A 288358-nucleotide genomic window follows, 5' to 3' on the forward strand; every position below is an offset into this window, starting at 1 on the left:
TGGGTTTCCCATTTGCTATGGATTGCATTGTGCTCCCCTAAAGTTTATATGTTAAAGTCCTAACCCCCAATATGTTCATATTTGGAGATGAGGTCTTTGTGAGTAATGAGATTTAGATGGGTCCTGAGAGTGAAGGGACCTGGTGGGATTAGGGCCCTGATAAGAAAACACCAGAGAGCTTGCTCTCTGTCTGTCTTTCCCCTCTGTGTGAAGACACAGTCAGAAGGTGACCATCTTCAAACCAGGAAGAGAGGCCTCACCAGACCCTGATCATTCAAGCACTCAATCTTGGAATCTCAGCCTCTAGAACTGCAAGAAAAAAACTTTCTGTTGGTTAAGCCACCTAGTTTATGACATTTTGTTATGGCCACTCAAACTAAGACAAAGATGCAAAACCAGATTCACTCAATAAAATCTTGCATTGCCGGGTGCGGCGGCGGTGCCTTTAGTCCCAGCTACTTGGGAGGCTGCGGTGGGAGGACTGCTTGAGCCCAGGAGTTCTGGGCTGTAGTGCGCTATGCCAATCAGGTGTCCACACTAAGTTCGGCATCAATATGGTGACCTCCCAGGAGCGGGGGATCACCAGGTTGCCTAAGGAGGGGTGAACTGGCCCAGGTCAGAAACTGAGCAGGTCAAAACTCCCGTACTGATTAGTAATGGGATGGCGCCTGTGAATAGCCATTGCACTCCAGCGTGGGCAACATAGCAAGACCCCATATCTGAAAAAAAAAAAAGAAGAAAAAGAAAAAGAAAAAAAATCTTGCATTAAAATATTGTTTTCAAATAACCAAGTAATGCAGGTATCGGGGCCCGGCGTCAATTCTGTGTGAATAATGGTGAGGGAAAGTGGTCCACAGACAGGTCAGGAGGGCAGAAGACAGATAATTTTGCCTGCTGATCATGAATACAATAACTTGGCAATATCTTTCACCACCATACAGGAGATTTAGAGTCAAATTTTTGGTAATCCTTGTAGAGGATGACCTTGTAATAATAATGACAAACACACACAAAGCATTTACTGTAAACTAGACACTATTCTAAGCACTTTACAAACTGTAGCAACTCTATGAAGTAAGTACAATGATTCTTCCAATTTTATAGATGAAGAAATTGAGGCACAGATTAAATAATTTGCCCTGGATACAGCTAGGAAGTAATAGAACCCAAGTCCATGTTTGCAATCTCTCTGCTATGCTACCTTAAAGTTTCATATTCATATTCAGGAATCAAACCTCTAATCTCCAAGCAATAACTCACTTCCTTAATAATATGGTTCTTTTTTGTAATAATACAAAATTCTAGTATGCATTGGCTTAGAGCTGTGTGTGTGTGTGTGTGTGTGTGTGTGTGTGTGAAGTCCAAAAGTCAAAAACACATATCACCAGAAATCATCATAATTGAAATACTCTGAAACATATCCAATTCCAGTGGAATTAATTTCCTGATAGCATCTTTACATTATTGTGAAGATAGTTTGGACTTTGATCCAAATGTAAAACAAAATGTAATTTTTTACATTTGGACTTTGATGTCCTGCACAGGCTTATGAACACACCCACTTTCCTTTACAAAATGGTTAGAAGAAGAATTAGGGTAGAGCCAAAACACTAAACTTTGACAAAAGATGAGTACTTTAAATGTTTTAAGTAAAAGTTTATGTTCTTTTACAAACAATTTTGGATTATCCATATTAAGCAAACACCTCAGGGTAGATCATTTTTCCTTAGCATAATTGACTGAAGGCTTATTACTAGACAGTGCAAAATCCAGGAATTGACAACTGAACCCAGAAGCACAGAGTGATAAATTTTCACAAACACTTTGAATACTGATAAGTAGAAAATATGCCTTTATTCCTCTTTTCCAATATATTTAATAGCAGTTATATTTTAGAATGTAGATGCTCCATTTATGCTGTTTATTGATAATGTCTCTTTATGTAAGAGCTGATATGTGTAAATGTGTGTATATTTATAAATATATATTTGTGTGCATATATATGTACACACACAGACTGTATATACACATATTTATTACCATTTGTGTTCCTTTTCTGAAGTGGCTGAATTGTGTGCACAATTCTTGAACTTTCTTTTTATTTATTATACTTTAAATTCTGGGGTACATGTGCAGAACGTGCAGGTTTGTTACATAGGTATACACGTGTCATGGTGGTTTGCTGCATCCATCACCCTGTCATCTACATTAGGTATTTCTCCTAATGCTATCCCTCCACTACCCCCCAACCTCCTGCTTTCCCTCCCCTAATTTCCCATCCTCTGACAGGCCCTAGTGGGTGATGTTTCCCTCCCTGTGTCCATGTGTTCTTATTGTTCAACAGCCACTTATGAGTAAGAACATGTGGTGTTTGGTTTTTTGTTCTTGTGTCATTTTGAAGTTTTTTTTTTCCTTTAATACATTCAGTTCTGGGGTACATGTGCAGAATGTGCAGGTCTGTTACATAGATATACACGTGCCATGGTGGTTTGCTGCATCCATCACCCTGTCATCTACATTAAGTATTTCTCCTAATGCTATCCCTCCCCTAGCCCCCCAACCCCTGACAGGACCAGGTATGTGATGTTCCCCTCCCTGTGTCCATGTGTTCTCATTGTGCAACTCCCATGAGTGAGAACACGCAGTGTTGATTTGCTGTTTTTGTGTTAGTTTGCTGAGAATGATGGTTTCCAGCTTCATCCATGTCCCTGCAAAGGACAGAACACATCCTTTTTTATGGTTGCATAGTATTCCATGGTGTATATGTGCCACATTTTCTTTATCCAGTCTTTCATTGATGGGCATTTGGGTTGTTTCCAAGTCTTTACTACCGTGAATAGTGCTGCAATAAACATACATGTGCATGTATCTTTATAGTAGAATGATGTACAATCCTTTGGTTATATACCCAGTAATGGAATCGCTGGGCCAAATGGTATTTCTGGTTCTAGATCCTTGAGGAATCATCACACTGTCTTCCACAGTGGTTGAACTACTTTACACTCCCATCAACAGTGTAAAAGCGTTCCTATTTCTCCACATCCTCTCTAGCCTCTGTCATTTCCTGACTTTTTAATGATCACTATCTAACTGGCATGAGATGGTATCTTATTGTGATTTTGATTGCATTTCTCTAATGACCAGTGATGATGAGCTTTTTTTCATATGTTTATTGGCCACATAAATGTCTTCTTTTGAGAAGTATCTGTTCATATCATTCACCCACTTCTCTGTCCCAGGTAGATGGGAAGTTTATCTATAAGCCCCTGACTGGGGCTGTTGCCTTTCTTTCAGAGATGCCCCACCCAGAGAGGAGGAATCTAGAGCGGTAGTCTGGCTACAACGGCTTTGCCAAGCTGCAGTGGGCTCCACCCAGTTCCAACTTCTCAGAGGTTTTGTTTATACTGCAAGGGGGAAACTACCTACTCAAGCCTCTTAGTGAGGGGCACCCCTCCCCCCACCAAGCTTGAGCGTTCCAGGTCGACTTCAGACTGCTGTGCTGAGCAAGAATTTCAAGCCAGTGGATCTTAGCTTGCTGGATTCCATGGGAGTGAGACCCACTGAGCTAGACCACTTGGCTCCCTGGCTTCAGCCCCCTTTCCAGGGGAGTGAACAGTTCTGTCTCCCTGGCGTTCCAGGCACCGCTGGGGTATGAAAAAAAACTTCTGCAGCTAGCTCAGTGTCTTCCCAAAAGGCCACCCAGTTTTGTGCTTGAAACCCAGGGTCCTGGTGGTGTAGGCACCCAAAAGAATCTCCTGGTCTGCAGGTTGCAAAGACTGTGGGAAAAGTGTAGTATCGGAGCCCAAGTGCTCTGTCCCTAACGGCACAGTCCCTCACGGCTTTCCTTGGCTAGGGGAGGAAGTTCCCCAACTCCTTGTGCTTCCTGGGTGAGGCAATGCCCCACTCTGCTTTGGCTCGCCCTCCATGGGCTGCACCCACTATCTAGCCAGTCCCAGTGAGATGAGCCGGGTACCTCAGTTGGAAATGCAGGCTGGGCATGGTGACTCACACTTGTAATCCCCGCACTTTGGGAGGCTGAGGTGGATGGATCACTTGAGGTCAGGAGTTCAAGACCAGCCTGGCCAACACGGTGAAACTTCATTTCTACTAAAAATACAAAATTAGCTGGGTGTGGTGGTGCACACCTGTAATCCCAGCTACTCAGGAGGCTGAGGTAGGAGAATCGCTTGAACCCTGGAGGCGGAGGTTGCAGTGAGCCAAGATCGTGCCACTGCTCACCAGCCTGGGCAACAACAGTGAAACTCCATCTGAAAAAAGAGAGAGAGAGAGAAATGCAGAAATCACCTGCCTTCTGAGTTGTCCTCCCTGGGAGCTGCAGACCAGAGCTGTTCCTATTTGACCATCTTGCCAGCCACCCTCAGAGTAGATTTTATTTATTTATTTATTTATTTTAGACAGGTTCTCATTCTGTTGCCCAGGCTGGAGTGCATTAGAGCAATCATGGCTCACTGCAGCCTCCATCTCCTGGGCTCAAGTGATCCTCCCACCTCAGCCTCCCAAGTAGCTAGGACTACAGGCTCATACCACCACACTAGGCTAATTTTTTTTTTTTTTTTTTTAATGTAGACATGTTTTCATCATGTTGCCCAGGCTGGTCTTGAACTCCTAAGCTCAAGCGATCTGCATACCTCAGCCTCCCAAAGTGCTAAGACTATAGGCATGAGCCACTGTGTCCAGCTTGTTTCTGAACTTTTTAAATTATAACATAGTTAACAGAGCGCTAAATTACTGGAAATTGAAGACTAAGAGTGAAAAAAGAGCATTTGGTAATATCTTGAAGTTACTAGTTCAGATTTAAGAATGTGTTTCCCTCATGAATTCTGGGAGCACTAGTGGTTGGAAAGGCTCTCTTGACATTGATTTTATCGCTCACCTTCAGATCACAGCATGAGACTGAAGACTTGACTCATCTTTCTTCTCTTGTCCTTAGTTTGCCCATTAGTAAAAGGAGAGAGATTTTGCTGGAGGATATTTGAGGACTCTTTTATCTCTAACATCCTGTGAATTGCAAACATTATTGTTACCTTTCATGAGAGCAGGTAGTTGAATCCAAATTGCATTCCCTTTTCTAGTTAATGTGTTTCAGCCTTCTGATACTTTGTATTTGACAAGAAATATAGTGGACTCTCTTTTTCCTAACATGAGGGAACACAGCTGGTGGGGTAATTTTCATCTCTCTTGGGGACCTAGATATACTTTCGCATCATCCAGTTTCTTCTGAAGATTTGAGGCATCTAAATGGGATAGTATTATGTCAAGACCAGACTAAGAAAAACTTCCTTTGTATCTGCAAAATAAAACACACAATGTTTTAATACTAAAGATTTTTAAGACCACTCTATTGGCTATGAATGGCCTTTATATTACTACTACTACTTAATGTCTTTTTTTTTTTTAGACAGAGTCTTGCTCTGTTGCCGGGAGCCAGGCTGGAGTACAGTGGTGCGATCTCGGCTCACTGCAACCTCTGCCTCCCAGGTTCAAGCAATTCTCCTGACCTAGCCTCCCAAGTAACTGGGATTATGGGCATGTACCCAGCTAATTTTTGTATGTTTTGGTAGAGATGGGGTTTCACCATGTTGGCCAGGCTGGTCTTGAACTCCTAACCTCAAGTGATCTTCCTGCCTCAGCCTCTGAAAGTGCTAGGATTACAGGCGTGAGCCACTGCGTCCGGCATGTAGTGTCTATTTTAAAGTATAGAATTGCTGAGAGACCTTTAAACTCATCTCAGCATTTTGTGTGGATATCACCAGGACTCTTGCCATTCTGTGTTGAGTGCTCCTTGCCCCATTTTGACTCCCCTATCTCCTCCAGTACCTACTCTCCCTCTGACACAGCCCCATACACTACAGGCTTCTAGATGGCCACCTTTAATTCAATTCAGCAAATATTTATGGACTGCATATGACCTGCCCAGCTCTGTTGTGAGTGTTAGGGATATAAACTTCAATGTAATTAGGGACCTACCACATGAATTAACCACAAAGCACTCCTCTGGGTTACATGAACAAATTGTCCTACCATGTAGGTTTGCTTAACATTAAACACTTAAAAATCAGAAAACCAACGCCTCAGATTCTTCTTCTTCTTTTTTTTTTTTTGTTCACAGTTAATGAAAATTCCCTCACCTTGCTGATATTGGAAACTGTCTTGTAATGCTTTAGTTGATTCATGACAACAGAACAAGTTTCTCAATGTCTACAAGGAAGGAGACTTCTATTGAGAGTGTCAAGAGAAAACGTAGCTATTCCTTTCCTTTCATCCAAAAGTGAAAACCAAATTATAAATATTTACATTAAAGGAAGTGGTGTGGATATGGTTTGAATATAGTCCCCACCAAATCCCAAGTTGAATTGTAATCCCCAGTGTTGGAAGTTGGGCCTGGTGGGAGGTAGGTCCTGGTGGGTCATGAGGGTTGATCCCTCATGGTGCTGTCCTGGTGGTGAGTGAGTTCTCACAAGATCTAGTTGTTTCAGTGTGTGGCATCAGGCCCATCTTGTTCCTGCTTTCACCATGTGAAGTACTTTAAAATAGAGTATAGATCAGTGCTGTCCAAAATAAATATTATGCAAGCCATAAATGTAACATATTCTAGTAGAGTTAAAAGAGATACATGACATTTCTGTTAATAATGCATTTTATTTAACCAACATATCAAAAATGTGTGATTGTTAGTTTTCAACTATATTCTACAAATGGACATTTGAAAGCCAACATTCTGGAGACGACTCTAACATTTCTTTATCTCTAAAGAAATGGTAACAAAAATATCTTTATCCCTAATCAATCCCAGAGAGCTTATGAGGTAGATTGCATTATTGTACTTATTAAATAAGTACAGCTTCCCTATTGGAGAACTATAGTTCCCACACTGGCTTCAGACTTGGTCACGGGACTTGCTTTGGCCAGCCAATGAAGTGTGTGGCAGTGATGTATACCACTCCAAGCAGATGCTTTAAAAGCCCTCATGTGGTCTGTCCACTCCCTTTTCCCTGTGCCACAAGACCTCATGTCCCATGCAGGGACAGTTCCCTCAGCCTGGGCACTGGAATAAAGACAATATGGAGTAGACCCGTGAGAGATACGTGCCCCGAAAGAGAAGAAACTCGTTCCCCAGAGAGGAGCCATAAACTAGAGAAAGAGGAGGACAGGGCAGCTAGTTTGGTGTTTGTTTTCCCTTGAGCCCTGAAACCACATTTAAGCTCCTACAATTTGGCAGATGAGGGCCAGGAGTTGATGTAACTCTTCGGGAGAGGCTCTGGAACTGCAGGCAGAAGTTCCACAAGGCTCTCTGTGTCTAATTTGCTTACTGCTGTGCTCCTAGCACCAGTGCCTGACACACAGTAGGAGTTCAACAAATATTTGTTGACTAAATGAATGAAGACCAAAGGCAGAGGTAGATTTTGAAGGGCCTGAAATTCCTACATATTTGGTGATGTTCTTAAAAAAAAAAAAAATTCATGTTACTAATACAAAGTTAGGTTACAAAAATGAAAATTCATTAAAAATGTCTTTTTTTTTTTTTCAGGGTCTTACTCTCTCACCCAGGCTGGAGTGCAGTGGTGTGATTTCAGCTCACTGCAACCTCCACCTCCCACGTTCAAGCAGTTCTCCTGCCTTGGCCTCCTGAGTAGCTAAGACTACAGATGCATGCCACCACACCCAGCTAATGTTTGTGTTTTTAGTAGAGAGGGAAGTTTCACCATGTTGGTGAGGCTGGTTTCGAACTCCCAACCTCAGGCGATCCACTCACCTCAGCGTCCCAAAGTGCTGGGATTACAGGCATAAGCCACAGTACCTGGTCTAGAACTTGTTTAAAATCGCAAAATATTAGCAGAGTTTGAACTAACAAATACTACAAACATCATACAAATGTGGGTAACATGCTATTAATTAACATGTTTATTAATTAATTGCCTAACTCAACTTCTATACTTTTTTCCCTACATGTTTTAGCTGCAAACTATTTGATCTTCTCTTCACAAGACAACAATTCTAGAATCTTTTCCTTTTGTTCAACTCCTCCTCAGCTTATACAATCTTACTTCTATAGAGAGATCAGAAAGATCATTCAGTTTTTCCTTTAGCATGACTGATTTTTTTTTTTTTTTTTTTTTTTGGAGACAGAGTCTCACTCTGTCACTCAGACTGGAGTGCAGTGGCATGATCTCAGCTCACTGCAACCTCCGCCTCCCAGGTTCAAATAATTCTCATGCCTCAGCATCCCAAGTAGCTGGGATTACAGGTATCTGCCACCACGCCCGGCTAATTGTTGTAATTTTAGTAGAGACTGTGTTTCACCATGTTGGCCTGGCTGGGCTCAAACTGCTAATCTCAGTGATCCACCTGCCTCGGCTTCCCAAAATGCTGGGATTACAGGCATGAACCACTACATCAGGCCGCATGATTGATTTTTAAAATTATTATTATTATAGTTGTTTTTGAGATGGAGTCTCACTCTGTTGCCCAGGCTGGAGTGCAGTGGCGTGATCTCAGCTCACTGCAACCTCCGCCTCCTGGGTTCAAGTGATTCTTCTGCCTCAGCCTCCTGAGTAGCTGAAACTACAGGTGCCCACCACCATGCCTGGCTAATTTTTGTATTTTTAGTAGAGATGGGATTTCATTATGTGGGCCAGGCTGGTCTCAAAATCCTGACCTCAAGTCATCGGCCCCCCTCAGCCTCCCAAAGTGCTGGGATTACAGGCATGAGCCACTATGCCCAGCCCTGATTTTTAAAATTATTATTTATAATTTAGAAAATTTTATTTCAGATTTACATGACATTATTTTTTTTTAATTTTTTCCAAGACTGAGTCTTGTTCTGTTGCCCAGGCTGGAGTCCAGTGGCATGATTTTGGCTCACTGCAACCTCCACCTCCCAGGTTCAAGCAGTTCTCCTACCTCAGCCTCCCAGGTAGCTGGGATTACAGATGCCCACCACCATCCCTGGCTAATTTTTGTATTTTTAGTAGAGAAAGGGTTTTACCATATTGGCCAGGCTGGTATTAAACTCCTGACTTTGTAATCCACCCACCTCAGCCTCCCAAAGTGCTGGGATTACAGGCATGAGCCACCGAGCCTGGCTCGTGGCTCATACATGACATTATTGGTAATTAAATACATGACATTATTGGTAATTAAATACATGACATTATTGGTAATTAAAATTTTCAAATTATTGTCAAATTTGAGAAAGCCTCAATTAAGTTTCTTTAACATATGGGCTATAAGATTTCATGGCCTCTCAAGTAAGTGTTCTTATGTGGTGAATACATAATTTTTGAATTTATGAGACTCACAGTAGTAGGATGTTATGAAGTTTATGTTATCTTCATTAGTGTCAGTGTTGAATGTCCAAGTAGCAAAAAATTTATGCAGAAATTTTTTTTCTAAAGTATTCATGTCATATATTCTTCTTATTAGTCAGTTTATCAAACAATGCATCATGGTCCATTTTTTTACTGTATATGCTGCATTATTAAGTGTATTGCTGACTGGAGAGAAATTCTATTCTGACTAGATCTTCGTAAAAACTCACGTCTGATGGTTGGAAGAATTTTTTACAGAGCTGCTTCTAGTTCCATACATTTTAGACTTATTTCACTGGTGGGTGTTGTAGGTTATGTTCAAATCACCTCTGGTCTTGTGCCTTCATGTTATGACACTGGGAAGTCCACACCATGGTGGCAGGAATATTCTTGGAGCCCATTCCAAAATCTGAGTATGTTAATATAACTAAATAAGTCAGCTATACATCAAGGTGATTAGAGACCACCTAACTGCATCCCAATAAGCATAAATGAAGTGTATTTGCATTCAGTCTCCTTTGCTGGATCCTTAAAATTCCTACAACCACTATGGCCCCTTGGCACAGAGGAAACATCATAGAGAGGAAGCTAAAGAAGGATGTGGCAGTCTTAGTTATAAAGACAACACACCCTTTCCAGGACCTTTACCATGGTCTTGGAAAGAGCCCATGCAAGTAAATGAAACTGAAGCCTAAGTTCATTAACTTCACAGTGAATCCACTTCTGATGAAGATGGAGCTTCTCTGTAAAGCTCATTAATCACATGTGGTCTGAAGTGGGCTCTTTTCCCAACTTCTGTTCATAACAGAGCACTGGGAGGTTTGGAAGAACTAGGGGCTTTGGATGGACAATATCCTTTGGCAACGATGTTAAGGTTTTTTGCATTAGATGCAGCGGCCAGTATGAGGTTTTGTCAAAGGGCTCTCAAGCAGAGGATTTGAATGAGGGGAAGCTGCTGCCAGACAGAAATACAGCCGTGTGATGACTGAAGCTGAAAGACTGATTTAATCATAATGCTAATGATAATAGACATTATTTGAGTGTTTATTTTTATTCTCCCCACTTGGCAGACAAGGAAACCCGGTCCTATGGAGGTTTTTCAAGTACAAGAGAGACACTTCTTGGAGGACTTCTAGACACAGCCATTGGACTTATTAAAAGCAGGACTTTTAGTATGTATGTGATATATATGCATAGAATAAGATTCAAAAAAATAAATACCAGACTGTAAACAGAGATGATCTCTCAATAGATTATGGTAGCTTTAATAAAAATTATTATTGTTTACCTATGTATGCTGAAATGTTTTACAGACAACATGTACCCTTTTGCATGTTTTTATAAATTGCTTTTAAAGACATGCTAATATTGTCACACATCTCAGAAGAAATGCTTGGGTTTTCCCTAAAATGTTACGTAGTACTTATGGGAAGCTGTGGAGCTTTGTGGGAAGCTAAACTGAGAGAGCGTACTCAAAAATAGCAGGATGACCCTTAATGGAAAATGTGAGGAGATCCAGACCAAAGACCTTAGCATCTGCACCTCACTTGCTGTGGAAAGCCATCTAGGCCTTAGTAAAGCAATACAGTTAGGTTTCAGCCTCTGGGGCAGCTTAGCTGGAACACAAGGTTATTAGACCTAAGATGAGCTCCTAAACCAGCCTGGAACCAAGGAATGCCAGGTGATCCTTCCCAAGCCTACTACGGAACAAGGTGAAACTACAAACCACAAGAATTTATGTAAGTTTCCCTTTCTTTTAGAAAAATTTCATTTTGCAAGAGGGAATGTTCTTAGTAGTCTATGGAAGGATAGATTTCCCAGGTTTCTGGTTGTTAACAGAAATGTTAATATCCCAGAAAGGTAATTTGGAATGCTTGTACTAGGGATGTCTTAGATTTAAGTATTATCTGGTTTGTTCTCTCTCCCGTGCATGCATCAGGCTTGTATTTTCAGCTTTAACTCCTGCTCTTCCTTTATACATGCATACTCAACATGTTAGCTATGGAACTACACTAGTTTTCATGCATGCCAACAAAATGCTTTCAGCCTATTTACATTCATGTCCATAGTCCAAGTTCTAAATACCCCTCAAAAGCTTGCTCAAATGGCATTCATGAAATCCTCCCTGATCTGACCTTCCTTTCAACTTTCCAGAAGCACTTGACATGTAATTTTTGACAGCACGTTTGTTCCTTGTTTGCATTAGCTTCTGCATCACACTTTGCCTACTGAACTTTAAAGGAAGATTTAGCTCTGTTGTTGTTGTCACCCTCTCAGTACCTAATTCTGTAAACAGAAGCTTTTTCTTTATTATCATCTAAGAGTTTTGTAGTTTTAGCTCTTAATGTTTAGGTGTTTGATTCTCAAAAGGTATGTATTGAACACTCAATCTGGATTTTCCAATGATGTCTTGGATATGACAGCAAAACCACAGGCAACAAAAGAAAAATAGATAAATTGGACTTTATAAAACTTTTGATACGTGGACTTTTGTGTATCAAAAGATATTATTGACAATGAAAAGACAACCCACAGAATGGGGAAAATCTCTCCACATCATATATCTGATAAGAGATTAATCCCCACAACATATAAAGAACTTCTACAATTCAACAACAAAAAAAACAAACAATCTGATTTAAAAAGGGGTGAATGACTTGCATAGACAGTTCTCCAAAGAAGACACAAATGGCCAGTAGGCACATGAAAAGAGGCCCAATATCAGTAATCACTGGGAAAATACAAATGAGAACTACAATGAGATACCACTTCACACCCATTAGGATAGACATAATAAACAAAGCAAAACAAACTCCAGGAAATAAAAGTGCTGGTGAAGAAGTGGAGGAATTGGAATCCATGAGCATTGCTAGCGGGAATCTAAAATGGTGCAGCTGCTATGGAAAAATGGCATAAAGCTTGCTCGAAAAAGCTTGATCCAGAAATTTCACTTCTGAGTATATACTTAAAAGAATTAAAAGCAAGAGCACTTTTAATTCTTAGCAAACAGATATTTGTACACCAGAGTTCATAGCAGCATTATTCACCATAGCCAAGAGGTGGAAACAATTCAAATGTCCCTTTGATGGAGGAATGAATACAGAAAATGTGGTCTATACATACAATGAAATGTTATTCAGCCTCCAAAAAGGAATAAAATCCTAACATAAATCTTGAATGATGAATCTTGAAGACATTATGCTAAGTGAAATAAGTCAGACACGAAAGGAAAAATATTGTATGATTTCACACATATGAGGTACCTAGAGTAGTGAAATTCATAGTGTTGAATCAAGTTTAGCCTAAAGCTGCCTCCTTACATGTTTTAAGTTTGGTCTACGGGTTTCTGTGTACATAGTGAACTATAACAAGTAGAGGTGTAAACAGACTGTAGCCTACACTTGTGCCAATCACTGAGTTTTGGCCAATCAACTGTAGTCAATGGTTTGAACTATGTTCAAATAAGTCAAACATCAAGCTGTAACCAGTGAGGCTGTTTCTGTGCCTCACTTCTGTTTTCTGTACATCACTTTCCTTTTTCTGTCCATAAATCTTCTTCCACCACATGGCTGCACTGGAGTCTCTGAGCCCACTCTGGCTGGAAAGGCTGCCCAATTTGTGAATTGTTCATTGCTCAATTAAATTATCTTAAATTTAATTCAGATAAAGTATTTTTTTTATCCATAGAGACAGAAAGAAGAATGGTAGATGCTAGAAGCTGTGGGGAGGAGCTGATGTTCTCATGATAGTGAGTTCTCATGAGATCTTATGGTTTTATAAAAGGCTTATCATTTTGTTGCTTGGCATTTCTCCTCCTTGCCATCATGTGAAGAAGGACGTGTTTGCTTCCCCTTCTGCCATGATTCTAAGTTTCCTGAGGCCTCCCCAGCCCTGTGGAACTGTGAGTCAATTAATTGTCTTTCCTTTATAAATTATCCAGTCTCGGGTAGTTCTTTAGAGCAGCGTGAGAATGGACTAATACAGCAGGGGTCTCCAACCCCCAGCCCACAGACCGGTACTGACCTATCAGGAGCTGGGTTTCACAGCAGGAGGTGAACGGTGAGTGAGCAAGCATTACCACCTGAGCTCTGCCTCCTATCAGCTCAGCAGTGGCATTAGATTCTCATAGGAGCTTGAACCCTATTATGAACTGCACATTCAAGGGATCTTCATAAATAGCTTACTTAATCTCCTCTGTTTTCTTTTTTCTTTTAAAATGTATTTATTGAGGACCTCTATTCCATATGGCACTATGCGAGAGACATCATGGAGAAAAAAGTAGTAGCAGTATAGATAGTGATTAAACACAGACTCTGGATTTAAATGCCACTTTTATCCCCCTGTTATCTATAGGCACATTATTTCACCCCTCTGCATCTCAATTCCCACATATGTGAAATGGGCACAATAATATTACTCATCTCATAGGGTTTGTGCTGAATATCTTCTGTTTGTCTCTCCAGGGTCATTCGCCACACGTCTCCATCCTGTTCTCGACCCTGGAAATTTGGCCTGTTTGGTATGCTTTACTGGATTTACTTGCTCTCTGGCTTCAATTTGAATTTGACCGATGGGGATCCCTGGTAGGAGATCAGAGGAAGGTAGGAATAAAAAGGTTGGTTTTTTATTGTTGTTATTTTTAGAGACGAGTCTCCCTGTATTCCCTGGGCTGGAGTGCAGTGGCTTTTCACAAAGGTGATCATATTGTACTATAGCCTCAAACTTCTGGTCTCACACAGTCCTCCTGATTCAGCCTCCCGAGTAGCTGGGACTACAGGTACAGCCAGTTTTGAGGTTGAGTTTTTTACCCCTGGCTTCCTTCCTGTAGGGATGCTGCAGGAATGGCTGCCTCCCTGACCAAAAGTTACAGCTGCTGCCAACACAGCCCTCTCTATATGATTTCCTTTTTCCGAGGTTTCATGAACATCCCCTCCTTTACAACATCAGGCCTGGGGTGGTCATGTCTGCATTAACCAGCTACTATATGGGCACAGGAGTGCTAAAAGAGAAGCAGTGCCTTCTGATGGACTCTTCACTAATGGTAGATGAAAAATAAGTATAAAAATTATTCCTTTGGAACTTGATGATAAGTACAAATACATTGTGGTTCATGCCTGTAATCCCAGCACTTTGGGACGCTGAGGCGGGCGGATCACTTGAGGTCACGAGTTGAAGACCAGCCTGGCCAACATGGTAGAGCCCTGTCTCTACTAAAAATACAAAAATTAGCTGGATGTGGTGGCACACACAGGTAGTTCTAGCTACCCTTAAGGCTGAGGCATGGGAATCACTGGAACCCGGGAGATGGAGGTTGCAGTGAGCAGAGATCGTGCCACTGTACTCCAGCCTGGGCGACAAAGTGAGACCCTGTCTCAAAATAAAATAAAATAATAAAATAAATACTGTTCAGCACCCAAAACTAACTTTTCAGCTTTCTAACAAGCCTACAAATCCCATTATGTGATATTCATATTCTTATTATTTATCCACATTTTGATTTCACTGAGATGTTGTTATAATTAAAGCACAACTGCACAGCACAATCTTAATCTATAGAGCTGCTGTCCAGCTCTTCTGTGATAATGTAATAAAAAGAATTTGGATTGGTGATATGACAGTGTCAAATTCATTGTCTCCCATTTCCTTGTTGGTTCTAGACTACTAGAAATTTTTGTCTATTGAGTGGTTATGTTTCAATAAGTAGGGTAAAGTTTATATAGTAAGTTATTCTATCAGGGTGAATTGAGGTGTTTGACATGAAAGAGAACAGAGCTAGGGTAATTGTCACACATCAGAATGGAGAACTCTCCTTTCCTATGTCCTTGTGAAGAGTAACTGGATACTTTACACTTGTAAGCAGAAATGCTTAGAAATTTCATGTAATCTTGCAAAACATTATTTATGGGTCAAAGGCAGAAGGCAGGGTGGTAGCAACCTATCAGCTTTCTTTTTAAGAAGATTATGGGTCAGGGCATGAAGCCACAGCCTCCAGGCTAGGCCGCAGGCAGCTTTAGCCCAGGGTGGCCCACAGGAGTGGGAGGAGTCAGCCCAGCCTCCAGATCTCAGCTCTGGTTCCTGGGCCCGTGGATGGCTATTGCCCATGCCTGGCAAGCATGGGCACTTCCAGGAAACTGAGGTCTGCTACTGTGGGAAATACTTCCTGTTTGCTTTCAACCTTGTCTTCTGGGTGCTGGGGTCCCTGTTCCTGGCCATCAGCCTCTGGGCCTGGGGTGATCAGGGCTGACAGAGCTGGGTGGCCATTTGTGGTTGTTGGAGGCATCATGTTGGTGCCAGGCTCTGCTGGCTGTATCAGAACCCTCCAGGAGAACATCTTTCTGCTCAAGTTTTTCTCCATATTCTTTGGCCTGATCTTCTTCCTGGAGCTGGCAATAGGGATCCTGGTCTTTGTCTTTAAAGACTGAATTCAGGACCAGCTCAACCACTTTAGCAACCACAATGTCAAGACCTACCATCACGACATTGATCTCCAGAAGCTCATTGACTTCACTTAGGAATATTAGTCTTGCTGCAGAGCCCAAGGGCCCAATGACTGGAACCTTAGCATCTACTTCAACAGCTCTGACTTGAACCCAAGATGGGAGCACTGAGCATTACTTTTCTCCTGCTGCATCAGGGGCCCTGCAGAAGATGCCCTCAGCACCCAGTATGGCTATTGATATAGGAGTTAAAAAGAAATTATTCAGGGTAAGGAAGCATAAGGAATTTAGCAAGGATAAGGAAGTCCTTGGTAAGGTTTTCCTTTTAATGAAAAGCAGCCCCAAAATAGTTTCTTTTCTAACACAAAGCAGCCTGTAAAACTGAGCTGCAGACATAGATAAGCAAGCTGGAAGCTTGTATGGGTGAATGCTAGTAGCTGTTCCAACAGGAAAAGGCTACCTAGGGGCTAGGCATGTTCAACATGGCGGCTCCATCTTCCTTTTTCCTTGCCAACCACGTGTACAGTAAGGAGCAGACAACATGGAGCTGGTCAGGTAGAGAAGCCACTTGCATAATAGAAGACTAGGGTGGGACGGCCGGCTTTCTCATGCACTATGTAAACATCTCACCTGGTCCAAGCAATCTTAGGGCCCTATGTAAATCAGACACCACCTCCTCAAGCCAGTCTATAAACACCCCTGCCCCACCTGCACTTCATCACAGGACAGAATACCCACTCGGGTGCCCCTCTCTCTCTGCAGGAGAGAGAGCTATTTTCTTTTCTCCTTCTTTCACCTATTAAACCTCTGTTCTTAAACTCACTCTGTGTGTGTGTTTCTGTGTTCTTGATTTCCTTGGCATGAGGCAACAAACCTCGGGTGTTAACCAGGACATTGACTGCTTTACTGTGATGTCTGGCTTAAACTGGAGCTGGAGTAGCAGGGATCCATCCATGCCAAAGGCTGCACGTGTCAGTTTGAGAAATGGCTGCTTAACAACTTGATTGTTACAACCAAGGTCTTTGTGAGTATTTCCTCCAGATAGTCCTCCAGATCTTCGGCATCTTTCTGGCCCAGAGCCTCCCGAGTGACTCAAAGCAGTGAAAGGCAACTGGTGAGTCTGCCATGGGCCATTGCCATATGTCTGGCCTACTGAGGTCTCTGGTAGAACCCCACTCCCCCATTCAGGACCCTTTCCTACTGTATTGGTGACAGGCAAGGCTGCAGAAGGTATTTCTGCTTGGATCTGAGTCCTGAGTGGGGTTTGTATGTATAAGTGCACTGTCCACCCACAGAAAAAGCCACTGTGGCTCTGCTGGGGCTGCTTTTCCTGGAGCTGTATGCAAGGAAGGTGTGTGTGTGTCTACATACACACATGTACATGCATGCACAGGAGAGCCACTGTCTTGGCTATTGTTGGGGTAGTGGGCTCTCCAGAGGAGTAGGAAGGGCATGGCTAAGAGGGTACAGGCCAGGTGGGCTGGGAGGCACTGCTGTGGAGACATCTGTCTGTGTTTCTCCTCCCCCCACCCCATGCTGAGACACACTTCTCTGTACATGGCTGTGTGGGGCATGCTTTGGGGCATGCTCTGGGGCATGCTGTTGCCTGGGCCACCACTTCCACAGCTTCAAAACTCTCCTGTTTACTAGCTATACCCTGAGCCTGCCAGGAACTCACTTCCATGTCAGTGTACTCTGTAATTAGCCCAAGAATTTTCTCTCTTTCTCGGTGTGCCTCAGGAGCAAACATGACAATGGCTAGAAACTACTCAAATAAACAACTTTGAAAAACAGGGAAAAAAGCAGATTGTAAAATTTCTCTAGGACCCAGTTAGAGTAATGAACAGGTGATTTTAAACAATTCTCTTGAATTGATTATGGTGCAAAGTTGAGTTTCAAAGGTCAGGGAGAGATACTCTGATTTCCAACTTTCAACCAGCAGCCATTACAGTCCCAGCGAGGTCCATCTCCTGTGCATGTTGAAGTTTATAAGAAGACAGAAGAGAGTGGCGGACAGATGCAGTTTCTGAAGCTCTAGAATATATGTCTAGTGTACATATTTTTTTCCATCTTTAGTAGCCAAGTCTCTGATAAATTTTCAAAAAAGGTAAAATTTGACATTATAGATATGTAATATTTATAAAATAATTATTTTATGCTATCTATAAAATAAATACATGTCAAAGATTTTGTGTAGCTCATTAATTAATGTGGGGACTGGGAAGGCTGTTGACACTGAGTCAATGGAGAAGTCAAGATTATCTCTTTTTTTTTTTTTTTTTTTTAAAAGAAGCAGGGTCTTGCTCTCTTGCCCAGGCTGGAATGCAGTGGCACAATCATAGCTCAGTATAGCCTTGAATTCCTGGGATCAAGCAATCCTAGCTAGAACTACTGGTGTGCACCACCATGCTTGGCTAGTTAAAAAAAGAATTTTTTTTTTTTTTTTTTTTTTTTTTTTTAGAGGCAGGAGTCTCATTATGTTGCTCAGACTGGTCTTAAACTACTGGCCTCAAATGATCCTCCTGCCTCAGCCTCCCAAAGTGCAGGGATTATGGGAGTGAGCCACCACACCTCATTCAAAGACTATAAATTTATATAGAATAAAGAAATATTGACATGAACTTACAAATAGAAAGAAAAATGGATTTTTATGTAGGAGTAGATAGGTAGAAAAGTCAATTCAGTCCCCATTTGGCAGAATTTATTTGCATGTCTATAGGTGTGGTAAGCAGAATAATACTACCCTTCCCTGCTTCTCATCCCAAAAAGTCCACATCCTAATCCTCAGAACCGGTGAATTTGTTAAATTACATGACAAAGGGGAATTAAGGTTACAGGTGGAATTAAGATTGCTAATCATCTGACCTTATTATAGGGAAAGTACCCAGGGTTATCCAACTGGGTCTAAAATAATCACAAGTCTTTAAAAGTGGAAAAGGCTGGGCCAGGCACAGTGGCTTACGCCTGTAATCCCAGCACTATGGGATGCTGAGGCAGGAGGATCACCTGAGGTCAGGAGTTTGAGACCAGCCTGGCTAACATGATGAAATCCCATCTCTACTAAAAATACAAAAAAAAAAAAAATTAGCCAGGTGTGGTGGCACACCTGTAAACCCAGCTACTCAGAAGGCTGTGGCAGGAGAATCACTTGAACCCAGGATGTGGAGGTTGCAGTGAGTGGAGATTGTGCCTCTGCACTCCAGCCTGGGAGACAGAGTGAGACTTCGTCTCAAAAAAAAAAAAAAAAAAAAAATGTGGAAGAGTATGGCAGAAGAGAGTCAGAGGGGGTTGTGTCTATGGAGAAATGTTCAGAAAGCCTTTGAAGATGGAGAAAGGAGTCCAATAATCAAAAGTGAGGTCTAAAGCTAGAAAGAGAAAAAAATGAATTCTCCACTAGAGCCTCCAGAAAGGAGTAGAGCCCTCCAGACCTTGATTTTATCCCAGGGAGAACTGTGTGGGACTTCTGACCTCCAGAACTATAAGATAATAAAGTTGTGTTATTTTAAGTCATGAAATTTGTCAAAATTTATCACATCATCAATGGAGAAGTAATAGATAAGAATTAGTTGCATTGCTATTATTTATTTACAACTTAAAGAGTTTAAAAAATAGCCTAGTCAAAGACAAAGGTACATTGACACAGCATCCGATAATCCCCAGTCTTCAGCATTCCACTGAATGTGTACCCATTCCAAAGTCTTCAAGTTTTTCTAACATTACCAATTTTTAAAGGTAACAATAATTTTCATTTCTTGATTAAGACCTCATACTCAAGGTATAACTGCAGAGCTTATGGTGCATTCTTTTCAGGCAGCAAATAAAAGTAGGAATGTATTCCTAATGAGATGAATGACTTAGCACTTAGCAATTGCAAAGATACCCTATCTGACCACAGAATTATTAATCACTGATGGAAGCAGAAATGAGCAAATCGATGACTTGATGGTTCAGTAGAATCCCCCTTGAAAACGGGGAGAGCCAAGTCATCAATAACACTGGAATCAATTCTTGTTCCATCTACCAATTTCTAGCCAAATGGAATAATGGCCTCTTGGTAGTCAACTGCTTCAGCGTCGAGGTTTGTGTTACACTAGGATTTTCTTACCTTCAATTAAAATAAGCTAGGTAACACTAAGGAATTGAGTTTGACCCTATGGAAATTCTTATCAAATAGACATTAATTGGCAGGCACAGAAAGAATTCAAAATATAAAAAGTATTATATTTTATAAATATATATATAAATAAATATATAAATAAGGAGTGTAGTAGAATCCAATTTTTGGCTGTCCCTGGCATCCATACCTTGTTCTTTTTATAGCAAGACACAGAGTCTCAAATGAGGTTCATCCTGTTACCGGCTGCAAATCTGTATCCATACGAGTCTGCAGCAACCTCAATCCTTGTCTCCTCGGAAGAAAGATTTCAACCGAGAGGCATATGGCAGAAAGGAATGAAAGGAAGTAAAGTATACTTGGAAGAGGGCCAAGTGGGTGACTTAAGAGATCAAGTGCATGGTTTGACCTTTTGACTTGGGGCTTTACATGTTGGCATACTTCCGGGATTTTTCATTACTTCTTCCTTGATTCTTCCCTTGGTGTGGGCTGCTGTCCGCATGTGCTTGCTTGAGCTTACTTGTCCAACTCTTGAGATCTTATCAGGAAGCTGCTGATCACCAGTTTCAGGTGTTTTCTATCCATTGGGAGACTGCCCTTTCCTGGTGCTGACTATAACCAATTATTACTCTAGAGAGACAGTTAACAACAGCCCAACCATCCCCTGATGTTCACCCAACACTTCTGGCGTGTGTGTGGTCGGGCGGGGCGGGGTGTCCTTTTCTGTCCTCCTCTACTATGCTAGCTACATGCTGTAACAATGTTGCATACCTTCCTTTCAGAACTCTCCATTCAAACAAGAGTGAGTGAATGACCAAAGCTTGGCCAATCTGTCTCTTAAACTAAATGAGTAGCTTAAGAATTTCTGTGGGCCGGGTGCGGGGTGGCTCACGCCTGTAATCCCAGCACTTTGGGAGGCCGAGGTGGGTGGATCACGAGGTCAAGAGGTCGAGACCATCCTGGTCAACATGGTGAAACCCGGTCTCTACTGAAAATACAAAAAATTAGCTGGGTATGGTGGCGCCTGCCTGTAATCCCAGCTACTCAGGAGGCTGAGGCAGGAGAATTGCCTGAACCCAGGAGGTGGAGGTTGCGGTGAGCCGAGATCATGCCACTGCACTCCAGCCTGGGTAACAAGAGCGAAACTCTGTCTCAAAAAAAAAAAAAAAGAATTTTTGTGCAAGCACATTTGATCCAGTAAGAATCAAGCCTGGATCATTAAATTGAAAGTATCAAGCTAGAGGCACTTTCTACAGGCTGGTCTTGCTAACCTGGTGAAATATGGACTAAAGTTGAAGGAAAATCAACTTGACAATGAAGTCAACTCAGAGGGAAGCAGAGACGAGAACACAGTTTTCTTTGATGTCATGTGGGCTCTTAAATCTAGGCATATCTACTAAAAGATTGCCTACCTCTGATCTTTTCAGAGTAGTCATATTATTTTGCCTTTTGTCACCCATACATCTGTTTGGCCTTAATTTCTGTCACCTGCAATCAAGAGAGTCCTGACTAAGAAAACCATGTATATTTGAGAAGTTATCTCATTATCAAAAAGAATGATCAAGGAAGAAAGTAAAGAAATACAATAGGAAAAAAAGAAGACAAATTCCAATTGTTAGAAACAATAAAAGGGGAGATTCAAATGGTATCCATACATTAAACAGAACATAAAACTACTAATGATACTTTTTCCGGAAAAAAATGATAGATGTCATTGCATTCAATAGTGAAAACCAAACACTAAAATATCTTACCAGAACCAGGTATCTTGGCAAAGTGGCTTCAACTTCTTCCACTACGGCATCAGTCTATTTTATATTGCATCTAAATTGCCTGAAACACTGTCCTGGTATCCACATCAACATTTATGGTTTTGTTTGAAGCCTGGGGAAATGGCACAGAAATGGAGAAAATATAGTCTGCCTTTGAAATGCTTATGCTCTAGGAGAAGACAACGGAAGAAGAAAATCTAGCTGTTAGTAAAATTGAACACTGTAAGGATAACTGTGGTACAAATCTAACAAAGTTGTTATCTTCTGATTTTTATTCATTCAAAGCAAATGAGTACTTCTTAGAAACCTTTCTAAAACCTCCATTATAGAACATTTGTGGTCCTTATTAGTCTATATTCAGCACATCTGAGAATGCAGAAGCAAAGACAGTGAAATCAAAAGAACTCCATTATTAGATTAATGTGATTAAGTTGATTCAGTCAGCAAAACAAAATCAACCTATTAAAAAGAATTTTAATGGGGAGTATCATGTTACGATAATCAGGCAGGGAAACCATGAACTATTAGGAAAGCAACCTGGTTTGTGCCCCTTTCTCATTTGTCTCCATTTAGCAGATTCACAGAGCCATGGCCTAGCAGTTTTCCAGTTCAGCTTGGGGTCTAAGGTTGCAGGACCCTCTCTCCATCCTTCTCCTGTATAGTCATTTAGTATTTTCATTCAGCTTTGAAAGGGAAAGGAAAATTTTCAACTCATATTGAGGCAGGAGAATAGGGTCTGGAGGCAGGGAACCTAAGGCAGTTTCACGCTGACTTCCTAGAACTAAATTGAAAGGAAAACCCTAAGTAACAAAGGACCCAAGGCTACTCCCTTTGCAAATCCCCACTTTTCTGAATGGCAGTTGGGAAACTGGCTGTCCAACAAATCTGACTGAGGCTCAGTCTTTCTTTGTGTGAAAGTGCAATTTTGTAGCTTCACCTTAGCCTTCACCTTTGTAACTTCATGTACAGCTATGGACTGAATTGTGTTTCCCAAAATTCATATGTCAAAGCCCTAACACTCATGTGACTTTATGTATTTGGAGATAGGATCTTCAGGAAGTAATTAAGGCTAACTGAAGTTATAAGGATGGGGTCAATCAGAGAGAACTCGTGGCCTTATAGGAAGAGGAAGAGAGGAAGGTGAAGGTGAAGATGTTTGCACAGGAGTGTGACCTTTGTAACTCCACTTCAGCCTCTGATTGGTTGCAGAAAACAACTGATTGCTGGCCACTACTTCATTTATATAAGGTGAGCATGTGGCCAATGGGAAGCCTCTAGAGGGTATATGGACCTGAGAAGATTCTGTATTGGCCAGCTCCCACACCATGTAGTGTACTTTCGTTTTCAATAAATCCCTGCTTTTGTTCTTTCATTGCTTCAATCTTGTTTTGCTTTGCTGGGCGTTTTGTCCAAGTCTTTGTTCAAAATGCCAAGAATCTGGACAACTTGCAGTCAAGACCCTCTACCAGTAATATTATAACAAAAACTAGTATCAAAACATAATTTTAACAAAAATTTTTAAAATGCCAACAAATCAATAATAATGGACAATAATAAAAGATAAACAACTCAATAGAAAAAAGACAACAGAGGCCGGGCACGGTGGCTCATGCCTGCAATCCCAGCACTTTGGGAAGCTGAGGCAGGCAGATCATGAGGTCAGGAGTTCGAGACCAGGCTGGCCAACATAGTGAAACCCTGTCTCTACTAAAAATACAAAAAATTAGCCAGGCGTGGTGGCAGGCATCTGTAATCCCAGCTACTCAGGAGGCTGAGGCAGGAGAATTGCTTGAACTCGGAGGTGGAGGTTGCAGTGAGCCGAGATCACACCATTGTACTCCAGCTTGGGCGACAGTGCAAGACTCTGTCTAAAAAAAAAAAAAAAAGCAACAGGAGAGAAAAATCTGAATGTCCAATAAAGTTGTGAAAAGATGCTCAGCCTCACTGCTACTCAGGAAAATGCAAATTGAATAAATAATGACATATCATTTTATATACCTAATATTAGTAAGAACTAAGAACAAATTTTGGCAGGGATAAGAGCTATGAATATTCATTAAGGTAGTCCTGACACATGTGTATTGAACAACATGCATGTTACATACAACCTCTGTTCACCTTGAGGCAGAGACTTAACATTTAATGTATTCCAGTTAGGCCCTATATATCAAAATGTGAAGCAGAGATGAAGGCACACAAGTGCATGGGCCTCTGTAAAGTGGCCAGAACCAGTCCATGGTCAGTGGTCTTATCTGGAGAAAGTTACTGAAATCCCTTGTGCAATCAAAGATGTAACTATGGTTGGCGTACGAGGGGTTCGGTTAGTGTCTGTGAACTGGATCAGTTGTAATTGTTTTAATATTGCTTCTCTCTAGTTCACTGTTTGTTTAGCTGCTAGAGAAAAAGAAAACTCTTGTGGTAGAACATAGTTTATTTTTTAAGTGTAGAAGGTGTATGATTTAACCCTTGCCTGGCATGGCCTTAGGTTCTGTTTATAATTTGGTATCCTATTCCCGCAAAGAATTTGTTCTGTCAATGTTATGATCTTTATTGTAACATTAACATGTTAAACATAGGCTGACTTCCTAGAACTAAATTGAAAGAAAAACCCTAACTTTCCATGCCTAAGTAGTTGCTAGTTAGTTGTGTCTAAACTACAAAAGGGAGGGAATAAAATGAGGCATGTTTGATCTCCTGTCCCATCATGGCTGGGGTCCCCTTGGCCAAGAGAGGGATCTGTCCAGTAAGTAGACAGACCCCTGACTTAGGATTTTATTTTTAATTTATATATAAACAATGGCTTCACAACTAATTTCCTGACTTTTAATTTGCCCCTCTAGTCATCCTCCACCCTGTTGCCAGAGATATCTTTCTAAATCTCATGATGTCACACTTCTGATTCAAATTGTACCATGGTTCTCTGGATTTCAGGGTAAAGTTCAGATCCTTTCCTCAGTACTCTCCTGCCTGCCTCTCTAGCCGAAATCTTTCATAACCTCCTGACTGGTACCGTCATTCTGGTCACATTGAACTAGTCCTCTGGCTGTCGTGTTACTTCTTGCTCTTTCTGTTACTGTCTGGAGTCCCCTTCTCCTTTTGAGGCAGTAGAATAGGGTATAGGAGGTACGGAACCTAATGCCATTTCTCGCTGACTTCCTATAACTAAAGTGAAGAGAAAACCCTAAATTTTCACGCCTAAGTAACATAAAGGACCAGAGACTACTCCCTATTCAAACCCCGACCTGTTCTGTGGGGCAGATGGGAAATTGAAAGTACCTCTTATTGGTTGCTTTTAGTAACCACTCAGACGTTTGCATAGGAGTGTAACTTTGTCATTTCACTTGACTGCTGGCCACCACTTAATTTACATGAAGTGAACACCAAGTCTCCAGTGGAAACCTCTAGCAGGTATTTGGATGTGAGAAGATTCTATATCCAGGTCCTTGAACTGCTGGTTTGCTCGCTCCCACACTCTGGAGTGTACTTTCATTTTCAATAAATGTCTGCTTTTGTTGCTTTATTCTTTCCTAGCTTTGTTTGTGCGTTTTGTCCAGTTCTATGTTTAACACGCCAAGAACCTGGACACCCTCCACCGGTACCACTTTCAGCCAGTTCTTTGTCCTTCAAGATCTAGGGCCAGCATTGCCTTTTCCAGGAAACCTCCCCAGACCCTTCTGATTTAGGTACCCTCCTTTGTGCTCCCTGTGATTAAAACAGCCTCTGCACATGTTACAAAAGCTCTGATTTCAGTTTACTTGTTTGTCTCTTTTGCAATCTGTGTCATATCCGCAATGCCAAGTATGGAGACTGTCACATAGCAGACCTTATAAATACTTGTTGAAAGAATTAATAATAGAGGTAGAACCACAGGGCTTAGTGAGCCCTGGAGAAAGGGATCAAAGATGTTTCTGAGGCCTCTATATCAGGGAGTGCAGAAATTTCATGGTTTGACAATGGGCAGGGAGGAGCATTTGTGAGCTGTACGTGACGCAAAACTTGCTCCCCCATCCTAATTTCTTTCTTTTTTTTTTTTTTTTTTTTTTTTTGAGACCGAGTTTCGCTCTTGTTGCCCAGGCTGGAGTGCAATGGCGCCATCTCGGCTCACCGCAACCTCCGCCTCCTGGGTTCAGGCAATTTTGTCTCAGCCTCCTGAGTAGCTGGGATTACAGGCACGCGCCACCATGCCCAGCTAATTTTTTGTATTTTTTTTTAGTAGAGACGGGGTTTCATCATGTTGACCAGGATGGTCTCGATCTCTTGACCTCGTGATCCACCCGCCTCGGCCTCCCAAAGTGCTGGGATTACAGGCGTGAGCCACCGCGCCCGGCCCCTAATTTCTTAGCTCACTGGGCCAGTCGGCGGATAGGACAGGTGGAGCGCAAATTAGGAGAAAAAAACTACACTTCCCGTCATACCTCTGGGCTCCGCTCCCGTTTTTCTCTTTTCGTCACCGCCTCTTCCCCACGGAAATGAAAGGAGTACTTCCGGGTTCGGCAATAACCTGGAACCGGCGGCATAGGTTAGCTCTTTAGGGCTTCGCTCCGAAGCTCCGCCTTCGCTCCGGTCTTTCTGGAACACCGTTTTGATCTCCTCACTGCGGGACAGGTACTTCCAGACTGCTGCGCGTACCCTGGGTCTAGTTTGCTGCACTGGGCGGGCAAGACCCTTTCCTGGTGAAGGCTCAGAGTTCCGGCAGGGTGCATCCGGCCTGTGTGTGGCGCGAGGCAGGGGAGCCGGTGGCCCCGACGCTGACGTTTTGTCCCCTTTCTTCTCTCTTCGCGGTTGCAGCGTCGCAGACGCTCCTGTGAGCCCCAATGGCAGATACGACCCCGAACGGCCCGCAAGGGGCTGGCGCTGTGGTAAGTGCGAGGGCTGGGTAGTTTGGCTTGATTTGCGAGTTAGGAAGCAGCAGGAAGTGTTTGGAGTCCCGAGACGCTCTAGAAACAGTGCTTTCAGGACTGGGATTAATGAGTTAGGGTAGGGGAGTTAGAGAGGGGAGAGAGGAGGTCCTGAGCGCACATACGGAGGGAACTTCAAGTTTGTTTCCGAAGCGACAACAGGCTGGCCTGGAGTTGGTGACCCTTACCTGTATGCCATGGAAATTGGGCCTTTCCTCTTCTCACACCTCGGTCTCTTGATTATCGTAGGCCCCAAGGTTAAAGATTTCACATGAGGTTGTGCCATGACACACGATTCATGACACACCACGTGGAGCACACGGATGCTGGCAAAGAACATTTCTGCCTAGTTTATATCATTGTATATAGAAATTATGGAAAGGGAGGAGAGCAGTGGTCTTTTTCTTCTTCACTTTGTTCTTTATGAAGAGAATATCATTATGCTTTTGTAAATTTTTTAAAATGCTGATCTGGAGCTAACAAGTTATTTGTGCCCGGAGCATTATTGTCCTCCACTTTTTAGTCCATAAGTAGTTAAATATTCTTCTGTGTGACCACAGTGCAGTTACCACATTTGGGAAATATTAGCTAATATAAAATCCATGTTCACATTTCCGTAATTGGTCTTTAAAGCTGCTTTCTCTTCATCGAGATTCAGTCAAGAAGCACGCATTGATGGCTGGGCGCGGTTGCTCACTCCTGTAAACCCAGAACTTCGGGAGTCCAAGGCGGGAGGATTGTTTGAGTTCAGAAGTTCGAGACCAGCCTGGGAAACATAGTGAGACCTCATCTCTACTAGAAATCAAAAAAATTAGGCAGGGTATGGTGGCTCACACCTGTAATCCTAGCACTTTGAAAGGCTGAGGCGGCGGATCGCTTGCGCCCGAGAAGTTGAAGTTGCAGGGAGCCAAGATTGCGCCATTGCACTCCAGCCTGGGCGATAGAGAAAAACCTTGTCTCAAAACAAACAAAAGAATAAATTAGCCCGTTGTGGGGGTGCACCGCTTTAGTCTCAGCTACTCAGGAAGCTAAGGCGGGTTGTGCTACTGCGCTCCAGCCTGGGGTGACAGAGTGAGTCTGTATCTCAGAAAGCATGCATTCAATTTACTGGCCGTATCTTCTTTACTCTCTTTTAATCCAGCACTTTGGGAGGCCGAGGCGGGTGGATCACGAGGTCGAGATCGAGACCATCCTGGTCAACATGATGAAACCCCGTCTCTACTAAAAATACAAAAAATTAGCAGGGCATGGTGGCGCCTGCCTGTAATCCCAGCTGAGGCAGGAGAATTGCCTGAACCTAGGAGGCGGAGGTTGCGGTGAGCCGAGATCGCGCCATTGCACTCCAGCCTGGGTAACGAGCGAAACTCCATCTCAAAAATAATAATAATAATAATAATAATCTAGAACAGTTCTTCTGCCCTCTCCTCCTCTACCCCCTCCCTTCCCTTTTTTTTTCTGAGATTGGCTCTCCGCTGTCGCTCCTCTCAGGCTCGAGTGCAGTGACGCGATCTTGGCTCACTGCAACCTACGTCTCCTGGGTTCAAGCAGTTCTCTGCCTCAGCCTCCCAAGTAGCTGGGATTACGGCGCTTGCCACCATACCTAGCTAATTTTTTGTGTTTTTTTGTAGAGACAGAGTTTCACCATCTTGTCCAGGTTGGTCTTGAACTTCTAACCTCGTGATCCACCCGCCTCCGCCTCCCAAAGTGCTAAAATACAGGCAGGAACCACCGCACCCGGCCTCCTCCCCTTTTTTGTCTTCAAAGATACTGATAGTTTTCAAGAGTCTAGACGTGTTTTGCAGCATATATATGTATATCTGATATGTAGGAAGCATTTTACGTTGATTTATCCCATCATTGCAAATTTGTTTGATTATTTGATTAAGGTGGTGTCCACCAGTTTCTCTATCGTAAAGATACCTTTTTTCCTTCCTAATTAAAAAGCATGATACTGTGAGACTATGTGACATTGCTTCTCAGTTTTTCAACCAAAGATCTAGTGATTTTTTTTTCTTTTTGCCTGAGCCGTTTATTAGTATGACGGTTGGAGAGTTTACTCTTAAAAAAATGTATACCAATACACTTTCTTAAGGTTTTAAAATTGTGTAATAAAATATACATAAGTGTGTACAAAATAAAATCCATAGCTCAACGATTTATTGCAGAATAAACACCCTGAACAAATAGATTTTGGGGAGAATGTTCTAAAACTAACTTTCAAACTATGGTGCACAGTTGTAATATTTGTTGAGGAACTGAGCAAAGTAAGCTAGATTCATCCTTTACTTGATTACGGCTAATCATCTCGATTTACTGGAGTCACAGTATGGTAAGTATGGATTTAATAATAAACCAGAGTTGTATTTCATATTTCTGAAATTACCTGCATGTGGGTTAAAAAGACATGCAATAGAACAGCCTTGAATTTTAAAATGTACTTGCATTTTTCCCCAAATTTTTTTTTTTTATTTTTTCAAAAGATAATGAAATTACATAGAGCACTGTTTTTAGACTTCAGGTAGACCTATTAGTGAGTTGAGAAGTCAGTTTAACTAGTGGAAACACCAGCTATTTTTAAAAAATTAAATAGGAAATGTCAAAATTTATTACCCAGAGTAGGGTAAATACTGTTAGTGAAACTTGTGTTTACTTTATATATCCATGTATGTGGATCTCGATGTTAAAATTACTTAGGAAGATCTTAGACAAAAAATGTAAAAGCCACTTTAGAATTTGAATAAAAGATACAATTTAATGAGAAAACAAATTTTAAGATTCTGCTTTAATGGTAATAGACATAGGTATTGGGGAAAAGCAGCAAAGGAAAAGATAGAATGGGAAAAAATGGAGAAGAAAATGGTGTATGGAAGTTTAATCTAGGACCACTGAACTAAGGTAAGACTTGTGGGGAACATGGAGATGATAAAGAGAGTGGTGTAATCAGAGAGGCAGGTGGCCATTTAATACCTGTCAGCTGTATTTTGAGCACCTATAGTATGCCAGGCCCATGCGCGTGTAGCCAGATTACAAGGGTAATGAGTTCAATAGTTACTACTGTCCTGGTTTTATATTTCTTCTTCAAAAGGTTTAATTTAATCCAAACTGGCTTTAGGTGATATCTTACTCAGCTCTGAGACCTACCTATTCAGGTTGGAGATTTTTTTTGCTAAGAATAGGCATATGGAACTCTTGAGAGCAATTAGTTTTTATTTAATGTTCTTTTAAAATAGGTGAAGCCAATATTACACGTATTAAAGGAACACAGACAATTGTAGTTGAATTTCTGTTGAGTATTTTTTTCTAATTAATTAGTCTTTGCATTTTTTAAAAAAAGTCAGCTGATATTTTTTCTTATATCTGTTTAAGTACTTGTGCTTTCCATATGAAACTATAAGGTGTTTAGACTTCTCATTCAGCATATACATGAAACATTTCATTGCCTTAGAGTGTTCACCTAATCTAAAAAACAAATGGAACAAAATTAAAACATTTTGAGTAGACATAAAAATCACACAGTGTTGATGCTTAAAACATAATTGCAGGCATAGCTTACAGTATTTTTCTTTTTAAATTTAGCAATTCATGATGACCAATAAACTGGACACAGCAATGTGGCTTTCTCGCTTGTTCACAGTTTACTGCTCTGCTTTGTTTGTTCTGCCTCTTCTTGGGTATGTATTATACATATTGCTGCCTTCGATATTCAATTGTTGAGTCAGTTTATATGGAATGCTTTTTAGTTGTAAGACTTGTTAAACTGTAAAGGGTTTAGGCACAAATAAAATGCAAGTTTCAGCCTTAAGGTACTAATGACCTAATAACATTATCAGCTAGAGGAATATTTTATATCTTGTGCTTTGTAGAATGAACACATTGAAAATCCAAGGAAAAATTGATGCATGTGAATGAGATAAGTTCATGTTTTATTTTTACTTACTACTTGATAGGAAGAGTCACTGCTTTATAAAATTCAATTTTATAAATTGAATATGAAAAATTCAGTTGGGTATATATATGAAGTGATGCTTTTAAAAAGGTAGACTAAGTTCAAGTAGTTTTTTTCTATTGACAATTAAGTGATTTAGGCGTTGTGCAATTATGATGCAATTCACAAAGGAGGAAGAGACACTGGAGTTGTTTATGTCTCATGATAAACTCTCCTCTGGTAATTTGCAGGTTGCATGAAGCAGCAAGCTTTTACCAACGTGCTTTGCTGGCAAATGCTCTTACCAGTGCTCTGAGGCTGCATCAAAGATTACCACACTTCCAGTTAAGCAGAGCATTCCTGGCCCAGGCTTTGTTAGAGGACAGCTGCCACTACCTGTTGTATTCACTCATCTTTGTAAATTCCTATCCAGTTACAAGTATCCTTTTCTACTTTTTTAACAATGAAATTGCCAACTAAGCATATAGGAGACCTCTTCTGATTATTTCAGCAATGAAAGCATTCCATGAAGCCTGGGTTTGTTCTTGACACTTCATTTGAATGAAGATATGTTTAGTGTAAGAATTTCTGACTTTAAAATGTAAGTCTAAGCTATGAAGAGCTAATTTAGGAACTTTAAACTATTTTTGTTCTTGTCTCTTGAAAGCTTCTCTATTAGAATGGATATTTTTGAATTCTGCTTCGAAGTACAAGCTTATGCAGAAGTTACTTTAATATTAAAAAAAATTTTTTTAGCACTCTTGTTTTATGCTTTTTTGGGGGAGTATTTAAATTTTTTTATTTAATTCACATTTTTGGCAAAGTGTCCAGATGTCTTGCTTTAAAAAAGAGAGATCCTCAACTTTTCTAGTCTTAACCCCCAGTAAACTAGACACAAATGGAATGCAACTAAGAAATAAGTAGGGAATGAGGTATTTAAGCAGGGAATGAGATAATCAATACAAAGAAATTAATATTTGCTGTATAGAGTAGAAAACAAGGACATGCATGGATAATCCCTGGAGCTAATGAGAACTCATTTGGAATTTGTATGTTTTCACATTTCAAAGGTGTGTTGTGGGATGATACTGAGTATTCCATAAAGGAGGGGAAAAAGAGATGGAAGTTCTATAGTGTATTTGGAAAACGCTAGGTTAAACATTTTTAAATAGGGTTCTTTACTATAGGGCCTTTGGCATTCTAATGTGTGTTGTGAGACTAAAAGAGTTCCTAGTGTTTTTTAAACTTAACTTTTTTGGTTGTTTTTTTCCTGTAGATTATCTCTCTGAAAATCATTTTGTGAGTTGAGAAGTGCTGCTCTAAGAGCTTTGGAATATTTATGATACATTTATATGTTATATAAATCACAATAAAATATTCCTCAGACTAAATATTATCTATTCATGGGGTATCAGATTTTTAAATAGATTTTTGTAGGCCTTAAGAAAAAGAAATAGGAGGAAACAAAAATGTCCTGAGCACCTATTTTGCCAGTATAACATCTTGACATATTTAATCTTTATAGCACTCTGAAAAAATCCTTGTGGTATATTTTTAATAAAGAAGCTGATTTGCTGATTGTCAGTATCCACTTCCTACACATTGGCTAGTAAGTAGTAATGCTGACAGGGTCTTTCTAACTTAAAAGCCCTACCTAATCTATAGTTAGTGGGTGAGTAACACTTAAGTGTACTTTAAAAATATTTCTTTCTAGGAGGCTGAGGCAGGAGGATTGCCTGAACCCAGGAGGTGGAGGTTGCGGTGAGCCGAGATCGTGCCATTGCACTCCAGCCAGGGTAACAAGAGCGAAACTCTGTCTCAAAAAAAAAAAAAAAATTCTTTCTGTATGTGTATAAAGCTGGTAACTTCACATAAATGTTCAGTATGTGGAGATTCCCTTTAAATTACTTGCTTCATCGAGATAATATGGGTAGTTTGAAATGTAAGGATAAAATTTTTCCTGTTTCAATACGTGGGTCTGTAATGTCCCATCATAACTTGTATTTGTTCATTTTTAGGTAAAACTCATTAAATGATTACTATACTATAACTGTAAATGATAATCACATTTGTTTGGCATATTACTGGCTTGACCAGCATATGTTGATTGAGGTATTTTGCAGTCACCAATGTTAAAATTCTAGCCTTTCTGAGCTATAATGAGGAGTTATATAGAGATTTTTGGTCATACCTTTTAGTAGCTTAAAATTTCTTTGGAGGGAGAAATAGAAATGACAGAAAGGTGTTTTAATGTAGAGTAAACTCAATATGTCAGTAACTTTGGGAACAGTGGCTCACATGGATCAGGTGCTCAGTAAGTTTTGTTGAGTGAATCCTGAGGTCTTGCCAAATGAGACTCATGACTGGTGAAGACAACCTTTCTGCCTTTTTATACAATTGGTTATTTGGTTGCCCCTCTTTCCTGGGAATGTTGAAGGTTAAGGATTTCATATTCCTTAAATTCTTACAAAGGGAATGTAGTAAACAGTGGGAATAACATAAACTAGTAATTTTCAGGAAATGCTAATCTGATTATTAAGGTGATACAGTAATAAATAAAAGTGGGCCCAAAGTAATATTACAGACTTGCGTTCTGATCTTTGTTCTTATAAAGGTGGTATTTTGTCCTTGTTTGGTTAACAACAGGTACTTAGAGCTTTTCACCTCTTACCTTTTCTAAATACATTGTATTAATAGTTTAAACGTAATGTTGGGCCGGGTGCGGTGGCTCACGCCTATAATCCCAACACTTTGGGAGGCCAAGGCAGGTGGATCACAAGGTCAAGAAATCGAGACCATCGTGGTCAATGTGGTGAAACCCCGTCTCTACTAAAAATACAAAAATTAGCTGGACATGGTGGCGCATGCCTATAGTCCCAGCTACTCAGGAGGCTGAGGCAGGAGAATTGCTTGAATCCAAGAGGCAGAGGTTGTGGTGAGCTGAGATCACGCCATTGCACTCCAGCCTAAACTCCGTCTCCAAAAAAAAAAAAAAAAGAAGGTAATGTTGAAGATTATGAATCTCTTGCCGAGGATTTGTAAATGTTAGAGATAAGACTCCTTAGAAATTTCTAGCCTTAATCTACATACTCATTCGCCAGAGCGTGAAACTTGGCCTAAGAAAATTAGGTTAGTGACAGAGCCAGGAGTGGAACCCGGGTATCTTGACTCCCAGTTCCGGGCTCTATTTTTACTACTTGACACTCCCCCTTTTATTGAATTCAGTCTGGATATGTGTCAAAGTTTAAATTAAATTCTTTAAGCATCAACAGAATTTTATAGTGACTTTAAGAGAGGATTGTAGCTTCTTCCATCAGTTTCAAAGTAGTCTATGATTCATTAAAAATTTTAAACTTTTTATGTATACATGTATGATCTCTACTTAGGAGATGGACATTTTTCTTAATTCTTGTTAGAGGTGGGAAAGAGTTGATCGGGATATTAATTTTGAGAACTATATTAGAGAATTAAGGTTCCTCTAATACTTGGATATAGGTTGGTGTCTTGCTTGCCAATTGAAAACTGAGACCCTTGGATTCCTAAATGAGTTATGGTTGTAATAAATTTGCTACTCAGATTATGTTACAGCAATCACCATTTCCTGTCATATCAGGCCTTCAGTTAGTATAGAAAAATAACGTGGTTTAGTTCTTAGGAACTGCTAATATTTTTAGGACAAAGATTTTTGCCATGCATGATTGACTAAGAGTCTATATCATTCTGTGGAACTACTTGACAATTTTGTTTTTTAATCAACCTGGCAGAAACTGGAGTGGAGAATGGGGTCTTTTGAACACTTTCCATTTTTCAAAAAGTTGAATGAAAAGTGTGTGTTTATACATAACATAAAGCCAAACAGTTGGACTCAAAAGGCTTCTCTCCTTATGTCTATAATTAAGCTGATGAGAGTTTTAATTGACTACATAAAAAACAAAATATATACTGCCATTTTAATTTTTACAAGTTGATAGCGTAAATGTAACAACTTGTTTAGGTATAGTATCTCAAAATAATGGAGTCTTTGTAGGAAAGAAGTAATAGAAGATCTTTAGTATTTGGGACTAAAACCTGGGGAATTACTCTTTAAACCATTACCTTAGACTCTTTCCTCAGCATTTGAGATTGTGAAAGTACTATAAAACTACTGTTTGAAGGCTAAGTTAAAGTGACCAATAAAGCCGTTGGAGGGTTAAAAGCTATACTTATAACCTTTTGGGGTGGCCTAGATTTCAGTTTAATTTAGCAAGTGTTTACAATGTTACCCAGTAGAAATGAATGAAAAAAAATTTTCACTATTAATTTTTGTCATAAAAAAACTGAATTTTAGAAAATGAAATAGTTTACTTTCTTTGCAGTTGACAAAATTTGATTTGGCTTAAAGTGTATCAGTAAAACAAGCCATTCTACTGAACTCATTTTAGCAGATGTTTCAGATCTGTATATTTAGACATAATATGTAGTCTGTTTTGCAAAATGCTTGATGACTTTTAAATGTTTTCCTTAAGTGTTTTCTTCAGTGAGTATTTTCCCAGTCTTGTTATTCTCGTTGCTTCATGCTGCCACATACACGAAAAAGGTCCTTGATGTAAGTAAAACTGCTATTTCTCTAACTTCTGAATTATGGATCACTGATATGAATTCGAGTTCTAAGACATTTTGACATTTGTTACAAAAAATCCCTCTATACCTTACAAACTTGTTATAAATTATTTTCTGGTTTGAAAATCTAAAGTTCAGAAGTGTTAATTGTTGAAGTTTCACGAACTAGTACATTTTGTAGATAAAGGATTGCACTTAAAATTACCCCCCAGTCTCCAGGAGAATTTTTCAAGTTTAAAATAGGTCTATTTTTTTGTAATTGGTGTTGCTAAAAGTGTGGAGTTGTCAGATCTCTTGTTCTGTCAGTGTTTAATTCTGGCATATCAGAGAAGTTGCATGTACTGAATAAATCTCTTTTACACTTATTTTCAGAACTGCTGCTTTCCTGAAATTCTTATTGCTAGATTGGAACATTAAGCCTAGCTTGGCACCAGGCCATTTACAGCATATATACTGAAATTTGAATGAAAATATCCAGATTTATGCTTTGTATTGGCCTTTTTCTTTATCCCTGTAATTCTTTGGTCACAGCAGTAATTTCACTCTAACTTCTAACACTAGCTAAGGAAGGAGTCAAAGATACTTTAACTGTATTACTGGATAGTCAGATTTTGTTATGGTTGGAGAGAAATAACCATTTTTTGTTAAATAATCGTTCTTAAGAAAAATAAAGCAGCTAAGAATGAAAAGTACTTTTACTTTTACTTTTACTTGTTTTTTAAAGTCTAAAAATACAAAAAAAGCAGGAACATATGCTGCATTTGTCCTTAAATGGTTTGTGAACTTTGTACCATCATTTCTTAGTATATTTGGTTGTATTGCCTGTTGGATAGGCTATTTACCTAAAGAAAGAAAATATTGTTATCAGAAATGCTTCACTTATTTCTAATGTTGGCTTTCTTTTTTTTTAGGCAAGGGGTTCAAATAGTTTACCTCTGCTGAGATCCGTCTTGGACAAATTAAGTGCTAATCAACAAAATATTCTGAAATTCATTGCTTGCAATGAAATATTCTTGATGCCTGCAACAGTTTTTATGCTTTTTAGGTAAGAAAAATTATTTTTGTTTTGGAAGACTGATGAGTGAACATAATAAAGATAGTAACTCAGTTTTTATTCTGTTTAAATCTGTTAAAGGTAGGTATTGACATGTAGAGCTGGTTGAATCTTAGCAGTCACCTAATCTAACCTTTTTCATTTATAGTAGAGAATCTGAAATATGGTAGACCCAGGAATTTGTCTTATTGCTTGTGATTTATCATTTAACCTTTTAAAAATTACCTTGATAATTAACTAGCTTTGAAAGAATCTTACAAAGTCTAATCTAGTCTATTCTGTCACTATTGAGATGTTTTTTACACTAGAGAAAAACCTTTAAAATTATGGACTTGTATTAACAGTTGCCTACTATCACCTTATTTTGTTTGTATCTTTTTTTTTTTGAGTCAGAGTCTTACTCTGTTGCCTAGGCTGGAGTGCAGTGGCACGATCTTGGCTAACTGCAGCCTCCGCCTCCCGGGTTCAAGCAATTCTCCTGCCTCAGCCTCCCAAGTAGCTGGGGTTACAGACACTTGCCACCACACCTGGCTAATTTTTGTAATTTTAGTAGAAACTGGGTTTCACCATGTTGGCCAGGCTGGTCTTTAACTCCTGACTTCAGGCTATCCGCCCACCTCAGCCTCCCAAAGTGCTGGGATTACAGGCATGAGCCACTGTGTCCGGCCAAAGAGCCTCCTTTTAAAAGTATGAACGTTAAAATAGTATTGACCTCTGCACTGAAATTCTTGCATTATATTTTAAAACAATACACCTTGCTACCCAGATAATTGCTTTATCAATTTTTAGTTTTACAAGTAATAGGACATTACAGATAAAAACTAAAATAGGCCGGGCGCGGTGGCTCAAGCCTGTAATCCCAGTGCTTTGGGAGGCCGAGGCGGGTGGATCACGAGGTCAAGAGATCGAGACCATCCTGGTCAACATGGTGAAACCCCGTCTCTACTAATACAAAAAAATTAGCTGGGCATGGTGGCGTGTGCCTGTAATCCCAGCTACTCAGGAGGCTGAGGCAAGAGAATTGCCTGAACCCAGGAGGCGGAGGTTGCGGTGAGCCGAGATCGCGCCATTGCACTCCAGCCTGGGTAACGAGAGTGAAACTCCGTCTTAAAAAAAAAAAAAAAAAAAAAAAAAAAACAACTAAAATAACATTTGACTATATGAATCCTAGTTGCAATTTTGTCCCCTTCCCAGAGGTGTAAGGAGTTTGATATACGTCTGTGTATGTAGTCCCTTAAAAATACTCATACAAATTTGTAGAACATGTATTGTGGATGTGGAGTTTTGTTTGTTAATTTGTTTAGTTCTTATTTTACATCAAAGATATTATTCTAGTTGGGCATGTTGGCTCATCTCATGCCTGTAATCCCAGCACTTTGGGAGGCCAAAGTGGATGGATCACTTGAGGCCAGGAGTTTGTGGCCAGCCTGGCCAATGTGGTGAAACCCCATCTGTACTAAAAATACAAAAATTAGCCGGGCATGGTGGTGCACACCTGCAGTTTCAGCTACTCGGGAGGCTGAGGCAGGAGAATTGTTTGAATCTGGAAGGCAAAAGTTGCAGTGAGCTGGTATCACACCACTGGACTCTAGCCTGGGCAACAGAGCGAGACTCCCTCTCACCACCCCCGCCCCCCCAAAAAAGATGTTATTCTGTACCTTTTTCATACTTGTATGTTTCCATAACCTATTTGATTTGGCATATCCAGTTCTGTTTTTTGTTTAGCCACATAGCATTACAACTTATATCCTGATCATGGGAATTTGTTTCCAAATGTTTAGTTTTTCAAATATTGACGCAGTAAATATTTTTTACCTGCTTATACTTAATACCAGTGTTTTCTTTAACATAGATGCCAGAATTGATTTTGCTGAATACAAGCTAGGTGCCTTTTGTGTTTAATGGACCATGCTAAATTGTTCTTTAAAATGTCCATATTACTTGTTTTTCATAATCTTGTTAATTTGTAACAGTCATTATTAATTATATAGTTATATTTTATAATTTTAACAGTACCTTGCCTTGATTAACTAGTAAAGTTTTCATGTACTTGACAATTACTTCTCTCTTTAGCAGTCTCTTCAAACTATGAACAGAGTTTTCTAGATTTCCTTATCAGTGTATCTGTTTCATTCTTTTAAGTAGTGCTTTCCTCTGAGAACTCCAGGATTGGCAGGTGTTGCTTAAGTTGTGTGGTCCCAACTAGAAAATGTAATCTAAATAAAGTTCTGGAGTGATACAGTGGAAACACTTTCTACTGGGCTTTATGGACCTGGAGTTTAGTTGATTTGACCTTATCTTGGTTAGCCTTCTAAGCCTTCTCCCGGAACCATTTAAAAACTAGTATTGGCCGGGCATGGTGGCTCAAGCCTGTAATCCCAGCACTTTGGGAGGCCGAGGCGGGCGGATCACGAGGTCAAGAGTTCGAGACCATCCTGGCGAACATGGTGCAACTCTGTCTCTACTAAAAATACAAAAATTAGCTGGGTGTGGTGGTGTGCGCCTGTAGTCCCAGCTACTCGGGAGGCTGAGGCAGGAGAATTGCTTGAACCCGGGAGGCGGAGGTTGCAGTGAGTCGAGATTGTGCCACTGCACTCCAGCCTGGCGCCTGGCAACAGAGTGAGACTCTGTCTCAAAAACAAACAAACAAACAAACAAACAAACAAAAACAAAAACAAAAAACTAGTATTAGTCGAAATAGGTAGATGCCTAAAATCCTTCTATCTACAACATTCCATAAATGCTGAATATAAGATTTGATGCAGTTGTATTTGTAAATTAACTCTAAAACCTTGACAAGGGTATTGTAATCTGAGACAATAGAAAAAGGGACAAGATCAACATTCCAATATTTTTCCCATCATTTGTAGGTTTTTCTTTTCACTTCTCAGACACTTAGAAACTTTAATTATTAATTAGTAAAAGAAACTTTTTGCTCTCTTATTTTTCTTATTCATTTTTCTGGTTTTTGTGTGGGTATGTCTCTTAATCCTGCTTTTGGGTCAGACCAGGTTCTATGATTTGTTTCATGTAACTTGATGAAGGTTCAAATGGTAGATACCAAGACTAGTTTTTTTTGTATGGGTATAATTGATGTCTGTATTCTGAAACCTCCAGATTCTGTTTAGTAAGCAAAATAATTTCTTATGCTCCTCTTAAATCATATTAAGACAATTTTAATGAAATTCTGAGATGCCATGCAAACTTAGACAAAAACTTCACTTTGGAACTATAATGAATTTTTTCTTAAGAGCACCAGGTTTTGACTTCATTGGTATGTTAATTCAGTTGTGCTCCTGAAATGTTTTATTTAAATGTTGTTTGTACAAACTTATCATCTTAATTTTTAAGTTTACTGTAAAGAAGGTGAGAATTTGCCAGAAATGTTTAAATAGAGAAATCATTTTGTTTGTTGGAAAAATTAAAATCAACTTATAAAGTTGTACTTAATTCCTATTAGGAAAAGCTGTTAATGCTGTAGGTAGGTAGCTTGAATATAACCTAAACAACAAAATTAAGAACAATCTTACATTATTGCTATTCCTAATATGCTGTCCTTTGTGGTAGACACACAGTCTAATATTACAAGGCTTTATCAAGTTATTTGTACCAGTAATGCTTCAAGCTCTGTATTTAAAAATGGATGCATAGTCTGTGAATTTATCTTACATGTGCATTGCACATGTGTGCAAAGACAGATAAAAGGGTCATTGTAGCTTCATTTCTAGTTGACTAGAGCCACCCAAATATTCATTAGTAGGGAGCTTGTTAAGCATTAGATGGAATACTTGAAGCTGTAAAAAAGATTGAGATAATTTATGTGTTGTGATATGGGATAATGACCAAGAGATTTAAGTTAGTTTGTAGGGTGTTCTCCATTTTTATTTTGTGGGGTGTATGTGTGTAAGGACATATATATGTTTCTGTCTCGTTTTTTTGGGAATGATAAGCCATCTCTGTCCTAGAGTTGTTAAACAGATTTAGTGAATTTTAAAGTGACGACTATATATACACTTGTGTATATAAATTTCTGAAGGGACGTATTCGAAACTGTGGTATAAATTTGAGGAAGGGGCTAACTTGGGTGATGGGAAACTTGTTTTTTAAGTGAGTATTTTCTATTTATGTTTTCTGTGTTGTGTCTCTTACGTTTTCACTTTAAAAAGTTAAAAATTTATCAAATTATTGGGGAAAATGCATGTTGGATTTGTGTAGTGGTAAGTTTGCAATCGTGTAATTATTTTTGTTATGAAACTAATACAGTTTAGAGGAAAAAGCTAAAAACCTAATAAAACACATTTGGCATCCTAATGTATTTCTTCCAGTTTTAAAAAATACAGTTGTAATGATATATGTAGTTTTATATTCTGCTTTTTTCAAAGTTGCTATGTAATTTTCATAACCAAGATTCTAGGTAGTTGCATATTGAATCCATTAAATAACTATAATATAAGTTGTTTAATTCTACTTCCTTACTTTTCACATTAGGTTGTTGCCACATTTTGTTTGTAGTTATTTCAGTGAATGTCTTAATTGAGATAGTTTTTCTTAGGGAAGAATTCCAGATTTGGAATTTGATAAACATATATATAATTCTTTGGATATTGTAATTGTGTTTTTTAACCAAGAAAAATAGTTAGTATAGGCCATGTAAATTTACTAATGATGACCCAGGATAATTTTTTTGGTGGGGGGGAGTGTTTTTTTTTTACTATATATAAAATAAGTCACTTTGCATATTTTATGAAGCCTTACAACTTGATTTCATCAGTTAGTAATTACCAAAGTATTTATGTAACGTTCTCTGATTTAGTATTTTAAAAATTTCAAAATTTTAAAAATACATTTATTTTAAAGAATACATTTATAAAAATTAAACAGTAGCATTTTACTCTTTACTAATCATGTACATTCTATGATATTCTTTTTAAGGATAACTTGGATTTAGACATGATAGATTTCACTATGACCGTTTGATGAATGAAGATACACATATTCTCCAGTTGAATTGCCTTTAAGTTTTGAGAGTATACACGTGAATTGATACTGTATATTTATCACTCTTGTATTTGTTTATTTCAGTGGTCAAGGAAGTTTGCTCCAACCTTTTATATATTATCGATTTCTGACTCTTAGATATTCGTCTCGAAGAAATCCATATTGTCGGTAAGCTGATGATTATTTTAAACATGTTTTATTTGTTGAGAGTATTGTGAATACATAGTATCTATAATTCTCAAGAGTTGTTTAGTTAATGTGTTAGAATTTAGAAGCAAGCAGTGTTTTTGTAAATTTAAGTTCTAGGCCTTAAAATGTACTAGGGTTGGTGAGGAAGTGATTGTATTTCTTTTTAGAAACTGAGACTGGAGTTATCTACGCCACCTCTAAAGCACTACTAAAACTTAGCAAATTTTAAAATGTGTAAGACATAGGTTCCACTCTCAACTTTCTTAGTTGAAAAAACAAAAGCACATGTCAATTAGATAAACAATGGTTAGGATACAGTATTCACAAGCCAGTAATGCCATAGGTTTGCTTTATCATATCAGTACTGTAGTCCTCAGAAGGGAGAGATCATTGGGCCAGAAGATAGATGAGCCCAGGAAGGTTTCACAAAATTGAGATTGTGGAAAGAGTAAAGCTTTCAAATAGTGAAAATAGGGAAAAACACTTCAGGTGGGTAAATAGTAGAAGCAAGAGAGATGAGAAGCACAAGCTATATTTGAGGAATGTTATGTAGACCTAGTTTGACTCAAATGGAGATTCTGAATGGTGAATTGCTGACGCTAAGATTAGAAAGGTATATTGGAGCCATGTTATAAAACTACTTGAGTTTTAGGGTAAGAAGTTTGGAATTTATCTTTTAGGTGAATGGGAATGATGGTTTTGACATGGTGAGAACGTTCTTCGGATAGCCTTGTGCCAGAAGAGTTTGAAACAGAAAAATGAGGAAGCAGAGAAATTTTAGGGAATTACTATAGTTTTCAGGAATGGAGGCTTAAATTAATATACACTAAATTATACACTCTGATCTTAAGCGTTGGAGCAAAACTAAAATGAATAGATGTTTTTAATAACTTTAAAAATGATACTCAGATACTAATAGTAATATAGTGTATTTTCAAGTTTAAAATAATATAGAATTCAGCCAGAAATTCAATGAGTGCATTAGAGCAATCTGTATATTATATTTTTGTAAATACAGTAAAAAGAACTGAATTTGAATGCTGGCCCATCATTAACCAGTTGCATGACTAGGCAAGTTATTTAAATTTGGCTTTCTTTACTGATAGAGGAAATGGCTTGTGGGGGTGAAGTGAAGTAATATTTTAGAAGTACTTAGACTCTGTTAGGTTCTTACTAGTTTATTATTCTGTGATCTCATTTTCCTTTCAGAGTGTTTTTGTGCTCTTTTAGGCAATGTCTTTTTTTATAATACTTTCTAAAATAGAGCTTATTTTAAACATTTGTTCTTAATGAGTCTCTAGTAGCAAACTAACATTCATTCTTACTTGATTTCATGAGTTTTAGCCTTTTTTCTTTCTCGTCCCTATATTCATTTTAGGCGTTATCTTATAGTTTCTTGCCTTGACATCCATTATTTTAATCAGCAAATTTGTTTTTCTGTGCTTCTTTGTGCCTCCTCCTCCATTCCCATTTTCTGCACATACCCTTAAATCATATTAGTACATCTAGAACTTAGTTTTCAGTGGACTGAAAAGGAAAGGATAGCAATGAATTGAGATAACACAAATATGTGTTAATAAACATCTTCAAAGATCTCTTTTAAGCACACATTTTAATCAAACCAGTGGAAAGGTAATGGAAAATATTTCTACTTATAAATATTGATAAACAGACTATAAAACTACGTTTTCAATATTACGCTTTTTTAAATTAAAGATTTTGAGACCATCTGTATTCACAATTGTGCCATTTTCACCTGCGATATTCTCAAGTTGGTGGTTTCAGTTCTTTGTGGATATCTAATATAGATTGTCTATAGCTGTGCTGTATGTCCAGTATAGCACAGCAACCACATGTGACCATTTAAATAAAATTCATAAAACTTAAAACTCAGTTCCCTTTGAGCACAGTTCAGGTAGGTTCTCAAAAGCCATGTGTTGCTGGTAGCAAGTATGGGTCAGCACAGATATGCAAAAATTTTATCATTGCTCAAAGTTCTGTTGTCAGTGCTATTAAGGAACTCTCTGACTTGGTCTGTGCCAGTGATGCAGCCCATAATAAAACAACTAGCTATGTAACTTGAGTGAAAGCGATTGATTCATTAGTCCTTATGTCTTCTAGCTTTATTCATTTGACTGATTGGTTAAGAAAACAGTGTTGTATGTTGATGAACTTACGTGGAATTAAAATATCTGCTTCAGAGGTACTCACTGCTGAATAAATTCGACAGCGATGTAAGTCAGTGTGATGATGAAGGTGCTCTGAAAGCATACAGAACAGAGACAAATGAGAATTCATTGAGGAGGTGGGAACATAAGCCAAGTCTTTTAAAGAATGAGCCTGAGTTCTGACACATGGGTGCCTGAAAGTGCTTAGCATACCCGTCGGTAAATGTTACTTGAGCTCAGGAAGTATATAGAGAATTGGTCAGTATCTGTGCCAGAAAGGTAGTTGGTAGAAAGGACTAGATTATGGAAGGGTTTGGATTTTGTTTTGAAGTAAGGAGAACCTTTCAGGATTGTAATATGGAGGAGTTAGGAACCCCCATGATGAAATCTGATTTAGAAATATTCCAGAAAATGGATTGCAGGCTCACCAAGAGAAGAAAAAGATCAATTTGGAGAGTGTTAGCAGTCTAGAGCCTGAACTGATCCATTGGTAAAAGAATAAGGGAATAAATATAAAAGATATTAGGAGGGTAGGATATTAGGGCTTGGGAGAAAAGAGTAAATTAAAGACTTGCAGGTTTCTGGCCTGGAATCCTAAGAGAATTATAATGGTGCTCTCATGAAGACAGGAGATACAGGAAGGGCAGGTTTTGGAAAAATAGGCATCCTTCCAAATATTATTATTCCTGTCTTTCAGTCCAAGCATATTAAACACTTGTTTAGAAAAGTAGATTTGTTGCTTTTTTTCTAATCATAAAACAGGATACCGAAAGGTAGTACAGGAGCTGTATCTTTACACAGGATGAGTCAGCACATAAGGTGAAAATTGTGAATGGTTAACATAACCCTTGATGATCCTTCATATCACTTATAAATGTCAGTACAGTATACATAATTTTGTATATACTGACTTGTATAATATATATGTGATGTGTACACTATGTGATAATAGTTTGTAAGTAGTGAGCAGTTAAGGCAAAGACCAAGTCCTCGTAGTTTTGGACACAAACATGCAACGTAAGTTGTTGATGGTAGTAGTGAGGGCAGGGAGTGGCAGGAGATAGGGCAGAAAATTACATTGAGACTAGATTATGGAGGATATTAGGTAACGTTGAGGACTTGAGCTTAAGTCTGAAGGCATAAAAAAGTCATAGTTCAGTATAATGATCCAACTGGGAAGTAACATTTATTGAGCCTATGTTGCATTTAAACTTCACTACAACTCTCGATTATTTTACAGAGGAGGAAATCTCTGAGGGATGATATATAATTTAAGGAAATAGTAGGTGAATAAGTATATAACACTGCCCATGTTATATACTTTTTCTTGTTCTCTTTTAAAAAAAAACTTGTTGAAATTGCCTAAGTTAAATGTGAAAATGATGTGACTCTACTCTAAAGAAAGTATATAAATTATCCCTAATCTGAGGTTTCAGAGATAGCCATTTGTTAAATACCTTTGTTAAATGAGTATTTCCACCCATAAAAGATACAGGTGTTCAGTCTGAGAATTTCATTGTGTGTATTTTGTGTTTTCTCTACAATGCATTCTAGTTATTCTTTTATTTCAAATTCTCTAATGGCTATGGTATATTCCTTCATCAGCATTTGTTTAGCATTAGAGGCATACTTATTATGGGAGTGGTTCCAGACCACCACAATAAAGTGAATATCATAATAAAGCCATCAGAAGAATTTTTTGGTTTTGCAGTACATACAAAAGTTACGTTTACGCTCTACTGTAGCACGCAACAGCATTACTATCAGCAGTAAGGCTGTTCTGCTTTCATGTCATTCATCTGTTCGCAGAAATAGCACTTTTAATTTCCTTCAGGAACTTTTCCTTTGCATTCACAGCTTGGCTATTTGGCACAAGAGGTCTAGCTTTTGGCTTGTTTTGGCTTTAGACATGCTTTTTTCACTAAGGTTAATCATTTCTAGTTTTGATCTAAAGTGACAGCCATGGGAGCTCTCCTTTCACTTGAGCACTTAGAGGCCATTATAGGGTTATTAATTGGCCTACTTTCAATATTGTGTCTCAGGGAATAGGTAGGTCTGAGGAGAGGGAAAGAGACCAACTAGGAATGACCTTGATTAAGTGCTTCGTCTTACATGGGTACAGTTTGTGGTGCTCCAAAACAATTGCAGTTGTAACACCAAAGAGCACGATCACAGATCCCCATCACAGATACAGTAATAATGAAAACATTTGGAATAGTGGGTGAATTTTGGCAAAGTGTGACACACAGACATGAAGTGAGCACATGCTGTTGGAAAGTGGCACTGATAGTCTTGCTGTACATGGTGTTGCAACAAACCTTCAGTTTGTAAAAAATGAAATGTCTGTGGAGTGCAATAAAGTGAGGTAAGCCTATGTATTGCTTTTTCCTTGTATTTCTCAAAGAAAACTATTTTATCTTGCAGGACCTTATTTAATGAACTGAGGATTGTTGTTGAACACATAATAATGAAACCTGCTTGCCCACTGTTTGTGAGAAGACTTTGTCTCCAGAGCATTGCCTTTATAAGCAGATTGGCACCAACAGTTCCGTAGTTTAACATCTAGTTAAGCTATAAATATAGTATAAGCATTATTAGCAGCTGGTACTTCTGCTAGGGGTTGTAAATTCCAGGTGTTACACTGACCTCAGTCCAATTTACATAATTTATATAAATGCATCTCAGTGGAAAAATAATCATTTTCTTGGCATGTTAAATCAAGCTTAAGAAGTTTTGAGAAAATTTTACTGCGCTGTGTTGCTAATGGTTAAAGAAGTCTGTATCTAGTGATAAATGTACCAATTTTTTTTAAAAAGACGCTGTTGTGCCTATATCATGAAGTACATTTATTTCTCCTGTAAAAATAGCTCTAAAATTTGTTTCAACCTAATTGGTAACCTGAGTTTCTATCTGGCATGAGTTCATTATGTTGATACACATATGTGAATTCAGTACATTTTGAGACAGTATTCTACCATTCAGTAATTTTGGTTAATGATTTTAACATTTCTCAGTGTATTTAATTTCTAATTGTTTTTTAATTGGTTTAATGCCACTTTGTTAGGACACATGTGTTCTGAATGTACCATTATAAGCAGAATTCTATGTATCTTAAACTATGACCTTCTAAAATTTTATTTCCATAAGTACTTCTGTGGCCTTGAGTATGTTTTAAAAGGTTCAACTGTAAGTGTCTTAGCCAATTGGATAAATTTTGGGGTCACCTAGCCATTGAAAGCAGAAAGCAGCAGTGACACAGCTTTCCTTTCAGAGAGCCATTGAGAAACATTTCTCAAATAGGAAATCCTTCTTTTACTAATGTGGGCATATATATTATTCTTATTATAGTTTATAGAACCACCTAGTTCAGAATCTTGACTGCCGGTTTTCTTGGTTTCTTAGGCTTGAATTTTCATAGACAATTGCAACAGTTTAGATGCCTTTTGAAAGGAATGTAACTGAAGATTCAGCATCTGACTATATGTGTGTCTATTCTGAAATATTAATGGAGAGTATCCTGTAGAGTTCATGTTTACCCATCAAATCTGACTTAAAAGGTTAAATGGAAGATTTTATAGGTAAGGTAATTGATTAGGAATGGGGTAGGGGGAGGAGTTGTGGGGGAATAGTGTGCATTCCCAGTCTCTTAATGCATAGATACATTTAGGGGAATTGGATGTATTATACAACTTTGATTTGGGTTGTAAAATGTGTTAAATCCTGTTCATTGAGCTCCCATCAACTCTTTTATAAAATTCCTACTGATCTATGCTACCGTTGCATGATTGGAAATGTTTAAAACATTGTACAGTTTTAGTATAGAGTAATGTAATGGTTTTTGTGACCAGTTTTCTGTCTGCATGTAATTTGGATTTCTCAAGTACATTCATTAGTAATTTATCAGTAGCATTATTTTTATTTTTGTCCATCTTCCTAATCTATAGAAAGGGGATATTCTGCCGGGCGTGGTGGCTCACGCCTGTAATCCCAGCACTTTGGGAGGTCTAGGCGGGAGGATCACGAGGTCAGGAGATTAAGACCATCCTGGCCAACATGGTGAAACCCCATCTTAGGAAAAAAAAAAAAAGAAAGGGGATATTTTTAGGATAAATACAGGAAAAATTATACTTGATAGCTTAAATATAATCAGCTATTTTTGTATTTTTGTAATATTTGTTCACTAAGTTGGAGAAGCAGCCTCATAATATGCAGTTGATTTTGTGTGTGTGGCTAATCTCATTGTCACTATGTAAGTAACCTAATGGTTTTAGAAACTAACTTTCTAAAGCAATAAAATGACTGTAATATTAAGTAAACATAATATGGATTTCTAATTATGTTTTTAAAAATGAAGTCTTGGATTATATCAAGAAATTTTGGCAGCTGAAGGCATATTTATGTTGAAGCTATTAGTTTTTTCCTATAATTAAAAAAAAATCTTTTATAGAAGAGTTGGAAATGTACAAGGGAGGTTTTTTTTTCGTTTTTTTTTTTTTTTTTGAGACAGAGTCTCACTCTGTCACCTAGGCTGGAATGCAGTGGCGTGATCTCAGCTCACTGCAGCCTCCACCTCCTGGATTCAAGCGATTCTCCTGCCTCAGCCTCCTGAGTAGCTGGGACTACAGGCCCTCACCACTATGCTCGCCTAATTTTTATGTTTTTAGTAGAGATGGGGTTTCACTACGTTGGCCAGGACGGTCTCAATCTCCTGACCTCTTGAGCCACCATGCCTGGCCAAGAGAGTTCTTTTGCATACCCTTTACTCAGCTCCTCTCATGTTAACATTTTACGTAACTGTAGAACATTTATCTAAAGTAAGATATTAGCCCTGGAACAATACTACTAGCTAAAGTATAAAACTTATTTGAATTTCAACAGTTTTTATTTTTATTATTTTTCTTTTGCGTGCTCTGTTTATACGATGATCCATGATTTTTATTTTTATTTTTTAACCATGATTGTCTTCTAAAGAACTGTAAGTATGTCTCTGTTTTCAGTGTTTCCTCTTTATTTTGAAAAATACTGTTGGTCAAGATAATTGGTCAATAATCCATGTTGGTTTTAACATTAAAACTACTACAATATAAAACAACACTCTCTGCTATAAATTGGGGTTTTTGTGTCATTATAGCAGAATTATATTTCTGATATACTCATGTTTGACAAGTTGAAACATAGATTTGTTTCTTAAAGGAAGATTTAATATACAAAAAAGGTACTCTTAAATTCATGAGAAAGTAAATCTTACAATTTGAGCGTTACTAGATGCTTAGTTTGCATGAACTCATAGTTAGAAATTCTACAGTAGGAGTATCTACAACCAGTTGATTTGGAATTTGAAATTAATAGTGTTACATGTAAGCCTATCAAGTTAAAATTAGGTAAATACAGTAGCGATATATAGAATGAATGTAGTAAGAGAAAGCAACTCTTTACTGCATCGTTGAACTTATTGTTAATTCAGGGTTAAAAGAAGCTCTTTTAACATCCAGAGTGTCTAATCTTCAGGAAGTGGTGTAGTACCATTGTTCTAGCACTTTTAAATATTAAACCCTTTTGGATAGGTGGAAGTCTTACATAAAATCTACTTTATTTTAGCAAGGATTCTGTATCCTTTTGTATAGTTGATACCTTATTAATTTCAACTCTAATATCAGTCTAAAGAGAAATTTCTCTTTTTTTCCCCCTAACCCTAACCCTAAAGAGAAATTTCTTAAATGCAATCTGTATTTAATTTTTTTTGGAATAAAATTTAGAGGTAAATGCTCCTGGAAGAAAGAAAGCAAACTTTGTATAGAAAATTGATTTCAATATTTAAGAATGTTCCTTACAGAGAAAATCAAGGCCAGTTATAATACTAAACTAAAAGTAATGAAAAATTAATAGGTTCTGTTATAGAGCCAAGAATTATAAAGCTATCAATACATCCTTTTTCCTAAAAGTCCAGATCAAAAATTCAGGTTAGGTTTGCAAGTTTAGGACACAAATAATGTTTTTTTCTGGAAAAGAAGATGAGTATATGTGTAATAAGACAAACAGAACTGAGAGATTTAGGTTTTTTTTTTTTTTTTAAGTTTTAGTTCAGAATAATTTTGAGAGATTGAGGTGAATAATTTTAACTAACACTAATGTTAAGGAGTTAATTTTGATTAACATAGTTATTTTGACCACCACCTCTTCCTTCTTCAATCTCTGTAGAATCTGAGTCTCAAAGCTGTCACGCAAGTTAGACTAGTTTTGATACTTGGAAATGAAAACTTCAAGGAAGTAGCCATGGACAGTTATGTTTATTATCAGTAGGTGGCACTCTTTCCTCAGGTAGCCCCCCCATTTTCACATGTTATGTTTGAAGGTTAAATGCCACCAAAAGTGCTGAGTCAGCTGTAAAACTAAGTATCTGAATTCCTTGGCCCTTTTAAATATGTAATCATTCGAGATTGAAAAAATATTAAATAAGCATTTTTTTTTTTTGAGACAGCTTCACTCTTGTTGCTCAGGCTGGAGTGTAATCATGTGATTTCAGCTCACTACAACCTCTGCCTCCCAGGTTCAAGCAATTCTCTTGCCTCAGCCTCCCAAGTAGCTGAGATTACAGGCACCTGCCACGATGCCCGGCTAATTTTTTTACTTTTAGTAGAGATGGGGTTTTACCATGTTGACCAGGCTGGTTTTGAACTCCTGACCTCAGGTGAGCCACCACGCCCAGCCTACTTTTTAAAATATTGAATTATTCAAAAGAAGTACCCTGTCAATACGTGCTTTCTAGGAAAACAGCAAAATAGGCCACAATTTGGAGTGACATCATTCAAATCATGGTCTATCCAGTTTTTTCTTTTCATGCTAAGTGCCTAAAACACTGAAATATGCTAATAAACAATTGTCCTTTCTCCTTCATTTTCAGATGTGTAGCAAATGGTATTTAAAATGTTTTCATTATCATTTTGTAGGTAAAAAGATATAGCCAGTTCAACCTCTTTTGAAAGTTAGACTTTTCATAGTAATATAAAAGCATATTGAACTTTGTACATATTGTATCAGGAATGGTACATAGATTTGAAAATTAAACTTGGCTTATAGAGACAACTAGTTTTGCTCTCTCTCTCTCTCTCTTTTTTTTTTTTAAGACAGTCTTGCTCTCTTGCCCAGGCTGGAGTGCAGTGATGCTGTCTTGGCTTACTGCAACCTCCACCTCCTGGGCTCAAGGGATTCTCATGTCTCAGCCTTCCTACTAGCTGAGACTACAGGTGTACACCACTATGCCCAGTTAATTTTTGTATTTTTAGTAGAGAAAGGGTTTCACCATGTTGATCAGGCTGGTCTTGAACTCCCAGCCTCAAGTGATGTGCCTGCCTCGGCCTCCCAAATGCTGGGCTTAGGTGTGAGCCACCACGCCTGGCTGAAATAACTAGTTTCTCTTCAACTCATTGGAATTCTCTAGGATTAGGAAAATTCCACAGAGCCTATATAATATTATATCTCAACATTTAGTATACCAAAGGCATACCTGTGTAAATCTAGGAGTTGTTTCCAGAGATTGTTTTAAGGAACAGTCTTACATTCAGGGTAGAAAGTTATGACTGGATCTGCTATTAAGGATAAAGGAGCTGCTAAAAGTTTGGGAAGTTTCCTGGTGGTAACTATTCTAGGAAATGTTTATATTCTAAGGCGGTGTTCACGTGGGTTCTTTAGAAGGAACATATTCCTTCCTATATGATGAATTAACCTATAGCCTTTCTCCTCTTGTGCATATATGAAATCTGACCTGCATTGTTTGAGTTGATGTGACAAGAGATAAAGTACAGTTTTTTAAAATCTAGAGCAGATTCCTTTCTTAGAAAACAATAGGAAAAAATTATAGATGGATATCTTTACTGGAGACTAAAAATTAGCTCATATTCCGGGAGAAAGAATGACCTAAGAGTCATGTCATGTTATCTAGCCTTTTGAAGCTACTCACTTGATACGCTTAGCACTTTGGAACTAACCTTTTTTTCTCGGTTCATGACAGTTGAATTCCAAACTTTTACTATTTTCTTTTATAACTTTTAGATAGTGCAGTTCCTTTTGATATTAATTTTTGCCTACATATATATTTTTAAGTTGAGACCAAATAGGTGAAATGTTGAGCAAGTAACATTTATGATGTGTGTATATTGGAACAAATGTAAAAGGGTTACAAAGATTAGAAACAGGGTCATAAAAAATGGCTTGATTTATAAATGCATTACTTCTGGTGCTTTATATAATGGGATATATTGAACTAAAAATTTGTATATACAGTATGTCAGCATTTCTTAGTAACTTCTCCTGAATCCATTTTTAATATCTAATCCTGTACAGATTGGGGAGTTACTTACATTCTTCAGGCCAATACTATCCAGACTATATAAATTTATAAAATAAATTGCAAAATTCGATTCCCTGTATTCAAGACCAAAGCACATAAATGCTACTGTAGGGCTCAAAGGGGAAGTATAGTTCTCCTGCATATTTGAGAAAATGTGAAGTCCTTTCAAGAAAATCTAATAAACATAATCATAGCCTGCTGACACTAAGGAAAAAGGACCTCATTCACTCTTTCTTTATGCAGCGATTTACTGGTCCCTACTGATTTCCAAATTGGATCACTGTAGCAAATTATCCATGCTGGTACCTGTGAAAGTAAGCCCTGGGATCCATATTTGTTTTGTGTTCTGTTTAAATCAGCAAGAATGATAAATTTGATGGTGTGAAATTGGAAGTATCAAGGGCTTTCTTTGGTGATTGAGCGAAATAACGTCTTTACTTGTAATTTATTGTGACCCTTTTTCACCGTATGTGCTTTGTATGTCTAATATTTATTTCAATGCAAATTAAATTGTTTCTTCATCTATATTGTTATATCTAAGATTTTATTGATGTAAAAATCTAATTGTGGAATAAAAATCTCTCTGGATTTTAAGCAGGTTTAAAAATGTTGTCTTGCAAAAGAACAAAGAACATTTCTAGTTAGAAATCAGCTTTCCTTTGAGCTTAATTGCCTTATTGTTAGAATAAGGTGAATTTGAACACACATTCTTGTCCTCAGCCCATGACAAATAATAGAGGTGCTGTGATTTTGAGGTCTGATGTGAAACTGGTAAAACTGTGATCTAAGGTGTAACTGGAAAAATAAGGAAAGAAAAATTACATTGATGATTCAGTTGTTTGCTTGATTCTGTACTTTTTTTGTCTAGTAAAATTTATAGTCTAGAGATGAGTTATTTGTACCCCTATAATGATTCACAGTATACAATATATCCAAAGTCATCAGTCAACGCAGGATAACAGAAATATGTTTCCTTTCTAGGTGTTTAGAATTGACACACATTTTCCGTGACAGTTTAACAGCTGGTGCTAAGCAATGCACTGTACAAGGAAGTTAAATCCTTGTCCATTTGGAGATTGTAATCTAAGAGGCATTATGGAAATCAGTTATATAAAGGCAATTCTGACAGGTGAATAAATATTAATTAGTAAATGAGTTGTCTACAAAAGGGGAAAAGTAATGCAATAAATAAAGAGAGTGGGTTAGGAAATGGATTTCCTAAAGATTTAATGGTGTGGGGTCTTAGGGATATATGCATTATTGACTCATAATGCTCTTTTTTTAAGCATATGGAAATATTTGAAACCGTTTATAAAATAATTCTGAGCTTTGGGAAGGGAAAAATATTTCCTTCCTCAAGGCTGATTGAATGGAGAAACTCCAGGAAAGTGGTACATTGAAATCCTTGAGAATTATCAGTCTAAGCAGGTGATGTGTCAACAAAGGTCTTTTTAAAAGTTTATGTTATGGCAAATTTTGAACATGCACAAAAATAGAATAGTGTAATGAACTTCCATATTCTTATCTCTCAGGCTTCACAATCCTTGACTATGGCCAAATGTGCCCTACCCCGACTCCTGTTCACTTTCCCTTCTCCTGGTTTACATCATTTCATGTTATTTTAAATCACTTATCAGCAAATTTTTTATTGTGCATCTCTAAAATACTAGGATGCTTTTTAAGATCAATATAAGAAGTTAACAATAATTAACATAGGTCTTTTAGGCTGATGACTAGAAATGATTAAGAGTAATACCCTGATAGGAAAAAGGCTTACGTGATTTTATAGCAATATATTATGAAGGGAGGGGGAAATTCTGATATTTTTTAGTAAAGGAAGTCTTCCTCTATATCGTTGCCCTCAGGAAAATGCAGCTAAACATCTCCTCCCTCTTTGGGAAGTTATAGAAATAGATTTTGCCTTTCTACTCTTTACTCTCTCCCTCCCAATGCAGATAGTATATCTAACGGTTTTTCCCTAAAAACCTGAGAACGTGGGATTTTGGAATGGCAGTGTCAACAGAAACAGAATAGGAAGCAGTTAAGTTCTGCAAAAGAAGGGAGTCCTGTTAACCAAAGAACAGGGAGGGAGTAAGTTGGGGAAGATAAATCTAATATTAGTATCATTGTCTTCATTAAGTTGCCATTAAATATTAATGAATATCAAGTAATTAGATTGTGAATTTGTGAATTTAATCACAGGTTTACTTTAAACTTTTATGTACTTTAACAACTCAGTTTGTAGCATTTTTTTTTTGATCCTATAAATTTGGAGCTTTACAACCATTATTGCCTAGTGTTCCAACAGTAGTAGACCATTCCATTTAAGTAACAAACCAAGACACTGAAGACACAGAAATAAAAGTTGTAGTGATCCAGAATAAAATAGCTACTTTTTTTTGTCATTAATTTATAGAAGATACAGTCATATACTTAGGTTTCTCTAAAATAATAGGTCTTGATACTATGAATTCATAATATTGTGTTTGGTAGTTTAACTTAGTAACATCTAAAGGATTTAATTCGTCTTTTAGAGTGTTTAGAAATGACATTTTTAAAAAACAAACAAAAAAACCCACTTTATCTAGTTAGCTAAACTTCCTTTTTGGGCTCTTGTGCTATTGGGCTTATTTTGAATTAATTATTTTTTTTTTTTTGAGACGGAGTTTCACTCTTGTTACCCAGGCTGGAGTGCAATGGTGTGATCTCGGCTCACTGCAACCTCTGCCTCCTGGGTTCAAGCAATTCTCCTGCCTCAGCCTCCCTAGCAGCTGGGACTACAGGCATGAGCCACCATGCCCAGCTAATTTTTGTATTTTTAGTAGAGGTGGGTTTCACCATGTAGATCAGGATGGTCTTGATCTCGACCTTGTGATCCACCCACCTTGGCCCCCCAAAGTGCTGGGATTAAAGGCGTGAGCCACCATGCCCGGCCTTGAATTAATTTTTTTTAATGAACTTTATTTCTCTGTCCTGAGGACAGTCCTTAATTTCAAAATATAAGCAAAAGAAACATTTCTTAGAAAAATATTGGAACCGGACTTTGTGCATGGTGGTGCATGCCTGCAATACCAACAACTTGGGAGGCTGAGGTAGGAGAATCGCTTGAGCCCAGGAGTTTGAGTCCAGCCTGGAAAACATAGCAAGACCTCATTTCCTCTAAAAAGGAAATGAAAAATATTGAAACAATTTCAAGGAAAATATTTTAATTTGTGCTCTTTTCTGTTTTTAGTTATGTTTTTCATTATATGGATATATTGTTGGGAATAAAAAATATTTTTTTCTAAATAAGTAAACATTTATTCTAATAACTTACCGGAGGGTTTTTTGTTGTTGTTTGCCTTTTAATATTGTGGCCAAGTAAGGAGACTTATTACAACTCTATTTGAGTTTCTTTGTTTATTATACTTTTTCTGAAATGGTTTTTTGGCAGCTGTAATTTTATACCTATATTACAATAGTAATATGCTTTCAGTAGCATCAGTGTTTTTAAATCTTTGATATTAAAATTCTCAAATAACCTTGAAACAGGTTTATAAAATCATTCTTTGTTCATTTCCTAATTACTGGTAATTATCAGATTCTTAAATTTTGAAACATTAGAATCTTACCTTAATTATAAGTAAACTGCCCTCTGGTGGCGAGTTTTCTGAAAAATAATTCTAATGGCTCTCATTTTGCCTGTAACTAAAAAAATTGGGGGGGAAAGCAAACAGATTTTGACATTTCATTTTATTTCCAGCTGGTTTTTACACTAACCTGTTTAAACAAGGTTCAAAAGGGCTTCTTTTTCATTATTTTAACCTTTCCATGCTATAAAAAAGTTTTAGACCATTATGATTTGTTAATACTAGTTTTCAAGGTGCCTAAGTGAGCTAATAATTTTTTCCATTATATTTATGCAAGTAAATATGATAGATTCCATTATATTTATGCAAGTAGAAGGACCTTTTTGGGGTCTTAGTTTAAGACTGAGAAACTAAAATGCCACAGAGAATCAGAGAATTTTTTACTGACAGTTGCGAAGGAAAGCTTTAGAGTACAATCCTCATTCAGATCTTGTTCACTGAATGAAGTGTGCTTTTTTTTTCTTTTTTTTTGAGATGGAGTCTTGCTCTGTCGCCAGGCTGGAGTGCAGTGGTGTGATCTTGGCTCACTGCAACCTCCATCTGGATTCAAGCAATTCTCCTCCCTTAGCCTCCTGAGTAGCTGGGACTACTGGCACATGCCACCACACCCTAATTTTTGTATTTTAGTAGAGATGGGGTTTCACCATGTTGGCCAAGATGGTCTCAATCTCTTGACCTCATGATCCGCCTGCCTTGGCCTCCCAAAGTGCTGGGATTACAGGTGTGAGCCACTGTGCCTGGCCATTGAAGTGTGCATTTTTATATGCTAAGCAACAGTGTCAGAAATGTGCCCATGGATGTTCTTTGGAATGCCATCGTAATTTGGGCATTCACATGATTAGTTCTTTTTAAAAAATTTGTAGAATTTGTGGAATACATTTGCTGTTGGTACCATCTCAGAAGAATGGTTTCAGATACTCTTAGACGTCTTTAGAGTTTTGAGCAAAGATAGGAGGTGATACTCTACTCTTGTAAATCAACATTTTTTGGCTATTAATGGGTCTGTTATAAATGGATCTTCTATCTTATGCCAAGGGGAAAAGAAGTATTGTATAATACATGCACCAAATAGTCCATTTCTTTTGCCTGGAAACAATACATTTAGAGATATCAGTAGAATTTAACACTGGTTAATTATTTTATTTCTAATACTTTTTAATTTATAGACTGTCTAACCCATCTATATTTTCACCATTAAATACAGTATGCAAAAGCCTTTTTGAAAAGTAAAAAGTTTGGGTTATCATAATTAACCACTTAGTTAACATGGTTACAAATCACAGTACAAAATCACATAGACTCTTTTAAAGAATTTTTAAGAAATGGTTGCTATTGAATGTTGATCAGGCTCTTAAGAAAAAACAGATGGCCAAGACCCCAAGTGTTCAAGCAGGTAATTACTACCAAGGAAAATAAACTCAGGATAATGTCACACATACATGAATTGGTAATATTAGTAGTAGTGGGAAGACTGAACTGAGCTGGAAAGTACATGGTTTGCCTAAAAGCATTCAGATTTTTAAAATGTGTGCTAATCACACACTGGATCCAATTAAGCAGCGCAGTGTTAAAACATTATCAAGGAATTACAAATAATAGCATCAGGAGTGATGGCAGCAAGTCCTCAAATAGTGGTTCCAATCTGTGGACATTCTCTTACTTTCTCTGGGCCTCGATTTTTTTATTTTTTAGAATGTGGCTAGGAGAGGATTATTTGAGGTAGTATATTTGAAAGTATTTGTATACTGTAAAGATTTATACAAGCAAACAGCTACATTTTGCATTATATGATGCGTCTCATTTTACCTTTGGAGATTCTGGGACTCTTGGAATTTAAAAGAATGGTTATAATCTGTGTGGCCATATTTTAAGTCACCTTTGTGAGAAAAAAAGCTTTTGGCTGGGCACAATGGCTCACGTCTGTAATCCCAGCACTTTGGAAGGCCGAGGCGTGCAGATCTCCTGAGGTCAGGAGTTTTAAGACCAGCCTGGCCAACATGGTAAAACCCCGTCTAAAAATACAAAAAATTAGTTGGGTGTGGTGGTAGGCACCTGTAATCCCAGCTACTCTAGAGGCTGAGGCAGGAGAATCACTTGAACCTGGGAAGCAGAGGTTGCAGTGAGCCGAGATTATGTCATTGCACCTCCAGCCTCAGCAACAGAGTGAAACTTTGTCTCAAAAAAAAAAAAAAGCTTTAAATCTGTATCAACAGTCAAATTCTTTTACTCTCTCTTTTTTTTTTTCTTTTATTTCCATAGGTTTTTGGGGAACAGGTGGTATTTGGTTACATGAGTAAGTTCTTTAGTGGTGATTTGTGAGACTTTGGGGCTTTTGGAAGGGACAGAAAGCAAAAATGCTATTACTTAGCGAAATAAGATCCACTTCTATAACTGTGAGAGCACTCTCCAAAAGTACTTCTTAAAAATCAGGAAATGATTATAAGTCCCCTTCAAAACCATGCTCCTTTTAAACCCTCCCAAATGAATACATAAGAAGGATGCAAACATAGTCTATGAAATGCTCAAAACTAAATGTATCTATAATATGCAGAAAATACAGTCCAGAATTACAGTTCTGTTTTCATTAGGGATTATGCCAGAAATTGAGGGAGACTTGATTTTTATTCTGAGGCCCCTAGGAAGAAGCAGGGATAAAACCATTATCATTGGAAGGTACTACAGTCACAGCTGAAGAACCACTTTCAGTCAACAGTGGTGCATATATGATGGTGGTCCCAGAAGATTAAAATGAAACTGAAAAATTTATATCTCCTAGAGGCGACTTAGCTCTTCTAATGTTGCAGTACAATGTATTACTTGTGTTTATGGTGACATTAGTGTAAACATATCTACTGTGCTGCCAGTTGTATGGAAGTATAGCACATACAGTTATATACAATAGGTAAATACTTGATAATAAACAGCTGTGTCACTGGTTTATGTCATTGGTTGTTGTTAGAGTGTACATGAACTTAACAACAAAAATGGTAACTGTAAAATAGCCTCAGGCAGTTTTTTTCAGGAGGTATCCAGAAGAAGGCAATGTTATTGTAGATGACAGCTCCATGCATGTTACTGCCCCGAAGACCTTCCAGTGGGACATGGAGGTGGAAGACAGTGATATTGATGATCCTAACCCTGTGTAGGCCTAAGCTAATGGTGTGTGTTTGTGCCTTCATTTTTAATTTAAAAAGTTAAAAAGAATTTAAAATAGAAAAAAGCTTATAGAATATGAGGATAAAAGGAAAAAAAATTTTGTTCTTCTGTACAATGTGCTTCTGTTTTAAGCCAAGTATTATTGCAAAAGAGTTTAAAAAGATGGCCAGGTACAGTGCTGACACCTGTAATCCCAGCACTATGGGAGGCCAAGGCAAGGGGGATCGCTTGAGCCCGGGATTTGGAAACCAACCTGGGCAACCTCATCTCTACAAAAATTCAAACAAGCAAGCCAGGTATTGTGGTGCACACCTGTAGTTTCAGCTGTCTGGAAGGCTGAGGTGGGAGCATTGCTTGAGCCCAGGAATTGGTGGTTGCAGTGAGCCATGATAGCATCACTGCACTCCATCCTGGGCAATGGAGTGAGACACTGTCTTCAGGGAAAAAAAAAGTCAAAAAGTTTATAGAGTAAAAATAGTTACAGTAAGCTAAGGTTTGTTATCGAAGAAAGAAAAGTTTAAAAATAAATTTAGTCTCAATGTACATTATTTATAAAGTTTACAGTAGTATACAGTTATGTCCTAGGCATTCACATTTACTCACTACTCACTCACCCAGAGCAACTTCCAGTCTTGCATGCTCCATTCACAGTAAATGCCCTATAAAGGTCTACCTTTTTTTGTTTAATCTTTTATACTGTATTTTTACTGTACTTTTTCTGTTTAGATACACAAATAACCATTGTGTTTCAGTTGCCCCTGTCTTCAGTAGAGTCACATGCTGTACAGCTTTGTAATCTAGAAGCAATAGGCTCTAGCCTATTTATATAGTAGTCTATGCCATCTAGATTTATGTAAGTACATGCTATTATGTTTGCACAATGACTAAATCACCTAACAATGTATTTCTCAGAATGCAATCCTTCATTAAGTGATGCATGACTGTATGACGTGATCAGGCTCTAGGGCTCTGAAGTGTGACAGACCTGGTTGCCATCACTTTTTAGCTGTGTGACCTCTGTTTTTCCTCTATAAAATGGGAATAACAATACCCCATACTTTGTGAAATGGTAAAATGAGCTGACACATATAGTGTTAAGCATAGTGTTTCACATAATGCTCAGTAATTTTGGCTGTCATCATCATCAGTGGTATGGTTTGTCTGTGTCTCCACCCAAATCTCATCTTGAATTATAGTTCCCATAATCCCCACTTGCCATGGGAGGGACCTGGTGGAAAGGAATTGAATCATGAGGGCAGTTACCCTCATGCTGCTGTTCTTGTGATAGTAAGTTACCCATTCTGGGGCAGTACTTTATAGCAGTGTGAGAACAGACTAATACAGTAAATTAGTACCAGGTACTGGGGCACTGCTGTAAAGATACCCAAAAATATGGAAGCAGCTTTGGGACTGGGTAAGAAGTAGAGGTTGGTACAGTTTGGAGAGCTCAGAAGTCAAGAAGATGTGGGAAAGTTTGGAACTTCCTAGAGCATTTTGGCTTTGACCAAAATGCTGATAGTAATATGGACAATGAAGTCCAGGCCAAGATGGTCTCAGATGGAGATGAGAAATTTGTTGGGAACTGAAACAAACGTGACTATTGATATGTTTTACCAAAGATACTGGCGGCATTTTGCTTCTGCCCTAGAGATTCATGTAAGTTTGAACTTGAGGGAGATGATTTAGGGTATCCAGTGGAAGAGATTTCTAAGCAGCAAAGTACTTTTAACAGCACCCAAGTCACGTGTTGACTTGGGTGCTGTTAAAAGCATTGAGTTTTATGTATTCACAAAGACATGGTTTTGAATTGGAACTTAAGTTTAAAAGGGAAGCAGAGCATAAGAGCTTGGAAAATTTTCAGCTTGATGATGTGATAGAAAAGAACAACCCATTTTCTGAGGAGAAATTCAAGCTGGCTGCAGAAATTTGTATAGTGAGGAGCCAAAGGTTAATTGCCAAGACAATGGAGAAAATGTCTCCAGGGCATGTCAGAGGTCTTCCAGCAGTCCCTCTCATCACAGGCCCAGAGGCCTAGAAAGAAGAAGTGATTTCATGGGCCAGGCCCAGGACCTTGTTGCTTTGTACAGTCTTGGGACTTGGTGCCTTATGTCCCAGCCATGGCTAAAAGGGGCATGGGTACAGCTCAGGCATGGCTTCAGAGTGAAGGCTTCACAAGCCTTGGCAGCTTCTATGTGGTGTTGAGTCCGTGGGTGCACAGAAGAATTGAGATTATGTCCACCTAGATTTCAGAGAATGTATGGAAATGCCTAGATGGTCAGGCAGAAGTTTGCTGCAGGAGTGGAGCCATAATGGAGAACCTCTGCTAGGGCAGCGTGGAAGGGAATTTGTGGGGTTAGTGCCCCCCCACAGAGTCCCCACTGGGGCACTACCTCATGGAGCTCTGAGAAGAGGGCCACTGTCCTCTAATCCCCAGAATGGTAGCTCCATTGACAGCTTACACCATGCTTCTAGAAGAGCCACAAACAACGCCAGCTCCTGAAAGCAGCCAGGAGTGGGATATATCCTGCAAAGCTACAGTGGTAGAGCTGCCCAAGGCTATGGGAGCCTACTACTTGCATCAGTATGATCCAGATGTGAGACATAAAGTCAAAGGAGATCATTTTGGATCTTTAATGACTGCCTTACTGGATTTCAGACTTGCATGGGGCCTGTAGCCCCTTTGTTTTGGCCAGTTTCTCCCATTTGGAATGGGTGTATTTACCCAGTTCCTGTACCTCCATTGTATCTAGGAAGTAACTAACTTGCTTTTAATTTTACAGACTCATAGGTGGAAGGAACTTGCCTTGTCTCAAATGAGACTTAGGACTTACTTCTGGGCTCCCCGTCGGCCGGCACGTCTGCCGGGGACTCTTGGCCAGCAAGAGGGTTCCAACCTGAATAGGGGAGTGCACGGGAAGAAAAGAGAGAGAGATAGCGAGGTCTGGAGGGTCAAGTGAGCTTTTGCTCAAATGACAAATTTATTTTGCACACAGTTAGTATATATATCTTTGTCCTACTTTGTTTGCAGGAACAGACACCAATATCTCATACATCAAAGGGAACAGAAAGTCCTGGGATACAAGCTTAGGCAGCAGATAACACAATAGTAAAGTCACATACATAATCAGATACAATCAAGTCGACCAGGTGGGTCTCATTATCAGGTTGGGGAAACCTAAAGTTAAAAAGTTAACTATCTATGCAGGGCACCAGAGAGGCAGCCTGTTATCTATGCAAACAGCAGTCACAAGAACAAGCACAGGACCCAGCAAATGGGTAGACAAAGTCATAAAATGCAGAAACAGAAAATAAACACAGTGTCTTCCCAGACCATATAGGTATCACCTCATCGTCTAGCAAAGCTGCTTTTAGATATCCTTTGATCTCAGTTTAACTTTCCCAGATCTCTACTGCCTCCAACGGGAAACTGTGTCCGGGCTCAAGCTCACCATATGGTGAGGCCCAATTCCGAGGGGCTTCACATGGGAGCGATCCCCACACTTACTCTTTTGAATTAATGCTGAAATGCGTTAAGACTTTTGAGGGACTGTTGGGAAGGCATGATTGTGTTTTAAAATGTGAGGACATGAGATTTGGGAGGAAACATGGTTGGAATGATATAGTTTGGCTATGTCCCCACGCAAATCTTATATTGAATTATAGCTACCATAATTCCCATGTGTCATGGGAGGGACCTGGGGGAAGGTAATCGAATCATAGGGGCAGTTACCTCTATGCTGATTTGGTGATAGTGAGTTCTCATGAGACCTGATGGTTTTATAAGGGACTTTCTTCCCCTTTGCTCTGCACTTCTTGCTGCCTCCATGTGAAGAAGGATGGATTTGCTCTACCTTCTGCCATGATTGTAAGTTTCCTGAGACTTCTTCAGCCATGCTGAACTGTGAGTCAATTAAACCTCTTTTCTTTATAAATTACCAGTCTGGGGTATGTCCTTATTAGCAGTATGAGATTGGACTAATACAATCTATAATTACAACAATTCCGTGAATTGCTTTATTGAATATATTGAGTAGTTAACATAATTTCCCACATGATTATATTCCAAAGAGTCAGAAAATAACTATTCTTCAGATGCTTTCTAGAAATTGATATTTATAGTGAAGACCACCCCCTGTCTTATTCCCTACCCAGATAGTCTAAAGTTTTGACTTGTCAAAATTTAAATTTTAGAGCTATATGATACTGTGATATAATGGTAAGAGGAATGAATAAAGATCAGATCCCAGACTTCAGCATTAATTATGGACAGCTCTGTGACTTTGGGTAACAAATTTAACAACTCTGAACATCTGCTTCCTCTTGTAAAATTGGGAAAGTAATAATGAATCAAAATCATTTTGTGTGCTGGGAGAAGGTTCTCTTCCCTGCCACTCTCTTCCATTTTCTAGAATGTTGAATCTCTCGAGGCTGTCTTAATAGAAGGGTGCATGTTTTTGGCCAGGCGCACTGGCTCACACCTGTAATCCCAGCATTTTGGGAGTTCGAGGTGGGAGGATTGCTTGAGTCCAAGAGTTCAAGACCTCTCTGGGCAACATAGCAAGACCCTGCCTCTACAAAAAAAAAAATTAGTTGGATGTGGTGGCATGTGCCTATAGTCCCAGCTACTGGGGGAGGCTGAAGTGGGAGGATCACTTGAGACTGGGAGGTTGAGGCTGCAGTGAGCTATTACTGCACCACTGTACTCAGCTTAGGTGGCAGAGTAAGTCCCTGTCTCAATTAAAAAAAAAAAGGATGAGTTTTTAATGTTGCCTAAGGTCATAAATCAGAAAAAGCATCAATGTGGTGAGGAAAAATACCTAATTACATCAGATAGTTACATGGGGGGCAGACCTCCATGAGAACTTTTCCCCTCTGCCTCATGCAGACTCATGTTCTGAAACCTCACTGCTATCAGTAGCAGAATCAGTTTGAGTAGAGGAAGTGAGAACATCCTTTGGAGACAAGACTCAAGAAGAGCTGGAGCAGGGACTTCAAGGAAGGAGTGAGTACTATATATCAAAAGAACTAAGAGTGTGTGTGAATTAGCACTGTCCAATAAAAATATAAAGCAAGATACAAATGTGAGCCATATATGTAATTAAAAATTTTTTTTTATTAGCTACATTAAAAACAAAAAAGGTGGTTAATTTTTATAATATATTTTGTTAAAAATAATTTTATAATATATTAATATAAAGTTTCATAAATTTTATAATATATTTTATTAGATATATCAAAAATATTTCACCAGTAATTAACATAAAAGTTAATATAGTTCACATTTTTTCATACTCAGTCTTTGAAATCTGGTATGTATTGTATTCTTATAGCATATCATATCAGACTAGCTATATATCAAATATTTATATACATATTCCATATGTACATATGGCTTGTGACTAATGTACTGGACAGCATAAGTATTGAGGGTATGAAGGGGGATTGTTGGAGATTCTCTGTGACCATGGTGTCACTTCATATTGCTCCCCCAGAGTCTAGGACTAACACCCTGTGGCTGTAAATGGAACTTAGGGATAAGTTAAAGAGATCCAAACAGTGATTCTAGGCTCATTGGCTTGTAGATTTGTGGACCTTGTGTAGTTTGGATTATATGGCCTGAAAATGAAATTGTGAATGAACAGTCTTGGGAGTTTGTGTGTATTTGTAATTGGCCCAAATCAAGACCACCTCTCCCTTCTGTAATGTGATGTATTAGTCATCATGGGCTGCCACAACAAAATGCCACAGACTGGATGGTTTAACAACTGAAATGTGTTTTTCCAGAGTTCTGGAACCTGGAAAGTCCAAGTTCAAGGTGCCAGCAAGATAGGTTTCATTCTGAGACCTCTTCCCTTGGTTTGTTGGGAGTTAACATCTCACCGTGTGCTCACATGGCCTTTCGTTCAGTGTGTATGTGTATGCAGAGAGAAATAGATATCTCTTTGCCTTCCTCTTATAAGGCCATTAGTCCTGTTGCATTAGGGTGCCTGATATGGGTGTGTGTCTCCACCCAAATCTCATCTTGTAGCTCCTATAATTCCCATACATTGTAGGAAGATCCTGGTGGGAGATATTTGAATCATGGGGGTGGCTCTTTCCTGGGCTGGTCTTGTGATAGTAAATAAGTGTCACTAGATCTGATGGTTTTAAAAAATGAGAGTTTCCCTGCACAAGCTCTCCTTTGCCTGCTGCCATCCATGTAAGATGTGACTTGCACCTCCTTGCCTTTTACCATGAGAGTGAAGCCTCCCCAGCCATGTGGAATTGTAGGATCGTTAAACCCTTTTTCCTGTATAAATTACCCAGTCTTGGGTATGTCATTATCAACTGCATGAAAATAGACTAGTACAGTAAATTGGTACCAGTGGGGGGTAGGGGGAGTGTTGCTGAAAATATACCTGAAAATGTGTAAGAGACTTTAAACTGGGTAACAGGCAGAGATTGGAACAGTTTGGAGGGCTTAGAAGACAGGAAAATGTGGGGAAGTTTGGAACTCCCTTGACACTTGTTCAGTGGCTTTGACCAAAATGCTGATAATGCTATGGACAATGAAATACAGGCTGAAGTGGTCTCAGATGGAGATGTGGAGCTTGTTGGGAACTGGAGCAAAGGTGATTCTTGTTATGTTTTAGCAAAGAGACTGGTGGCATTTTACCCCTGCCTTAGAGATTTGCAGAACTTTGAACTTGAGACAGATGATTTAGGGTATCTGGTGAAAGAAATTTCTAAGCAGCAAAATATTCAAGAAGTGACTTGGGTCCTGTTAAAGGCATTCAGTTTCTAAAGGAAAACAGAGCATAAAACTTTGGAAAATTTGTAGCCTGACAATGCAATAGAAAAGAAAATCCCATTTTTTGAGGAGAAATTCAAGCTAGCTGCAGAAATTTGCATAAGTAACAAGGAACCAAATGTTAATCACCAAGACAATGGGGAAAATGTCTTCAGGCCATGTCAGAGACCTTTGCGGCAGCTCCTCCCACCACAGGCCTGGAGGCCTAGGAGGAAAAAGTGGTTTTGTGGGCCAGACCCAGGGTCCTCGTACTGTGTGTAGCCTGGGGAATTGGTGCCCTCTGTCCCAACTGCTCCAGCTGTGACTGAAAGGGACTAACATAGATCTTGGGCCTTGGCTTCAGAGGGTGCAAGCCCAAAAAGCCTTGGCAGCTTCCACATGGTATTGAGCCTGCAAGTGCACAGAAGTCAAGAATGGGAGTTTGGGAACCTCCACCTAGATTTCAGAAGATGTATGGAAACACCTGGATGCCAAGGCAGAAGTGTGCCGCGGGGGTGGAACCTTCATAGAGAACCTCTGCTAGGGCAGTGTGGAAGGGAAATATGGGGTTGGAGCCCCACACAGAGTCCCTACTGGGGCACTGCCTGTTGAAGCTGTGAGAAGAGGGCCAATGTCCTCCAGATCCCAGAATGGTAGGTCCACTGATAGCTTGCACCCTGCGCCTGGAAAAGCTGCAGACACTTAACACCAGCCCGTGAAAGCAGCCAGGAGGGACACTGTATCCTGCAAAGCCATAGGGGCAGAGCTGCCCAAGACCATGGGAACCCACCTCTTGCATCATTGTGGACCCAGATATAAGACATGAAGTCAAAGGAGATCATTTTGGAGCTTTAAGATTTGACTGCCCCACTGGATTTTGGATTTGTGTGGGGACTGTAGCCCCTTTGTTTTGGCCAGTTTCCCCACTTGGAGCAGCTGTATTTACCCAATGCCTATACCCCCATTGTATCTAGGAAGTAACTAACTTGGTTTTGATTTTACAGGCTCATAGGCAGAAGGGACTTGCCTTGTCTCAGATAAGACTTTGGACTGTGGACTTTTGAGTTAATACTGAAATGAGTTAAGGCTTTGGGGGTATTGTTGGGAAGGCATGATTGGTTTTGAAATGTGAAGATATGAGATTTAGGAGGGGCCGCGGGTGAGATGATACGGTTTGGCTCTGTGTCTCCACCCGACTCTTATCTTTTAGCTCACATAATTCCCATGTGTTGTGGGAGGAACCTGGTGGGAGATATCTGAATCATGGGGGTGGGTCTTTCCTGTTCTGTTCTTGTGTAAGTCGCACAAGATCTGATGGTTTAAAAAAATGGGAGTTTCCCTACACAGGCTCTCTCTTTGCCTGCTGCCATCCAGGTAAGATGTGACTTGCTCCTCCCTGCCTTTTGCAATGATAGTGAGGCCTCCCCAGCCACATGGAACTGTAAGTCCACCAAACCCCTTTTCCTGTATAAATTACCCAGTCTTGTCTATGTCTTTAACAGCAACATGAAAAATGGACTAATACACTGTCATTATGACTTCATTTAACCTTAATTACCTCCTAAACATCCTATCTCCAAATACAAACTAAAGGTTAGGGCTTCAATGTATGAATTTTGTGGGGGCCCACTCAGTCCAGAACATATGGGCTTAGTGTTCAAGAAACATATGTAGAAACTTTTTTATAACTAAGAAAGTGAAACAGGTGATAGTAGAATCCTACTTCAGAGTATAGTTGTGATGTAGCACTTTGTGAGTTACAGAATCTGTGTATGTTCAAGGATGGATTTTAAAGTGCTTTGTAAATTCTACTGCTATTTAAAATGTTTGGTGATATTACTAGATTACTATGTCTTGCACCATAGTGCTGAAAATAAACACTTTACAGAATGAGGTCGGCATCATAATGGTGATATATTTTATTATATGCATCAGATGGTGTTGACTCTAAAGCTCTATATCAGTATATCAATGTTGGGGTTTTATAGCACTACTAATACTGTTTTAGTACATATTTCTGGCTTTTGATCTTAGAAACTGCATTAAATCATATATGCTAATTCTAGTTTTCAGAAGCATTAGGTCATCAGAATGTCACCAAAATAATCCATGAACAAATTATGTCAGTTATACCTTCACAATATATTCAGAAATACCCAGGCACAGTGGTGCATACCTGTAATCCCAGTTACTTAGGAGGCTAAGGAAGGAGACTGCTTGAACCCAGGAGTTCAAGACCAGGCAGGGCAACATGATGAGACCCCATCTCAAAAAAACAAAAACCTAACAAATATCCACAATCAGATTCTCTCTTCACCCAGCCTAATTATCACTGTGAACTAAGCAACCTTCATGTCTTACCTCGATTATTCCAGTAGCTTCCTCCATTTTCTCTTCTGCTTTTGCCTGCTCTCTCCCCAGTTTGTTCTTGATACACCAACCACAATAGTTCTGTTAAATCATACATCAGAACCTGGTTCCTTTGCACAAAACCCTTCTGTGGCTTCTACTTTCAGAGCCCTTGCAGTGACCGACAAACACCTCTTGATCATACTTCTCCTTGTTCCTCATCTCCTACTTATTCCCTCATTTGTTGTGTTCTAACCACACTGGCAGTTTCGCTCTTTTTTGAATGTGCCAAGTACAAAAGTATTCCTCCTACCTAAAATGTTGTCCTAGATATCAATTTGACTCATTCCTTTACCTCCTTCAGATCTTTATTCAAATGTCACCTTGGTGAGTTCTCTCCTCACCTCCCTATTTAAATATACTACACCCACTTCTACACTGATATTTCTTTTTTCCTGCTTAATTTTTCTCTATAGTACTTATTGGCTTATAGTGCCTATCGTAATGCACATAGCATTATCACACATTTGTTTATTTTATTTCTCATTTGTGTCTCCACTAGAGTGTAAGCTTCATTAGGACAAGAATCATTTTCTGTTTTGATCATTGCTAAAAACCAGTTCCTGGAACATAGTAGGCACTCAATAAATACACATTGAATGCCTGAAACAAAACTTCCCCTTGTTAAACAGAAGAGGAATTTTAAAAAAATGACATTGGGTCTTTAAAAGTTGGCAAGGAGTAGAATCAGGCTTGGAAGCTATCTAACCAGGAATAATGCAGTTTCCACTGGGAACAGTCACCATTACTGGGACATTCCCCTGGACTTGTGTTCTTACCACCTCCACTGGCTGTATTTTGCCTTATGTCTCTTCCCTTGCCAGAATATTCCATGAGGTGCCTTACTTTTCCCATTACTTTATATCAAATTGTAGCCTCTCATAGATGTCTTCATGGTTGGTTGGTACTTTGTCACATGCATGAGCCTTTATGCCAAAGGAGCCCAGGAGAGCAAGTTCCAGCCTTCTACTTTGGGGAGGTAGGTTCACAAGGTAGGAAGCTCCCAGATATTGGAAGTATGTTTAAAATACACTGTGCAGTCACAAAATATAAATGTTCTTCACTGGCACTGAGTGCTATCACTTAAAAAAAAAATTAGCTCAGGAGACCTGAAGTTATTTTAAAACTTTACGTGCAATCCAGAACCCATTTCCCATAGCAATTGTTAAACACTATCTGCTTTCAAATTTATATATTATTCATTCCTGACCTTGTTTCTAAGCTTAACCAATCACATATTTTCTCATTTGACATCCCAGTATTAATAGCCGAAACGCATTGCCTAGAGGATGGTTTCCATTATGGAGTGGTACTCCTTGGCTAGAGTGGGATGAATGAACAACTGAATGCTTTATTTATGGGAAAGGAATAAGAGTGTGAGTCCATTATCAAAATACTGGGCTGCCATGTTAGAGCTCACCTGTTACCATAAAAAACCTCTATATTCAGCAGCTAGATCAGTGGGAAGCCTGCTGCCCAGTTTGAATGGTATACTGAATTATATGACCAGTCTTGAAATCAGTTTACCATTTTTTTCAAAACTTTTATTTTTTTTCTTCCTTTCTTTTAGTTTCTTTTTTTTTCTTGCAAGTAGGAAGCAGGAATGACTGTTTGATTATTAGATATTCAAGTTTAGAATTCACTGTCGTTAGTGCACAGTTCATTTGCTGAAATGACAAGTAGCAGATGCTACAGTGCAAGTTAATGAATAATTCTTATTTGTACTCTGGCCTTTGATTGCAATTCATTTGTCACAGACATATGGGTTTAGTAATTATTATTCTCACACTTCCTAAAATGTTTTTTGCTTTTTAAAAAGCATTTTGCTTCTTTTTATTTCCTTCTGTTCATCTTATTTATTAAATTTTCACATTTATCCCAATTGTTTGGGAAGTCTCATGGCTCTTTATGGTTTGCTTCTGAAGGGGAATATGAAATACTTCAATTGATTTGTTACTTATTGCAAATAAGCCAAAGCCATGGCTTGTTTACCATTACCAGGTTTGTTTACCATTTCACAGGCACAACTGATGCCTCAGCTTTCAAGGGCATGTTTTCAACTTGGTACAAACCATGCTTTGGCCTTGTTTTTCTAAAGTCTGCTCATTCCTAATCGGGAAACAGAGCAGGAATGTAATTTTCTTCCCATTCCAGTTTCTCTTTAGCTGCTCGTGTGCGGAAGTTGATATGGCATAGCTAAAATTAATACAGTTCACCCTGTTTTGGAAAGAAAAAAATTGACTAAAAAGTAAAGGCCTGGTTATTTTTAGAAAGTGAATTAGTGTAAAATGTCATAGAAATATAATACATTTAATGTCAGACAAAACTTATTTCCAGCAAGCTTCTCAAAGACAAGAAGAAGAATGTTGGAGATATTAGGAAAAAGTATAGTGAAATTGGTAAGAAAAAATAAGCTGCAATGAAGCCTTTCTGAAGCATTTAGAAGATGACTTTGCAAGAGGCTCAGAACAGAATAGAGTAAGAATCTATCCCTGTTTTATCTTTTTACCTTCCTATCCCTCTTGTATAGATATTGGGCTAAGAAGATGAGGAATGTTGCCCCTTGTTCTCTCTGTGACTAACAACAGTGAGGCTAAAGTGGAGAAGTGGCTTCAGACATGAACAGAGGTGAGGTATGGGAAAAACGATCAGTAATAAGATGTATGTGGCATGTGTGAAGATGTAGGAATTTAAAACACATGCACACACACACCAATAGTGGCAGTATTGATGTTTTTGGGGTATAATTCTTTGTCGTCAGAGGCTGCCCTGTGTGTTGTAGGATGTTTAGCAGCATCTCCAGCCTCAACCCACTAGATGCCAGTAGTATCCAGTTGTGACAGCTAAAAGTATCTCCAGATGTTGCCAACAGTTGTCCCAGGATGAGAACCACTGGTCACATGATGTGGTTGGGCAGAGGGGTATGGGACCTTGAGCTGGGGTGAGCAGGTAAGTCCTGAGGGACAGAGTTGTGAGAGTTGTAGGGAACATTTCCAATTTCTCCTATGGAGAAATGGGAAGATGGTGGATGAAGGAAATGGAGTGGAGTGGTGGGAACAAAGTATGTAAATTCCTAAAAGAGAAGGAAAGAATCCTGAAGGCTGCAATAATTTTTTAAGACAGTAGATAAAAAGTCATGTAACGTTTAAGGAGAAAGACTTATTTTTTCTAGAAGGTTGATTTGTATATTTATTGAAAGGGAAGGAAGTTAGTTGATCAGAAAAAGAAGTGGGAGGTGGGAATGGTAAATGAGTAAAAAAAAATAGTTAAAGAACAAATAGGATCTACTATTTGATAGCACAGCAGGGTGATTATGGTCAATAGTAACTTAATTATATGTTTTAAAACAAAGAGTGTAATTTGATGGTTTGTAACTCAAAGGATAAATGCTTAAGGCGATGGATACCTCATTTATCCTGATATGCTTATTTCACATTACATGCCTGTATAAAAGTATCTCATGTATCTCATAAATATATACACCTACTATATATTCACAGAAATTAAAAATTGAAAAAAAGAAGTGGAAATAGATTGAAAGCTCTCTCTGTAGAGTGGAAATTGGATAGATTTTGCAGAAATAACCTTAACCCTTTATTCCTCTCATTAAAGGGGCCTATGACATAAAAGAGAATTAAACATTATGTAGTTCTTATAATTTTCATTCCTTCACTCACTCACCTATATCCTATGTCCCAGGTACTGTATGATATACTAGACAGTAAGGATAGAAAGATGGTTAAGAAACAATCCCAGTCTAAAGATGTCCACTGTATACTAGGATAGACAAAGATGTGTAATCAGTTTGAGAATCTTACCTCAAGAGGCATAAGCATGAAAGTCTCATAGTTTCTTTTCTTTCTTTTTTTTTTTTTTTTTTTTGAGACAGAGTCTCATTCTGTCACCCAGGCTGGAGTGCAGTGGCGTGATCTCAGCTCACCTCTGTCTTGCGGGTTCAAGCAATTCTCCTGCCTTAGCCTCCTGAGTAGCTGGGATTACAGGCGCGTGCCACACGCCTGGCTAATTTTTGTATTTTTAGTAGAGAGAGGGTTTCACCATGTTGGTCAGGCTGGTCTGAAACTCCTGACCTCGTGATCTGCCCACCTCAGCCTCCCAAAGTGCTGGGATTACAGGCGTGAGCACCCGTGCATGGCCAAAAGTCTCATACTTTCTATGCTTGGTATTTTGTCACACTTCATTGCTTCTAACTGTCCACCTCCTTAGTTATTAAAACGTTCATTCTAGGTATTGAAATTAGTTCCTACTCATTTAAAACATTAGTCTCATATTTATTTAAAAAACTTTTTCTCTGCCTTCCAGAGCAGACTAGACCTGTAGTTCCAACTCTCTTTACACACACCTCTCTTTTTTCCATGTGCCTGCTCTTCCAATGGTGGGGCCATGAGTTTCAAGAAGGGAAACAGTCAATGCCTTAAATGCCTGACTGTTGCCATGTTGCTGTCTGCTTTCTGTAGTTCATTGCCAGTGAGAATGCATAGGGTTCCCAACAGCCCCACAGAGAACTCAGTATCAAGCAGCCTTACTGTAAGTTTTGGTAGCCATTTGCAAGACTTGCTGCATCTGTCTGCTGACTCCCAATTGGCAGTGGTGAAAAACATAGAAATCCCTTGTCCCTTGTTATATTCCATGGCAAGTGTGTAGGCCTCAATCTCATGTGCTTCCTGTGATCCCAGCTCTAGGGCCTGTAGATTCCGACAGGATCCACAGTCCAGATTATCACCATATTTCTCTGTAGTCCCTACCAACTCTCCCCAGTCCTCCAAAATTCCTGGAAATTCATAATGAAGGAGCAGTCAGCAAGCTTTTTGGCAGAGGAAACATCCAAATGGGGACTGGAGATATCAGTCTCCTCTTCTTGAAGATGCCCCAAACCTTTACTAGTACCATGTAATAGGTACAAATGTCCTGAACAGAACACAAAAAATACCATTAATGAAACAAATTGATAATTTGGACAAATTCATAATTTATTTACTTATTTTTCTTTCTTTGTGAGACAAGGTCTTACTGTCTCCCAGCTGGGCTGGAGTGCAGTGGGGTGATCACTGCAGCCTCAACCTCCTGGGCTCAGGTGATTTTCCTTCCCAGTCTCCTGAGTAGCTGGGACTACAGGTGTGCATAATGCCCGGCTAATTTTTCATGTTTTTTTAGAGACAAAGTTTCACCATGGCGCCCAGGCTGGTCTCTAACCGTACTTTTAAAATACAGGGTGGGCGCGGTGGCTCACGCCTGTAATCCCACTTTGGGAGGCCGAGGTGGACGGATCACGAGGTCAAGAGATCAAGACCATCCTGGCCAACATGGTGAAACCCCGTCTCTACTAAAAATACAACAATTAGCTGGGCGTGGTGGCGTGTACCTGTAGTTCCAGCTACTCGGGAGGCTGAGGCAGAATTACTTGAACCCGGGAGGCGAAGGTTCCAGTGAGCTGAGATCCTGCCACTGCACTCCAGCCTGGCGCCTGGCCACAGAGCAAGACTCTATCTCAAAAAAAAAAAAAAAAAAAAAAAAAAAAGAGTTCCAGATCAGCATAGGCAACAACCCCACCTCTGCAAAAAGTTAGCCGGCATGGTGTCGTGACCCTGTAGTCCCAGCTAAGTAGGGCTGAGGTAGGAGAATCGCTTGAGCCCAGGAGTTCCAGGCTGCAGTGAGCCATGGTCATGCCACTGCACTACAGCCTGGACAAAACAGCAAGACCCTGTCTCAAGAAGAAAAAAAAGGAAAAAATTAACATTAAGAACTTCCTTCATCAAGACACTAAGAGAGTAAGAAAACCCACACAGTAGGAAAAGAGATTTGTAACACACATCTCCAACAAAGGACTCTCCCCGAGAACACAGAACTCGTAAAAAATTAGCGACACTTCCGCTCGAGCCTGGACGGAACTTCCTGTCACAGAGAAGAACATCCGGCAGAATTTCCTGTTACGAGGACCCTCCGGCCCGGAGAAATGGAGGCCGAAAGGCTGCGACTCCTCGAGGAAGAGGCCAAGCAGAAAAAGGTAGCCAGAGTGGGATTTAATGCATCTTCCATTCTCCGAAAAAGCCAGCTAGGTTTCCTTAACGTCACCAGTTATTCCCGTTTAGCCAATGAGCTGCGTGTGAGCTGCATGCAGAGGAAAAAGGTTCAAATTCGGAGCTTTGATCTCTCCTCTTTGGCGAGCAACCAATTTAACTTCATCCTGGTGAGTACCGACAGCAACCAGTTCTTCGTAGTGAACCAGGTGGAAGTCGAAGGCTCCAAGTACGGCGTCATCAGCTTGCGAACGCTGAAGATCCCTTCGTTCCACGTGTACGTGCTGAGAAACCTCTTCGTCCCCGACCGGAAGGTGAAGTCCCTATGCTGGGCCTCGCTGAACCAGTTGGACTCGCACCTTCTGCTGTGCTTTGAGGGAATCAGAGAAGCTCCAAGCTGTGCCGTGCTGCTCCCAGCGTCGCGCTTCTTTAATATCTACACAAGTAGAGTCAACCAGCCTGGGATGCTCTGCAGTTTCCAGATCCCTGCTGCCTGGTCCTGTGCCTGGTCCCTGAACTTCCAGGCATATCACTGCTTTAGTGCCGGTTTGTCTCAGCAGGTCCTGTTGACCAACGTGGCGACGGGACAGCAGCAGTCATTTGGTACCAGCAGTGATGTCTTGGCCCAGCAGTTTTCCATTATGGCTCCTTTGCTGTTCAATGGCTGTCGCTCCAGGGAGATCTTTGCCATTGATCTGCGTTGTAGAAATCGAGGCAAGGGGTGGAAGGCCACTCGCCTGTTCCATGACTCAGCAGTGACCTCTGTGCAAATCCTCCAAGAGGAGCAATGCCTGATGGCATCGGATATGACTGGAAAGATCAAGCTGTGAGACCTGAGGGCCACTAAATGTATAAGGGAATATGAAGGTCATGTGAATGAGTCTGCCTATCTGCCCCTGCGTGTGCACGAGGAAGAGGGAATCTTGGTGGCAGTAGGCCAGGACTGCTACATGAGAATCTGGAGCCTTCATGATGCCCACCTGCTCAGAACCATCCCCTCCCCATACCCCGCCTCCGAGGACGACATTCCCAGCGTGGCCTTCACTTCTCGGCTTGGGGGCATCCGGGGAGCAGCACCAGGGCTGCTCATGGCTGTCCGGCAGGACCTTTATTGTTTCCCCTTCAGCTAATTCTGCAGGTGGCAGCGCGGCCAAATGTGAATTTGACTTAAGGAAGTTGAGTATCTTGTTACCGTTTTTGTGAGAGCATTTTAAGAGACGTAGTGTGTATAGATCCCATCCATCCTGCTGCCAGGGGTAAAGTGTTAAGAGTTTTATATGGAGACATTTCTGTAAAGTTATTTCAGTTAAGCTCTGGATTTAGCTTGAAAGTCCTTCCCATAAAAGGTACCTATTTATTCTTGTTGAATACCTTATAATAGTTGCCCCCCCCACTTTTTTTTTTTTTTTTAAATAAAAAAAGACTTCTAAGGGATGAAGATTGGCAAAAACTAAATTAAAGCTGCTGCTTTCACTAGTAGCTCTTTAGAGAAGCATAATGATGGAACTGGTAAGACTTTTTGACTAGTCCTACCGGGGTCCAATGCATCTGTGCTTGAGGAAGCCAGTGGGAGAAGAGACAAAGGAGAGGTCATTTCTCTGAGTCTCTACAGAAATATTTAAGGCTGGAGTTTGGAATCATTAAATTTGGCCTTCTCAAACTCAATAGCAGATCTCCAAATTTCTCCTTTTATTATTATCTATAGGCATTGGAATGAAAAATGGATCTTTTTAAATACTAAACAGCCCTTCATGTGCTTTTGTTGAGGCACTTCTCAGAATGTAAGGTACAGCAGCTCCAGTTTCTATTATGGTGACTTGAATTTCAGATTCAAGGACCCTGCTGTCAAAAGGGCTTTGACGTTTTGTAATCTAGGAACAGCAGTTTGTGAGAGGTTTGTTAAAAATGTTAAAGAGCTTGCTTTTCTACCAAGCAAGGAAGGAAAAAAAAAACGTGTAATGTTAGTTGCTACTTCTTAATAGCCAAAGCCTGGAAAGATGTGAATTTCCAAAATGCTAAAATTTGTACTATAATCATGCAATTGGATACTGCATAATAATAGAAAATAAGGCACAATTGCTGTGCAAAACAATATGGATCACTCGCAACATGTTGATTGAAATTAGGGTAGAAATGAGTACAAACTGTATGATTCAGTTCTAAAGTTCAAAAGCAGTAAAAACTTGTCTATGGTGATGAAAGGTAGAATAGTAGCTACCTCTGTAGAAGGAAGAAAGGATTTTTCTTTTTCTTTTTAGGATGTTTGAGACGTGACATGGGGAAGATTTAGGTATGCTGAGTTTCTTTATCTTGATAACTTGATACATAATTCATATATCTACACGCATCACACTTTTATAGTTTATATATGTTATTCCTCAAAAAATAAAAATAAGAAAGCAATTAGGACACTATTGTAGTTAGTTAAGGGACAATGATGGCTTGGACCTGCATGTGAGAAGTAGAAATGATTAGAATGATTGCATTGGAAGAGCATTTGAAGGTAGTATTATTAGACTTGCTGATGAGAGTAATCTAGAAAGTGAAAGAATATAGCATGGCAGCTTTTTTGTTAACTTCAGAACTGGTAGATGATGGTGTCGTTTACTGGCATGGGGGGGATGAGGAGAAAAAACTTTAGGTGAAGGGAATGACGCTGAGTTTTAGGATCTACAAACCTCCAATTGGAGATATAAAGTATTCTCTAAATCAGGGGTCATGACATGACTGGTAATACAAATTTGGTGACTTCAATACATGGAATTAAAATAGATGGGCTAGATGTACTTTACATGATATAGATGGGGTTAATACTGTAATAACTACATATTGATAGAAGAGAAGTAGATCAATAGAGAAGGTATGGGAGTGTGGTTAGGCACAGATTTTTGGAATCCTTTAAATCAGTTTTTGATACTAACTTGATATGCGACATGAGAAATTGTGTAAGCTTTACTTGCTGTTTCTTCAGTGTAAAATGTCTTAGATAATAAAACTAAATCATAAAGTAGATATAGGATTAAAGGATATATACATTGTCTTTTTTACACTGTAAGCATTCAAAATAAAAGAAAAAATTTTAAAATGGGCTGGGTGCGGTGCCTCATGCCTGTAATCCCAGCACTTTGGGAGGCTGAGATGGTAGGATCACCTGAGGTTGGGAGTTGGAGACCAGCCTGACCAACATGGAGAAACCCTGTCTCTAAAAAAAAAATTTTTTAATTTTAAAAAATGAAAAAAATACATTGTAAGCATTCAGTAAGCACTAGCTGCAGATATATATATACGTGTATATATATATATATACGTGTATATATATATACGTGTATATATATACGTGTATATATATATACGTGTATATATATATACGTGTATATATATATATATGTGTGTGTGTATATATATACACACACACATATATATATATATGGCAAGTCCAAAAGCAGCTTTGGCAATTGACAAAAGAAAAAATGACTGCATAACTTGATCAGCTGTTTATCCTCACTTGCAAAGAAAACAAATGCAAGCAAATGCAAAAGAAAAAAAGAAAAAAACTAATCAGAAAAACACAGACACCTAAAGGAAAGGTAGGCAATAGTCTTGAATAGGAGAAAAAGAGATCCAAATGGCTGATAAACATCTGAAAAGGCATCCAACTTCATTTATTGTCAAGGAAATGCAAATTAAAATCACAATGCCACACCACTTTCACTATAATGGTAAAATAAAATAGTTTAGGTAGACTGACCTTAGGAATTAAAAAAAAAAGCAAATGTTGGTGCAGTTGTGAGCAAACAGAAGTTTCATATACTGTTGAGAGTGTATACTGGTACAAGCACTTGGAAAACTTAGTAATTGCTAAAGGTAGAAGTTTGCATACTCTATAACCCAGTAATTTCAGTTAGGAATATATTCATAAGAAATGCATACCTGTGTCCACCATAATTTGTTAATAGCCCCGCTGGAACCTACTCAGCTGTTCATCAACAGTAGAATGGATAAATTGTGGGATATTCACACAATAGAATCCTATATAGCAATGAGAATGAACATAGCAGTATGGATGAATCCTGCAAACCTAATGTTGAAATAAAGATTCCAAACACAAAAGAGCATATATTGTACAATTAATGCATGTAAAGTCCCTAAACAGGCAAAATAAATCTATGTACTTAGAATCAGGATTAATGCTATACTTGTAGGGTAGGAGAGTAGTGACCACAAGAGAGGAATCTGGGAAGCTAGCAATGCTGGGGTCATGCCAGACCCCTAGTGACTCCAATAGGAAAGACACTGTGTCCAAGAGGCCAAAGACATGTGGAGACAGTGAACAAGACTTGGGTTTATTGGGGGAACTTACATATAGGGATGGTCCAGTGGTAGCATGCTGGGACAGAAGAACCACTACTGTTTGTAAAAATCATGCAGTCTATATAGCATTTTCATTTAGCACACTCCACCTAGCAACCTCCATTTAACCCGTAGCAAAGGACCTTGATCCCCTGTATTACCTATGCTGTAAGGGATAGGCTAGGGGTTCAGATGTTCATCACAGATGAGTGAAACTTAGGGTTGGTCACCCCTTGATTCCTTAGTTTGGGAGTCTGAACATACATTCATTTTAGATCACAGGGTCATTCTCAGAGAATGCTTGTTATTACTGTCAGGTGCATCGACTGCATAGCGAAATACTGGTTACACAGTTTTTGTTCACTAGTGATAATTCTTAGAGCTGTGCCCTTAATATATGTGTCTTCTTCTGTGTGTTATACTTAAATAAAAAGTTAAATTTTTGAAAACTTAGTAAGACTTTCTCTTGCTGCCCCCACCTGTGGCTTTGGGGAGAGAATCCACTCTTTACAAATGCTACCCTCTCTAAAAGTATTACATTTCTATGCTCTGTCCCAGCCTAATTCCTCTCAAGGATAAAGGTTATCAAACAGGTCAATCTCTTGCCTCCAGGAATATTTAATAACTCAACTATTCAGCTGTAATTTGAATCTTGTTCACTACCTTGTGAGGAAAAGGGGTGTGTGTGTGTGTGTGTGTGTGTGTGTGTGTGTATGTAATTTTTTCTCCACCATACCTGCTGAATTGCAAAAGGAGCTATTGGAGAAGCTAAGAAGAGTTGAATAAGAGAGCTATGATCCAGGTGTACAGTCATGACTGGAGAAGCATTCTCCTTTTCTTGGATGGAAGTGGCAAAGAGTGAACCTAAGTTTAATGGTAGTGGAATACTAAATGGTCATTTGACAAGATAATTGTGACCAAAAGAAAAATCTCACAAGTAATTTCATAGGATAATGTCAGGGGGAAAACCTGTAAGAACAAGATACTCTTTCCTATCTCTCTGCAATGCTCACTCAAGCACATAAATTGATTTGGAGTTAGAGGACCCGAGTCTGATTCCATGTTCTATGACATTCTTGTTAAGTGAACTGTGGAAAAACCTTTGACCTCTCTGAAAAGAGGATTAGCAACCTGGTCAGAAACCATATCAATTGCATGTTTCACTTCTTTTGCATGTTTGCCTGTACAGGAAAATGCGCCTGTGCAGACCCTTGTTGCTTCTGACCATTGTTTTACAGGAGAGATAGGGGTGTGACTAGATAATTCTTACCCATGTATAAGCCATTTTTGTTTTTTGCTTTTTTTTTTTTTTTTTTTTGTACAGATGGGATCTCACTGTGTTGCCTTTCACCCAGGCGGCTCTTGAACTTCTGGTTTCTTGCCTTAGCCGCCCAAAGTGCTGCATTACAGGCATGAGCCACCTGGCTATAAGCCATTTTTTTTTTCTCTCTCTCTCTCCATTTTCTCTCTCTCTCTCTTTCCTTCTCTTTTTCTCTTTCTCTCTCCCTCTTCCCTTCTCCCTTTCCCCTTTCTCCTTCCCCCTTCCCCTTTTCCCTTTTCCCTTCCCCTCCCCTTTTCCTCTCCCCTTTTCCCTTCCCCTCCCCTTTTCCCTGCCCATTTCCCCTTCCTTTCCCTTTTCCCTTTCCCTTCCCCTTTCCCTTCCCTTCTCCTTTTCCCTTCCCCTCCTCTTTGCCCCTCCCCTTTTCCCTTCCCCTTCCTTTCCCTTTTCCCTTCCCCTTTCCCCTTCCTTTCCCTTTTCCCTTTCCCTTTTCCCTTTCCCTTCCCTTCCCCTTTTCCCTTCCCTTCCCTTTCTTTCCTCCCTCTTTTTTTCAAGACAGAGTATCTCTTTGTTGCCCAGGTTGCAGTGCAGTGGTATAATCTTGGTTCACTGCAACCCCTGCCCTCCAGGTTCAATTGATTCTTGTGCCTCAACCTCCCGAGTAGCTGGGATTACAGGTATGTACCACCACACTCAGCTAATTTTTGTATTTTTAGAAGAGACAAAGTTTTGCCATATTGGCCAGGCTGGGCCATTTTCTTATTGAAGTGTTCAGGTGGGCAAGCTCCCTCCTCCCCCACTCTTAGAGGCAAAGAAAAAAATCCCCTCAATGTGAGGACAACACATGTGTTCAAAATTAAATTTGTGTTCTTGGTAAGCCTCATGATAGAGCCACTTTATTTTGTAATGGATTATCTAAGTCAGTTTTCCAGATAACCAGCCAAGTTTGTCTCATGATCAGAATTATTTTCCCAAAGCTATAGACAGGATGAAACCAAGGAATAGTAGTAGTCAGCTCAGTTGCACAAGCAAATTTCTGAAAGATGTTGGAACTTCTTCAGAGTTAATGGAAAACCTTGCAGGAATTGTGGTTTATGGTAATAATCAAATGACACTTCACTCTTTTCCTACTTCTATTTCTATCTATCTGACTTAATAGTTCCCTATATTTAGGCATCTATTTATATCATGAATCCACATGAAAGACAATTTTACACCATGTCAATCACACACAAAATGATACAAAAAAAATCTGGGGAAATTCTCTCTTAACCTATATTCCAGAAAAAATAAAAATAAAAAACACATTGTCATTCTAGTCTTTTGAAAAGACTTCACATTTTTTTCCAAAGGCAAGTACCCACTAACTTAGAAAGACTGGTGCTTAAGAGCAAGATCTTTGTGCCTTGGTTTCTTCATCTATATAACTTATTAAAGGTATTATGAATGAGATAATGCACATAGAGGGCCTGGCAATTAGGCAAAGTCTCTTGGTAAGGATGGGATTGAGAGTCAAAGGAAATTCCCCTACGGAACTCTAAAACTGACATTACCTTAAGTTTTAGCACTTGGGGATGTTTTAAGGATTTTCCAAAAGGATAAGTATATCATGATCTGTAGATATAAATACCAAGACAGCTTCAGAGTTATTTTAATCCAAGTCTGTTGAGGCTTTATTATGTGATACAACATTGGTGAGGGTTAAACAACGTAACACACAGAATGATATTTTGTTCTTCAAACTTATTTGGCAAATTAAGGGTACTGGAGGTTTATAAAAATTAGTGGTATCTAAGTCAAGTTACACTCCAACTATACCAGGAAAAAGAGTAGGAAAATACACACGGTTAAATTTTACTATGCACCAACATTTGTATTTTACACATCAGGCAGGCTGTTACAGAAATTGAGAACTCTGCACAAAATGTATTTTAAAGTTTCTTATCACAAAAGGGACATATTTTCTTCTAAAAATGATTAGAAAATACAGGTAAACAAAATAGAAATAATCCTATCACACAAATTAAAACTGAGAAGTTTTGATCAGGCTTGCCTAAAATGACAGTTGAAACCAGAGCCATTTTAAGAATCCAAAATATGAGATTAGTTTTGTTCAAAAAGAATTATCCATAAAAGTTAATGGAGGTCTGCATAGTTACCATAAATTAAGAGGTAAGTCTTTATGTATTTTTACTTCATCAAATTGAATTTCTATTAAAATTTATTTCAAGAAAGGGAAAATAACATTCCAGTAATACTCTCAATTTTTAGTAATACTGAGCCTATGATTTATGGGACATTTTTTAATGTTTGTCCACTGAATGTTTTAAGTTATGTTTGTTATAGAAAGTTAAATTTTCTTACCATTCTTAGGATAATTTATTTGGTTATACTTAATTAGTACAAAATACTTGATTTTTAAAAAATTAAGGACATACTAAGTTTTCCCGAGATAGTTATTTTGCAGTAATATAAATAAGCGACTCAGATTAACTTGAAAGCAAACCACCATATGTTCCATTCAATTTTTTTGTGCCAGGCATTGTTTTAGCCTCTTTATACAGCCATGTTCGAAACAGACAAGATTCCAGCATCATGATGCTTATTTTCTATTCTAGGACAGAAAATAGGAAAAAAAAAAAATACCCACCATAATCTCAAATAGTGATAAGCATTTTGAAGAAAAGTATATAGGACAGCGGGGTAGAGAATGACCAAGCCTATCATAGCTAAGGTGGTCAAGGAAGGCGTCTCTTGAGTTTGAGCTAGGAGCTGAATGAGCATGGGAGAGAGGAACAGTTAACGTGAACACTTCAGGTTTCTTTTTCCTGGGACCAGACTGTTTCGAAGTCTCTACACCTCCGTTTACCGTAGCATGTCATAAACATATAAAACCTCTTATTTTATTATAGTACAGACAAAAATCTAAGCTTCACAGATCAGTAGGGCAAGTAACTGATTCCGAAGTGTGTACCTGCCTTTATGATACTGGCTACACGCTGGTGTTAAGGAGAACGATGTAAGTGGCAGAGGTTCGGGGAGTACTGGACATGTTGGCCCCAACTTGGGTTTATCCTGGCAGGCTCTAGGTACAGAGGCTCAGAAAACCTGCGTCCGTCCTTCCCATCTCTCCTCCCATTTCCAAAACCATGGCCCCGGCTTCGAGAAAAAAGGAAGTAGACAGAACTTCCAAAGGACAGCTTTCCTGGCTGACCAGGATGTAAACCGTTTACGTGTTGATTTCTAAGGACGCGCAAAAGCACGGGTGCCAAAGAAGACGGCTGACACCAAACTTCACCCGCAGCCACGCCCTCCCCACGTTGGGGTCTGGGTTCCTGGGAGGGAAGGCCTCTCTATTGGTGCTCAACGTGCTACGTCACTTCCGCTGCCTCCACGGCAGGCGTCGCTAAATGACGTTGTCGTTTCCGGGTCGCTAAGGCCGCCACTGGCGGCGAAGGCGTCAGTGTTTGCGGATGCCCAGTCTATGGAGTCAGTTGGTACCGGTGGAGGCGCGGAGGCAGGAGGCGGTGTCCGAGTAGGGGCCTCTGCCCCACCAGGATGTTACCGGGCTTGGCCGCCGCCGCCGCGGCCCACAGATGTAGCTGGTCCTCTCTGTGCCGGCTCCGTCTGCGATGCAGGGCGGTGACCCGTGGCCCCAGCAACCGCCAGGGTGAGTGTCTCGCGCTGACCCGTTGGCTCCGTAGAAGCCGAACTGGAGGGCCAGGCTTGGCTCGGCGCTTCGCCTGGGGCAGTTCGCCCACTTGCCTTTCGCCAACCTCAGAACCTTCTTTTCCTGCCTCCGCCTTTCCAGTTCACCTTGCGCAGCCCACGGGGGTCCTGACAGGTCTCCCTGACTCTGGTCCCTCGCGCGGCCCCCGCGGGAACTTGTGGGCACCTCGCGGGCCGGATTGCACCTCTGAAGCCTACAGCTTTGTACCAAACTAAATGTTACGTGCGCATCGCGATGTCCCGCGGTGACTCACCTCCGCGGTTGAAAATTGCGGACTCCGCAAAGCTCTAGGGTCTTTGTTGCTCTCCAGCACACCCTCATTTAGCACTTAGTCGAGATGTTCTTGGCCTGTTCTTTTTCTCATTCTCCCAACTTGTTTTCTTAAATTTTCTGAAAGGAAGGAGGGATGCTACTCAATACGGATCTTTCTGAAGAAGTACGAAAGTATCCCACAATCATTGAATGAACCCAGTTTGGGGCCGAAAAACAAAGGAACTCTTCAGTTCGGTTGAGCAGTTTTTTTGGTGAAAAAGTGTCAGCTGTAACTGTAACCCAGAAAAAAAGATGGTTGAAGAGAGTTTTCATCTCTCTCAACATTTTCTGACTCAAATTTAAATGGTTTGAGAGTTTCCAAAAATAACATTGAACTTCTAATCAGGCTTACCTTCATTTTTGCCGTAGCTTGGCACACGTTGCTTGACGCTGAGAATTAATAGGAACTCTGAGGGAGAAGGCAGAACTAAGTCCACTCTTAATCTAATCCCTCCATTCTTGGGGTGCAAAGAGTATTTACAGAAACATTTCTCAAAAATTCATGTTTGAAGCCAGGTGTGGTGGTGCGTTCCTGTAGTCCAGCTACTCGGGTGGCTGAGGCAGGCGGATTGTTTGAGCACAGGAATTCTAGACTAGCATGGGCAACGTAGTGAGACCCATTTCTTAAAAAATATCATGTTTGAAAAAACTTGTAGCATGTTTGTGACCTCCTGAAAGAAGTCAGAAATTGCACTCATTTGAGATTGTATGTATTATAAACTATAGTAACTATGTTGTGCATATAAATTAGAATATATTCATATATTTTATTTGCAATAAATGTTAAAGTTGACTCTTAAAATTTCATACGGATGCATTTTAACAGCACTATTCCCAGGACTTTATGGTAGTGATAGAAAACTGTTGAATTTTTCATATTGGCAGTGTATTGCCAGGTTCTCTTACGAACACAAATGAATCATCGGGTAGGTGCAGTGGCTCATGCTTGTAATCCTCAGGAGGATTGTAAACCTTAGGAGGCGGAGGTGGGTGGATCCTTTGAGCCCAGGAGTTCCAGACCAGCTTGGGCAATATGGCAAATTGCCTCTGTACAAAAAATTAGCCTGATGTGGTGACGCACGCCGCCTGTAATCCTAGCCTGTACTCAGGAGGCTTAGGTGGGAGGATCACTTGAGCCCAGGAGGTCGAGGCTGCAGTGAGCCTTGAGCATGCCAGTGCACTCCAGCCTGGGTGACAGAGACCGATCATGTCTCAAAAAGAAAAAAAAAAAAGAAAGAAAAATGAATCATCTGTTTATACTGTACTTCAGAATCCCCAAGTAAGTTTCTAACACGGTTGCTTCTATTGACGAAGCAATTTTGGCATTTTACACTGAAATTACAGTGACTGTTAAATGTAGTCTAAACTGCCCTTTAAGTGTTGGTAAAAATGAGTTGAAACAGTGTAATACTTGTAATCCCTCTTCTGTGTAGCTGTCATCATGTTGAAAATTATGTGTTCTTTGTTTCATCTGTCTGTGAAACACAGATAATTATTACTTATCTTTGTGGTCAAAATGACTTTGCAAAGTTCTTTGGAATGTTTACTACTACAAAAAATTAAAATGTTTTTTCACAAAAATGCTTAGTAGGTTTTTAAAAATAAACTTGCTTGTGAAAATTTAATTTCAGTAATGAAGGATTTCTTAAAAGGGCAGCCATTAGTATGGCAAAATTTAAAAATCATTTAGAAAAAGAGTACTATTTAAATTGGATGCATGTGAGAAGACTATTTGAAGAACTTTTGGAGAAAGAAAATCTAAAAACATGTTTTTATTTGTCTAGAAGTAAGGTTTAGTTTATACTTCTAAAATACCTGTTTGGCTGGGAAAAGCTTATAAAGCATAAAGAGAGGAGGGAACCTTGAGGGATTGCTTGAATACTTAAAAATAAGAAATGCCGGCTAGGCGCAGTGACTCATGCCTGTAATCCCAGCACTTTGGGAGGCCAAGGAGGGTGGATCACCTGAGGTCAGGAGTTTGAGACCAGCCTGGCCAACATGGGGAAACCTTGTCTCTACTAAAAATACAAAAATTAGTCAGGTGTGGTGGCTAGGGCCTGTAATCCCAGCTACTCAGGAGGCTGAGGCAGGAGAATCGCTTGAACCTAGGAGGCGGAGGTTGTGATGAGCAGAGATTGCGCCACTGCACTCCAGCCTGGGTGCCAGAGTGAGACTCTGTCCCAAAAGAATAAAAAATGAAAAAGAGAAATGCCTTTAAAGGCAAAAAAGAAGCTATCTAAAAGAAATATGAGAGCCATGTTTGTAATTTTGAGTTGTCTGGTAGCCGTATTAAAAAATGTAAAATTAATTCAAGGTGAATTAATTTTAATAATGAAATTAATATATTTTAATAATAAAATATATCAAATTTAATAATATTTTATTGAGTATATTCAAAATATTTCAACATGTAATCAATATCAAAATTATTGAAATATTTTACATTGTCTTTTTGTACTGTCTTTAAAACCCAGTGAATATTTTATACTTACAGCACATCACAGTTCAGATTAACCACATTTTAAGTGCTCAGTAAATGGTGACTGCTCAATTAGATAGTGTAGTTAGAGTTAGTATCTTTAAGTTATAAAGAAATTTTACAAACCAGTGTACATTCCAGTAGGAAAATGGAAAAAGGAATTGAATACAAAGTTCATAAAGTTGTTCAGGTGGCCAATAAAAATGCAAAACTATTCCATACTTACTAAAAAACAGAGACTTTAAAAAATTTTACTTCTCACTGCCTATCTCGATTTCGCTGAATTTTTCATAATGATGATACCCCATATTGAGAGCACAGGAAAACAGAAACTCTCTGAACTACTGATTGAAAACATAAAAGGTTTATGGCCTCTGACCTAACAGTTTTTATTCAAAAGGATTTACTTTAAAGAAATAATCAGATACATATTAAAATGTGTGCAGAGGGCTGGGTGTGGTGGCTCACGCCTGTAATCCCAGCACTTTGGGAGGCCAAGGCGGGTGGATCACGAGGTCAAGAGATCGAGACCATCCTGGTCAACATGGTGAAACCCCGTCTCTACCAAAAATACAAAAAATTAGCTGGGCATGGTGGCGCATACCTGTAATCCCAGCTACTCAGGAGGCTGAGGCAGGAGAATTGCCTGAACCCAGGAGGCGGAGGTTGCGGTGAGCCGAGATTGTGCCATGGCACTCCAGCCTGGGTAACAAGAGTGAAACTCCATCTCAAAAAAAAAAAAAAGAATCAGTTGATATCAGGAACTTTTTCAAGAAAATAAGTTCTAGGCCTGAAACTTGAGTGAATACTTATGTTCCCTTGTGCCCTTTTTGTTCTTCAAATTATCTTCAACATTCACAGTAGTTGATGTTCCTGATGAATTCTGAGCCTTTAAGAAATGGCTTTTCTTTATTTCAGAATACATATATCTGCACACACAATACATGAGTTAACATTTTTGGAAGATCATTATTAAGCAGTTAGAAAAGTTTCAACTCTTGAATGCTCAACCCTCCATCCTTGGAAAAACTTGACTATCTATAATGATGTAATTTGATTTCATCTAAAACTTTACAAAATATATGAATGATATCTAGATAGAGTTTTTGAATTCTTTCCAAAAGATGAATTCTCAGGACTCATAGTAAAAAATAAAAGAGAAGGAGAGTCACAGGAAAATAGAGACAAATGTGGTTTTCTGCTACTTGGCTAAATTGTGAAATATATTTTCCTTCTGTATTTGAGCCCTTCAAAGCTCACAGTCAACCCAGATGAAGCAGCTGAAGTGCTTTGTAATTAGTCTTCTAGTCTTCACTCAATTAAAATTCCCCGTATACTGAGGCATCTCACCAAATGTTGATCTAATTATCTGATTAAAAAATCGGTGACAGTATGAATGACTGATTAATATAATTATTGATTGTGAAATGAAAGAGAAATAAATGTTTAGCTAATGGAAGAAGGACACAGGATAATTTTGTGTAGAAAGTCTTCCTGACTTTCCCTCTCAGAGTCCTTTATTCTGAAAAGTAATTATGACAACATTTTTTTAGCTTGCAACCAGCATGCAAAATAAAAGAGTATCTGTTATGGACTATATAGCTTTCAAATAGCTGAATAGTAAAATGTTTTATTTGATTTTTTAAATATTTTTTTAAATTTCCAAATAAATAAATTAACAAGTTAGAGAAAAATGGAATATTGTCACTAATTTTTCTTTACAAAATGTATTTCCTGTGTACCTAGGAGCAGTGAAACACCTCTTCTGAAGAGGGTGGCTTGGCAATGGTGCAGCTGGGAGTAGGTTTGAAATTAAAATATATGTATTTTTTTCTTTTAGAGTGGCAGAATTTAGTGACATTTGGAAGCTTTTCAAACTTGGTTCCCTATAGTCATCCATACATTTGTACACTGAGTCAAGTCAAGTTGTATTCCACAGATGTTCAGAAAGAAGGACAGGGATCACAAACTCTCAGAGTGGAAAAAGTACCATCGTTTGAAACAGGTAGGTATAATTTTTTTAAATGTATTTTGTTCTGTGTACTGGAATAGTTTGTGTAAAATTATTTGTTCCCTGAATGTTTGATAGAATTTACTTGTAATGTTATCTGGACTGATGTTTTCTTTGTAGGAACGATTAAACCAGTAATTTAATCTTTATTTTTTCTATTTCGTTTTGACTCAGTTTTCTACGAAAAACTGTTTAAACTAAATTTTTAATTTATTGGTATAAAATGTGTAACAGTATTGTTTACTCTCAAAAGCATATGTAGTTACGTCCTTTTTTCATTCCTAATATTTGTTTTATTTTCTTGACTAGTCTTACTGAGGTTTGTCTTTTATTATTTTTCCAAGTATTAACTTTTTTTACTTTGAACCATTATGTTTGTTTCCTAATTCATCAATTTTTGCTTTTTAAATATAGCCTCCTTTCTGCCTTTTTTTGGTGTTTCTTCTGTCATTATTTTTTCTTTGTTTTGTTGTTTTATAATTTCAGCTTTTATTTAGATTCAGGAGGGTACATGTGAGGGTTTGTTACATGAGTATTTTGTGTGATGATGAGGTGTAGGGTGTACTTGATCTTGTCACCCAGATAGTGAGCATAGTACCAAATAGTTTTTCAACCATTGCTGCTCCATCTCTCTCCTTCATCTAGTAGCCCCCAGTGCCTATTTTTGCTATCTTTATGTTCATGTGTACCCAGTGTTTAACTCCTAGTTATAAGTGAGAACATGTGGTACTTGGTTTTCTGTTTTTGTGTTAAATTGCTTAGGACAGTGGCCTATGTGGTTACATCCATGTTGCTGCAAAGGATGTGATTGATCCCTTTTTGTGGCTGCATAGTATTCCATGGTGTGTATATCTACCATATTTTCTTAATCCACTGTACTATAAATATAAATGGACACCTAGGTTGATTTCAAGTCTTTGCTATTGTGAGGAGTGCTGCAGTGAACATATGAGTACATGTGTCTTTTTGGTAGAATAATTTATTTTTAATATATAGTCACAAATGGGATTGCTGGAGTTCTTTGAGAAATCCCCAAACTGCTTTCCACAGTGGTTGAACTAATTTTTATTCCTACCAGTAGTGTGTAAGTATTGCTTTTTCTCTGCAGCCTCACTGGCATCTCTTGTTTTTTGGTTCTGTCTTTCTGTTATTATTTATTTATTTATTTATTTTGAGACAGAGTTTTGCTCTTGTTGCTGAGGCTTGAGTCAATGAATGGTGCCATCCCACCTCACCACAGTCTCCACCTCCCGGGTTCAAGCAGTTCTCCTGCCTTAGCCTCCCAAGTAGCTGGGATTACAGGCATGCACCACTATGCCCAGCTAATGTATTTTTAGTAGAGACGGGATTTCTCCATGTTGGTCAGGCTGGTCTTGAACTCCCAACCTCAGGTGATCCGCCTGCCTTGGCCTCTCAAAGTGCTGGGATTACAGGCCTGAGCCACCGCACCTGGCCTGTCATTCTGTAGATACTTAGCTTATTAATATTAACCCTTCTTCCTTCCTTTCTAAAGTAGGCATTTAAGCCATGATAACACATCCCACAGTTTTGATATATAATATTTTTATTATTTGTAATTCTAAATGTATTCTTATTTCTATTGTGATTCTTCTTTGACTTTTTAGTTATTAAAATATCATTTTAAGTTTACAGATAGATGGAATTTTTATCTTTTTGTGTTAATGTATTTCACGAAATGTGGTCTGTATTAATTCAGTCTTGAAATTTGTTGAGTGTAACATTTTGGTTTAGCAATTGGTCAGTTTTTCTAAATGGTTTTCCTGTGCTTGAAAAGAATGTGTATTTTTGGTTGCTGGTGTGGTGTTTATACACATCAATTCTGATTTTTAGTTGTTCAATACAGATCTTTGTCCTGTTTTTAAAATTCATCATTACCAAGGGAGATATTGAGGTATCACACTCTGATGGTAGATTCAGTGTTCTTTTTTTACGGTTCTGTGAATTTTTGCTTTTTATAATTTGAGGCTGTCATTAGATACATATGTATTTTGAATTGTTACATAACACTGATGAATAATACCCTTTATCACTGTGCAGCTACTCTTTTTCTTTAGTGACATCTCTACTACATCTCTTTTGGTTACTATTTTCCCATTATAATTTTTTCCATCCTTTGATTTTAACTTTTTTGTCTTAATACAATCATCTATATCTTTTAACTGGAAGTTTAGTCAGTTTACATTTACTGTAATCACTGATATAGTTAAATATATTTCTACCATTTTATCATGTTTTCTTGTCCTGTTTTCTTAAATTCCTTTTTTGCCTTTAATTTTTTTCTCATTCCATCATCTCCTCGCCCCCATTCTCTCCCTTTCTCTCATTTGAAGTTTCAGACTCTGTGTCTGTACTTCAAAGCCTAAAGGTAATTGGTAAATTTACTTTCCTTCTGAAAAACACAAAAGCTTTAGAATGCTTTAATTCTGATCACCTCCTTCACCTTACATGCTATTTGTTGGCTAATATTTTCTCTCTACTCTGCTGTTTCTCTGCTATAAAATATATATTGTTGCTTACTTAAGATTTATTCACAATCCTGTTAACCACCCCTTCTTATGTCTGATCTTTCTGTCTGATGTGCATCCTGTAAAAGTTCCTTTAGGTAAGGATCTTTTGTGGGAAAGGCACGTTTAAGATGTTACTCCATTGTCTTTTGGCTTTCACTAATTGTTAAGAAGTCAGATATTATGCCTTTGTTTGTATATATTTTCTATTTGACTGCATTTTAAAATTTGATTAACTTTATTTTGAAAGCATTTTTCTTTGGTATAAATGGCAGTTTTATTCTGAAGTGACTACGTATATATTTCTTTGTATTTATTCTACTTGAAATTTGTTGGGCTTCCTGGACCTGAGGATTAGTATTTTACTACAATTCTGGAATTCTACAGTTCTCTGTTATTATCTTTTCGGATATTACATCTTCTAATTTCTGTATTATCTCCTTCTGGAACTTCTATTAGAAATATATTACATCATCTTATGTTGTTTTTCATGTCTCTAAACCTCTCATCATATTTTCTATTTCTTTACCTTTCTGGCCTGCATTCTGTATTATTTCCCTAGGTCTACCAAGATCACTAATTTCCTCTTTAGTTGCCTCTGATATGCTGGTTGATTAGGTATGTTGGGTTTTTAACTTAAATGATTTTATTTTATTTAATTTAATTAATTAATTTATTTTTTGAGACTAAGTCTCATTGTTGCCCAGGCTGGAGTGCAGTGGTAAGATCATGGCTCACTGCAGCCTTAACCTCCTGGGCTCAGCCTACCTCAGCCTCCTAAGTAGCTGAGAAAACAAGTGTGTGCCACCATCTCCAGCTAATTTGTTTTTAATTTATTTTTATATTTTGTAGAGACAAGGTCTCCCTGTGTTGCCCAGGCTGGTCTCGAACTCCTGGGCTCAAGCAGTCCTCCTGCCTCAGCCTTCCAAAGTGCTGGGATTACAGGTGTGAGCCACCATACCTAGCCATATTTTTCATTTCTAGGAATTGTTTTTTACCTTGCTTGGTTGGTCTTTAATTCCTTGGTTGTATTTTCAGACTTACCTTTTATTACCTTAGATATATTAAACATAGCTATTTTATATTTTTAACTGAAAATTCTGCTAAAGGAAATCTTTTTGTTTCTCACTATATTATCCTTTTCTTCCCATTTTTGCTCTTGTTAATGATGTCACATCTGTATTTTGTAACTGTGAGTTGTCCATTTTCCATGATGTTTTTGTATCTTGAAAGTATTTGATGTTTATCTGGATTGAAAATGCCTTTCTGCCTTGGCAGGGGGGTTTGTTTTTGCTTCTGTAAGCTACTGGGTATACAGTTGAGACAACATTAAATTCAATTCTCTGCTTTAGATTTACATTGTGAATTCAGACTGTATACTTGTGTTACGGTTCACTTGTCTGTAAGATTTTCAGAATATTTTTTTCTACCCCACTACTTAACACCAAAGTACAGACAGGCCTGTTTCCTTGCTGTTCCCTTCTGTGTGTATTATTTATTTCCAGTTCATAGTGATGCCATGGCTGTGGCATTTTGCCTCAGTGTCCCCTGTTAGACTCTCTATCTTGGGCAGAACCTAGTTTTATTCTCTGGTCTCCCATGCCCCTTGTAGCTGTGGAGGAGAAATAAGCTCAAAGAATCCAAGCTTCAGTAGAAATCAGGGGAAAGCTGGCTTTGGTGTGTTCATTTGTTTGTAGAGGTCCTGCTTTCACTTCATTTTTGCCCTTTTCATATCATTCTTTGCTGGACTAACAATGCATTTTAAAAGATTTTGCTTGGGGTACAATAAAAAGAAGCATTAAAGGAAGTCCTTTATTTATTCATTTATTCATTAATTTACTCAAGAAGTATTTATTGAGCACTTTTTATATGGCAGCAAATGAGAATGACTCAGAGTTGATTACGAAAGCAGAAAATTAAGCAAACAGATATTGTATTTTGACACTTGGCCCTGTACTTATGGGTTCTGCATCTTTGGATTCAACCAACCAAGGATCAAAAGATTTGGGGGGAAAATGGATGGCTGCATCTGTACCAAACATATATAGACATTTTTTCTTGTCAGTATTTCCTAAACAATGCAGTATAACAATGATTTACTTAGCATTTGCATTGAATTAGGTATTATAAGTAATTTAGAGATGATTTAAAGTACATGGGAGGATGTGCATAGGTTATATGCAAATACTGCATCATTTTATAAGGTGGACTTGAGCATCCATGGATTGTGGTATCTGTAGGGAGGTCCTGGAACCAGTGTCCTTGACAAATACTGAGGGATGACTGTACTGTGATAGAGGAGATTCATTGTGCTTCAGGGGCACATAAGAGAGGCGCTTAACTGAGTCTTGAGTGGTTAGGAAAGATTTCCGTAGGAAATGATACCTACCTGGGGACATGAAAGTAAAGCAGGTATTGCCCAGATATGGTAGCTCATGCCTGAAATCCTAGAACTTTGGGAGGCCTAAGTGGGAGGATCACTTGAGCCCAGGAGTTCGAGACCAGCCTTAGCAACATGGCGAAACTCTGTCTCTCTACAAAAAATACAAAAATCAGCTGGGCATAGTGTCTTGTGCCTATAGTCCCAGCTACTTGGAAGGTTGAGGTAGGAGGATCATCTGAGCCTGAGAGGTCAAGGTTGCAGTGAGGCATGATAGTGCCACTGCACTCCAGCCTGGGCAACAGAGTGAGACCTTGTCTCAAAAAAAAAAAAAAGAAGAAGAAAGGCAAAAAAAAGGTAGGTATTGGTATGGTAAATGTTGGAGAAAGGAGGTAAAATTCGTGGAATAGTGAGTAGAGGACTTGGTGGTAAGGTTGGTAATGTTGAAAATACAAGAGATGGTGATCCAGTTTCTATATTCCTTTTTATTTTTTTCAACTACTCTCTTGATTCCTCATTATGTTTCAGCCAAAGCAGTCTCCCTTTTACTCAGCCATGTAATGAGAAAATGGGAAGAGTTAAGCAGTAGTCAGATCAAGCTCTTGTTCAGGAGTTTGGACTTTGTTTTGTAGGTAGTGGGAATAACAGAATATTATTAATACAAGTAGGGGAGGTACTTAATCAGATTTAAGGTTTTAGAAAGATAACTAGCTGCAAAATGGCAAACAGATTGCAAAGGAGGGAGACTGAAAGTAGTAGTGCAAATGAAGGTCTGGACTAGGGTAATGATAATGCTTTTTTTTAAAGGAGTAAATTACCTTAAGAGATCTAGGAACTGAAAAAGACTTAGTAATCGAATTTAGGGGATGAAGGAGAGGGTCAAGTAAAGAGCAATGCTTGGTTACTGTTTGGCCAACTGTGTAGATTATTTCTAAAATTAGGAGTACCAGAACTGGAGGATATTTTATTGAGATGATGATGATGGCTTGGTTTTAGACATCTGAATTATAGGTGCCTATGGAAGATCTTAACAGATAATGCAGTGACCAGTAGGCAGTTGGGTATCCAGTGAGTCTGCTAGTCACTGTATTATCTTTTAAGATGTCACACATCAGGCCAGGCAAGGTGGCTCACGCCTGTAATCCAAGCACTTTGGGAGGCCGAGGTGGGTGGATCTCGAGGTCAGGAGATTGAGATCATCCTGCTGACATGATGAAACCCCATCTCTACTAAAAATACAAAAATTAGCCATCCATGGTGATGGGCGCCTGTAATCCCAGCTACTCGGGAGGTTGAGGCAGAGAATAGCTTGAACTCGGGAGGCGGAGGTTGCAGTGAGCCAAGATCGCTCCACTGCACTGCAGCCTGGGCAACAGAGCGAGACTCCGTCTCAAAAAAAAAAAAAGACTGGGCATGGTGGCTCATGCCTGTAATCCCAGCACTTCGGGAGACCGCAACAGGTGGATCATGAGGTCAGGAATTCAAGACCAGCCTGGCCAACATGGTGAAACCCCATCTCTACAAAAAATATAAAAATTAGCCAGGCGTGGTGGTACATGCCTATAACCACAGCTACTAGGAAGGCTGAGGCAGGAGAATAGCTTGAACCCAGGAAGGGGAGGTTGTAGTGATCCTGCCACTGCACTCCAGCCTCGGAAAGACCAAGACTCCATCTCAAAAAAAAAAAAAAAAAAAGATGTCACACATCTTAACACAACTACGATCCTACTTCAAGATGTGATTATCTCTTGTCTGATCCCAGTCTTCTCCCTGGGATCTCTGCTTCCATTCTTGTCCTTCTGTAGTTCATTTTTCACATAACAAGTTAGGTCTTTTTAAAAACAGATCATGTCACTTTTTTAATTAAAACTCTCCATTAGCTTCCAGTTACCCATAGAACAAAGCTGAGACTGCTACAATAAAATTAAAATTTATTATTCTGACTCTCAAAGTTCTCTCTACCTGATCTGGCTTCCATATTCCTCTTTTTTTTCTTCTCTACTCTCTTGCTTGTTCATTGTGTTTCAGCCAAAGCAGTCTCCTTTTGGTTCTGAAAAAATGGCAAGCTTGTTGTTATAGGGCCTTTGCTCTAGTTGCTCTTTCCAAGGTGCCCTTCTTCACATGGCTCAACCTCTTCCAGTCATTCATATCTCAGTTTAAATGTCAGCTCTGCATAGAGGCATTTTTAAATCACTCAATCTAAAGTAGCCACCCAGTAAGTCTTTAATATTACCCTAATTTAATTTTCCGCATAGGTAGTACTTACTCCTGATTGATGTTTTCAATATTTTATATATTTCCTCATCAACTACATGCTTGCAAGCTCCATGACAGCATGAACCTCAGTATCTTGCTGATAGTAGGGACATAATATTTATAAGTAAGTGAATGCATAGAGTTCTAACCTAGAGCTAAAGATTTAGGAGTTTTTAGCTGTACACATATGGTAACTGAAGCCATGGATCTGTTTGAGACAGTGCAGGGAGAGTGTTTAGAGCGAGGAAAGATCTTCTAGTACAGAATTCCCCACATGGGTAAGAGACAGGTAGAAGAGGAGCCTGCAACGAAGACTTTAAAAGGAGTGGCTGGAGAAAAACCAGACTATATTGTGTCAGGAGAACAATGTCCTCTTCAAATAGTGTTTGAAGAATAATAAACATTTCAAGACCTTTTTCCTTTAGATAGATGTGTTTCACAGGGGAAGATTTTACAGATTCCTTGAGAAACCTGTATACATTTTAATGGTTCCTTGTTTTCATTATTTTTTCCTAAGCCTCATCCTCCCTTTGGGTTTACCTGTGTAATTTCTTCTTTTTCTTTTGTGGTGATGGAGAACTGCTTGGGTAAATATTGATTGAGAGTTTGATTTTATGCAATGAAAGAATGCAGAGTGTAATGAGTCCCAAAGTTCCAGAAACAAGCATGTTTATTAGGACATAGTTAAGGGAAAATAAATAGTGATGAAATAATATAATTAAGGGTAAAATATATTATAATGCTCTGCTGAGGTGAACATAGACTCAGGGGAAAATATTTAATATAGTTCCACCATTCAGAATCTTTCAAATTGAAATCCAAGTTTTGTTTTTTTTTTCTCTGCTGACTGGAATAACAATGTTAGTTTATTTTCTTATATTAGAAATATATTATTTATTGACAGTTTTATTTTGGGCTCAATTTTTCAGGATTTGCTTAGGCCACATTAGACCTTGTTAGCCATCAGATAGATAGCAAGTGATTGCTTGATTGAAAGATAATTTGTATATTTAAGGATTTGAAATTGAGTTTTGAATAATTCAAATCATATGATAAAGTCAGGAACAGCTCATTAAGAAGCAGAGACTTGCTAAGGAATCTTTAAGTTTTTAAGGAGCATTCAGATGTGTTAAATTTTAGTAAAATTAGTTTTAATTTTGCTAATGACAGCAGATGTGTGGCAAACAGCCAGGGTTTGAGCTTAAAACAAATGTCTAGAGATATTCATGGATAGAATGTTTGGTTACTCATTGAAATCATAAAGATTCTACTCCAGTGATGCAGTGTGAGTTTATTAAGTTGGTGTCATGCAAAATAAGTATTCATACATGTGTTTAAGCCGTTTACTAGCATTCTTGTTTGTGCTTTATAACATTATATATTTAGTAACATCTAGACAGTTTGTAGTGAGAAGAATATCCAGAAGTATACAGCTTAGAGCAACTCATTTTATGTAATTTAGTTGAATGACTTTGAGCACTGTAGAAACTAGGTTTGTTTCGGTAACTTTTGACAGTAGATACCAGTTGTTTGGACATTAGGTAAGTTTTGAAAATGTATTATTCCACCCTTTTCCCTTCTCTTTTCTCTTCCCTGCTTTCTGTTTCCCAAAGCTAAATGGTAAAAAATTAATATATAGATTCTATACATAAAGATGCTTTAGAATTTGCTTGCTGTGTAGCTAGACAAAAGTAAAATTATAATAAATTTAACTTTTCAAGGTCAAATGTAGTTATTAAATAAAAGTGTTTTTAAGCTTGTCTTCAGTTTACCAGTATGACATCATAACCTATTTAGGATTTGGCAAATACTTAAAGGCTTTTTAGATTTTCTGTACATGCTTTAGGTATCAAAACACACTGTATGTTGGCCAAGTGCAGTGGCTCACACCTGTAATCTAGCACTTTGGGAGGCCAGGTTTAAGCATGTCTTGAGGTCAGGAGTTTGAGACCAGCCTGGGTAACATAGGGAGACCCCATCTGTACAAAAAATAAAATGATTAGCTAGGTGTGGTGGCATGTGCTTGTAGTCCCAGCTACTCAGGAGACTGAGATGGGAGGGTCACTTGAGCCCATGAGGTCGAGGTTGCAGTGAGCTCTGATTGTGCCACCACAATCCAGCCTGGGCGACACCCTGCAAGACCCCGTGTCAAAAAAATAAAATAAAAATAAAAATAAGTAAATACACACACACACACACACACACACACACGTGCTCTCTCTCTCTCTGTATTTAGTCATTTTCCCAGTGTTTTTCACTGAAAAACAATTGCCAGAAAATATACTAAAAATTAAATGCGAAATATTTTGCTTTTATTTCAAATAGGTCTTTGCTTTTGTTAATGCTTAATATGTTGACATTTAATTGCTTCATATAAGCTTTGAAAAAGGTAACTCAATGGATAGGCAGAACTTCTGATCACAGAGGTATTGTGAATACATGCTTTGAGGCACCTGTTCTAACTATTCATTGGAATAATAAAGTATAAAAAGAAAATTGAAGACGTAATTGGACTAACAAAAGACATGTTATATCAAAGGAATGGGAAACTAGTATCTGAGCTTCTGGGTCTGTAACCTGGGAGTGGCAGCTAGGAGTTTGGCTTGTTTGGAGTAATATGCTACTTGTGCCACATGAATAGCAAGGTACTGGAGTCAGACTATTTGAACTTATCCACCCACCCCGACTAGAAGAAGGCTGAAAATAGCTAATTCCAGTTGCCACCTGAGGCTTTGTCTTATAGGAAGCTGTTGGCCTAGGGAGGCAAGAAGAAGACAAATATACTATTCCGTTCTCATGCTGCTATGAAGAAATACCCAAGACTGGGTAATTTATGAAGAGATTTAATTGACTCACACTTCCACATGACTGGGGAGGCCTCAGGAAACTTACAGTCATGGCAGAAGGCACCTCTTCACAGGGTGGCAGCAGAGAAAATGAATGCAGGCAGGGGAAATGCAAGACACTTACAAAACCATCAGATCTTGGAACTATCATGAGAACAGCATGGGAGAAACTGCCCTATGATCTGATTACCTCCACCCGGTCCTGCCCTTGACACGTGGGGATTAAGGGAATTATAATTCAAGGTGAGATTTGGATGGGGACATAGAGCCAAACCATATCAACCAGGAATTGAAACCTGCTGTTTCCTGGCTTAAAGATTGGATTGAGGGGAAGAAATTTCAAACTGGCAATATGAGATTAAACTGGCAATATGAGTTCTGCATAGAGGTATTAGATTGAACTCTGAGCAGAACAATGTGAAAAGGAGAATGAAAGGATACACCCTATTTAGGATAAGATTGCAAATTCTAAAATTTCAAAATAGATGAAGAATCCTAATGCTAAGAAAGCCAACAGAATCATCAAATATGAATTAATTTTAGGTGAAGTTAAAATAACAGTTTCAATTGCTTTAAAATAAGTTTAATGTTCTCAAATGGTTAAATGAAGGACTCATATTCATTAAAAATGACAGGGAGTTTTGAAACACTAACTTGGAGAAATAAAACCAGAGCAAATAATTATGAAAAGGAGACAATCAGAAATCTTATAAATGAAAGTGTAGCCACTAAAGTAAAAATGTAGTAGACTAAATAGTCATAGTCAGAAGGAGAGTTAGTAAATTGTAATTCAGTCTAAAGGCACATAGGAAGGCAAAAAGATTTCTAAAAATTGAAAGCATTTAAGAGGCATGCAGCTCTAGCCTTCATTTAAGAGGTAGGGAATTGATGAGGAATCAACATATAAAGAGACAGTAGATGAGAATTTTTCAGAATTTGAGAAAAACAGGAATTCTCAGATCAAAAATATCTTTTGAGTACCAAGCAGGATAAATAAAAAGAAATCCACTCCTGACACTTTGTAGCGAAATCACCGATTTAAAAACCAAAACAAGAAACAATGCAACTTAAAAGCTGACAAAGAGAAAAATCAGAATACTGTCAGCCTAATTGTTGTTCTACTGAAGTAGAATTTTTACCTGCAAAAATATGCAGAAAGCAAAGGTGAGGGAATGATTTGGGGTAATATCCAGGAAAGCAATAAGAGGAAAAATAAGTGCTACTCTAGAATTTTATGATGATCTAAATAATCATTGAGGAGTGAAGGTAAAAATAGGAACATTATACATATAAAGATGAATGCCATTTAAAAAAAAATGTATTTTCTAAAATTTTGAGAGGTACATAGTAGGTATCTATATGGAGTACATGAAATGTTTTGATATAGACATGCAGTGTGAAATAAGCACTTTGATTTACAAACAATCCAATTACATTCCATAAGTAATGTATAATATAATTTTAAAATGTATAATGTAATTTAAAAATATGCAATTAAGTTATTACTAACTATAGTCACCCTATTGTGCTATCAAATAGTAGGTCTTGTGCTATTGTTTTTGTACGTATTACCCATCGTCATTTCCCAAAAAATGAGTGTCATTTTGCTAATCATATTAAAAAACAAACAAAAAAACTTTTAAAGCATGTCCTACAAGATACAGAAGAAACCCAGAGTTACAGAAGTGATGAGATATTCAAGAGACAATGAAGAACAAATGGATAAAGTGTCCTGGTAAAACTACTGATAATTAAACAGTAAATTTTCTTTTAATATTAAATGCTAAAATTATAATCAAGAGTAGTAGTATGAGGCCAGGCTCAGTGGCTCAGACCTGTACTCCCAGCACTTTGAGAAGCCAAGGTGGGAGGATCACTTGAGCCCAGGAGTTTGAGACCAGTCTGGGCAACATAGTGAGACCTCATCTCTTCAAAAAATTTTAAAAATTAGCTGTGTGTGACAGTGTGCACCTCTGGTCCCAGCTACTAGAGAAGCTAAGGTGGGATCACTGAGCCTGGGAGTTGGAGGTGGCAGTGAGCTATGATCTTGCCACTGCACTACAGCCTGGGTGACATAGCAAGATCCTGACTCTTAAAAAAATAATAGTATGATAGAAGACATTTAGATCACTATGAAATTCTAGAGTAACATTTATTTTTCTTCTTTCTCTTTCCTGGATATTACTCCAAGTCACCCCCCACCCACCTTTGCTTTCTGGGCAATAAGAAAAAAACTGTGGAGGAATTATATTACTTGACTTCAGATTATACTACAGAGCTTTTATAACCTAAACAGCATAGGTTTAGGTAACTAAACCTAAATCCTTTATATTGTTTTACTGGCATAAAAACAGACACGTAGACCAATGGAACAGAATACAGAGCCCAGAAGTGAATCCATAAATCTACAGTAAGCTCATTTTTGACAGATGTGCCGAAAACATACATTGGGGAAAGGACTGTATATTCAATAAATGGTGCTGGGGAAAACTGGTTGTCCATATGCAGAAGCATGAAACTAGACCCCTTCTCTTGCCACATAAAAAAAATCAAACCAAAATGGATTAAAGACTGAAATCTAAGACCTCAAATAATGAAACTACTTAAAGAAAACATTGGGGAAACTCTCAAGAACATTGGGGAAACTCTCAAGGACATTGGACTGGGCAAAGATTTATTGAGTTAGACTGCACAAGCCCAGGCCACCAGAGCAAAAATGGACAAATGGGATCTGTTGTTGGCCGTGAGATCGGCACTTCTGCCAAGGATCTCTTGACCAGCAAGAGGGTCCTAATACCTGGAAGAGAGAGTGCGCGGAAGAGAAGAGAGATAGAGAAATGGGTCTGGAGGTCTGATAAGAGATATGCTCAGATCAGCGATTTATTCTTTGTGCACATGTTCTTATATATGATTTTACATACAGTGACTGACGTCAGTCTTCTTACAGAATCATTATCGGGGGAAAGAACAGAAAGTTACAAAGTAACCGAAGAAAGTACAAAATAACCAAGGAAGGCGGCAACATACAAGTTTACCTAAAGGTCACAAAAGATTCTTATCCTCTTATCCATTGTTACAGAAAATGACGTTAAGACAGGTGGGCAAGCAATAAATCAGGAGGGGAACAATTTTCTAGTGATTCAGTGAATGATCTCAATGCTTCTGTGACTACGGGTAAATAGAGTCATAGAACTAGCCCAGAACAGTGACTTCAGGAGAAAAACAATAATCTGGCATTACTTCAGTCATGCCTTAGAAGCAGTGAACTGAGAGTGACTCTCTGCAAGCTTAACATTTCCCACGTCTTCCTGTAGCCACCTCACTCGACTGCACCCAGTGGAGAGAAACGTGTCTGGGCTCAAACCCCGTCATGGCGGAGACACGGAGGGGCCTCTACGCTGGTGGGGGATCCCCACAGGGATCACATCAAGTTAAAAGGCTTCTGCACAGCAAAGGAAACAGTCAATAAAAAACAGTCAAAAGAGACAACCCGCAAAATGGGAGAAAGTACTTACAAACTCTCAATCTGACCAGAATTCAGAAGGAGCTTAAACAACTCTGTGGGGAAAAAAATCTAATAATTAATCTGGTTAAAATGTGGGCAAAAGATCTCAATAGACATTTTCAAAAGAAGACATGCAAGTAGCCAATAGGTATATGAAAAAGTGCTCAACATCATTCATCATCAGAAAAATGCAAATCAAAACTATAATGAGATATATCTCACTCCAGTTCAAAGGCCTTTTATCCAAAAGACAGGCAATAACAAATGCTAGTGAGGATGTGGAGAAAAGGGAACCCTTGTACACTATTGGTAGGAATGTAAATTAGTACAGCTACTATGAAGAACAATTTAGAGGATCCTCAAAAAACCAAAAATAGAGCTACCAGCAATCCCACTGCTAGGTATATTCCCAAAAGGAAGTCAGTCATACAAAAAAAATTATCTGGGTGTGGTGGCATGCGCCTGTAGTCCCAGCTACTCAGGAAGCTGAGGCAGGAGAATTGCTTGAACCTGAGAGGCAGAGGTTGCAGTGAGCTGAGATTGCACCACTGTACTCCAGCCTGGTGACAGTGCGAGACTCTGTCTCAAAACAAAAAAGAAAAAAGAAAGAAAATCGATGTATCAAGTATTGGTAATCCAGTACCTACATCTTTTTTCTCCCTTAGAAAAATACACAAAAACCTACACATAAAATTAAATATTATTCTAAACATAGGCGATACAGGAAAGTGGTTAAGAGTATAGAGTAAAACAGTAAAACAAAATGACTGGGCCTCCATGTTTAAAATACTAGCTATGTGACTGGGAGAATTTGCAAAACCTTTTATGCCTCAGTTTCCTCATAATAAGGAAAAACTGTCTCTGTGACTTTGAGGGGAGGTTATAATCTCTGTGCTTCAGTTTCCTCATAAGATGAAGATAATAGTATTTTCCTCAGAACAATTTTGTGACAGTTAAATGAAATAATTTGTAAAGTGCGTAGGACAGTACATGGCAGATGTTAAATGCCTAGTAAATGTAGCCATTCTTCATAAACTCTGAAATGTTATTGAATGAGGATATAAATATAATGGAAAATGTTTTAAGGGTGAGATTTTTATGACATATTTGGTACATACAAAAGAATATTATAATAATGTGTAAATTAAAAAACATAATAGAATCAAACTTTGGAATTTACTATTCAAGCTAAGAACTTCACTGTCTTGATCACATCCTCACATCTCCTTTTGTCCTATGTATCCGTGTGATAAAAAAGGAAATAGCTTTATACATTTGTGAATAGCCTGATTGTTTACTTTTGCTTGTTTGTAAACTTTGTTGTGATAGCTTATCGTATGTATTCTTTTGTGATTTACTTTTTTCATTAAATTTAGTTGCTAAGATTTACCCTAACTATTGATTGGTATGTGTCTAGTTCATTAATTTTCTTGGAGATAATTGTAGCACATACTGTTCAGGGACATTGTGTGAGTTAAATGAGTTGATACATGCTTAGAGTAGTGCTTAGAACACAGTAAAAGCTCAAAGAAAGATGGCCATTATTATGTTTGTTATTATTCATTGCTGTATGAAATGTTGTGTGAATATGATGTGGTTTATCTCTCCTCTTGCTAATGGGCATTTGGATTGTTTCCAGTTTATAACAATAGAACAGAGTGCTGCTCTGAACACTAATGTACCTCTGTCCTTGTGCCCTTGTGCAAGAGTTTCTTGAAGCCAAATATATTGACATAGAAGAATTGCTGGGTCATAAATTATGCTTGTGTTCAACTATGGTAGATAATGCCAACTTGTTTACCAAGGTATTGTGCCTGTTTATATTTCCACCAGCAGTGTATGCATTTTTGTTGTTCCATACCCTTGCCAACATTAGGTATTGTCATATTTTCCTTTTTCTTGATCTGATGGTTATAAAATAGCATCTTGTAATTTCATTTGGATTCTATTAATAATGAGGCAGTCGTTTTTTCAAATGTTTATTGGTTATTTGTTTATCCTTTTCTGTGCAAGTTTGTTCTTCCTATTTTTTTCTAATGAAGTGTCATTTTCTTGAACTCGAGGACTTATTTAAATATTCTTGATTACCTGTGTTGATTCTATTTGTTGGAAATACCTTCTCTCAGTTTGAGACCTTTCTTTTTTCTCTCTTTTTTATGGAATTCTTTGATGAACAGTTTTTCTGAGTTTAATTTAGCAGAAATTTATTGTTTTTCTTGTATTGTTTATATCTTGTTTAAGAAATCTTTCTGTACCATAAAAGTATTCTATATTGTCTACATAAAAGTATTCTGTATTGTCTATTGTGAGGCATGTAAATACCTTAACATTTAAGTAATTAATTAATCTGCCTGTAATTGTTTTTTCTTTATGGTGGGAGGTGGATTCAAATATTCTTTTATTTAATGTTTTTTTTGACAGGTGGAGGGTTGTACAGTTGTCCCAGTTCCGCTTAGTAATCATTTTTTATTCACTGAACTATGCATTCTTTTGTTCCTTAATTTAAAGGAATGTATTTAGATGTTCACCATTAAAGACAGTGTTTGTTATACGATTGTTTTACCCTTTAAAGAAATTTTTTTTTGTCCTAGTCTTCTAAAAGGGTTTGAGATTTGCATGGATGTTGAATTGTATAAATATTTTTTCTTTAGCTTCTGAATTGATTCTGTAGTCTCTCTTCTTTAATCTGTTAAAGAGATAAATAGCTTTTGTAATGTTTAACTACTCTTACATTCTTAAGATGAATCCAAACATGGTCTAGGATATATTGTCTTTTTTATGCATTGCTATAGTAAGTTGGCCAGTATTAATTTTAAGTTTATAGATTTGTATGAAAGCAGTTGTTTAATATAAACTTCTTTTAATAAACTTTACAGTTTAATGTAAACTTCTTTTAATAAACTTTACAGCAGAAGATATAGGTGCAGAACTCAAAGCTCCACTTAAGCCAGACCCTCTCCAAGTAAGAGGTAAATATATTTAACATTGGTTTATGTAGAGCTCTTTATATTATTCTAAGAGTATAGTTTATTTTTACTTTTATTTAAATAGATTGACCATAAGGATTTATTCTTTTATGTATAAACTAATTTTCTATTAAAATTTATTTTGCATTTTATCACAAATTATTTAAAAAGCCCAAAGAAATGAATAATGGCAAATAAGAATCATTGATTGCATTATCATTTTTAGACGAGTAATGCAATTAAAGAACAAGAGGCCAACACCTTTCAGCTACTACTTGTTCAAATCCAGGTAGAGTTTGGCGTTCTTGTTCGACTTTCTTTTCCGGGAGAAACTGAAGGAATTTCTGTTTGTAGCTCTCTTCTGTATAGCAGGCTGTGGTTCCCATTTCCAAAGCAGCTGTTTCATGGAGGCAGCAAATCTATGATTAAGAGCAGTGTGGCTTTGGCATCAGACAAAAACTGGGTTAAAATTGTGGCTCCACTGCTTACTAGCTGGCTGACTTTGGGCAGTTTACTTGACTTCTCTGAGACTTAGTTTTCTCCCCTTTAACATGGTGCTGAAAATGAGACCTCTTTTTTAGGGTAACTTTGATTAACACTTGGTAGACAGTCAATTAATAATAATTAATGTTGTTATGGTAGCCATCATTATCATCCTCATTGTCATCATTAGTAACATGGGTCAGGATTTTTCTGCTATTTGGAAGAAATTTTGTAAAACTAATATATATTTTTTTTTTACAGTAATTTTTTTTTTTTTTTGAGACGGAGTTTCGCTCTTGTTACCCAGGCTGGAGTGCAATGGCGCGATCTCGGCTCACCGCAACCTCTGCCTCCTGGGTTCAGGCAATTCTCCTGCCTCAGCCTCCCGAGTAGCTGGGACTATAGGCGTGTGCCACCATGCCCAGCTAATTTTTGTATTTTTAGTAGAGACGGGGTTTCACCTTGTTGACCAGGTTGGTCTCGATCTCTTGACCTCATTCATGATCCACCCGCCTCGGCCTCCCAAAGTGCTGGGATTAAAGGCGTGAGCCACCGTGCCTGGCCTTTTACAGTAATGTTTTTAAAGAGAGATGTAATTCTTTCTGCTACAGAGGAACTCATCTGGATTTTGAGTTTTAATATTTTGGGAGTAAGGCAGTTTAGAGGCCTGAAACTCATGCAAAAAGAAATCTGAATTTCTTTCTTTTTTTTTTTGAGACGGAGTTTCGCTCTTGTTACCCAGGCTGGAGTGCCATGGCGCGATCTCGGCTCACTGCAACCTCCGCCTCCTGGGTTCAGGCAATTCTCCTGCCTCAGCCTCCTGAGTAGCTGGGATTACAGGCACGTGCCACCATGCCCAGCTAATTTTTTTGTATTTTTAATAGAGACGGGGTTTCACCATGTTGACCAGGATGGTCTCGATCTCTTGACCTCGTGATCCAACCGCCTCGGCCACCGTGCCCGGCTGAATTTCTTTATGTAGTTTTTTCAGATAAGGTTTTGATTTTTATTGAGCTTTATTTTTGAAATATTCTTACTAAGTAATATTTGTGCATTTAGTGTTAAGTATAATATGTTATTTTAGGAATCTTAGGTTGAATTTGCTCTTTCAACTTGGAAGTAGAACAGAAAATTGTGAAATAATAAATAATGAGAATGGAACATGAAGTGAATAGGTGACAGTTTGAAGCAGAACACGAGTTTGTTATTTTGCTCTTTCTCTTCATATATTTGCTTCAGTTTTTTTCCTCTATCATATGACCAAAATTCTCACCTTATACTGATTTATTAATATAGATCAATGTTCTGTAGTTTTTAACTCACGGACTATAATTAATGCCAAATTGGTATCGGTATTGGTGTCGCTGGCTTTTTTATGAGCAGTTTTATACTTGACAATAGAAAAACAGTTTATTAGAAGGCAATATTTAACCTGTAATTTGTAATGTACTTTTTTTGTAATTTTTAACTGATGAAATTATTCCTTCAGTTTTATTACATTATGTGAAATAGTCTAGTGGCTTTAAACTTTTTTGACTGCAACCCACATAAGAAATACTAATTAGCAACCTAGTATACATATAGATTAGTATATGTAACTGAAACAAAGGTTTCCACACACATTAATTATATGTAGTAGTCTTTGATTACTTTCTATTTCTACTTTGTATGAAATGCTGATTTCACCTCACAGTTTGAAAAACACTGAACTACTCTAATTTTTTTTTTTTGCACAGAGTCTGACTTTGTAGCACAGGCTAGAGTGCAGTGGCATGATCTGCCTCATTGCAACCTCTGCCTCTCAGGTTCAAGTGATTCTCATACCTCAAGCCTCCTGAGAAGCTGGGACCCACCACCACACCTGGCCAATTTTTGTATTTTTTTAGTAGAGACAGGGTTTTACCATGTTGGCCAGGCTAGTCTTGAACTCCTGACCTCAAGTGATCCACCTACCTCGACCTTCCAATACACTAATTTTTTATCAAAACTTCAGTTCATTTTAATTTAGATCCTAAGCAATTTAAATTGTATTAATTTTATTTAGACAGACCATTAATACTTATTCAAGGTGTTCATTAGATGAAGGTTGACATTTTAGCATCAGTTATAGATGAGCTGTGGAGACAAAAACTAGATGGCTACAAATGCAATTTCATCCTATTCTGCACTTGGATAATTTTTTTTTCTGATGTTATTCAGTGAAAAAGATCAGTTTTCTATGAAATCCATTAGAGAAGCCTCTTAAGTATCAGCCTATATTCATCTTCACATGTGACTTTCAATGTGCATATTTACTATGTTTTCCTATGTTTTTGGTTTAGTTAAAGCAGTCCTTAAGAAAAGGGAGTATGGATCAAAGTACACTCAGAATAATTTCATCACTGGAGTCAGAGCAATAAATGAGTTCTGCCTTAAATCCAGGTAATTAAAAAAAAATATGTAGCAGTATGTCATATCTAATCTAAATAACTATTCCTTTCTTAGAGTATATTACCTGCTACCATCCATATGTTGAAAATTTTCTACTGGCTCCCTAAAATGAAGAATATTCCATCAAAAATATTAAAAATTGTTAGCTAACTAAACTGAATCCTTCCCTAGCATTAGCACTTCTAGTCTTTTTTAGTTTCTTAAACCCACAAAGTTAAGTTCTTCAAAACCTCTCCACACAAGAATCTTAGGAGTTAAATTGTTAAGTCATTGGTATGTGACAGAATTTTTGATAAGATTATTTGCATATTTGTATGTTTGACTTTTTTGGTTTTTTGGCCAGCAGAGTTGATTACTTAATTTAGTGAGTTAAATTTATGTTCATGCTCCCAAATGTGGTTTCTTTTGAGTATAAATTATTTTTACTACTTTCCAATATATCTTATTATTAATTTTCTCTTATTTATAGAGATTTATTGAAATTATTTTAGTCACAGATTTAAACTTTTCTCCCTCCTTTGAGTGCCAATTAGAGAAATCAGATGATCTATCTTTTTTTCACTCTTTCTCATTGTCACAGTCTCTTTGGTATATATCAAGAAACAGATATTCCTACAGTTTTAACTTTTATAACTATTAAATCAACAACCAATTATGATACCGATTTAGTTCTCACAAAAATTTTGTGAATTAAGTGGTTTGAGCATTGTTGTCTCCACTTTAATAGGCCAGGATGAACATAATACAAGATGTTAGTGATTGACCCAGCTCATTTAAGTGAGTCAGTGACAAGGAGAACTAGAATATATATCTTTTGAAAGCTGATCCATACATTTTTACTAACATGTGATGGCTACTAATTTTTTTTAAATCTAGGTTTAATTTCTAGAACTTGATAACATTCCATAGTCACCAACTTTTAATTTATAGGTTATTTCATTGCTTTTACAAAGTTTCCATAGGAAGATTCATGATTAAATATAGAATGACTATTTAGCAGTGACTTGATGAATATATAAACCTTTCAGAATTTAAGAGAAAGGAAAACAAATAGCATGTAATTGACATATACTCTTTATGATTTGATACCTTTGAATGGATATTATCACTTAGTATTAATCTACATATAAACAAATAATGACTGTAAAGTTTTAACTTAAAGTCTTAAGTAGAGGGATGATATTCTAATCCATGTTCTTTCTTTTTTTGTTGTTTTTTTTTTGAGACAGGGTCTCTCACTGTTGCCCAGGCTGGAATATAGTGCACAATCACAGCTCACTGCAGCCTCTACCTCCCTAGGCTCCAGTGATTCTCCCACCTCAGCCTCCCGAGTAGCTGGGACTATGGCTGTGTACCACCACGCCTGGCTAATTTTTATATTTTTTGTAGAGGCGGGGTTTTGCCATGTTGCACAGAACAGTCTCTAACTCTTGACCTCAAGTGATTCACCCACCTTGGCCTCCCACAGTGCTGGAATTACAGGTGTGAGCCACCACAGCTTACCTATTTTTCACTTTTTTTTTTAAGATGGAGTCTCATTTTGTCTCCCAGGCTGAAGTGCAGTGGTGCGATCTTGGCTTACTGCAACGTCTGCCTCTTGGGTTCAAGTGATTCTCCTTCCTCAGCCTCCTGAGCAGGTGAGACTACAGGCAAACACCACCACACCCAGCTAATTTTTGTATTTTTTTAGTAGAGACGGGGTTTCACTATGTTGACGGGGGAGTTTTGAACTCCTGACCTCAGGTGATCCACCCGCTTCGGCCTCTCAAAGTGCTGGGATTACAGGTGTGAGCCACTGTGCATTACCTAACTTTTCACTTTGTTTCCCCATACATTAGAGATGGCAGTGGTGTGCCCATAGCAAATAAAATACAAGCACTGGTGAGGGAATTGATCTCTACATATTATATTGTGGTGTCTACACTGAACATCAAGAGTAATTTTTTTTCACTGTCTCTAGAATATTTTTGTATACAAAATGTGATCTTAAACTGATCTTTAAAAGTCATTCAGATCTATATTCCTCTAAGATGGGGATCAATGTTGTTGCTTTTATCTGCCCTTAGTAATCCTTTTTAAGTATATAAACTGTATGTATCTTGTCTGAATAAATTCAACACATTTCTTTCTCTAGTGATCTAGAACAACTTCGAAAAATCAGACGACGAAGTCCCCATGAAGATACTGAGTCTTTTACTGTATACTTGAGATCAGATGTGGAGGCAAAGTAAGAATGTAGTTCTTTCAGAATAAAAGTGCAAGCCAAATTTTGGATTAATAAAAATACATTTTAGACAAATTCAGAATTTTTTAAATGACTTTTTAAAACAATATTTTTGTATTTGCAAATTTGTATATCTGTGAGTTATTAATATGTATTCATCAAGTAAATATATGTCATAATGTGTAAGAAAATTTGCTGTTGAATTTTTTAGATTTAATTTGGAGAAGTTCCTTAAGTCCTTTATGTTTCTCCGAAAGTACCTTATGCTTTGTTGTAAGATTCTCATTAGAGAATTTGGATGTAAATGTGATGTCAGTAAAGTCATTACAGTTGTTCATTGTGGTGACCATGTTTGTATGCACAGATCTTTGGAAGTTTGGGGAAGCCTGGAAGCTCTTGCCAGAGAGAAAAAATTGCGCAAGGAAGCAGAAATAGAATACAGAGAAAGTAAGTATGTTCAATTTAAAGTGAAGTTAATTGAAAAGTAACTTGTAGGTAAGAACTGTGCCTGTAAGAACTCTCTAGTGCTAGCATACCTGTTCACATAGACTCTGTTGCTTCCAGCAATTACTAATTTCCGCTTTGGGATTCAATTATTTTACAAAAACAGGAACTGTGTTTTTCTCTTGTATAGCTTTTTGAAGATGATGAGAGGAAGAGAAGCTATAGTTTATCATTTTTATAAGACATATAACTATCAACACATTATCTGATTTCAAGATTTTACATGTTATAAAAATGATAGAATAAGAAGTAATTGCTGTATTAGTCTGCTTTCACAGTGCTATAAAGATACTACCCAAGACTGGGTAGTTTATAAACAAAGGAGCTTTAATTGACTCAACAGTTTCTCATGGCTGGAAAGGCCTCAGGAAACATACAACATGGTGGAAGGGGAAGCAGGCATATCTCACATGGTAGCGGGCAAGAAACAGCATGGATGTTGGTGGAACTTTAAAACTCTTATAAAACTATCAGATCTCAAGAACTCACTATTACGAGAACAGCATGTGGGATACCATCTCCATGATCCAGTCACCTCCCACCAGGTCCTGTCCTTGACACGTGGGGATTCTGGCTATTACAATTCAAGATGAGATTTGGGTGGGGACACAGAGCCAAATCATATCAATTGCTTTTTTACAGAAAGATCTATTCACTCTGCCACATTAATTAATTCAGTAGATATTTATCCAATAACTGCTATGAACAAGAAGACCTACTTGGTGTTTGAAATTTATATGCAGATAAGACTCTTAGGAGCCAGGTGTGGTGGCACATGCCTGTAGTCCCAGCTACTGGCCTGTAATCCCAGCTACTCAGTAGACTGAGGTGGGAGGATCACTTGAGCCCAGGAGTTTGAGACCAGCCTGGGCAACATAGACATAAATGGGATGATATCCGTACGTACTGTTGTACATCTTGTTCTTTATAAATAGTAGTGTAATCAGTCATAACTTTTTTCCATATCTACATATAGAAATCTACCTCATTCTTTTTCACAGTTGCTTAGTACTCCATCGTATGAATGTAGCAAGTTATGTGTTCTTCAGTTTTTCATTATTAGAAAGAATACATCAATAAATATTCTTATTTTTTTAACGTGAGATAATTGTGAATATTTACATAGGATTGAGTGTTAATAGTATAATTTTAGGATCAAATGGCATAGACATTTAAAAATTTGATAGATCCTAGAGAATTACTCTCTAAAGGAAATACGGTACCAATTTACATTTACAATCACAGTGTATGAGGGTGACTGTTTCTTCATACCCTTGCCTATGCTGATATTAACAAGATTTTAACTTTTTTGTGTATTTGATGGGCAACAGATGGTGCCTTGTTTAATTTTGAATATCTCCGACTACTACTGAGGTTGATTATCTTCTACTATGTATGTTGGTTTTTCTTAGTTCTTCTGTAATAAGTTTTATATCTTTTGTTCACTTTTCTATTAGATCGTAGGTCGTTTAAAATTGATTTAAGTACGTTTTTGGTGGATTTTAACCAAAATCTAGCCAAGTTAGTTTTATATGCTCTAATATTTTCTAACAGTCTATCTTGAAATTTGGTTTCCCCTCTTTTTAGTAGGGAAATTTCAAACATATTCAGAAGTGCAGAGAAAAGTAATAATGTTTTAATGCCTCTCATCTGGCTTTACAGTTACCAACACATGGCCAACCTTGTTTAATGTATATTCCTCTCACTAACCCTCACTCTACTGGATTACTTTGAAACCAGGGCCAGATATTATATCATTTTATAAATATTCCGGCATATATTAAAAGGTGAGGGTGTTTCTTTTAGTCAGTTCAGGTGATGATGATGGTTGAACTGTTTTAGAAAAGTTAACTATTCATTGCCTGTAGTAAGCTGTCAGTCTTAATAATCCTCTAATTTGCCCTTTGGTTGAAGTTCTAGGATATTCTTGAACAGCTTTAATTCTGACAAAGGAAGTGATTGACCTTCTGTTGATGATTCCTTTTCTTGACAAACTTGAAAATGGTATATGTCTCTTTTCAACTAATCTAGTCAGGAGGAATAAGGAGTATATTTGAAATTCTTGTGGCCTGGAATATATAATATTAAATCATTTAGATGTTGAATAAGTGTAGTTTTCCTTGTGAAATCCAAGTTCTTTAAATCATTAGTTTGGCATTTTCGAAAGTTTGAAGGAGACAGTGAATCCTAAGGATTTTTGGCCTCAGGAAAAGTTGTTGATTATCTTTTTTTTTTTTTAAAGAGATGGGGTCTCACTATGGTACCCAGGCTGGAATACAGTGGCTATTCTCAGGTGCAATCATAGTGAATTATAGCCTTGAACCCCTGGGCTCAAGTGATTCTCCTGCTTTGGCTTCCTAAGTAGCTGGGACTACAGGTGTGTGCTGCCATGCCTAGCTGACTATCTTTATCCACAGATATGCTAAAGAGAGCTGCACTTAAATTAACAGGAGTGAAGTAATGACTTTCAGTGGAAGAAATACATACCAGGGACGATAGTCCTGGAAATTTCAATATACTATTCAGTTAATGGTTTCCATTGAGTTTCTTTATAGGTAATACAGGTGCTAATACAGGATACAATCAAATATTTTAACAGGGCATATTCCATTGGGGAATTAGATATTGCCAGTGCAGTTTTATAGTTCTTTTACCCTTGGGCACTTACATATGGTAATGTGTCAGGATTAAAGTAGAGATTGATGTGCTAGTATTTATGAAAAATGTATACATACTTTTTCTTGATAATCAGGCTTAACTTTATTTTTATCTGTTAAATGACTAACAGATTTTATTAAGCATCCTGACATTCCTCAGAAGAGAATCATTACTGCAATTCCCTTTTTTGGTTTAATAGAATTCCCAGCACTTTGGGAGGCTAAGGCGGGTGGATCACGAGGTCAGGAGTTTGAGACCAGCCTGACCAACATGATGAAACCTCATCTCTACTAATGCAAAAAAATTAGGTGGGTATAGTGGCTCGCACCTGTAATGCCAGCTACTTAGGAGGCTGAGGTAGGAGAATTGCTTGAACCCAGGAGGTGAAAGTTGCAGTAAGCCGAGATAGCACCACTGCACTCCAGCCTGGGTGACAGAGCAAGACTCTGTCTCAAAAAGAAAAAAGCAAAAAACAGAACATTTTCTTTCTTAATGTAGATATTTCTTACCAATGACTCTGATTTTTATTAGTATTAGAAAGGGGCTACACTTGCTTAGGATTTGAGAAGTTAATAAATTTTGCCTTGTATGACTATTGAAAGCCCTAAGTTTATTCCTTTTTTTTTTCATCTTCTCTTTTGGTTTCTTGACAGTGCACTGCAATTTAGGTTTTCCAACTGAACTAACTGCCAGTTCATTTTAATCTTTCTTATCATCCTATTTTTAATTTAAGGCCCTTTAACCAAAGGAAGCATAAAGGGTCCCTTGGCATTTTACATCAGGGTCAGTGTCCATATATTGTATATTTCTAGCAAGTCTAATTCTAAAATACCTATTAATTCTGTGAGGTTTTTTGTTTATACTTTTGGATCTTAGTGTAATCAACTTCAATAGAGGATGGCTTTCTGAATAACTTACAACAACCTATGTCCCGGCTCTTATTAAATACCTTTTGCTGTTGTTGTGGAATCTGTCTTCAGTAGTCAGAGTTGGCAAACTGTGGCCTGTGGAACAAATCTAGTCGCTGCCTGTTTTTGTATAGTTTATAAGCCAAGAGTGGTTTTCATATTTTTAATGACTGACAAAAAAGCAAAAGAATAACCATGTTTTGTGACACATGAAAATGAAATGAAATTTAAATTTCAGAGTCCACAAATAAAATTTTATTGGAACGTAGCCATGATCTTTTATTTACATACTGTCTATGGCTCCCTTTGCACTACCAACAGCAGAGTTGAGTAGCTCCAGCAGAGGCCATGTGTGATGCTCCTGTCACTTTGCACTGCTGCTCAGTATACTACAAATTGCAGTAACAGTTATAATTAAACAGTGTTTCAAAAGTCATAGGTATCCCTTGTACATGACCTTTTATTTTTTTAGTATGAGTGCATACCTGTCTGATCAGTAAGAAAAGTAGACATCTAGTGTTGTGCTTTTAAGTCACAATTGAGCATGGATTATTTTGTTATTGAATTAGATGGCAAAGCACTGTGTGTCTACTATGCAGTGACACCGTAGCTGAGTTAGAAGAATATAATATATGTTGACATTACCAGATTAATCAATCATCACAGTATTCCCAACTCATAGGAGCGTAACAATCAGAAAAACTAGAAAATTTAAAATGGAATATATCATAGCAGAATATGTTCACAAAAATAGAAAATGAAGATGAGGCTGTAACCAAAGTTGTGGTTTCCCTGTGGCTTGATTATTAGGCAAGCAAAGAGAGTGGTTTTCTAATGGTGAATAAATTAAGTCCTGTTTAATTTGAGTGGCTGAAGAAATATATCCAGGACTGGTAGTCTTTAGACAAGACTAGTTGCTTCAAGAGTTGAGGACACTGGAGACAGACAACATCAGTGGTCAATTAAAAAGCAAGGCAAATGATTTGGAATGATATTCTTTGGCTCTTGATAAATTGACCCATGTACCAATACTGTTTGAGGAGTGAGTGCTGAGTTTGAAGAAACTGAAGAATTATCCTTTATGAATAGTCTGTGTGGAACAACTACAGGCAGGAATATTTTCAAAGAAGATGTGAAAATACTAATTCAGAAAACCCAATATGGAATCTGCTAAGATGTCTTACAGATGATGGTGTTAAAAATATGTGTGGAGCAGAAAAAGCCTTTGTTGGACAAATTTATAAAGCTCGTGAAAACATAAGATGTTTAGAGCCTTTTCATCAGTAGATATTCTCAGAAAATACTTGTCAAGAGTAGTTACTTTATGGAAAATACTTAAATCTCTTGTTTGCTTTTGAATCAGTAGTACAGTCGTATCACTTTTGAACTTGTGGACTTAACCACTGAAAGAAATTGAAGCTGATTATCCTGACTTGTCCTTCCACACTGGATTTCAATGGTTTAGCAGTTTTACTGCAATTTTTTGAGCTCAGGATTGAAAAATTCAAAATTGAAATTTTTATGAATAAGAAGCGTACCCATCAACCACTATTATTTAAACACTGAATGGCTTAGAAAATTAGCTTTTGCTGTAAACCTTATGTTTCTTAATGCATTCAGTGTAAAATTATGAGGGAAAACAGTGCTTAAATACAAAACTTACTCTGCTGTAAAGTCATTTCAACAGTAGATTAATTGTTTGAATCAAAGTAATGTCAGTCAGCTTTATGTACTTCCCATGCTGTTAAAAGTTGACCAGAAGCATTCTGAGATCCGCAGCGGCAGCAGTGTGTCCTGTCTGCAGAGAGCCTGGCCAGAGACAACCAGCAGCACCTCAGAGGATGCCAGGGTACACCCCACAGCCACCCACCCTCTGGACTCTGGCAGCTGCTGATCTGCTGTCGCCATGGCCCATGGGAAAGCCAAGGAGGAGAGCAGTTGGAAGAAATTCATCTGAAACTCAGAGAAGGAGTTTTTGTGCAGGACTGGTGGCAGTTGGTTTAAGATCCTTCTATTCTACATAATATTTTATGGCTACCTGGCTGGCCTCTTCATTAGAATCATCCAAGTGATACTGCTCAGCATCAGTGAACTTAAGCCCACAAATCAGGACCGAGTGACCCAGCAGGATTAACAGATTTCTCAGATCCAGAAGACTGAAATTGCCTTTCATCCTAGTGATCCCAAGATCAATGAGGCATATGGGCTGAACATAGATAGGTTCCTGGAAAAGTACAAAGATTCAGCCCTGAAGGATGGCATGATTTAAGATTGTGACAGTTTGTCCAGTGTACCCAAAGAATGAGGAGACTAATCATGAATGAAGAGAGTGAAAGATTTGCAAATTCAAGTTTGAGTGACTGGGAAATAGCTTTGGATTAAATGATGAAACTTACAGCTACAAAGAGGGCAAACCATGCATTATTATACAGCTCAAATGAGTTCTAGGCTTCAAACATAAGCCTCCCAAGAATGAGTCCTTGGAGACTTACCCAGTGATGAAGTATAACTCATATGTCTTTCGTGTTCAGTGCACTGGCAAGCAAGATGAAGATAAGGATAAAGATGGAAATGTGGAGTATTTTGGACTGGGCAACTACCCTGGTTTTCCTCTGCAGTGTTATTCCTACTGTGACAAACTCCTGCAGCCCAAATACCTGCAGCCCCTGCTGGCTGTACAGTTTACCAACCTTACCATGGACACTGAAATTCACATAGAATGTAAAGTGTATGGTGAGAACATCGGGTACAGTGAGAAAGATGGTTTTCAGGGATGCTTTGATACAAAAATCGAAGAGCTGATCACAAGCACAAATCTTTCCCACTAGCCATTTAATAAGTTTAAAAAAAGATATAAAAACCTACTAGTCTTAAACAGACTGTCATATATATGAGACCTACACTGAAAGCATAATTTATATGCTTTACACTAGCTTTCTGCATTTAATATGTTAAAAGGTAATTGATGTAAACTAAAGTGTAGTAATAGCAACCAAATATTCTACTGTAAATGACAAAAGAAAAATTGAGCCTTGGGACATGCTCATTTTTACTGTAAATTATGATTCTATAACTGACTTGTAGTAGTAGTGTTTCTGGCCCCTAAGTATTGCCTCTTGTTTATTTTATTTAATGTACATGTATTTTATTTAATGTACAGTGCTATAGGTGCATACTCTGGTCATTTTTCAAGCCATGTTTTATTGTATCTTCGTATCTGTTTTGTACCTATGTTAGCAGGGTTTGCTGTCCAAGGTATAAATATTCAACAGAAATAAAACCGGCATGGTCCTTTTTTTTTGGGGGGGGGAGGGGGCTCTTTCAAGGATAATGGCCCATCAATTTACATTTTTTTAAATTTTTTATTTTTAAGATAGAGTCTTACTCTGTTGCCTAGGCAGGAGTGCAGTGGCGTGATCTTGGCTCACTGCAACCTTCACCTCCCAGGTTCAAGTGATCCTTCTGCCTCAGCCTCCTCAGTATCTGGGATTACAGGCATGTGCCACCATGCCCAGCTAATTTTTTTTGTATTTTTAGTAGAAACATGATTTCACCATATTGGTCAGGCTGGTCTTGAACTCCTGACCTCATGAGCCACCCACCTCAGCCTCCCAAAGTGCTGGGATTACAGGCATGAGCCACTGCACCTGGCCTCAGTGAGTATTTTTAACATACTCTGTAGCCTTTTCCTGTGGTGTTAGGTCTTACTTTAGTATTTTTTTTTTTCCTGGGACTGGGACAGGGATTTGTCATGGGGGAACTGCTCTTTAAATTTTAAGTGACACTACAGAAAAATACAAAAAGGTGATGAGTTGTGTTGTCCTTGTTTTGAATGGTATCTTGGCATCTCTTCCCTTGTCCTCTAGTATTTCTAAAGCTGTGTCTGATATCTGGATTTGCCCATCACCTTGGCTAGTGACAGGCCTAATTAATTTGCTTTGTACATTTTCTTTTACTTTTCTTGCTTCCTTTCTGGAAGCATCACATGCTGATGCTGTGTCTGTATGAATGTTTTAACCATTTTCATGATGGAAGAATTTTATATTTATGCAGTTGTACAATTTTATTTTTTCTGCAAGAAAAGTGTAATGTGTGAAATAAACCAGAGTCACTTGTTTGAAAATAAATATTAATTTGAACTTTATAAAAAGCAATGCAGTACCTCATAGACTGGTGTTAAATGTTGTCTGCCATACAAAAATCCATGTTCTAACTTATATAATAACTGCTAGGAGTGCAGTGCTCTTGTTTTTCGTGTATTCAGTCAGGTTAAAACAATTGACAATAAAAGAATGAACACATAAAAAAAATTAACAAGACATCTATAGCAGATATGTTTTCCATGCCCAACCTATAGTTCCAGAAGTGTTTTTCAGATTTTCATGCAAGTGCAGAGGAAATTTGCATATTTCAAAATCCATTGAATTGTGAAGTTGAGCAGCTTTCGCTTAACTTCAATTGGAAGTGATTAGTCCTCAATGTAACAAGATGCTAAAAGGCAAATATTAACAAGAATTTCATAGAATTCTGTAAATGCTTCTAAGCAATGAATATAGTCATTTAAAATCACATTTATAGAGTGATATCAGTATTTGGCAGTACTTATTGATAAGATTTCAAATATGAAATATGTAAAATATCAGATCATCATTAACAGATGAACATTTGCAATTAATTTTGATGAGGAATACTAACTGAATCCCAATTAAGTAAAATATTTTATTGTATCCTCCCCAAAAAGAATTATGTTCTTCTCATTATTAGACCTGTATTACAAATAATTATATTCACATATTTTTATTATATTTTAAATTTTGTCAAAAAATTTTATGGAAATTTGTAGTTTTTTCTTGTTATACCTTCATCATATCCTTTATGTTACCTCTTAGCCTCCAAAACATAAAATATTTGCTATGTATTTGCATTAGTCAGTTTTCTCATTGCTATAAAGAAATACTTGAGACTGGGTGATTTATAAAGAAAAGAGGTTTAATTAGCTCACAGTTTTGCAGGCTGTACAGGAAGCTTCCAGTCATGGCATAAGGCAAAGAGAGAACAGGTACCTTACATAGCAAGAGCAAGAGAGAGATGGAGGAGGTGCTACACACTTTTAAATGACCAGATCTCATCAGAAGGAACTCACCTGTCATGAGGACAGTACCAAGAGGGATATTGCTAAATCATTCATGAGAATTCACCCCCATGATCCAGTTACCCGCTACCAGGCCCCACCTCGAACAATTGGATTTCAATTCAACATGAGATTTGGGTGGGAGCATAGGTTTAAACCATGTCACTAGCCCTCTTTGGAAAAAGTTTGCCAACCCGATTTCAATGGTTTTATTAGGATTCCACCCCATTTTATTTATTTGTATTACTAGTAACTTGGTAAGAAGTTATGAAACTGGAAGTGCTGAAGTATAAATATTTAGGAGGATTCTAAATTATTTGACTATCTCAGTTCTGCACAGGACCAAGGCTTAGAAATGAGAATATTTTCTTCTCCAGATAAGTTGACAAAATTTCAAAGTGGAAATTGTGAGACAGTTATGATCAATAACCCAGGAAGAATAGGAATGGAGAGAGTTTCATGAGCGTACAGGAGTTCATTACCAAGAGGGGAGCAGTGGGATACGAAGATCAAGGAAGAGAGAAATGGGAGGAGAAAAACAAAGCAGCAATGCTGGGACTGTCCTATTGTTGGTCAACGGAAGCACCTCATTTGGCTCCTAAGTACCTTTGTCATAATTCTAGTATCATGGCATCCTTACTTTCAGGAATAATATGTTTCAGACTCATCTTTTATGTTTCCTATCTTGGACTGGTAATCAACTATTTCTAATCCTTTTACTGGAAAATAAAATCAAGTTTTTTTTTATTACTAGAAAATAAACTTTTTATTTACTAGAAAATAAAATCTAGGCATTAGGAGTATTTATTATTAATAGTTTAGCATATTTTTAGGTTTTTCAGTGGACAGAGCTAGGAAATGTTCTTTTTTTTAATAGAAAATCTAAAAGTTATTCTGATAAACTTATTTTTTTCCCTTTGGTTTTGTATCTTTTCTCTTACACTGTAAATCTTATTTTCTAATTTATTAACACAATTAAAGTGATTACATACTTGATTTATTCTGTCTCTACACACATAGAGAATAAAGTATAGTTTCAAATAAATTATTAATAATAACAGTATGCTTTAAGATTTATTTGCTTTTCTTTGTATCTTTAGTATATATTCCGCTAGAGATGTGTAGTTCAATTTCTGTGTTATAAAGTCACTTGAAACTTTTCTGTATACATATACCATCAATAGATAAACAGGCTCATTTGTTTCATTTTGCTTCTGGTTATTAAAAATAATTTTGTTTTTATTTTATAATTGCCTAAAAATTTATATGATTTCTAAGTCAAATCTACAGAACAGATATTTCAGAGAACTCTAGCTTCCATCTCTGTCGTTTCCACTCTAGGTCCTTTCTCTTGTATAGGTAACTATTTTAAAAATTAGTTTTTGGGTTTTAAAAAAATGTTTAAAATATAAGAAAATAAAGCCAGGCTTCATGGCTTGTGCCTATAATCCCAGGATTTTGGGAGGCTGAGGTGGGAGGATCACTTGAGGCCAGGAGTTTGAGACCAGCCTGGGCAACATTAGCGAGACCCTTTTTCTACCAAAAACTTAAAAGTAATTTTTAAAAAGAAGACAAACGTACACATTTATATTAAACTCCATACCTTTCATAAGTAAGGCATACTATACATACTTTCTGCTCTTGCTTTTTTTACTTAAATCTGTCTTAAGGGCTATCCCATAGCAGTAAATAAAGGCATTTCTTCATTTATTTTATAATGCTCTATTGTTTTGATATACTGTAATTTATTCAATTATTCCCCCATGGGATGTTTCTAGTCTTTTGTTATTAAAATGATACCATGAGTAGCCTTGTAAATAAAAGTTAAAGGAAATATTTATAATACAAAAATTTGAGAAAAAACAGTAATAGAGAAATACTTTCTCTTATATTTTTAAACTTTGAGGTAAAAATAAAGGACCTGTTTTTGCATCAGGCTTAATTAACTTTTTAAAGGTAATATTGAGAAAAGACTCTTACCTAACTGCCTTTATTTCATTGCAAATCCAAATTTTCCTGCCTCCTTTTTTATTGTGGTAAAAAACAATAGCCTAAAATGTACCCTCTTAACCATTTTTAAAGGTATAGTTCCTAAGTGTGTAAGTATATTCACATTGTTGTGAAACAGATCTTCAGACGTTTTTCATATTGCAAAACTGAAACACTATACCCATGAAATAACTACCTTCCTTTCCCCCACCCCCACCCCCTAGCAACCACCATTCTGCTTTTTGTTTCTATGAATTTGAATACTTTAGATAATCTCATATAAGTGGAATCATGCAGTATTTGTCCTTTTAAGATGGGCTCATTTCACTTAGTATGGTGTCCTCAAGGTTCATCCATGTTGTTGCATATGACAGGATTTCTTTCCTTTTTAAGGCTAAATAATATTCCATCATCATATGTATATACCACATTTTGTTTGTCCATTCATTCATCCATCCATGGACATTGTTGCTTCACCTTTTGACTGTTGTGGCTATTTCTGCTGTGAACATAGGTGTGTAAATAGCTCTTTGAGGCCCTGCTTTCTGTTCTTTTGGACATATGTCCAGAAGTAGGATTGCTGGATTATATGGTAATTCTATATTAAAAATTCTTTTTAGGAACCTCCATATTGTTTTCCATAGTAATTGCACCATTTTACATTCCTACCATCAGTGCACAAAGGTTCCAGTTTTGACACATCATTTCCAATACTTTTTATTTTCTGTTTTCTTGTTTTTTTAATAGTAGCCATCCTAATGGATGTGAGATATCTCACTGTGGTTTTCATATGTATTTCTCTGATGATTAGTGATGTTGAGCATCTTTTCATATGCTTGGTGTGGTAGTTTCTATATCATCTTTGGAGAAATATCTGTTGAAATCCTTTGCCCATTTTAAAATCATGTTTCAAATCCAAATTTTGTGTAACTTAATATTTTTGCTGTTAGCTAATAGAGCATATTTAACATAGTCCTAAAGAGAATATCATATTACTCTAAACTGTGACTGGTAAGACTATCTATGACGTAAATTTATTTTGTAATTCTTACAGGGCTATTTAGAAACCAAAAAATATTAAGAGAATACAGAGATTTCTTGGGAAATACCAAGGTAAGGATATCTTTCTAATAATGTGTATGTATGTGTTGCACAGCAAAATTCTAATAATCAGTCTATTTTGAAATTCTAGCAGTAATTCTATCCCATAGTAATTCTATCCCATAGTCTGTGATCTCAGTAATCTAAGATTTTCTTGAGTACATTGTCGTTCATTGAATTGCAGTGTATTCATTGCTGTCTGATTTTTTTGAAATTTAAAATATTTGTACATAAGTTTTCTTTAAAGTCATAACCATGTAATGAACCTTAAGCATGTAGATATAGATGAGGAAGAAGACTTTATTTTTTTAGGTTTTAGTGAGATTTATATCTGTCCATACACACTCTTAATTTCCTTTAACATCTCTTTTTCTGCTCCTAACTCTGGTTCAACATTCAGATTGCCAACTCTGTGCTTGTATCCAAGAAGCTTAGCCCTTGGAGAAGAAAATTACACAGCCAATTTGATTGTTTCTTCATTATTTGACTATACAAAATCAATGGATACTCAATATTATTTGACAGTCTTACTAAACTTCCAGAGTATGTTCACCTTCCTACTCTTTGAAATAGCGATTGTGTATCTTTTTCTTTCTTCCCAAACTTCCTGTGGTCTCACTCGTTACTCTTCAGCTGTTGACCCTGCTTCATACTTTATTGAAAAAACAGGTGTAATTTTGTAAAAGTACCTCACCTTTTCATCACCAAATTGACACATATGCCAAAATACTCTGCTTTCCTTCCTACTAGAAGGAAATTAATATTGAGACACATATAAAAAGTTTGCCTTTACTGTCCTACCTCTTATTTTCCACTGAACCCAATCCAATTGGGCTTTCATCCCCACTACCCACTGAAATGACTTACCAAAGTCCCCAGCACCTTTAAGATGCCAAGCAGTCTATGTCCAAGTTGGCTTCCATTTAAACTTGGCTGGGAGGGATCTCCTATCAAGAAGTTAATGTCATTTTTGGATAAAAGGCAACCTATGCACATTTTCTTTTCTCTGGTGGCATTTGAGATATTGCACCCCTTTTGCAAAGTTTAGACATTGGCAGTGATGATAATTTTAGCCAAATCTTATTTGATATGCTTTGTTGTGGGATAACTTTGGCTGGTGAGACCTGCCTCCTGAGAAGATTCACTCCTAACCTTTACATCTGTGTCACATGGAGAATCATTCTCACCAGATTTTCTAATAGTAGCTGTTGACTTATGAAATCTGTTACTTGAGGCCTTTAGAAGATTAATACTGATCAGCTTTTAAATGCTCCATGTTTTGAATAGATTTTTTTTTTTTTTTTTTTTTTGCTATTACAATCTTTTGCTGGGGAGCATTAGGATAAAACTAGTATTTCATTTCCCTCTACTGTACCCCTATTCCCTTTAGGAATGCTTTGTTCTCCCACTGAAGATGGTTACTTTCCTTCTCTAAAACACAGGGCTAATCCTGTTTGCAAAAGTTAAATGTCTTTTTTTTTTCTGACTCAGACTCTTGTTTTTCCATTATATTCTCATCTCATGAGAACTCCAATAGTGAGATATATGAAATCACAATGTTCTGGGTCTGCCCTTCTGATATTTAATTTCTTGTATAATAATTTTCGTATGCCTTCCCTTATATTTCTGATTCATGAGTTTCTGGTATAGTACTTCAGAGAACTGGAAGTACCTTTATTTCTACTTAATATATTTAACTCCGCAATAGTATCACCTTGAAGTGCACCAATAATGCTTTGAACAATTTATGCTCCTTTTCCTGGTGGTCCTCTTTGAAATGTATCCAAATTTGCTGTACTTGTCCCAATATTAAAGAACCTTGTTTATTGTGAATGTTTTCGAAGACATATAAAAATAGAAAAAATAGATAGTAGATATCCAGTTTCATTAATTTCTCACATTTTGCTGTCCTTGTCTTTAAAAAGGGGCAGTTCTCTGATTATGGAATTTTTTTATTTTTTATTGTATTTTATTTATTTATTTAGAGATGCAGTCTTGCTCTGTCACCCATGATCTAGGCTCACTACAACCTCCACCTGCCAGATTCAAGAGATTCTTGTGCCTCAGCCTCCTGACTAGCTGGGATTACAGGCACCAGCCACCACACCTGGCTGATTCTTTTTGTGTTTTAGTAGAGATGGGGTTTTGCCATGTTGTCCATGCTGGTCTCAAACACCTGAGCTCAAGCAATCCATCCATGTTGTCCTCTCCAAGTGCTAGAATTACAGGTGTGAGCCACAGCACCTGGACTAATTATGGAATTTTTGAGTAGCTTTTACAAGATGCTTCTCAAGCAGGTTGTGGATCCTAGTTCCCTGTGATCTCTTGTTTTTCCAGATTTGTATTGTCTTGTTAGAGTTCCTTGGGCCTTATCATTATTTCAAGTTACTACCAACACATCTTCCCTTTTTCTATAGCTTTCTTTATTAGAGTGAATTGAGCCTGGTGAATCTTTTTCCTTATTATTTTCCTTATTATTTCTTATTCTGATCTTAAAGATCTCATTTCCCTTCCCATAAGTTCCCAAACCTTTCTTCTAAAGAAATCTTTTATCACCTTAAGCAGCATTCTATTGTTCCCGTAATAGTTTCATTGAGTTTTTTCTCTGTTCAATCAAAGGATACAATATATTCTTATTTTAATAAAACATACATTGTTTGTTATCAATAAACAGTGTAATTCAGAAATCTAGACCCATAGTCAGAGTTTATAGCTTACAAATCGAAGTAAAAGTTGAGACCACATGGACAAGGTTTATCCCTGTGTAGTTCCTTCTCTTAACCCTGAAGGCAGGTCAATACAGAATTTGGGGTGTCTCATTTCACACAATCTTAGAGCATATGAATTTCAGCTTAGTGCATTTTTCTACTTTGTTACTAGTTTTTATATAGCCAACTCAGATCCTTTCTGGAAGTAGGCAGGACATGAATTATAAGGAAACAAAATAAACAAGGTTCTGGAAAGAGACCCAGATATGTTTTCAATTTTAATCTTTCTACTTTCTCAACAAGAACTTCTAGAGAAAAATAAGTAAACCTAGCTCAGAAGTTTTGATAGAGGAGAAATTTACTCATCTGTCAAAACCACCAGTTATAGTGCTTCTCTGCAGAATTTTAGAGGTATTTAAAAAAGTATTTGGTTTTCTTACAGCCACGCTCCAGGACGGCATCAGTGTTTTTTAAGGGACCAGGAAAAGTGGTGATGGTTGCAATTTGCATGTAAGTACTGAAAAATAAGCTGTGTGAAATAGAATATTTTTTTTTAATGTATATATCCTTGAATATATAAATTTATTACATGATAACTAGCTATAGAGGTTGAGGTTTATATTCTTTTATGAGGAAATTGAGTAAGTCTTTATTATTGTCAGTAAAGTGAGGAGGAAAGAGCATGAATTCATATAGATACCCACGCTCATGCTCTGTGTATTTTTGATGTGGTTAGATTTAAGAATAGTTGCTACCTGAAAATCCTTTCTTATTTTTATTGGAGTTGATAGAAGTATTTTTTAAAGAAGTTAGATTGGCCAAGGATATTTTTACAGTAGCTAAACCAAACTGGGTTACTGCTACTCAAGAATATCTTTACGGTTATTATCTTTGTCCCACCTTATCTTGGAATAACATAATTGTTATTTTTGCCTCCTCCTTTTTTTTTTTTTTTTTTTTGGAGACAGAGTCTTGCTCTGTCACCAGGCTAGAGTGCAGTGGTGCAATCTTGGCTCACTGCAATCTCCACCTCCCTAGTTCAAGTGATTCTCCTGCCTCAGCCTCCTGAGTAGTTGGGATTACAGATGTGCATTACCACACCCAACTAATTTTTATAGAGACAGGGTTTCACCATGTTGGCCAAGATGGTCTCAATCTCCTGACCTCATGATCTGCCCGCCTCGGCCTTCCATCGTGCTGGGATTACAGGTGTGAGCCACCACGCCCAGCCTTGCCTTCTCCTTTTTTCCCTTTGTCTTCTTGATTCCTATTGTTTTGTTCATCATTTAGCTATTTTTCTAATTAATCTATTTGAAGATGTATGAAATCATTCTGTAATTCATTAGTTTTTTTATTCTTAAACATTTATATGTAAAATATGTATCAGATGGTGTGATATGATCTGGAAGTATAAAGATATAATACATAATTATCTAATGATTGGAGGGACACTAAACTGGAGGAAGGCATTTATAATACTGACAAGGGATGATGATTTCATAACTAGAATAGTGGTGGTACAGATAAACATGGACAGTTTCAGGTTCTTAGAAGGTATGTTCAAGGATAGTAACCAGGTTTCTGGCTTGTACAGTTGGATAAATAATGTACCATTCACTTGAGGGGAGCACTGGAAGGAGGATCAGGGTGGGAGCAGAGAAAATGATGAGTTCATTTTTGAGCTGGAGGTGTGTTTAGGGCACCCAGGTGGAGATATTCAACAGGGTTAGTTCTTTTCACCAGTAATACAGGGATAGTGATTATCGCTTTTCTCATTGGAGGAATGTATGTATGAAAAGTGCTTAACATAGTACCTGCTCTAAGATATGCACTTAAGTATTATCATTAATATATATTGGTCTGAAGCTCAGGAGGGAAATCTGAGTTAGAGGTTTACAGTTGATAGTTTTTAGTTTATCGATGATAATTAAAGCCATAAAAGTGAAGATCACATAGGGAATGTGTGTATATATAGTATCAAGAATAAAAAGCCCTCAGGAAAAATTCCTTGAAGAATGTTAACATTAAGAAAAAGGTGAAGGAATGATGGGTGTGGTAGCTCATGCCTGTAATCCCAGCACTTTGGGAGGCTGAGGCAGGTGAATCACAAGGTTAGGAGTTTGAGACCATCCTGGCCAACATAGTGAAACTCTGTCTCTACTAAAAATACAAAAATTAGCTGGGCGTGGTGGTAGTCACCTATAATCCCAGCTACTCCCGAGGCTGAGGCAGGAGAATCGCTTGAATCTGGGAGGCGGAGGTTGCGGTGAACTGAGATCCAAGATCATACCATTGCACTCCAGCCTGGACAGGGGAAGACTCCATCTCAAAGAAAAAAAAAGAAAGACAAAAGTGGAGGAAAAAGTCCTGCAGAGGAGATTGAGGAGGAGTAAGGAGAAAAGTAGAAAGAAAACCAGGAGTGTATTACTCCATTTTCATGCTGCTGATAAAGATGTACTGGAGACTGGGCAGTTTACAAAAGAAAGAGGTTTAATTGGACTTAAAGTTCCATGTGGATGGGGAAGCCTCACAATCATGATGGAAGGCAAGGGAGGAGCAAGTTGTGTCATATGGATGGCAGTAGCCAAATAGAACTTGTGCAGGGAAACTTCCTTTTTTAAAAACCATCAGATGTCATGAGCTCATGCACTATCACGAGAACAGCATGGGAAAGACCCACCCTCATGCTTCAGTCATCTCCCACCAAGTCCCTCCCACAACATGTGGGAATTATGGGAGCTATAAGATGATATTTTGGTGGGGACACAGAGGCAGCCATATCAAGGAGTGTCATGAAAGCGAAGGGAAGACAGTGTTTTAAGAAAATAGCAGGCTTGGTATAGGCTCACACCTGGAATCCCTGTGCTTTGGAAGGCTGAGGCAGGAGGATTACTTCAGCTCAGGAGTTTTTGAGACCAGCCTGGGCAACATAGTGAGACCCTGTATCTACAAAATAAATTTTTTTAATTAGCTGGGCATGGTGGGTGATGTGTGCCTATTGACCTAGCTATTCAGGAAGCTGAGGCAGGAGGATCATTTGAACCCAGGAGTTTAAGGCTACAGTGAGTTGTGATTGCACAGCTGCACTCCAGCATGGGCAAGAGCAAGACCCTGTCTTTAAATAATAAAATAAATACCCAGCTGCAGGGTGACTGGCAAGATGGCTGACGAATAGCTTCAGTCTGCAACTCCCAGCGAGATCAACACAGAAGGCAGGTAATTTCTGCATTTCCAACTGAGGTACCTGGCTAATCTCATCGGAACTGGTTAGGCAGTGGGTGCAGCCCACGGAGGGTGAACCGAAGCAAGGTGGGGCATCCCCTCACCCGGGATGTGCAAGGGGTCTGGGAACTCCCTCCCCTATCCAAGGGAAGTCGTGAGGGACGGTGCATTGCAGCCCAAATACTACACTTTTCCCATGGTCTTCGAAACTCACAGACCAGGAGATTCTCTTGGGTGCCTACACCACCAGAGCCCTGAGTTTCAAGCACAAAACTGGGCAGCCGTTTGGGAAGACACCTGAGCTAGGTGCAGGAGTTTTTCTTCATACTCCAGTGGTACCTGGAGCGGCAGCAAGACAGAACCATTCACTCCCCTGGAAAGAGGGCTGAAGCCAGGGAGCCAAGTGGTCTAGCGCAGTGGATCCCATCCACATGGAGCCCAGCAAGCTAAAATCCACTGGCTTGAAATTCTTGCAGCCAGCACAGCAGTCTGAAGTCAACCTGGGACACTGGAGCTTGGTGTGGGGAGGGGCATCCGCCATTACTGAGGCTTGAGTAGGTGGTTTCCCTCTCACAGTGTAAGCAAAGCCCTCAAGACGTTTGAATTGGGTGGAGCCCACCACAGCTTGGCAAAGCCATTGTAGCCAGACTGCCTCTCTAGATTCCTTCTCTCTGGGCAAGGCATCTCAGAAAGAAAGGCAACAGTCCCAGTCAGGGGCTTGTAGATAAAACTCTTATCTCCCTGGGACAGAGCACCTGGGGGAAGGGGGCGGCTGTGGACGAAGCTTCAGCAAACTTAAACGTTCCTGCTTACTGGCTCTGAAGAGAGCAATAGATCTTCCAACACAGTGCTCGAGCTCTGCTAAGGGACAGACTGCCTCCTCAAGTGGGTCCCTGACCCCTATGCCTCCTGATGGCAAGACACCCCCCAGCAGGGGTTGACAGACACCTCATACAGGAGAGTTCTGGCTGGGTCTGGCATATGCCTCTCGGGGATGAATCTTCCAGAGGAAGGAACAGGCAGCAATCTTTGCTGTTCTGCAGCCTTGGCTGGTGAAACCTAGGCAAACAAGGTCTGGAGTGGACCTCCAGCAAACTCCAGCATACCTGCAGAAGAAGGTCATGATGGTTAGAAGGAAAACTAGCAAACAGAAAGGAATAGCATCAACAGCAAAAATGTCCACACCAAAACCCCATCCGAAGCTCACCAACATCAAAGACCAAGTAGATAAATCCATGAAGATGAGGAAAAACCAATGCAAAAAGGCTGAAAATTCCAAAATCTAGAACAGCTCTTTTCCTCTAAAAGATCACAACTCCTCACCAGCAAGGGAACAAAACTGGATGGAGAATGAGTTTGACAAATTGACAGAAGTAGGCTTCAGAAGGTGGGTAATAACAAACTCCTCCGAGCTAAAGGAGCATGTTGTAACCCACTGCAATGGAGCTGAAAAACACAGCATAAAAACTTCATGAAGCATACACAAGTGTCAATAGCCAAATTGATCAAGCTGAAGAAAGGATATCAGAGATCGAAGATCAACTTAATGAAATAAAGCATGAAGACAAGTTAGAGAAAAAAGAATGAAAAGGAACGAACAAAGCCTCCAAGAAATATGGCACTATGTGAAAAGACCAAACCTACATTTGATTGATTTACCTGAAAGTGATGGGAAGAATGGAACCAAGCTAGAAAATACTCTTCAAGATATCATCCAGGAGAACTTCCCCAACCTAGCAAGACAGGCTAACGTTCAAATTCAGGAAATACAGAGAGCACTACAAAGATACTCTTCAAGAAGAGCAATTCCAAGACACATAATCATCAGATTCACCAAGGTTGAAGTGAAGGAAAAAATATTAAGGGCAGCCAGAGAGAACGGTCCAGTTACCCACAAAGGGGAGCCCATCAGACTAACAGTGGATCTCTCTGCAGAAACCCTAGAAGCCAGAAGAGAGTGGGGGCCAATATTAAACATTCTTAAAGAAAAGAGTTTTCAACCCAAAATTTCATATCCAGCTAAACTAAGCTTCATAAGCAAAGGAGAAATAAAATCCTTTACAGACAAGCACATGCTGAGAGATTTTGTCACCACCAGACCTGCCTTACAAGAACTCCTGAAGGAATCACTAAATATGGAAAGGAAAAACTGGTATCAGCTACTGGAAAAACATACCAAATTGTAAAGACCGCTGACACTATGAAGAAACTGCATCAACTAACAGGCAAAATAACCAGCTAGCATCATAATGACAGCATCAAATTCATACATAATAATATTAACCTTAAATGTAAACAGGATAAATGCCTCAATTAAAAGACATAGACTGGAAAAATGGATAAAGAGTCAAGATACATCAGTGTGCTATATTTAGGAGACCCATCTCACGTGCAAAGACACACATACACTCAAAATAAAGGGATGGAGGAATGTTTACCAAGCAAATGGAAAGTTAAAAAAAAAAAAAAAGCAGGTGTTGCAATCCTAGCCTCTGGTAAAGCAGACTTTAAACCAACGAAGATCAAAAAAGACAAAGATGGGCATTACATAATGGTAAAGGGATCAATGCAATGAGAAGAGCTAAATATCCTAAATATATATGCACCCAGTACAGGAGCACCCAGGTTCATAAGGCAAGTTCTTAGAGACCTACAAAGATACTTAGACTCCTGCACAATAATAATGGGAGACTTTAACACCCTGCTGTCAATATTAGACAGATCAACGAGACAGAAAATTAACAAGGATATTCAGGACTTGAACTCAACTCTGGACCAAGTGGACCTAATAGACATCTACAGAGCTTTCCACCCCAAATCAACAGAATATACATTCTTCTCAGCACCATATCACACTTAATTCTAAAATTGACCACATAATTGGATGTAAAACACTCCTCAGCAAATGCAAAAGAATGGAAATCATAATAAATAGTCTCAGACTGCATTCACTCTCTTCCACAATCAAATTAGAACTCAGGATTAGGAAACTCACTCAAAACTATACAACTACATGGAAACTGAACAGCCTGCTCCTGAATGACTACTGGGTAAATAACAAAATTAAGGCAGAAATAAATAAGTTCTTTGAAACCAGTGAGAACAAAGATACAACATACCAGAATCTCTGGGACACAGCTAAAGCAGTGTTTAGAGGGAAATTTGTAGCATTAAATGCCCACAGGAGCAAGTGGGAAAGATCTAAACTCAACACCGTAACATCACAATTAAAAGAACTAGAGAAGCAAGAGCAAACAAATTCAAAAGCTAGCAGGAGACAGGAAATAACTAAGATCACTGCAGAACTGAAGGAGATAGAGACATGAGAAACCCTTCAAAAACATCAGTGAATCCAGGAGCTGGTCTTTTTGAAAAGATTAACAAAATAGATAGACTGCTAACCAGACTAATAAAGAAGAAAAGAATCAAATAGATACAATAAAAAATGATAAAGGGGATATCACCACTGATCCCACAGAAATACGAACTACCATCAGAGAATCTATAAACACCTCTACGCAAATCAACTAGAAAATCTAGAAGAAAAGGATAAATTCCTGGACATATACAATCTCCTAAGACTAAACCAGGAAGAAGTTGAATCCCTGAATAGACCAATAATAAGTTCTGAAATTGAGGCAGTAATTAATAGCCTGCCAACCAAAAAAAGCCCAGGACCAGACGGATTCAAAGCCAAATTCCACCAGAGGTAAACAAAGAGGAGCTGGTACCATTCCTTCTGAAACTATTCCAAACAATAGAAAAAGAGGAACTCCTCCCTAACTCATTTTTTGAGGCCAGCATCATCCTGATACCAAAACCTGGCAGAGACACAACAGAAAAAGAAAATTTCAGGCCAGTATCCCCGATGAACATCAATGCAAAATCCTCAACAAAATACTGGCAAACTGAATCCAGCATCACATCAAAAAGCTTATCTACCACAGTTAAGTCAGCTTCATCCCTGGGATGCGAGACTGGTTCAACATATGCAAGTCAGTAAACAGTCCATCACATAAACAGAACCAATGGCAAAATCCACATGATTATCTCAATAGATGCAGAAAAGGCCTTTGACAAAATTCAACACCCCCTCATGCTAAAAACTCTCAATAAACTAGATATTGATGGAACATATCTCATGTCATAAATAAGAGCTATTTATGACAAACACATAGCCAATATCATAATGAATGGGCAAAAGCTGGAAGTATTCCCTTTGAAAACTAGCACAAGACAAGGATGACCTCTCTCACCACTCCTATTCAATATACTATTGGAAGTTCTGGCCAGGGCAATCAGGCAAGAGAAAGTAATAAAGCGTATTCAAATAGGAAGTCAGGAAGTCAAATTATCTCTGCAGATGACATGATTGTATATTTAGAAAACTCCATTGCCTAATCCAAAAAATCTCCTTAAACTGATAAGCAACTTGAGCAAAGTCTCAGGATACAAAATCAATGTGTAAAAATCACAAACATTCCCATACACCAATAACGGACAGCCAAATCATGAGTGAACTCCTATTCACAATTGCTACAAAGAGAGTAAAATACCTAGTAATACAACTTACAAGGAATGTGAAGGACCTCTTAAAGGAGAACTACAAAGCACTGCTGAAGGAAGTAAGAGAGGGTACAAACAAATGGAAAACCATTCCATGCTCATGGATAGGAAGAATCAGTATTGTGAAAATGGCCATACTGCCCAAAGTAATTTATAGATTCAATGCTATCCCCATCAAGCTATCATTGACTTTCTTGACAGAATTAGAAAAAATTACTTTAAATTTCATACGGAACCAAAAAAGAGCCCCTATATCCAAGACAATCTTAAGCAAAAAGAATAAAGCTGGAGGCATCATACTACCTGACTTCAAACTATACTACAAGGTACGGTAACCAAAGCAGCATGGCAGTAGTCCCAAAACAGATCTATAAACCAATGGAACAGAACAGAGCCCTCAGAAATAATGCCACACATCTACAACCATGTGATCTTTGACAAACCTGACAAAAACAAGCAATGGGGAAAGGATTCCCTATTTAATAAATGCTGTTGGGAAAACTGGCTAGCCATATGCAGAAAACTGAAACTGGACCCTCTCCTTACACCTTATACAAAAATGAACTCAAGATGACTTAAATGTAAGATGTAAAACCATAAAAACCCTAGAAGAAAACCTGTCATTCAGGACATAGGCATGAGTGGTTCATGACTAAACCACCAAAAGCTATGGCAACAAAAGCCAAAATTGACAAATGGGATCTAATTAAGTTAAATTAAAGAACTACTGCACAGCAAAAGAAACTATCATCAGAGTAAACTGGCAACCTATAGAATGGGAGGAAATTTTGCAATCTATGCATCTGACAAAGGGCTAATATCCAGAATCTACAAGGAACTTAAACAAATCTACAAGAAAAAAACAACCCTGTCAAAAATTGGGCGAAGGATCTGAACAGACACTTCTCAAAAGAAGACTTTTATGTGGCCAACAAACATGTGAATAAAAGCTCATCATTACTGGTCATTAGAGAAATACAAATCAAGACCACAATGAGATACCATCTCATGCCAGTTAGAATGGCTGTCATTAAAAAGTCAGGAAATTAGACGCTGGAGAGGATGTGGAGAAATAAGAACACCTTTAAACTTTTTGGTGGGTAAATTAATTCGAGCATTGTGGAATACAGTTTGGTGATTCCTGAAGGATCTAGAAACAGAAATACCATTTGACCCCCCCCAAGCCCATTACTGGGTATATACCCAAAGGATTATAAATCATTCTACTATAAAGATGCATACATACGTATGTTTATTGTAGCACTATTCATAGTAGAAAAGAGTTGGAACCAACCCAAATGCCCATCAGTGATAGACTGGATAAAGAATATGTGGCACATATGCATCATGGAATACTGTGCAGCCATAAAAAGGATGAGTTCATATCCTTTGCGGGGACATGGATGAAGCTGGTGACCATCATTCTCAGCAAACTAACACAGGAACAGAAAACCAAACACTGCATGTTCTTACTCATAAGTGGGAGTAGAACAGTGAGAACACGTGGACACACAGGAAGTGGAACATCACACACTGGGGCCTGTTGAGGGGTGGGGGTCTTGGGGAAGGATAGCATTAGGAGAAATACCTAATGTAGATGATGTGTTGATGGATGCAGCAAGCCACCATGACACATGTATACCTATGTAACAAACCTGCACGTTCAGTACACGTACCCCAGAACTTAAAGTATAATTTAAAAATAAATTAAAAATTGTTTTAAAAAGGAAGAAAATAGTGTCAGATGCTCCCTTGAGGTTAAGAGAAATGCTAAAATGTTTCCAGAAACTTAGTAGTAAGGAATAGTAGGTGGTATTGATAAGATGAAAACTGTGACAGCAAGAATAGATGTGATGTTTTCAGTAAGTTATCTGAGGTGGAGGAGAGGGTTCAAGGGTAGCTAGAAGGGGATGTACAGTTCTTTCATTTATAAAATGGGGGTGTTAATATTTGTATAATAGAGTTGTAATATAACATGGTATTATGTCACTAGCATAACATCCAAGCTAAATCGTATTAGTCATTACTGTTGTTTTCTGAGCTGCTAGCTTCTTCAGAGTTAACAGTGTTTATTTTAGTATTTAGGGTCTTCTAGTATGACTCTGAGATTGCTTATTCTAGATTTAGCCTCACCTCTGCCATCTGCCTCCTTAAATAAACAGACTTCCACTGAAGTCTTGCCTTTGACACTGGCCCATTGGACCGTATCAGGTGAAGATCTGCTTTTATCTACCTGAAACACATAATTTTCTATTTAATTTAACTTGTCCAAATACAGAAGACCCTCTTTTTCTTGTGAGTTTTCAAAATGGACTTAAGTAATTTCCTTACACATAGCATGTCTCTTAATAGTACATAATTTGTATTTTGTCAAATTTGCACTCTTGTTACCTAAACAGAAAGATTTTTAAGGCTAGGGATTCTTTTAATACTTTTTTTTTTAAGAGGCAGGACCTTAACTCTGTTGCCTAGGCTGGAGTGCAGTGGCACCATCATAGCTCACTTCCGCCTCAAATTCCTGGCTCAGGTGATCTTTACACCTCAGCCTCCTGAGTAGCTGGGACTACAGGCATGTGCCACCACACCAGACTAAGTTTTTAAAATACTTTTGTAAGGGGTCTTGCTTTGTTGCCCAGCCTGGCCTTGAACTCCTGGCCTCAAGCAATCCTCCCACCTTAGCCTCCCAAAGTTTTGGGGTTATAGGTGTGAGCCACTGTGCTCAGCCTAATTTTACTTTCAACAGAATCTAGTATATAGGTATATCCAGGTGATTGAATATGCTTTTGGCTTAAGTTTTTATCCAATCCTATGCTAAATTGTTTTCTCTTTCTCTTCTAGCAATGGATTAAACTGCTTCTTCAAATTTCTTGCCTGGATTTATACCGGTTCAGCAAGTATGTTCTCAGAAGCTATACACTCATTATCTGATACTTGTAATCAGGTGAGGACTAAAGCTTTTTTAAAAATTAATTTTAAAGTAATAGTTTTAGGCTTTAATCTAGAAGTTGATCTATTTTAAAACTGACTGATTCCAGAAATTGGCTTGTGGAAGAAAATAAAAGTTTACTTTTCAGCAATGAAATGCATAGAAATATAATTACAGTATTTTTAAGCAGATTGTTACGCTTTAACAGTTTCTGACAATGGAATGTGAAGTATAAGATTGTCAGTCACCGAGCAGAAATCTGGTCTCTGAATATGAGTTCTCAATGACTGTAATAGTCAATGAATTTAAGCTTTTGGAATAAAGTTATAAAATCATATGTAATTGGTTAAAATGCTTTCACATTAGTAATTTAATTACTTTCCTTGGCTTTGCAAATGGAGAAAAATTTTTGTATTAATAAAATTAAAATACCTTTTAAACCCCCTTTGACCCAGATTGTGAAAACTAGAAACCCAATCCTTTTGTAAGAATATAATAAAATTTTCTATTGTGCATCATGTTACATTTTAAAGAGTGTGATGTATTAAGAGGATACCTTTTCAGTATTTACTTATTTTTAGTCCTGTTATGTAAAAACAGATTTGGGAGAACTTACAATGAAAGACACAGGTAAAATACAAATATTTAAGACAAGATTAAAAATAATATGAAGATAAGGAGCAAGGAGAGCAATATTAATTAAAAATTAAGCCTGAGAACTTGCCTTACTCGCTTTCAAATCAAATTGATTAAAACCCTTCATAAAAGTAAGGAAAGAAGGCAAACATTTGCCGTTAGTACTAAGTATTTACCTTTAACTTAATTTTTATACTCAATATATACTTAATAAATACCATCTCTGTAAAATTTTACCATTCAGCTGTGGCATGTGGTGGGAGGAGAGAGGGTAGAGAGATATATATGACTTATAATCTCTATTTTCTTGTAAGCTTATGGAGGAAAATTGAAATGCAGAAATATTTATACATATGGCAAGGAGATATGTATGATGTTATTAGTTTCAATATTAGTTTCTATTTCAAACATTGAAGACAATATTTAAGTGTTCATCCTTTATGCTATTCAGGCTTTTAAAAGAATGTGGTGATATCTGTGTACTGACCTGGAATAATAACCATGATAAATTGAGTAAAAAATCAAGTTGCAAAATATTATGTTTAGAACTTCTGCTTTCACCCTTGACAGACTAACAGGGATTGAATTTTAGTCTTTTGCCGCAAACAATTAAAAAACTAGACAGTATATTGGACAATAGCAGCATAAGACCATGATCCCTGAGAGAGAGGAAACAAATTGTTTGAAGTCTATAATTTGTCTGGCTTTTTCTTGAAGGCATATTTGGAATAGTGGAGCAGGTTGGGAAATAACAGTTTCATTGAGTTGAGAAGACAGAAATCAGTGTTCAGGGAGTCTGAGGTGGCTACAACCAGAGTTCCATAGAGGAAGGCCCTACAAAGACAAAAAGCTATAGAAGTCTACATAGGGATTTCCTTGAATTGAATGTTTGCTGAATGTTGAGTTACACATGTGTAAGATGTGAGCATGAGTCTGGGCAGAGAACCAGCAGGGAGCAGTAACTGACTAATTCCCAGCACTCACACAATGCTAGGATACATTTAAGTTCTGACCAGCTGAGGTAAGAGAGTTCTCATTGATTATCAAGGCCAATAGAAGTCTCACCTTAGGAGCAGAGCTAAATTATTCTTAACTTAAAGGCTGTTCTAGAACCCTCCCTAACAAATCTTCTTAAAAGTTCTAAAGGATCAAGCTGATCTTCAAATAATTTAATCACTTGCCAGAACAAAGCTTCACATTCTTTAATAAAGACAGCAAAATCCAAACACTCAGTATGACATTCACAGTGTTTAGCATCCAGTAAAAAGACTAATAGCCAGTATAAGAAGCAGGAAAATTTGACTCATAACCAGGAGAAAAACCAGTCAGAAGCAGACTTAACAGATGATAGAATTAGCAGACAAGGATTTTAAACAGCTATTTCAAGTACAGTTATGTACTGAAAGGAGAATCTGAGCATAGTGAGAAGAGAAATCAAAGGTATGAAACATAAACCTAATGAAACTTTTAGAGCGAAAAATATTTATCTGATGTGAAAATTTCACTGTATAGAATTAACAGCTGATTAGACACTTCATGGAAAACAGCGAACCTGAATATGTAACAATAGAAAACATTCATACTAAAGCCACAGACAAAAAAGATTGACAGAAATGAAGGAACAGTATCAAGGGTATTCTATCAAGCTTTTAGGGAAGAAACAATACTGAATACACAGACTTTCAGAAATAGAGAATGAAATGCTTTCTACTGCTCTAATGAGGCCGGTATAATCCTGATCCCAAAATTCTACAAAGCCATTACAAGAGGAAAAAAACCCTATAGACCAGTTATTTCTCATGAATACAGATGTAAATCTCCTTAAAATATAATCAGATTGAATTATATAAAAATATAAATATATATAAAAACAATATACATCATAATTAAGATTTCAGGAGTGTAAAGTTGGTTTAACAAAGTCAGTAAGTATAGAAAGTTAATATGAAGAAATTAATTGTATCTCTACTATCAGCAAATAAATGGAGAAGTAAATTTTAATAAATTCCACATACAGTTGTATCACAAAATATTAAATACTTAGAGATAAATCTAGCAAAGGACATACAAGACCTTAACGCTGAAAATCATAAAATGTTGCTGAGAGAAATTAGAGAAGACCTAAAGAAATGGAAAGATATAATAACCACATTCATAGATTGGATGTCATAATGATAATCTGTCAAATCTCCCTAAATTGATTTATAGATTTAATGCAATCCCAATCATAAAATGAACAGACTTTTCTATACAATTGACAAACTAAATAAATTCTAAAATTTATATGGACGTGCAAAGAACCTGGAATATTCAAAGCAATCTTGAAACAAGAAATTTGGAGAACTCTAAGGCATTATAAAGCTATAGAAATTAGAATAGTGAGGTACTGGCATAAGGATTGACAAGTCAGTGGAACAGAATAGAGGATCTAACAACAGAGCAACATTCACATGGCCCGTGACTTTTGGCAAAGGCATCAAAGTAATTGAGTGAAGAAGTGAAACTTTTTTAAAAAAATAATGTTGGAAAAATTGGATACATATGGAGAGAAAAAGTACCTTGATTCCTACTTCACACATTGTATACAAGTTTGAAATGTATCATAGCCCAAATGTAAAATTATGAAGATTCTAGAAGAAAACCTAGGAGAATATCTTTTAGATCCGGTAGGGAAACATTTCTTAAATAGGACACAGAAACAGTATCATAAAATAAGAAGATTTCCAAATTAAACTTCATCAAAATTTAAAACTTTTGCTCATTGAAAGATATCCTTAAGGAAATAAATAGGCATAGATTGGGAGAAAATATTCACAAAGCATTCTGACAAGGGACTGGTATCCAGGATAAACTTCCACGATTCAGTAATAAAATCAGAACAGTTTTTTCCCCTCCAGGATAAAGATTTGAACAGATACTTCACAAATAAAGATACATGAATGGTAGCCAGTGGACACCTGAAAAAGTGCTAATACTATTTATTATCAGGAAATGTATATTAGTGTCACAAAACGTCTCTATATATCCTCTATAATGGCTACAAGTAAAAACCCTGAAAGCCAAATGTTGGTGAAGATGTGTAGCAGCCATATCTCCCAGACATTGCTGGTGGAGTGTATTAATAAAATGGTACAACCACTCTGGAAAACATTTGGCAGTCTCTTATAAACATATGCTTATCCTGTAACCCAGCAATTCCACTTCTAAGTATTTACCCAAGGAAAATGGGAATGAATGATCCCAAAAGATCTGTAAGAATGTTGGCTGGGCGCAGTGACTCACGCCTGTAATCCCAGCACTTTAGGAGGCTGAGGTGGGCAGATTACCTGAGGTCAGGAGTTTGAGACCAGCCTGATCAACATGGCAAAACTCCGTCTCTTTTTAAAGTACAAAAATTAGTCTGGACACAGCGGTGCATGCCTGTAATTCCAGCACTTTGGGAGGCCGAGGTGGGCAGATCACAAGGTCAAGAGATCGAGATCATCCTGGCCAACAAGGTGAAACTCTGTCTCTACTAAAAATACAAGAATTAGCTGGATGTGGTGGTGCACACCTGTAGTCCCAGCTACTCGGAAGCCTGAGGCAGGAGAATAGCTTGAACCCAGGAGGTGAAAGTTTCAGTGAGCCGAGATCGCACCACTGCAGTCCAGCCTAGGTGACAAGAGTGGGACTCGGTCTCAGTAAAAAAAGAATGTTTATAGCAGCTTTACTTGTAATGGCTGAAAAAATTGGAATCAACCCAAATGTCTATCAGTAGTACAGCAGATAAACAAATTGTGGTATACTCATACAATGGGATATTATCTGGCAATAAAAGAGAATGAACTGCTTTTCTTACTGGCAATATAGATGTATCTCCAGCAAGGAACTTTAATTTTTTTTTTCACATTTTAGAGCATTTATTAGTTATACCTTATTTCTGATATAAATTCCTGGGAAAAGTTATCAGAAAAGAAGGACATCTGGGAAGATAAAACAATAGGTAGTCTATTTAGTTACACAACATGTTCACAGTTTTTATCTTCATCCTCAGAGATGGCATTATAAAATTCATCTTAATTTGCCCTCATTTTCCTTTAGGTACTTAGGGGCTATGTTATTCGAGGCATACAAACTTAAAGCAATTATATCTTCTCAGTGAATTGTACATTTTATTATTACATAGTGACAAAGCCTCCTTCCCCTATAATCCTTTTTGCCTAAAAATGTATTTTATTTGATATGAATATAGCTGTACAAGAATCAGTGACTTCTGGTAACTGCTTACCTAGTTCACTTTTAGCTATTCATTTACTTTCAACTTCTCTATGTATCTTTGTTTTGTGTCTCTTATAAACAACTTATAGATGGGTTTTGTTGTTTTTAATCCCAACTGAAAATATGTCTTTTGAATGGTAAGTTTGGTGTATTTAATTTTCTTGTAATTACTAACTTTTTTAGTTAATTACTATTATCTTGTCTTGAGCTCTCTGCTTAATTTTTTCTCTTTTCCTGCCTTCAGAATTCACAAAGTTTTTATATCCATATTTAAGTTATATAATTTGTTTCCATTCATTTAGAGATTACCCTTAATATTTTAAAAATTTTTCATTTTAATTCTTTCAATTTTTAGTGGGTATCTCAGTAAGGATGTAAGGTCAAATGTTGTATTTTTTAATCACTCATATTTTCTGAGTGCTATTATGCAACCAACTTGAATCCTTAACATTTTAATATTCATTATTAACAAAATCTAAAATCACATCTCCACTCTCTACCTAAACAACAGAAGAACTTTAAAACTCTGGCCACTCTGTCTCCTAATTTACATGTTAATTGTTTGTATTTTAGGTCAAACTTGGTCTTAACCCCCAAGTTGTTGTTGTTATTGTATACAGTTATTTTTAATTATTAATAGTTCAAAAAAATTCGAAAAATGATTGTTTCTGATGTGGGGAGGAACGAAGTACAGGGAGATTTTTGGGAGTGATGGAAGGGTTCTATATCTTCATAAGAATATATGTTACAAGGGTGTGTGTATCTGTTAATAACCAGCACTGTACATTCTGGGCTGGTACAGTGGCTCGTGCCTGTAATTCCAGCACTTTGGGAGACTGAGGTGGGTGGATCACTGCAGGACAGGAGTTCAAGACCCCAGCCTGGCCAATACGGTGAAACCCCATTCTACTAAAAATACAAAAACATTAGCCAAGCATAGTGGCACATGCCTGTAATCCTGGCTACTCAGGAGGCTGAGACAGGAGAATCACTTGAACCTGGGAGGCAGAGGTTGCAATGAGTCAAGATGGCACCACTGTTACTCCAGTGTGGGTGGCAGAATTAGACTCCATCTCAAAACAAAAACTGTACATTTCATTGTATGTGAGTTTTACCTCATAAAAATTCTCCATATGTGGAAATATGATTACTTAGTAGATATTTGATAATAGTAAAGATTTAGTATTGATTTTTAAAAGTCTGATAATAGTCTTGTGGCTGTATTTTCTAAAAAGTCTAGTTTTGTTTTGTTTTGTTTGTTTTTATTTTATTTTTTTATTGCATTTTAGGTTTTGGGGTACATGTGAAGAACATGCAATATTGTTGCATAGGTACACACATGGCAGTGTGATTTGCTGCCTTCCTCCCCATCACCTATATCTGGCATTTCTCCCCATGCTATCTCTCCCCAACTCCCCACCCCCTGCTGTCCCTCCCCTATTTCCCCCCAACAGACCCCAGTGTGTGATGCTCCCCTCCCTGTGTCCATGTGTTCTCATTGTTCAACATCCACCTATGAGTGAGAACATGCGGTGTTTGATTTTCTGTTCTTGTGTCAGTTTGCTGAGAATGATGGTTTCCAGGTTCATCCATGTCCCTACAAAGGACGCAAACTCATCGTTTTTGATGGCTGCATAATAATCCATGGTGTATATGTGCCACATTTTCCCTGTCCAATCTATCATCGATGGGCATTTGGGTTGGTTCCAGGTCTTTGCTATTGTAAATGGTGCTGCAATGAACATTCGTGTGCATGTGTCCTTATAGTAGAACAATTTATAATCCTTTGGATATATACCCAGTAATGGGATTGCTGGGTCAAATGGAATTTCTATTTCTAGGTCCTTGAGGAATCGCCACACTGTCTTTCACAATGGTTGAACTAATTTACACTCCCACCAACAGTGTAAAAGTGTTCCTGTTTCTCCACATCCTCTCCAGCATCTGTTGTCTCCAGATTTTTTAATGATCGCCATTCTAACTGGCATGAGATGGTATCTCAATGTAGTTTTGATTTGCATTTCTCTAATGACCAGTGATGATGAGCATTTTTTCATGTTTGTTGGCCTCATGTATGTCTTCTTTTGTAAAGTGTCTGTTCATATCCTTCACCCACTTTTGAATGGGCTTGTTTGTTTTTTTCTTGTAAATCTGTTTTAGTTCTTTGTAGATTCTGGATGTCAGCCCTTTGTCAGATGGGTAGACTGCAAAAATTTTTTCCCATTCTGTTGGTTGCCGATTCACTCTAATGACTGTTTCTTTTGCTGTGCAGAAGCTGTGGAGTTTGATTAGGTCCCATTTGTCTATTTTGGCTTTTGTTGCCAATGCTTTTGGTGTTTTGGTCATGAAGTCCTTGCCTATGCCTATGTTCTGAATGGTTTTGCCTAGATTTTCTTCTAGGGTTTTTATGGTGTTAGGTCTTATGTTTAAGTCTTTAATCCATCTGGAGTTAATTTTAGCATAAGGTTTCAGGAAGGGGTCCAGTTTCTGCTTTCTGCACATGGCTAGCCAGTTTTCCCAACACCATTTATTAAACAGGGAATCCTTTCCCCATTGCTTGTTTTTGTCAGGTTTGTCAAAGATTGGATGGTTGTAGATGTGTTGTGTTGCCTCCGAGGCCTCTGTTCTGTTCCATTGGTCTATATCTCTGTTTTGGTACCAGTACCATGCTGTTTTGATTACTGTAGCCTTGTAGTATAGTTTGATGTCTGGTAGTGTGATGCCTCCTGCTTTGTTCTTTTTGCTTAGAATTGACTTGGCTATGCAGGCTCTTTTGGTTCCATATGAAGTTTAAGGTGAAAAACCTAGTTTTTTAAGAGATCATCCAAAATATTTAAGGATGTAATGGTATGATGCTTGGAATTTACTTCAAAATATTCATGAGGTAATAGATATGGATGAAATGAAACATATTTGGTTACATATTTATAATTGTTAAAACTTAATGGTGGATGAATTGAATTTTTAAAAATGTTCTATCAGGAACGGTCACAGTGGCTTATGCCTGTAATCCCAGCACTTTGGGAGGCTAAGGTGGATGGATCACCTGAGGTCAGGAGTTCAAGACCAGCCTGACCAACATGGTGAAACCCCATCTCTACTAAAAATACAAAAATTAGCTGGGCATGGTGGCACATGCCTGTAATCCCAGCTACTCAGGAGGCTGAGGCAGGAGAATCACTTGGACCTGGGTGATGGAGGTTGCAGTGAGTCGAGATTGTGCCACTGCATTCCAGCCTGGTCAACAGAGTAAGACGCTGTCTCAAAGAAAAAAAAAAATGTTCTGTCAGGTTTTAAAAATTACTCTATCCATGTTGGAAAATTTCTATCTGCATGTTAGAAAATTTTCATAAAACAAAGTGCAAAAAAAGACATTTTGCACATTGTGGTCATATATTTATGTACATACAACCTCCTCTTTGAAATCTAGCACAAAAATGTTTACAAAGAAATGTTAAGAGCTGTATACAGGTATGTGTAAAGACAGTCTGAAATATACTCCAGACTCTTAAATAGTTCTCTCTCCTAGTGAGATATGGTCAACTATTTTAGTTTAAGTCACTGAAAAATCATCTATGTTTTAGGTTGTTTGCTCCCTTTTCCCATGGAATCTAGTGGTAAAAGCTTACAACATTCTGTGTATTTAGGGTAGGGTTTCCAATATTAAAACCTAAAAATATATTTGTATTAATTATTTTCAAGGTTGTTTAATCTCTATTTTATTAGAAAAAAATGTTTCTATTAAATGTAACCTATAGGGAAATCTCATCTATGAAGAAGTCATTATCTAGAAAGTTTACTTAGCTGATTATTTGGTACGATGCTGAATAAAGGAAAAACCTCAGATTAATCAAATAAAATTACATAGGGAATTCACTCAGAGGCTTTGTATTTTTATCAAATAGTTCTAATAAGGTAGTCTTATGATGGGATTTCTAGATTCACATCAAATTAGGATGGAAAGGACTTACTAGGGACAAACATACTACTATTGAGAGGTTCTAATGGATAACTCTTTAACAAAGGACAAAACCACATAAGTGGAAATGAAGACTACATAAGTGGAAATGAAAGAAACAAGGAAAAAATGATGAAAACAAGTGAGACAGAAGAAAGGGAGTAAGAAAGGAAGGAAAGAAAAGAATGTGATACATAATTCCTGTGCATGGTTTTGCAGTTTTACTAGAAATGTATGTGCTCATACACAATATATTGCTTAAAGTTTTCGCTATCTTTTATTTGTACAGCTATACAACTTATTCTTCCTATAAAAAGTCAAATATTACAGACTACTTTAATTCTCTCTCTCTTCAGAGATGGAAGCATAGTTACATGCATATTCTTTTTAACCTTTTCTATGCTTTATTTTATATGTGGTTTATAAAAACGACAAAGCATAAATTCTGTACTCTACATACTGTTCCTAACTTGCTTTTTCTCTTCTTCCGCTTAATGGTATGTCTAAGAGCTTTATCTGTGTCAGTATAGAAAACTCTACTCTAACCCTATTTTTTTTAACCTGTAGAAGTAATTTATGGTTTATCATTTATTTTGTCATTCTCAGTTGATGGATTTGTTTTAGGTTGCTTTCATATTTCTCATCTTTATAAACAATGGTGTTTTGAACCCCTTTGAGTTCATCTTTATTTTTCTAAGGTAAGTACTAGAAACCAGAATTGCTGGGCCATTGGACATGCATATGTTGAGTGTTTCTTTATCAGCTTGCACCCTCCACATTGGCTTTACCATATTATACTCTCCATCTTGCTAATGATTATTTACCTTTTTTTCTTCTTCTTCATAGGGTTTATTAGCATTGGGCATCAGTAAGTCTGTTCAAACACCAGATCCTTCTCATCCGTAAGGACATTGCCTTATTTTGTTTTTGTTTGTTTTGGCGACAAGTCATTGAAATAAAAAATTTCAGAAATCTCCTGCAATTTATATACCTGCAGTTTGTTAAAGATTTGGTCATTTCTTCCACTGTAGTATCTAAAATGCAGAACTCACCACTGTGTCAAAGTAAATTCAAGGTATAATTTGAAAATGGAGTTATTTTTATGCTTTGCAGCACAGCATGGAGATCTCATTTTCTTCATATTTGATAGTAAAGCACATATTTTTATCTTAGAGGTCTGTTTTATTTTGGTCCAAGGAAACATATATTCTAGATTTAGACTCATAGACTGCCCAATCTAAAATTTTGATAACTTCTATTACATTCACACTTATTTTAGTCCTGTTTGTGATTAACAAAATAGCATTTTGTTAATATTTCAGAATTATTTATTTGTAAAATGAGTATACTTTTTAGAATGTATTATTTTGAATCATAGCCATTATTTGATGCAGAGATTTTTTTTTCTATTACTTCTATTAACATAACCATCTAAAATTTTTGAATTCCACGTGCATCATTTTAAGACTAGCTTCAGTAATAGAATTTGATAAATCTTAAGGCCAAAAATATGCAGTTTTATTTCTGTAAAGGCATCTACCTCTGTTCTTTAGAAATGCCTTTCTTTAGTTGAAAGCAATACTACTGTTTTCCTGTAAATGATATACTTGAATGTTCTGTAACTGTCAGTAAGCTAATATAGAGAATAGTTCTCTAGTGTGTTAATTACACCTCATTACAGTGTTCTACCATCTTAAGAAAAATTTTTTTTCTTGGCCAGTTTTATATATGAAAGATTTTTAAAAAGAAGGTAAAATTTTTAAATTTTAGGTTGTGAAGATTTCTTCTCAAGGTATTTTTATAGTCTACTTTAGTGCTGCCCAACAGAATTTTCTGCAATTGTGGAAATATTCTCTATCTGTCCAGTATGGAAGTAGCTAACTACCTGTAGCTATTGAGCACTTGAAATGTGGGTAGTGCAACTCAAGAACTAAATTTTAAACTATATTTAATTTTAATTTATTTAAATTTAAATTGCCACATGTGGCTAGTGGCTCATCATATCAGACAGTTTAGGTCTGCATAATTAAAATTTTCAATAAGAATAGTTTCTTGAAATCACCTTAAGTATAAGTAATGCCATTTATTTTAGATATTAATTTACTTTAACTTGAATAAATATATATATTCTGTATTACTTTGGGGGGAAACTTTAGAAGAAAGTAAATTTTTCTGAGTGAGCTGTCACATTGTCACATCTCTAAACTGGGAATTCCCTGTGGCAGGATTACATCTTTCCAAAAAGGAATTCCAAGAGCAGTTTGATTAAGAATTCTTATTTAAATTTGTATTTCTCAGAAGAGTGCCACTAAGTTTGAGTTTGGAACTAAATTCTCCAGGAAATGTTTTTATTAATGAGTGATTTTTTTCCTCCTCTAGTATGTTATTAATATATTTTTGAACACCTTTAATACTAAGTATTGTGTCAGTTCTTAGAATAACACAAAATAATGTACATATTGATGAAGCATGCTTGAAAAATAATTGAGATTTTAACACCATGAAAACACCCAGAAAACTGAAGATCTTACTTCTAGTAATAGATGAAAGTTACTGTGTGCTAACCTGTTCAGAACTAGCAATAAATTATGTGTTGTAAACTTCTGTATCCAGCATCAAATTATAGATAATATAAATCATAGACTGGCTGCACAAAAAGATGAAAATATTCAATTAAAAGCTGCATTACAAGGAAATTTAAATGTTATCCTGTTCATTAAACATCTGAATGCATTTTTTAAAAGATTAATTTTACCAGAATTTGTGGTACATAACAGTAAAGTAGCTCTCTAAATCAAAATAGTCTATTTGGAAAAGAGATTAGAAAATACTTGAATTAAATGGTATTCACTTTATTTTTATGTGTTTTCAAAGATCTTACAGTTTTTTTCCACTTTACATATTGCTTTTCAAGCTTAGCACTTACATCTTAATATAAAATTATAACATCTTGATATACTGAGTCTTTTTCTTTTTCATTGACCTATTAAATTTAATATTAATATTAAGCTTATATTTTTAAAGGAAGCCATTCATATTTCTTGCAAACTATATTCTTTTCTATTTTTCAGGTACGGATTTTCGAATATGCGCTATATTTCTTCGCTAATTAGTGGTGTTGGTATTTTCATGATGGGTGCAGGACTATCTTGGTACCATGGAGTCATGGGATTGCTTCATCCTCAACCAATAGAATCCCTTCTATGGGTAATCCTCTTTTTTTCTCTCCAGTTTTGAAGTCTTATGACGTAGTGATTGTGTACAATAGAAGGCCTTTGTCATATTGGTGTTAAAGAATGACATACACCTTCTTGACTATGTAATATAGGATTATGTATCTGTAGTTTATTTTTTAGAATGTGACTGGACATAACCTCTAAATCCATAAGATTCAATGATGTTGAGCAAGATCTCTGGAGGTACCAATTATCAAACCCTGCCTCCTCGGTTAAAATCTTGGGCAGTTGCATTAATTTCTCCAGTTACTGTTGAGGAATAAGAAAACCCTCTGTTCACTTTTGGTTCTAAGAATAGTCTTATTTCAATAATTAAAATATCCAGTCCCATGTAATAGGAAGCTTGCACTGGGGGAACAGGAGGATGGCAGGATAATCACCCGTATGATCCCCTCTAGGGCTCTGCTTCTCTCTGTTATTCCCTAGGCAGTGTTGAAAGTTGGGATAGGGGATAAAATCATACTACTTTACTGACTACACTGTTATTTTGCATTGGTTTCCTCTGGCCTTTGTAGATGCTTAAAGCTGTCTTTTTTCCCCCCATGGGCACTTCTTGGAGATTACCCTGCTTGGCTGCTCTGGCTATGGCTGCCCAAATTGGTCACGTAGCCTACCCTCTCAGCTCTGCATCTCATGGTGTGGTTCCAGACAGTGCTGAAGTTGTCTTGCATTTGGAAAGAATGCCCTTTGAGCAGTTGATCTCCTTATAAAAGACTCCTAGGGACCTGTGTGTTAAAACAGACATCTGTAACACACTTTCCATGGGAGTGCAGGTTTTTTTTTTTTTTTTAAATTAAACCCAGTGATCTACTCACTGATAATAGCCAATATTAGTTAGTAGACTTGAATATGATATATTACTCAGGCATGCATCAGACAGTTTGCTGTGATACCCAATATACAGGCGGCACACATCAAGCTTACTGAACAATCTTAGTAGCTCAACAGCTTTCACCAAAGAAATCTTCACTTTTGGCTGCCTCAACCTCTTCTTCTTATATGGTCTAGAGGATGTGAAGTTAGCATGTAGTCTATGGGTAGAGGCCCCAGGCTTGGGCTACCTTCTGTGCAAGGCCTGAATAGATGGTATAACACCTTTTTTGGGATGTGGGGATATTTATACCTGTTTTCTTCTGTATTTTGGGTTGTAGTTGGAACTAGACAGAATCAGTCTGTCTGGTTCTTTAATATCCTGTTATATCATGCAAATCTACTTAATAACAAGCCAATTAAACTAAGCTTATTTGTTATTCTCTAGTTTCCTATAGTTTTGATTGACTAGTTTCTTACCATAATACATTTCATATAATTAAAACAAACAAATGTATTTCCTCCATTCTGAAAAGATTTAGCCACATTATGGGTACTTCATTGTCCTAGCATTCTTCTAATTTGTACAGCATCACTTTACAGAGGCAAAGCAGTCTCTGGAGTTAGAGATTAGGTAATCAGTTAAATTTTCAGTTGTGGATAAGTTTTAAAACTTGTAAACGCTCTTGTGTCTTTCATTAACGAAATGGATTTCCATTAGACTATGGCCCTGTTTAAAATAGTGTTGGACTGCGTTCAAAGTTTTCAAACATCTATTTTAGGAAAGCCCAGGGTTCTAAACATTGCTGAAAATTCTGTAGATGTTTGGTTCATATTTCATTAAAATAAAATTGTGTTGCTAGGTTAACTCTTTTTTTTTTTTTTTTTTAACCCAGGACTAAAGCTTTTCTTGCCATCTTTAATTCAAGAGTGTCCTGGGATTACAGGGAATGTGGTGTTACAAAAGAAAAAAAAAAATTGGTTACTGTTTAGAATTGCTTATCTTTCTGAATCAGGATTTTCTTAATATTAGACATCCAAGTAAAATCCAGAAATTACTTGAGTTTGGGTGTGGCTCTTCTGTATCTGGTGTCCACAACCCCTGATGTCAGATCATATCTCATTGTCCTCATCTGAGTTGTTTCCCATTAGTAACCTTATTGTCTGGCTTAGATTTGTGTTTATGTTTTTGTTTTAGACATTGCAGACTTTATATATGAACAATTGTGATTGCAAGTACTTAATGTATGCTTTATTTTAATATTTCTTTCCTAGGCCTATTGTATTTTAGCAGGATCATTATTATCTGAAGGAGGTATGTACTGTCACAAAGTATGTCTCTATTCTTAATTTAGTAATATATATTCACCTGTCCATTATTATAGTTTGCTAAGTTCTGTTGATTAAAGAAAAGTAAGTGTGGGAATAGGCATCTAAGCTTTCTCTACTTTCAGGGAGTAAAGTCTTTGTATAATGTACTGTAACGGATAGCTGTAGGGGTGTGTATAAGTATGCCCTGCCATGGGATGTCATCCTGGCCAGGGCTCATTTCTTCTTGTGTCCTGACCTGCTAGGATAGGCTCAAGTAGGCGATAATCATACAGATGCAGGACAATAACTGATGTGATATGAAAGCGCTCAGCAAGCCCACCATATTTGTTGTTGTCTTTGAACTCTGTGGTGTTAAGAGGTGTTCCTTACAATTTTCACTTTGCAAACATTATTCCTTGATAGAACCCACTACCGCTACTATTGCTGTTACTCACTGAGTCACTAAAATTTGGAAAATTATTTTACTTACTTAAAAGGGAAAGTATGTTTTATTTTTGAGTATCATAATGCTCAAAACATTTGAAATGGAGTATAAAAAAACATAACTAAACTGAACTTTTAAAAATCAGAGTTTAATAGTGTGAATCAGAAGAATCCTGGCTCTTGTCATATAAATATTTCAAAGTATTTGAAATATACAGCTATAGAAGAATGATGAGAGAACTGCTAATATCAGTATAAAACTGCCAGATTCACTGCTGTACTCATGTTTACTTCTGAAACATTTTAACTTTCTATGTATAATGTTCCCTTCATCTCTTTTTAAAATTAATATTATTTTTAATTGACAGATCTTAATTGTGTATGTTTATGGGGCCCCTCATCTTTGAAAGTCTATAAAATGGTTGTAACACTACCTGCCTCAAAAGACTGGGTGGCTCAAAAGTGATTGTGGCTAGTGTGGTGCTGCCAAATAGAAACTCTTTAATAAACTAAGGCTGTTGTTACTAGCAGTTACATTTAGTTATTATGGTTTAGAATTATGGGGTTCACTGTAGTATAATGATTAATTAAGAATCACTAGTTAACATAGAACTTTTCCTTATTGCCAACCCTAGTTTTAAAATGTTGTGCCTATTTGTTTATCTTTTGAGATGCCATCTTTAAAGTTTGGAGGCATGAAGTTTCTGTCTTGCTGATATGAATGCTTTTCTTTTAGCAACACTTCTTGTTGCTGTAAATGAACTTCGTAGGAGTGCTCGGGCCAAAGGAATGTCATTTTACAAATACGGTATGTATTTTAGAAATCAGGTGTTTGTTTCACCTCTTTTATTTGCTTAAAATTACTTAGTATTATTATTGCTTTGTTCCCAATAGATATGTACAAAATATATCTGAATATTGTCCCTATGTGGCTCTTACATATCCTTCATCCCTTATTAAAATGTAGTGTAGAAATTTGAACATGGATACCTTATATTGGGATTTGACTTAAGTGAACTAAGTTATTTCTTTATATAGTTGTATAACTTGAGAAAGTAATTTGACCTTAGGTATCAGTTATTGTTGACATTTAAACCAAGAAATCATGTTTGCATTGAACAAGGTTTTGAAAATCATGATCTCTCATATACTTTTTAAATCTTAATTTATATCTTGATTTTTTAAATGGATACTTATTAAAATATTACCTGATAGTATCAAGTTAAGATTTTAGAAATTTTCTTTTCTTGTCTCTTCCCCAATGACTAAGTAATGGAAAGTCGTGATCCTAGTACAAATGTTATATTATTGGAGGATACTGCTGCAGTCTTGGGAGTTATAATAGCAGCCACTTGCATGGGCCTTACTTCTGTAACAGGTAAATATTTCCTAAATTATAGGTGATTTATTTGTCCTACTTAAATAATTCTCTAATATTTGGGAATTTTCTCTTATATCGTTGAATAATATTAAACCAATAAATTGTTAAATATTAATTCCATACTGATCATTGACTTTTATAAGACATTTGGTCAGCAAAAGTATTCAGGTTTATTTGAATTAAAAATGTCTCTAAATTAGAAATAAGGAAGGCTATTAGTAGAGGATTTCTGTAATACTGTAAGTCCTTCTAACTGTGACTTAAAAAATTGTGCAATCTCCCTGAATTTTTTATTTATATATTGAAAGTGTAGATAATATTTGCCTTGGTAACCTAATGGGTTTATTAAGAAAATATGAAAGCTTTAATGAACTCTAAAGTTCTAAACAAATATACAGTAGGCCCTCAAATAACATTGTTTTCTTCAACTTGATTTTGTTATAACATTATTGAGAAAAAAAATCAGTTCCTAACTGGGGCCACCATCTCTGTGGAGTTTGCTCATTTGCATGGATTTTCTTCAGGCACTCCCAACTTCCTCCCACATCACAGTGCTGTGCATGTTCAGTAAAATGGGGTGTCTAAATAGTCCCAGTCTAAGTGAGTGTGGGTGTGTGTGTAAGTGTGCCCTGCCATAGGATGGCATCCTGGCCAGGGCTGGTTAGGATAGGCTCATTTAGGTGATAATCAGACAGATTCAGGACAATAACTGATGTGTGAAAGTGCTCTGCAAGCCCACTTATTTGTGATTATTTTTGAATTATGTGGTAGTAAGAGGTGTTCCTTATAATTTTCACTTTGCAAACATTTATTCCTTGATTTAACCCACCACCACCATTACTGCCAGTACTCACTGATTTACCAAAAATTGGATAAATAATTATTTTACATAGCTTTTATTAAATTTTTAAAAATGTGTATGTAGCTCACATTAATTTCAATGTTCAATATTAGACACATTTTGGGTCTTAGAAGTTCAGTGATGTTTTTGTGACCAGAAATATGCCATAGGAACTTAACGCTTGTTTATATCAGTTAGCTTATGGTAAAATTGGTTTTGTTATATGTTGTTTCCTGTAAAGTCACAGTTTCTGAGAACTTATTGACAACATAAGTGAGGACTTACTGTATATTGTGACTCTTGTTCATTTGTCTTTTTCCACCCTTATTGCCAATAATAGCTACTGTTACCTTCCTATTTCTTTAAGTTGGTTCTGTCTTCATTTTGGTAGCGAATTAAGTGTTTTGAGGGCACTACTATATAGGCAAATGAAAAGACAAAATCTATTTAATTTTATTTTCTAAAGCAAAAGAACCATTTAACATGAAAAGACTCAATTTATGAAGTTGGAATTCTCTTGGAAATGAACTTCTTCCATTCTTCTCTATTTGTCCTTACATATTTAAAATAATTTTAAGTGACAAGCTTCCACAGTTCTGCAGTGTTTCTTCAAATAGTCTGAAATATGAACACTTCTTTCTCATTTTGAGTGTGCATTTTAAGGCCAAACCAGCATTCTCTGTTGTTTATTGTGATCCAAAATATTTGTAAAAGTGTTGATTGTTTTTCTGGTTGACCATATAGTTTTAGACTGTTTTTGAACATAAATTATTAGCAAAATTTTAGGCTTAAGAAAAGTGTGACTTGATGCAGAAGTCAACTTTGAATAATTTATTTTATTTTACATAATAATAGAAACCAATCAAATCAAACTTATAAAAATGTCATGTATTTTAATGAATTAAATTTTACTTAATTAGCTAATTTATTCAAATTAAATTAACATGCCAAGAAATAAAAGTTTTCTTAAAAAACGTATTTTCTTTCAGCTAATAACTCCTGTAATTTCTGTAAGAGTACATAAATGTACATATTTAAATAAAAATAGCTCTTTAAAGTTGGATTTCTAAAGAGCAGTATTTGATTTTGAGCTCTATAATTACAAAACTTCTAAAGGATAATGTTTTACAAGTGTATCATTTTTAGCACTTAGTATAGATAAACAAGTGTGCTTTTTAGTGTTACAGCTTAGCAAAATGTATATTTTATCAAGCATTTAAAGAGTTAAATATATTGATGACATTTCATCTTTGGAATAAAAAAACTTGTAGTCATAAAAGCCATATGTAAAATTTATTATAAAAATTTAAAATATATTTATTAATGTCTGTTATATAAATACTACGTATACATTCATAGATGATAAACCAGCCTTTCTCATTGGTTCTGGGAGAGAAGCCCTAACAACCTAAGGCAAACATTAGCATCAGAATCACCTGAAGGGCTTAGGGAAATACAGAATGTGAAAACCCATATCCAGAATTTTTGATTCGGAAGGCCTGAAATGAGGCCTGAGAATTTGCTCTTCTACCAAGTTTTCAAATGATGCTGCTGGTCCAGGAACCACACTTTGAGAACCACCACCTTGAGACACCTATGGCATGTAATGAATTAACTTTTCTCCTTTGTATCTAAAATGAAACCAGCTATATGTCACCCTTGGTTGGATGAGAAGAGTCACCCATATTATTTTCTGTAGGGCTTAATTCTCTTACAGAACATTAGTAGGAAGAAGATGCAGAAAATGGTTTCTTTCAGCTTTTGATTTCACTGTTATTTTTGTCTGTATGGTATAGGAAAAGTGCTATTGATGTATCTAAAAGAAATGGACTCTTCATTATGTCATTTTTTGGTATATGGTATCTAATCTTAATGTGCTCTGAAAGTTCACATATGTAATGACAAATTACAAGTCAGAGATCTTAAACAATTATGTCACATAATATTCTTATGTAATATGGAGCAAGTTATAGCATCCTCATTTTGTAGTATACTAAAATTATTTGTAGTCATTAAAAGAAGTAGTTAAAGAAATTAGGACTAAATTTCAAGTGCCTTGATTTACTAGTTCTGGTTCTTTGCTCTCTATAAACTTCACTGAAATAATAGAAAATGTTAATTTACTGATTTTTTTAATGTGCTTTATTTAGGCAATCCACTTTATGACAGCCTAGGTTCTTTGGGTGTGGGCACCTTATTAGGCGTGGTCTCAGCATTCCTCATCTACACTAATACAGAAGCACTCTTAGGGCGGTCCATCCAGCCAGAACAAGTACAGCGGCTCACTGAACTCCTGGAGAATGACCCATCAGTAAGGTCAGCCTTATTCCAGTAATCCTGTTAAGGCTTACAAAAACATATTAAAAAACAGAAATGCTTGGTTTGTAAAAACTTCCAGAGAAGGTTTTGGATTCCTGGTCATCAGAACTTTTTAATATTTTACTTTTCAGAATTATAATCTTGGAAGAAAGAATACACTTAGGAAACTCCTTATAAGTTCCCTTTTAAATTTTGTATACTTCTGAGTTTTAGGATAAGGAACAGTCAGATGAGAATAGAAGTTTGCAAAGTAGTTGCCTCCTTAATGTGGACATAATGTGGAACCTGTAGAGTTGCCTTATATTTGCATTGTAATTACAAATTGAAAATAATAAATTCAAAAAGATTTTTATTCATTGGGAAATGATTACCAAATTAAATATAATTTATATTTATTTTGAAAATAGACTCTTTGTTTTAGCTTATTTTAAATATTTTTCTTATAATCTTTCTCTTTTAAATTATTAAAACTAAGGAACTGGAGACAGAAGATAATCAGCAGAAGCAATATAGAATTCTAGTAGTGCTTTTCAGTGAAATTCCAGCAGCATTGTGGTTTTTTTAATGAAGTAAAAGAACAAACCTTTAAAAACCCAGTTTTCTACTAACTCGCCCTATTTTTTTTTTCAAACTTTAAAATAAGAAAATGTTTTGTGTTATACTTGAAACATTTAAATTAAATCTTTTTAAAATGACCTGTATATCTCAACTAGTAAAACATATTAATGATTACTAGATTTATGTTTTATGCACTATATGTTTAATCTTGAAAAGTAACTATCTCATTGGAACAAGATTAGAAGTTGAGAGATGGGCACAGTGGCGCATGCCTATAGTTCCAGCTACTTGGGAGGCTGAGGCAGGAGGATCACTTGAGACCAGGAGTTTGAGACTTAAGTCTTCTACTTACAGTATTCAATGATCATGTCTGTGAATACCACCCACAGCACTATAGCCTGGGCAGCTGAGCATTCTTAAAATCAGTATTAGAGCTAGTAACATAATGTGAGATAATCCAAATTAATATCCTCCCCTTGTGATGTTTTTGTCTGGTTTTGGTATTAAAATAATACTGGCTTCAGAGAATGAGTTGGGAAGTGTTTTCTCCTATTCTTTTGGAAGAGTTTGTGAATAATTGATGTTAGCTTCTTTAAAGGGTAGAATTCAGCTAGCTGGATGTGGGCTTTGCTGTGTGGGTAGTTTTTTGATTAGTAATTCTATCTCTTGTTATAGATCTGTTCAGCTGGTCTGTTTCTTCTTGACCTAAAAGTTTAAGTAGTTTGTATTCTAGGAAATGTCTTTTACTTCTAAATTACCTAATTTGCTGGTATACGGCTATTTATAATATTCCTTTGTAATCCATTTTATTTCTTTTTTATTTTATTTTATTTTATTGCATTTTAGGTTTTGGGGTATATGTGAAAAACATGCAAGGTTGTTGCATAGGTGCATATGTGGCAGTGTGATTTGCTGCCTCCCTCCCCTTCACCTATATCTGGCATTTCTCCCCATGCTATCTCTCCCCAACTCCCCACCCCCCACTGTCCCCCCTCCCCTCCAACAGACCCCAGTGTATAGTGCTCCCCTCCCTGTGTCCATGTGTTCCCATTGTTCAATACCCGTCTATAAGTGAGAACATGCGATGTTTGATTTTGTGTTCTTGTGTCAGTTTGCTGAGAATGATGGTTTCCAGGTTCATCCATGTCCCTACAAAGGACGCATACTCATCGTTTTTGATGGCTGTATAATATTCCATGGTGTATATGTGCCACATTTTCCCTGTCCAGTCTATCATCGATGGGCATTTGGGTTGGTTCCAGGTCTTTGCTATTGTAAACTGTGCTGCAGTGAACATTCATGTGCATGTGTCCTTATAGTAGAACGATTTATAATCCTTTGGATATATACCCAGTAATGGGATTGCTGGGTCAAATGGAATTTCTATTTCTAGGTCCTTGAGGAATCGCCACACTGTCTTCCACAATGGTTGAACTAATTTACACTCCCACCAACAGTGTAAAAGTGTTCCTATTTCTCCACATCCTCTCCAGCATCTGTTGTCTCCAGATTTTTTAATGATCGCCATTCTAACTGGTGTGAGATGGTATCTCAATGTAGTTTTGATTTGCATTTCTCTAATGACCAGTGATGATGAGCATTTTTTCATATGCTTGTTGGCCTCATGTATGTCTTCTTTTGTAAAGTATCTGTTCATATCCTTCGCCCATTTTTGAATGGGCTTGTTTGTTTTTTTCTTGTAAATCTGTTTTAGTTCTTTGTAAATTCTGGATATCAGCCCTTTGTCAGACGGGTAGGCTGCAAAAATTTTTTCCCATTCTGTTGGTTGCCAATTCACTCTATTGACTGTTTCTTTCACCATGCAGAAGCTGTGGAGTTTGATTAGGTCCCACTTGTCTATTTTGGCTTTTGTTGCCAATGCTTTTGGTGTTTTGGTCATGAAGTCCTTGCCTACGCCTATGTCCTGAATGGTTTTGCCTAGGTTTCCTTCTAGGGTTTTTATGGTGTTAGGTCTTATGTTTAAGTCTTTAATCCATCTATGTCTCATCTTTCATTTCTGTAATTTGAATCTTCTCTTCTCTTGGTCAGTTTGGCTAAAGGTTTGTTCATTTTCTTGATTTTTCTAAAGAACCAGCTTATGGTTTAATTGACTTTCTCTATTTTTTTTTCTATTTTCTTTTTCATGAATTTCTGCTTTAATCTTTTTTATTTTATTCCTTCTGCTTGCTTTCAGGTTAGTTTGCTCTTTTTCCAATGTCTTAAGGTTAAGCTTTTAATTTGATGTTTCTTCTTTTTTAAAATAGGCAATTATAGCTACAAATTTTCCTTTAAGTATTGCACTCTATACATTTTGGTGTATTGTGCCATGTTCATTCATCTACCAGTATTTTCTAATTTCTTTTTTTCTTTTCAGTTATTTAGGGGAGTATGTTACTTAATTTTTACGTATTTGCAATTTTCACAGATTTCTTTCCATTATTGATTTATTTTCTATTATGGTCTAAGAATATGTATTATTTCTGTCCTTTTAAATTTACTGAGGTTTGTTTTATGGTCTTACATATAGTCCTTCTTGGATAATATTCATGAATACTTGGAAGAAAATGTATTCTGCTGTTGTTCTGTAGAGTGTTCTGTAGATGTTTGTTATGTCTAATTGGTTTATAGTGTTCAAGACTTCAATTTCCCTAATGATCTTCTTGTCCTCTTGTTCTGTCCTTTTTTTTTTTTTTTCTTTTTAAGATGGAGTTTTGCTCTTGTCGCCCATGCTGGAGTGCAGTGGTGCAATCTTGGCTCACTGCAACCTCCGCCTCCTGGCCTCACCCTCTAGAGTAGCTGGGATTATAGGCAGTCACCACCATGCTCAGCTAATGTTTGTATTTTTAGTAGAGATGGGGTTTCACCTTGTTGGCCAGGCTGGTCTCAAACTCCTGACCTCAGGTGATCCACCCACCTTGGCTTCCCAAAGTGCTGGGTATGAACTGAAAGTATTGCAGTCTTTGGTTATTGCTGTTGAATTATCTGTTTCTCCCTTCATTTCTTCTCAGTTTTGGCATCACATATTTTGGTGCTCTGTTGTTGATACATATATGTTTATAATTTTGCATATATTGTTTAATAAGCGATGTCTTAAAAAAGAGCTACAAACTGAAAGACTGGCAAATTTGAAATTTTCTGGAAGAGTGAAAACCTATGGATTAAATTATTGGAAAAAATACATGCCAGTAATCCAGAAAATTTATTCAATTTTTTAAACAGTGTATTAGTTACCTACTGCTGTGTGACAAATTGGCCCAAAACTTAGTGGTTTAAACAACATATTATCATCTTACAGTTTCTGTGAGTCAGGAATCAGGGCACACCTTATCTGAGTTTTCTATTTCAGGGTTTCTCACAGACCGTAATCAAGGTGTTGACTGGGATTATAGTCGTCTCCTGGGAAAGGGGTTGCTTCTAACCTTATTCACATGATTGTTGGCAAGATTTAGCTCCTTGCCCCATGGGCCTCTTCAACATGGCAGCTTGCTTAATCAAAGAGTACAAGCTGATAAGGCAGTAGAGAGTGAGTGTAAACAAGACAATAGTCATAGATTAGTCACCTGGTCTTGGAAATGACATCTCGTCACTTTGTCTTATTTGGTAGGTCTAGCCCACATTCAGGGAGAATCACACAAGGGCTTGTGTATAGCAAGCAGGGATTGATCATTGGGAGCCATATGAGAAGCTGCCTGTCCCAAACAGTTATCTGCCTGTAGTTAGTTATGTGTAAGAACATAAGGAAAAAGTTTGTCTAAATATATTTATTAGTTCCTACTTACATATCAACCAAATAATGAAATTTATTAATACTCTGTGAAGACTAAAGTAGAAGTACTTTTTAAAAATGAATAAATATGTTATATGAGTTACCAGGAGAGGAAAAAAAAGAGTAAATGATATAGCCTTTGGCCAATCTGAACAAGTTTTGTTTTCACTTGAGCACATGTAACTTTATAAATATTAAAACATTAAATCTTGTTTCACCCTTAATGGTTGATTAAAATACAGCTTCATTATATGGATTAAAAAATTAGGATTCAGTGTTTAGTAACCTCCTCAGGATCACTCAGAAATTAGAGTCTAATGTTTTAAGAACACTTGGAGTCTTACTTAGGATTGTTTTTCTAGTAGATCTCTATGTCCTCAGAATTCAGAGTGTTTTGTTATATATGCTGTACAGAAAAGATCTTATGGTGATCACTGTAGAAAGAAGAGAATTTTTCAACAGTTCCTAGGCAAGATTGATTCCTGAGGGTTAGGGCAGGAGGGATGAAAAGTAGTTATGCTTGAGTATCTGCTTTCCTGTCTGGGAGGCTAAAGGGTATGATGCAAAGACCACTGGGCTTGGGTATCTGAAGAACTGGGCTGGGGAGTCCTGGTCTGCTGTTTACTAGTTGAATTACCTTGAGCAAGTCACTTATGCCCCTCTAGGATGGTTTTGTCATCTGGAAAATAAAGATGTCACTGTACCCACTTTATGAAAGCCATTCATTAAATGCCTGCCTTATAGTTTATACTATATTAAACATTTTATATATATATTAGCTCATTATTCCTCACATCAGTCCCATGTGGCAGTTATTATTAACCTTATTCTAATAGAGATAGTCACAGCATTGTATGAAGACTTTTAAAGAAGCCAGTGAACATATACTTGGTTAGTATACTCTTATAAATTACTATTATAAATTAAAACAAATTTTTATATGGCATGTAGGAAATTGGTAAGTGGATATATGGAGACAAAGCCTTATGAAATAAAATGACATTTTAGAAAAGTGATTTAGAGTTAATGAATTTTTTTTTTTTTTTTTTTTTGACACAATCTCATCCTGCCCAGGCTGGAGTGCAGTGGCACAATCTCAGCTCACTGCAGCCTCCGCCTCCTGGGTTCAAGTGATTCTCCTGCCTCAGTCTCCCGAGTAGCTGGAATTACAGGCATGCACCACGATGCCTGGCTAATTTTTGTAGTTTTAGTAGACAGGGTTTCACCATGATGGATTTGGGCTGGTCTGGAACTCCTGATCTCAGGTAATCCACTCGCCTCGGCCTCCCAAAGTGCTGGGATTACAGGTGTGAGACACTGAGCCTAGCTGAGTTAATGAATTTTTAATACACAAGTTTTACACCTCATATGTATACAAATTACCATAAAATAACATTTGTTAAATTTGCACCTTTCTATGATATTATGCAAAAAAAAAAGCTAAATGGACAGCGGACCTTGGAAAATGATAAGTGGTACTTAATGGTGAATATTCTGAAACCATCTTAGTCCATTTTTGTCACTAGTTGGGAAAAAAACAAGAATTTAAGACTTTGTGCTATTAAAGTATATATATATATATATATATATGTGTGTGTGTGTATGCATGTATAAATAAATCTGTATGCATTGTTATTGATTGCAGGGCAATTCATGATGTTAAAGCCACAGATCTGGGATTAGGTAAAGTAAGATTTAAGGCAGAAGTAGATTTTGATGGGCGAGTTGTTACAAGATCATATTTGGAAAAACAAGATTTTGACCAAATGTTACAAGTAAGTTTATTTATTTATCATTTTCTTACATAACTGAGGGTTAGAAAAATACTTTTAAGGTAAACAAAATGAAATTTTTTTCATAGGTCGTAAAGACACTTGAGCTCTCAACTTCTTAGGTTCCAAAATTTGACAGAGACCTTTTTATTTACTATGGAGGGGTTCAGAGGAGACAGCAGAACAAACTTACTATTAAGTGCTTGCTCTGTGCATTAAATCTTTTTACTCTAATTTACTCTCAACAACCCTGTTCTTTCAACAATGAAATAACATTTTTATTTTAACATATAGGGAAATTGAGACACAGAGAGATTAAGTAGCTTACCTGAGGTTGCAGTGCCATAGAGATAAGTCATAAATGAATTTAGATCTACCTGACTCCAGAATCCATTTTTTAATTAAGAATAGTTTAAGAGAATTTATTAAAGAGTATATAATGAACAGCACAGAGGTTACCACTTGCTGCTATCAACTCTTAACATCTTGCTCTATAGTGTGTTTGCTTAAGGTCTTAAAGAAATCAATTATAATAACAGTTCAAGCCCCTATTTTCTGTTTCTAGATCTCATTCTTATTCTATCCCTAGAATTAAACATTATGCTGAATTTGGTACCTGTCTTTTCCATTCAGATTGTTATACTTTTCAGCATTTTTAGTATAATATGTAACATTTTGAATGTTTAAAAATTGATATAAATGGTATCAAAGTATATGCAGTGCTACAATTTGCATAACAACACATTTTTTAGATTCCTTCATGTTAATTTATACATTTCAAGTCAATTTACTTTCATTATTATAGAGTATTTCATCCTATGAATATGCTGTAATTTATTTTGTCTCTAGTTATAGACATTTATATTACTTCCAGTGTAAAACGATTAGAAATAATGCCATGATTGCATTCTCACACATTTCCTTGTTCACATATATGAAAGTTTCTTTAGTGTAATGTATATATAGGTAGCTAGATTTTAAATAGGTGGGCCATTGAATGTACTTATCTTCAACTTGCCTAGATATTACCAAATTATTTTCCAAAGTGTGCCAATTTAACTTCCATCGTTATGTATCAGAGTTCTTTGTTCATAGTCTTACATGATTGTATTGATAGAGTTTTACAATTTTTGCCACTTTGTCAAGTGTGAAATAGTATCTTGTTCTAATTTTATTTCTGGGAGCATTGAGGTTAGTAAACATTGAAGTTCATTGACCAGTGGAGTTTCCTCTACATTGTTACCTGATTTTTCATGATTTGTATTATTCTTATAGATTTGAAAAACTCTTTATTTTTCATATCATGGATATTTGTATAATATATTTATATAATAATTATATAAATTATACAAAGAATATAATTCTTTGTATAAATGTAATTTATAAATTTACATTCTTTGTATAAATCTAATTCTTTTTTTCCAGTTTGTAACTTCCTTTTCTTTTTGTTGTTATACAAAAGATTTAATATGATTTTTAATTTTAATGTCAGATTTGTAGTCTTCTCCCCTATGCTTTTTATTTTGCATGAAAAATCCTTCCATATCCCATTATCATAAAAATATTATATTCTCTTCTAGGAGTTTTTTGGTTTTTTTTTTTTTACCCTTCTATCTTTCATCCACTTCGAACTATTTCTTTAATGGTCCAAGATAGGGATTAAATTTTTTTTCTTATGGGAAAATAGTTATTCTAAAACTATTTATTGACTATGTTATCTCCCCAGTGATTTTGTAGTGCTACATCTGTGTAGTATTGTACTGAATTTCCTTGATCTGAATCGTTTTGGAAATAGGTAATCCATTGCCTGTGGCTTCAAGTTTTAAAAATGTTCATTAAACTTAATGGTGTTTGTTATAAGGTTTTTTTTTTTTTCCTTTTTTTAAGGAGTCATAAGTGTACCAACTATGGTTTAAAAAAAATTATTTTCCTGTTTTCATTTTCTTTACAGGAAATTCAAAAAGTGAAAACTCCTGAAGAACTAGAGATCTTTATGCTTAAACATGGAGAAAATATTATTGATACTTTAGGAGCTGAAGTAGATAGACTTGAGAAGGAACTGAAAGTAAGATGTGTTCATAAAAATAACATAATGATAATGCCAGCTATTTTTTTGAGTACTTACTCTACAGCAGACACTAAGTGCGTCCATCACATGCATGCTTTCACCTACTCAGTAACTCCATAATGTGTAGGTATTTATAAACAAAAAAATGGGTTAAAGAATTGAATAATTTACCCAAGGAAATAGGGAAATTATGATTTGAACCAGATTCTTTACTTTTAACCACTATTCTATACTGCCTGCTTTGTTTCTAAAATAGTCAAAGGGTTTTTTTTTTGTTTGTTTGTCATTAAATAAGCAATTTGGAAGTTCCTAGAGAAAGATGAAAAGGAAACTTTAGACTCTGGTCAAAAGTTAGAAAAAATAGAATGTATATCTTGCTTTTAGTCCATTTGACATTATTTTCTGTTTTTGTTTGTTTCTATTCAGTTGGAGGTTATTGTAATTTATTGGTTATGTTACAGAAATATTACCTGCTCCTGATCAGGTTGTCTTTTAAAATGTTTCAGTGTTCTCAAATTGCCATTTATTGGCATTTGAATTCTGTTTGCAATAAGTAAAAACTTGTAAATGATCTTTAATGTATATGGTTTGTTGAAGGTTGTGCTTTTTCTTCAGTTGATATTGACTATTCTTTCATTTTGTAAAATATTGAAGGAAAAAACTCCTATCTCTACCTTACAAGTTTTTCTTTGAGAATCTGGATATCTGATTAGATTAAAAGAAGTTCTTCAGATAAGATTTGTTAATATTATAGTTCATGAGCTTTATCTGACATAATTTCGGACGTTTATAGATGACCATTTCTCAAATATTTTGGGTCTTAAGACTTTCATTTTTAACAATTATTGCAGACCCCAAAGAGATTTTGTTTATTTGAGTTATACTTATTGATATTTACCAAACCATGCATGAAAACAGATAAATTTTAAAATATTTATCATTTATTTTTAAAAGCATACACCTATTTAATATAAACAACTTTTTATTTGTTTGTTTGTTTTCCTAAGATAGAATCTCGCTCTGTTGCCCAGGTTGGAGTGCAGTGGCACGATCTCGGCTCACTGCAGCCTCCGCCTCCCAGGTTCAAGCGATTCTTCTGCCTCAGCCTTCTGAGAAGCTGGGACTACAGGTGCCCACCACCATGCCTTTTTAGCAGAGATGGGGTTTCACAATGTTGGCCAGGCTGGTCTCAAACCCCTGATCTGACCTTAAGTGATCTGCCCGCCTTGGCCTTCCAAAGTGCTAGGATTATAGGAGTGAACCACTGCACCTGGCCACATTTTCATATAAATAGTTTTATTTCCAAAATGAAAAAAAGTAAAAAGAATATTATTTCACATTTTTGCAAAAGTCTCTTATGCCTGGCTTAGTAGAAGACAGCTAGATTCCTATATCTGCTTCTGCCGTCAGTCTATAGTGATTTGATTGTTTGGTTGAAGAATATGAAGGAAAGGGAGGACTGTTTCTATAGCCTATTGAGATAACTGTGATATTCTCTTTTGATGTTGTAACAGCTGGTAGAACCTAAATCAATGAAAGAACTTTTTATATGCTACTTGTGAAGGTAGGGGGCACAATCTATAAGACTGTCCTTCCTTCTGATACCAACTGTGAGTTCAGGAGGTTCCCTAGAGTACTTTCAGTTTTGATAATTCATTAGGACTCTTACAACTCACCGAATGATGTTAAACCCATCATGGTTTGGTTTATTATAGGTTATGGCTTATTAAAGGGAAAGGATACTGACTGAAATCAGCCAACAGATGAAGTGCATAGGGCAGAGTCAGGAAAGTTACAAACATGAAGTTTTAATTGTCTTTTCTGTATAATGTACAATATTACTCTCCTGGTGGTAGTGAAATATGACAGTAGCATGATATGTTGCCAAACAGGAAGCTCATCTGAGACTTGATGACCAGAGATTTTATTGAGGCTCCACGGTTGACTGCCTGAGTGGCTGACCTTTTGTCTCTAGCCCCTCTAGAGGTAGAGTAGATACTGTGTGGCCAAAGGCCCCCATCATAATCACATTGTTAGACTGTCTAGTGGCTAATGCCCCAGATAAACAAAGGTACTCTTAGGCAGGACATGTCAAGGGCCTAGAATTTCCCTCCCATTTATGGAGAACAAAAGCCAAACCTCTCTTTGGGTAAGATAAATTCTCTACTTTACACTGTTATATTAAAATATGTTGGTCTGTCTTTATACTCTGAATGAATCTTTTACCCATGCATGATTCCATAACATTATGAATGAGTATTTTGGAAAATATTGATTCACTGACGTACATAGATCTTTCAGATGTTGATACATTTCTAAATATTTGTAAGCTCTCATCTCACAACTCAGGCAATAACAGAAGTACTTTTACATACTTGCCATTTTGTCACAGTTTTTTTTGTTGTTTTTTGTTTTTTTGAGATGGAGTCTCACTCTGTCACCCAGGCTGGAGTGTACTGGCACAATCTCGGCTCACTGCAACCTCTGCCTCCCGGGTTCAAGTGATTCTCCTGCCTCAGCCTCCCGAGTACCTGGGACTACAGGCGCGTGCCACCACACCTGGCTAATTTTTGTATTTTTAGTAGAGATAGGATTTCACCATGTTGGCCAGGCTGTTCTCAAACTCCTGACCTCAGGTGATCCACCCACCTGGGCCTCCCAAAGTGCTGGGATTACAGGCGTGAACCACTGCCCCTGGCCTTGTCACAGTATTTTTAAAAGTGAACTCAAGCGTTGAGGTTTAATAAAATGGATACATTTGCTATTTCATGAAAGACTTTTTAAATTAAACTGGCTTTTTTTTCCCCCTAATGTCAGGTGTGGGACAGTAAAGAAAAGAAAGACTACTGGTATGGTTTGATGCCATTTGCCTTGAATTGTGCAAAGGTGCCAGCAGTTTTACCCACCATTGTTTTTATGCCATCAGGTAATGTCAGCGTAGCAAAAAAGGCAAAAAATGTCTTACAGTTACTATGAAAATAGTTCTGACCTTAAGAGTCCCCCTAAAAAGGTCTCAGGACCCCAGCAGTCCTTGGACTGCACTTTGCAAACAACTAATCTATATAAAATGTGAGACGATGGTTATTTTTGTACAAGGTAATACAAAATTGAATAAATTTAGCTCTTTATTCTATTTGTTTTAATTTCCTGGCAAGGAAAATAATGGACTAAGTCTTTATTTGCTTTACATTTTCATAGAAATTATAAATCAGAAGCCAGATTTAAGAATAATTAACAAATTGGTCATTCTCACCTGTATTTACTTTTACCACAGTCAGACCTCATTGTTTTTGTTTAGCTAACTTTGTACTTTAACTAGAGGCTATTAAATCATCAATTATGTTTTTGAATTATGTAAGTCTTTCAAACCAGGAAGCTAAGTATAATCCACACATTCAGGTGGAAACATCTTTGGCTAAAGTAATAAAGCATAATTAATCTTAAGTCAAAGGACACCTTCATAGTTGAGGTGCCAAACCAAAAGGGAATGCATGAATGTAATTATTTTTCCTAGTCATGAAAATAAGCTGATTTTCTTTTGAGAACTGAACTTTCTTCACTGGCATATTCCTTTATTTTTAGTATCTCAGGGTTGCCTTCCAAGTTTAAATTGTAATTATTATTGGATTATTTCGGAAGGTCACACTCATTAATATTATTCTGTATTAGTAGAGCCATCTCTTGAGTAATGCCATGAGTGTTGAAATAGATATTTTTGGCTTAAAATTCTAGAACTTGTATAGTTCTATGTAAAGGTATTAAAAATAATAGAGACTAATTCATAGATTCCCATATTACAAGATGGGAACTACAAATCTAATACAAAATTATACAGTATATCTTGTTATTATTTTGAAGTTCTTTGACCTGTTAAACATTTGTTTTTTTCCTACCTCTGTATTTCAGAGTATGGATAAACCTTTCTCCTTTCCCTCTATTAAGTTTTATGTTTATGATGAAGTAATGGAAATTAATTCACTGGGAGGCTGCTGTAGCATTCAAAAATTCCTTGTAAATAATGTCTGAATTAAATGCTCTGTTCTTTGCCTTTGTTTCTCCAGTTTCTCTTATAGCATTGTTTTTAACAAGTCTACAGCATTGCAAAATAAATTATGTAATTTGGTTTTTAACTCTCTGCAGGCATTGGAATAAAATCCTCATGGTATGTAAAATAGCCTAATTGGTATTGAGCAATGCAAGGAGTATAGTAGATTTTAAAGTATTTGTTGAATAAGTGAATGAAAATTTTAAGTTGGATACCAATGATTGGTTTTCAGTTTTATTCAATAAATACCAGTTTCTACTATGCACATGAATATCTTGTTAGGTAGTAAATACTGAATTTTAAGGATATTAATCATATTTACACATTCATTCAGCAAACATGTGTCTGCTTTGTATTATGCACATATATTTTTACAAATTTGATTAGTCACTCTGAAAATGATTTTAAAAAGCAGAGCAAATTAACTTTTTAGGGTTTTTTGAGATAAAGCTTTTATTAGTACACATTTATTTACATTGTGCTTTTTAGATAGAATGTCAAACTTCCCATGAACAGGTAAAATTTTCAAGTCATATTAGGATAGATAAGGGTTGATTGGAGTAGGAGGATAAAATTTAGTTTCATTTCTGTTTGGAGGAATATTTTTTAAATTCCATATTGAGTTTAAGGAGTTCTAGAGACAAGGAATAGTTTTAAGTAAGGAAAAGATTGAGAGCAAAAGTGTGCCCTCCTTGTTGAAAGGTTCCTGGTCATTCTCACATTAGGATCGAAGAGGAAAGTACCCCCAGGCACACTTGAACGACACTAGTTATAAGAAAAATCCCTGTGTACACTCAGTAGGGTGTTCTTGCTGGAGCAAAACTCCAGTATTATGCCAGATTTTGTTTTTATAACTGGATACCTTTAATACAAGTAATATGCACATGATCCTAGGACATTACTTTTTTTTTTTTTTGAGATGGAGTTTCGCTCTTGTTACCCAGGCTGGAGTGCAATGGCGCGATCTCGGCTCACCGCAACCTCCGCCTCCTGGGTTCAGGCAATTCTCCTGCCTCAGCCTCCTGAGTAGCTGGGATTACAGGCACACGCCACCATGCCCGGCTAATTTTTTTGTATTTTTAGTAGAGACGGGGTTTCACCATGTTGACCAGGATGGTCTCGATCTCTTGACCTCGTGATCCACCCGCCTCTGCCTCCCAAAGTGCTGGGATTACAGGCGTGAGCCACCGCGCCCGGCCAACATTACTTTTTAAGCTAGGAATTACTAATCCTAACAGTCATTTAAGAGAAATTTTCTCCCTTTGTGATTTATTTTTGTAATTTTTATCAAATAATGCACAAAGTTTATAAAGTCAAATAGAACTGAAAAGATAACAGAAATAATGATCACTGCCTCACCTTCCTCATTACTTATATTCTCAATGATAACCGTTTTTAATACTTTTAGTATGTCTTTATTTACTGCCATGTTTCTACATAAAAGTCTTATACAATTCCTCTTTATTTAACATTATTTCCCCTTTGATAGGTGTAGATTTAGTTCTTTTATACACTACTTTCTGTCCTCCATTCTCACAGTAGTAATATATTACAGTTTATTACATTTGTAATTCCCCTCAAGTTGATTTAGGTGCCCTTCTTTTGTGCACTCATAGGAAAAGGAAACCCAAACCTTTCACTTTGCTCTGTGGTAGCTGAGTATTGTAATTGCCTGCTTAATTTACCTATGTCACCTCACTACCAAACTTAAGTCCACTAAAGGCAAATACTGTGTGTTTCCAGCTCATTGTCATATACACTTCAGTGCCTGGCACAGAGTAGGCATGTAATAATAGATAGTATTGGTTGTTACTGAATTGAAGTTCCTTAAGCTAGCATGTAAGATTTTTAACAACCTGCTTTCTGCCTGTCAGTCCAGCCTCATTACCAACCCTACCCTTTTTGCAGCTTCTGTGCTAGCTATACCATAGTGCCAGTGCACACTTTGCAGGCTCTCTGACTTTGCTGATGTTGTGTTTTCTGTCTAGACAATCTTCATTATCTACCTGGAAGGCTCACCATATGCAAACCTAGCTTAGATATTATATCCTCAGTGAAGTCTTTCTGGATCTTGTGAGCAAAAGTAATAGCTATCTCATTTTTGTTCCCAGTGTTATTATTTAGTACACTGTAATAGTTAGGAGCTTGGGGTCTGTCTGGAGTCAGGCCTGGAATCAGTCCTGGCTCCATCAGTTACTAGCAGTGTGACCTCAGACAGGTTAATTTCTTCATATTTCAGTTTTCCCATGTATAAAATGGAAATAATAATTAGGTTATTATGGGGCTTTTAAAATACACACGTGTACACACATAACACAGTACTTGATAGATGAGTGAATACCCAATAAATGTTAACTTTTTATTATTAGCTCTAATACTTTATCTTGTAGGTGGTTACTGCTATGCTTGTCTCCCTGGCTAAACTGAGTCCCTCAGGGTCAGGAACAGAGTCTTACTTAATAATCATAGCTCTGTTTTCTAGCACAGTGCCCAGCCTAAGAATATATGGATTGTTGCTAAAGTTACAAAATGAGTGGTTGCCAGTTTACTCTTTCTGATTATTATTGTTTTGCAGTGATTTTCTTTTCACTGCACAAAAATGCGTATTTCCAGTATTTAGCAATGCTTGGCATGTACTAGATCCTTAGTGCATTTTTGTATTAATGAACACATGAACAAACTTAAGAATGTGGGACTACTTATTGTGCTGTATATAGTGTGTCTATTTACCTATTGATCTGTTTTTTTTTTTCTTATGCAACTGTTTCTCTCATTAGTATGCTATAGTGAAGTAGTTTGCAAATGTTTTCATTGGCACTAATGATCAAAAGGAATAAAAAGAAACAAGATACTATTTTGCTACAAATAACATGGTGGTGATTTTTCTTTCCAGAAACGAAATCCTGAAGTTCGACATGTAGATTTGGAGATACTATGAATTTGATGGAATGAATCACCTGGGCGGGGCCCTTGGAAACAAGTTTGTCAGCCTGCTCTACAAAGTTTCCTCCTCTCCCACACTGAAGGAGTCAGCGCTGTGCAGAAGCCTTTTTTTAAAGATGAAGGAAATATTTTATGTAAAGAGCAGTTCAGTAGGCCACCAAACTAGAACTACTTCTTACATCTAAGAGACACACTACAAGTTGAATCAATTTGAAAATCATGTTTTTATGCTTCCATAGGGAACATTTTGGTTATTTAAATTGTTCATAATGTCTTTTTTCACCTGTTCAGTGTATACTGTACTTTGCAATCATGTTTCCTTTCTTCACATTGGTAAAAATAAGTGGCATCCATAGGATCATGATTTTTAATTTGTTGCCACTGAAGATTTCACTCCATCAAAATCTACTATGTCTTGGATATTCCAGCTAAATTTTGGTATGTGATTTTTAAATAGTCACTCCATTTCAAAGTCTGTCTTTCCTTATAGAATGTGTAAATTATTTCTCCATACCTTGTGGTTTTGACCTCAGTGCTAAGAGAATCACTCTCCTTACCTAGTTATCTACAAATGTTCATTCCAGAAATGGTAGTTACTGAATTGAAGGAAGACATCTCAATATACTCTTTTAGGTCATAGGAGTTGCCATTTTGTAAAATTTCATTTTTCTTCTTTGCTCTTTTCCTCTTATTTGCTTTAATTTTTCTAACGTTAGGAGATAAATCCTAGATACTTCCATGGGCCAGTGTGATGACTTTTTTTTAAATGAGGTTCAGTTCCATGTTTATTTACTGGGAGATAATGCATTTAGAAACATTTTAACATTCTGTTAAATGGGTTAGAAATATTTATAATTTTACAGGCAGGACAGGATTTGATTTTTAATTTATTTAAAAGGAGGCACTACTTATGTAAATCTGAGCTGTGGGATATTTCTTGCGTTAAGAGAGAGACAGAATCTCTCACTGAAATTCGTGGTCATGATTTTGTATGATATAGTTCATAGTGTGTGAGTTTGTTGCAGTTACAAATGGGCATTTAGCATAGTATATTGACTATAACATGTAAGTAAATAGCTTTCTACTGACCCTAAGTTATCAAGGTGAAGAAATAATTCAGTAATTGAAAATGTGGTGAAAAGCTACAGCTGTCTCCATCAAAACAACTTATAACGCACTTTAAAATGTTCAGGTAGCAGTGAGCATTGTTCATATGAGAATGGCGGCTGGGTGATCTCTTTGCTGAATAAATGAGTTGTTAACATGTGGACCCAATTGCCTGTATGAGATCTGTGTCTTAAAACTTACTGAAATGGGGTGCCTGTAATCTCAGCTGCTCGGGAAGCTGAGGCAGAGAATTGCTTGAACCCAAGAGGCGGAAGTTGCAGTGAGCCGAGATCACACCACTACACGCCAGCCTGGGCGACAGAGTGAGACTGTCTTAAAAAAAGACAAACCTTACTAGAATGGAAGTTTATGAATTACTGCAAACTGTAATTCTGGAAACAAAAATCCTTGGTTAAAGGGTTTGTAATGCTGATTTCTAATCTAGAAATGTTATTTACTGGAAAATTGTGAGAATTTACATTGGTGTACTCTTTTTTTCTTTTTACTATTACAGAGCATTTTGCATGCTGTACGTTTTAAGAGAAATAACATTCCAGTTTTATTTTTTAAGATAGAAAATTGTTTTGTATATATAATTTGATACTCAATTCTTATAGTTTCAAATTCCTTGCCCCTTCTTTACAAAAAGAAAATCTTTTCTTTTTCGATTCGTTATGATTTGCTCTATACTTTTTTCTTCTTCCTTCCCCTTTCCCACCGCCATTTGTTGCTTCATGTCATTGCCATATGGGAAAGCACCAAATTATATTCAGTTTCCTCCCAGTGATATTACTCTGAAAAAGTTCACAAAGCCAGACAAGAATAATTAACTCATTTTTTTTTCCAAGATGGCCCTTAATGTGCAGCAGGTATTCCAAATGGTAGTTTTTTTTTAGGATGCCCTAAAAAAGGCCAATTTCTGACATTTCTTTTTAAATATGATTTTGGTTGCAGTCATACTATTTTTAAATAGTAATTGAAGGCTTATGTTGCTGTCTTTTCTAATTCTGTTCTGCACTGATAAACTTACACCTGTAATCCCAGCACTTTGGGAGGACGAAGCAGGAGGACTGCTTGAGCTCAGGAGTTCAAGACCAGCCTGGGAAACACAGCGAGACTTCATCTCTACTTAAGAAAAAAAAAATAGCCGAGTGTGGTGGGGCGCACCTGTATTAGTCCATTCTCACATTGCTATAAAGAAATAAGAAAATAACTTTAATTGGCTCATGGTTCTGCAGACTGAACAGAAAGCACAGCAGCTTCTGCTTTTAGGGAGGCCTCAGGAAACTTCATTCATGGCGGAAGATGAAGGGGAAGCAGTCATAGCCAGAGGAAGAGCAGGGTGGGGGGCGGTAGGTGCCACACACTTGTAAACAACCAGATTTCATGAGAACTCACTATACAGTACCAAGAGGAGAGGGTGCTAAAGTATTCATGAGAACTCTGCCCCGATGATCCAGTCACCTCCCACCAGGCCCCCCTCTGACACTGGGGATTACAATTTGATGTGAGATTTGGTGGGGACACAGCACCTGTAGTCCCAGCTACTTGGGAGGTTGAGGTGGGAGGATCACTTGCGCTCCAGAGGTCGAGGCTGCAATGAGCTATGATCATGCCACTCCAGCCTGGGTGACATAGTGAGATCCTGTCTCAAAAAAAATCAGAGAATTTGGATCTCTTTCTCCAAAAATAAGTTTATACTTTGTTTTTCAGGTTTCTTGTTATTTTATCCAAATTAATGTTTCTTACTTTATATCTCACTTTGGCATATGGCATTTGGGTATTTAAGCATATAAATCATTTTTAAGGAAAATATTCTCTGCAGGTAAATAATTACAAAATTAATATTGGACAGAGAGGAGGGGCAGTCAAGGGTCTATGATTGATTCCTTCTTGCCCTAAACTAAAATCTAGGACTTATCAAAGGTGAGGTATACAGATGGTCCCTGATTTATAGTGGTTACACTTATGAATTTTTGAGTTTATGATGGCTTTGTTGGTATATAACCTCATAGAAGTCAAAGAGCATCTGTACCTACTTTTAGTTTTGCCTGAGAATGGATCTCCAATTCACTATAAGCAGCAGGCCCCAAACTATATAAGGTGGCACAGTTTTCATCATGGCAGTGGGAGAATGAGGGGTGGAGATCTGTTTTTAAGTGGACTATCCTGGGGGCCTATAGTATCCAGCTCCAAAGAAGTAGGTTCCTGAACATATATGAAAGAACCTGTGAGATAAGGTCAGTCAGCATAATATTCAAAATTTTTCAAAAGCAAAGTTAATCCCTGCCTACATCCCCTACACACACACACTGCAAAATGAGTAACACAATGTCATAGAATAACAAAATGTCGTAAGGCTTGAGTTTTTGATATATGGCTTTCACTGTTACCTTACCTCATAATTTAGGTAATGATTTTTGCTAAAATGATACCATCTAAAGAGTGCCTAAGTTTTAATCTGGTAACTTTTTGAGGAAGAATGCTGGGAACTACAGAAAACTGCATAGGTGTTTGGAATTTGTATTATCTTCATAGATTGCATTTGTCAAGCTTTTGCAGCATTTCTTTTAAATGTGATGACCCCCAATTTGCCAAACTATCAGAAGTCAGTGATGCAAAGAATTGAAGGTAAAATGTTGATTCAAAGATTGTCTCCCCTAAATCCTTCATTCCTGTCTCTGAAATGGAACTTTGGAAGGCATTTATATAGAAGATTGGTCTGACAGCCTTTATATTTGCATGTAAGTTTACTTGCATCCTTAGACTTGGTTTTATGCAAAAAGGAAATTTTCATTTGTTACATTGTTTCATCTGTCTGATTTCACTGGCACATTGAGATGGTCCTGGTCCCTCAAGGTACTTTTTCCCTTAATAAATGTCATATGTAAATAAGGGCAACTCCTTTATTAGTTTGGGATTTTTTTCCCTTGAGAAATAAATGTTGAACATGAACTCTTCTTGACCTCATGTGCTAAGAACTAAACTATATAATCTGATATATTTTACCCTAAAAATTATGCCTGTGGTTTTGAATAGAATTTGTTACTCATTCAGTGTGCCTGTTAGTTTTTAGGGTTTTTTTGGTTGTACAAAACCTAATTATAATAACTCTTAATCATTTTATAATTGGTTTCAGTTTAAAGAGAACTATTATTAAATTTTTTATTTTATAAAGCCAAACTATAATAACTTAATACATTTTGTAATGTTTCAGTTTCAAAAGAACTATTATTAATATGCTGTTTATTAACATTAACTATTACTAATATAACAATTTGTTTTGGTAAAACAAAATCTGGAAAGTTATATTCCTTAGTGATATATATTATCAGTACATTTTGACAGAATTAGATTATTAAACATTTTAATTAGGCTGTTTTGTTTGAGATCTGTCTACATGAGTATATTTAGAGAAAAAATACAAAACATGGAAACATCAAAACCCTCAACATAAAGCCAGCCTGCACTGTGATCTAAATTGAACTCTATACTAATCTGTAGGAATTCCAACTGAATTTTCTTTTTCATGAGAAACTAAACCAAAGTAATTTTGTATTTTTGAGAAGGTATAATTCCCTCCCCAAATTCAAAACCTATTGAAAGTAGAGCCACTACAGTTTATTATTTGCACAGCAAGAGAGAGAATTGTATGTGTCATTAGGGCCCCATATATATATATGGTTATCCCTTGGTATCTGTGGGAATACCCTGTGGGGATATCCCTGAGATACCAAAATCCAAGGATGTTAAATCTCCTATATAAAATGACATGTTTGCATATGACCTACACACATCCTCAAGTATACTTTAATCTCTGTTTACCTTAGAAGAAGGAAGATAATGAAAGTGTTGTCAACCAGATAATCATTCCTGATGGTCAAGTTGGAGGATGTCCCATCCTGATCATTCCCTCATCCAGTAACCAGGACAGAATTACTCATGGCTGTGGCCTCTTGTCCTTCTTGAGGTCAATAAGACCTGCTTCGATCAGAACCAACCAATTGTTCATCCATCATGGGCCAGTGATTTCAAGTATAGAAGACGCTGGGATCCTAATTTGAGTCCACATAATGGGAGGTATCCTGGGAAATGCCCATAATTTATTTGTGTTTGCTTAAGCTTCCTAAGTTTCATAATGTACATGATCTTTACAGAATTCCTAAATTTTTATAAACATGCTGTTATTTCTCCCATCTTAGAAAAACAGACTAAAACACCACAACCTCTCCCTTCCCACACACAAAATGCCTTAATAACAAAGAAGTCCTTCACTTACTTTCTCATTTCTTTACTTCCCTTTACAGCAAAACTCAAAGGAGTTGTCTGTATTTGCTGCCTCTCTTTCCTTTTCTCTGAAGCCCATTCCAATCAGGCTTTTGCCACTCTCTCCACTAACCCTGTCCTTGACTTCATACTGCTAAATACCATGGTCAGTCTTAGGTTCTTATCATACTTGACCTGTCGGCAGCATTTGTCACAATGAATCTGGCTTCCAGAATTGTTTGTGGTTCTCCACCTTTTTTTTTTTTTGTCACCAGGCTGGTGACAGTACAGTGCCACACTTTTGGCTCACTGCAACCTCCACCTTCCGAGTTCAAGCGATTCTCCCACCTCAGCCTCCCTGGTAGCTGGGAATACGGCTGTGTACCACCATACCCACTTTTTGAATTTTTCATAGAGACAGGGTTTCACCATGTTGGCCAGGCTGGTCTCGAACTCCTGGCCTCAAGTGATCTGTCCACCTAGGCCTCCCAAAGTGCTGAGATTACAGGTGTGAGCCACCATGCCTGGCCTTCTGTCTGTTTTTGTAGGTTTCTCCTCATTTCCGTTACTTCCAAACATTGGCATATCCCAGGACTGTCTTTTCTTTGTCTATATTCATTCCCTGAGTGATTCAGTCCCATGGATTAAAAAAAAAAAAAAAAAAAGGGCCGGGCACGGTGGCTCATGCCTGTAATCTCAGCACTTTGGGAGGCCAAGGCGGGCGGATCATGAGGTCAACATGGTGAAACCCCGTCTCTACTAAAAATAGAAAAAATTAGCTGGGCACGGTGGTGCGTGCCTGTAATCCCAGCTACTCAGGAGGCCGAGGCAGGAGAATTGCCTGAACCCGGGAGGTGGAGGTTGCAGTGAGCCGAGATCGCGCCATTGCACTCCAGCCTGGGTAATAAGAGTGAAACTCTTGTCTCAAAAAAAACAAAAAACATTATTTATTGAAACCCTGATTCTCTACTTTGAATCCCAGACTCAAATGTCCAGTTGCCCACATGACATCTCCAGGTTTGTGAGATAGGCACTCCAATATGCTGCTGATGGGCGTATGAAGTAGGGCCATCTATGTGGAGGGTGCTTTAGCTGAAGATATTAAGTCTGGAAAAATGCGGTTGGGTGTGGTGACCCACACCTATAATTCTAGCACTTTGGGAGGCAGAGATGGATGGATTGCTTGAAGCCAGAAGTTACCAGCCTGGTCAATATAGCAATGCTACGGCTCAAAAAAGAGTCTGGAAAATAGTCATACCCTTTGACCTTGTTATTCCACTTTTAGGAATAGAGCCTAATAAAAGAGTTACTTCACTATGAAAAAATTTGAAAACATTTAGGAGAATGGTTAAATAAATTATGGCAATTATGGCATATTCATAAGGTAGGACAGAATACAGTCTTTGGAGGCATTTTTTGCAGGATATTTAATATGGCAAAATGCTTATGACAGAGAAAAATGTAAAAATACACATCTTGGGCTGGGCGTGGTGGCCTGTAATCCCAGAACTTTGAGAGGCCAAGGCAGGTGGATTGCTTAAGCCTGGGAGTTTGAGACCAGTCTGGCCAACATGGTGAAACCCAGCCTCTAAGACAAAAAGTACAAAAATTAGCCAGGTGTGGTGGCACGTGCCTGTAGTCCCAGCTCCCTGGGAGGCTGGGGTGGGAGGATCGCTTGAGGTGGGAGGAGGTGGAGGTTGCAGTAAGCCAAGATGGCACCACTGTACTTCATTCAGCCTGGGCAACAGAGCAAAATCCTGTCTGAAAAAAAGAAAAGAATATACATTTTGCAGTTCTAATTGTTCCTGCTAAGGTTTGAGATTGGAGTGGGACATAAAAATCATTTTTATGAACAAGGTAGATTTTTAAATTTTAAAAAGTGCTTCAGATTCATTTTCTAGTGAAAAGACAGGATAGGATACATAACTATATTCAGAATAATTTCAATTTTGTGTACATGGAAAAAGGATTTAAATCAAATATGCTAAATATTAACAATTTCATACATGAGTAATTTTTATCTTCTCTCCTTTTCTGTCATTTACAGATTTTCTACAATGAGTTTTTCTCTTATAATAAAAAGTTAATTTAAAATGACAAGCAGTTCAGGCTGAACATGGTGGCTCACACCTGTAATCCCAGCACTTTGGGAGGCTGAGGTGGGTAGATAACCTGTGGTCAGGACTTTGAGACCAGCCTGGCCAACATGGTGAAACCCTATCTCTACTAAAAATACAAAAATTAGCCAGGCATGGTGGCGGGTACCTCTATCCCAGCTACTCAGGAGGCTGAGGCAGGAGAATCACTTGAACCTGGGAGGTGGAGGTTGCAGTGAGCTGAGATTGGCCACTGCACTCCAGCCTGGGCAACAGAGCGAGACTGTCTCGAACAACAACAACAACAAATGACAAGCAATTCTTCAATCTTGGAATAGTTGAAGACATTGGAGTGTCATAAAACTAAGGTGTGGGAATCTTTGAATTAGAATTTTAATTTTAATACCTACTTTCGAGAGGAGGTAAGAACCAAAGAGAAAAGCCTGAAGATGAGCATGTTTCCTTGAAGTATAAAACTTGAGTTTGATACCACTAGACTCTAAATTTCCAACCTTAGTAATATGGCATATGCTGTTGGAACTCAGTATGGTCATTTGCTTAACTTTTTGTTGATATAATCTGAAATGATCTCAAATCTCACTATGGATCATCATAAAAACAACACATTGTCAGAGAAGAGTAGGACAATTGTCCTGTTAAAATGGAAAACTGAAAAAATTTAAAAACAGACTTCCATTGCATTCATATAACAAATACTTTTTGAGTGTCTGTGTCACTGGGCACTATACTACCTCGTAACTACCTAAGCAGCTGGGGTGGGGAGGCCTCCTTGGGTAAGTACCCTTTTTAAGGCCAGGCACAGAGAAAAAGGAGGGTGAAGCGTGTGCTAGGTAATAGGTAGAGGACATGTACAAATAGATGGCTACTGATTTTCAGCTGATAACTATGTCTAATTAGGTGACTACCATCTTATTCTGGTAAGGGTATCAGAGTGCATGTTCATTCCTGAGGACCCTTTCCCTGGTGTTAAAACAAACTGTCTCTAGCCTTCAGTATGAAATAAATTCCACTTTGCCACATTTCTGCCGAATCTGAAGAATCACAATGAATGAGTTTCATGCCTATTTCAAAACGGTATAGAGTCTCTGGCAGTTCAGTATATTTAACTTGTTTCTTCATAAGCGTGACTTCAAGATACTGTTTCATGCTGGAGTTGTAAATTGTGATTTATTCATTCTCTACAGAAATATTAAATAAATCTGAAAAATTCCAAAACCCATTCTTACTGTAATTTTTCTTACTGAATTTCAGACACAGCTTTAAGATTACTTGGTAAGAGATGAAAGGAAAGGTGGCTGTTAAACTCGGATTGAAGCAATTTAAAATTTTACAGGCAGTTATATAGAACTTCTCAGTTTATTCTAAAGTGGAGAAAGGCTGGATCTCTAAAGGGAAAAAATATATGTCGCACCTGTTTCCATCTTAATTGTTCCATGGGACTCCCTTATGTCCCCAAACCTGCAAGATTCCTCCAGGGATCTTCAGCTACCTCCACTCCTGTGAGGACTTGCTGTGTCCAAAAGACAAGCCTAGTGTTGTGATGGGACCTCCCATCAAGGCCTGGCAATGTTTTCAGATTAGAATTCAATTTTCTTTACCTAATTTCTTTTACCTATCCCCAGTCCAACTAAACTTAGCTATAATATTTTTGAAGATTTACATTCCTAAACACTTAATTCTGGAATTAATTTTTCCTTAATAAAGATAAGCCTCACTTTTTTTTTTTTTTTTTTTGAGACAAGAGTCTCACTCTCTCGCCCAGTCTGGAGTGCAGTGGCACAATCTCGGCTCACTGCCACCTCCACCTCCCAGGTTGTTGATTCTCCTGCCTCAGGCCCCTGAGTAGCTGGGATTACAGGCACCTGCCACCACGCCCAGCTAATGTTTGTATTTTTAGTAAAGACAGGGTTTCACTATGTTGGTCAGGCTGGTCTCGAGCTCCTGACCTTGTGATCTGCCCTCCTCTGCCAACCAAAGTGCTGGGATTACAGGTGTAAGCCACCACGCCTAGCCTAAATTTTATTTCTAATCAACTCATAATTGTATACATTTATGGGTACTATATGATGTTTCAGTATATGTATACAATTGTGTAATCAAGTCAGGGTAATTAGCATAGCCATCACCTCAAACATTTATTGTTTCTTGGTGGTGAGAACATTCAAAATCCTCTTCTAGCAATTTTGAAATATACATTGCTAACTATAGTTACCCTATTTGCAATAGGACATCAGGACTTATTCCTCCTATCTAACTTTGCACCTGTTAATCAATTTCCCCCCAGCTCCTCCCCTCCCTACCTCCCATCCTTCTCTCTGAGCCTCTGATAACCATGGTTCTACTCTCTACTCCTATGAGATCAACTTTTTTAGATTCCACATATGAATGACATCGTGTGGTATTTGTCTTTCTCTGTCTGGCTTATTACGCTTAACATAATGTCCTTTAGTTTCATCCACGTTGTTGCAAATGACAGCATTTCCTGTTTTGTTATGGTGAAATAGTATTCCATTGTGCATATATACCATATTTTCTTTATCTATTCATCTGATGATGGGTACTTAAGTTGATTCCATACCTTGGCTACTGTGAATAGTGGTGAATAAACATCAGCATGCAGATGTCTCTTTCACATGCTGATTCTAATTCCTTTGGATAAATAGCCAGTGGTAGGATTGCTGGGTCATGTGGTAGTTATATTTCTATTTTTTTGAGGAGCTCCAAACTGTTCTCCATAATTGCTATAATAATTTACATTCCCACCAACAGTGTGTTAGGGTTCTTTTTTCTCCACGTCCTCACCAACACTTGTAATTTTTTGTCGTTTTGATAATAGCCATTCTTGCTGGACTGAGGTGATATCTCATTGTGATTTTGACTTGCAGTTCCCTGATGACTAATGATGTTGAGTATTGTTTCATATACTTGTTGGCTATTTGTGTGTCTTCTTTCGAGAAATGTCTATTCAGTTCTTTTGCTGAATTTTAATGAATTATTATTATTATTTGCTATTGAACTCAATAGTTTGAGTTCCTTATATATCCTAGATGTTAACATCTTGTCAGATGTCTGGTTTACAAATGTTTTCTCCCATTCTGCAGGTTGTCTCTTCACTCTGTTGATTGTTTCCTTTGTGGTGCAGAAGCTTTTTACTTTGTTTATGTTGCCTGTATTTTGAGGTCAGAAAAAATCCTTGCCCAGACCAAAGTCATGAAACATTTCTCCTGTTTTCTTCTGTTGGTTTCATAGTTTCAGGTCTTACAGTTAAGTCTTTAATCCATTTCAAGATAATAAAGGGCCTACATGATGAGATGAAGTGAAGTAAATGACATAGGCATTGTGCTGTAGCGTTAGGCTACTATTGACCTTCTGAAGATAGGTCAGATGGAAGACCATCTACTTCAGTGATCCTGGATCATTAAGGCACAACGATGTTGATGACAAATAGGCAGGTAACGTATGGAGTATGGATACACTGGGCAAAGGGATGATTCTTGTCCCTGATGGATGACATGAGATTTCATCACACTCCTCAGAAGGGTGAGCAATTAAATCAAAACCACAGTGAGATACCACCTCGTGCCAGTCAGAATGGTGATCATTAAAAAGTCGGGAAACAACAGATGCTGGAGGGGATGTAGAGAAATAGGAACACTTTTACACTGTTGCTGGGATAGTAAATTAGTTCCACCATTGTGGAAGACAGTGTGGTGATTCCTTGAGGATCTAGAACTGGAAATACCATTTGACCCAGTAATCCCATTATTGGGTATATACCCAAAGGATTATAAATCATTCTACTATAAAGACACATGCACACGTATGTTTACTGCAGCCCTATTTACAATAGAAAAGACTTGGAACCAACCCAAATGCCCATCAATGACAGACTGATAAAGAAAATGTAGCATAAATACAGCATGGAATACCATGCAGCCATAAAAAGGAATGTCCCTTGCAGGGACATGGATGAAGCTGGAAACTATCATTCTCAACAAACTAACACAGGAACAGAAAACCAAACACCACATGTTCTCACACCTAAGTGAGAGCTGAACAATGAGAACACATGGACACAGGGAGGGGAACATCATATACCTACACCGGGGCCTGGCAGTGAGTAGGGGAGAAGGGGAGGGATAGCATTAGGACAAATACCTAATGTATGCTGGGTTTAAAACCTAGATGATGGGTTAATGGGTGCAGCAAACCACCATGGCACATGTATACCTATGTAACAAACCTGCACATTCTGCACATGTATCCCAGAACTTAAAGTATATAAATAAAAAAAGGTGTGCAATTTAAAACTTACGAATTACTTATTTCTGAAATTTTCCATAATTGACCATGAGTAACTGAAACCTCAGAGAGGAAAACTGTGGATAAGGGGGGACTACTGTATATGGTGAGAGATAGGGGTCTAGTTTCATCCTTCTGCATGTGGGTGTCTAATTTTCCTAGCAACCATTTATTGGAAAGACTATCCTTTCCCTTGTGTTCTTGGCACCTTTGTTGAAAATCTGTTGGCTGTAGATGTGTGGATTTATTTCTGGACTTTGTTTTTATGCAAGTACTGTGCTGTTGTGGCTACTACAGTAGCTTTATAGTGTATTTTGAAGTAAGAACATTATCTTAACAATGTTCATAGAATGGTTAGAGCTTCTCCTACAAAATGAACTGATGAGTCACAAACACAAAATAAATTTTATTAGTGTTCCTTATTTTTATTTATTTGTTATTTTTAGTGTTCTCTATTTTTAACCCAAAATAATAATAGCCAGTTTACCAATCTACCATATTCATTAGTCATCGATCCAACTAGTTTTGACTGCTTCCAAAAAATCAAATTTATCCTCAAAAGATAAAGATATCCATTATTCAATCAAGCCTCTTTTAAAAATTGGTCCCACATACTTCAGGTAACTCCCAAGCAGTATTTCAGACATATCCTAAATATGATGACATTGTTAGAAAAAGATGATAGCCTCATAAGAGATTATTTTTAAAGGAACACTTAGTTCCTCTTTAATGTTTGTTAAAAATACTACTGATGTTATTTCATGATCATACTTTGGATATGATTACAGGTTTACCCAAAAATAAAGTAGGTAAGAATGTATTCCTTTACAAGAGAATTCATAGTGATCTTTCTTTAAAAAGTTGTTTCAGTTTTTTCTTGTTGTTTTTGTTTTTTGAGACAGAGTCTTGCTCTGTCACCCAGGCAGGAGTGCAGTAGTGTGATCTTGGCTCACTGCAACCTCCGCCTCCCAGGTTCAAGCGATTCTCCTGCCTCAGTCTCCCAAGTAGCTGGGACTACAGGTGCACACCACCACGTCCAGCTAATTTTTGTATTTTTAATAGAGATGAGGTTTCACCTCATTTTTAGGGTTATTTTAAGGGTTCTTTATATATTTTGGATAACACTCTTGCAATTATTTATCAGATGTCTTTTGCAAATATTTTCTCCCAGTCTAAGGCTTATCTTTTCACAGTGCCTTTCACAGAGCATACAATTTTGATTTTAATGAAATCCAGCTTATCAATTCTTTCTTTCAATGATTGTGTCTTTGGTGTTATTGCCAAACTCAAGTGCATTTAGATTATCTTACATATTATCTTCTAGGGTTCTAACAGTTTTGTGTTTTGCATTTAGGCCTGTGATCTACTTTGAGCTAATTTTCATGAAGGATCTAAGACATGTCCAGATTCGTTTTTTTGTATGTGCATGTCTGGTTGTTCTAGTGCCATTTGTTGAAAAGATTTTTATTTTTTTACATTGTATTGCCTTTGTCCCTTGATCAAGGATCAGTTGACTATATTTAGGTGGGTCTATTTCTGGGTTCTCTATTCTGTTCTATTGATTTGTCTATTCTTTCACTAATACTGCACTGTTATGATTACTGTAGCTTTATACTAAGTACTAAAGTCAGAAAGTGTCATCCTCCAACTTTGTTTGTCTCCTTCAAGTCTTCCTGTTCATGAGCAATGATTTAGTTCTTTGACATCTTTCATCAGTTTTATAGTTTTTCTTATATTGATCTTGTACATATTTTGTTTGACTTATACCCAAGTATTTCATTTTGGGGGTGCTAATAGAAATGATATTGTGTTATTAATTTCAAATCCCACTTATTCATTTCTAGTACAAGTGATTTATTTATTTGTTTGTTTGTTTATTTTGAGATGGGAGTTTTGCTCTTGTTGCCCAAGCTGGATGCAATGGCGCAATCTCAGCTCACTGCAACCTCCGACTCTTGGTTCAAGTGATTCTCCTGCCTCAGCCTTCCAAATAGCTGGGATTACAGACGCACGCCACCATGCCTGGCTAATTTTTTGTGTTTTTAGAAGAAACAGGATTTCACCATGTTAGCCAGGCTGGTCTTGAACTCCTGACCTCAGGTGATCTGCCCACCTTGGCCTTCCAAAGTGCTGGGATTACAGGTATGAGCCACCGCACCTGGCCACAAGTGATTTATTTCTATAAGCTATTTTAGTGTAGTCTCTTGAGCTGGAAGTGCTGCCCCCTGCAATTATTTTGAAAGTTATTTATCCTTTCCTTTCCATACTGTTAAAAGAATAATGATTTTTAAGAATGAAGATTTACTGTGAACTTTTTGTTATAACACAGACTTTAGCCATACAACTTCAGGGAAAAAAACCTTCACTTTAGGTACTGTTTACAACGGGTGTGTATATATTTTTTACCAAGATAAGCTAAAACCAATGTAACCTACAGCCTGTAAAAGGCCCACCCAGATCCTCTTACATTTATCCTGAGATGTTCTGGGAGAAGCTGAGCCAGGTCTGCTACCAGATGGAGGATCACTTCCCTGTCTCACCAAGGCCTGATTTTATAGGGGCTGTTTCTGATTCTTCCCAACCAGAGACTGCTGGTCTGAACCCCAACTGCACCTGGTGTGAAAGGTGATCCAGTGTTGTTCTGAAACAATCACACTACTTTTCCTTCATGTCCATCTTTTTCCCAATGATGGGAAAGAAGGGAAGGGAAGGGGAAGGAGAAGGGGGAGGGAAGGAAGGGAAGGAAGGGAAAGGAAGGGAAGGGGGAAGGAGGGAAGGAAGGGAAGGAAGGGGGAAGGAGGGAAGAAGGAAGGAAGAGAAGGAAGGAGGAAGGAGGGAAGAAAGGAAGGGAAGGAAGGGAAGAAAACAATAAAATAAGTGTCTGGCTTCAGAAAGCTTAAAAGGGGGATGGAACTAAAGTTTGTTTTTATTCATTGTTGGATGAACAGGAAGAGACAAGAAACGATGATTTAAAGGCTACTTCACAAAAGCAATGGATTGTTACATGGTTACTTGTTTGTAAAAATAGTTTCCTTTTAGGAACAAATTTAAGTGGGCAGATTTAAATATTCTCACCAAGTCTTTCCCTGGCTAGGCATCTAGTACCTAAGCAATAGAGACCTCTGCTCATGGAACAGATACCATTGCACAGGGTGAAGGCCCTCCAACAATTCCATTTGCTTTTCTGATAATAGCAATAGGGAGGGAGCAGAGGGCAGAAACAGGCAGGGCATGATGTCAGTGGCTGAGCCTGCAGCGTGTGCCTGTTTGCAATGTAAATGGGCAAGCCTGTCTGGGTAACAAAATGGAAAGGATCGCTTCCAGTATGAAAAATCTGTCCTCAGAAACTGTTTCCTTACAAATATATTAGTTTACTACTTTTAATATTAAAGAATTGACCAGATTAAGACTTGGCATAATTTTGAGAAGGTATATGCATCAGTTTTTAGGGCATTTGTAGGGGGACAAAACTGCTTTATTTCAAGAAGGGTGGTAGCACAATGCTTTTTTTTCTCTTCCATAGGTTATTGGGATACAGGTGGTGTTTGGTTACATAAGTAAGTTCTTTAGTGGTGATTTATGAGATTTTGGTGCACCCATCACCCGAGCAGTATTCACTGTAGTCTTTTATCCATCACCCCCTTCCCATCATTTCCCCCTGATTCCCCAAAGTCCACTGTGTCATTCTTATGCCTTTGCATCCTCATAGCTTAGCTCCCACTTATGAGTGAGAACATACAATGTTTGGTTTTCCATTCCTGAGTTACTTCATTTAGAATAATAGTCTCCAATCTCACCCAGGTTGCTGCAAATGCCATTAATTCATTCCTTTTTATGGCTGAGTAGTATTCCATTGTGTGTGCATCTATCTATCTATAATATATATATAACTGTGATTTATATCTATCTATCTGTATCTATAATATATATATATACATAAATGCCAACCTAAATGCCCACCAATTGAGTGGATCTTTATCCACTCAATTGGTGGGCATTTAGGTTGGTTCCACGTTTTTGCAGTTGCGAATTGTGCTGCTATAAACATGCGTGTGCAGGTATCTTTTTCATATAATGAGTTTTCTCTGGGTAGATACTCAGCAGTGGGACTCCTGGATCAAATGGTAGTTCTACTTTGAGTTCTTTAAGGAATCGCTACAGTTTTTCATTGTAGGTCTAGTTTACATTCCACCAGCAGTGTAGAAGTGTTCCCCGTTGCACAGTGCTTTTTTAACAGTGGAATTTTTATTTTTTTGAATAGGTTCTTCCATTTGTCTTTCTGATACCTTCTTTCTAGAATAATAATTTAGGCATTTCATTTTAACAGTTGAGAACAGTGTATTCTGCCACAATGCCTTTCTACGTAGTCAATAAAGAAGAAATAAAGAACTGTAAGATAAACTGTCAGGGAAAAAGTGACTCTGAGCAGAGAACTCTAGATTAGGAGTTCTTAACATGAGACCATGGGTAAGTATCAGGGCATTCAAGAATCCCTTGGAATTTCCTGGAAAATCCTGAGTGTATGTTCTTCTGGAGAAAGGTTCCCTAGTTTTGGCCTTGACTCAGAAGGTTAGAATCATTCCTGTAATATTTCTTAAGAGAAATTAAGTTATGCTGCTGTAACAAATTAACCCTGAAACCTCAGGAGCTTAAAGTCACAGTGCTTTCTCACTCCCTACGTTACTTCCCCTTCCAGCTTCTGTAAGTCAACAGACATTTGTTCAGACTTTGCTCTGCTCAAAGGCTCCAAGCTAAGACTCCAGGGAGGGAAGGATCAGGTCCCCTGAACTTCACATGACCTCACCTCGAAGCAAGTTCCTGGCTTTTCCTTACCCACGAGACTCTTACCTTCCTTACAAAGAAGCACCAGAACTCAAGTGGGAAAAAGACAGCATGATTCCAGATAGATAAGTGGAAACAAATAATTTAAAATGTTCTGTTAGTGTGTGTGTGACAGGAGTAGGTGGCAGGGAGGGGAGGGAGATGTCTTATTTCTGAAGTTAGTTAGGAATTTGACTACTACAATTTATGTTCCAGGAAGCATGCTAATAGGCTTATTTTCTATACTTTGCTGATTTCCAACAGGAAACAGGCAGCTTATAATAAGAAAGCACTGTTATAACAAACTTTTAAAGATAAATGCAGAGACAAAAACAGAAAAAGGTGGCTGACAGTGGTAGAGAATAAGCGTATCAGAAAAACCAAGCTAAGGAATGCAGCAGTTGACAGTCAACTTGTATAACAACTTTGGGCTCCCTAGCAGCCAAGGAAAAAAGGGAGACATGAATAAATTTGGGTAGAGGCAGTAAACACCTTATGGTTCTGGGGAACTATATTATTTTGATATTCATTCAGGCACTGCTAGTTAATAGCTGCATAAATGTGAACAGGTTACTCAAAAAAAATTTTTTTTTTTAAGATGGAGTCTCACTCTCTCACCCAGGCTGGAGTGAAGTGGCACAATCTCGGCTCACTGCAACCTCCACCTCCTGGGTTCAAGCGATTCTTCTGCCTCAGCCTCTCAAGTAGCTGGGACTACAGGTGCGCCACCATGCCCAGCTAATTTTTTTTGTAATTTTTTTTTTTTTTTTTTTAGTAGAGATAGGGTTTCACCCTCTTGGCCAGGATGGTCTCAATCTCTTGACCTCATGATCCACCCACCTCGGCCTCCCAAAGTGCTGGGATTACAGGCGTGAGCCACCGCGCCCAGCCTCTGGGCCATACTTTCTTAAGTGATAGTAATTGCTTGCTGAACAAGAAGATCTCTGAATTCCTCCAATCCGTAACTTCTCAATTACTGATACTGAAAAGAAATGGCTTTCTTTATACTTTTCACCAGTATTATTAATTCTTCATTAAATAAATGTTTACAGTTCCCCATAGATTCATGAGGATTTCCCTCAATATGTATCCTTAAAGAGAAATATAAAAGGATAAGGAAAAGCCCAATCTTTACCTATTTTTAAGCTATCATAGACATTCTTCTGCAAAAAAAAGAAAAAAAAAAGTCTATCCACTGGGTGTAGTGGCTCATACCTGTAATCCCAGTACTTCAGGAGGCCAAGGCAGGAAGATCACTTGAGGTTGAAACCAGCCTGGGTAACATAGTGAGACCTTGTTTCTACTAAAAGAAAAAAAAAATTGTTTTCTACTAAAAGAAAAAAAACTTAACCAGACACGATGGCAGACATTGATAGTCCTAGCTATTCGGGAAGCTGAGGTGAGAATATCACTTAAGCCCAGGAGTTCAAGGCTGCAGTGATCTACAATCATACCACTGCACTCCAGCCTGGGCAACAGAGCAAGACCGTCTGAAAACACATACACACACACAAAGTCTATCCAAATATATACCAGAGAGTGAACGGGTAATTAATTAGCACAAAATGTTAACAGAAAACACAATGTAAGCCACAATCAAACAGAATTATTACATTTTTATGCTGAATTGAAAATGCTTCTGTGTTGCTAGGAAGGAGAAAGAATCATTGTCACTGGTACAAAAAAAAAAAAAATACTAGAATACATGTTTATACCCCTTTCCTCATCTCTTGGCAGGGCCTGCATTTCTCCCCAGCATCTGGTGGAGAGTGAAAAGTCACTGTTTAACCCTCATTTTGTCTGGAAGTGAACCCTGGTTTGTTTTTTCTTTAAAAAGCCTATATCTCCAGTTACATTTGCTGGTTCCTCTCCTCTATTCAACCACACAGCCTACTGTTTATTATACAGTCATGCATTGCTCAATGACGAGGATAGGTTTTGAGAAATGTGTCATTAGGTGATTCCGTAGTGAGAGCACTGACACAAACCCGGATGGTATTGCCTACTGCATACCCAGACTCTACAGTAGAGCAAACGTATTGCTCCTAGGCTGTGAACCCGTACAGCAAGCTTGTCCAACCTGTGGCCCATGGGCCACATGCGACCCAAGATGGCTTTGAGTGCAGCCCAACACAAATTTGTAAACTTTCTTAAAACACTGTGAGATTCTTTTTTAGCTCATCAGCTATCATTAGTGTATTTTATGTGTGACCCAAGATAATTATTATTCTTCCAATGTGGCTCAGAGAAGTCAAAGGATTAGACATCCCTGTCCTACTGCAGGTGACTGTGCTGAACGATGCAGGGAACTGTTAACAGTAATGCGGTGGTATTTATGTATCTAAAAAAAGCAAAAGCACAGTAAAAATAGTCCCAGAATCTTATGGGACCACTGTCATATGTACAGTCTGTCATTGAATAAAATGTCGCCATGTGATGCGTGACTATACATCTTTTTTCTCTTTCTTTTTTTTGAGGCAGAGTTTCTACTGCCCAGGCTGAAGTGCAGTGCGTGATCATGCCCTACTGCAACCTTAAACTCTTGGGCTCATGTGATCCTCCCACTCAGCCTCCAGAATAAATGCGGCTACCCCCATGTCTAGTTATTTTTTAATTTTTGTTTTTGTAGAGACAGGGGTTTCACTATCTCTGGTTTGACAAGGCTGGTTTTGAACTCCTGGCCTCAATTGATCTGTCCACCTCAGCCTCACAAAGTGCTGGGAGTATAGGCGTGAGCCACCGTGCCCGGCCTATATTTCATTTTTATTATGTTCTTAAACATTCTTAAACGAGAATGTTTTTAAGGATTCCCATGCCTCAAGAAATTTTTTTTTTTTTTGAGACGGAGCCTTGCTGAAGTGCAGTGGTGCAATCTTAGCTCACTGCAGCCTCCGCCTCCTGGGTTCAATAAATTCTTCTGCCTCAGCCTTCTGAGTACCTGGGATTACAGGCACACGCCACCATACCTGGCTAAGTTTCTTTTGTATTTTTAGTATAGATGGGGTTTCACTATGCTGGCCAAGCTGGTCTCGAACTCCTGACCTAATGATCCGCCCATCTCGGCCTCCCAAAGTGTTGGGATTACAGGTGTGAGCCACTGTGTCTGACTAAAATTTTTTTTTTTAATACTAAACAAGGTAAAAAAAATTGGGATCAATTTGGTCTATAAAATGTTTATGAAATGACAATGAATGTTTATCTTAAAGCTGTATTTCAAAGCCATGGTTTAATCCAATTTGTGAAAAAACATACAACCGATAAGTACAAGCACTAAGATATTGTATTTTAGATGTATTATTCTACTCCACTTTTATTTAAAACTGTAAGCATATTTCTTTTCTTAAAATATCAATTTTATTACTCGTTTTTAAATTTACAGATAAAATGCAGGCATGTTTCTTAAACATCAGGACCAATACAGGCACTGAGACTGTATCTCTAAGCATTAGGACTAAATCAGAACCAAGAGATTCCTACATTTAACTGTCTTTGTCTGATAAGAGACACAGATTGACTGGTACATACTTTTCTCGTTTTATGTCTGATTCAGCTTTAAAAAAAGCTTTTTTTAGAGATGGCATCTCACTGCATTGTCCAAGCTAATTCAAACTCTTGGGCTCAAGCAATCCTCCCAGCTCAACCTCGCTGGGATTATAGGCGTGAGTCATCACACCCGAACTGATTCAGCTTTCTGAATACAGCTTTATATGAGGGAACAAGTTGTCCAGTGAAGCTTGGGATTTTCTCATAATTAACAGCTCTTTGTCATTTTTCTTCAAATAGTTGCCAAGCTGTTGGATGTATTACTTTGGTTCTTAGGTCATGGTGCCTGATAACAATGCCAGGCACATCAAGCTCTTGATAAATACATTGTATGAATGCATAATAAATTTAGAAGTGATTACATCATACTATATTTGATTCCTTCATTTATGTAAACCGTGCACTGAGCAGCACTCTCTAAAATTGCCTACATAGTATTTTGACTATTCTGGACTTTTCCTATAAATGGAATCATACAATGCATGGCTTTTTTTTTCTTTTACTTGCCATAAATTTTCAAGGTTCATTCATGTTGTAGCATGTATTAATACCTCACTCCTTTTTAATGGCTGAATAATATTCCATTGCTTGGATATGTATTTTATTTATCCATTCAATTGATGGACATTTGGGTTATTTCCACTTTTTGACTATTATAAATAATGTTCCAAAGCATTTATGTAGGCATATTTTTAATTCTTTTGAGTATGTACCCATGAGAAGAACTGCTGAGTCCCCTATTAACTCTATGATTAACTTGTTAAGGAACTGCCACTGTATTTTCCAAAGTGACTGCACCACTTTACATTCCTACCAGCAATGTCTGAGGGTTTCATTCTCTCCACATCCTCAACATTTATTACTGTCTTTTTCATTTTAGCCATCCTAGTGAAGTGGCATCTCATTGTAATTTGATTTACATATCCCTAATGTTTAATAATATTGAGCATCTTTTCTTGTGCTTGTTGGCCATTTGCATATCTTCCTGGGAGCATACATACTCAGATCCTTTGCCCTTTTCTTTCCTTCTTTTTTGTTTTTGAGATGGAGTCTTGCTCTGTCGCCCAGGCTGGAGTGCAGTGGCGCCATCTTGGCTCACTGCAACCTTCACCTCCAGAGTTCAGGCAATTCTCCCATCTCAGCCTCCTGAGTTGCTGGGATTACAGGTGTGAGCCACGGCGCCCGGCCTCCTTTCCCCATTTCTTGTGGGGCTTTTTGTCCTTATTGTTGAGTCATAAGTTCTATATATTCTGGCATCGGTCTCTTATCAGGTCTGTAAGTGTTTTCTCCCATTCTGTGGGTTGTCTTTTTCATTTTTCATGGTGTTCTTTGAAGCACAGAAGTTTTTGTTAAAATCCAATTTATCTATTTTTTTTTGTCACTGAAGCGTTTCGTGTCATATTAAAGAAACCTCGCCTGATCCAAGATGAAGACTTACTCCTGTGTTTTAAGGGTTTTATAATTTTAGCTCTTAGAAGCATTTAGAACTACTCATTTTGAGTTACTTTTTGAGGTTGAGGTAGGAATCCAACTTCATTCTTTAGGATATATCTTGTTGTCCCAGCACCATTTGTTGAAAAGACTATTCTGTCTCCATTGAATTGTCCTGGCACCCTTGATAAAAATCAACTGATCATAATTTTAAGGGTTGATTTCTGTTGGCTGTCTGTGTTCCTTGAATTTCCATATAAATTTTAGGATCATCTTGCCAACTTCTGCAAAGAAGCCAGCTGTTTTGATAAAGATTGCATTGAATCTGTAGATCAATTTGGGAGATACTGCCATCTTAACAATATTATCTTCCACTCCATTATCATGGGATGTTTTTCCATTATTTAGGTTTAAAATTTCTTCCAATGATATTTTGTAGTTTTCGGTATACAAGTTTGGCGCTTATTTTTTTTAAATTTATTCCTATTTTATTCTTTCTGATGTGATTATAAATGTAATTATTTTCTTTCTTTTTTTGAGACCGAGTCCTGCTCTGCCACCAGGTTGGAATGCAATGGCATGATCTCAGCTCACTGCAACCTCTGACTCCCTGGTTCAAGCGATTCTCCTGCCTCAGCCTCCTGAGTAGCTGGGACTACAGGCACGAGCCACCAAACCCAGCTAATTTTTGCATTTTTAGTAGAGATGGGGTTTCACCATGTTGGCCAGGATCTCCTGACCTCGTGATCCACCTGTCTCAGCCTCCCAAAGTGTTGAGATTACAGGCAGGAACCTGTAATGTAATTAATAGGATTGTGTATTGCTAGTGGTACAATCGATTCTTGCATACTGATTTTGCTTTCTGCAGCCTAAATGAACTTGTTTCTAATCATTTTTCTTGTGTGTGTGAGACAGGGTCTCACTCTGTCCCCCAGGATGGAGTTCAGTGGCACCAGCGTAGCTCACTGCAACCTCCACTGCTCAGGCTCAAGTGGTCCTCCCACTTCAGTCTCTCAAGTAGCTGAGACTACAGGCATGCACCACCATGCCTGGCTAAGTTTTGTATTAATATTTTTAGTGGAGACAGAGTTTCGCCACGTTGCCCAGACTGGTCTCAAACTCCTGGTCTCAAGTGATCCGCCCACCTCAGCCTCCCAAAGTGCTGGAATTACAGGTGTGAGCCACTGCGCCCAGCCTGTTTCTAATACTTCTAAATTGGTGGCTTTACTCTGTGTGTGCTTTGCTACAAAATATCCAACAGCTCGTATTACTTAATAAACCTCTTTTAATGCTTCAGCATAACTTTAATTTCATTTTAACTGATATTCCAATTCTAACAAAAATTATTTGGACTAAAGTATTGCTTTTCCATCCAAAACTACTGACTAGGCTGGGTATGGTGGCTCACACCTGTAATCCCAACACTTTGTGGGAGGATTGCTTGATCTCAGAAGTTCAAGACCAGCTCAGACAACATGGCAAAACCCCATCTCTGCAAAAAATACAAAAATTAGCTGAGTATGGTGGTGTGCACCTGTGTCCCAGCTACTCAGGAGGCTGAGGTGGGAGGATCATTTGGGCCCAGGAAGGTCGAGGATGCAGTGAGCTTTTAGCCACTGCACTCCAGCCTGGGCAACAGAGTGAAGCCCTGTCTCAAAACAGAAATAAAACCAAAAACTATTATCTTAAGTTTGCATCTTCTAGGGCAAAAATAAAACACCTATTTTCCCTAAAATGCAAAAGTGTGTTGTCTTAGCTTTTACTTTGTCTGACTTTGAAATAACACTTACAATTGTGCTGTTTGCTAATGATTATGTCAGATTTATATTTTAGGTAATAACTAGAAGTGGGAAGCCACAACCATGGCCCCTTATTTAGCCACAGCTATTTTGCTTTTGAACCCGAACACTGTTCAAAAACCACAAATAATCACTATCTGTTTATTTTTAAAAGTCATAGGTAGAGCTATAGGGTTTTTTTCCTTCCTGATGGAATGGTACCGTGAATAGGAAGTATGTGTGCTTCATGTGTGAATGTAGAAAATACTGCATGGAAATCCTCTCAGACCACATGTCACTCTGAGATTGTCACCGGCTATCCCTTTCATTCACTAGATCAAATGAACTTCTGGATGACTTTTGGTCACTTTCCTGACAAAGCTGAGTATCTTTTATTTGGATATTAAGCATATAACATTTTCCTGGTGTTCAGAGACAAGCAGAAAACCCTTAGCTTCAGGGAGAGAAAAGTTACCTATTCAAAGAAACAGAAAAGTATTTACGATGAGTTGGAAAGACGCAAAAAAGCAAGTTAAAACACTTAACAGAGACTTGACATTTATTGTGCAATTTTATTCCCAACAGAACATGTGGCATTCTAGAGGTATATGAGGTAATAAAATCAACACTCCAATTAGAACACCTGAAATAACTGGCTCTAGTAACAAATGTCTCTTATAATTAAAAATATTGAATGTTTAAAAAACTTTTATAACATTTTAAGTTCCTAAAAGAAATGAGCCTAACACTTAAAAAACAACTTACTTTTCTATATAAATTGTTCACAAAAAAATCTTGCTATTCTATATTACACTATGCATTTGTAGTTTTATTAACATATCCCTAGTGGGTATTAACTCTACACAGTACAATCAAATAGAAATTATTCATAGAGAATCAACAAGACTCCAACAATAAAAATATCAGGATCAATGGATTTGTCACAGTTTCTCCACAAGTATTCATCATAGAAAATAGAGTAAAGGCAAGTCGGCCCCGGTGTTAGGCTGCTACATGAAGTTCCAGAGAGGAGAGACATAAAGGCAATGCTTAAATTGGGCAGGGTCGGGCTGGACCAGTGACCTTGAGAGCTCCATGACCCACTTCTGGCATGCCCTGTTCCCAAGAAGCACAAGCCAGGCCCCTCATGGCCTTGGCATGCTCTTGAACTTAAACACAGCCAAAGGGATGTTAAAGCCAAACTACAGGGAAGAATCAACAGAGTACTGTATTTTCTTACAGAATTTTCCACAACAGTTCTCACAGTGACATCGTAAATTAACACTCTCTTCCAAACCAACCAGACTCATCAGCTCTAAAGCTACAAAGACAACAAACATGAAAAGTGAATTAAACATTGGCTAACTGATGCCCCGGTGCTATTTCTAACATCTTGGAGTTCCCAAAGACTCTCACTTCACTGAGTTCAAAGTTTGCTTTTATCTCCCTGCATTTTTGCACGAGGAACCTATGAGATAAATGTGAACATGCTAGTGATTTTAATTTACCCACTTTTAAAAAAAGTTTTCTGGTTTTCATCATAGGATCTTATGTAGATCAAGCCTTATACAGAAACCTGGGCAATTCCCAGAAGATATATGGTTTGTATGTTCCTACTTAAGTACAGACATACTTTAGAAGTAGGTTTTAGTAACACAAATATCAACTTTCCTTTGACGGCATAAATAAAGCAACAAATCCATTCTAAAGTGTTGATGGGCCTTGAGAACCGTGTTCCAGCTACTAAGGAAGACTGAACTGGTCATTCTGCTTACTATGCCCAAAGGGATCCTCTTCTTAGCTAAGTACCCTGGGCAGTTTCATTATCAATACAATGGGGTAAGAACCCTAACAGCCACACAGGGTGGTTGTGAGGATTAAAATGAGGATGCATTAAAGTGCTTATCAAAGTAACTGGCACACAAGAACTCAGTAGATAGATATTAGCTATAGTTGTTGTATATACTGTTAATTAAGTGGTTCTGAATGGGCCTAAATAGTTTTCCAGTGTGGCCAGGATACATCTGGCCACTTGCAGTAGCCCAATTATTCTAAGAATAAACAGATTTTCAAATAAGTCTTACTAGCAGATGTGCTTTCATTGTAATTTGGGGATCTGTGATTCAATAAAAACATAGCCCTTTTATCAGATAGCTACAGAAAGTTATGAGGGAAATTAATCTGGTCACCATTACTGCAAAGATTTGGTAATTTAGTGCCTTCAGAAGTCAAATTAACCAAGCTGGTCATTAGATGATTGAAGTCTCGACCTCTCAGTGTTACCTACAACTGAATATTCTGTGGAGGGTGAAAGTGGTCTCTAATGTGTACACAGATCAGTTAAAATGTTACATTTCACATTTAGAAGGCAAATATTGATGGGTTATTATTTTGGCTCTCCATGATGTCAATTCTTTGCTCTCCTCTAAAGAAAAACCTAACATAAATGAAAGAACCTGTGCCACTGGCTGACAATGTAACTTTGCAGAGGACTATCTGCTGGGTGATATTTTCCTACATTATTCCAAGTGAAGTGGTTATTTTTATCCAGTACTTACATGACTGAAAGAAGCCATCACTATGTTTACAAAAATACATCATAATGATACATACTGCTGTTTAGACACATTTACATTAGAGTTCTGACTCAAGCACTCCATTTGACATGTTTTGCCAAACAGTTTTGGCACGTGTTGCCACATTAAACATACACCAGCAAGACTTGCACCATATGTGCGAAATCATTTTCTATTACATTTCTAAAAATCTGTATATATGAGCTGTCAAAAATTAACGCAGATCTGTACTGTGAAATGACACAGCACTGAATGAGGAAAGTTAGACATTTACATCTTCTCTAAAGTTGAAGCTATTATCCATGAATGAGATTTTTAAAGATAATTGAAATCTAAGAAACTCAGGAGGTAGTCAATGGGTATTAGGTTTAGGTTCTAGAGCACATAGTGAAGAATGGAATGTAAGTGAGGGCAATGGATGTTTGCTTTTCTGAACATAGTGCACATTTCATCTTTACCTAATGCTCCAGCCATTTTCTGAGAGTAACAGAAGGGAGGCAACAAGCCACTGAGAGTGGCAGGGCAACGTAGGAATCATAAACTTATAGATTTGAAGTCTGGATTACTGTCTAATTTAGGGCAAAATATCCGATATTGCAAGGTTACTGGACTTTTAAAAGTCCTATCAATATCAGTCACCTCTAGTTGATGCCACATGGAGTAGTTGGATCAAATAATAAACGGTAATCATTTATATCTCCTTACAATCCTGATGAAGGAATCTCTTATGTCAATGTGTCTGTCACTGATGAAAGGTAAGAAACAATGCAGAACACAGTCACCTACTAACTCTACAGCTGTGATGTAGCTACATGCCTCAATTCCCCTACCAAAGGAGATGATAGCAATTTTCAGCAAACGCTCTATTATTATCCTTAGTGAAGCTTAATGAAACATAAATGGTAACAGTCACCTAAATGCTGTGATAGAATGAGGAAAACCAAAAAAGTGATGCCTGGGTTCAGGGGCTGGAGGAAGTATTTTCAAGTAAATACGGAAGGTAGTTGTAAAATGTCCAAGTAAAACAAGAAAGTACTTGTAAAATTTAAATGGTTACAATTTTTCTTGAAAGCATTTAACACTAAGGTTAAACCATGAGATTCTGAACGAAGCACTGTCAAAAGAGTCAGTGAGAAACGTGACTTAAGTATCTGCTTGCAAAACACTGGTCCCCTCCACAGGCTCCCGGCCTACACTATCCAGTTCAGATCATTCCAGGGTCATCCTGAGCCAGGCTGGAACTGAGCTTGGGGCTTCAGCTCACTGTGAAAAGCCAGCATGATCTTTATGACAAGATTTTAATTTGGAAAACACTGTCACTTTTGGTAGGTATGGCTCTTCTGATAGCTGGGCTTATGGATCACACCTAGTCATTGACAAAAAAGCCACATTTAGTCTTTGCTGTCAGGCCAGCCCCGTGACCACCTCCTCTAACCAATGAAGTGGAGCCATAGCTGCATCCTGAGCTGTTTTAACTCCATCTATTTTACACCAGTGCTAACATGACTCAAGGAAGACTCTAAAAGCTGACATGACTAAGTTTCTTGTAGAGCAATCTGTCCATTTGCCAGATAAAGATGTAGAAAATCAAATCAAAATGATAAGCAACACCTTCAAGTCTCCAAGAATTTCAACTGAAAGGCTCACAGAGCAATGACAGCATCCGATCTTAGTGGTGAGCTTTTACCCTGGTTACATAGAGGCCCAATGGGCCTTAACCAAAAATAAATGAACATCCTTTGTAGGTCCTGATTTAAATATCAGGAAACCATGCAGACAACCACCATGAACTCAGGTACATACCAGCCTTAAAGGTGAAGCTCATGTGGCAGTGTAGATATGTCCTAAGGAGAGGAGCCAGCAGTGTCTACACTGATGCTGTATCATAGCCTAGTGGCTGCTAGTGCCTTCGTCAGATGCTAGGTTTGGCTAAAGGAGCCCAGAAGTTACACAAACAGTAGAAGTATAATGGACCATCTCACCAGGGGGCAAAAGTCGCAGGTCCTAGACCAGGGAGAGGAGTTAGGACTGGTTGTGTGATTCTGAGTATGGAGTGTGTCAGCCTTGTGCAAAAGAGATGCTCAACAATCAGTCTCAACATTCAGAATTTGCTGATGGAGAAACAGCTGATAGAGAAATAATTCACCTAGAGTGGGTATGAGGGAGGAAGAGACCATGTGTAACTTTGGAACAAAGGTGGTGTGCAAGCCTGGCACAGCAGCCTCCTCAGGAGGTGACGGTGACAGCCAAACCACAGGCTGCTGTCCCCTGCCCTTGCAGCAGTGGTGCAGGTGTGTCATCATGTACGGCCATGGAGCGGGAGTGCAGAAAGTGCTCTCATTGGCCTCTGCGAAGACCAGCATGACAGGGCTCCAAGATGATGCTTAGATATGAAGAAATGTTCAGGACCCTCAAGCTTGCAGGAAAACAAGGGCTGGTGTGTTTTTCTTAAAAGGAGTGATCAAATATTGTTGCTATAGAAAAACAGAACAATGTACTCAGCAGTATGGACAACTTACGGCCAAAGCAAAATTAAGAAAAGGTAAGATGGAAAAACAGATGAGGCTATGGTGGGGTTTTCTTCTAGCAAAGATGTCTGTTGCCAAAGAATCTCATAAGAAAGACACCAACTTCTCGGACCTCTAAAAATGCTTTAAGAAGTATCTTTCTTCCTTGGATAGCCAAAGATACTGGTCTCATGGTTGCCATAAGAACATGGCGTTTGCCCATATCATTTCTTCCACTTCTAAATTTTAGCTAATTTGCCCAAAATAGATTTGTAATATTAGTTTTCCCTCTACCATTGAATAGATTTGACAAATTTTAATTTTCTCAAAATAGGACTGAAATATTAGTTCCCCCTATATCATTGAGCAGATCTGACAGATGACCATCTCTATAAACATTAAACTTTTCAATGGATGAAAGGTAGTAATACAAAAAAAGCTAATAAACAAAAGCTACAGAAAGACCTGTTTCTAGGACTTCGTATATAGTGAATGCAAATTAAATATTAAATCTAAAGGATAATTTATGAGTTTATGTTGACAAAAATAGCCAAAAAACCCTTTATCAATGGGTTCTCATAAACTTCAATCTCCATCCAATTTTCAAAACCCTTGGTCATGTCTGTAGATGACTATTAGCCTTCAATAAACGGTGTCCATTTAGTCCTTTGCTCTACAAAGAATGCAGTAACCTGGACTAGTTTCGTAAAGAAAGCCTCTCTGACTCCAAACAGGAAGCCCTCAGAAATGATGATTCTAGCACCTCTATAGCATTTGCCAATAAGGAAAGGTTCCAGAGGTACCACTAATTTCACATATGGAGTTCAACAAATTAACCAGGGAACAGTGAGTGGGAGAGGCACAGTGCTAACTTAGCCAAAGCTAAGGGGCACACTGGGGGAAAGGAGGCACAGTGGGGCTGAAACATTTTCTTCAATGACAATTGGAAACAAGATTCATACAAATGCTAAAGATCAAATCAGCAGAGAAAGACCCTCAAGTTTCAGACTAATTACTGACAAGCCCATTGCATAGTTGTCAGAATGGCCTTGAAGCTGTGTGTATACAATGCCAGAGCACGTAGTCAATTCAGGGAATACCATTAGTCACACCACTTGTTTGGTCTTCAGTGCACCAAACAACGAATTGATTGAAATTCTCATTGTTCTACCCATCACTTTGGCACTGTGTCAACAAAGCCTGATTTAAGGCTGTGGAAACTATGAATTTATTAACCTAAAAACTGAGCATTTGAAAATGGTTTTGGATCTTTGGATGTTTCTTGACTAACAATGAAAAATGACTACTGTTTGCAAACTCCGGAGATCAAATAATGCCTTCTTGATCAACACAGTGGATTTTTTTAAATAACAGAAAAATAGCTGACCTGTAATTAATCAGTCTGTAGATGCTGCCTCTGTTCTCTGGCTTCCTTTTAGTAATAGACACTATTAATGTTGAAATAGTATATGATGTCATCTATCCTATGTCTTTGCCGAGAAATATGAAGTCAAGTCTTTGGAAAACATAAAGACAACTTATTTGAATTAAGAGAATGTTTGTTCCTTGTCCTTTAACATAACTCCCTGTCTCCATCTTCTCCCACGGGCAGAAACACTACCCCAGCCTTCCTGGTGGACTGTCTCTGCCCAGGTAGCAGAGTTTGAAGGTTTGAGAAAGGTAACTAGGAGCTCACCTATTTTTTTTTTTTTTTTTGAGACGGAGTTTTGCTCTTGTTACCCAGGCTGGAGTGCAATGGCGCGATCTCGGCTCACCGCAACCTCCGCCTCCTGGGTTCAGGCAATTCTCCTGCCTCAGCCTCCTGAGTAGCTGGGATTACAGGCACGCGCCACCATGCCCAGCTAATTTTTTGTATTTTTAGTAGAGACGGGGTTTCACCATTTTGACCAGGATGGTCTCGATCTCTTGACCTCGTGATCTACCCGCCTCAGCCTCCCAAAGTGCTGGGATTACAGGCTTGAGCCACCGCGCCCGGCCAGGAGCTCACCTATTTTTTCACCCTCACCATCTAGCTAGTAATCATTTAAAATCAAATGTATTTTTTTATTTTTATAATATAGTATTCCGAAAGTATGTTGTAGGCACCACAACTTCCCAAACAACCCTAAAATGGATTTCTATTGGGGTACTGTGGCAGCTGAGAATGTGTAGAGTATGACAGAATGACATGCTTTGGACTCTCAGGTGACAGGAACAGGACATTCACAATTGGAACTCTTGAGAGGACCGGCTGCTACAACAGGAAGATTCTGTCCACTAATCCCCAGATCCATCCTGGGAACTTTTATTGAAGACTTCATCCTGCGAAGCCTGGTGATCGATCCCTTCATAAAACGAGCCACCGTTGTGCAGGAAAGTCCCCACCGCCCGCCCCTGTCGGGCGTGACCTACAGCATCGCTGAACACTTTGTTTATCTGCTCCTCCGAGGGCATCCACCAATCGGGGTTGGAGGTACAATGCATCCTAATGAATTCTGCAGGAATATACACAACATCAAAAAAAGAGAGAGAGAGAAAAAAACAACAGCTGGTTTTTGCAGAAGATGACAGGGCAGACTGCTTAAACTTTAACAGAAGCTCTATCAGAAAAGCTTTATGGGAAATCCAATGCAATGCCATGATGATGTCACTCATTAGACCCAATTTATTCCATACAAAAATTTTCTCCTCATGTGCAAAAGTTAAAAAAAAAAATCGCATAAGTGAGAGGGTAATCCCTCCAAGGAACATTTGCTGTTGAAATGAAAGGTAAATTTAATTTGTAAGGCACGGAATGCACCCTGTCTGGTAAAAGTCAAGGAGATTTCAAAACCTAAGTTGTTACCTGCTCACATTTTGAGAATGTTACTATCTCCAGAAGCACAGCAAATATCATTAGCATGGTATTCTTTATCTAGCTACTAATTTGAAGATGAAGTACAATAAAATAACAGAGTCTTAGTGACTGAGGAGGTGCCTGAGTGTTAGTTCAGAAAAGGTACCCATGTTCTTAGAATGCTGCATGATTAGCTATGCTTATTTCTCAAAATGTAATTTCTATACATGGGCTGGCAAGTATTTTTTATATGCTGTCTCCTCTAAATATTTAATTTCACCAAAAAGCAATTAAAATGCCTGAAAGAGTGAAATGCTTTAGCTGCCTCCAACACAGACAATCACCATATCTTGCCTATGTATTCGCCACCCAAGGGCTGGATGGAGGTCCACGCATTGTGGCCCTAAGTGAAAAATGAGCTGGAGATGGCAGTCTCTGGTTAGGCAGGCTGGGCTGCATCAGGCATCAGTGTGACAGCGGCTCCTTCAGTGTTTCCAGAGCAGCAGCACTAGTTTTCTGGGATGTATTTTAATCCCTCAGTTCTACTGACTTGCTATAGAAATGTAAAATGTTGAATAAGAATTTCTGGAAAAACAATACAGCAATGAGACCCCTTATTTGACTCCTATAAATAAGCCTAAATGCAACTCCCTTGAGTACACACAGCCAGTGCACTCAGTCAACCCCCAAGCTCAACACTGCCTCTTGGTGAGTTAATTCCATCATCTCTTATGATGTCAAGAAATACAGAAAAACGATGGTTAGTTTAGTAGGACAGACCCTGCAGATTTCTACCACCTAGTCACTCTGAGTAAGTGGAATATTTAGACCAGCTAATAGCAGGTGCTCTGGAGCACTTGTGTCTAATAAATATAGGCATTTTCCTCTCAGGCGGTTTCCTGAATTGTGGGCCATGTGCATAAGCCTATAAGGTTGTCTCAATCTAGGAACCACACATGCCTGCCCCATCCCTTCTGAATCAGAATCTCTGGGCGAAGGCCTAGGGAATCTCAGCTGCTAACAAGTACTACATATGCACCCTAGGCACATGATGCCCAGAATTGCCGTGGGCATCTCAGGAGGGAGTGCATAAGCATTCTTTCCAATAACCAGGGCCTTAGCAGAGATAATGTGGCTTTTTTTTTTAAACTGTGATTTCTTCACCAGGAAAAATTTTTATCCCTATTCAGAGTAAGTCAATATTAAGTCTTTCCAGCCAATAAAACTGCCATTGAACTGTACAGGTTAATATTGAGCTTTCTGATATGGATTTTTCAGGTGTGAATGTTTTCTTGGCATTATAACACTTCTATTTGTCTAGGTCTGTGTTTATTTGCACTTGCTGAATCAACTGGATACCTCCTGATTCCTCCTCCCCACCCCTCTGCCCGGCCTACAATAGTGCAGATTAACTGCAAAGTAATCGCTATTAATATTGCTTAAGTCGTATTATCTATGCAGTACATTTAAAAGAAACTTTTTTTTAACCAAAAGAAGAACGTTTTACTGGGCAAGGTATATTTTAGCATTAAGGAGAATTAATCCTAAACAAATGTAAGGGGTTTGGCCAAGTATTCTTGAGAAGGTACTAGAAGGGGACACAAACTAGTACTGGAAATGAGGTAACATTTTACCAATTAAAAAAATTTCCACGCCTTCCCTTCCTCTGTGTGTTCCCCTATGCTCCAGTTTTGCTGGAGGTGGCCTTCTCTGGCAGCAAAGAAAATCTGAATTGGAAGTGTGAAACATGAGGTGCTATGCGATGCTTATGTACCACTAAGTGAGAACAACAATGCTAAGGCAAACGGAGATTTTTAAAAGAGCTTCTCAATACTGAGTAGATGGGCCACATGAAGCCTAGACGTTCTCAGCAGAAAGAAATCAAAATACAGTAAGGCTGAACACTTGTACAGGGAGAGCCACAGCCAATGCGGTGAAATGAGATCACAGATGGTGACACTGAGCGGAAGATGCAGTACCTCGGAGGCATGTTACTTTAACTGGATCCAGAGGGCGTCTTTCGGGACCTGTCTCTCCTGACTGCACTGACCTTTTCCTTTTCCCAAGGCCGCATGAGTACTTAAGCTCATCGGTTGTGAAAACAAATCTGATGAGGTATCGAAGGAGCCGTCTCCCATCTTTCTTTGAAGAATTTACAGCCTCGTCCCACTGTTTGCTCGTTATGTAGACAGGATAGTTGTTCAACAGCTGCTTGCTTCCCTGGAAAAGCGAAATATTTTCTCATTACCCAAGGAGCCAGCCAGCCAGAAGCCGAAGTGATCTCCATTTCAAAGGCAAACATGCTTTTTAACCAAGTGGCTATGCTGACAATGAACCAGGTATTGAAGTGCGCAAGTAATTGCTCAGACTCAGAAGGGGCACTTTTCAAATTACATTTGCATTTTCTATAACAAGAGCCAATGAGGTATAATGAACACCTTTGAAAGGGGAGCTATTTATAACTTACATTTTAACAGGTAGGTTAAAATGTGTCAAGATCCAATGACAGGGAACACTATTTAAACATAACCTGTAACTTTCCTTTTCAATCCATTAAAATATGCAAAAATGACTTTGAAGAGTATGATCAAACAGGTCTCTTCTTTCTTTGGTTACTTTTAAGTACTTTTAGAAATGCTGCTGGTGGTCTATTTTAATAAGGCATTACTTGTGTTTAACGCATCCAACATCTGGTAGTCACTACATTACAATGGAAACGACATTAAAAAGCAAATTTTAAAAAGGGAGAATTGTGGAAACTGAAAAAAAAATCACTAATAATCATGCAAAACAGGTTTCCTCAAATTATAGCTTCTGCAAATGCCACTATGTCAACTCAAAATTTTTCTTCCTTTTCACCTTCATAATTTATGTCTGCTATAAAATTCCCAGGCTAAATAGCTGCAGTGGGATTAATTACGGGAATTTCTGTAACATTTATAAGCCATGTTTAATCAATTGCACCTACACAACCATTACTTTAGTTCTGGTTGTACATAAAATTCTACAGTCCAGGACAAATTAATTAACCCATGATCTTAGTTTTAATGTACTCCCTCCCTAGTAATTAAGGTGTACAAAACAAAAAAGGGAAAACTCATTCATTTTACAACTCGGCAAATTTACTACAGGTTATAAATGTGGCACCATTTGGATCTGCTGGGGTTTTATTTCAAAAAGTGCTCTGTTTAGTTAAACACTGAGAAGGGGAAATGGCATAGGAGCCAACAAGAGGGAGGCAGCCCGATGCGATAGGAAACTGGCACTAAGTTCTGCACGTGGAGACTCATCACGGCAGCATTCATACTTTCCTCAACTAGCAACAGCGTGATGTAGTTTCCTTTCCTAAGGAGGACAGCTGAGGCACCTAGTTTGTGTTCTGAATTTACAGTCAGGCTGGGTTTGAATTGAATCTTGGTTCTATGTCTTACTATACTAACTTGAGCAAGTTACGTCAAGTTGTTGGACCAAAGTTTCCCCATCTGTAAAACTGAAAGAAACTAAATTATCATGAGTGCAAAATGCGACTATTTGGGAGCATGAGCCAAGCCTTGGCTGGGTACAGTGGAGGACCCTGTATACAAGAGACAATCAAAAGATGGGCAACAGCCCAGAGCTCCCCAAGAGTCCTCCAGCCCCAGGTGCTGTTTCATGGCAGGAGGTGAGAAATGGAGGTCTGAATCAGGTTTGTGCAGGACAGAGGTGGGAGCGAAAGCTGTCGATCGAAAAGGCCAGGCAACCAATTCAATCGGCCAGGCTACGTACAGGAGACTGAGGAGGCAAGATGATCCCTAGGTGGCATCTTTCACAAAAATTAGGAACAGAGGCTATGGCCGGGAGGAGGAAAGCAGCAGCAGGGAAAATAATTCCATTGCTTCGCAAGCACTGGAGGAAAGGGCTCCTAAGGACTCTGACTGGTTGACGCCTCGGCCCCCAAGGCAGCTGGGTGGGCCAGGGGTGGGTAAAATCCAGGGGCTGGCCCTCTCAAAACTACTCTCTCTGTCACCAGTACTTTTGTCGAGGAAGCTTAATAACTGTCACCATTTACCGAGCAACTGATTACAGCCCGAGGCACCTGCCCCAAGCACTTTGCACACTCGCCTCCTTTCTCCTCACTGGTGGAGGTACTAGGTCTATTCCACAGCTGGGCTCCGGGTTCAGCCTGAGGCAGGTGACTTTTCTAAACTTTACTCCTTTCTGTTAAAAGAGATGATAATCCCAGCTTGGTGGTTTGTGGTGAGAAGTCCTGCCGTCTCTCCCACCAGAAGATACACTTATGAAGGCTGAGACTGTTACCTGTTTATTCAATGCCAGACTCTCAGGGCGGAGTACAGCACCTGACATCTGACACAATGCAGGTGCAGTAAACATTTATTGAATGGCTGATGCAGTAGAGCACAGGCCTCTGTGGCTGGCTGGCACACAGCAGACACCCAATAACGGTGGCTACAATGAAGAATTCTTACGTTTTCTTAACAACTGAGCACAAATTTGCCAAGTTAAAGAACTTTAAGGAGACCAACATAGATGAGGAGCCACTAAAAACGAGACTTCCACCATCCTTAATTTAAAAAACGAGACTGCCACAATCCTCTTAGTGATGGTCCCTGTAAATAGTCATCAGCCTTAGAAAAAACTGTTTAGCTGGTTTTTAAACTGTTTATTTAACACTATATAATTGTTAAAAGTTGTTCTGCTCAGAAGTGAGCACACCTGTTAAGCCAGGATCACTGCTCTATTTTACCAAGGAGGTCAAATCCCTTTCCAAGGTTTCACAACTCAAAGGGGGGTCTGGGGATGCCATCCCTGAGTTCAGGGTTCACCCCAAGCACGATACTTTGCTGTGCCCCCAAAATTAGTCTATTTCAAGATGGGAGGGACTGGTGATTTGGCAGCTGACAATCCAGGAAAGGAGCTTTCTCAAAACCCTTGAAAAAATCCACTGAATGTAGCAGATCTACATAAGATGTTGGTCTCATAAAATGTAGGAATCCCAATTGGAGGTAATTTTCATCAAGGGAAAGAAAGAGAAAGTAATTTATAGCCCCAAACACAATTCAGAATGCTCTCTGGGTTACAGATGAGATTTATAAACCTGTTTTAGCATTGTTAATAGAAGTAAAATGTGATAAATAACAAAAATGAGAAAATATATGCCTGAAATGACAATAAAAACAGTACAGTCATAATGATGATGAGTCATAAAAGTTTAAACAGTCCTATCCAGAGGAAATGTAGATTTTCCCCATCCTTTTATTTTTGTAGAATTCTGGTTGTATATTTTCTTCAATTAGCCACCCGCAGCTTATTAAACACTGACTATTGTTGAGTCACTGAAAAAAAACAAGATGAATCACCCGTAATTAATGGGTTCCTTAAGAGTCATCATCAAATGGAAGATATAGGTGTACATTTACTATTAAGCAAGGTAACTAGTTCTGAATTAGACTTATGAAAAGTGTGCTACACAGGCACAAAGTGGGGTGTGGCAATCAGGGAGAGCTTCCTGGAGGAAGTGGGCTTTTCAGCTGTGCTGTTTGTATGACAGTAATGTCAAGTTAGGAAATCTGGACTTCATTCTAGGGAGCAAAGGATTTTAAGCATACAACATTTAGTTTGGATCTGTAATTCAGGAGAAAAAAGAAAAAAACTTTCCAGTGTGGAGAATGAAGAAGGAAGCTGCTGCAATAGTTCAGGTGAGAGAGTCAGCCCAGGAGAAGGGAGACAATTCAACGTGCTATAGAATTATTGGATGTAGGAAATGAGGGGGTCAGTGATGTGCCAGAAATTTCTACCAGGGGTTGGTAGGACCTTTACTGAAAACAGGAGGAGTTGCAGATGGGTATTCAGAATAGGTGTGAGAGCAAGCGTTGTGTGGCAATCCACTGTGGGCCAGGCAGTTGACATGGTGGTCTGTAACGGACCCACAGGGACTGGTGCTCTAGATATGCGTGTGGGACTTGTTAACCCACAGGTAGTGAATGTTATAAGAGACATAACTGGGCAGAGGCTCACGTCTATAATCTCATCGCTTTTGGAGGCTGAGGCAGGAGAATCACTTGAGCTCAGGAGTTCAAGACCAGCCTGGGCAACAAAGTGAGGCTCTGCCTAACAAAAACTACAGAAGTTAGCTGGGTGTGGGGGTGTGCACCTGTAGTCTCAGCTACTTGGGGGAATGAGATGGGAGGATCACCTGAGCCTGGGAGGGCGAGGATGCCCTGAGCCATGATCACGCCACTGCACTCCAGCCTGGGCAAGAAGGCGAGGCCCTGTCTCAAGTAAAAATAAATAAAAAGAAACATAACCAATGAGAAAAGGCAGTAGAGAGTGGGAGAAAGAGACAAAGCACAACTCTGGAGAACAGCGGATGGAAAAACTCATGACAGAGTCATAGAAGAAGGGCAAGGAACCAGGAGAAAGTACTGACACTAAGGCCATGGGCAAGAGAGAGCGCAGAGGAGGAGAGGTGAGGGCCTGGGGTGATCAGAGTGGAAAAAGGGCCACTGGACCAGATAACTGGGAGAGTTTCCAGGGGCCTCTTGCAGAAAACTCTGGAAGTGGTGGACGAGAAGCCAGATTACAGGGTGGAAGAGCAAATGGAAACTAATAGAGAGAAGATAATGAACACAGACCAGCCTTTCAAATGTTTGATCATTAGAATAACATGAGGTCACCATTCAGCAAGCATGAATCGAGTGCCTTCTATGACCCTTGAGATGAAACCTGGGCCCAACCTTCAAGGAGCAAGATGTGCCATAGTGTAGAATGAAGGTGCTGACCCAGCATGCTTTGGGAGCCTGCAAGGAGATGGAAGTAGAAAGGAGGGCAATGATGGCGGAAGGGAGGGAGAATCCAAGGTAGGCTTATTTTTAGGCTGGGGGAAACCTGAGAGCTTCTCCATGGGATTCTCATGGGGATGGCCCATGGTTCTCAAGTCTCGTATGAAAGTCATATATTCAAAACTGAGCCTTGAACATCTTATAAGTATGTACCATATTTATTACTATTAAAACACATCATTTCTTCTACCGATTGGGAGAGACTGTGGTTTCTTCCACTGAGGTCCAGATGAAGAAAATAACCCATGTCCAGGAGCCCTGACATCTGGAGAATGCTTATCTACATACTGGAGAATCTTGCCCAGTGTGTGCGGGGCCCAGAGTGAGGGGCATGTGGAACCCAGGCTGTCTGAGGGAATGAGAAGTTGGTGTCTCTCATTTCAGGCACCTCTGTGCAAACAGAATGGTGGAAAAATTGCCCATGCTATTTAAATTGCCATTACCTCTGTCTTTTCCCTATTCAGAGTACAAAGCTGAATCTCTGTAGTTAAATACATGCATGATCTTTCTCCACAAATTACATACTTACAGGTAATAGACCCATAAACCTTAGTCAAAAACTATTATGCTAGCCAATCTGTTCTGGTATACACCTGGTAAGTTATCAACAGGTTTCATTTTAAGGGAATTCCAAATGGAACATTTATCTTTTTACTAGAGACCTACCTCAGTTGGTTGGTCGGCTGGCTGTGGCATCAGGAGTTGGTTGTGGTGCTGCAGAACCGTCTTCAAGTAATCTAAAACGGTCTGGCAGGGCACTGGGGGGAAGAAATGTCAACAATTACACATTGGCTATCCCACAACCTCAAAATAAAAAAAAATTAAGTTTTTTTAAAAAAACAAAAAAACAGAAGTCTCACTGGCACCCACACTGGAGTGCAGTGGGGTGATCTTAGCTCACTGCAACTTTGAACTCCTGGGCTCAAGTGATTCTCCCACTTCAGCCTCCCCAGTAGCTCGGACTACAGGTGACACCACTGTACCCAGCTAATTATGTTAAATTTTTCTGCAGAGACAGGGTCTTGCTATGCTGCCCAGGATGGTCTTGAGCTCCTGGCCTCAAGTGATCCTCCTGCTTTGGCCTCCCAAAGTGCTGGGTTTACAGGCTCAAGGCACCGCACCCGGCCTCTAAAAAGATTTTGATGCAAACTTCTGAAAAAAAAAAAAAAAGAAAAAGAAAAAAAGATTTTCTAAAGGAAATAGAATCTTCTTTCATTTGACATCCGTAGTTATTTCAGTTTGTAAATACAGAACAGATGCTATAGTTTCGAAAGAATTTTTAGGCTCAGCATAATTCACTGAGAACCTTCAAGTCAAACTTACTCCTAGATGAATTTGGGTCAACAATCATGATCACAAGGAACTCACAAAAGAGACATGTCTTGACTTATTTGACTCAGATTGCAGCATGAGCACCCAATGACACTTTTTAAAATTCAAGTACTGAAAACTAATGTTTTGCTAATTATTAATCAATAATATAACTGTTTCTAATGATGGATTCATTCCTAGTTCTTCAGTAAGCAGAAATTCCATACAATTAGACCTGCTTCTCAGTGCATACACACTTGACCGCACAGTTTTTTCTGTAAGTGTCCCAAAGAAGCTCAATTGATTTGATCCCTTTGATTATGTATTTCACTAACTATACACTACTTTTTGAGGCTTAGTCTTATAGACTCATTGAATAATCAATCACAATATAACTGAATAGATACTAACCCAACATAGAGCATGACATTTTTTTGTACCACTGCATAAATAATGCCTACATCTTAAGATTTATATTAGAACCCTTTCAGGAGTAGTAACTAATTGCCTTTAAAGGTCTTGGTAGCTTAGTTAATAACCTAATTTAAATGAATTGTTGCCACCATATTTCTTAGCTGTGTGTTTTCTTAAGATGTTTTTGCCACGTTCAAGAAAATAATAAATATTTAACCTAAGCCCTAATTTTAAAGTATCACCACTGAGCTTTCTAAATTTTGTTTTCCTCACCATTTTTTAAGATTGCAAACAGGAATTATTATTTTATGCACTGCTAATAGCTTTGGATTTTTCAGGTGCCATCACAATGTAACATAATAAATCAAAAACTACTTCAACATCCTTTTGAAGAATTTGAATAACAGGAAGTAGGAGTAAGTTAGAAAATTTTTCTTATTGCCAAAAAAAGTATTTTCTTAAATAATCATCCTTACAGACCTGGGTTGTGGCCACCTGTTAACAGTTATATGCATATATTCTTCAAATTGAAGAAGCATTTGCTGAACAGTAAGAGGTCAACCAAAATAAGTCACACGTGTATCAGAAGTAGGCTTGTTATCAAACCAAAGTTTAATAAAATCTGTCAAATGGCCCTAATTTCACCAGCTTCTTAAAAGTCCAACCCTTTTTCACTGATGCCACAGTGAGGAAGAATGCGTCTTCTGACAATGAGCATTAACTGCTGGAAAAAACCCTAAATCTCGAGAAACAAATGTAGACAGGAAACAGGTCTGCATTTTAGTTCCAGGTTTTCACTGACTGTGTCGCCTTTGGGACTTCATTTACTTTCTACGTATGAATCTCTTCTACACAGGGCTGAATATAAGACTCCAAAGCAGCACTCTGTTCTTCACAGTTTATGGTTAGAATAAAATGCAAGGGTACATATGTCACTGCTTTGCCAAGTGACATGTGTAAGGTACTACCTTGGATTTAGCTTGGAAGTTTTAGAGAAATTTGTAAAGACTCACTGATAAGGATTTCAATAAACTTTTTTTGATCCCTTACCCATATTTTAGAGTCATTAAGATGTAGCCAAGCACAGTGGCTCACGCCTGTAATCCCAGCATTTGGGAGGTGAAGGTGGGAGGATCGTTTGTGCCCAGGAGATTGAGACCAGTCTGGGAAACACAGTAAGAACACATCTCTACAAAAAAATAAAAAAATAGCTGGGTGTGGTGGCCTGTGCCAGTAATCCTAGCAACCCAGGAGTAAGCTGGGAGGATCGTCTGGGAGTCTAGCATTTTGGGGCTGCAACAAGCATGCCTGTGCCACTGCACTCCAGCCTGGGCAACAGAGCAACACTCAGTCCCTAAAACAAACAAAAAGAGGTATATGGGTATATGAAAAAACATTTATAGTAAGAGCCATTTATGATAAACCTACAGCCAACATCATACTGAATGGACAAAAGCTGGAAGCATTCCCCTTGAAAACTGGCACAAAACAAGGATGCCCCCTCTCACCACTGCTATTCAACATAGTATTGAAAGTTTTGGTTAGGGCAATCAGGCAAGAGAAAGAAATGAAGGATATTCAAATAGAAAGAGAAGAAGAAGCCAAACTGTCTCTGTAGATGACATGATCCTGTATCTAGAAAACCCCATTGTCTCAGCCCAAAAGCTTCTTAAGCTAAGAAACTTCAGCAAAGTCTCAGAACACAAAATTAATGTGCAAAAAATCACACAAGCATTCCTATACACCAACAACAGGCAAGCAGAGAGTCAAATCATGAGTGAACTCCCATTAATAACTGCCACAGAGAATAAAATACCTAGGAATACAACAAACAAAGGAAGTGAAGGACCTCTTCAAGGAGAACTGTAAACCACTGTTTAAGAAAATTAGAGAGAACACAAGCAAATGGAAAAACATTCCATGCTCCTGGATTGGAAGAATCAATATCATGAAAATGGTCATACTGCCCAAAGTAATTTATAGATTCAATACTATTCCTATTAACCTACCACTGACATTCTTCACAGAATTAGAAAAAATTACTTTAAAATTCTTATGGAACAAAAAAAGAGCCCATATAGCCAAGACAATCCTAAGTAAAAAGAACACAGCTGGGGACTACAGTAAGCAAAACAGCATGGTACTGGTGCAAAAACAGACCAATGGAACAGAATAGAGAACTCAGAAATAAGACTGCACATCTACAACCATCTGATCTTTGACAAACCTGACAAAAACAAGCAATGGGGAAAGGATTCTCTATTTAATAAATGGTGCTGGGAGAACTGGCTAGCCATATGCAGAAAATTGAAACTGGACCCCTTCCTTATACCTTATATAAGATGGATTAAAGACTTAAATGTAAAACCCAAAACTAAAAATTCTAGAAGAAAATCTAGGTGATACCATTCAGGACATAGGCAGAAGCAAAGATTGCATGACAAAAATGTCAAAAGCAACTGCAACAAAAGCAAAAATTGACAAATAGGATCTAAGTAAACTAAAGAGCTTCTGCACAGCAGAAGAAACTATCATCAGGGTGAACAATCTACAGAATGGAAGAAAATTTTTGCAATCTATCCATCTGACAAAGGTCTAATATCCAGAATCTACAAGAAACTTAAACAAATTCATAAGAAAAAAATCTATTAAAAAGTGGGCAAAAGACATGAACAGACACTTCTCAAAAGAACACATTTATGCAGCCAACAAACATGAAAAAAAGTGCATCATCACTAATCATTAGAGAAATGCAAATCAAAACCACAATGAGATGCCATCTCATGATAGTCAGAATAGCAATTATTATAAAGTCAAAAAAAACAAACAGATGCTGGTGAGGCTGTGGAGAAATGGGAATGCTTTTACACTGTTGGTGGGAAGGTAAATTAGTTCAACCATTATGGAAGACAATGTGGCGATTCCTCAAAGACCTAGAACCAGAAATACCATTTGACCCAGCAATCTCATTTCTGGGTATATATCCAAAGGAATATAAATCATTCTGTTACAAAGATACATGCACACATATGTTCACTGCAGCACTATTCACAATAGCAAAAACATGGAATCAACCCATATGCCCATCAATGACAGACTGGATAAAGAAAATGTGGTACATACACACCATGGAATACTATGCAGTCATAAAAGGGAAACGAGATCATGTCCTTTTCAGGGACATGGATAGAACTGGAAGCCATTAGTAGGGTAGTTATTATAACCTTTGAAAACCCAACTGTAGAGCCCAATCGTTTACACTGAGTATAATAACAGTTTTGTACTAATTTTGAAGTTGTGTGAAAAACGTCTACATCACTGTTGTCTCCCCTTCCTTGCTATTACTTCAGTGTGGAGGGGACAGTCCTGGAAGGGCTTAGAGGCTGGCTCTTTCTTTCCATGCATAACATTTAGGCAGCAGTGCTAAGCTATGACCCAAGCCAGTGGATGCACACAGGTTAGAAGGAAATGGAGTGTTATGTGTATATACTGGCCATAGCAGCTCTATTTAAGGGAAGTGGGTCCTGTACATTGATAGCTGGGCACAGGCTAAGGACCAGGAAGACTAAAGTCAGGCTCATATTTGGTCAATTGTTTAAAAAAAACATAAGCCTGTAATCCTAGCACTTTGGGAGGCCAAGGTGGGTGGATCACAAGGTCAGGAGACCATCCTGGCCAACATGGTGAAATCCCGTCTCTACTAAAAATACAAAAATTAGCTGGGCGTGGCAGCATGTGCCTGTAGTCCCAGCTACTCGGGAGGTTGAGGGAGGAGAATGGCTTGAACCTGGGAGGCGGAGGTTGTAGTGAGCAGAGATTGCACCACTGCACTCCAGCCTGGTGACAGTGCCAGATTGCATCTCAAAACAAAAAACAAAAACAAAAACTGTAATAGCCAAAACTGCCTCAGGTGTTCTGAGTAACCCCCTTCACTGGATGTCCTTCCACCCCTAGTCCCACGAGGCAGGGACCTCCAGGCACCCCCAGCCAAGGCCTGCCGTGAAGGAATTGGAACATCGCTCTTGACGGGGGCTCTCTGGATAGGTGCCAAGATTTACACAGGGAAGCTATGGAATCAAATAAGGTATTTTCTGTTTAGAAAAAAAGTCAGTCAATCTGGAAAATGGAGATAGGTGCATCTAGAAAAGTGGGAGTGAAATTTGCGATCCTGACCCACAGTTACACCACGTGCCTGCCTGGGAGGTGCATGGTCACTGAAAAGGGAATTGTGGAAAACCTCCTGTCCTTCTGTCCCTCTGTTTTATTCATCTAAGGTTCTGTGGGGGGTTGTGAAGTTTCCGAGTGAGGACTGGCCTTCACGAGTGAGGTGTGTGGCCAGTGCTGCAGGTGCAGCTGTGTGGAGTCCAGGCCACCACACTACTCCTTTGGCCCCCAAAGGAAGGGAGAATGGGTCTGGCTCTCAGCAGCAAGAGGTCAAGGGGATCCTCGGGGAGCTGCTGATGCCCCCAGGGCCAACTAACTGCCTTCTTGTGCAAATTAGGAATTTTTTATTTTATTATTTATTTAATTTATTGAGACAGAGTTTCAGTTTTGTTGCCCAGGCTGGAGTGCAATGATGCAATCTTGGCTCACTGCAACCTCCGCCTCCTGGGTTCAAGCGATTCTCCTGCCTCAGCCTCCCAAGTAGCTGGGACTACAGGTGCCCACCACCACGCCCGGCTAATTTTTTATATTTTTAGTAGAGAGGGGTTTTCACCATGATGGCCAGACTGGTCTTGAACTCCTGACCTCAGGTGATCCACCCGCCTTGACCTTCCAAAGTTCTGGGATGACAGGCGCCCGGCCTAAATTAGGAATTTTAATTAAGTCACTCTGACGGTGAAACTACTACTTTAGACCCATTGGGCAGGTTTTAGTCATTCATTTGTCCATTCTGCAGAAGAAAGTCCGATGAATCTAGCAGGTATAATGAGAAAGTAAATGAGGAACCAAAAACGAAACTTCTATTAAAAGAAAAATGGCTATAAAGGCACCCAAAACGTACCTACTACCTATCCTGATATTGATATTTATCATTTTTTCTCCTCTATGTAACAGAATTTCAAAATGCATCTTGGATAATCCTGGAAACAGTAAAATACTTAAGAAGAAGAAAGGAAAGAAGGAAAGTCTTTTGTGTAAATAGTACATGTTAAGCAAAAGGCACCCAATATACACTGCCTAATGTAAGCTACTGTCATTTCAAAGATTGGTTGTCTATGAATTCGACATACAATCCACTTCCCTGATTCTGTTGACTGTGGTGTCTTGGCAGCTGTATTGTCTAAGCAGCAATAGCCAACACTATCCAAGCAAAGTAAAAATGGAGAGGAATGGGTTACAAATGTTCCACTGGGTATGTAGAATATCTAGATGGACACGCTGCTCAAAAAATGGTACAGACACTATGGAAAACAGTATTGGAAGTTTCCTAGAAAAGCGAAAATAGGACCCAGCAAATCTTCTCCTGGACATATACCAAAAGGAAATGAAATCAACACCTTGTAAAGATGTCTGCACGACCACATTCATTGCAGTGTTATTCCCAATAACCAAGACATGGAAACAGCCTAAGTGTCTGTCAACAGACAAGTGGATAAAGAAACTGTGGTACATGACTGAATAGAGTATTATTCTGATCTAAAAAAGAACAAGATTTTGCCACTGCCACAACATGAGTAAGCCTGGAGGGCATTATGTTAAGCCAGACACAGAAAGAAAAATATTGCAAGATCTCACTTACATGTGGAAACTGAAATACAGAAAAATTCAAATATATGGAGCTAGAGAACAAAACAGTGGGTACAAGGGGTGGGGAGTTGGAGTGGAAATGGGGAGATATAGATCAGAGTTTATGAAGTAGCACAGATGTGGGATGAATAGGTCTAGAGATCCAATACAACATGAGGAATACAGGTGACAAATCTGTACCATACTTGAGATTAAGATTTGAGCAGCTCTTACTACAAGAACAACAACAAAATGGGTAACTATATGAGATGATAGGTATGTTAATTAGCTTCACTACAGTAACCTTTCAATTGTCTATATCCTATAATTTCATGTTGTATACTTTACAAAATAAAGTTTATTTAAAATATCAACAATAAATAGATCTTCCCTATATTTGGCCCTTAGAAAATTTCAAAGTATTTTTAATGTGTTATAATTATTTCACTTTGGAATTTTCTTAGCAAAAATCATCACATTTTATGATTCTAAGACCCACAGTTTTTCATATTTTAAAACCTATGGACTTTGTGTTCAAATATAATTATAACGTACAGTTATGACTTCTTTCTTAGTGGAACATAAAGATGGGTGTGTCTTACATCCACTGGTGTTTCAGATTAGATGAAATAGGGCATTTTATATTTGCCCTCCTTTATGATTTCTCCTTAGTGTCGACTAAGCTTCCTAAGTAAATGTGACTACTCTAAACTGACACTCTTTCCAAGTTCCATGTGCCATTTTCCTTCTTTTAATAACCTCTCAACCCTTCATATTCCTAATCCAAAAGTTTTCTGTTTTTGTGACTTTTTTCTTTTAACCTAATTTCACTTTCATTTAAAAAAATTTAACTTCTAAACAGACTTTCTAATTTTCTAGTGTGGTGATCTAATATAAAAGAATATGTGCTAATGCTATTTCCTTGGGATAAAATATGAATTCCCTATACCTGCAACTGACTCTGAAAAGTTAGAGAATTTTCCAGAAACCCCTGCCTTGCATGTAGCTGATCATCAAGACTGTTGGATATTTTACAAATAATACAGTAACACTGGCCTTCTCGGAGTAGTGTCAGAAGTAGTGCCTGCCCACAGATTCTTGCTCTTTGGTATGGTCTCTTATGTCTTCCCTTGAGAACTGCCCAAGTGAAATCATTTTTTTCTTGTAGACTGATAGGCTTGTTTATTTTTAACTCTCATTTCAAGAACTGCTCCCAGGTGTAAAGGCTTTATTTCAGAAAACAACAACAACAACAACAACAAATTCTCAACAGCACTCCTCTGGAGAAATGACCAAGGAATGCTGCCTGGGCTCTGGCCTGCAGCAGCTGACCCATCTCCTTTTCAACCTTATTTTCTGTGCTAACTGCTGAGCGCTATCTTCTCCTTTGTACTTATCCATCCTGACTGGCTGTAAAAAACTGATTCCCACAGCACAGGTGAACTCTACTGGAAGAAAGCCCCAAGTCCTTCCACAGAAATGTTATTGGCCTCTGGAACGGTGAGGGCCTGCTGCTTAGGGAAAATCCATCCCAAGCTATGGAGGAGAGTTACTGCATGACAAAACATTTTTATTTTTATTCCATGCAAAACTAGTGTACCACTTAGCACACTTTTCTTCAAATGATAACAGATATCTCCTCCACCAAAAATGCACAGCTAATCGAGTAAAAAGTGGATTCTTGGATGTCACTCACAGGCTGGTTTATTGAGAGGTAAGGGCAAGAGGGCAGCTTTGATCAAGTTTTCATCTCCAAGTGACACTCTAACCTGTTTTCCAATATTAGGGTGTCCCTAGATCATCAACACATGTGATAAGTAATCACAAATAAGCTAATATTTTCTTCACTGTATACTATTTTTGCTATGCATAATTAATAAACTGACTTTTCATCCATATTGTTGATGTATTACTAAACATAATCACATAGGGTTCCATGTGAAATGGTTGCTGGTTCAAGTTCAGGGAGGGGACTGTCAACAGGGTTGAATGTGTACAGTAATAGGATTGATCATTAGCCTAATTGCAACCTGTGTCAATTCGATGTTTGATCATTAACAAGTCTCAAGAAATTGCAGCATTTCCATCTTTCTGGGAAGTACAAAAGACAATGATTAGTGGCAAGCCAACACTGAGTTAACCCCTGACACAGGCACCTGACGTGCTATGGGTTCAGTAAGCGAGAGGGGGACTGGGTTTGCTCAGGACACATCAAAGACATACAGTTTGCCAAATATTTAGGATCAGATTTTAGACAATAATATTGGGACATTTGTGTCACCTGTCCTTGCACTCTGAAACTCTTTCCCATGATGAGATCAAGGAGTGCCACTAAGCACTTCAGAAGCTAGGAAGGCTCCTTTGGTTATGGTTCTGAGTGGCTGATGGAAGCCCCTAGAGCTGGATGACCTCTAGGACACTATTTTCTGCCCTAGTTAAAGGGGCAGTGAGGGCGACAACAAAAATACCTCTATCAGATAAACCCACAGTGAACTACGCACGGTTTACATAGCTGTGAGACTTGTAAAATCCTACAGTGTGCTAGCTGCAACCACATCTCCGACTTGGGGAAACCAGGAGTGATCTGGTTCCATTACATCCTTCTGGGTTCTACACAGTGTCCCTCTTAAAGTCAGTGCCTGTCTGTGTGGGAAAACACTACGCCTCTGCATCTAACCCCAGGGCTCCAGTGCAAAAGGAGAGAATGAATTTGCTGCACCTCTTACTTCCCCTCCATAAGACAACTGTACTTAATCCAATTCCAAAATGTTCTGAACCAAACTTCAGCTCTATTTGGGGAATTCTTTTAAATGATTAACACTTCTTTTTGCTTCATTTGTCTACTAATAAACAAGTGGATAGCTTTTTTTTTTTTTTTTTTTTTTTGAGACGGAGTCTCCCTCTGTTGCCCAGGCTGGAGGGCAATGGCGTGATCTTGGCTCATTGCAACCTCCACCTCCTGGATTCAAACAAATCTCCTGCCTCAGCCGCCTGAATAGCTGGGACTACAGGCACGTGCCACCACATCCAGCTAATTTTTGCATTTTTAGTAGAGACAGGGTTTTACCATGTTGGCCATGCTGGTTTCGAACTCCTGACCTCGTGATCCACCCACCTCAGTCTCCCAAAGTGCTGAGATTACAGGTGTGAGTCACTGCACCCAGCCAACAAGTGGGTAGCTTTCTTTAACATTCCCTTCTTTCTATATCAGCTGCCAAATTGAGTGATACAAAGATACCATATTAGGAAAAGGATATAGTTTATATTGGCAGGGTGTGGTGGCTCATGCCTGCAGTCCCAGCACTTTCGGGGGAGCTGAGGCAGGCGAATCATCTGAGGTCAGGAGTTTAAGACCAGCCTAGCCAACATGGCAAAACCCTGTCTGTACTAAAAATACAAAATAATAATAATAATAATTAGCCAGGCATGGTGGTGTGCACCTGTAGTCCCAGCTATTCAGGGGGCTGAGGCAGGAGAATTGCTTAAACCCAGGCAGCAGAGATTGCAATGAGCCAAAATCACACCACTGCACTCCAGCCTGGGCGGCAGAGTGAGATTCCCTCTCAATTAAAAAAAAAAAAAGCCGGGCGCAGTGGCTCAAGCCTGTAATCCCAGCACTTTGGGAGGCCGAGGCAGGTGGATCACGAGGTCAAGAGATCGAGACCATCCTGGTCAACACAGTGAAATCCCGTCTCTACTAATACAAAAAAAAAAAAAATTAGCTGGGCATGGTGGCACGTGCCTGTAATCCCAGCTATTCAGGAGGCTGAGGCAGGAGAATTGCCTGAACCCAGGAGGCGGAGGTTGCGGTGAGCCGAGATCGTGCCATTGCACTCCAGCCTGGGTAACAAGAGCGAAACTCCGTCTCAAAAAAAAAAACGAGAAAAAAAGAATATAACTTACATTTATACATATGTATTGACATTAAATTTTAAAATTTCATATGTATGATTTATTTTGAACCCCATATATTAGAACAATAGTACATATATGCAATTAACCAATAAATGTGTAGACTGGTGGGCACAAGCTTAAACACTTTTTAGCAACAACTGCACAATTAAAAAGGTCTGAAGAGACTGTTCTTGTTAATGATCTTAATGTCTTCGGTAAGCCACAGACATACAGGAATGAATTCAAAGATAAAAGTATAATCAGTACTTTACCAAATAGTAAAAAAACAAAAAACTTTGCAACCCAGAGAATGTCTTGCCAGAAAGATGATTTTACTACCCTGAAAATCCAGTCCAAGAGGCAGGAAATGCCTCATGTTTAGCCAGGGCCACAGTTTGGGGCCAACTTAATTACTGTTCTATCTCTGACCTATTAGTTTTAGTTTACAGTTTCTTAATAATCTTAAAGGACGGTGTGTATGCTAAAGAGCCTAAGCTTGTTGAAACTTAAAAGGAAAGGCAGGGAAAATTAATGAAGCAGAAGAGACCATTTCATTTGTTCAGTATTATTTGAGTCCTGCCTCTGAAAGTATTTTACTTTAATTTCTATCATTGACTAATAACATGCATACAATCAAAGTTTGAAAAATTCAAAAGCCATTTTAAAGGAAAAGGACCACTTTTTAAGAAAACAGGCTAACAGCACTTGACCTATTTCAATGTCAAAGCAGCACATCTAGAAATCACTTTTATACTGATAGAGATACCTTTAATAGGACTATAGCGTTCAGGCCTACACACGAGAACACGGCAGCTGGAAGTAAACTGGCTCGTGGCTCATCCTAAACTTTCTGTTTGGCACTGGACAGGCTAAGAAGCCCTTGTGCAAGTCTGGTTTTTTTCCAGCTTTTCTACATCACCGGCCAAAAAACAAAAAAAGCCCACACACACATATACACATCCACATACATGAGTACAGAAATACAGACAGACAGATGAGGCAAGCGAAAGTAGTAAGAGTTGCAGTTGTCTTGCAAGGAATATGGCAGGATACCTGGGATGCTCTCTAATTTCCTTCTGAGCTCTTCATTTTCTTGTTGCAGTGAAATAACCTCCTGCTCCAGCTCTTGGCATCGAGGACAATAGCCTTCCTCTTCCTCCTCCTCTTCCTCTTCTGGCAGTGTAGACGAAGATGGATGACCATGGGATTCGGACGTTGCTGGGGAAGTCCAGCCACCTAGTGTATGCACAGGAGAGGTTGACAGAGGATCCACTTCGGCCAGGTGGCCATATTCACTGACGGACGAGGGGTTTGGAGTCGGAAAGCTCCCCGAGAGCAGGTAATTTTGTAGAGAGTCAGTGAAAACCCTCAAAAAGGCAGAAGTTTGTTGTTTCCTTTGCATATATTGCATCTCTATGTCTACATTGTCTGAGGTCTGACTGTGGACCCCTTTCCCAATGTGACAGCGCTCCTGTCTTTCATTATAACTTGAGCCTTCCTGCTTTACGCAAGAAATCATGGACTGAGAATGGTTGGAGTCCAGAAGTTTTCCTCCACAATTTAAGAGACTGAGAACTCGACTGCACTGCTGGGCAAAGGCATCCAAGATCATTCGGCTCTCTGAAACAAATGAAAGGGTACGTCAGTGACCAACAGCCAATGGCAAGAGATAAAGTCCTTAATTTTGAGCTTAACATTCAAACATGTTAAAAATATGTATTTCTATTCCCTGTCATAAACCAAGATGACACAGTAAATCCACTATGAATAGAATGCATAGCTTCCTGTTTTTCTGCAACTGGCGGGGTACTTGATGAGTCACACTCAGTCTCTTACTCTAGGAAATGGCTGGACTGTGACTTTGGGCACCATATAGAGATTTCCCTCTCTGTGGCATTAACTGGCTGCACAGGTCTGAACTCACACCTTGGTTTCATTAATATCCTTACTCTAATGAATCGAGCCAGCCACTGCAGACTCAATTCCTCATTGATAGGAGGGCTTAAAGCAATCATTACTTCTATTTCTGGAGTGCCCTCATGCCCTTGCTATTAATCAGCTGATACAATCCCTGCCGAGAGTACATAGCTCCCAGATGCAAACTGGAGAAGAAAGATAAGTCTTTTTGAAGAGCTCACTAGAAATCTAAGGTAAAACAAAGAGTGGGCCTATGGGCACAGGATGAGCACAAACTGCATGTGTCTTCTAACATCGTGTTCACTATTCCTCCTTTTCATTTATTTGCTAACTCGGATTTCTCATCAAGGCCAAAGTTTAGGCTGACTCGTATCATCTGAAAATCAGTAGTATCCCTTCTTAGAACCTCTTCCAGTAGGTTACCAAATATCCTAAAATGGCACGTGGCATGGGTACCTCTTAGCCTAAGTACATGAATTCTAAAGCATATTAACTGTCAATCATTGAAAGGAAAAAGCAACAAAAGCAATCAACTCACTTCAAAAACAAAGGGGGCAAAAATCCAAATTGTGAAAATGTAATTTAATGTTGTCCAAGGGTCTTGAAAATTTACCCTAAATATAGATGTCATGGGTAGATTCGCTTCTTTCCTGGTTGCCACCTAGAATGGGCTATTATAAATAGAGAGACGGGAACTTTTCAGAGCTGACACAGAAGCATGAGGATATCTCTTATTTCCTCTCCCCTTTCACAGACTAATGGCAACAAACAAAATATTCAAGATTTTAGATGCCTATAACAACTGTTTAAGATTAAAAATGCAACTAGCACTAGCTCTCTCTGAAAATGATGACTAGCTCCATTTTTTTTCTGGACAAAAAAACCTTTTAGAATTAACAAAGGTGAGATGTTTAAGGGCTGCCATGGAGATGATCAGCTAGAACAGCTTCAATAAGAAATCCTCTACAACACCCGGAATGTAAGACCAAGGAAGCTACACTTCAGGAGAACTTCATGCAGTACTCAACACTCCACTGTGCTCTTTTACCTTACTATTCTTTCATGAAATAACTAAGAATCTGAGAGGAGAGGGGGCCAACTTCCCTTTTCCAATTTTTTAATAAGAATATCTATGTAAAGCGGCTGGGTGCAGTGGCTCACTCCTGTAATCCCAGCACTTTGGGAGGCCAAGGCGGGTGGATCATGAGGTCACGTGATAGAGACCATCCTGGTCAACATGGTGAATCCCTGTCTCTACTAAAAATACAAAAATTAGCTGGGCATGGTGGCATGCGCCTACAGTCCCAGCTACTCAGGAGGCTGAGGCAGGACAATCACTTGAACCCAGGAGGCAGAGATTGCAGTGAGCCAAGATCATGCCACTGCACTCCAGCATGGCAACAGAGTGAGATCCCATCTCTAAATAAATAAATAAATAATAATATATGTAAAGCCCATACATCTCCCAAATCCTGAATCCCTCTGAAAACTGCAGGTCAGAACAGAGGCCAGATCTCTTCTACTCAGTAGAGGATCATAAACTGTACCTGAGTGTGAGGGCCAGCATGATGCCTCAAGAAATAGTTACTGAAGCCATAGCAGGGGCTCTTGTACATACACAGAGCATCTCAGTTTATAGCATCTTCAGATTTACTTGACTGGGGTAGAGGTAGCAAGTCTACCCTAGGCAGGCTGAGAGTCCACAGGACTATTTTCTTCTTAGAATAGTACTTTCTTACTCTTAGGAACAGTGTTACCCTCAGACCTTGGCAACAAGACCCCCACCTGACCCTCCTTCTCCAGCCAATCCTGTCCCTATGGCCAAGTACTCCAAGTTCCAGGAATTCCCCACTCAAACTGCTTTAAGGATCTATGCTGCCATCTTCTCTGAGCCATGAATCCAAAGACAGACCATGGTGCCAGATCCTGCAAGTGTGGACTGGGACCTCCACATGTGTACCTGATGTCCCTCCTAGTGGAAGATAAAGCTGAGAGTAGGGAGAGAAAGACATGGGTTGGCTGTAAATTCCAAACCTGGTTACTATGTCAGTGTATTTGTCAAAGTAGGTGTATGGAATATATTTTATTAAACAGTTTGTAAGCTTGATTTATACTTTGTAATTATCTGGTATATGCTCTGTGAGGCAGCATTTGTATTCTTATCTGGAGTCTCATGAAAATATCTGGGTGCCATTTCTTTACAATGGCCAAAACCAAGTAACAAGAAAGTCAACAATTGAACTATACAAGTAAGTGGTTTAAGATGTTACACTCATTTTTTTTTTTTTTTTACTTCCTGGTTTCTGTTCTTTTATTAGTAAAATCAAAGGATATTGATTGGGAATTTTCAATTCTAGCACAACAGCAGTTTTCATTCATTTTAATCCTATAATCCCATTCTAGACCTGAAGTTGTATTTACTGTTTGCATTTTAATCAGTATAGTCCCAATTGATTTACAGCCTACACACCTTTAACATAACCTTGATGAAAGGGACAAAATATGAAAGTCTAAAACAGAATTGCCTAAAAAGAACTGCTTGAATATATTTGTTCAGTGTCCTACAGCACACTCAGTAGTTTTAATCACATTGATAAATCACATTAGAACATAGATTTTTAAGGGAAAAAAAATACAACTTAGGGACAAGCATGATTTGTTTTCTTAAATGAAGGATAAACTTGTAACATGCTGAGAAAAAATCATTATGTAATATACTACATTATGAAGATAATCTATTAAAGTGCACTCAGAATATGAGAGAATAACTACAATTACAAAGTAGTTCTTGCCTGCAGTTTTTTAAATGCTTCATTCTGAATTTGCTTTCAGAATTTATACGAAAATGGCTATTGTCACCTTTAAAGTTGAATTTTTTCTCTCTTCAATACCTTGAATTATTTGAATACTACTTTAACACTGATACACAGAAGAGTGTGATGAAAAATATTACCATTACATTTGGTGGAAAACAGCAAATCTTTCCACTTAACACATATGGCATCTAGTTTAGCCTTCTAGATAGAATACAATTAGAAATCCAAGTACTGTGCGATGCCCATTATCACTAAGAAATGGAGAAAAGTTCTGTTTTCATATGAACGCAATTGAATGGTTACTGATCCATGATTCTTAATTGAGCAAAGTGTGAACATGTATTATGATTTTTTTAACTGGTTTTTTTTTTTTAGTCATAGAATGCTCCACTCAAGTGATGGCAGGGAAAGAGAAAGTCAACAGTTTACAGAAGGACTAGTTTAACCCTTATCTACTTTATTCCTAACTTCCCTAAGATTAAACACCATAAAATGTTAATAAATCACAATGACAAAGCCCTCTAAAATGCCCACTTCTCCCTAATTTATTTTGCTTTATTGTACAGCCTACTGGGAGATAATATCATGCTGCAAATTGTGCCTCGTCGGATTCCAAAATCTGAACCCATGATTATTTTTTTAATTAAAAAATTCATTCCAGGAAATTCGTCTGAATTTAAGAGGTTTAATCCATCCTAAATCTGATAAGTGAGTAAGAAGAGGGATGGGAAGTAGGCAATCAAACACAGTCTCCCTACTTTACTGCCCTTCTTTGTAAGTAAAGCCTTGAATGGAATTTGCCCATCACAGCAGATCCCCAAGAGAATTCTGTTTCTATGAAGGAGATCATAGTAGTCAAGATTAGTGGTAACCTTTTGATTTTAGCCCAGCGAAGGGTGAAATATATTAATATTAAAAATGCAGAAGCAGAAATTTTTTTAGTGACCTACTATCATGTATTCATATATTATATCTACCCAAGGATTTCTAACTAGTTCAAAATAGATGATTTCCTTAAAACATTAATTTAACTTCTTTTTAAGAAAGGACTTCATGGCATAGAAAATAGAAGTTAGAAAATGAAAGCGTCTTTGGAAGCACCACCCTTGTCTTAAATCAATGAACTATGTCTGTTTTTAAAAAAATGCCATCCAATTTTTTTCATAATGGCAAACATCAACACAGCAAAACAGGATGCAATTTTTCTAAATAAATAAATCAATGATGTGTCAAAAATTAACAGATGAGTTAATATACTCGGTGCTATCAAAACCAGATGGTGCTTCCTAATATTCATCCTGCTCAGTCAATCCCTGAATATTTTCTGGACCATCGGTATATAAAATAGGATGCTGCTATTTGTGATGGCAAACAAAAGCAATCATGCCTGCCAAGCACATACTATAACAGGCAGCATTTCAGCTCTGCTAGACAGAAAGTAATTAGAATGCTTTTAATGTCCAAAAGAATGATGCTGATAGGCTGCCACAGATGTGTAGATTTATGAATATTTATATGGTGGTTTATAGCTGACACTTTTATCAGTTGAAGAAGATAAAATATCTGCCTGACTCAAAAGCTTGACAGTCAGGTTAATAAAATCTCATTAAAGAGAATGACCTATGCAATTATATAGGATTTATTGTAATTCATTTTTGATTGTACTCTGCTTAAAGATGCAATTTCCCATTTCCTGATGCCAAATTTAGGCTGCATATCAAGATCTACGTGGGTTTTAACTCTAAGCCTCCCACAGAGGAAAAATATGCTTTTAAAACTATGGTGTATTACCCCTTTTAAGGAAAATTATACTCTTCATGAGATTTTATAAGAATGTTGAAAAAAAATCTATTTTTAATCACATATTTCTCTTCTCAGTTATGGCCCTTAATGGCATATAAGATTCACTTCTACCCTTTCATCTTTTTACTGCATTTACTCTGGACACTCAGTTATGTCTCTTCTTCTGTCCTTGACTCATTTCATCACATGGATGTTTTGACTATTTCCAGTTTACTAGGTAGTTTGAGACACTGCAATTACACTTCTGCAAGGGTGTAACAGGCAAAGTGCCACTCCCACCCCTACCCTACCCAGTATGCTTAAATGGCCATGGGTCTGTGCACACATGCTCATTGGTTCAAAGTGGAACAACTAGTTTCTCAAAGAACCAATCAGCTCTTCAGGTGGCTGTTCCTCTGATGGCCACTCACATCACTGTGCCTGCTAAAGAGATGGCTTTGTCCATCAGTGATTAATATTATGACCACAATTCATGATGTCTAATTCTACGGCTTTCCCCCCCCAGACTATTTTCCTTACTGCATGGAAGAAACCTACCATCCAATTCCCATCTTTCCAAAAAGCATAAGGCATCCAGCCCTTGGTGCTATCAAGCTCACCCCTCTCTATGACCTCCCTTAAAAACAACAAAGGCAGCCTTGATAATAAAAAGAAATATAGGGAAGTCCGAAGGGCATCAAAAAAGTCCCTCTTCACTCCTTTAAATTTAGTGATGTTATGATTTCCATCTGGGGCCAGAGACAAAATAAACTAAACTGGACATTAGAAGAAACACTGAAAGAGTACATTTAGAACAAGGTGATAAAAGGGAGGACAAAAAAAAAAAAAACAACACCCACTCCCCGTGAATGAAAGACAGCAAAGAAACTTCCAGGGTAGAAGTGACCAAGGAAAAGGACAGCAAGTGACTGGAGCAGAAAAAAGAAGCAATACAGAAAATATAGCCCGTTAAAACTATGGATGAAAATGGAAATGAGACGGGATTAGATTTATAGCGTATAACGGGAAGTAAAATGTGGAAAGACAATCAGCAAAGACCGGAAGGAGAAAGCAAGAGGAGATCAAAGACTGACCTGGGCAGATAACGAGGGGAAAACCTCAATGAAAATGGTGGAACTGAGGCTACGCAAAAGAGTAAGCAAAACACAGAAAATGGGAAAAGGACCCAAACTGCTGGAAAACGACATAAAAATAAAGAATGATAAAGCTGAGCGTGGGAATAAACATAAGCCTGAACAAGAAGTAGTTTAGGAGAAAACAAGATCCCACGCCAGAAAGAAAGAAATCAAACCTCACTAAGAAGTGGGGGAAAAAGAAGTAAGGAGGAAAACCAAGTGAGCCAACAGCCTAACAAATAATATAAAAACACAGTGGAATATTGGGGCAAGAGCAACTGAAAAAAATACACCCCACAAACAATAAGGAAGCCCACCTAAGAACCCCACTGAAAGCCATCAAACATCTTCAAATCAGTGAGACATGTGACAAATCAAGTCTTCACTATAACCTGTAATTAGATTTTCTTTTTCAAAACCAATTCTTCATGTGTCAAAATATTGACAAACAGAATTATTAGTGGAGGCATCTATAACTCATTTACACACAACACTCTTCTATTTTCCACAAGGGGAAAAAAAGAGTCTTAGATTCACTGACATGCAGGATTTGGGGGGCTCCAAAGTGCCATAAAAAGCCTTGGCAGTAACTTTTAATTCTAATGAGCGGATAAACGTGGCTGCGCCCACTGGGAGCTGGTGGAGAGCTCCCTTGGGCGCAGGCCTCAGGCTGTGGCCTCGCCACCAGTCTGTCTCGCTTCCTGCAGGCAGGCGGTGGGGTGCTTTGCCTGGGCAGCGCCCGCAGAGTCAGGATAAAGGAGGAGTCACGGGCCCAAGTGTGAGTGCTCCTCAGGAGGCGTTTTTGCAGGGCTCGGGCCGAGATGCAACACCCCACGGCGCGGCGGTGTCCCACGGACGGGGACAAGGGGATGGTGGGATCGACGACGTGGGCGGTGGGGGCAGAGTACCCACTGCTCCCGGGGCCGGGAGGAGGGATAAGATAGCTCCCCGCGCCCGAAGTCCACCGCGTGGCTAGCGCGGAGGAGCCCCGAGTCTCACAACCACGGGCGGGGAGGGGAAAGGGGCAGAGCAGGACAGAGCGCGCACGAGGAAAACGGGCGCACAGAAAGGAGAAACGAAGCTGAGAGCCGGCTGGCGTGGTGCGCGACAGCGTGAGAGTGCATCAAAGAGGTGGCGAAGAAAGCACCAGAAAGCAAAGGAGAAGTGGAGAGAAGGAAAAACAAATGGAGGAGGGAGGGGAAAGGGAAGAAGCGAAAGGAAAAAGTGAAGCACTACGAGGGCGGAACGGCCTGAGCAGCTCTAGCTTCTCCCCGAGCGGCCGCCGCTGCCACTCCGACTCCTACTCCGTCCGGCCCCCACTCCGACCCCGCCCGAGCGATCCCGGCCACCGACCGCTACAGCCGCGCTTCCCGGCGCGGGTTCCAAGCCGCGGAGCCACCTGTTAGGAGCGCGCCGTCGGAAGCCCGGCGCGGCGGCGCAGGGGAATCCTCCAGAAGTTTCCGGGCGCGCGGGGAGGCCTCAGGGTGCGCCCCGACGCCCCGACTCGGCCGAACGCGGGAGGGTGTCGGTGGCCCCCCGCTTCTCCTTCCCGGGTCCCCTCCCGCTGCCCCCGGCCGTGGCGGGAAGGAAAGTTACGCCGAGAGTTGGTACCTGCGCTGAGCTCCAGGCTGGCGCCGTCGCTACCCGTGCCGCTGCTGCCGGTGGCCGCCGCCGGGCCTGGGCCGTACCTGACGACGGCGGCGAACGAGGACGACGAGGACGCGGCGGGGGACGCGGGCGGCGGCGGCGCCGGAGTCCTCAGGTGGCCCTGGGACGCGGCGGGCGTGCAGGACGGCGACGACGACGAGGCGGCTGCGGCGGCCCCGGCCCGGCCGGGCCCGGGGGGGTAGGAGCTCTGCGCCGGGAACTGCTGCGGCGGCGGCTCGCTGCTGCTGATGGAGACGGCGGCGTGCGGCGCGAAGGGCGGCGGGGGCGGCGGGGGCGGCGGGGGCGCCCGCACGTGCGGTAGCTCCACCAGGGTGGGTCTCTCGTAGCGCTTGGCCAGCGCCGGTCTCTTGCTGGGGAACGTCTTGAGGACGCTGTAGGGGCTGCGCTGCTTGTAGATTTTGGGGACGCTGGGCCCCTCCTCCGCCGGCTGCATCTCCTCCTCCATCCGGCGCCTCGCGGCCGGTCCCCCGGAGCACGTCCCCTCCCCGCCGGGCGCTGGGCTCCGAGGGTGCCTCCGCCGCCTGCCCGCCGGCTCTGCCCCGGTGCGCGCGTGTGGGAGGGTGTGTGTCTGTGCCGTGGCCGCCGCCGCCGCCGCCTGTCGCTGAGGCTGGCATCGCCGAGCCCCCGCGCGGGGGGCTGCCGCCCGAGCTCCTGATTGACAGGCCGCCTCGCCAATGCCTGGAGGGAGAAAGGAGGTAAAGAGCAAGTGTTTAGGGTAATATCTGCTAATGATAATGGGGGCGGGGGCGGGGCCTGGCGCCGCCGCCGCCAGCGGGGTCGGCCCGCCGGCTCCGCGCCTCCGACGGGGAGGGGGGAAGGGGAGAGCGAGGATCTGGAGGGCGCCCGGGTAACCGGTGAAGAAGGTGGGGATCCGGAATCCGGCTACGACGAGACTTTAGAGCCCCAGATGTGGACCCGTGGCTTCTGCGGCTGCGGGCGGGGTCCGGCTTCCGAAACGAGCTCCTGGCGCCCCCTGCTTGACCCCAAACTCTCGGGGTTGCACAGAGGAGGGATTAGTCGTTGGGGCGGGGTCGTCAGAGTATATGTGTATTACAGGAAGTTCTTCTGCCAATCGGGAATTGCTCCCTGATCATTCTGGAAAGAACCTCTTGTCCCAGGTGGTCGCGCAGTGTTTACCCGGCCCTGGGGTCCTGCTCTCCTGGAGCCTCGCGGCCTCGGAGCTAATGCGGAACATAAAAGTGCGCAGGACGTAGAATTTTTTCACGTTTTCATTTGTTTCCCATAAGGTCCCTTTGAAAGTGCATGACACCATCATTTCCCCCCATTATAAAGATGAGAAAACCGAGGCTCTGCGAGGTTGAAGGAAACTGCCCAAAGTCAGACAGTTGGGATCCTGTGGCTGTTTTGCACTGATGGATCCGGGTTATTTGAATTCAACTCCTCACTTCTCATAGCCAGTAGACTGTGCAATTGAGGGAGAAAATGACCTGACACCTCCCTTTGAGGGTGGTGATTACTTTCAACAGTGTCATTTTTAATATAAGTATATGCACTTGCAAGACCAAGGTAACCGGAGAACTCACTCCTTGCATTGGCTTACTCACTGCAAGTGGCACCACCGGCGAGAGTCTGGAGGACACACGAGTTCAGTAGCAGTTTGAATGAGAGATCTCAGTGGTTTGGAGGAAGATCCTCCATGGGGTACAAATGTCCTGGCCTCTCCCAGCCACTTTTTGGAGCAGAGCGTCCATTGCTCCCTATCTCAAATCACCCCTCCTCTAGGCCAACCAGCATACCCCGCCCCAGGGTTGCTTTTCAGCCTTCCTTCTTCGTTCTCCAGGTCAGAGTTCTGGGTGCTCCTTGATGTAGGACCCTCATCTCTGCACTCTGAAGTGTGTTTCCTTTTTAGAGCCTTCCTTTTATTCTTGGGATAGTGACCCATTTTCTTCTGGGGGTTCACCTCTTTTGGCCTCTCCTTTCCCTGGTCTCCTTCCCTTTGGAAGCTTTCTTTCTCTCCCTTGCTTGTTCAGCTTCTTTCTGTATTCTTCCACCCTAGATTGTCTCCCTCTCTCCTGCAGCCTCCTCTGATGGTGCTGTGTTTCCCCCGATCCATTTATTAGAGATGAAATAAATAATGCCATAAATAAAAGTATTTGGGAGTCCAGGAACTGTCAGGGCTGATTAGGGCATAGAGGACATTTTCTTTCTCATTATGCAAAAGCATTTCATGGGGAAATAAAAGAGGTTTCATTGTAACTCATGCATGTCATATTTCAAGGAATTCAAGATATTAATCATATTTAACATTATTTGCAGTGTTTCTCCCTGGCTTCTGAAAACTGCTAAATGAGGACACGTGGATCACTAGGAAAAAGGGAGACAAGCATGAGAGGGACAGTTAAGAAATAATGAAATGCTGGTGAAAGACAGAGAAAGAGAATGAGATGCCAGGGAGATGTTTCTTAGGCACATAAGTGAGAAATGGGGGAGCTACTTCTGAAACGTGAGACAGCTGAAATTGAATGATATACTGGAGGAAATAAATGATAACAAACCTCCCCACATTTTCTATAAAGCAGTTCTGAATTTTGCATTGAAATGCTTCCCTCCCACTTTACTCCCAGATAATTTGCCAATAAGTCCTGGCTTTTGAAAAGAAATTGGGGTGGTGGCAGTGTGGGGAGTTTAGATGGGAGAAATCCTTTAGTTCTTCTGAAGAAGTAATTTCCTGCACCTGGGGGCTTTCTCTTCTATGTAGGTTTTTTGTTTTCTGGGTTTTTTTTTGAAACAGAGTTTCAAAAAAACTCTGTTTTGCTCTGTCGCCCAGGCTGGAGTGCAGTAGTGCAATCTCCGCTCACTGTGACTTCTGCCTCCCGGGTTCAAGCGATTCTTCTGCCTCAGCCTCCCGAGTAGCTAGAACTACAGGCAAACACCACCATGCCCGGCTAATTTTTTGTGTTTTTAGCATATTGTCCAGGCTGGTCTCGAACACTTGACTTAGTGATCCGCTTGCCTCCGCCTCCCAAAGTGCTGGGATTACAGGCGTGAGCCACTACGCCTGGCTTTTCTATGTAGTTTTAAGTGTATATTCTCTTCACCACTTAAACACCTTAAGAGACTGATAATAATACTTCTATTGTATATTTTTCAGTGAAAAGGACCTGCTGTCCTTTACATCAAAAAGTGATCATTTCTGTAAAATAGAAATAATCAAATTAGTGGTTTAGCTTTTTAAAAGGGGTGGGGAGAGTAGGATTCCCAGAGGAAAAACATAAAAAATTTTTAAATGATCAGCTTTCAGATTCTCATGTGGGCAGTCACCTATGTCTGGGTCCTGGGTTCATAGAAAAATGAAGTATTTAAGAATCAGTCTTTAAAAAATAAAATGAGCATTTACTCTAAGTGTGGAGTTGAACACAATTTTAAAATTATAACTGACCACTTATCCCTGCCTGAGATTGTATTTAACTGAGTATTGTACATAAATGTAATGTATTTAAGTGTTTCTAAAATTACTGGTAGCACTCTGTGAGCATCTTGCTCTAAACTGTGGCCTAAATTATCAGATAGTGACTTTGTGGATATCTTCTCTTGAGGGTCCCAAAGGGGCTGATAGAATAGTAATTACACCCATGCTTTAAATCTTTTTAGATATTTACTCTTATCTCAAAACAAAACAAACAAACAAACAAAAGAGAGTGAACTTTTAAAAGCCAAGTGGCTATTTATGGACAGGGTGATTTTTTGATTGGCAGCATGTCAATTCCTTGAGCCATCCAGAATATAGCTTTTAAATAATAACTCAGCCATGGGAAATGCTTTTTATTGCACCAATTTCAACGATATTTAATGAGCTTCTGATTGACTGTTTGATCTCCTAATGTTTTGTGCTACTTTTAATTCGTTTCGTATAATAGAAAAAAAAGTAATTGGAATAAAATTTTGTGACAAGATAATGACCTTCCACTTTGAAATTAAATGTCTGATTAGCTTCAACATTTTAGTGCCAAGATGATATTGCAGCAGGAACAGGAGTGTGCATACTATCATTTGGTACAAAGTAACTGAGGAATACACCTTTGCTTTTCCCATTGCATAGCAAAAAAGATGTAGTGGCCCTATAATCATAGGTACATAGGACTAGAGGGGACCTTAGCAGTCTTTTATTCTTGTGGCCGAGCCTCTGCCCATGGTTTTCCCGTGGCCCTGGCAAGTGGTTGTGCAAACCATGTCTAAATGCCTTCAGTGATGAGGATCTTGCCACCTTCAGGCACCTCATTTTCCCAGGCATTTATTCAACAAATATATATTGAGTGTCTACCATGTGCTAGGTACCTTTCTAAGCACTGGGGGATATAATGGAGATAACAAGGCCTTACTATTATGGATTTGGGGAAAGCAGATAAACAAACTAGTAACTAACTTAAAATATTATTTTAAATAGAAATAACTATGATGAGGGACAGGCACAGTGGTTCATTCCGGTCATCTCAGCACTTTGGGAGGCTGAGTGGGGAGGATCACTTGAGCCTAGGAGTTTGAGACCAGATCCCTACAAAAAAATAATAATAACTGGGCATGGTCGTGTGCACCTGTGGTTCTATTTGCCTGGGAGGCTGAGGCAGGAGGATCACTTAAGCCCAGAAGTCCAAGGCTGTAGGGAACTATGATTGTGCCACTGTACTCTAACCTGTAGGACAGAGCCAGGCCTGTCTCTAAACATACAAATTTTGATGAAAAACCAGGGTGGGAGACTGGGCACGGTGGCTCATGCCTGTAATCTCAGCACTTTGGAAGGCTGAGGTGGGAGAGTCAATTGCATCCATGTGTTTAAGACCAGCCTGGGCAACATAGTAAGACCTTGTCTCTATAGAAAATAAAAAATTAGCCAGGTATGGTGGCTAATAGCATTTGTAGTTTCAGCTCCTCAGGAGGCTGAGGCTGGAGGATCACTTGAGCCTGGGAGGTTAAGGCTGTATTGCGCCAAGATCATGCCATTGCACTCAGCCTGGGCAACAGAGTGAGACATTTTCTGAAAAAAAAAAAAAAAGAAAAAAATAGGGTGAGGGTGTTACTTTTGATAGAGTGTGGCTGAGACGATCTCTCTGAGGTGGAACAATAGAGCTGAGAGTTCACTCATGAGAAAAAGCCACTCATGAGAAAAGCAGTCCAAGCTAAGGAACAACAGGTGCAAGAGCCATAAGGTGGAAACAAGCTTGATACTCTCAGGGCTCTGAAAGAGGGCAAGCTGTGGGAATTGCCCTGGCAAGGGACAGAGTGAGGCGGGGAGAAGAGGCGGGCTGGGCCTAAGCTGTGAGGGGCCTTGTACATCATGGGACACCTGGGGGATTTATTCTAAAGGCAGTGGGAAGCCTTGGAGGTAGTTACACAGAGGGAGTGACATGACCAGATTTATGGTCTTAAAAAACGATATTTTCAGGAAAGGTAAAATTGTGACTCTCATACAGACATAAAAATGAACACGTGTTAAAGATTTTATTGAACCTAATTATGCAGGGTCCTTATTCAAAGGGAAGCGCAAATTGGTATGGAATAAAGGAATGTTGAATTGAATGTGTAAATGGTATTTCCATGGGGTGGGCAGGTGGAGAAAAGGGAGCCTCTACCAGATGGGACAGTTTGCATGTCTGTCAGTTTTTTAAACTTGTAGAGTTTAGAACTTGTAAAAATAGTTCAAAGACAATGGGAGAGTAGAATCAGGTAACTGAAAATGGTGTGCTGCATGTAGGCAGTGCATAGTTTTCCACTGAAACACAATTCATTTTCTACAGTGCTTTCTTTAAAACAACTTTTTATTTTGAAATAAGTACAGATTCACAGGAAGTTGCAGGAGGTCCCAGGTACTCTTCATCAGTATCCTCCGATGGGTACTTCTTACGTCACTATAGTTATATGAATGGAATCATGCAATATGTAATCCTTTGAAATTTTTCACTTAGTTGAATGCCCTTGAGATCCACCCATGTTGTGTGTATTGGTAGTTTGTTCCTTTTAATTACTGAGTATATTCCATGGTCTGGATGTACCACAAGCTCTTTAACTATTCACCTATTGGAGGACATTTTAGTTGTTTCCAGTGTTGAACTCTTACAACTATTTCTGCTCTGAACAATCACATACAGGTTTTTATGTGAACATGAGTTTTATTCTGGGGGGAATAAAAATAAATGCCTGGGAGTGGATTGCTGGGTCATTCCATAGTATTTTAACTTTCTTTCTTTCTTTTTTTTTTTTTTTTTGAGATGAAGTCTTGCTCTGTCGCCCAGGCTGGAGTGATGTGGTGTGATCTCAGCTCACTGCAACCTCCACCTCCCAGGTGCAAGCAATTCTCCTGCCTCAGCTTCCTGAGTAGCTGGGATTACAGGCACACGCCACTATGCCTGACTAATTTTTGTACTTTACTTTTAGTAGAGACGGGGGTTTCACTATGTTGACTAGGCTGGTCTCGAACGCCTGACCTCAAGTGATCTGCCAGCCTCAGCCTCCCAAAGTTTTGGGATTACAGGCATAAGCCACTGCGCCCAGCCCATCCTATAGTATTTTAAAAGATTCATTCTCCTCTGTGGACAATGAACTTTAGAGGATCAGATTGGCAGCAGGGAGACAATTTATTTTTAAAACAGCGGCTGAGTGATCCTTTTAAATATAATCATGTGGACAGCCGGGCGTGGTGGCTCACGCCTATAATCCCAGCACTTTGGGAGGCCGAGGTGGGTGGATTGCGAGGTCAAGGGATTGAGACCATCCTGGTCAACATGGTGAAACCCTGTCTCTACTAAAAATGCAAAAATTAGCTGGGCGTGGTGGCGTTCGCCTGTAGTCCCAGCTACTCGGGAGGCTGAGGCAGGAGAATTGCTTGAACCCAGGAGGCGGAGGTTGCGGTGAGCCGAGATCGCGCCATTGCACTCCAGCCTGGGTAACAAGAGCGAAACTCCATCTCAAAATAAATAAATAAATAAATATAATCATGTGGTCCCCACTCTGCTTTCTCTTGTCTTCTTCCTCCTTAGAGTAAAATACAGAGTCCTTAAAATTGACAGCTTAAGGCCTTTCATGATCTGCAGCTACCCCTTGCCTCTGGGACCTCATTTCTCGTACTCCTTCCCTCCCTCACTATTCTCCAGCCCTACTGGTCTTGAACAGGCTAAAAATGTCCTGTCTCATGCAAGATTCTTGCTGTCACTACTCCTTCTGCTTGAAATTCTATTTTTCCAGATACCTATATAGCTCTTGCCCTCATCTTCTTTGACTCTTTGCTCTTGTATCCCTTTCTCAGGGAGGCCTGCACTGATCACCTATTTACAGCTGATGACGTGCCCCTCCCTGTCCCCCCATATCCTTTCCTGTCTGGCACCTATCACCATCTGTCATGCTGTGTATTTACTTGTTTATTATTTGCTTCCATTGACTAGAATGCAAACTCCTTCAGGGCAGAGATTTTATCTGTTTTGTTCTCTATGGAGTCCACAGCATCTAAAATAATTCTTAGCACACAATAGAGGCTCAATAAATATTTGTTGACTAAGTGGCATGATGAAGCCCTGGCAGCAGTCTAAATGAGAGCTCAGACTGCTTGGACCAGTGTAGCAGCAGTGACGATGGAAGGAAGTGGGCAGATCCGGAATGCATTCAAGAAGCAACCTGTTCCGCTTTATATAGCTCTGAACAGTGGAAATTTTTTCCTTGTGTTGAACACAAGTTTACTTCTTTCCTTCTCAGAACTGTTGGCCCTTGCGGCTATTCAGAGGAAGCTTAATCCCCTCCATCCTTGCTTCTTTCCTTCTCGGTTGGGGAAAACTCTTAACTGCGTTTTTCCTCTGCTCTCATACCACACAGAAGACTTCTGTGACCAAACGTCGGGGGCAGGGGTGGGGGTGGCGGTTCTCCACCACCCAGCACAGAACACCAGATGGTGTCAATCAAATTCTGACACCATCTACCTGGAGATAGTGTCAGATTACACAGGATGAAGGCTCAGTCCCCAAGACTGCCCCCTCCGCAGACACCAGTCGCAAATCTGGGCCTCTGGAATTTCTGACTTACCGGCTCCACGTTGGGGTTCCTATGACCCCCTCTTTGGTTTCAATTAATTTGCTGGAGCAGCTCACAGAACTCAGGGGAACAGTTACTTACCTTTGGCAGTTTACTATAAAGGATGTTCCAAAGGATACAGATGAAGAGACGTGTAGGGTGAGAATTGACAGAAGAGGCTCAGGGCTTCTATGCCCTGCCTGGACCTGCCACCCTCCAGTAACCTCCACGTGCTCAACTATCCAAAAGCTCTTGGAACCCAGTCCTCTTGGGTTTTTATAGAAGCTTCATGATGTCAGCGTTCCTTCTCCCAGGGTATAGGGTAGGACCCTCTCTGGCAAGGGTATTAAGACCCACAATCATGCTTCTGAGAATAGGGGATTTGAAAGAAAAAAAAAGACTTACAGTCAGAAAGGTGGGAGAGAGACTAAAGTTCCGCCTTGGGGCAGGAGAGAGTTTGTTTCCTGAGGCCTGCCCCTGAGGCCTAACATACTCAACATTATAACAAAAGATTGTAACAAGAGCTATGAGAGTTATGAACCTGGAATAGTGGATGAAAACCAATATATATCACAACACCACACCTTCCTACGATGGTTTTTAAAACATTTTTGGAATCCTTTTAAAGAATAGAAGAGGACAGTCATCTTTGATCTAATTACTTTTTTTTTTTTCACTAATAGAATACTAGAATCATTAGGACTTTTTTAGTAGCAAGTGACAGAAATCCACTCAAATGAACTTAAGCAAACATGTTTATGGCTCAAATACCCATGAAGACGAGAGATGTTTCTGCAGGCATGGGTGCTCACGTGGTGTTATTAGTCATCTACCCCTGTCCATTCTTGCCTCCAGTTTTCTTTGTGTTGATTTATTCTCTGGCAGGTCTTTCCTTTCCAGTGTCCATTTGGCCACCAGAAGTTGTCAACTGGTGCAAGAGATTATCTTCCTTTCCCATCGGCTCCAGAAGTAACTATTGGCTAATTGAGTCTTGTTAATGGATTAGTTTATTTATCCATTGACCGTTCCAGTATTATGATGTTGTGGCTATTTCCTTTCAGAGAAATGAAGAAATTTCCCCAAAGTCACCAAGCAAATCATTGAAGAAGTTAGCTCAATATTCTCTTTATCAATGTAGCAAATATACCTTGTCACGTTTAGTAAATTTAACCTTTTATTCTCTATTCTTCACTTTTTTTCCAATTCCTAAAGGAACATTCCTCCAAAGAGCTGAAAGCACCATAGACGTACGTATGAGCTTAAGATATTTAATTTATTTTTTTTTTTTTGAGATGGAGTCTCACTCTGTTGCCAGGCTGGAGTGCAGTGGCGCAATCTCGGCTCACTGCAATCTCCGTCTCCCGGGTTCAAGTGATTCTCCTGTCTCAGCCTCCCAAGTAGCTGGGACTATGGGCACATGCCACACTCCCAGCTAATTTTTGTATTTTTAGTAGAGATGAGATTTCACCATGGTTGGCCAGGATGGTCTCAATCTCTTGACATCATGATCTGCCTGCCTCAGCCTCCCAAAGTGCTGGGATTACAGGCGTGAGCCACTGTAACCTGCTGTAATTTTTTTTTTTTTTTTTTTGATACAGGGTATCGCTCTGTCACCCAGGCCATTAATGCAGTGGTGCAAGACCAGGAGCTCACTGAAGCCTTGACCTCCTGGGCTCAGGCAGTCCTCCTGCCTCAGCCTCACATCTAGCTGGAATCACAGGTTTGAGCCACCATGCTCAGCTATTTTTGTTTGTTTGTAGAAATAGGGTCTCACTTCATTGCCCGGTGTGGTCTTGAACTCCTGGGCTCAAGTGATCTTCCTACTTCGGCCTCCCAAAGTGCTGGGCTTACAAGCAAGAGCCACTGCACCCAGCCACTTGAGATATTTAAGAGAATAAAGTTGGATACTAAAGCCAGGAAGAAAAAAAGAGAAAACAGTTAGTAAGAGAAAGTTGAGAAGATATGGTAACAGCAAGTCAATCTGTTGGAGATTTAATTTCTAAGCAGAGTTTGCAGTCTTGGCCAGCAAGATCCATTTCCATGCTGCCCACTCTTAACTTTGGCTGGGTACTGTGCTGCAACAGGAAATGGTCAGTTCATAATGGCAATTGTGTTTAAGCCAGGGTTTTATTCCATATCGTCATAGGAGGACCAGTTCCATAGAGAAGTTCTGAAATGAGCCACTGAAATATAATCTTAAATATTGGCAACTTGAGGTTTTGTAACATCACATATTATACACTGTATTAGAATTTTTACAAATTAATGTGTGCCATTTGCCCCCAGCCAAGAAAGCAACTGGATTTGTCTGGTGTTCTGGGTGCCTGGAGTATTTTGTGGTTTACTAACAAAACTTCTGTAAGCACTAGTTTTTGGAAACCAATAGAAGTGTGATTTTACTTCAAAAATTGTGGTGTCCAACTGACTTATATAAGAAATGTCCAGGCAACTGGACATTTTAGATCTGTTTTCTAGTCTAGGAAAGAACAAGGACTTTTTTTTTTTTAACCTCTTCTTTGGTCTCCAAAAAGTAGCTGGTAACAGACTTTATATATTGCATGAAGATCAACAGTGACCCTTTAACTTATTGTTTTCAGGTCATTCAAACCTGTGGGCCTTTCTCCCAACCACTCCAGCATCAAAGGTGAATGATTTTTCTTTTCCGTACGAGAAAAGAAAAGGCTGCCATAACAAAATATCACAAACTGAATGGCTTACACAGAAATTTATTGTCTCAGAGTTCTAGAGGCTACAAATCCAAGATCCAGCAAAGATTCAACCAAATGGTCTCAGCAGGATTGGTTCCTTCCAAGGGCCATGAAAAAGAATCCATTCCATGACTCTCTTACTTGTTGGCTGTCTGGCAATCTCTCGTGTTCCTCAGTTTGTAGAAATACCATGTCAATCTCCGTCTTCATCTTCCATTACGTTCTTCCTATATGCCTGTCTTTGTCCAAATTTCTATTGTTTCAGCCACCCAGTTTGTGGCACTTCTTCTTCTTCTTTTTTTTTTGACAGAGTTTCACTCTTGTCGCTCAGGATGGAGTGCAGTGGTGTGATCTCGGCTCACTGCAACCTCTGCCTCCCGGGTTTAAGCGATTCTCCTGCCTCAGCCTCCCAAGTTGCTGGGACTACAGGCAAGCGCCACCATGCCCAGCTAATTTTTATATTTTTAGTAGAGACGGGGTTTCACCATGTTGGCCAGGATGGTCTTGATCTCTTGACCTTTTGATCCACCCACCTTGGCCTCTCAAAGTGCTGGGACTATAGGCGTGAGCCATCGTGCCTGGCTGATGTGGTACTTCTTATTGCAGCATTAGCAAACTAATACATATACCTTATATGTAGGTGTATGATATATGTACATATATGATGATCATGTGTACCATATATAGCTTATATGATAATCTGTTTATCAGAATGAGTTATGCCAAAAAGGTCAAGTATTTTATTTTTTTGCAAGTCTATCAGAACTTGTATGGTTTCATATATATTGACAGAAGACTTAAATATACACAACAGATATGTACACTTGGGCATGAACAGTGGGTTCTTAGGAGGCCACAGAACACAAGGCCAATGTGTGGCTATTAAGAACAGGGTCTGTACTTTGGGAGGCCAAGGTGACCAGATTGCTTGAGCTCAGGAGCTCAGCTAGCCTGGGCAACATGGCAACACACTGCCTCTACGAAAAATAAAAAATAGCAGGGCATGGTGGCATGCACCTGTGGTCCCAGCAACTCCCAGACTGAGATGGGAGGATCACTTGAGCCCAGGACTTTGAGACTGCAGTGACCTGTGATCATGCCCCTGCACACCAGCATGGGAAACAGAGTAAGACCCTGTCTCAGGAAAAAAGAACAGGGTCTCTTGCTTCTTTCCATCACATCTCTAGAAATGTCCAACGTGCTTTAATGAATTCAAGCACATCCCAGGAAATGCTGAAGGACAGTTACAAAGGGCTAGTGCCTCCAAACTTTTTCTGACACCACCACCAAAAGCATGGACAGAGAACAAGTTATTCTAGTTTAATCACTCATAAAAAATTATTAAAGACATATATGAACATATTTTTAGTCAGCCAATCTTAACCTTGGCTGACTTAACCTTGGTTGGAAGAATTTTGAAAAATACTGATAATTGGACCCCTCTCTTGAGCAATTAACACAGAATTTCTGAGATGAGACTTTGGTATTGGTGTTTTAAACATCTCTTCAGGTGATTTTAATATACAACTATCTTGAAAACGATTGCTTAAAGCACTGGCAATGTCACTAGTATAAACACATCATGGTATCAAGGTTACCACGTGGAAAACAAGTACACATTGGGATGCCTAAGCTTTTTGCTATTTATGAGCAAACTGAGTATCTCCCTGTCTCCCCAGAGACAAAGTAAGTTACTGCAGTTAGAAAGCAATCACATCTGCTTAAAGTCTGGGCTAAGTGGGAAGTGAAAATGAAAGAAATGGATTTAATACAAAGAGGACTGAGACTAGCAAGATGACAAGTTTACTGGGTATAAAAGAAACTCAGTCCTTTTTAAGAGAGGGAAATACATTTAACTTAGGCAGACACCTTCTCTGAGAGATCAAGGCAGAGATTTAAACTTTTAGTCTTTTATATTCTGACTCTTGGTTGCAAGATACAGAAATCCAACTCAAAAACAAAGGGAAATTTATTGGCTCATTCAGCTTGGAAGAATGCTAAGTTTTCTCACAGGAAAAGAGGACTGCAGGAATTAGAGTCTTTGAGATGAAAAATGGGCTCACTGATTCCAGAATTTTCTCTCTTTTCATCCAATTCTCATCTCTCCATGTTGCAGGAAAGATGGCCTCCAGCAGCCATGAAGTGTCATCTTCCCAGTTTAAAACCCACAATAGAAAGACAATTGTCACATGCTATCCTTGGATCAGGCATCACTGCCTGGGAGAACTGGTCCTGTCACGAGCTACGCTTAGGGTACAAGACACCTCCAGAACTGCATATGGGAGGAAATGGTTCTCTAAGGAAGGGATGCTGAACAGAGAAGAGCAACTGCTCTTTATTGCATCTTTGAGAGTGAGTGAACTAATAGCTCTTCTTTCAACCTTTTAATAAAAGTCATTTTTGTGGGATAAAGATATTCCTAAGTCAACTATAAAACTTTCTGTGGAATTGAAAGGGAAAAGCGAAAGGACAAAGTCAGACAGACAATCTTGAATGTCAAAAGTGATAGATGATTTTATGCTTTGCTATCTCTCTTTTCTAGTTGGTGAAATTTAGAAGGATTGCTCTGGACAGATATACTTGCACAAAAAGTGACTTGAGACACACTGTGCTCTATGAAGCAAGTCATGTATTTTCTATAATATGTGTGACAATAGCTTTACTTAGGTTACTTTCCCTTTAATGAAAGATCTAGTGTTTACTTTTTTCCTAAGTGGACTCCAGGCTTTCCAAGGACAGTCATCCATTCGGGAGATAAGGACAGACCCATGGGTATGACCCTTGCCATGAGGAGCCCAGCCCTTGAAACTGTGAGGGCTTTTTCAGCCTGTCGAAACTATCATAACCATTCTGGATGTCCAAGAACACAGTTCTGGTTTCAAGTATAGATTTTTAATTGAATAAAGTTGAGAGAGATCCTATTTTTTTTTTTTTTAAACTTTTAAGCTGCTTGTGTCCCAAATGTCTCGTTACTGCCAACAGGAGAGTAACATGAGTGTTCTAAATGAAAGTCCAGGTCATGCAATCTGGAATTACAAGGTTGTGGACTGTGTTAACCACTCATTATACATGTGTCTGAGAAACAGGAACACTTAGAGGTTAAGGGCATGGACTCTGGAGCCAGTTGCTTGGATTTTTGATGTGTTTTTGTTTTTTTGAGGCAGGGTCTCATTCTGTCACCTAGGTTGGAGTGCAGTGGTGCAATCATAGCTCACTGCAGCCTTGACATCCTGGGCTCAAGCAATCCTTCTGCCCCTAGGCAATCCTCTTGCTCCAGCCTCCTGAGTAGCTAGGACTACAGGGACAGGCCTATGTCCAGCTAATTTTTTAATTTTTATAGAGATGGTAGTTCTCCTATGTTGCTCAGGCTGGTCTCAAACTCCTGGGCTCAAGCGATTTTCCCACTTGAGTTCTAACCAAAGTGCTGGAATTACAGCCTAGTTGTTGGGTTTTATGTTGAATCTTTCACCTACCATTTATGTATCCCTGTGTCAGTAAGTAGGCTTCCCCATCTAAAGAATAGGAATAATAATAGTGCCCACTTAGCAGAATTGTTCTGAGAATTAAAAGGATTAATATTTATACACAAACCATGCCTGTCACACAGGAAACACTTGGTAAAGATTGGCTTTTATCATCATCATTAGACAGAATCAGATTAAGTTCTCTGTATATATCTTTTTTTTTTTTTTTTTTTTTTTGAAATAGAGTCTTGCTGTGCCACCCAGGCTGGAGTGCAGTGGTGTGATCTTGGCTCACTGCAACATCCACCTCCCTGGTTCAAGCAATTCTCATGTGTCATCCTCCTGAGTAGCTGGGATTACAGATGTACGCCATTATGCCCAACTAATTTTTGTATTTTTAATAGAGATAGGGTTTTGCCACATTGGCCAGGTTGGTCTGGAACTCCTGACCTCAAGTAATTCACCCAGCTCAGCCTCCCAAAGTGTTGGGATTACAGGTGTGAGCCACCGCCTCTGGCCCCTCTGTATATATCTAAATCCAAAATGAGCAACTCCCCACGAGAGGGATCGTCAAAGCTTGGTGTTCTCTACTGGCCTTTCCCCAAGCCACATGAAGAGCACAGACCTTGGAACCCTGGATCCAAATTTTTGTTCCACCATTATGTGTGAGACCGTAGGCAAGTTGTGTTACCTTGGGCCAATTAGGCACACCTCTGAGTCTCATTTTCCCCAGCCGTAAAAACAGGATAATCACAACAAACTCATTCCTCTGCCAGGTGGGCAGATGAAGCAGGCCAGGTTTGCCAGCTGCCCCAGGCCTGAACTTGGCATTGGTGGGTAAGCACAGGGAAGGTGAACCAGCCAAGGAGTGGCTGAGGTGCACTCCCGTCTCTCCTTCCCCCCACTGACAATGATTCAGTAAATTCACTGTGACTTATTCTTAACTCTCCTGTTTTTTTTTTCCCTGTCTTATTCTCAGGTTTTTGCTATTCTGGGTTTCAGAAATAGTTTGGTTGCCAAAACTGGTTGAATTGAGCTACTTTTGAAATTAATCAACTGATACAAAGTACTGCTTTGCACAGTAGTTCTAGCAATTCCCCTTCTCAGAACCATCCTATAATAGAATGTTTTGACAAAATGGGAAAATTTGTAAAATTCACATTATGAGAACTACTTTTACCATCCACACCCAGGAAAATCCCAATGTTACATACATCTTTCCTCCTAAACTAGAGCAGCAAGATAATCAAGACATGGATCATCATCGAAGTATCTTACGTGGAGGTATCCAAAGACAGGCATTTTAAATTTGTTATTGTTCACACCAACAGCAAGGTCCTCCTTGGGCTATTGATTTAGTCCTAGCTGGACGGCCTCAGACTTTAACCTTAGCTATTTAATTTAAAGTTGGCTCAGTAGCTCATGTTTATGGATAAATGAGCAAAACAGTAAAGATCAAAAGCAAAACATAAAATTACTATGGAATTCAATATTTCAGAAGATGGAGCCGGGTAAATGTTAGTGAAGTGTGGCATTCAGAACGAAAGCCCCCCATTTATGATAATGCACCTAACAAGGAAATGAGATTGACACAGCAATTCTCTGTTTTGTTGTCCCCTGAGGTTAGAGATTATGCAGTGCATGTTTCTGTTTTTAGTTTCTTTGGTAATTCCTATGGTGAGAGACTACACTCTGCATATTTGTCACGGTTGCACTTCTCTCAGGTACTGGGGTCTTTGAGGTAGCGCAGGAAATGCTGTTTTCATCTGAGTCTTAAATTCCATTTCTCCCCACCTCAGTCGCCCCAGGATGTCCCCCTCCTATGGCTGATTTCTTTCTTTATGTTCAGTTGCCAGGGAATTCTACAGGGGAAACACAAGTCTATCTTAACAACAGTTGTTGCTGTGAGACATGTTGTTCAAATGGGGGGCCCAATGACAAAATGTTTACATTCTTTATTTGACACCCCATTGTAATCCTGAGGCCTTTCAACACCAATCAAAGGTAAATTAAGAACAGGCAGCCGTGGAAGATCAGCATGGAGTTGAATGAAAAATAAACTAGTTAGGTTTCTTTTATGACAAAGAAACATGAGTTGGGATCCATTGCCTTTTTGGTAATATTTATTGTAGCTGAACCCTTGGGTACAAGTGTCATCAGTAAACCCAACTGTATTAGGGCTTTCTAAAGAAATAAAACATAGATAGATAGATACATCTATTATAAGGAATTGGCTCACATGATAATGAAATTGAGTAGTTCTGTGATGTGCTGTCTGCAAGCTGGAGACTCAGGAAAGCTGGTGGTGCAGTTTCAATATGAGTCCATAGGCTTGAGAACCAAGAGACCCAATAGTGTAAGATCCGGTTCAAATGCAAGAGAAGTGTCAGACCCCAAAATAGGCAGAGAAAGTGAATTCTTCCTTACTCCCTATACGTATATATATATATATATATATATATATATATATATATATATATATATATATTTTTCAAGACGGAGTTTCACTCTTTTTGCCCAGGTTGGAGTGCAATGGCACGATCTTGGCTCACCACAATCTCTGCCTCCTGAATTCAAGCAATTCTCCTGCCTCAGCCTCCTGAGTAGCTGGGATTACAGGCATGTGCCACCATGCCCAGCTAATTTTGTATTTTTAATAGAGGCGGAGTTTCTGCATGTTTGTCAGGCTAGTCTTGAACTCCTGATCTGCCCACCTTAGCCTCCCAAAGTGCTGGGATTACAGGTGTGAGCCACCGTGCCTGGCCCTTACTCTCTATTTTTATTCTATTGAGGGCTCGAATAGATTAGATGGGGCCTACCCACATTAGGGAGAACAGCCTGCTTTACTCAATTATTGACTCAAATGCTAATCTCAGCCAGAAACATCCTCACAGATACACCCAGAATAATGTTTAACCAAATATCTGGGCACCCTGTGGCCCAGTCAGGTCAACGTGTAAAACTGACCATCACACCAACTCAGACCAGCTTAAGGAGAAGAGGAATGTATCGACTGACATAACTGGGATAAATGCATGGCTAACAATCACTGTAGCAATCAAGGAAGTAGCAACTGGAACCAAGGGCTTGGTGCTGGCATCCACTCCTCCTCCCTGCTTGCCTCAGTTTACCTTTGAGAATCCATCTCAGCCTCTCCTACTGCAGATTAACCCTGTCTACATGTCAGAGCCCACAGCTTCAACTTAGGAGCCTAGCACAAGAGAATTCTTTCGTCACAGGCTTGTATATAAATTCTAGGGAAGGACACTGATTTGCTCTACTTTGGGACATATGACTACCCTGGGACCAATTAATCTCTGTTGCTAATGAATGGATATTATGATTGATTGACTTGAGTCCAACGTTTACCACTCCAGCCAGGGGGGAGGGAGGGTGTATTTCCAGAAGCAGGGGATGCAATCGTCATTAGAGGCCAGGACAGTCCACCCCTTGGCTGCCTGGCACACATACGCAAAGAGAAGAAGGCATTCATTTCTCATAACTGTCCCATGTTCAACCAAAACAACTCATCCACTTCCTATGAGAGAAACAACTTAGTATCACATCCAGTAATTGCATCTAGCTCCAAGGGTGGGATTTCTGGCCCATGGCTTTTCCTCTTGGTCAAGTTCGAATGTGGCTCTTTATGGTCTGCCAACATACAGCTAATTATCTCCAAAATATCCAGCATATAATAATGGAAGTAAAGTAGGATAAATACAGTTAAATCCTCCATTTAGGCCTCAGTGCAGTGGCTCATGCCTGTAATCCCAGCACTTTGGGAGGCCGAGGCGGGAGGATCATTTAGGCCCAGGAGTTTGAGACCAGTCTACACAACGTAGTGAAACCTCATCTCTACAAAAAATAGCCAAGTGTGGTGGTGCTTGCCTGTAGTCCTAGCTACTTGGGAGCCTGAGGTGGGAGGATCCCTTGAGCCTAGGAGGTAGAGCCTGCAGTGGGCAGTGATTGCACTATGCTGTACTCCAGCCTGGGCAACAGAGTGAGACTTTGTCTCAAAAAAATAAAAAAATGCCTGTGCAACATAGAGGGACCTTGTCTCTACCAAAAACCAAAAAATTAAGCCAGGTGTGGTGGCATGCGCCTGTGATCCCAGCTACTCAGGAGGCTGAGGTGGGAGAATTGCTTGAGCCCAGGAGGTCGAGGCTGCAGTGAGCCGTGAATGCACCACTGCATTCCAGCCTGAGAGACAGAACAAGACCCTGTCTCCAGGAAAACAGCAACAACAACAACAACAACAACAACACCCAGTTAGAAAAATGGGCATATGGAAAGCAAAATATAACAGTCAACTTTTCTGTATCTTGCTAGACAGGGTTAGCAAGGAGTTCTTTCTCTGGTAGTGAAACTCCTCCAAAAATCTAGTCACTTGATTTGAAGTGGTTTTACTGGCTAGCTTATAATGAAACAACAGGGTGGACATAGCACATTGTCTTAAAAAGATTTGGAAGACATGCTCCCATCCCTGATGCCCGTGTCATGCTCAAACCAGTCTGTTTAGGGTTGGGTGACATGCTGGCCATACATTCCAAAACCCAAACCAGACTTCAAGTCTGACTAGAGATTCAAGAACTGCTTCCACGTGGGCATGTCGTTTACATGACAAAACATTAGCTTTTTAGGGACTTTCTCATTTGGACCATTTGTATTGAAATCCTTTCTACCATATAACACATACTTCCCTGCCTTGAAAGAAATATGAGTAATCCACATTCATTGTTTTAAAAGGAAAAAAATACAGATGAACAACAACAAAGAGATAGTGACTATTAACACTTTGACTTACATTCTTCTTAATGTTCTTTTTTAGTATATGATATGTATTTGTGTGTATGCATGTGTGTGTTTTAGTATATGCATGTGTGTTTGTTTTTTAGTGTATGCATGGGTGTTTGGGTATACGCATGTGGGTATGTTTTTTATTATGTGTGTGTTTTAGTATATGCATGTGTATTTGTGTGTATGCATGTGTGTGTATGTTTTTTAGTATATGCATGTGTGTTTGTATGTGTTTTAAACATGGAATTATATCATGCAACTTGTCTGAAGCCTACTTTTCTCCTCCTGCCTTCCTAAAAGTTGATCATAGATGGCTCAGGAGTGAGAACAGGGAGTTGACCTTTTTCAGTGCCGGGGCACTGGGGAGCATTATGTGCATACATTCTCTTTTAAAATCAGGATCACCAACACAGAAACATAGAAATAGTGGTCCCAGCCACTTGTATAGTGCCCTTGCACTACCCGAACCTTTCCTTTTCCCCCTCGTCATCACCCTGAGTGTTGATTCCTCTTGATAGAAACTCTCTTCTTCCAGCCTCCCTTCTCTTTTTTCTCTCTGTGACAGCGACTCCTGTTTGCAACTTTGAGGGAAGTTGTTCATGAACACAAACATTCGATGGTTTGTGGGACCAATGGGACATGATATATGAAATTACGACTGTCCTGGAATTTCTAGGGTCAGAGGTCACCATCAGACATCAGAGTAATGTTTAGATCCTGTCAGATCCTCTCTGGACCAGGACCTAAACGCTTACTCTGATGTCTGATGGCGACCCCACACTTGTGTCTGTAGGCAGTAACTGCAGGTTCTTTCATGAAGACTGAATTTTAGGATTAGGGTCAGGCCAGTTCTTTCTTCCTTTCTTCTCCCCTCACATTACCCTTGTCCCAAACCTCCAGTGGGACAAAAATTGAGTTTGAAGCATGGCCCAGAAGCTGCAGACTCGGCCAGTGTGCATACCCTGACCTGTCGTGGAGAGACAGCGCTTTATCCCATCCCGCACTTCCTCGTGCATCTCTGTTGTATGTTTAAAGTGACAGAAATGCTGTTTTATGCATTTTCACAAAATGATCTCTCAGCCCAGTTTTTAAAATCTTAGTGGGAATGTTGAAGGTAAGTCAGTGGATGGGTAGGAACTCTTTGGAAGTTTAAATCTTAATCTTTTTTTTTTTCTGTGGCTTCGAGTCAATTAATATCCAGCACCTGTAGTGCTACCCCTCTAGAGTGATTCTTTTTAAAAGTAAGTCAGCTTTTGTCACTTCTCTGCTCAAATCTGGTCAGTGGATTCCCCTCTCACCCAGGCCAAAGCTCACACCCACCGCAGAGACCCTTATGATTGCCTCTCTTTTCCCCACCTGTGCCATCTCACCCTCCCGTGCTTACCCCACTCCATCCACACCACTCTGGCTGTTTCTGGAGACCTCAAGGGACAGCCTCTTTTCAGGGTCTCTGAGCTTGTTGCTCCCTCTGCTTAGAACTCTCATCCCCTCAGATCCACGGGGGTTGCTTCTTCAGCTCCTTTACATCTCTGATCAAATTCTCAGTGTGAACAAGTGTGCCCTGAATGAGAGATCAAAATGTTGCCTTCTCAGTGAGACCCTCCTTCCCGGCCCCTACACTCACTAACACCCTCCGCTTTCTCTCTGCAGCCCACATCACTTCACAGTATCCCTTCTGCTTGTTTCCTTTGTTCATTGCCTACCCTCGCTAGAATGTAGACTCCGTGGAGGCAGAGACTTTTGCTCACTGCAGTATCCCCACTGCAGACAGCAGTGCCTGGTTGGATAAATGTTTGTCAAATAAATAAATTGAAGGCAATTTCCTCAGAGGCTAAATGATCATCATCTAGAACTCCTTCTCTTTGTAAGTATAGGTGCCAACTCATTAATGCAACAGATATCTCATAAGTTGGCCATAACATAAAATCTGGTTGTCTCTTTCTTTTCATTAAGGAATTAAAGATGCATTTCTATGAAGGAAAAAAAAAAACACAAAAAAAACTCCGAGGAGATTAAACAAGGATTAGGAAAACTTCCAAGCCTATAACATTCCGGGCGTCATTGTCATGCTGTATACTTGCTGCCTTGGCATCCACCTATCAGTTCCTGCTCCTTTGTAACATTGCAGCCCCTAGTAGCAATTCTAATGCTATCTTGGTTTCCAAGGAGGCATTTTTTTTAAATGCCAGGATCCCCTTACTCCATACTTCTCATGTTCTGAACCTCTGTCTCTTTTCCTTCTCCTTGTGCCTAATGTGTAACGCTATTATCCAAAGGTTACAAAGCATACCACCTTATAGATACAAATGAAGCAGAACATTAGAAATGCAGATTTCCTGTTTTATCCTCATACTCTGCAGCGTCTCTTGCCCTGAAAATACCTCACCTAACAAAGATTTCTTGGAGTCCTCAAAGGGCTCCACAACTTGGATGTCACCTATGGACACCATTTGGTGTCTACCATGTTCTTTTCTCCTGCTTTGGCTCTTCTTAGTTGGTACCCAGTGCCAAAAACACCACCTGGAGGCTCTCATCATCATCCGTGGTGGTGCTGTCTACTGGAAGCATGCCATAGTGTATAGGCTAAGGGTGCCATCTCCTGATGCTCCCAAGGCTGCCAGTTCTCCAGACATCACTCTGAGAGGTGGACAAATGTCCCAGTGTCAAGTGCATTGCTGCATTTGGTCCTCTGGGCATGGAGGAGCAGCACTGCTTGTTTTTTTTCTGTTTGGTTATTTGTTGTCTGTCTGAAGCTTTGGAATGACAGTTGACCTGACTTCTACCATTTCTATCAAAGTTTCAAAAATCTCAAGGTCAAGTTTTGATTAGTACTCTAGCCCAAGAGTCCATAGGCTTCCTGACCCTGTAGGTATCACTGCAAGGATTTGAATTATTCCCAGAGGGAGGTTTGGGAATGGGAGTCTTGAGAAAATGATCTACATCTTGCTGCAAGGATCACCGTTTTTTTCTTTTTTCTTTTTTACTCCAGCAAAGCTGTTCTCTACAAGTATTCATGTGGTGCCAACACAGTCCAGGTTGTGTTCCATTGATTCATTCCTTTATGCACTAGATTTACTGAGCACTTACTTGCTGCTAGATGTTGAAGATACAATAGTGAGCAATGCAAATTTGACTTTGCCCACCTGGAGCTCACCCCCTAGATAGAAGTAGGGGAGACAGATATTAAATAGGTGAATGCACATTGATTACAGATGAGTTAAGAGGATTGAAGGCAAAGTCCAGGTTTTGTGAGACTGTATGGAGAGGGGGCAGTGAGGTGTGGGAGAAGAATCAGATGCAGAGAGAAGCTGAGACCTGTAAGATGAGTAAGAGTTTTCTAGGAGCAAAGAGAAGAATGTTCCAGGCAGAGGAAACAACTCAAAGTTTTTTTTGAGATCAAGAGTCCTGTACATATGTCAAACCTTGATTTAGGGCAGGCGCAGTGACTCACACCTGTAATCCCAACACTTTGAGAGACTGAGGTGGGCGAATACCTTGGTCAGAAGTTTGAGACCAGTCTGGCCAACATGGTGAAACCCTGTCTTTACTAAAATTACAAAAATGAGCTGGGTATGTTGGCACGTACCTGCAGTCCCAGCTACTTGGGAGGTGGAGGCAGGATAATCTTTTGAACCCAGTGGGGCGGAGGGTGCCGTGAGCCTAGATTGTGCCACTGCCCTCCAGCCTGGGAAACAGAGCAACACTCCATCCCAAAAAAACCCCAAAACCTTGATTTATCAATAGCAAAATGGTAAACTCCAGCATAGTAACTTCAATTTAAACATGAGTTGTAGTAATGTCCAAAATAACACATTTTATTCTTAGTGACTGTGGCCACATTTCTTTGGACCTGATTCCCACTCTGGTAAGAACTGTATTAAGTGACTGTTAATATGCCCGCCAGGACTCCTAGGCTGAGCCATTTTTGTGTGCCTAATTTTGTTTATTTAAATCATTTCCAGAACCAGTTTTTTGCTTAAGCTATGGGATTTTCTGGTCTCTGTGTGTGTTTTCAAAGTGTCCTCAGCTTCAGGCTTTGGTGGGCTGGATCAGTCAATGGATAGCCCTTAAGTGTATATATAAGGGTGATCTGTGGATCCTGAGACACAGGGGAAAAAGAAAAAGGATATTTCATAAGAATCATGCTGCAAGAATTTCAGGATGGAGACTCTGTATGTCAGGCCTGGGGGATGCAGATTGATGGTGACTATAATTAATGTTCTGTACATGCTATAAACTGTTCCGGAAGCTAACATGTAGTTTATTTGGGCTGCTATCACAAAATACCATAAACTGGGTGGCTTAGAAACAACCAACATTTATTTCTCATGGTTCTAGAGGCTAGGAGGTTCAAGATCAAGGCACTGGCAAATTCGGTGTCTGATGAGAACCTACTTTCTGGTTCATAGATGGCACCTTTTCACTGTGTCTTCATGTAGTGAAAGGGGCTAGCTAGCTCTCTGGGGTTTCTTTTTATAAGGACACTAATCCCATTCATAAGGGCTTTGTTCTTATAATCCAATCACCTCTCCAAGACCCCACCTCCTAATGCCATCACTTTGGGGTTTAGGATTTTAACATATAAACTTCGGGAGGTTACAGATATTCAGACCATAGCATCACATGACCTATCTGGCAGGGAATGGTGTAGAAGCAAGAGCTAGAAATCCTTTTTGCGTGGGGAATCTTTGGACCTGGTGGATTTTTCATACCTCATGGACCACCGTCTTGGAGGATGCCAAGAAGACACACCTAGCAGTGCTCTACAAATCTGTCATTCTTATGTCCTTTTTGATGCCTCGTGAAGCATGTGATTAAAAATAATGCTGCATTTATGAGATCAATTTCATAACCCATTCACAAACTCATCTGTGCTTCTCCTAAATCTAGGCCTAAGACACAAAATTTGTATATTCAAACAACTTGTACTTTTGGGTGTTATCTGACACCTTCAGTCACCCTTTATTTTGTTAGTTTTGACAGTGTTCCCATAATTGTCTATAGAATAGTACAGGCATACCTCATATTGTGGGTACAGCTCCAGACCACTGCAATGAAGCAAATGTTGCAATAAGGTGAATCACATGAATTTTTTGGTTTCCTATTATATATAAAAGTTATGTCAACACTATAGTCTATTAAGTGTCCAATAGTCTTATGTCTAAAAAAGCAATGTACATCTTTAATTTAAAAAATATGGACTGGACACAGTGGCTCACACGTGTAATTGCAGCAGTTTGGGAGACCTAGGTGGGTAGATTGTAAGAGCCTAGGAATTTGAGACCAGCCTGGGCAACAAGGTAAAATCCCATCTCTACAAAAAATACAAAAAATTAGCTGGGCATGGTGACATGTACCTGTTGTCTCAGCTACTTGGGAGGCTGAGGCAGGAGAATCACTTGAACCTGGGAAGATTGAGGCTGCAGTGAGCCCTGAATGTGCCACTGCACTCCTGCCTGGACAACAGAGTGAGACTGTGTCCCAAAAAAAAATACTGCCATGTGCAGTGGCTCAGATCTGTAGTACTCCTCTGTACTCAGGAGGCTGAAGCAGAAGGGGCCCTGGAGCCCAGGAGTTTGAGAACTGCCTGGACAACATAGTCAGACCCCATTTAAAAAAATTTTACTTGATTGCTAAAAAATACTAACAATCATGTGAGCCTTTAGTAAGTCATAATGTTTTTGCTGGTGGAGAATCTTGCCTCAATGTCAATGGCTGCTGAGTGATAAGGGTAGTGGTTGCTAAAGGTTGGGGTGGCTATGGTAATTTCTTATAGTAAGACAATGAAATTTGCTGCATCAATTGACTCTTTCTTTCATGAAAGATTCTCCGTAGCATGAGATGCTGTTTGATAGCATTTTGCCCACATTAGAACTTCTTTCAAATTTGGAATCAATCTCCTTAAACCCTACCATTGCTTTATCAACTAAGTTTATGTAATATTCTAAATTCTTTGTTGTCATTTTAACAGTGTTCACAGTATCTTCACAAGGAGTAGATTCCATCTCAAGAAATCGTTTTCAAGCTGGGTATGGTGGCACATGCCTGTAGTTCCAGCTACTTGAGAGGCTGAGGTGGGAGAGCTGCTTGAACCCAGGAGTTTGAGACTAGCCTGAGCAACATAGTGAGATCCTGTCTTCTAAAAAAAAATAAAAACACTTTCTTTGCTACTCCGTAAGAAGCAAGTCTTCCTTCGTTAAAATTTTATCATGCAATTACAGCAATTCTGTCACATCTTCAGACTTCTCTTCTAAATCTAGTTCTCTTGCTATTTACACATTTGCAGTTACTTCCTCCACTGAAGTCTTGAACCTCTCAAAGTCATCCTTGAGGATTAGGATTAACTTCTTCCAAACTTCTCTTAATGTTGATATTTTTACCTCCTCTCATGAATCACAAATGTTCTTAATGGCATCTAGAATGGTGAATCCTTTCCAGGAGGTTTTCAATTTAGTTTGCCAAGATCCATCAGAGGAATCACTATCTATGGCAGCTACAGCCTTACAAAATGTGTTTCTTAAATGATAAGACTTGAAAGTCAAAATTACTCTTTGATTTATGTCTTGTAAAATGGATATTGTGTTAGCAGGCATGAAAACATTAATCACCTTGTACATCTCCATCAGAACTCTTGGGTGATTAGGTGCATTGTCAATGAGCAGTAATATTTTGAAAGGAATTTTTTTTTTTTTTTTTTCTGAGCAGTAGGTCTCGACAGTGGGCTTAAAATATTTAGTAAACCGTGCTGTAAATAGAGGTGCTGTCATTCAGGCTTTGTGGTTCCACTTATGGAGCACAGGCACAGTAGATTTAACATAATTCTTAAGGGCCCTAGGATTTTTGCAATAGTAACTGAGCATAGTTTTCAACTTAAAGTCACCAGCAGCATTAACCCCTAACAGTCAGCCTGTCCTTTGAAGCTTTGAACCCAGGCATTGACTTCTCCTCTCTAGCTAGCAAAGTCCTAGATGGTCTCTTCTTCTAAGAGAAGGCTGTTTCATCTACGTTGAAAAACCCATTGCTTAGTGTAGCCGCCTTCATCAATGACCTTCACTAGATCTTCTGGATAACTTGCTGTACCTTATTCATCAGAACTTCCTGCTTCACCTTGTACTTTTATGTTATGGAGATGGTTTCTTTTCTTAAATCTCGTAAACCAACCTCTAGTAGCTTCATACTTTTCTTCTGTATCTTCCTCACCTCTCTCATCCTTCGTGGGATTGAAGAGAGTTGGGGCCTTACCCTGGATTAGGCTTTGACTTTAGAGAATGTTGTGGCTTGTCTTATATTCCATCCAGACCATTCAGACTTTCTCTGCACAGCAATAAGGCTGTTTTGCTTTCCTATCATCATTGTGTTCCCCAGAGTAGCACTTTTAATTTCCTTCAAGAACTTTTTCTTGGTATTCACAACTTGTCTAACTGGTGCAAAGGACCTAGCTTTTGGTCTGTCTTGGCTTTTGACATGTTTTCTTCATTAAGCTAATCATTTCTAGCTTTTGTTTCAAAGTGAGAGATGTGAGATTCTTCCTTTCACTTGAGCTCTTAGAGGCCATTGAATGGTTATTAATTGGCCTAATTTCAAATACTGTGTCTCAGGGAGTAGGGAGGTCCAAGGAGAGGGAGAGAAATGGGCCAGTCAGTGGAGCAGTCAGAACACAACGTTTATCAATTAAGTTTGTCATCTTCTATGGGCATGGTTTGTGGCAACTCAAAACAATTACAATATTAACATCAAAGATCACTGATCACAGATCACTATAATAGACATAATAATAGTGAAAATGTTTAAACTATTGCAGGAATACCAAAATGTCACCCAGAGTCATGAAATGAGCACATACTGTTGGAAAAGTGGCACTAGTAGACATGCCTAATGCAGTATTCCCACAAATCTTCAATTCATAATAAATGCAATATCTGCAAAGCACAATAAAGCAAATCACAATGAGATGAGGTGTACCTGCATTTGCTCACACACATATCTGAATTTTCATTGTAGAGATTTAGAATTGCCTCAAGAACCATGCATAGGTATCTCATTCATTTATTCAAACTGCACTATTTATTGAGCACATACTATGTGTCAGGCATTATATTTGAGTAGGTGATGAACAAAACATTTTCTATCCAAGTGAGTTCACATGGAACTATCTGAGTGAGTTCACATGGAACTGGGAGAAACAGGCCATAAACAAGTATGTATGTGTAACTAGAGAAATGTTTCAATAATAGTTCCCAGAAGAGAAATTGGTAAGGGGTGGAGTAATGGGGATTGGAGTGTACTACTTTGTACAGTGCAGCCAGCCAGGAAAACTTTTCTGAGGAAATAACATTTTCATAGAGATGTAAAAGAAATAAGGGAAAGAACCATGGGTTTTATGGGGGAAGAGCCTTTAGATAGAGGAACAATAAATGTAAAGGAACTGAGGAACAAGAATGTTTGTCTTGTTCAAGAAATAATTAGGGCAGTAGTAGTAGTGGTATTGTTACCTGTAGGAGGTTTTGACTGCAAGTTGTTCAGGTTATTGGCGTTTTGAACAAAGAATTGAACAAAATGCATAGCAAAGCAAGGAAAGAATGAAGCAATGAAAGCAGAGATTTATTGAAAATAAAAGTACACTCCATAGTGTGGGAGCCCGCCGAGCAGCAGCTCAAGGGCCCTAATACAGAATCTTCTGGGGTCCAGATACCCCCAGAGGTTTCCCATTGGCCACTTGGTGTTCACCCCATGTAAATGAAGTGATGGCTTGCAATCAGTTTGATTGGTTGCTGCTCACAATCAATCAGAGGCTGAAGTGAAGTTACAAAGGTTACACTCCTATGCAAACATCTGATTGGTTGCAGAAAGCAACTAATCAGAGCTAAAGTGAAATCAGAGCTAAAGTTACAAAGTTGCACTCCTATGCAAATGAAGACTGGCCCGCAATCAGTCTGACTGGTTGCTGTCCACCACCAGTCAGAGGCTGAAGTGAAGTTACAAAATTATAGTCCTATGCAACCAATCAGAGGTACTTTCAATTTTCCATGTGACATGCAGAAAAGGTGGAAGTTTGCAAAGTGAGTAGCCTCTGGTACTTTTGTTACTGAGGCGTGGAGAGTTGGTGGGAGGGGTTCCTTTTGATTTAGTTCTAGAAAGTCAGGGTGAATTAACCTTAGGTTCCCTGCCTCCAGACCCTATTTCCTGCTTCAGTGTAGGGTATTAGGATGGTGGCAGGAATGGGATAGCAGTGGGTGGGAAGGAATATCTGTTAGGACATCAAAGATTGAGAGGTAGTAGGAGTCCAGAACAAGTTGGGCAAGGTGTGGATTTTGGGTTTTATTCTGTGTGATGGAAAGCCATTGGAGGGTCTTGAGCCGGGTGTGACCTGATCTGATCTATGTTTTATTTCAGAGATCTTGGTGGTGGCAGATACCTTGCCTCTTGGGCTGGGGTTGGTTGCTACTTGAAGGCTTCTGGGTTTCCTAACTCCTTTCAATCTGGACAGCTTTACCTCGATCTATTTTGCATATTGGGCTTCTGGATAGATTTTTTTTTTTTTTTTTAAAGAAAGATTTCCACAACTTTGAAAACTTTGGAAAATTACTGTTTTATATTACCTGTTATATTTCTAAAAACCAGTGGGAAGTGGAAAAATTAAAGTGATAGGAAGTGATTATCTCATAAATTTTACTCCATTGAAAGAAAGATGGAAACCACAGTAGGGCAAGAGGTGGTAAATCTTAACCTCAGCCAGAACGTCTGTGTTTAAACTAGTTCAGTTCTTCATTCGTGTTAACTAGAAAGGAAAAGGAAATCAAAGATGAGGATCATTTGGGAATTTACAGTACTTTTTAGTTGGATAGGAATAGAAGTCTGTTCAAAGTGGTGTATTATTCACACCCATCTAGGAACATGTTGTATAGTCAAGGCAGGATTGCCTGTACAATGCAGAACGGAGGTTTAAAAACATACGTTGTAAATTTATTTACCATTTTAAATGAAACTTTTTATTTTTACTTATTTCCCTTTGCATTACATTGGTGAATGGGAAATATATATATAATGTTTGAATTTTTAAGAATTCATATTGTTAGATGTTTTCATGAATCTTAAAATTTTTTATGCCTCAGGCATAAAAGTTGTTGCATGACATTTATTCGATGGCAACATTGTTCTAGGGCTTTTGTTTTAAATATGATTTATCTTAAAATTATCTTAAATTATTTTTAAAAATAGAATTTATTTAAACATCATTATTCCTGTAAAGCTCAAAACCTCATCCCATTCCAGCAGGTATAGCTAAAACAATAACAAAAACACCTCAAAACTTCAGTAAAAGTATGTGAAAGTATGTGAATGCTCTATGTTGAGCATTTTGCATGCATTTACTCTTTTAATCTCCACAATGACTCCAAAACCTGGCATTGTTTTACCTATTTCGTAGATAAGGAAATTGAGTCATAGATAGTGAAGCAGTTGACTCAGTGTCATAAAGCAAAGTGGAAGAGCTGAGCTTGGCAGGTGGATCTTTTGGTTTCAAGGCCTGTTCTTTGGCTGCTGTGGGGAAGGGGAACCATCTACCAGGGTGGGGAAGGTGGTTTATCTGGAATGATCTAGGTGGAAGTCTACATCTAGGTGGCAAAGAGAAATTTCACATCCTTTACCCCTTCTGTGAAAACACATCTACTTTCTACCTGAGCCCATTGTCTGGCAACCCCACAAAAACTGTTCCTAATGCTGTGAATTATAGAACCTTAACTTATCTGCATTTTTGTGTTCTTTTGGGGATGGATTTACTACTTGAAATATATATATATATTTTTAAATTACACAATAAAACTTCAAAACTTTGATATTCATAAAATAATATAAATGGTGCTTGTCAGCAAAGTGTGTCCCTGGATGTGAATCCCTAATTATAAGATATTTATTAAAGTCTTTTTCCTTCTCAAGGAATGGAGAAGTCTAGGAGTATTGGTCCTTAGGATGATCACTAATAAATTTATTTTGTAGTTCTGAACACATAAAAGCTTTGTCTATATTCTTTGGATATTAAAGTGTAAAAAAATTGTAATTGATTAAAAGTTGGATATTGACAGTAAACAGGAAAAAACTGACATAATTTATATGAATGTGCTTAGGTCACTTACAATGCAGTCAGTAAAAATCTAAAGATCTTCAGCTGGAGAAAATGAGGCTAAGGAGGAACTTAAATGGCCAAGTTTGTCTTCAGTGTCTTCTCTTTGTCTTTTCACTGTCTCTTTTGTCTCTCTGTATTGCTCTTCCTTACTCTGAAAAAATAAAGGCAATAGGGTAACAAACAACATTTCAGAAAAGTAGGATTAAAAGTATAGTCTTAGCCCAGCAGCTTTTAAAACATATTGTAAGGTTACAAATATTCAAACAGTGCTTGGTCAGCAAGTAGGCCAAGCAGATGATGAGGCAGACTAGAAGGTCAAGAAACAGACTTGCTTCCCATTAATAAAGGAGAACAGAATCAATTGGGAGAGACTGGATGGATTATTCAAAAACTAATTTTTGTATAATTTTCTAATTACCTAGAAAAGAATACCAAAGTATTCCCTTAGCACTTATGTCAAAAGAAATTCTATGTATATTAAGATTTGAATGTAAAAACAAAATTCCATAAAATACTAGAACAAAAATAATAATCTTAGGATGACATAGGGCTTTTCAAAGCATATTCTAAAGCAGAAATAAGAAGTGTTGGTTGATTTTATTAAATTTTAACTAAGAACTTCTACATGATTAAAGATATAATATGCAGTTGAAAGGTTCATAAACTTGGACCAAAATGTGCAATCATATATAAAGAGTTAATAATTATTAAATAGTGAGGCCTTACAAATAGAAAATATCATCACCCCAATATCATAAGTGAAGTTTATGAATAGATAGTTCACTGAAGAAACATAACTGTTTAGTAATTGTTTAAAAAAACACCTTTCATGTCACAGTTAATCAAATATATACATAGTGAAACAAATAAATGCCTTTTTTTTGCATATTAGACTTTCAGAGATTACAAAGCACCCCATAAATGTGGAGTAGGGTATAGGGAAATTGGCAGGAGAGGGTTATACATTTCTAATAAAAAATTTAGCAGTGGGCATCAGAAACTAAAAATGTTTATAGCTTTGGACCTAGTTGTTTCACTTAAAGTATTTAAGGAAATCACTGGAAATACAGACAAAAACTTTCGTACAATAATATTAACTATGTCACTAACAATCACAAATATTTAATACTGTAGGAGATTGCTCAGGATAAAATTATAAGTAAACAAAGATGATCTCAATTTTGATTAAGAAAAAATATATATCAATTATACCTCAATAAAGTGTTAAAAAAAAGAACATATATAGAGAGAGATCCAAGATGGCTGATCACTAGCAGCTCGGGCTCGTAGCTCCCAGTGAAAGCGCAGAGAACGAGAGGACACCACACTTTCAGACGAATATTTGTTGCTTACGGACCAAGCGATTCCCAGCAGAGGAGCCCCACGGGTCACCAGGGTGACTCTTGTGGCCGGCGCAGAGGTTTTGCTGGCGCCTTAGCGCGGCAGTTCTTGGTGCAGAGTCCGGAGATTCACGGGCAGAAAAGCACCATCAATCTTAACACCGCCCGCTGTTTTGGCCGTCACAGTGGATTGCTCAGATTTCAGTGCTGGGAATCAACAAGTTGGACGTCCACTCAGAGACCTAGTTAGAAAGTCGGTAATTACAAAGACAACAGAGTTATGATAAATATATAATGAAGGGAAGAAACCAGCCTAAAAAGGCAGAGAATACTCAAAATCAGAATGCCTCTCCCTCTACAGGGGATCGCAATTCCTCATCAGTAATGGAACAAGGCTTAATGGAGAATGAGTGTGTTCCAATAACAGAAGCAGGTTTCAAAAGGTGGGTGATAAGAAACTTCTGTGAATTAAAAGAACTTGTTCTAACCTAATGCAAAGAAACTAAGAACCTTGAAAAAAGGTTTGACGAAATGTTAATGAGAATGGACAATTTAGAGAGGAATATAAGTGAATTGATGGAGCTGAAAACACAACATGAAAACTTTGTGAAGTATGCACAAGTTTAAACTGTCGAATTGATCAAGCAGACAGAAGTCAAGGACCAGCTCAATGAAATGAAATGAGAAGACAAGATTGGAGAAAAAAGGATAAAAAGGAATGAGCAAAGTCTCCAGGAAATATGGGACTATGTGAAAAGACCTAATTTACGTTTGATAGGTGTACCTGAATGTGACGAAGAGAATGAATCCAAGTTGGAAAATACTCTTCAGGATATCATTCAGGAAAACTTTCCCAACCTAGCAAGGCAGGGTAATATTCAACTCCAGGTAATACAGAGAACACCACAAAGATATTCTTCAAGAAGACCAACCCCAAGTCACATAATCACCAGATTTATTAGGGTTGAAATAAAGGAGAAAATACTAAGGGCAGCCAGAGAGAAAGGTCAGGTTACCCATAAAGGGAAACCTATCGGACTTACAGCAGATCTCTCAGCAGAAACTCTACAAGCCAGAAAAGAGTGGGGACCAATATTTAACATCTTTAAAGAAAAGAACTTTCAACCCAGAATTTTATATCCAGCCAAACTAAGCTTTATAAGCGAAGGAAAAATTAAATCTTTTGCGAACAAACAAGTTCTTTAGAGACTTCACCACCACCAGGCCTGCTTTACAAGAGCTTCTGAAAGAAGCACTATACATATAAAGGAACAACCAATATCAGCCTTTCCAAAAATATATCAAAAAGCAAAGAGCATTAACACAATGAAAAATTTACACCAACTAATGGGCAAAACAGCCAGCTAGCATCAAATGGCAGTATTAAACTTATATATATTCTAATTGGATAAAAAGCCAAAACCCATCGGTATGCTGCATCCAGACCCATCTCACATGCAACGATACATAAAGGTTCAAAACAAAGAGAAGGAGGAAGATTTACCAACCAAACAGAGAGTAAAAATAAACAAATAAACAAAAAGCAGGAGATGCAATTCTCGCCTCTGATAAAGTAGACTTTAAAGCAACAAAGATCAAAAGATGCAAAGAAGGACATTACATAATGGCAAAAGGATCAATGTAACAAGAAGAGTTAATGATTCTATAGATCAACGAGACAGAAAATTAACAAGGACATCCAGGACTTGAACTCAGACCCGGAACAAGTAAACTTAATAAACATTTATAGAACTCTCCACTTCAAATACACAAAACATACATTACCACCTCACACCTATTCCAAAAGTGACTACATAATTGAAGTAAATCACTCCTCAGTAATCGTATAGCATTTCATAGGTTTAAATGAAATATTGGTTGGCTGCTTGTTTGTTATTTTCTTCCCTTATTCCTTCCTGTCTACATCATTAAGTATAATTATTGGTATAAAAGAGGTTTTCAATACCCATTACTAAACTGCATTCTAGCCTGGGCAAGCAAGCAATATTTCCATTCTCTCTCTCTTTCTCTTCCTATTTCTTCCTCTTCTTCATTCTTTTTTTTCTCTCTTTCTTTCTTAAAAAAAAAAGAACATATATACATGTATCAACAAATACATACAGATACAGAAAGAAAATACATCAAATTGTTAATAGTGGTTATCTCTGGCATTATATACATAATTTGTATTTGTGTCTTTAAATTTTCATGACATCTCTGAAATTTCTACAATGCTTATGTATTTTCTTTACATCTAAAAGGGAAGATTCAATGAAATTTTTTCAAAAGGGCCTTCTGTTTGACAAATTTGAAGAAAATCATCTGGTTGGCTGCCTAGTTAAATAATCAACCTTTGGTGCTGCAGTATGAACAAATTTGTGTATCTTTTCCTACTGTAGCTAAGAGAAGGGCCGTGGGCAAGGTAGTGAGAGAGGGAAGACAGACCTAGGCAAGCTGCTGTATGCCCTGAGCACTTTTGCTTTTGTGGGCCACCTCTTCCAAACAACAAACAATCAAAAAATCAAAAGTTACATTTTACAATTGTGTTGGTGTATAGATCAATATAATCCAGGCTGAGTTATATTTATTTTTTTCTTCTGATTTTAAAATAAAACCTTTTTGCGGGCTCCTAAAAGGAACATGGCCTAGGCACTGTGCTAACCAAGCCCAGTGGGGGAGTTGGCTCTGGGCCCAGGTGGGAGGCTTAGGGACAGGCCAGGGACTAAGGAGATACCTACCACAGTGGAGGGGTAAGATTCTAGAAGGCAGGGTGGAACAATGCCCTCTACTCCACCAGTGGCCTTGAGCAGCTGTTTATTGTTCATCCTTGAGAGAACAATCAAATTTCAGGTTATTAGGGAGTCATCTCCAAACCCTGCTCTTACTTATGTGTCATATTTCCAAGGCCTTTTATGGGAAGGTGTGTTAGAAATCTATGTGACTCTTTATTTGGAGGTAAGAGGGCTTGACAAGAGGCAAAATGACTCCCAGGTTTCTGATAAGGGCACCTGAGACAGTGGTGGGACCATTCTCCAATGTACACGTCACAGATGAAGATTTCCATTTAGATACCTTGAATTGTAGGTGATTTGAGCACATGAAGGAGGTAGGAAATAAAGCGCTGCGGGTGTTGTGGAATTCAGAGGAGAGGTGTATGCTCAATTGGTGGACTTGGGACATCCATGCACAGGAAGTGGTTGATGCCATGAGCATGGATGAGTGAAGGGAAGTGGCAGGAGGTGGGATTTCTGGAATGCTTTCAGAAGTTGCAGCCAAGGAGACCTGGCAGCAAAAGAGGAAAACCTCAAGACAGTGATGTCGACACCAAGAAAGGATGCAGTTTCTGAAGGAGGATGTGATTTACAGTTTCAAAGGCCATAAGGAGGTTTATAAAGATCAAGATTAAAAAGTAAGATGATTTAAAAGTTAGGCAGCTGTTGGTGATCCTATCGAGAACATTTTGTGCCAAGCTAGATTAAAATGTGTTTAGGAATAAATGGATGGAGAAACAAAGAGAAAAGATGCTCTTTTCCGAAGCTGGCTGTGAAAGGGAAGCAAGTATCAAGGTCATAGTAAATGTTATTATTCTTTAGCTTTATAGTCATGTGCTGCAGAACGACATCTTGGTCAGTGACCTACCACATATACAACGTTGGTCCCATAAGATTATAATACCATATTTTTAATGTACTTTTTTATGTTTGATATGGTTTTCTGCGTCCACATCAAATTTCATGTCGAATTGTAATCCCCAGTGTTGGAGGTGGGGGCTAGTGGGAGGCGATTGGCTCATGGCGGTGGTCCTTCATGAATGGTTTTAGCACTATCGCCTTGGTGCTGTTCTTATGATAGTGAGTTATCTTGCAGTCTGGTTGTTTAAAAGTGTGAGCACCAGCTGGGCGCAGTGGCACTTGCCTGTAATCCCAGCACTTTGGGAGGTTGAGGGGGCAGATCGCGAGGTCAAGGGGTCAAGACCATCCTGGCCACCATGGTGAAACCCTATCTCTGCTAAAAATACAAAAATTAGCTGGGTATGGTGGTGCACACCTGTAGTCCCAGCTACTTGGGAGGCTGAGGGAGGAGAATTGCTTGAACCTGGGAGGCGGAGGTTGTGGTAAGCTGAGATCCCACCACTGCACTCCAGCCTGGAGACAGAGTGAGACTCCGTCTCAAAAAACAAACAAACAAACAAAAAAAGTGTGAGCACCTTCACCATCTCTCTATCTCATCTCTCATGGCTCCAGCCATGTAAGACATGCCTGCTTCTCCTTCCCCTTCCACCATGATTCTAAGTTTCCTGAAGCGGCCCCAGCAGTAGAAGCCATTATGCTTTTTGGACAGCCTGCAGAACCATGAGGCAATTAAACCTCTTTTCTTCATAAATTACCCAATCTTGGGTATTTCTTTATACCAATGGGAGAACAGACTAATAGAATGTTTACTCAAATACCTACCATTTTTTACAGTTGTCTGTAGTATTCGGTACAGTCACTTGTGGTACAGGTTTGCAGCTTAGATGCTGTAGGCTCTACCATATAGTCTAGCTGTGTAGTGGGCTCTACATTCAGGTTTGTGTAAGTACAATTAAATCAATAATGATGGGTTTCTCAGAACATATCCTCATCATTAAGTGAAGTATGACTGCATTTATAAGAAAGGAGGCAATTGAGCATGTTTGTATGTTGAAGGGTATGAAAGTGTATGGGTTGAATGGTGTCACCCAAAATTCATTCAGTGAAGTCTTAACCCCTGGTACCTCAGAATGTGACCCTATTTGAAAATAAAGTCTTTGCAGATGTAATTAGGTGAAATTGAAATAGGGTAGGCCTCTAATTCAACATGACTGCTATTCTTATTAAAAAAAAAAAAAGGTCGGGGGGAAATTTGGACACAGACATGCAAACAGAGAGAAGGCCATATGAACATGAAGGCAGAACTTGGAGTCATGTGTCTAGAAGCCAAGAAATGCCAAAGATTGCCAGCAACCACCAGGAGCCAGGAGAGAGGCCTGGAAGACACCCTTCCCTGGCACTTTTGGAGGGAACTTGGCCTTGGTGATGTCTTGATTTTCTTTTATTCTCCAGAATTGTGAGACAATACATTTCTGATGTTTAAACCACTCCATTTGCAATACTTTGTTACAACAGCCCTAACCAACTATCAGAGAGAGAGAGAGAGAGACTTCTGAATAAATCCCAATCTTGGGATCTAACTAAGTGGGATTGTTGGTGCAGCTAGCTGCTTAGTGACCACCATAGGAAATGGATTAAAAAATACATGGAAATGTCAGCACACCAGACTAGGTAACATTGAGGGTCCCGTCCAGTTTTTTGATTGTATCTTTTCAACCTGGAAGCCATTGCTATACACTGCCTGCTGGAGACAAAAATCATTGTGAGCTTTTTAAAAAAATTGATCACTTCTCTATTACATAAGCCCAATAAAATCTAACATCACATGGCATAATTCATAGTGCTCTCAGAGCCAACAGTTACAGTAACTTGGCGATATAAATCTTGGTAGTATTGATAGAAAGTGTTTATATAGATATTTCCAAATACCTCAACTTAGGCAGAAAAGTGAGAGTGAAAAAGTAACAAATTGCACTCAACAATAGTTTAACAAATTGATTTCCAGTAAAATGAAAATGAAAAAAGATTCATATCTTGGCTGAATATTAATTTGTATGTTCTTTATAGAGGGTCAAATTAATCTTTAGGGTAAAATTCATAAGTCAACCCAGTGAAAACTATATACATCAAGAAGAGCTAGAAATTTATTCCCTGAAATGAAGCTGTTGCTTACCTCTAACTTGATCTTCATTTATTTGTTTTTTGGGAGCAAATGCATCATCAGATAATTGCTATCTTATTTACTTTGTAAATGATTTTAAATGATGTTGATTGTGCTAAAGGGATATAAGTTTTACCGTAAATGGCAGAAAGACTGTTTTGTGCTTATGGATTGCCTGAGATAAGTGGATATAAGATGTGGGAACGTTCAATGGTGGCGTGTAGTGTGAGGAGAAGGAGAAAGTGGGAAAAGGGCAGTAAATGGACAGTTTGAGCTGTGTGGCCTCGGGTAAACCACTCAGGGCCTGTTTCCTCCTCTCTAACAGAGTTAATAAGACCTAGCTCACTGTTTGTGAAAGCACCTGGAAGAATGTCTGAGGCAGAGTAAAAGCACAATTGATGTTAGTGGTGTCACTTTAAATCAGGATTTGCAGTGGAAAGCAATGTGGCGGAGTAGGAAACCTGGATTTTGGTAAATACTGATTTGCAAGCAAATTTCAGCTCAGCTTCTTGCCGGTGTGTGGTCGACTTTTTTTTTTTTTTTTTTTTTGAGAGGGAGTCTTGCTCTGTCACCTGGCCTGGAGTGCAGTGGTACGATCTTGGCTCACTGCAACCTTCGCCTCTCCTGCCTTAGCCTCCTGAGTAGCTGGGATTACAGGCACGTGCTACCATGCCTGGCTAATTTTTTGTATTTTTAGTAGAGATGGGGTTTCATCATGTTAGCCAGGATGGTTTCAATCTCCTGACCTCGTGATCTGCCCGCCTCAGTCTCCCAAATTGCTGGGATTACAGGTGTAAGCCACTGTGCCCAGCCATGTGGTTGACTCTTAACCAGTTACTGAACTTCCCTAAGCTTCATTTTCTTCATCTTATGATTTTGTAAGGTTTTATGTTGATCCAATGAGATAATATAAAAGAAAGCATCTGGCATTGCGACTATCAGGGCCACTGCTGGTCTATATGGCAACTTTATGTGAATTACAAAAAATCCACTCTTTCTTCAAGTGATTTTACTTCTGCTTATTAGAAAATTGTCCTAATATACTGAAAATTAGAACAAGACACTTAACTGCCATCTGCCAGAAAACTGTCAAAATAGATGTACAAATCAAGAAGTAACCTAAGTGTCCATCAACAGACGAATAGACACAAAAAATGTGGTACATATACACAGTGGAGCCAATTCAGCCATAAAAAAGAATGAGATCCTGCCATTTGCAACAACATGGATGAAAATATGGAATTATGTTAAGTGAAATAAGTCAGGCACAGAAAGACAAACTTTACATATTCTCACTCATTTGTGGGAGCTAAAAATTAAGACAATTGAACTCATGGAGCTAGAGAGCAGAATCATGGTTACCAGAGGCTGGGGAAGGTAGTGGGGTGGCGGGGGGTGGAGATTGTTAATGGGTACAAAAATACAGTTAGATAGGATGAATAAGATCTAGTATTGGAGGCTGGGGGCAGTGGCTCATGCCTGCATTCCTAGCACTTTGGGAGGCCGAGATGGGCGGATCACAAGATCAGGAGATAGAGACCATCCTGGCTAACACGATGAAACCTAGTCTCTACTAAAAATACAAAAAATTAGCTGGGCATGGTGGTGTGTGCCTGTAATCCCAGCTACTCAGGAGTCTGAGGCAGGAGAATCGCTTGAACCTGGGAGGCGGAGGTCGCAGTGAGCCGAGATAACCCCACTGCACTCCAGCCTGGGCAACAGAGTGAGACTCCATCTCAAAAAAAAAAAAAAAAAAAAAGAAGAGCTAGTAGTTGGTAGCACGACAGGTTGATTACAGAACAGGGTAATTATAGTCAACAATAATTTATTGTACATTTTTAAATAGCTAAAAGAATCTAATTGGAAATGTTTATAACACAAATGACAAATGACAAATGCTATAGGTGATGGACACCCCATTTACCCCGATGTGATTATGACATATTTTATGCTGGTATCAAAACATCTCATGTACCTCATAAATATTTGCATCTACTATGTACCCATAAAAATTAAAGACAAAAACAAAAAACAAATCTCTGGTGTCTACCTGTGGATTGTGGTTCCTTTGTGGAATACACAATCTATAGAGAATTAAATGGCAAACAGCCCAAAAATATGGCACAAAATAGGTGATGATTTAATGCATATTTCCTCCTCTTCGCTATTCCTCTTTCTATCTCTGTCTTCCTTTATTTTTACAGGCAGGGCACTCCCATTTGCAGATCTTACAACTACCTGAGTAGTCTGCATCCTAAATGGTGTTGCCACAACTCCTAATGAAGGGTCTCCATGGGGAGCAAAAGTTATCAAGTCGTCAAGACTGTTCCCTTCAGTAGTTGACTTTTCCGGTCCCCACCCTTACTCAGGGTTATCATCTCCCCTTATCTTCTTGAGGAGATAAGAAGGTGGTGGGATAATGAGAAACCCATTTTCTACTGAGGAGCTCTTTTTGATTTCCTCAGGTTTTCACAGTGAAATCTGAGGAAACCTGAGGAAATCAAAAAGAGCTCCTCAGTAGAAAAAGGCAGCTGAATGCTGGGTGACAGTGGCTGAACGGGGAAGCCGTCAGGCAAAGGCAAAGTGAGGCCGGATGAGTGTTACCGAGTCTGCCCTTTAATCTTACCCGTGATCCCTCCTCATTTGTTTTTGTCCACAGCCAACAGTCTTCCTAGCACCCCAATGCTTGCACCTATAATTGATGACTGCAACTTGCAGGAGTTGACCCCTCTAACACTTGGCTCAGTGACTTTCATCTCCATTCTGTTGCAGTGACCACACTTATCATCAAATACTGCAACGTTTTCAAAATCCCTGCTCCACTCACCACACTTTCCAGTTGAAACCTCTACTTCCAGTTGTCATGTTTAATTCTCTACTATAACAATTCCTTGGTGTCATTAAGACTTCTGGTCCATGAACCACCCTCTTTTCTCTGTATCTCATCCTCATTATCCAACTCAGTGTTCATATCACATTATTACAATCCATTCACTTATAGATAATCTGAATTCCCTTGATTCTTTCATCTTTTGGCCCATTTACCTGGCAAAATCCTAACCCAGGATGAGACAGCATTCACCTGAGCACCTGGGTACTGCCACATTTATAATGTGTTGCAGTCCTACCTCAGACCTCAGACAAGGTGCTTTCCCATGCTCCCAGTGACTTGTGTATGACTTGCTTGTTAAACTTCCTGCCCCTTCCTTCATTTCTCTCAACTGATTTTCAGCTGATGAACTTATCTTCTTCTTCTTTTTTTTTTTTGAGACAGACTCTTGCTTTGTCACCCAGGCTGGAGTGTAGTCTTGGCTAACTGCAACGTCTGCCTGCTGGGTTCAAGTGATTCTCCTGCCTCAGCCTCCCAAGTAGCTGGGACTACAGGTGCATGCCACCATACCCACCTAATTTTTCTATTTTTAGTAGAGACAGGGTTTCACCATGTTAACCAGGATGGTCTCAAACTCCTGACCTTGTGATCTGCCCGCTTCTACCTCCTGAAGTGCTGGGATTACAGGCGTGATGCACCAAATCTGGCCGAACTTGTCTTCTTTGAGAAAACAGAAGCCATTTGGTGGAAACACCTTCATCTTTCCATCAACATATCTACAGGCCTTCCTCTGTCTTCATTCACCTCTTTGCTGTTCTCTTCTAGAACATCCCCCTTCACATCTCATCTTTGTGCCTTCTCCTCTTTCCTTACCTTACCACATCCCCCACCCCCCACTACCAGATCATACAAGCATCCTCAAATTCCTCTCCTGACCCAATATTTTTTTAGTAATTGCTCCATTTCTCTGCTTCTCGTTTATTGTCAAACTTCTTAAAAGAGCTTTCTAGCTTTTATCTCTACAGAAAAAGAGTATTTTATCCTTGTCAATTTTCACTGCCCAACACATGGAGCCTCCTTAGTCCTCATTTTAATTAGCTTGGTAGCAGCAGTCAACAAAGTAGGAAACTCTCTCTTCTTAAAGCACTTTATTCTTTTGGCTTCTGGGGCACCACCTTCTCCTAGTTTTACAGCAACCTCCCTAGATCCTTCTGCTCTATTCTACCCCTAAGTATTAGATTTTTCTCATGGGTTGATCATAGGCCTCATTTTTTCAGCACTCTCCTCTAGGTCATCCTTGATATTCCCATGTTTTAAAATACCACTTGTGCAATGATGACTCCAGCCCCAACTTCTCTTCTGAGCTCAAGATCTAATGGCTTCCCAGCCCGGCTAGTCACATGGGCACACCCAACCACAGGAAAGGGAGGAGAACGATTCTACCATGTGGCTTGAAGAGTAGAAAACCAGATATATTTGGCTAATTTATCCATGACTAAAAAAGGTTATAATGACAAGATTTTCGGTCATGTATGGTGATCAGTTTTGCATATACAGGCTATTTGGCCACCCTCAAGGTTTACTACATAGATGACTACATAGAGCAGCTTCCATGTAAAAAATGTTAATGCTTTAGAGCCCGTGATGATATCCTGGGATGTCAAAGGAAGAGAAGGAGAAGCAATTGCAAAAAAAAGAAAAAGACTGAATGACTTACTTAGCATCTCTGCTTGAATGTTTAACAGATATCTTAGACATAAAATGTCTATAAAATTCTTAATAGCCACTTCACATCCCAAAATGTTTGTCCCAAAGCCTTCACCATTTCAGTATATGGGATGATCCCATAGCCCAAGCCAGAAACCAGAGAGTCATCCTTTATTTTTCTCTCTCCCTTACCTCTCAAATATAATCCATCACTAACATTGTGGACCTTACTTCCAAAATATCTTTCCAGTTCATGCACTTCTCTCCATTTCTACTGCCATCAGCCACGTTCCATCAACATCATCTCTCTCCTGGGCAACTGCTCCTAACCTGGCTTCCCAATTTTACTCTTGTAGTCTTTCAAGCTGCAGTCCACCCAGCAGCCATAGTGGCTGTTATACAATGCAAATCTCATTATGCCATTTCCCTGGTGAAGACTGTTCAGAAATTTTCCATTGCTCTTGGAATAAAAGCTGAACACCATTCCATGTCCACACAAGCCTGCCCTGTATAATTTGTCTCTTTCCATCTTTCCACCCTCATTTCATCCCCCTTGCCCCTCACTCACTGTTCTTATGTCCTCTTCCATTTTCTCCTGCATGCCAAGTCTTCTCCTTCCTTGGGGATTTTTTATGTGCCCTCTGTTTGGAATTTTCTTCCTTTTAATCTTTGTAAGTCTGGTTCCTTCCCAACTTTTGGGTCTTGTTTTAAATGTCACCTTTCCTGTCCACCCTATGTCAAGTGAGCCTCCACCTCTGATTTTCTCTCTCTCTCCTAGTGTCCTGTTCTTTTTCTTCACAGCATTCATCACTATTATAATTTCATCTTATTTCTTTGTTCATTTTTTTATGCCTGGTTCTCCCACTAGTCTGGCAGCCCCATGAAAGCAGATACCATGTTGGGTTGTCCTCTACTGTAAGCCCAACACTTAGCATAATGGTTAGCACCTACCAGGCACATTTGCTAAATTTTTTATTGAATGAACCAGTTGTCAGATTTTGGTTAAGTCCATTATTACTTCTGGACTTTAGCTTACTCACCTGGATTACCTAAAGCATCACTCTAAGATTAATAAAATGATATAAGAAATGTTATGAGTCATTGTGTTTTTAAAACTATGTGTTTCCATTTTAATTAGTACCTACTAATTCCCTGCTAGGAAAAATGAGAAAATTAGCACTCCCACTTCCTTCCATTTTCCTCCCCCCGTTTTTGTAATATGACTTTATTAAATATTGGGAAAGTGTATAACATTAACACCTGTTTTGTAGCTCTTATTCCCTCAATTGCTTAATCTTAATTTTCTGCTTAAATGGATTAGGTGCTTACCATCTGTATACATTTAAATTCTTGGTTTTATGCAATGAAAATCAACTTTGGTTAACTTAGACAGAAAAAGAATTGATCGGAGGATATTGGTGGTTCGAAAATGGGAAGACCAGGAAATCCTATTCAGAAGATGGGTGGGAACCAAGGATGACTAAGCAGAGGGAAAACTCCACTGGGGACCTGCCATGTGATTCTCTGGTTGGGCCACACCGAGGGCCCACCCACTGGGCACTCTGTCCCTGTCTTTCTCCCTCTCTCTCCTTCCTTCATCCTTCCTCCTTTTCTCTCTTCTTCCCTTGCATTTCTTCTGCCTCCTCCTTTGCTGTAGTATGTTTGGATGGTTTCTTGTCATCTTGTTTCCTTTTTGTTATGCTTAGTGTGAGTAGATTTTACAAAGTGTCTGCTCCAACAGAGTGTGAATGCATCCCTGTTGATCCTTCCATTGTATCTGAGCCCTCATCTTTTCCACTCTGAGTTGTTACAAGACTGGATGTTTTGTTTTCCTTCTGCTTTTTGTTTTTTGATTGGCCCTTGGGAATGGGTAAAGCAGAGAGAAGATGGGGAAGGGGCAGCTGAAGCTCTGGAGACCATCAGGAGATCCACGCTGTGTTCCATATTCTGATTTTATCAGGTGTCTTCTATGAGACTTTACCCCAGCTAATTGGGGTGGATCATATTCCATGTGCCAGAGTCCCCAGGCTCCAGATTATCCCATAACCTCTCACCTCACCCTGCTCTCGGCCCTGGATTCACTGAATGGCCTTGAAACCTTCATTTCTGGCAGAGAAAAATGGGCCTTTGGTGTCTCCTCTCGTGTCTTCCATCTCAACTTATAAGCCATTTTTATTCTTTCCCAACTGAAAGGCAGAAAATGTAAAGATAGATCCTCAAGTCACTGCTTTTTAGATTTGGAATAAAGTAGTTGCAGTTTAGGACTTTTTTCACTCCTTGGTGTTACTGCATCTGATGGGCCGGGGTCGGGGAGGGGCCTGAAGTGGGGCTGAGGCCAAAAGTCAGGCTCAGGGCTGTGCTAGGCCAGAAACTTCTGCTTTGTTCCTTAACTACCCCTTGCTTGGTTGTCACTGATGAAATTTCTGCTAACTGCTCGACTTTAAGCATTAGAGGAGGGAGATTCTGTGTTTATCTTTATTGGTCTAAGCATTCTGATAATAGACCCCCTATTTGCTTATTCTGTTTCTAGTTGGATTTCAATCACTTGTGAGCCAAACAGTGTTAACAAATACAATGCCATAGATGTAGGCTTTTCTGGTGAAAACTGGGAAGCCCAAGTTGTATCTTATCAAGTCCCCTACATTTTCTGCACAGAGGAGGGCAATAAGGGGTCTATAGCTAGGAGTATTTCTTTCTCTAGGGACAACATTAGGTCTATGATTTTGCAATCTCGTAAAACTGTATTGTTAAATGTCAGATCCAGTTTAGACTGGATAATTTTAAGAGTAGTGTGATGGTTAATTTTATTGTCAACTTGGCTAGGCTATGGTACCCAGGTATTTGGTAAAACACTAGTCTCCATGTCGCTGTGAAGCTATTTTAAATATGTGATTAACACTTAAATCAGTGGACTTTGAGTAAAGTAGATTACTGTCTTTAATGTGGGTGGGCCTCATACAATCAGTTAAAGGCCCTAAGAGAAAAAAGACTGACTCTCCCAAGGACAAGGGAATTCTCCCTGAAGGCTGCCCTTGGACTTGAGCTACAACATCAGCTCTTCTCTGGATCTCTAGCCTGCCAATCTGTCCTGCCGATTTTGGATTTGCCAGCCCCCAAAGTCACATGAACCAATTCCTTAAAATTAATCTCTCTCTCTCTTTTTTTTTTTTTTTTTTTTTGAGACAGAGTCTCACTCTCTTGCCTAGGCTGGAGTGCAGTGGTGTGATCTCGGCTCACAGCGACCTCAGTCTCCCAGGTTCAAGTGATTCTCCTGCCTCAGTCTCCCGAGTGGCTGGGACTACAGGCACCCACCACTACGCCCGGCTAATTTTTTGTATTTTAGTAGAGACAGGGTTTCACCATGTTGGCCAGGATGGTCTCTATCTGACCTTTCGATCCGCCCGCCTTGGCCTTCCAAAGTGCTGAGATTACAGGTGTGAGCCACTGCATCCGGGCCTCTTTCTCTTTCTCTCTCTCTCTGTTGCTAACCTCCAAGGTCAGCATATATAGGATCCACCAAGATAAGTTTGTGGCAAAGGAAGGAGGCAGATTCTGGAACCAGACTTCCTGGTTTCAATTCCCAGCTTCACCTCTTACTTGCTGTGTGACGGGCAAGTTACATACCCTCCATGTGCCTCAACTTCCTCATTTATAAAATGGGACAGAAGTTGACATGTATCTCCTAAGAGTATGTGAGAATTAATTGAGATAATAGATGCAGAATGTTTAGAATATTTTCTGATATGTAGCAATTCCTTAATAAATGTTGGCTATTATCAGAGGTCCACATAATCTCATATCTGAAGCCTTAAGGAGCATGTACTATAGCTAGCTTTATAGCACTACCATCAGGGTCTTGGTAGTCCCTGATAATCACACACAGTCATAGGTATACAGTGAAATGCACTAGGAGAGCCAAATAAACATACATAAACCACCTCATACGGGTTCAGGTCAGGTTTTGCTACCAACTGAATTAGGGAAAAAGCTTGGTTTTCAGAGCTTTCTGGATTTTGGAGTTGTGGATAAGGATTTTCAGACTTGCATCATATGGTTATGCTTTTAAGACACCTGAAAACAAGTTGGCTTGCTGGGTGAGCTTAGTTAACATTTCACACTTGAACACTAGAGCATATCTATCATAAAAATAATTTTTGTTTAGGCATAATTGATAAAGAGCTATTTTTTAGACTCAATTAGGCAAAGACATCAGTTGCTTCTGAGACTTCCCCGGGTTTTTGCGATGAAAGCCATGACGTCAGGGTGGAGAGAATTCTTGCTGTGCTGCTTGTCACAGCAGGGGACGTGCCCCCACATCACACTACATCCTACTTGTTCCTTACACAACTTGCTAGTTTGAGAGACTCAGACTGACAATGTGCTGGAAGGAAGCCAGGGGCCATAGACTCTTGTGGATTTGGGGGAATGAACTTATTCTTATAACCATTCAACATATTTTTAGAGCACTTACTCTTTGCCCAGTATTATAAACTTTATCTGTGTAGCATTTTATTGTTTATGCAGTGTTTCATGTGCATTGCCTTTTTAAATAACCCTATGGGGAAGGTAGTACATATTGTTATCCATGTTTTACTGGTGAAGAAGCAAAGTCTTACATAGTTTAAGTGTCACTTTAAGACACAGAAGTAGCTGACCTGGGACAAAAACCCACTTCTTTACTTTCCTCTGTACCACAAGTAATAGATGTTTGTACCTTATGAAAATAGGGATGAATATACTTTTTTAAAATAAAAACCATAAGGAATAAACTGTTTAGTAGTGATTGATATCAACCATCAGATAGGATTTAAATAGCTCTAGCAAAAGATCTTCTCAAGGAACGTGTTTCAGCTTAAGGCGGTTCATCAGATATTTCCTATTGCAAAGGGTTTCTGTGTGTCTGGGTGCTGTGAGCCATCACTCAGATCTCCCTTTTAGGACTAAGGGACTTACTCCTTTTACTGCTGGGAAGGTTGTTGGCTGATGTTATTATTTGGGAATTACCATCCGGTGGAGAGACAGCATTCTTGTTCAAGGTCATCCTCCTTACTTGGGGCAGCCCACGTCCAGTGATTGGCCACTACTGAGGTATGAAAGCCCAGCCCCCTTGTCCAGACTGGGGACAACTCTGGAGGGCCATGCCTGCTCCAGACCTCCCTGTGGGGTTGGCTGAGGCCATGTTGTGGCGGCACTGCAGTCCAGTCTCTCTCACTGCCACTTCCTTTCCTCTGCCCCACTGGTGTTGAGTCAAGAACACTCCCCAATACACCTCTGCACAGAAATCATAGGAGTTCAACTTGCAAAACTAGGCCGCAATGTCAGGTGGAAAGGAAGTCGTTCTCAGGTCTTCATTGTGTGAGAAAAGACTCACTTTTGAGATCTTCTTTCTTTGATCCTTAAAAAGGAAACCCCTCAAAATTGACCCCCTTTGAAATTCACTACATCCTTTTGCTGAACGAGACACTCTGCCATTTGTTATTTCCGTTATTTACTAACGTTCACTGTAGTTTTAATTTATCTCAAAATGTGAATAGCCAAGCCTACTTGAATCAATTTTGCAGTTGAAATTTGTTGCAGAACAGAAAATTGCGTGAGGAACTTGAAGGACGAGGCATTTGTTGGAAGAGGAAATGCAGAACATTATAGCAGACTGGAGTACTTTTGGTAATGATGCATGGGGCTGAAATGATGTGAAAGGGAAATCATTTAACCATGTAAATTGAACAAAGGAGAATTCCGTGATAATGACCCAAGGCCCAAGTATTCAGGAAAAGAAAATGGTGGGTGTTGGAATGAGGTCACCCTGATGCATGTGGCATTGGGTCTAGCAGGTTGCTTTGGTTTGGCAACCTGGTTTGATTCTCTGCCAGAGCATAAGTTGGTTTTCATCTCAACAGTCCTTTTGCTCCTTGAAGGGTGAGAAAATAGGCCCATTTTACAATATGCCACAAAATATTTTAGGGTGAGCTATTTTAGGGAAGGAGGATTTTAACAAACAAGTTGGCAACTCAATTTGATCTGGAGTTTCCAGGTTGAAGCAGTTGCATTTTCTAGAGAAAAGGAAGAGGAGGAAGGGCTGTTATTGTTGTCATTGTTTTTTCTAATATTTCCTACCAAGCAACTGCTTTGGGATAATAACAAAATGATTTTGCTATGGAAAAAATGCAGAGAAAAGAAACTGGGGCCGTTTGATTGGCTAATAATGAACATAAAGGACTTCATGCTTGTTGAATGGCAGATTGAAATTCAGTGTGTATTCATGCAGATCTTATGGGGGTGGTATTGGATTGGACCACAAATTAGTGCTGGCATTAATGAGATGGAAGCTGTAAAATACAGAGAGTTCCAATAACCATGATCTCTGATAAGGCCCAATTGAAAGCACCCAGACCGTTCAGACAAGTTCTATGTGAAAGCAGAGCAATAAACAACAAAAAGACATTCAAAATGCAGGAAAAAAACTGGGGATTATATAACTGACTAAACTGGTATTAGAGTGCTTGGTTAAAACATTAATGCGCAGCTGAGTGACAAACATAGACTTGCATAGAATAATGATTTTTAGAAACAGACATTGTTAGGCCGGGTGCGCTGGCTCACATCTGTAATCCCAGAACTTTGAGGGGCCGGGGCGGGTGGATCATGAGGTCAGGAGTTCAAGACCGCCTGGCCAATGTGGTGAAACCCTGTCTCCAGTAAAAAATACAAAAATTAGCCAGGCATGGTGACACGCACCTGTAGTATCAGCTACTCAGGAGGCTGAGGCAGAAGAATTGCAGGAACTCAGGAGTCAGATGTTGCAGTGAGCTGAGATTGTGCCACTCCAGCCTGGGCAACAGAGTGAGACTCTGTCTCAAAAAAAAAAAAGAAAGAAAGAAAGAAAAGAAACAGACACTGTTTAGATGCTACTCAAATGATCAGACATATGCCTCTTCATTATAGGAAAGTTAGTCTAAATCTGGAACTGCTCTGTGACAATACCACTACTTCTAGCACTAACACTAATATGCCTTCTGTGTGGTGGGTGTCATGATTTATGGATTACAGCCCCTTTTCCTGTGTGTTATCCATTTGATCCTCATGGTATCTTCATATTGATATTTGCATACATGTTTGTGCACCCAATTAGCTTCTGAATTCCATGGCTGCAGGAACTGAAGTCTTATTCCTTTTATGAGCACCTCCTCTTTCCATTTAATTGTTCATGAATTCTCCTAGGCAATTTGTTTCAAAGAACATTGCCAGATGGCAGACACCCTTTTCCCAGCATTTCTAGGATTACCTGGCATATAGAACAAGCACCATTCTGGCAAAATTATATAATTATGCTAAGTTAAGAAATGTATATAAGATAGCACATAACACATTAACATGGGGATGGTATTTGGATGGCACTGGAATTCTTGGATGGCCACAATCTGCAAAACTCGTCTTCAATCACTGTCTCTGTATTCCATTGTTCAGGTAGGCCAATAAAGTCTTGGTGAGTATGTGGGTGTCTTTGTCAAACCACTTGGCTTCCTGGAACTCCACTGATAAACTTTCAGGAATTCCTTCTTCAGTTTTGTCTGAAGGTGAACCAATTGGTACCTCTCCTCTTGGTGCCACCCATTCTTATTTTTGGCTCAGTCTCCAATCTCTTCTTTTTGGTCCCTCTAGGGAAGCCCTGGGTCCTGAAGCAGCTGTTGCCTGTCCAGCAGCCTACTTTTTGTTCAAGGTACACACAGTGGTCTGAATATCCTGTTGCTGTGGTGCTATGGATGACAAGATTGGTGGGAGACTTTATTTCATTTTTCTGATTGTCACCATCTTGGTTTTATCCTTCTACACGCTCATTTTCCATATAACCTGAGAGTTACTTCAGTGCCCTTTGGGTCTTCAAGGGCCTTTCTGGAAATGCTGTCGTTTCTCCTTGCCTTGTTGTAGTCTGTCCTTTCTATTACAATGTGATACATTTGTGTCCAGCACAAAGCCTGACATACAGCAAGTACTTAGACAATGTTGGAAAGAAGGAAACTACCTTGCAAGGGAGAGGCCCTTCTGTATTCATTGCATATGTGAAGAGTAGTACAACCAAGAAAAGTCATATCTACAATTTTAGATTGATAAAAGTGTGCAGCTGAGAAGGTGCTTAGAGATCAACCAAGCCTCCCTCCTCATTCCCACTGTTTGTACTGAGAAGAAAATTAAATAAGAGACGAATCAACTTTTTCAGAATCTAGTAGTTAGTGGGTAGTTGACTGAACACAGGGACTCTGAGTTGTGGTCAGTGTCTGTCTCCTCACATGTTTTTCTTTTAAAAAAATTATTAAATTTAGAGATAAGGTCTTGCTCTGTCACTCAGGCTGGGATGCATTAGCACAATCATAGCTCACAATCGTGCACCTCAAACTCTTGGCTCCAGTGATCCTTCTGCCTTAGCCTTCTGATTAGCTAGAATTATGGGTGTGTCCCATGCCCAGCTAATAGTTAAAATTTTTTTTGTAGAGAGGGTGTCTTGCTGTGTTTTCCAAGTTGGTCTTGAACTCCTGACATAAAAAGTTCTCCTGGCTCGGCCTCCCAGAGTGCTGGGATTACAGGAGTGAGCCACCATGCCCGATCCTCTTATTTTTCTTACAGGTAAAGGCTAGTGATGCTGCTATGTGCATAATCTTGATCTGATGTCCCAGTATTTCTGCCAAGCATTGTATCTTATTTACATTGCTTGATGACTTCTGTCTCTCCATGCTGATAATTTAAGAGATGTCATTGCGGGAGAGGCTGGAAGTCTTCCTGAACTGGTTGGGACAGAATCATAGAATCTAAAGGTCAGGGGGAGTTTATAGCTTCCTGAGGCCAGTCATCCTGTGAAATTTAAATCTTCATCTACAACAAATGATCAGCCAGTATCTGTCAGAACCTTAAAGTGTATTATAAGAAAATAAAATACAAAATATTATGAAAGATGTTAAATATTGAATTTGTATAAAACTTCCAAATAAAATCTTTTCAAGTGTTTGAAAACAAAACTTAGCTTGCTTCCATGAACATAACTTTTAATACCAGGTTTTATGCTTGAAATGGCTACATGAAATTCCTGATCAAGACTTGTTAATGAAGATTTATTCAAATTCTTAATAGTCATGATGGTCAAGAAGTTTTGATTAAAAATTACATTACCATTTTTACAACTTTTCAAAAATGTGTAATAGTTGAAGTTATAGTTAAAGACTGTAATCACTCTTTCTTTGCTTTCATTGACAAATGGAATGTTGAAAAATTTTCTAGTATTCATGAGAAAGCATTTCTAATCCAATTCAACTTTTTAATATTAAGTATTCCAAGGCCAGGAATGGTAGCTTATGTCTGTAATCTCAGCACTTTGGAAGGCCAAGGCAGACGAATCATTTGAGCTCAAGATTTGAGACCAGCTTCAGCAACATGGCAAAACCTCATCTCTACAAAAAAAAAAAAAAAAGAAAAAAGTAGTTGGGCATGGTAGTGTGTGCCTATAGTCCCAGCTATTCAGGAGGCTGAGGTGGGAAGATCTCTGGAGTCCAGGAGATGGAGTGTATTCGTCTGTTTTCATGCTGCTGATAAAGACATACCCAAGACTGGGAAGAAAAACAGGTTTAATGGACTCACAGTTCCACGTGGCTGGGGAGGCCTCACAATCATGGCCGAAGTTGAAAGGCACTGCTTACATGGTGGCAGCAAGAGAGAATGAGGCAGAAGTGAAAGCAGAAACCCCTTATAAAATCATCAGATTTCATGAGACTTATTTACTACCACAAGAACAGTATGGGGGAGACTGCCCCTGTGATTCAGTTATGTCCCACCGGCTCCCTCCCACAACACGAGGAATTATGGGAGTACAATTCAAGATGAGATTTGAGTGGGGAGACAGAATCAAACCATTTCACGGAGGTTACAGTGAGCTGAAATGACACAACTGCACTCTAGCCTGGGTGACAGAGTGAGACCTTGTTTCAAAAAAAAAAAAAGAGTATTTCAAAATATGTTGAAGCTCTGTTTTTCAGAATGCATGAATGTTGTTAAAGCAGTGTATGGATGCCTGCTGTATGGCTGCATAAGCCACAGATGTTGGAAGCAGACTTACTGTGTACCGGTTACCTTTTTAGCCCACTGCATCTTGGGCAGCAACTTCTGCTACTTGCAAAAGTCTAGTGAGACAGAACACGTTTTACACAAGTTAAGCAAAGCAACTTCATTTATTTATTTATTTTAGAGAAAACATCTTGCTCTGTAGCCCAGGTTGGAGTGCAGTAGCACAATCATAGCTCACTGCAGCCTTAAACTCCTAGACTCAAGCAATCCTCCTGCCTCCACTTCCTGAATAGCTGGGATTATAGGCATGAGCCACTGGGTCTATTATGCAAAGCAACTTTATTACTTACAGACAGGCAGCAAGAGCCTACACCTAGCATTCATGGTGAACCAGTCCCCCAAGGCTCAGGAAATCTGCACAGGATAGATGGGATCTTGTCTGCATGGTCCCCACATCACATTAGAGCAGAGGGTCTCCAAAAGCAGTCCATTCTGGGGTTTATACCTGGAGACAACAGATCTTGCTGAGCTAAAACATTGCAGGACACCCTGTTTTAGTGGGGACATGAACAGAACCGAGGCTGTTCTGGACAGTTACTCCTCATCTCGTGATTTTGTGTTCCCGGCATATTTTGCAGTTATTTTGAAAACCACAAGCCAGAAAGTGGGGAAAGAGCTGGGTCTCTAATGGGACTTGTCCTGCAACATGGAGAGAGATATCAATACATGTGAAGAAAGAGGCTCTGGACAGCACCAGAATCACATTTCTGCCCAGTTTCCTTTCCTACCTGCACCCTCTAACCAGCAGCAACACGTCCGGTGACACATTGTGCTCTTTGGGCCCCTGGAATATGAACCACTTCAGCAATAGCTCCTTAGCCCCACTTTCAAGATGGGCAGGAATGCCTTTTGTTGCTTTTTGCTAAGGTACATATCTCAGGTGGTAGAGCATCTTCTCGTTCATGATCAGTACATCCAAGCAGAGCAGGTGCTTTCCCCTTGGAGAACCATGAAGGGCATCCTCAGACCCCCCTATGCTTGGATAAATCCCTACTAAAACCACCTGGGCCAGATCTAGCTGGCATGGGGTCTTTGGTTGTCCCAGGTCCTACTGAAGGGCTGAGGGATCCAGCAGCTCCAGGCAAAGCTCTCAACTATTCAGAGCACATGAGGATGCCAAGGTACATGCACTGGGAAGATCTGCTTTCAGCCATTGCCTCCATGATGCAGATTCAAGTTTTTCATCATCATTATCTTTCTCTGTTGGTCAAATCTGCTTAATATATACCCTTTCCAAAGTATAACGCTCATACCTGAACCCCAGGTGCAGCCTAATCAGCAAAGAAGACCACCGGAAGCTCTCATCTCTCTTGACATAGATATTGTACTTCTGTGGTACAATTCTTAGCATCCACACAACGCTGCTGACTTGTGTTACACTTCTTGAATTTTATAGACTTTAAGTGGATAAACTTGTATGCAAAAAAAGCTTCAGAGGGTGCCTTTTCATCTGGCTTGTTGCCATATTCTGATGGGCAAGAAAGCTTTCAGTAAGGATTACAGTGTGTAAAAGCAGACTCCACATGTTGAATGAATAAATGACAGCTTTATTCCCCAAATAAACTTAATGAATATACCTTGAGCAGCCCTGGACAATGTTGACCATTCTGTTCTTTTTAATCTTTCATTTCCCTTGGCTGTCCTGGCACTGTCCTCTTCTGGTTCTCATCCTACCTTTCTAAGATTCCTTATTCTTTGCCCACCTGTTGAATATTGATGGTTTCTATCTCTGCTCTTGTGCTTTTTTTCACCTGCACTCTCTTTCCCCCATGCCCACCATTTCTTCCTCCATTTATATGTGGTGAATTCCTGAACCTGTCTCCTGTCAAAAACTCTGCTGTGGGCTCCAGACTCATTTATTCAGTTGTTCATTTTTACCTGGAGGTCTCACAAGCCCCTCAAACTCACCATGTCTAAAACTGAACTCATGATATTCCACTAACCCAAAAATATTTTACCTCAACTCATTTCTAAATTGATAAAAAAGACACTGCCATCTACAAGTCACAAAACAGGGAAATCATCCTCCATTCTTTTCTCTCCCTCACTTCTCCACGGTCAGTCACTAGGGATATTGACCCTGCCTCCTTTATGTCTTTCAAACCCCTTCTCCTCTCTTGGCCTTGGTCTCTGAGTTCAGTAAGATAATACATGCAAAGTGTTGGCCCTGTGCCTGGCACATGGTATGCACAGCATACATGACAGCTGTTCCTGCTACTAGTAGTTGCTCCAAATCTGTGTTACCATTCACCTATACTGTCAGGAATGTCTCCTGTTCTCATGCTTCCAGTCTTATCCCCATCAAACCCATACCTTAAATTCCTTCAATCACTATTGATTTTTCTCATAGCACACATCTTATGATCTCTGTTCCCTGCTTACAAACCCTTCAGTGGCTCCCTATTGCCCACTGATGGAGTTTTTATGCCCAGCATACAAGGTCCTCCAGGATCTGGCTGTTATCCACAGTTGAATCCATCTTTGGCTGTTTCCCCATTTGAGCCCTGTATTCTAGCTGGAGCAAATGCCTAGCGCTTCCTGAACACACCAGAGAGCTTTGTGCATTTATGGAGTTGCCCATACTCCTCCGTCTGTATGCAACATGTTCATGCCTCCTTGTCTCTAACCCCAGCTCATCCTTCAAGACCTCACTAAGTGACTTCTGTTACCCATCACCTTTCCTCACCTCAGATTTTCCAGGATGACTGACCAGCCCCTCATTTGCACTACTGCTATTTGCACATTATCACAGGGAATCCAGGTCTCCAATCAATAAGGTAGAAACTGCTCACAGCATTTTAAATGGAAGTTTTCCCAGCACTGAAAATAAAATAAAATTGTAAGGTCCAGCCTCCAGAAATCCTATCATAGTATCATTTTTTCCCAGATTGCTTTGTAACTATTTATTTAAATGTCTGCCTTCCCATTAATGTGATGTGTGGGGAAAGGCCTAGTCAGAGTCTTTGTCTCCACAGTGCCTGGCATGGTGTCTGATACTAGGTATTTATTGAGCACCATTTGTGTAACAAGCACTGCTCTAGGGGATGTGGAAACCATAAGGAACAAAATTCCTGCTCTTCTTGAAGGAAGCCTGTGCACTACCCATCACTTTCCAGCCTCTTTCCTACCCAAAGGCTGATGTTATTCACTGCATTTTCTGTGATTAGTAACATAAAGGGGGAAAAATCATTGAGAGAGAAAATATGAACTGTCAGATGAGAATGAAATTATAAGTGGTAAGAGGAGAATTAAATTAAGAGCAGTAAGCATCATGGATTTATAAAAACAAGTCATGTCAGACAAACTTAATTGCTTTTCCTGATAGAATTACCAAATTAAGGGATGGCGGGGTACAATATCCTGAGAGCAGTTTCCTTCAACGACCAGGTAATGAATATTATTTTTGAAGTTAGCAGAGCCTTTTGAAATAGAATCTGTTGAAATTGTACCAAATGAATTCAAATTGACTTTGATGTGAGTCTGGTTCACTGACTTGACAGCAGATTGGAGAGAAGAAAAACTACGGCAACTACAAACAATATGGCGTGAGCTTCAAGACACTGCCGAGCAGAAGTGTGGGGATCCTAATTCAGATGGATTTATCACAATCACTATTGGAGTCAAAGAATGATTTCTGTGGCATTTAAAAGACATCAAGAGAAAATCACAGTACTTGGGGGAAATCACTGCATGGAGCACAGAAATGAGATGCTTCTACACTATCATTATAATAGCATGGCCCTTGGAGTGATAATAGCCAGTATTTTCCATAGTGCTTTAAACCTCTGCTACCCAACTATAGGTCTGCAGACAACAGGAGCATAGGGGAGCATCTGGGAGCTTCTTAGAAATGCAGTCTCAGGCCTTGCCCCAGTGACTCTGATTCTGCTTTGTAACAAAATCCCTAGGTGATTTGTATACGTGTTGAAGTTTGAGATGCATTGCTGGGTTTATTTTATATTATCCTATATAATTTGATTTTTAGATCCTTCTCAGAGGGGTGAGACTTTGTGTTGATCTAAGAAAACAGGATTCAGCCAAAGTCTCCCCAATTCTACAATTTACTCTTTTCACCTTCTTTAAAATCAGGCATATGAAGCTGACGAAATTGGTCCATTGAGGGAGTTACTTAACCTCAGTGGGCCACACTGTGTTCATTTGTAAAGAGGAGATAACAACCTGGGCACCATTACAGTGTTTTTACACACCACATGTGTATATGATATTTTCGTATCTTTTAACATCATATCATTGAGTATATTATTATTCTCATTGCACACATGTGGACACTGGCATTTGGAGTGTTTATGTAATTGGCCTGAATTCATATTTTAGTAGACAGCAGAGCCAGGATTTAAACCTAGGTCTGTCCGACTCCCAAAGCCATATTATTTCAAATACAGTATGAAAAGGGCTGTATCATAGCTATGTGTGACAGAGATTTCAGAAGCTGGGGCCAAGAGAGGGATTTAGTTAAGAAATATTTGTTGAGGACCTATGATGTTGTAAGAACCACTGGGAATATGCATTAGGGAATAAAACAGAACTGGACCCTGCTTTGTGAAGTTTATAATCTAATAGGGATAGAAAATTTGTGTGTGTGTGTGTGTGTGTGTGTGTGTCTGTGTGTCTGTGTGTGTGTGTGTTTTGTGGCAGGAGATATTACTTCCAAACTTTTTTGTTGGGATAATGCAGACATTAAGGATGATGGAAAATTGCTGTAAGTCTAAGATCAACTGGATGATTTTTACAAATGAAGGCATGGAGACAGATAAAAACATACAACATGCTATTGAACTGTTAATGACAATCTTTTAGCCAACCACTTTGCCTCTTTAAAGTTTCTTCCAAACTTATTTATAAAAAACCTTATTGGGCCCTTAGAGAATTCTTTTATTCCCTATATGCCAATAAGAGCTTTGGAAAGAAAAGATAAAGATTAGAATGCCATCTCTTTTATCACTGATCTTGGCCTAGTATTTAGGTCCCACTCTCTTTGTTATTCAGATTGAATTAAGAGAAAGATATTTGTCTTCTGTGTGAGTTTGGTCTCCAGTAAACTTCTTGATGACAATCATTACAGAAATCCAAGGGCCCAGAGAGTTCTTAGTGGAGAGATGAAACGTTGAAAAATCTGAAACTGATTGGGCACCATAGCTCACTTCTGTGATCGCAGCACTTTAGGAGGTCAAGTGGGTGGATTACTTGAGCCCAGGAGTTCAAGATCAGCTTGAGCAACATGGCAAAACCCCATCTCTACAAAAAATACAAAAAACTAGCTGGACATGGTGGTGCATGCCTTTAGTCCCAGCCAGTCAGAAGGCTGAGGTGGGAGGGGGGATCACCTGAGCCCTGGGAGGTCAAGGCTACCATAAGCCATGATTGCACCACTACACTTCAGCCTGGGTAACAGAACAAGATCCTGTCACAAACAAACAAACAAAAAAAAAAATGAAAAATCTGAAACTAAGCATCACCCTGAAGCTTCTCTTCTAGTAAACTCTCCATCATCCCTCCAGTTTTAGGCTAAATGGTTCTGTGCAGCCTTTGCTTTTCCTTCAAAGCCCTCATCTAATTGTAATAATAGGTTTTTTATATCAGTCTGTCTCCTAACTCTCAACTCTGTGAGGTAGAGCCTTGTCTCTTGTAATAAACGTATGCCCAGGATCTAGCAGAGTTTGAGGCATATAGTATGTGCTTAGAGTGTTACATCAATGATTCAATAGGTAACTATTCACATTTGAACATCTGATATTTTTTGTCTTTTTTTTTTTGAGACAGAGTCTCGCTCTATCTCCCAGCCTGGAGAGCAGTGGTGTAATAGCTCACTGCAACCTCCACCTCCCAGATTCAAGCGATTCTCCTGCTTCAGCCTCCTGAGTAGCTGGGATTATAGGTGCCTGCCACCACGCCTGGTTAATTTTTCTATTTTTAGTAGAGACAGGGCTTCACCATGTTGGCCAGGCTGGTCTCAAACTCCTGACCTCAAGTGATCTGCCCGCCTCAGTCTCCCAAAGTGCTGGGATTAAGGCGTGAGCCACCGCAACTGGCCCAACATCTGATATTTTTTAAAGGTACATTTTTACTCATTTTAAATGGGGCACAATAAATCTTTTTTATTATTATTATTTGTATGTGGTAAAACGTATATAACATAAAATTTACCATCTTCACTATTTTAAAGCATACAGTTTAGTGATATTAAATACACTCACATTGTTGTGCAACCATCACCACCATTCACCCACAGAACTCTTTTCATTTTGCAAAACTGACACTCTATACCTATTGAAAAAATAACTCCCCATTTCCTTCTCCCCACCCGCTGGCAACCATCATTCTACTTTCTTTCTGTCTCTATGGATTTGAATACTCTAGGTACCACATATAAGTGGAATCGTACAGTATTTTTTCTTTTCTTTCTTTCTTTTTTTTTTTTTTTTTTTGAGATGGAGTCTCTCTGTTGACCAGGCTGGAGTACAGTGGCACCATCTCGGCTCACTGCAACCTCCGCCTCCTGGGTTCAAGGGATTCTCATGCCTCAGCCTCCCAAATCGCTGGGATTACAGGTGCCCAACTCCACACCTGGCTAATTTTTTATATTTTTTAGTAGAGATCGGGTTTTGCCAAGTTGACCAGGCTGGTCTTGAACTCCTGACCTCAGGTGATCGGCCCGCCTTGACCTCCCAAATTGCTGGGATTATAGGCTTGAGCCCGTGCTCAGCTACAGTATTTTTTCTTTAAAGGCCTTTTATCTTTCTGAATTGGTAAGGGACACAAACTTACGCAGTCTTGTTTGTAGAGTGAGGTTTTTAAGAATCTAATTCAAAGAGAACGCTGATTATTCTTGGCCTATTTATATTTATAGAATCAGAGATTAATAGAAGAGGAAGAGATATAACAGATCATCTGCTTCAAACTCCTGACTTTTAAGCCCCAAGTATAAGATTTATTGCTAGACTAAAATTCAAATGGTGCATGAATGGTGAACCCAGTATTCTCGCCTGTCGACACACAGAATGCGATAATCCAAGACAATGCAATTAATACAGTGTTTCACCCAAACATTACTTACTTTTACACCTTACCAAAGCTGCCAGTATAATATTTAAGGGAAAGCACAGAATCAACCCAAGACATGCAAGTAAGAAGTAAAATAGGAATGAATGTGGCAGACATTTAATACCTGAATCTGGGTCACAGTGAAGGGATTGGCTCTAGCCTGTGATCTAACAAGCCTGGTCACGTTACATGATTTCTGTCTCTGCTTTAGCTGGAAGATACTCACCAAAAACAAAAACAAAAAAACAATGACTCTCAATGGCTTGGAGGTGACAGAGGGAGAGGGCTTGCAAAAACTCACATTCACATATGCAACATCTCTTGACAGGTCAGTGAATTGGCAACTAATAGCAGTACGGGTAAGACTTCTGAAACAAATATTCAGGTTAGCTATGGATACAACTCAAATGGCCCTCCTCTGTATTGCAGGGAGGAGGAGAGGAAGAGGTAGAAGCGTTCATGGTGGCTTAGTAACATGGGCAGTCTCCTTTGAGGCTTTAAGCATCACCAGATTCTGAGGAGCCTGCAAAGAGCTGAGTAAGACCCCAATTCTTGCAACCTAGCTTAGGACATGGGAAGGGGTGCAGAATTTAAGGAGGGACGCAGATCATTATTGGAACCAATAATTTGAAAAGTAAGGGATTAGAAAGCAGCAATTCAAGCATAAGCAGGCAGAGTTCTGGGACCAGAGCCAGGAGTGGGGTGTTTATGACCATGGCCGAGGTATGGGCCATTCCGATAGGCTTAGAGGACTAGTCATAGGAAGACGTACGTTGTGCAAATGGCTAAACAGATGGCATTTATTTGACTATATAGATTTGTTTATGTAGACTATGTAGATAGAACTATGTAGATTTGTTCCCTAAAACCTGCTTCCCCCATATCTTAGATGTTGGCCAAAACTTTGTGGCCAGCCTGGTATCCTGATTACGGATCAACCACCTGGATGCCAAATAATATAC

General features: G+C 38.8%; 4 protein-coding genes and 3 pseudogenes across 8 annotated transcripts; 5 read left to right on the forward strand and 2 right to left on the reverse strand.

The window, feature by feature from the left end:
- The first annotated feature begins 15429 nt into the window (after window positions 1–15429).
- LOC105732690 (tetraspanin-17-like) lies at window positions 15430–16870 on the forward strand (annotated as a pseudogene).
- Window positions 16871–26133: 9263 nt separating this feature from the next.
- TMEM33 (transmembrane protein 33) lies at window positions 26134–55112 on the forward strand. Of its 4 annotated transcripts, XR_010338874.1 has the most exons (9): window positions 26134–26257; window positions 26441–26511; window positions 30127–30221; window positions 30727–30914; window positions 34993–35060; window positions 35986–36119; window positions 41211–41294; window positions 45908–47061; window positions 52812–55112. XR_010338874.1 is itself a non-coding variant. In XM_064366700.1 (8 exons), the coding sequence occupies exons 2-8, from the start codon at window positions 26467–26469 to the stop codon at window positions 46035–46037; spliced, it is 744 nt and encodes a 247-aa protein (XP_064222770.1). In that variant the 5' UTR covers window positions 26134–26257; window positions 26441–26466; the 3' UTR covers window positions 46038–52660. The 4 variants fall into 4 exon arrangements, 3 of the variants coding, with proteins under 3 accessions (XP_064222770.1, XP_064222781.1, XP_064222784.1); XM_064366700.1 differs by lacking the exon at window positions 52812–55112 and having other exon boundaries at window positions 45908–52660; XM_064366711.1 differs by lacking the exons at window positions 26134–26257; window positions 52812–55112 and adding an exon at window positions 27203–27328 and having other exon boundaries at window positions 26456–26511; window positions 45908–52660.
- A 1133-nt stretch (window positions 55113–56245) lies between these two features.
- DCAF4L1 (DDB1 and CUL4 associated factor 4 like 1) lies at window positions 56246–76916 on the forward strand. The gene is given in 4 exon segments (XM_064366696.1): window positions 56246–62480; window positions 63501–63617; window positions 68669–68772; window positions 70324–76916. A coding segment is annotated over 1 exon segment (1194 nt). The 5' UTR covers window positions 56246–62480; window positions 63501–63617; window positions 68669–68772; window positions 70324–73764; the 3' UTR covers window positions 74959–76916.
- Window positions 76917–82904: 5988 nt separating this feature from the next.
- On the forward strand, window positions 82905–170932 carry SLC30A9 (solute carrier family 30 member 9). Of its 2 annotated transcripts, XM_064366680.1 has the most exons (18): window positions 82906–83127; window positions 87819–87983; window positions 104411–104470; window positions 107272–107371; window positions 109515–109607; window positions 109969–110051; window positions 121849–121907; window positions 125046–125113; window positions 135230–135332; window positions 145015–145070; window positions 147240–147375; window positions 149490–149529; window positions 150706–150777; window positions 151240–151347; window positions 154342–154507; window positions 160480–160609; window positions 162558–162671; window positions 169613–170932. In XM_064366680.1, exons 1-18 carry the CDS (start codon window positions 83016–83018, stop codon window positions 169655–169657), a joined length of 1710 nt encoding a protein of 569 aa, XP_064222750.1. In that variant the 5' UTR covers window positions 82906–83015; the 3' UTR covers window positions 169658–170932. The 2 variants fall into 2 exon arrangements, with proteins under 2 accessions (XP_064222754.1, XP_064222750.1); XM_064366684.1 differs by lacking the exon at window positions 151240–151347 and having other exon boundaries at window positions 82905–83127.
- Window positions 115581–116806, forward strand: LOC105732725 (sodium/potassium-transporting ATPase subunit beta-1-like; annotated as a pseudogene).
- A 29131-nt stretch (window positions 170933–200063) lies between the features above and the next one.
- Window positions 200064–228898, reverse strand: BEND4 (BEN domain containing 4). Its single transcript, XM_021675635.2, has 5 exons — window positions 228397–228898; window positions 220188–220754; window positions 208452–208543; window positions 202926–203166; window positions 200064–200605 (listed from the first exon to the last, which is right to left on the reverse strand). Exons 1-5 carry the CDS (start codon window positions 228896–228898, stop codon window positions 200388–200390), a joined length of 1620 nt encoding a protein of 539 aa, XP_021531310.2. The 3' UTR covers window positions 200064–200387.
- A 24180-nt stretch (window positions 228899–253078) lies between these two features.
- LOC135269474 (tigger transposable element-derived protein 1-like) lies at window positions 253079–254990 on the reverse strand (annotated as a pseudogene).
- Between the last annotated feature and the right edge of the window lie 33368 nt (window positions 254991–288358).

Source organism: Aotus nancymaae, unplaced genomic scaffold, assembly GCF_030222135.1.
Source record: "Aotus nancymaae isolate 86718 unplaced genomic scaffold, 86718_ANA_hifiasm-v0.15.2.pri h1tg000006l, whole genome shotgun sequence".
Classification (NCBI taxonomy): domain Eukaryota; kingdom Metazoa; phylum Chordata; class Mammalia; order Primates; family Aotidae; genus Aotus; species Aotus nancymaae.

Coding starts and splice junctions, on each gene's coding strand:
- TMEM33 (XM_064366700.1), top strand. CDS start 26,467: ATGGCAGATACGACCCCGAACGGCCCGCAAGGGGCTGGCGCTGTG. Junction 26,512..30,126: donor CGCAAGGGGCTGGCGCTGTG/GTAAGTGCGAGG, acceptor TTTTAAATTTAG/CAATTCATGATGACCAATAA. Junction 35,061..35,985: donor ACACGAAAAAGGTCCTTGAT/GTAAGTAAAACT, acceptor CTTTTTTTTTAG/GCAAGGGGTTCAAATAGTTT.
- SLC30A9 (XM_064366680.1), top strand. CDS start 83,016: ATGTTACCGGGCTTGGCCGCCGCCGCCGCGGCCCACAGATGTAGCTGG. Junction 107,372..109,514: donor GAGTTCTGCCTTAAATCCAG/GTAATTAAAAAA, acceptor TTCTTTCTCTAG/TGATCTAGAACAACTTCGAA. Junction 145,071..147,239: donor ACACCAGATCCTTCTCATCC/GTAAGGACATTG, acceptor TCTATTTTTCAG/GTACGGATTTTCGAATATGC.
- BEND4 (XM_021675635.2), bottom strand. CDS start 228,898: ATGGAGGAGGAGATGCAGCCGGCGGAGGAGGGGCCCAGCGTCCCCAAA. Junction 203,167..208,451: donor CAGCCGACCAACCAACTGAG/GTAGGTCTCTAG, acceptor TCGCTTTTCCAG/GGAAGCAAGCAGCTGTTGAA. Junction 200,606..202,925: donor TAAAGTAACATGCCTCCGAG/GTACTGCATCTT, acceptor ATATTCCTGCAG/AATTCATTAGGATGCATTGT.